The sequence below is a fragment of the Leptonotus elevatus genome, chromosome 13 (assembly GCF_054856555.1).
Source record: "Leptonotus elevatus isolate MCC_2025b chromosome 13, RoL_Lele_1.0, whole genome shotgun sequence".
Lineage (NCBI taxonomy): Eukaryota > Metazoa > Chordata > Actinopteri > Syngnathiformes > Syngnathidae > Leptonotus > Leptonotus elevatus.
The window spans coordinates 15947960-16236317 of NC_141251.1; the positions used below are offsets into that span (position 1 = coordinate 15947960).

The 288358-nt window shown below is 39.2% G+C and overlaps 2 protein-coding genes and 1 long non-coding RNA gene across 8 annotated transcripts in view; 1 reads left to right on the plus strand and 2 right to left on the minus strand.

Moving 5' to 3' along the window:
- Nucleotides 1-5133: 5133 nt before the first annotated feature.
- On the minus strand, nt 5134-144593 carry adgrb3 (adhesion G protein-coupled receptor B3). Of its 6 annotated transcripts, none has more exons than XM_086092326.1 (31): nt 143985-144592; nt 142011-142779; nt 93184-93294; nt 90887-91048; nt 85943-86107; nt 84014-84178; nt 81679-81843; nt 80172-80273; nt 73287-73393; nt 71514-71708; nt 67957-68025; nt 61789-61897; nt 53750-53896; nt 53042-53117; nt 47146-47248; nt 46781-46824; nt 34820-34946; nt 33749-33852; nt 33551-33653; nt 26397-26547; nt 24250-24319; nt 23791-23857; nt 22889-22974; nt 21258-21356; nt 20910-21081; nt 20712-20807; nt 18571-18610; nt 14285-14961; nt 12739-12774; nt 11788-11892; nt 5134-6214 (listed from the first exon to the last, which is right to left on the minus strand). In XM_086092326.1, exons 2-31 carry the CDS (start codon nt 142762-142764, stop codon nt 6026-6028), a joined length of 4596 nt encoding a protein of 1531 aa, XP_085948452.1. In that variant the 5' UTR covers nt 142765-142779; nt 143985-144592; the 3' UTR covers nt 5134-6025. The 6 variants fall into 6 exon arrangements, with proteins under 6 accessions (XP_085948452.1, XP_085948451.1, XP_085948454.1 ...); XM_086092325.1 differs by having other exon boundaries at nt 22871-22974; XM_086092328.1 differs by lacking the exon at nt 93184-93294 and having other exon boundaries at nt 22871-22974; nt 71514-71710; nt 73286-73393; nt 143985-144593.
- A 66098-nt stretch (nt 144594-210691) lies between these two features.
- Nucleotides 210692-288358, plus strand: part of eys (EGF-like photoreceptor maintenance factor) — a 209318-nt gene continuing 131651 nt past the window's right edge. The window contains exons 1-25 of the mRNA XM_086093363.1: nt 210692-210828; nt 232654-233450; nt 234745-234861; nt 238986-239179; nt 240811-240941; nt 242656-242770; nt 243829-243988; nt 250232-250336; nt 253553-253689; nt 255477-255640; nt 255774-256027; nt 259749-259853; nt 263676-263798; nt 265539-265652; nt 267497-267619; nt 268848-268961; nt 269418-269651; nt 270375-270497; nt 270587-270700; nt 275829-275942; nt 277070-277183; nt 279535-279732; nt 282853-282974; nt 284615-284733; nt 287876-288135. Coding sequence (XP_085949489.1) covers nt 232703-233450; nt 234745-234861; nt 238986-239179; nt 240811-240941; nt 242656-242770; nt 243829-243988; nt 250232-250336; nt 253553-253689; nt 255477-255640; nt 255774-256027; nt 259749-259853; nt 263676-263798; nt 265539-265652; nt 267497-267619; nt 268848-268961; nt 269418-269651; nt 270375-270497; nt 270587-270700; nt 275829-275942; nt 277070-277183; nt 279535-279732; nt 282853-282974; nt 284615-284733; nt 287876-288135 — 4102 coding nt within the window. The 5' untranslated portion in view covers nt 210692-210828; nt 232654-232702. The remainder of the gene's footprint in view (nt 210829-232653; nt 233451-234744; nt 234862-238985; nt 239180-240810; nt 240942-242655; nt 242771-243828; nt 243989-250231; nt 250337-253552; nt 253690-255476; nt 255641-255773; nt 256028-259748; nt 259854-263675; nt 263799-265538; nt 265653-267496; nt 267620-268847; nt 268962-269417; nt 269652-270374; nt 270498-270586; nt 270701-275828; nt 275943-277069; nt 277184-279534; nt 279733-282852; nt 282975-284614; nt 284734-287875; nt 288136-288358) is intronic.
- On the minus strand, nt 232571-234924 carry LOC147163992 (uncharacterized). The gene is made up of 3 exons (XR_015096929.1): nt 234836-234924; nt 232774-233018; nt 232571-232677 (listed from the first exon to the last, which is right to left on the minus strand). It is a non-coding gene; the product is annotated as an uncharacterized LOC147163992 (long non-coding RNA).

The following is a 288358-nucleotide window of genomic DNA, read 5'->3' on the forward strand; positions in this document are numbered from 1 at the left end:
AAACCCTTTTTTAATTAAAAAATATTCACTAGAAAACTACCAGACTCTGCGGCAGCACTCGAGCACCAAGATGGAAGACTGGCCTTTACAGCTGCCTCACAATTATGAGATTCTGGGAATCTTAGCCTTGTGTGTGGACGTTGCATGTTAATAAGCCCGAAATCTTCTCTGGGGACATATCATAGAAATTTGACATTATTTCTTGTATACAAATTCCTGTCCACCCTTTGAGTGTGGAAATAAACAACCAATTAAATTGTTTATTTACAACAACAAAAATGCATCTGTCTCTCTGGACATCATAATTTACAATCTTCATAATCATAATTCTAATTGTCAAACAGTATAGCATTTAGCATTAACTAATGCAGGGGTCAGCAATTTTTCCTGTCAAAAGAGCCATAAGCCATTTGAGGCCAAATGAATAACAAATCCGTCTGGAGCTGCAAAACATTTGAACATTGTGATGAAAGAAACAGTGTGTTAGTCTAATGTACTAACGGCCCAAGACCTAATTAAAGCTGCACCATAACAGAAAAAAATGTGCAGTATCCAATACATAGAGATTCATTTTCTTCTACCTTTGGTCTTCTGTTTTATTATTATCCATCCATCCATTTTCTTAACCGCTTAGTCCTCACAAGGGTCGCGGGGGCCGCTGGAGCCTATCCCAGCTGGCTTCGGGCAGTAGGCGGGGTACATCCTGAACTGGTTGCCAGCCAACCGCAGGGCACAGAGAGACAAACAATCAATCTGCCATGCATGTCTTTGGAATGTGGGAGGAAACCGAAGTACCCGGAGAAAACCCATGCAAGCACGGGGAGAACATGCAATCTCCACCATGGAAGGCCAAAGCCCGGACTCGATCTCACGTCCTCTGCACTGGGAGGCGGACGTGCGAACCAGTCACCACCATGCCGCCGCATTATAATAATAATAATAATAATATTTTAGTTTTCATGCTTCATTTTTTTCCATACATTTTTAGATTTTCTGCTTTTGTGTCAAATTTCTGCAGTTTTTGGCAATGTTGTGGACATATGGTATTTTTCTGCCTCCATTTTTATTTTATTTTTACATTTGATGCCTTTTTGTGTGCTTCTTTCTGTCTCATACTATCAATTTCTGACATTTTGTGGACATTTTATGGTAATTTTCAGGATTTCTTTTTTTGTTTTTGGACATTTCATGGTTACTTTATGAACATTTTCTTTCCTGAACTAAATCAATTTTCCGCCTCCTTTTTTTCCCCCCCGCAATTTGTGGACATTTTCAGGATTTCTTCTTTAGCTTTTGGACATTTTATAGTTCCTTTTTAAACATATTATTTTCTGCCTTTCAATTTTTTGACATTTTTGGCAATTCCATGGACATTTAATGGTAATTTTGGCGGTCGTCCCTCGGTGTTGAGATGGTCGTTCAGTAACCAGAAGGTCGGCTGTTTGATCCCCGCTCTCCCCGAGTCATGTGTCGTCGTGTCTTTGGGCAAGGCACTTCACACACGTTGCCTCCACTCACACTGGTGTATGGAAGGTGCGAATGTTTGGTGGTGGTCGGCGGGGCCGTAGGTGCACACTGGCAGCCAAGCTCCCGTCAGTCTGCCCCAGGGCAGCTGTGGCTACTTAAGTAGCTTACCGCCACCACAGTGTGAATGTGTGAGCGCACGAATAATGCAACCACTGTGAAGCGTCTTTGAGTGTCCAAACAAGTATAATAAATCTATTACATTATTATTATTATTTACTTCCTTTCATCTTCCTTTTTGGACATTTTTATGATCACTTTTGGACATTTTTAGGTAATATTTCAAACTTTCATTTACCTTTTTGAGTTTTCATCTCTAATTTTCTGACAACTGACATTTTTCTGAATATTTAATTAGTATTTTTTTCTAATATAAATCATTAATTCATTTAAATACTTTGTCTAAAAAATTATTATTTTTTAAATTAATTTCTACAATATTAATACTAAAGAGCTTCTATGGCAGGTTGCAGACCCCTAAATTAATGTAATAACACCGGTCACCAGATTGACTAGTGCTTAAATTTGTTATAAGTATTTCCTGGTGGTAATTTATTGTATATTTAATTTTCAGTGAAATTGTAGTGTCCTGGTTTTTTATTTTGTAAATCTGGTCACCTTAGGAATCTCTCATTTGTGAACACGGCCTACCACTCGGATGTATTTAGAATTTTCTTGTTGTCATTTGTGTCACTTCTCCTCCGCGCAGGTGACTTTGATGTGGCGGCCCGTAGCCCGCCTGCGGCTTTTCCGCAGATTTGAACTCTCCTCAGGCCCGTTTGATGAAGCAACACTTTGCCTCAACGGTGCCTGTGGGAGAAGAGTGACGCATGAGGGATCAATGTGATTGTTTCATTCACACTCTGTGGGGCCTCTCTGTGATCATGCAGCCTGGAGAGGGGAGGGGGGGAGGTTGCCACTCACTCCTCGGGGGGGCTGTCAGCATCCACAGCTCTATTTAGCAACACGCAAACAACACGGCCAGCGTGTGGTCTCAAGGTCACGCCACCTTGAGTCAGCACTATTAAACACACGTCTCTGCAATCATCTTCTTGCCCACTAAACTTTTAAATTGTCGTGTACATAAGTGGGGTTTCCATCCAGCCATTTTTAATTAGAATTTTCAAGAAATGCGAAAATAAAACTGTACGTAAACACTAGTTATTTATGACGGCATATTAGGGCCACGTATAAATGTTTTTTTTAGAGGGTGGCAATATTCCGCAAAAAAACTCGCAAATTTGAGACTTTATAAAGTGGCAAATTTGAAAGTTTATAAAGTTGGAGATTCTGCGAGAAAAAAACTTAGTCTAATGTGAGGATTCGTTAGTGGTTAATGGCACACTGTTTATAAAATGAAAACGCAGGATGGAGACGGATTCATTATTAATTTAAACTTTACTCGTCATACACGGCAGCTAGAGCGACAAAACTTCCTGATCCCCTATCAGCTGACTAAACACTAACCAATCAGAAGCTAGCATGCTTAAGGTAAATGCAAGTGAATGACGGAGAGCAGCAGATTCGACACATCAACTTAGCTAAAAAATATCAAAATGTATGAATATGTAAATCATAATTCTGGAAGTATAAATATACAAGTAAATATTTATTTTAACAAATTAACTTAAATGCTTGATCCTTAGGGTGTGGACCTTCACAAAGCGAGGTGCCTTTGTCGCTGGCAGTACCCAACGCTTCAACGTGCGAATGCTTAACATGTTTTGGTTAAAGCCATTACTATTTCCTTATTTGAAAAACCGAACAAAAAGTATTGGCACAAACATCCGATACGCTACGTGTATTTCTCGTAAATTTCTGTGTGTTTTTTTTCTCGCAAATTTGCTACTTTCTAAACTAAAATAACGTTGTTTTTTTTCGGAATATTGCCCCCGCCCTCAATTTTTTTTTAAATATATTTATACGAGGCACTAATACGGCATCGTAGAAATTCGACATCCATTCAAGGGCCCAAAATTCGGCCAAAAGTTTTTATGCTTCTAGGGGGGTGGATTTTGAAGCGTGACCGGATTATGCCACGGAGGAGGCGGGACTTCCGACTTCCGGGTTTTCACCCATCAACTTTGTTTCCGTTTCCGGTTTGTGACGTGTGGGCCGCGTCCCAGTATTTGCGCTTCCGCCTTTGTGCCCTTCAATTGCGAGTGTGTAATGTGTGTCTCAGTGTCCGAAGCATTTTAGATAGCCGAGACGCCCTCCTGCGGTTGGGGGGCGCAGGGGTGGGGGTGTGAGTGTTGGAACGTGACCAGCAGTGGCCGAAGACGGCGCTGATGTGTAAAACCCGGAAGTCGGAAATCCGTGGCATCTACCCCATTACGCTACGTTGCACTCGCCGTTCGGTGGCGCTGCGCTACAACTTTAGTGTTCAAATGGGGGGTCACGGGTTCCGGTGGTGACTAAGGCAACAAAAGCCGTCTTCGTTAAAACAGCGAAATATACTAAAAAAATACAAATAATACTACGTAACGTTAGTTTGAGTTAAGACTATGGTTATGCTTAGTGTTATAGATACGTTAAGCCTTAGTTAAAAAAATTTTTTTATTAAAAAGACGGAATTGGAGGTCACGTGTTTTCGGTAGCGCTCCACTCGCCCATGGTCTGCAGCTAGACCCTTCTCTCGCACTCGCACGGCAGTCGCTTCCTGTTCTTCTTCTTCTTCTTTTAAATTACTGATGGATCACGTCTTTATGGTGTATACCGCCATCTACAGCAGCGGAGTCCCCTCTCGATATTCGCAAAAGAAGAACAGATGGAAACGGGCTTGTTCGTCCGTTTTGCGCATTTTCAGTAAATTCGCTTTAAAGAATTCGAAACAATTGGATGGAAACCCCGCTTAGGATGGTTTAGCAACTGCGTAAGTTACAACTTTGTAACTAAATTGTGCAGTGATGCGGGTATACATAACTCCTCCAATTGTTCTTTCTACATTTTCTGACATTAAAATGAGTATGAAAGGAGGTCCCTGAAGTTTAGTTTGAGACCTTCAGACAGTTCATGTGATGACAAGTGAACATTGTTGATTATAAAAGATGCTATTCCGCTCCTTATGTTGCATCTTCTTCTTGGTCTTCAGTCACGCCACAGACACGTTTTCTCTTTTTTGTTGCTGCAGTGCACGCAGAAGGCCGCCCACCCGCACACAAAACTGATAACCTCATCCCGTTCGTGCTCCGTCTCACCCGTGCGTTAAAAGTTTAAAAGTGGAAGCTTGTGGTGATAAAGAAGCCCACTCACCTTCTGAATGTGTTCCACTCCAAATGGAAATAAAACATCCGATGGAGGGATGAACTTATTAAACACATCAGTAAACTTTACAGTACAAACTATCAACAGGAAGGAGTGACAATAAACTGAGCTGAAAGTCAAACTGACTTGAATACTAATCGTTTGGTCTAATCTGTTAAAGTCACTGGTGTCAAACTCAAGGCCCGGGGACCAGATCTGGCCCACCATGTCGTTTTGTGTGGCCCGCAAAAGCAAATCAAGCATATCAACCTCCATGCTTGCTAAAATTTGTACCAAAAATACAAATTGTCATCTTAAACAGTGCAAGTAGAATGCCAAGCAAAGAAAGTTGACACCACATCCGAATCAGTACGAACATATTTCATCTTTTATTTACATTCCTTTTCAAATGTTAACATTTTCGCTATAACTTTTGATCAGGTTGGCATTATTTAGTTTTCTCCTCATTAAAATAAATTGGCACAATTAAAACATATGTAGACAAAAGTTTATTTACACCATACAACATTTTGTTTTGTTTTTTGTTTTTTAAATATTTTATACAGGGCTGCAGATGGGAGAGCTTGCCGGGGATCCTTCAAGCGGGTTCCGCAGTATTAAAGTTGTGAAATATATTATTTATATAAAAGTGAGTATTATCTTTATTGCATTGAAAGCAATGAAGAATGTAGCCAGACAAACATTCATTTTAATATGACACAAAAGATACTCTTTGCCTCCCATGTTTCATACTAGAAAGTAAAAAGTGTCGCAATGGCCAAACGGACTGTTATAAACGTTTTAAAAACCTGCATAAATATATACATTGTGCTCCTGGGCCTAGTAGCAACCAGACCCAATGAAGCTGGGACCACATGGCGTGTCGTTTGCTCTGAGGTTTCTTCTTGACATTGTATTTTTTTTTTCCCCTTTCTCGCCAATTCCTTGAAAAGATAATTTGAAACACGTGATGGTAGATATTGTACACCAGGCTGCCCCGCACTAAGTACACTAGTGAGAATACAAAAAAGTAACACTGATGGTTTTCCTTATCCTTTTTTCCCCCCAATGTTCCTCTCTCGCTTTCTCTCTCATCAGTCTTGTATTGGCACATAAAGTCCCTGCCATGCTCCGATTATCCTGACATGAATGCCAAGGCTGTTAGAAAAGTCTGTCGCTTTATTCAGTGCAAAATACATCACTTCTTCTTCCTCGTCTTCTCCTCCGTCCCGAGTTAGCATTTTCTTCTTCTTCACCTTTAGACCTCTGTTTGGAAATCCCCCTCTTGGACGTCCAAGGGGAGGTTGACACACTTTTCCCACTCGGCGGGCGTCATTTCCAGTGAGTCCTTGGCGCTAGAGTCTAGTACATTCATAGTGGCGTAATTCTGGTACTCGCACGCCGGGTTGTAGCTCTCCCACGGGTTCTTGTTTGGCATTGCCTTGTCCTGTGAACACGGCCACGTTAGTCAGCACCACATTCTTATGACATGGACTTTTATAACCACGATACTACGCAGTGATCCCCCCTAATAGCCATATCCATCTGCAATAGGTGAAAATTCCAATATAGCGGCACCTACTCTATGATTCTTGATTCTCCTTAGTGTGGTGTGCTGCAATAGACAAGACATTATACTAGAGTATATACAATGGATATAAAAAGTTTGCATATCTCCAGTTCAAATGATAGAATTTCAAAATGTTCCCACCAATATTAACTCAAAATGAAATATTTTCAGGAGGGGAAGTAATGGTTGCATAAGTTAACTCAAAATTAAATATTTTCAGGAGGGGAAGTAATGGTTGCATAAGTGTGCACACCCTCTTACAACCGGCAATGTGGCTGTTCAAAATGAAACAATCACAACCACATGATCTCCGTTGTATATTTTCTCTTCCCGTCTCAAAAATATTGTACACTCTAAAAACAGTTGGGTCACAAATAAGAGTCACAAAAAAGGGAACGACCCAACATCCTGGGTCAAAGTTGAGTCAACTGAAAAAACAACCCAATAATGGGGGGGGTTGTTTGAGACAGACCTAACATTTTTGGTTATTCATTTGAATCAAAAATTTGAGTCGAATGAATAATCCACAATTGGGATTTTTGTGTGCGCAGTTGGGTTAAAAATAACCCAATTTAAATAAAAAAATAAATATATATATATATATATATAAAAGACGATGAGTTAGACTTGGGTCAGTTTGAACCAATTTTTTGGGGGTTATGTTATGGTTTATGTACCGCCCCCCAAGAAAAAAAACAACCCCAAAAAACTGAAAACAAAAACAAAAATAAGTCAAATAATTTACCCAAGTAGAGGGTTGGACAAGTTTTTGACCCAAATTGGATTTTCAACCCAACTGTATTTCGAGCGTCATTTTGACAACAAAAAACAAATTTTTAGGTTGCTTTTAACAAAACAACCCAACTTTTGTGCTTGCTTTCTGGGTGATTTCTTTAACTCGTTATTTATTTACCCCAACTTTTTGGTTTAAATGATTAACCCAAAAAGTTGGGTCTGTCCCAAACAACCCGCCAATATTGGGCTGGTTTTTCAGTTGACTCAACTTTAACCCAAGTTTGGTTTTAAATAGAGAACCCTGGACGTTGGGTTAACCCGTTATTCATTTAACCCAATTTTTCTGTTTAAATGATTAACCTAAAAAGTTGGGTTGGTGTTCCCTTTTTGACTCAAGGATAAAGGTTACGCAGGGTTTTTTCTGTGTACAAAATTCAGAGGCGGCCACCTCCACCTACAGTAATTTCTGGACTATAAGCCGCTACTTTTTTTCACTTGCATTCGACCCTGCGGCTAATATAAAGGTGCGGCTTATCCATCAGATCACAAGGGGTGCACTATAAAAGAAGCGCAAGAGCGTCAGGCAGAGCAAAACAAACCAAGTGAGCCCAAATACAGTAGGAGAGACAGAACGAGAGCGAGACAATTTGCGCCCTCATTATGGAAAAGAAAGCAGCGGGAACCCGGTGCGATAACATTAAAACACCTGCGGCTTACAGTCGGGGGTGGCTTATATGTGTAACCAACTCGAGTATTCCCCAAATGTAGCTAGCGTGGCTTATAGTCAGGTGCGCCTTGTAGTCCAGAAATTACTGTCATTTGCTTGCCACCTCTAGCCTGAGCCACTGATATCGCTCATAGCCCTGTGTTGATTGAGCAGGAACGCATTTTAACTGCAATTGCAGTGTTGCGCCATTATGGAGGAGCTATATCAACAGCAGTGCACCGGAAAGACTTGAAGCAACAATCGAAGAAGAAACAGCTTTCTTTTTTGTCTTAAAAACAAAACAAAACAGATCATGGAGCAACCGTTGCACACGCCCATTTCTTGGTTGTGAGGCAGAGGTGGTGCGCTCCAAGTTTTAAAATGATTTATCTAGTTGTACAAAAACCTGGCATTTGAACAGGGGTGTGTAGACTTTTGAAATCCACTGTATGCTCTCTATGTGAGTCATTTGTCTTGGTGCATTCACAGATAAATATAATAAATAAATGCAAATAAGAAGGAGGCGCCACTCGCAGGCTGAGAATATGAAATGGAAAGTCATTTCTGAGAGAAACGCCGCAGTAGATTCATTGGTAGTGGAAGGGGGAGTTGAAAAAAAAAAGGAGGGAGGCGGGTTTTGTGTGCTGATCTTCTATAGGTTTGTGTTTGCACTACTAAGAAGGAAAGGGAGTTATAATAAGAAGATATTAACAAGATGTGGCCTAATGAAAAGGGGCTATGTAAATCTAAATGATTATCAATGATGATTATATTTTTGTTATAGAATATTTTCATAGATTATTATTTAGAGAAAGTCACATTAAATTAACCTGTAAAGGTTAATAAGTATTTTAGGTTCATCCCGCATTTTCAGCCGTAACACAAATATCCCGACATGATTGTGAGTGGTGCACATTATAAGTCACAGCTCTGCAAAGTCTATTTAGAAGCCCACACAATCTTCTATTTAATGGTCTATGCACCTCAGATGCTGTATTTTTGATTTAGCGCTGCGTCTTTGTAGACGCGTGTGTATATCAATTGCCTTGCTGTGATTTAGACGTCTGGCTTGCACTGCCAGCCTATATCTGATCCGTGCGATATGAATCGACACATATCTGATTCAAATCAGATTTTTATCCATCTGTATTAGAAGCTTTATTCGGAGTTTTATGATTGTGGTAAAGTGGTGCCATTCATACTGCTTTGGTAGTCATTTTCTGAGTTTATGTAGGCACGATGACAGAGGCATGAACAGCTTTTCAAAACGACAAAACTGAAGTTTCTCCTGCCAAATGTAAATCTTTTGAGACCAAATTTAAGATCTCTCTTTTGCTGAAGATGACCACACGGAATGAGAAACAGTAGTTCAATCGTATAAATTATTATTATTATATTTTTTGACAATTTTTTGGTGGTACAGGTGGTTCGTGGATAATGACAAAGTTGTGTACCCATGGTGGCAACGTAACCCAAATTTGTATGTCAGAATATGCCGTACGTCATTAATCGATTCTAATGCAGTTGTAAAGTCATAATTACAAGAAATATTTGTTAAGTACGCGTCTAACTAAGCATACCTTCTTGATGATATACTGTATTCTTATACATACAGCTGCTTTATTGTGCACCGTTTATAACTTCAAAACCGTGTATGTCAGGATTGTCTTAAACTGCGGACCCTCTGTACTACATAAAAAATTATAAAAACACACTACCCTTCAAAAGTTTGGGGTCACTTATATAAATGTCCTTTTATTAGTAGTATTTTAAAAATAAAAGCACAAATGTCTAAAGCCTACTGTTTAAAACTTTGGGGTCACTTGGAAAGATGCTTACACACTGTTTTATCAATGAAGGTAACATTTATCCAAATAAAATCTAAATTTGTCAAGTTTTTTAAAGACCAAATATCATTGTGGTTTATTGTGTGTGATATTATTAAGACATTTATAATCTGCAGAGTGCCAGAATCGTTGTTTCCAGTGCATTACAAATGGCATTAATGTATATAATGAATAATTTGGACTCCGATATCGACCCCAGGGGGACACCGCAAGTAATATTCAAGAATGATGAGCAGTGATTGTCAATCAGCAAAAATTGCTTCCGCATATCTAAATAACTTTTAATGTTGTAAAACAAAAATTAAAAATCAGGAATTTCTAAGTGACCTCCAAACATTTAAACAGCAATGTATGTTTACATTTGTCAGTGATAGAATGCAAATTGAATCCAAATTTGGATTGGAATTTAAGTTTTTCAAAGACCAATTGTCACTGTAGTTTATTGTGTATGGCATTGTTAAGACCTTTGAACAAACCTTTAGGATTTTAATAGTAATGCACCGAATATTCGGCCACCGAAATTTTGGATGTTGTGGTGACGCAAGCAAAAAAAAAAAGCCCGCTGCAAGGAAGCGTCTGTTTGAATTAAACACCAAACACGGGAGTGAGTGTCCGCCTTGCTGCTCGCTGGCGTTTGCGAGTACCGGCAGCTTCATTGTGCACACCGGAGAAGGAGAGGGTCGCTTGGTAAACTGTCAAAAAAGAGAGCGCTGCCGAGTAGTGCACGACAGGTGAGCCACTCTTTCTCCAGCAGCGCCTTCCTTTTTTTCTTTGATGAGAGCCACTCGAGCGCTTCCACTTTTTCACTTGCATTCTGGTGGCCGTGTTAAATACATTAGCTAATGTTAGCACTATTGCTATCAACAGTTTTGAACAAGTAAACACTTACCACGATCACCGGTTGATTACAGATCTGTACAGAACGCCGTGTGTGACTTTGCAGTCCGTTCCCAAAGCTGATTGGCTGGTGCGAAGAAATGTATTTATTTTTAAATGTTGGGGAATATGTGAATGTTCCGATTTTAAGTGCGCCGCACCGTGTCCCTCTCCAAATACTAAAAACCGTACGCATCTGTGCCCGCAGGTGCGAACTATTGTACATTGACTATAAAGTGCAATTGCACCGCCAGAAAATGCTCAGTTGCTCACCCCGTGTTTGGTGTTTAATGTACCATTCGCCAACATGTCTCTGATGTCTCAATTTTGATTGTGCTTTGTTAAAATGCCGTGTTAAATAGGCCTAAATATTTTACAATAATATTATAATTTTAATTAATTATAATAAATCCAATGATAATAAAAAATTTGCATAAATATTTTTTCAGTTTTCGGTTTTGGCCCCAAAAATTCATTTCGGTGCATCCCTAGATTTTAAACAAAGTTGTTATTTTTGAAACTAATTCGCAGACACCCTGCTTTGAAAAGCCGTCTGACAAGAATTGCGTACATCACACCAGACATCATTCATCAAATGATTTCAAGCTGAGCGAGCAAGCGCATACAGTTATACATCCCTCTGGCTCGATAGCTTCTGCGTAAAAGGCAAAGGCGGATTAATGTCAGATCGTCTATTACAGCTCTCATGCGGCTATTTTGTCGGCTCTCGGTGTCAAAAAGGCAACTGACATGACAAATATCCCGAGTGAGTCACATGGGAGAAATAAAATGGGAATTATGTCATTGTGTAAAATAAATGCAGCCTTAGAAGAACAGCACACTTCAGGTCAGGTAGGGATGCTGATAGATTATATAATCTGCCATGCATTTATGGTTTAAAAAAAAAAAGATGGCGTTGCTAAGTAGATAAATGTGTATGTAAATCAAAGTGCATTCATGGCCTTGCATTGGAATGGATGCACTCTCGACAGCAGCTACATTAGCAAACATCTTTCTTCCCTCTGACTGGCCTGGTGGAGAAAATGCATCTATTCTTAAAAAAGAACGGGGGGGGGGGGGGGGGGGGGCAGGTTATCACCCGAATAACCCCCCCTGCACCCCATGGCCAGCTGCTGGCGCTGTATAAATGAACAACCTGTTCTACATAACCTCTCATTAGCACAATCACACACACGTAGCCTGCGCTGCACATCTAAATCAACTACAGCTGGATCTGAATGTAGCTGAGATCCACCCCCCACCCCCACTGGTTTCCTGTTACTCACCATGCTCCCCATATTTGGTATGTCTCGAAATCGGTCCAGGGTTTGAAATTTCTGATTCAGTTCCTGGAACAGCTCCATGTGTCTTTTCCTGGTGTGCATGACTTTCTGCAATGGCAAGGGTTTTTGCTTTGGTATTGACAGCCAATAATGCAAATGCATCTTGTCTCCACCCACTCGCACTCTGATCAATGTGTTAGTCTCAAAGTAGTTTGCTTGTAGGCCAGCTTTCAAACAGATCTGCTCGGGTTTGCATATATATATATACTGTAAGGTACCGCCAAAATAAAGGAAACATTGGGATGATTTGTAAGAGGACGGTAGTTGTACTTAATTCAAAATGGCAGGAGTAACCGAATCTAACTTAATTCTTTTGTGACAAATTGCCTCATTTAACGTTTTGTTGGCATAAGAGAAACCCTTATAATACAATCTTGGCCCAGGGCTTCCATTTAAAGGGGTTGCTGTGAGTCTACTTTAACGCAAAAATGCTCCCTATGCCAGAAACACTGCCAGAAGCTTTCATTCTGTTTCCTTTACTTTGAAAGGGTGCACTATATATTTATATATATATGCAGTAAATCCTGATTTGGCAATGCAAAGGAATGCGAAAACCTGCCAAAAGAGGGGTGGAAGACTAGTGGTTCAAATCAGACATGAAATGTGCAAATGGCTTTAAAAGCATATCATTTCAAAATCAGCGCAGAGGCGATGGATGGAGGAGATGGAGGACAAAATGTTGATGAGAACGCTCGTCCTGTTTGTCAGTTGACAGCCTTGCTTTTACCTTAACTGCATAGCGGGACAATAAATCTTGTAAACTCCAATAAGCTTAAGAGGCCCAACAAGTTCGAGTAAATCAAATGACAAACACAAGGATGGCTTTACTCTGTATATTAAAAAAGAAAAAAGAAAAAAAGACAAGTAGATGGGAAGGAACATGTTTTGACATACCTCAAAGTCCAGATCAGAATATCGTGATTTTCTTCTCTGTAAAGAAAAGAAAAAGAATGTAAATGCATATGAGGTTAAGATAAATATTTTTTTAATGGCATAAAACATAACAAAAGAGAATGTAAAGTAATAAACTGCTTTTGTAGCACAATGCCTATTGCTTGATATGAGGAGCTGGAGGCAGAACGTCTAAAAGACTGCAAGTCAAAGAGTTTAGTAAATAATAAACAAAAAAACTTGCGAACCATATGGATAAAACACAAAAACAAAAAACAAGACGTGTGCACTTTTACACAAAGAAGCTTTATACTTTCACTTAAGCGAAAATGTCATTCACGCAGTCAAATGTTGTTGTTGCCCCTCATCACAATAAATGTGTCTTGACAGCTGGAATGTGCAGACTTTTATTTTGTAAGTGTTGCGGGAAGTGGTAAAATGAAATCGTCACAACGTGTCTTCCAAACGATGCACAATGCACGGCCGCTGTGAAAAGCAATTCGCCGACACTTGTGTTCCACCAAGAACCAATCGAAACATAAGTCAAGCTTAAACGCACTCATTAAAATTGCCATGCTAACAAACTATCTATCAAAAAGTTCACAGCTGCATTTGTTGTCATTCCAAATGCAACAGCACGGCTGTGTTTCTCTAACGTCTGTGTTAAGGACTGTCTTTTGTTCTAGTAGTTGGAAATGTGACACCAGCATTTGCTAGAGCTCAAAATGTGTTAAAATCTGTCAATATGGAGTAATGGGAGACATATATTCACGAAAATCACTGAAAACACCAGATATTTGAATTTTTTCTTTGTTTAATATTGCGGTAGAATATCTTTGTACAAGGTTTTGCAGAAGATGTATGAAACAATCGAACCTACTGTAATATGCCACTTGCTAAAATGCTTGCTAATCAAGTGAGGTTGCATTGAGGCTGTTAATATTTTTTTTTATTTCTTGAATGAATGCCTTGTTTTTGATACCAGAAATGCTAAGTTTAAATTGAAACGTATATTATATGTATTTCTATGTTTGAAATTGCCCCACAGAAAATGTTTCTACATAAGGAAAGTTTGTGTGAATTTAAGAAATAAAAACTGTAGATTTTATTATTATTATTTTTTTTTTTAGAAAGGGAACAAATTGGTTGTTAATTATTAAGTAAAACATTTTATTTTATTTCTTGTATTTATAACTGCTCTTTAATCAAGTAAGAATATATTTTATCCAAATATTTATTATTTGAAAGAAATCAGGTCACCGGGATTAACCCTTAAAAAGAAAAACTGCTCCTCAATGTCACAAAGTTGCTCCTCAAATGATGTCATTGCTCAGCAAATATGCTCCTAAAAAAAGAAGTTGTTTGGAGCCTTGTATAGTGTTTATTCTAATGCTGATACATTTCTTGCTTGTGTTTGCATATTAAATTGCAATTGCAATATTGAAGGGGAAAATGCAATTATATTATATTTTAATAATGTTTATTATTATTATATTATTTCTCAAACTCATCCCACCCTATTCCGTGTTACTCAGTATTTAGAATGTACCTCTAAGGAGCTCATGGAGATGGTCGATCCCGTCTCACTCCTCGAGAGGCCAGCGCTCTCCTCCATCTCGGCAAGGAAGTTCTTGACGGCCGTGCGGGGTTCAAAGGGCAAGTTCTGCATCTGCTCGGGGGCGCTGGGGTACTGCTGCTCCAGGTTGACATTCATGTGGTCCACGCCCGAAGGGCTGATGTTGAAGTCGGGGCTCATCTTGTAATGCATCAGCCTCTCGTGCGGCAGCGTATCCATGGTGATGTTCATTTTGGTGTCCTCCTTTAAGTGCGCCGGCAGGGTAGCCGAACCCGACAGCGCCACCGCCGAGGCGCGGGGCATGACGATGTAGTCCGTCTCCATCATCTGACCCTGTTGCGGGTGGCCCTCCATGTCGTGGGCGCCCATGTTCTGGTCACTCTGGCGCATGGCGTCGTCGGTGCACAGGTAAACGGCGCGGCGCAGGTCGGAGTTGTCGCCGAGCGACTGCTCCTTTAGCTCGCCCATTCCCATGGACATGTGCAGCGCCGATGGCTGCTGGATGATCACTTTGGAGATGATGTTGCCGGGCAGCGTCGAGTAGTTGAGGCCTTCGGGAGCCTTCTCGTCCTCCTCGTCATTGAGGGATATGCGGGAAAGCGTGCCGGTGACGGTGGCGGCGCGACATGAGCCCATGTCCTTGTGGAGGGCTGCCAGGGAGGAATCACATGTTTGAAATCAGTGACACATGTCTGGCACGGCGTGCACATGATCATAATAGGATAATTCCAGTCAATATCATACAATTTGTAAAGGAAGTGAGTCAAGCGCGCTGACAGCCAAAAGAACAAAGACTGACCTTCATGACAGCTCATGCTTTTATCTTAGCAGAATGACACATTAAGCAAACTGCTTCATTCCATTTTCAAAAGGTACCTGTCACGCAATCAATTTTTTTCCCCAATTATTTTCACAGAATGAGGAAAAATAAGATTTAAAGCTTAGTTAAAAAAGAAAAAGTAACACGAGACAGCACAGCAAAATTAACTAATTCACTCCAAGTCATTTCCACTGAAGCAACCCCCTTCTCTCCTGGCTGTTTTACTGGATTTTTACTGTTTTTGCCAGGCCCACAGAATATTGTGTTCATGGAACCGACCAAAAGAAAGATTAGAGTCTCTTCTTTCATCAGGAAAAAAAGTATATTTGTATCACATTGCTGGTGAAAACACTGTCAAAAAGAGCTTGTTGCAACATGGCCCTGGCTGATCTCTTATACTCTGCTGCCATCTTCTAGCCGTTTTTTTGTAATAACTACCATTGTTTTAAGACACTTCTTCATGTCAGAAGCTGCATCAAATCCTTCTGTATACTCTTGCATTTAAAAAAAACAACATAAAAAATATGTAAATAAGTTTTTGGGAGTGAAGAACAAAGTATTAAAAAAACCCGTTTACACGTTTTTGGGTTTGAATGAGTTAAGTTGAATCCAATACGCATTTTTAGAGTTTAAATGTAACAAAATAATTACTAAGGATGGGAAAGTACTGATACCAGGTGTTGGTATTGGGCTGGTCTTATTTCAAGATATTCAGTAGTCGCAATGTCAGCTAATACTGCCTTTTTACGATCAGGCACTAGAAATGAGAAATTATTGGGTTCTTGCCATTAATTTCATTCAATTTGCAGGAAAAATATTGGGATATATCGGTGTTTCTTTAAAATTATCTGCCATTTTTTCTGGAAATTTGCTGTATTAAAAGTACTATTAGTATTGGTACTTGGTATTGGTGACTAATGTATATTCAAGAGTTGGGTACTCATTGGTATCGGTCGGGAAAAAAAGAACATCCTTAATAAGCACAATAAATCGTATTCTGATCTAGCAGCTATGAGTGTCAGAATGTTTTAATGAGATTGTTTTCATGTTACATTTATTATTATTAATTGCTACCAAAGGCATGATATTCTCTGGATCAAATCCAAACCAAACATGACTTCTCACCCTGCATACACATAGCAAGTTGACTTTAACAACCTTTAAGCTTGTTATGCCTTAAATACATTTCCATCAACGTTTACACTCGAGGCGACAGCGCAGAATGCGATTTCTGCGCTACTAATAATTGTAAAACTGTGAACACAGAGAGCAATCTGTGAAATGCACTGCGGTTTTACTATCGTCTGATTCTGGTCATGATTTATTCATGACACCTGACTGCTTTTGCTTTTTTCTGTCAGGTAGGTGCACTTAAGTCTGACAGGACTGCACCGTGTTGAGAGATGTGGGCCAAAAGACTTTCTGAGAACTCTGAGTAAGCGTGAGTTTTACAATTGAGTTGGGCTTAATCTTTTGGGATTTTTTTTTTTTAACAATTCTTAAAGCATACTCTTGTCAGTGGCTAAAAAGTACAAACTCTAAGGAAATATTACCTTTCCAGACCTAAATAGCATGAGGAACATTCTCCAAAGGAACAAGGTCCTATTTCTGATGATGTCACACATATTTATAGAAAGCCTAATGACAGCGCGCAATGCAGCACAAAAATCGGCTGTGGTTGAAATATACAGCAGTCTGTTTTCACTTAAAAAGTCCATATAAAAGGAGTAGCCAACAGCTCTTTTTATAGTGTTTTGTTCTCAGATTAAAGTCAGTGCTTTGGTAACTGTGAAAAACTCCTATGGGGATTGTTGGCTGTTATGCAACTGCAGCTATTTTTTACTGTATAACCTCTTTTTGGGGTTTTTAGTTGCAACTTGCAAGGAGAGGAGATTGTTGTTACAGTGCTCAACACAAATAAGTACACCCCAACAGATTTGTTACAGAAAAAAAACATTATTTTCAGAATCAAATTCAAGATTCAATGGCATACTATAATACAAAATACTCCCTCAAATGCGGGTCAGTGATTGCAAATTATGTGCAATGTAATAATCTAACACAGTGGTTCTCTACCCTTTTTCAGTACAAGTACCCCCAACCAGCACAAAGCATTTTTGGCTGAAACACATAAATGACTTAAAATAGTGTTGTGTCATCATTATCTGATTATTATTAGACTTTGGAACTTCATTTGTTTAGTGGTCTCTCTTGAACCATTTGAAAATAAAAGATATAACTAACTATAAGAAAAACATAATTACATTATTCTAAGTCAAGATTTGTGCACACAAAAATTAGCACAATTAAGTGCCCTCTTTTTAGGTCATAGTAAAGATATGTTCTCAAAAAGAAATCACTAACTTAATTTTAAATCAAGTTTTGAAATGATTGACAGGTGATGCTAGGTGACATAGGATGGTTGGGTCAAACCATTCTGTTTTGGGGAGACTCCGTTTTGTTAAGGACAATGAAGCTGAATAGCCCAATTAATCTAACTTACATTTTTCAGAAATATTTGGGTAATTTAATAATTATTTTTAAAGGATTTTTGCATAGATGCTACATTTATTTAAAAATCTTACGTACCCTCCTTTGAGAACCACTGATCTAGCATAACATTTTTAAATGTGGCAAACATAAGCACACAATTAAAAAAACACACACAAAATTGTAACCCTCCTGTTAGGTTTTTCAGGAACAGCAATAAGGTTCCCGGGTCAATGTGACCCAGGCTATATTTAATGCAAACACATCCTAATAAATATTATTAATCAATTCCATTGCAAATATTTCAAATAAACCATATTTACCAACTTAAGTTTCATCGTGAAATACTATTTTTAGTTCTCTAACTTTGAAATGGGTAAGTTTGACCCAGGTTGTTTAACGTTCCAAAAGCACTCTGATAATGGATTCATTATAGCTGATGATTAACAGTTTTCAATGCAAATTTGTCTGTCGATGAAACTGTTTATACTTTCACTCTTAAAATGGGTCAATTTGACCTGCAAAGTTTAACATTCCAAAACCAACACAATAAACATTGTTATAGCTTATTATTAACCTTTTTCATTCAACAAATGTCAAACTTAACCACTTTTCATAGTCGGTTGATGTGAAGTTTCTTAGCAACAAGAATAAATAAATATGTTCAATTAAATTGACCTGGTATAGGCTTATTGTTCCAAAAGCATCCAGACAAACATTCTTTAGCTGCTTATTAATTGTTCTAATTGCAAATATGTCAAAATGAACCGTTTATCATTTGATAGCAAAAAGCTAATATTTGTTCTTTAACTTGAAAGTGGGTCATTTTGACCCAACACATAACAGGAGGGTTAATTGACCAAATTGAAACTGCAGGTGTGTCTAACCATCATCAGCTTAACTTTTGAAAGGGAGTGTAACTTTCACATAAGTGTGTATGTGCTCTTACCTGACCGGCAGGCAATGTCTACGTCCTTCTCGAAATCCGTCTGCAAACAAGTCAAGTGATCACGTGATCAAAAATACATTTTTACATATAAACCCCTCTTAGTATTTTGCGAATATGTCAAACCAAAACATTATTAAATCACAATTTTTTTTTAAAGGCATACGTTTCAACATAGCATTTCTGGTGGCTCCTTTTCAAACCCGAATGAAATAGCCGGTGAGTGCATGATGATGCAAATGGGAACGGGAGGCATTTTGCACCTGCGGCAAATGACCGTATTGAACTAAGAGATCCATACGCCACTCTGCTTATGTGAAGACTATTTCCCTCAGAGGGGTATTAGAATACTAATGGCAGATCATTTCTCCGACATGCCGGTGGTATCGTGACGCTAGATGAAGAGACTGACATCCCAATTTCAAAGGTCGGGCCGAGAGCGATGCTCCATTATCCCACGAGAGGAAATGAGAGAGATGCGTGCCTGATGGGGAAGGGGTCAGTAATTTCAATCAAACAGAAATAAAGGGTTGAGTTTTAAGGGTCTAAGAGGAGCACTAATGTCATGTAGTATCTATTCTGAGTTAATTATGAGACAATAAAAAACAATGCACTGCTAAATGATGGCAAATATTGTTGAACCTCTTAGGTAGATAAACATCCTTTAAGGGATGCAGGTCGATTTCAGATCTAGAAGCAATATTACTGAAAAAATATATATTTTTTTATATTATTATATTATTAGCATTTCAACATTCTTAACAGTAAGTGTAAAAAGAAGGCAACAGCGAAAATATAAGTCTTAAATACAAAAGAACATAGGTGAGATTTGCAAGTTGTCTCATATGAGACCTCCTCCATTTATCATTATTGACTTATCCATTATGCACTGAGCTCGACAGCGATTCATGCCTAATTTGCATAAAGAGAACATGCTGACTCAGCAAGGTGGCACGTGTACATCATTATTGTCAACTTATGTTGACCATGCTATATTGTACTGAGCAGCCAGGACAGAACAGCACATTTATGGCTTTCTGAAATCGCAAACAAATTCAATTTGAAATTCAGTTTCAAGTGATGTCACATTTTGCCTCCTTGTTACCCTTCTGTGAAGGCATTACAAAAGCCACATCAAAAGGGGAAAACACTGTGTCGTTGACCCTTTAAAAGTTTCACAAGATTTGCTAAGGCTTCACAAGTATTGCTGCAGTCTTGCCTGACAACAACAGACAAGAGCAAAAGAAACACGACAGTTGCAATTTCCGGAGAAATTGTGTGCGAAGGTGGAATAAAAAAACATTGAAGCATTTCAAATCATTTGGAATGATTGCGATGCTTGTTAGGAATAAGCGGTTAAAAAAATGGATGGATGGATTTGGAATGATCCTGACTGACATGGAATGACATGAATATGTTGAAGTTGGGATGGTTTTAATCTGTCAATATATGTAGAAACCCAAGGTGACTATTTAAATATTTGTAATTGGAGGCTTTCAAAAATTTTGTGAATTTTATGAATGGGATCAAGAAATGAGATGGCTTGAATGATCTACACATATTGAAGTTGGAATAGTTTGAATTGGCACCAAAGTAATGTTGAATAACGTATGTATGTATGAGTATGTCCTAATGTGGCAACATTTTGGCATGTTGAAAATCTTAAGGGGAAATGAATAAGCAGAATGATAAAAATTTTAAATGGGCACTATCAGAATCTGTTATTTTCAATGTGGAAATGAAAATAAACGTTAAATAAGTTTTGGGAAAATTTGGGCCTCAATTTGAAAGATTTAGTATTTTTTTAGGTGAAAAATGTAGCATTAGGGGGAAAAAAAAATCCCCCATGGCGTGAATTTTGGGAATATGTTGAAATTGGAATGATGTGAATCGGATGAATTATGTGGAAGGAGAAGCACGTCAAAAAAGTTGGAGGATAAAAAAAAAATAAGGAACAACATGTCCTATCGTACGGCACGGACCAGTTCTTTTAATACCTTTAACAACTCTTGACAATTGAAAAGCAAAACAAGCAAAAGTAACATCCTAAACTGAATCAACCCCTGAGGCTTGGTGAAAATGAGACTATAGAAACATCAGTTCAGCTTAGGCTGTAATGATAAAAGCGGAGAAAACACACTTACCATTATCTGAGCGTGGCCATTAGGAAAGCCCCCTGTTGCATCACCACTGATTGCATCTTGGCAGTTTCTGAGTCGACATCTGAATGCATCTTGGACCTAACAACAAGAATTTTTTTCAATCATTCGGTCTACTTCTTGTCATTGAATTTGGATAAAATCAGGAAGATAAGGCATCTCCAAAATAAGAAATTGCGCTACCTCTCTCCGTAAAATACAATGCACCATCACGATAACAAAACCCTGCAGTGAGTCAAAGACTGCAAAGAGGATTTGAAAGAGGATGGAGCGCTTGTCCGTCATGGCAAGCACTGCGGACATCCAGGTCAAGGCCAGCAGAGGCAGGACGACGCAGGAGCTCCATAGGGACGCCCTGGGAAGAAATACGGCATATTACCGTCTGGTATTAGTAGCACAACTACAATTTTTTTTCTCTCTGCCGTGATCTGATTTATAGCGGTAACAGCAGTTGCCATGGCAGTGGCTCTGCATTAGCGAGGCGGACCTGCTGTATATGCAGCATTGTCTTATTGATTCACACTTACTTACATTGCATTGCTCGCTGTAGTCGCTGACAAAGCAGTCGTTGATACAACCCCGCATTTGGCGCACTTGAGAGTCAACCCTGTGTGCGGCTCACTCATCTGTCTGTAGGGCATAAGAGACAACGGCGTGACCAACAACGCTAACAAGCACAAACTGCGCATCGTTAAGTATTAGCAACGGCACACGCAGCCAGCGTGTGGGCGTAATATAGATTCATCTTGGACTTATTCTGCCAACAAAATATGCATTCATGTCGTTCCCGTAGGAAAGCTGACCTCGTTATGTCCCATGATTTGCTTTCGACAATATTTAAATAATCTCCAATTTATGTTTAAAGCAAATGTAAATATTGTTTTGTTTGCTCGGCAAATCCTCCTGTAATTGTAAAATGACAATTTACCTTCAAGCAACTGTCAAGAAATACAAATCTACAGCAGTAAACATGCATTTGCTGACAGAATACATACATACATTATGGATGCATGAATAAACTATTGAACAGCTCAAGAAAGATATGCCTTGTGATCTATCGGTTGTCACTGGCCCCAAAGGGCACATGCACTCTGCTTCAAAAGTAATGACACAGTGAAGCCATTCCTTTCTGAAGTAGACTGAAAACATTTAAGAGATCAGCATTTCAGCATTTATTTCAATTTTTTTTTTTTTTGCATGAGCAAAAGTATTGGAACATGAGACTGAAAGGTGTGTTTTGTTGCCTAGGTAAAGTCTAAGCACAATTTCATATTTGAATTTTACCAGTGGAGCTGGAATGATCAATTATCGCTGATGTAACATTGATGTTAGCAAAAAGATGAACTCAACAATCTACAGCAGGGATGTCAAACTGCGGTCCTCGAGGGCCGGAATCCTGCAGGTTTTAGAGGTTTCCCTACTCGAACTGCAGCTGATTCCAAATAACAGAATCATTATCAGGCTTATTCAGAGCTTGCTGATGAGCTGATCATGAATCAGCTGTGTTGAAGAAGGGAAATACCCAAAACCTGCAGGAGTCCGACCCTCGAGGACTGGATCTCGCCATCCCTGATCTACAGAAATATTTGGTCTGCCAGTTTAAAGACAGAGGCAGCTAAATTTATTTGAACACCATGCTGCTGCAATATAACGATTCAAAACACACGCCTAAAAAACAAAGTAGTTCTTCAGGAAAATGAAGTGGAAGATTTTAGACTGGCCAAGTCAAGTCTCCAGATCTAAACCCTATAGAACATGTACTTCACCTGCTGCATCATTCTAATTCATCTTTTTTTTTCTGATTAAAGGTTTTGATTGATTGATTTTCATCTCAAACTCAATACAAATGAACTGGCCGGTCTGGTCCAATACTTATAAAACAGGGTGACATTTTAAGGTAAATAAAATTAAACATAGGCAAGCTAAAAATGACAAAACAATGCAACAGCAAAGTAAAATACAAACTAACCTATTTATACATTATTCCTTGACATAAAAATAGCTGATTTACAAAGTGCAGCTAAAACAAGGCAAACAATTCTGAACTGTATTGTTAGCAGCAGAACAAGAGATCGAATTAGTTGTTATTACTCATGCGGCATTGAAGTAATGAATAATAAAAGAAGAAAAATGAAGGTACTAACAAGGACGTGCTGTCATACCCTGCTCGATGCTTCATCTTCTTGTCCAGTATGCCGTCTCTGGACACTAATTTATTAAACACGAGAATACCGATCACCATGTTGACCTAAAAATGAAGGAGAGAGATGTTCAATAAATCAGACCAATGCAACAATTATTCTAAACTTAATGTTAAAAGCATGGTTTGCCGGAATGACATTTTCCATTAGTAGCAAATGATTGATGTCATTGTCCCATTTTTCTCCCCACCTCAATTTTGCGTGTGTGCACTGAGCTTCGACCTCTAGCTTCTGTTTTTTTTTCTTCTCTTTTTCCTCATATCTGTCACATTTCAGCCAGCGGATGAGCCATGCCGTGCACACTCAGTCCGGCACGGCAGCCTTAGGAAAAGATCTGCCTAATAAGAAACACTTTTCCTCTCAAAGGCACCTTCATCCAGCATTAGCTGCAACTTCACTGACAGAAAACTGGAGCAGCAGTGTGCAATTTTTAGGCTTTATGTAGTTGCCTTACAAATAAATTACAAAAGTGCTCCTTGTTCATGACGCCATTTTAGGTTGGAGGCAAAAAAAAACTAGAACAAAGATAAAGACATTTCCATGTCTTTATGTGTCTTTGGCTCAGAAACTTTTGTAAAATATGGCTTTATTACAAATTCCACCTCAGAATGACATTCAGTATTCCAGTGGGATGTTCTTCTGACAGATTAAGAGCTTCAATATTTTCATTTTAATAACTGAAACATCGGCAACACACATTTTGTGTTTGCTCCGACATGTCGATGCTATATAACTGAAAACTAGCTTCCCAACACTTTATTTACTTTGTTGGTGTTTACTGTTTCTTACTAAGTTTTGTCTAACATTGACATTTCCCAAATATCTCATGTAGTCAAGAATTGGATTGAATGGTTGAGGCCTACCAGAACAACAGCAGCTGCAGGTCCAACAAAGGCATACAGGAGTCCCCCTTCCAAAGACAGCCAACAGCTGCAGAGAAAGTAGAGAGCAACAGTTAACTTGCAGCCAGTGATTAACATCTGAGTTAATGGCATACAAAATAACATCCGCTTGCATTTTCCTCACAATTGTCAGGGGAGTAGGCGCCATATGCCGTAACTCTATTTGCAGATTTTCACACACTAAAGAGATCCTAAGCAGTGCTCATGCCATCGCTATCAAGCTGCGATACAACTCGAGAAATTGGGATCCTGCTGAGCAATCGCTAAATCGGATTGCGTTCGTGGGACGGTCTTTATGGCTCTATTTAGGATAAGTGAGCCACTGCAGAGGCACTTCATCATTACGCTTTAAGTGTTGCCATAGATGTCGCCTACTGCACGCACAGTGAATATTCAACGGTAATAAAAAGACCAACTTACTATAAAGGTGTCCCATAGCCTTTTGTTTTGGTGAATCCCATTGATACAGCAACCACTAAAGCCGGTAATCCTTCAAGAAAAAACAATCAATAATTAGTCAAGACCTCTTTGTTGTGCGGTAAAATTGAGAACCCTTGCTGTCTCTCTTCATTAGATGCGACATAATTACATGAGAATTATACAATGAAATACTTTGAATGTGTTTATAGTGTGCCATTAAAGCTGCAGAAGAACTCAAAATCCCTTGTGATTTCTCATAATAGAAGTCCAGGAGGCTGTTTTTAATCATTGTACGGTTAAGAAAAATAAATAAATAAATGCCCTGGTGTGACGGAATCAGTTCCTTTTCTGTGTGCTCAGAATAATAACGTTTTGGAAAGCGCATGCAGGTGCGATTGATGTAATCAGTTTCCTGGAGGCAGGAGGCGCATGCGGCCCTCGTGGCCGTCCACGGTCTGTCTCTGCAGTGCTCGGAGCTAAAGTGTGCCGAGTGTTCACACGAGTCCCATTAATCATTGTTCGCAGTATTTCATACAGGCGGAATTAAGAGACAACAAGTGACGTTTGGTGTCCATCTCTTTAGTAATCCATTTGAAAATTGTTCGGATTCCAAATATGATGAAAAATGTAATTCATATATCTAGCCTTGAAAAATTATTGGGTAAAACAAAAGTATGTTTTAACATCCAATCATCTGTTAAGGCATGTTTCTGACAAATCTAAATGAATAGCTACAGCTATGTTCAAGAAGCAGTGGCTCTGCAATGACTAAGAGAGCCACGTTTGTTGCTAGGTAACAAGAAGAATGAACGTGGGCTCTTTAAAAAAAAAAAAAACTATTTTAATGAGACATTTTCTGCTTGTATGAAAGAAGGAACGCTTTGAACCAGTATTCAATCTTATATTTTTGCAATAATGAAGGTTTGAAGTTTGTTGGAATTTGATATGGACTGGCGTGCCTATGCAAAACAAGGTCTCTGCAGGTATCAGCCATGCCATTTTTAATTCAACCTAAAACTAATTTAATGTCCACGTCATACTCAGATACACACACGTGTGCACACATATATATATATATGTCACACATATATACTGTACATACGCTGTTTATATATTAGGGCTGTCAGTTGATTATAATGTTTAATTGTAGTTAACATCATGATTTCCATACTTAACTTGCGATTAATTAAATTAAAATTAATCGCGCATTCTATATCTGTTTTAAATGAACATTAAAATACGTATTCATGTTTTTCATACTCTTGTTAATTAACATACAAGTGCACATGGTTACCAAATGTGGATGGTTACCAAATACAAATGTGGTTGTATCTTTTAGTTCATTGATACAGTAATTTTATACAAGGTAATTCATAAAGTTATCTTAAGTTAAAACAATTTTACTTAACAGTTAAGTGGATTGTGAAACAGTGAGTCATAGATTTATGTTGAGGTAATTTCTGCCATGAGGTGGCATTAGTGTTTCATGTTGAACGCTGTTGACAGGAACAGTGGATTTTTCTTTTCAAATTCAGAGCAATATTTGGAACATAAAGCAGCTCGTGGACTCCAGGCCATTTTGTTCATTGTAAATTACAACTAGTCACCAGTCCCCACAAATACATATATTATTAGCACATTAGCACAAAATAAAAAATGAAACATCAATGTTTTTACATCAACTGTATTTAAATTATGAATGCCCGTGGACATTATATTTAATAATTTGTAATGCCATGTCCCTATTTAATTTGAGCTAATTCCATTTAATGACTTGATTTTTAACGGCCTGCAGAAATAAATAATAACATTGTCTGGCAACGAGGTTGAAAAAATTATTGTATATTATGTAGAAGTGGTTAGAAATGTTACACAACAGTTCCATTTAAGTCCTACAACACTTCTTCATAAAATCTATATGTGACAACTTATATATTCACAATTGTAGTACACGCACGGAATCTCTACACTGTCCCTCCCATCCACCCCATAATTCAAGGTTGGTCCATGTTGACTGGAGTGCAAAAGCATCATAGCCTGATAGGATGACGATCCTGACTCCCTATGCAATTGCTTTTACAAAATGAACCTTGAGTTGAAGGGCAGAAGATGTGAGCTGTCAATGAGAAATTCTGCCGCTTACTTACCCCAGCCGAGACAGAGAAAGCGCTTGCGGATGAGCCTGGTCCGGACCTTTCCTGTCACTGCCATGTAAGACTGCCAAGCCTCCGTGAGAACCCAGCAGAACGATGCCAAGAAGAAGAAGTGCAGAAGGGCTGTTGTTATAATGCAGACACCCTGTTCGCAAAGAACAAAATGGAAAAGGATACATTTCTTAAGACAGGCTTCTCACAAAATTCTCATTGATTGGAAAAAAATTATGTTTTGAACGTGACCAAATAGAAATCACAGCAGGTGTTGTTTTGCCGTAAATCAATCAGAAACAAATTGATACCCATTATCCAGCACCTTCTACTCCAAAGTTGAACAGGTTCTTGGTGAAAATAATAATAAATATCCCAAAAAAAGCCAGAAGCATCACTCAATACATGAAACAAAGTAGAATCCGTTGGACACGCATCATCAGAGGCAGCGGTGACCATAAAGATCAGAGGCAGGCTGGCGGTCACAGCATGCCACGGTGTTGCATTCCTCTGCATTGACCCTCATTAGTATGCCAGGGATCCCACATGCAGGCATGTGAGCCAAGGTCAACTGTTGTACGCAGCGCAAAGAAACCAAAACGCTTCTTAAATAACATAGAGCAGGGGATAGCATTCCAGCTCAATAATGGAACGGCTCTTTGCTGCTTCATTAGCTCGTCCATCTTTGTTCCACGGAGAGATGTCGCCAGAGGCAGATTGTTTAGGAGAGGATTAGAAATAAAGAGGTAACCTTAAGAGTCTTGTCAAGGCACACTGACACTGAGTGAGGATACTTTGCACTTTTTTTTTTACAAATAGTGTCAAGCATTTGAGTATAGTGAGGTAAAGACTGAAGTGTATCATCCCATCCCGTTCCCCTGTAAGTCTCCATTGAGAGAGCCGCACTAAATCCACCCCCTGCTGTGCGCATGGGGTTCAAATGAGAGAATAATCTCGTATTACCGCATACCTGACACGTGGGAAGGTATTTGCTTAAACCCACAAGAGAAATTAAGCACATAAATGTGGATTGAGACATGACCAGAGAAGCTTTTAGGTAGAGTGGGATCTCCCAGATGCAAGACAGACGGGAAGCTGCACAGTTGAATGTGAACTGTATCTGCCTTTACAAAGATAAGTGCAGTTTTGACTGGCACATCATTGCACTGCACTGCATTGTACTCGTCTGACTGTGTAACCAAATCCTTGAAAATATCTCTAGTACAATACAACAAACAGTTATAAACATAATGTAGTGGTAACTCAACTCAGAGTGACCTCATTGAATTGTGAGCAAAAATTGGAGTTGTGAGGTTGTTTACCGCACAGCAAAAAGTCAAGCATTAAAATGACTCACACAAATTCAATTCCCACACTTTTTATGTTTACATAGCTCCACACTATACTGAGCAGAATTAACCATTTCTAAATGGTTAACCATTTTTTACCGTGCCAGAGTTACTTAGTTACGTAGCTTACGTTGATTAACTCTCTGCAGAATTAATTTAACACTAAATACTTCAACTCTGTGAAATAACTCCAACACTGACCTCCATTTAAATTAGACAGTGTTAAAAATACACTTTGGGGGTTGAAATAAACTCTGAAACATTTAACACCCAAAATGTAACATAATAATTTTTGCTGTGTGCCAATAACAGTTCACTTGAAAGCTAACCAAATCACGTAACTTTGCTGAAACTCTGCTAGCGGAATGCTAACACACAATGCAAAACCCTATAGACTGGCTAACAAAACTAGCATTGATGACCCTTTAGATCAGCGGTAGGCAAGTTTGGTCCTAGAGAGCCGCAGTCCTGCATGTTTTTTATGTCTCCCTCCTCGAACACAGCTGAGAGGCTCCTGCAGAACGTAATTATGAGCTGATGATTTAAAACACCTGGGTTGGAGGCAGGAGACACCGAAAACATGCAGGACTGCGGCTCCCTAGGACCGAACTTGCCTATCCCTGCTTTAGATAATGTATGTTTGAGCACAACAGTGCAGCAATACAGCAAATATAACAAACCTCACGGGCATGTGTTCTTTATCTTCTGCGAAAAATGACTAATATTACTTTGTACCAGCTTACTGAGCTGTTGTGACCATCTTTTTCATGTAATTATAATGTATGTAATATGTATGTATTTAGCACCAGGGGGAACAATATCCATTGACTAGTACGTTAAGGCTTTGAAATGCTTTCTTCAGGGTTTTTTTTTTTGATAGAGATGTTGACATTCTTGTACAGGATTTCAATATGAAGCGCAGGTGTACTTCAAGAAGTGTCTTGACCCACAACTGCTTGCAACAATCTATCTCTAGTGATGCTTGAAAGTATCAAAGTAGTTCATACAGTCAAAGTCAAGGTTTGCAGAAATCCCAAGACATATTTCCACTTGCCCATGCAATAAATTTCACTTAAATTTACGTATATAACAGCTTTCAAATGAGTTTCAAACACAAAGCCACACAACCATCAATTGAAAGCATTCATCACAAAATACTGTATGTATTTTTTAATCACCACGGGTTGTGTTTTTTCAGTGTACACTGTAAGATGCTCGTGTGCTGAATAAACAGCTCCGCTCTGTTTTCCTGGAAACAGGTAATCTGCATTATACGTGGTTTGCCCATCGGCCTATACCGTTCAACATCATCAGCTCATGCAGATGAATACTCATCATTATGCACATTCTGAAAGCACCGGACAACTGTAGCCAGTTATACAAAAACAAGCGAGGATGAAACCGGGAGTTCACACTGGCCTTTAGAAAAGCAAATGTCGGGAGCTCACTGTGTTGGTATCCATGGAAACAAAGAAAGTGAGGAAGGGACCACATTAAAATATCAGAGCGCTGATAAGACACCCAGATGGGGAACAGTTAAAGCTGGTTCAATGGCAGCATATTCAGAACAGGACATACATTTGAAGAATTAATTACACAATAGAACAAAAGTCTCAATCATTTCAAGGCTATTGTATGATACAGTAGTTGCTATTGATGGCATTCAGTGTAAGAAGGTAAAAGAGGATTCCAGTAATACATATAGTGAAGCAAATAATACTCTTGAAGCATTAGAAATTGACACTAATTGGATTAAACTCATGTTGACTTAGCGTTTCATGCTAAATCCCTCAGAGCACAAAACAGTTTTACTTGCCAATCACTGAATTGTTTCATTATTTACTATTTATACAGATTATGGCAGAACCCCTTGCTTGCTGTAGGCTTGTTAGCAACTGTTTAGACTTGACTACAAACAACAGAATCATTATTATATCAATGAAATCGACTTACAGTGTGATCTGCAAATTGTATGCAACAAATTTAAGTCGAAAGGCTGTGGAATAGCATCTAAACAATAGCACACAAGGGATTATGGAGAATGTTGCTGTCGGGGCAGTTTGATCAGAAATGGACCATGTTGTTTCCTTTTGTAATTGTAGATTGGATTGGCCCTGGAGAAAAGTGTTTTCCCAATCGCATCCCTCCCCCCTTTTGTTCTTTTTTAAAACCCAAAACTTGAAACAGCATCCTATTAGTTATTCAAGCACAATTTGACATTTTGGAACTTCTGATAATGAGATATTCAGGCTTTTTAACAAGACGCCATTTTAACAATCCTGCACAGTGACATGACCAATATATCTAATCTGCGAATATCTGGATTTTAGTACTGAAATAATATAATGATAACATTAATAACTAAAAGTGGTGAAAAGGTCTGCACACTGGAGTTGTTTGACATCCACCCACATATTGCTTATTACAGTCCTACCCATTATATAATGTGACAATTTGATAGAATCATCCCAAACTCCAAGATTGTAATTTCTATATATCGCAGCGGTTCCTATGTGTCTTGATTTGTCTTCTTTCCACAAAGCAAGATGAACACGGAGAGATGACAAAGGCAAAGCACAGGCAGGCAAAGGTGACTCACTGAATCTGCTGCTCCCGGGAGGACACCTCCACAGCTCAGAGATGATTTCTATTAGGCGACGAGCAACTCAAAATCCACAAACAATGGAGCCAATTATATGCTCTTCTTTCAAGAGTTTGAGCAACAACAAGTGAGGCTATGACATGCAGCACAGCAATTAAACCCACACCAGGGCTATGTTTTCGCTGACCTACCACTCCAACATGAGGTGTGATCAAACATGTGGAATATTTCTCAGAGAGAGAGAGAGAGAATAAAACAGTAAATAATCCAATAATTTCCCTTCATACTTTCTCTTCAACAGCACTGAAGTAGACTGACAAGAAAAATCCAGCTAGCCAATTATTGGTGGAGCACTTCTTGGTTCTTGGCAACCAATTAAGGCTTAACACGCAATTACCTCTAAAAACATGGGGCAGCCTTTGTATTGTTTTACCTTTTTGAAGCCATGTTAATATTAAATCTAATCGATTTCAGGCTTACACACTGGTCCCAGTAGTAATTTTGTTAAACTGTGAGCAAACAGCTACCAGACAGTATTACGGAACTAGGGCTGCAAATATCCGATATTTTGGTATTCGGATATGCTAATAAAAATTCTCCTATCAGAAGCACAAGAGCAATTTGTCTGGCTCAAACAGCACATTTGAGTAAGCCTGGTTTGTTAGTTAGAACAAGAAATTCATTGTCACTTTTGAAAAGTTAGTTCGACAGACCTGCTAGCCTATATGGGGCACTTGCTTAGCGGCTACCTGCTAGCTACTAGCTACTAGTCGCTAACGCTTGGAACCAGCACCACATTTGTCATACCAATAATGCCTTTCTTTGTTAAAAACAACAATTTTATTTCAGTTTACCGTCTCCGCCTACAGTGTTTCTGCCAAAATGAACTGGATTTTTTTTTTTTTTTATAACCACTAAGTACCATAACATCGTTAAGAAAGGTTATAGTGATTACGGGTTTCCATGACAATGACAGAGCTGAGGATTGCCTTATTAAAAGTCAACCTACAATGAGGTGAGGTCAATTAGTACATAATGTTGCTTTAACTTTTTGAGATTTGTCATCTACTTTAATAAAAAAAAAATGGGTCACCATAAATACCTTCGTTGGAAATGTTTGCATAAATCTCTCAGACAGAGACAGCCATGTTTGTTTGTTTGTTACATTTTCAGTATGCTCGTGGCTTTTGATAAATTTACTCAAGATTTTTGATGCAAATACTTAATTATGGGGACTCGGAGTACGTATTATTTGAGAAGTGGTGGTCCTTGTAATCAAGACCTCAAAATGGCTTGATTCAATCAGACAAAGCTCCAAATCAACCCATCTTTATAATCCATCCATGGTTCAATTCTGTGCATTCATCATCTTGGCTGCTACTGTGCACCAGATAAATGTGGATAAGCCTGACGTCACCATGTGGGGATTCACAATTTGACAAATGGAACAGGCGAAAATGTTCTTTATGCAATGCTAATCATCAACCTGCTGACCTTTCTTCCAAGACTAAAAGGTGGAAGATAGCAAATCACACGTTATGCAGGTCCTCTTCCCTGCACTCATTCATTATTCTATGATTCCGTTTTCACTGAACATAAATAAACATATAAAGGTAGAGCACTGATTTATGAAAAGTGTCTTGTAAAAACGGCTGGCAAAGGCCATCTGCTTCCTGATACGTCATACCTTCACATAAAGGATCCTAAAGTCACAATGCAGTTTGATAAGCAGTCACCAAAACAAAGAATTTAGACTAATGAGGCAGGATGGTGGATAAAAGGGGAAATCATTGTGCCGGGTAAAAGTCTAACTTCAATTCCGCTACACAATAACATGTCTTTGTAATCTGACAATGTGTCAGAGTGTAGTGCTGCCAAATGACTGAGGAGGGCATCTGTGTGGGCAGATAGTAAATCACAACAACTGTTTGCCAAACTTTGTTTTGTTACGTTTTACAGGCCACTAACCAAAGCTGGAGTGCTAATGCATATTTATGAGGAGCTGCCATTGTCCTTTTGAGTCCTGCTCACTTTGATGTCAACTTCAGCCCTTCATTAACTACGAAAAAAGAAAAAAATTCACATGTCTGAAGCATCACACTCAATTCAGCAAAGTGCAAGATTTGTTTTTGAGCTACAACTCAACTTTTAAGATTGTTCAAGAACTTCTCTCAGCTGCTTCATTAGTCTTTGATTAAGTGGTGCAACATGTTCCCTGGTGTGTATAAGTCATGTTCGGGGGGGAAAATAACACTTGCAAACTATTGCAGAGCTGCTCATTCAAACCCCTCCACCCCCAAAATCATTTCAAGTCATCATTTCAAAGTAATCTGTCCTTTTGGAACTTTTCCTTTTTTTGGCGACAAATGCCACTCTTGTCTAAATGTGCCACATTTGGTTTGTCAGTGTGGCAAAGGACAATATAATTTGTGATTAAAGACCATGTGAGCAGAGTTGCACGCTCATCCTTCTACTGCAAGTAATACTTTATTTTCCATTCAGATTATACACGAAAGGCTTCTTATTCTTAGCACGGTACCCAAAAGAAAATGAGCGATTTGCTTGAAAGGAGCTGCAGTAAAGCCGTTACATTCTTGTTTGCACTCTATAACGCACAGAACAGCTGGCATGCAAAAAGGCACGATAAAACAGATTACACATCCGATAAATGCTTTTTTTTCCTCCCCTAAATTCAGTCTTCTTACACCTCATAAAAAGTCAACACTTTTTACTCACCTTTGAACCACTGTGAAGCCTTTCCTGCACTTTACTCTTTAAAAATGGTTATGGATATGTATAGATATGTGAATTTAACAATGGCATTATGCTATGAACATTTTGGTTTCGAGGCCAGTGCCTGGAGAAGTTGTGCATGGATCTTTTCCTAAGCTGATGTCATGTTGTTGTTCTAGATTGCAAAATAGTTGAAGCTGAATCATTCTGCTGGTTGCATGCAAGTTCCAAGTAGTGCACTCTAAATTGCTTGAAGACTTGGTAATTAACTGTATCATGATATGACTAATTCCATGATATCACTAAGAGGCCTGAATGTTATGCTGTATTTTCTTGTGACATCAAACCCAATCTTAGCATGGCAAGTACAAACCCACAACAATGCTTTCATGTTGTTCCATACAAACAACCACCGGGCCTCTGTGTGTATTTCAATGCGCTAGTAAACCAGGACATGAGGAAATAACACTTACCACATTGTGTGTCTGCGTTTGCCCAACAAGGATCAATATATTGGAGCAGATGATAGATAAGCAGAAGTTAAGCAGGATGATGGAACGTTCCGAACGGATGTATCTAAGGAAGCACAGGATATAAAAATGTGACTGCACTTTTGAATAGGAGACACACATAATCAAACGTTTTGTCATCACGGAGCTGTCGGTTATTACCTCCATAAAACGATGTAGATCACTGCCAACGTGATCAAGGCGAGGCATGACAGACCACAGCCAACTATCAGCGTCACAGATGGGACCCTTGAGTATTGCATGGTCTGTGGAAAAGATAGAGCAGGTCAGTGGGAATTCGAATTTAGTGTATGCAAAAATAATCTATAGCATTGGAGGCGTATACTGTTTGTTTACATTGCATTGGCGAAGCTGCTATCTATCTATCTATCTATCTATCTATCTATCTATCTATCTATCTATCTATCTATCTATCTATCTATCTATCTATCTATCTATCTATCTATCTATCTATCTATCTATCTATCTATCTATCTATCTATCTATCTATCATGGTGGTAGTTGAAAACAGTAGCGTAGTGGGCACTGTATTCGCCCTGTCCACTAGGGGAGCTGCAGAGTATGTGAGGTTGTGTTAGTTGCGTGTGTCAAGGTAAAAGAAGAGATGTGAATGACAAACAATCCGAATGTTTCATAAACACACTAAGTCGGTTTCCATCTCCAATGCCAAGTCACAAAAAAAGTCACACTTTGTATCAGCGTCGACAGTAAACTTCACCATCCCTGACCAATTTTAGGTTTTATTTTCATTATGATGATGATGATTATTGTTATTATAAATGACCAAATATAATTTTTTTAGTCGTGTGATTGAGGCCTAGTAGTGATGGGCTCTCTCTGAACCTTCTGTTTTGAACCAATGCAGGCCACTCTGTACTGTACTGTACTGTAAGCACTCCATGTTCTAACTGTTAATTACTTTAATAACACAAGATTTTTTTTTCAAATCCATTACCGTACACTGTTTACAACCACGAGATTGAAGCAGATTTTTAAAAAATCTAGCAACTTTTAGCTTCCTTGGGAAACGTGCATTAGATGTCAAGCACAAGAGAGTTACTGTGTACACTAGAAAAGACCCCCCACCACTGCCACACACAAACACACACACATTAACTCCACCCTCAGCGTCGAATTAGTAGAATTAGCGCACCCAATTTCTCATCCCACAAAAAAAAAAGAGATCATATTGAAAAACGACAGATCACTTACCATTGCTCTGGGTTGCTGAGCCAAAATGGCGAAGGTAGACACACGATCACATAAGCATTTTGTATGCGAGGCATCTGTCAGCACAGTTCTACACGCCTTTGTGGACCAAGCTCCCCAAGAATCGTTCCTGCAACCACAAGAAGGCGATTTTCAAACACATGTGGCGCTAGAAGTGACCGTCTTCTTATTTTAGATTTATTTATTATTGATATGACACGAACATGCGCGAGGACTGGAGAAAATAATGAAATAAACCAATCCAAAAGAAAAGCGCCGCAGCTCTCGGAGCATGCAGCTGCAAGGCGCCAAGAGAGCAGAGAGAGAGCTTCGGTTCGGAGGAAGGAAGGAAAGGAGGAGGGGGTTGGAAAGGGAGCTGTCCAAACACCCTGGTCCTGATCCGAACATAAACATATCGCGCCGTTATCAATAACGCTAAAAGCGAGCGGTCATATTTACCTGCATCGCTTCCTGTGCTTCCCTTTTTTCCTCTCTCGTTTTTTAATTATTCCATCCGCTTTCCTGCGTTCCGAACGTCCGCTTTCCCCCTCCTTGCGCACCTGTTATTCCGTTCTTTTCCTCGCTTTTCCCCCTTCCCCCTGCACTGCTTTAATTAGCAGCCTTTGGACGCTTCCTAGCAAGGATTTTTCACCCTGGAATCAGACTGATGCTGCGCGGCTCTCAGCCGGCGTCAGCGAGGGGGGAGGCTGGCCCAATGAGAGCAGCTGTGCGCGCTATCGCGGGGTGTGTTGACGCGGCCGGAGGTCCACTTCCAATGCGGGCATAATAATGCTTCGGGATAATTCCTCAAAGTCATCGTACGACTAAAAGGGTGGTCGCTCCCTGGCAAGAAGCGAGCGAGATTACAACCCCGAGAAAGTGAGACCACCCCGCCGGAGCAGAGCGAATGGTTGCTACCGGTATCCACTTCACACCACTGTAGTAGGGGAACGGGAAGCAGCACCTTTTCTTATTTTTTTTTTTTTCATTTCAGTTGACAATGATCCTGCTTGTGTTTATATTCTTCACAGTGCTGACTTGACTGTGCATTTCTCCATACTAAGTCTGAGAATCACCTGTTGTCTCACAAAATATTTCCAGACAAAACATGCTGCACAATTTAGCGCACTATCTACACTACTCCTTCAAGCACAAATACCTCTGGGCCAAAACAAGACAGACTTAAACCAAATAAGAATAAGTGGTAGCTTCCTCACATAGCCTACTAGCTTTAAGGCTAGTAATAGTGCTAAAACTAGGGGAACTTGTTCCGAAAGTAGAAACAAATCAGATTCGTTGATTTTTGAGTGGCTCAAAAGGGTGACCACAAAGCTAACTAGAAAGCCACAACAAAAACTAAACTGCAAAAACAATAATGACAGCTTTATAAAAAATAAATAAAAATGGAGCAAAAACAAGTGGTTGGAAATGAAACAGCTCTTAATTTATGTTGTCGGTGGCAGTTAATGCTCATTAGAAAATGGCTGCCAATAGCTAAGGACCTTAAAGGGTGGGAAGTCAACTCCCCCAAAATTCTCTAATATGTTCTCTGCAGCCCCATTATGCTAAACACAACATTATGATTAATATTGCATTTGTGAAATAGGAACTAAGCAGCAGCAAAATCTGTCCGTTTTTATCCATCTCAGGGGTCGGCCATTTTGCCACTTGCTGTCGACTAAAAATAACGTCACAGCTGCTCAGGGGTTACCTGTTTTCTAAAGCTCAGCAAATTCACAGAGCAATAACAACATTTTACCAGCCCAAATAAAAATGTGGCTCCAAAATGCCATCGAAATCAATTGATATTTAATATTTAAGAATTAGGTGATAATTGACAGTACTGATTTTTAGTGTTCAAATGCAATGTATACATTTAATAATTTATGTAATTGTGTTGTAGTTTGTAGTGGTCTAATGCTTCAATGCATCATATCGACCTTGTGTTTCTAATATTTTGAACCTCCCAATGCAGTGTACACGCAGCAATCACCAGAGCACAAGCCCCCGCCAATGCTAGACAGTCCTAAATCGAATCAGCAGAGGATTTATAGATAACGACTTCCTGTATATCCCTGAATGTTGTCATTGGGATTCATGCATTATTTACTGGTAAGTAAAAAAGTAAATAGTGCATTGTCAACAAAAGTGAAGAGTACTTCCCTGACAGCGTAAACTAAAACTTAAGCATTACTCTCATTGTGCGTGCACATTATTTGATACAGTTCTTGTATTAAATCCAAATCCCACAGGTTAATGTTACGGCTGTTGAGTGTAAAGATGTGTATTAGTGCACCAAGCTACCTCTGCTGTGTCATTTGATCAATATGGCAGCAATGTTTATTATTCCAAGAAGGGACAGTGGAGACTGTAGTCTGAATTTCCCAAAAGGGCTTAGCAGCTCCCGCCTGTCTGCTCACACTCGCGCATCAATAAAATAAAATCTACTATGCGGTCCCTTATCATCTCCTCTCACTGTTCTTCAGCTTGAATTGAAGTGAAAGTGCTACGCATTTTTTTTCTTATCTCTTGCAGTTCAGCTGACGCATTGGACCGATTCAAATCATTTTGAAGGAAGACAAGATCATAATTAATTAAGCTAAGCGGACAGCTAAAGTGTGGATCCACTTGTGATGTATAACGTATAAGGTTGTGGATGAAATCCTCTCTTGCTGTGGTTCAAGGATTCCTGCATAAACATAAGATAATTCATTCTAAGTGAGCTTGGGGAAGGTCAATGTCATGATTGGAGGGCTGGCTGTCAATCAGGCTCGTCGCTACAGCAACAGTCTCGCCTCTTCGGCTCACAACCAAAGCTCTGGACATTGGCAGACTTTAAACCATAAATGTACAAATCAAAGCAATTGCTACGCTCAATTAATTTACTTTCTCTCTCTCTTCCTCTCACACACACAAACACGTCAAGTCTATTTGCAGCAATTAACCAGTTATTCCCAAGAGGTTTTCAAAACCTTAGGAATGACTCAAAGACACAATTGAGTGATCTTTGGTTGACAAAAAAATAAATACAAATAACAATCACTCAAATGTGGCCACAGGTCCATTTTTAAACCCCCGTTTCCAAATAATTCTATATTTCAGTTTTTCACCCAAAAGCTGTTTGATCCAAGCAAGGTGAAGCACAATTGTGTGGCTGCAGGGGAGATTGGGTTGCACACAGTCATCAATAATGAAACCCAAACATAGCCCAGTCTGAAAATCAGCAAACGTTTCCTGTATTAGTTGAAGTGACTTTTTTATTGTTTCAGGTAATTCCATGTAGGGCTGTGATGAAGTGCTGCTTCCAGCCTTCATCACAGCCACAGGTATTGATTGATGACTTCCTGTTGCTAGAAATGAAGTCACAACTGCCCTGGTGAGAACTGCACATGATCATTTTCCAACTTTGGAGAAGTTTGAGCAGGAGAGGCCATCTTGCTGAGGATTAATCCTCACATTGGCTCAACGTTCTGACCTTCGCTGCGCACGCCGGTGCGTCATTGTTGATGTGATGTCATGCTTATACTATCCACCTTGTTGCCGATGAGGTGCCGGTGACAAGTTTGTGTTAAAAACATCCAGGATTTAGATGTCAATAATAATATATATATATATATATATATATATATATATATATAATAAATAAGACACATGAGTGCAATGTGATAGAAAGACATGTTGACCTTTAAGCATAGTCAATATTCAGTTTGAGACCAACAACTCCAAACATGATCATTCTTATCTGAAAGGTCCTTACAAATTGCATTTAAGAGTAAAATCAGTGGGTGGGGATTTCATTATTTTCTTTGTTTCTTTTTTTTATTTTTATTTTTAAAGTAGGAGCTATTTAGGACTAGTCCTCCATACAAAATTTTTGAAGTAAATATGATGCAAGTTGTAGCAAATGCTCATTATTAAATATGAGGAGCATTTTTGGGTTAAATGTTTTGGGGCCTTTTGTAACAGTTCCTGTGAGGTTTGATTTGTTTTTAGAATTGCATAGTGGACCAGATCAAATACTCCCAGAGGCCTTATGTGGCTACAGGCCGTAGATTTCCCTCCCTAAATAGTTCCCTAACCGCTGTGCGTTTGTTTGTATATGCAACTTATTTGCAATATTTCCTCACAGCAACAAGGCATGGTTGTGCACCTTCCTCTTGAAATGTTTTGAATGTTTATTGCAAGTTAGATAAACACCGTAGACAAAGCTGCTTTTTTAAGGTACAATTACTACATAGTTGATCATATAAGAAAACACTAAAGCAGTAGTTCTCTTGAGTCGAGTGATGTGAATCAGTCAAGAGTCAGTCAACACTAAACCTACATCTTGAATTTTGGGGGGAAAAAACAATAGAGAAGGGTTTGATGAATGTGCACAGGACACTCGTGGGGTTTAGCCCCTTCAACAAGGTTAAGAACCACTGGTTTAGCTAGTTATGTGCACAAACAATAATAGCTCCTAATACATATTTCAGTTCTTGACACATTTTTTTTCTTTTTACTGCAACAAAGCTAAGAATTTTGTTGAGCATCAGCACACTCCCGACTCTCATTCCTGTGCTATCTTTTGATACAGATATCATCAAAATATTACAAAATATGGATACCATTGTGCTTTTCATATCTGCAGTGCACTTTCCATTAAAAGCCCAAACCAAAAGCAACAAAAGCTTTCTCTCTCTCACTGGGACTAAATCTGATCAAGGGCTACGTCTGTGGTGCAAATATGGCAATTGGATGACTGTGACGTCAAAACTTTGACAGCTGCTGATCTCAGATATGGAAATGTCAAAGAAAACCGGCGACAAAGGAGAGAGACTATTAAAAAGGCCCTTTGTCACGGAATCCATAGTGAAGAAAATTGAACCCAAATTAGAAAAAAACTTTAACAGAAAGTAAAACTGCAGTTGAGTATCTTAAGTTCTGAAGCAGTAACACCAACTTTCAGCTGCAATTGTTACATATTTAACTTCAAGAGCAGCTTTACTTCTTGTACCATTTCCTTGTTATTCTTCAAATGACGTGAGTAATATGGTTACTGTAAATGAAATAATGGTGTTAATTAATCTCATTATATGACTGAAGAACTATTGATTCCGTCTTTCCGTGTCTCATGCCTCTGTGTAGGACACTGTCTCGGGCATAAGCCTGCTGAGTTGGCAAGCTAGCATCATGGCCAGGACGCCCGCTCTGACAAGGATTACTTGACTCACTCGGTCATTGATGTGACATGCAAATAATGCCACAGACAAGGTTGAGATAATGCCACTGCTGCAAATGGATGCTACCCTGTTACTCCCATAGCTAAATCACACACAACCATACATTTATTTATTTATTTATTTATTTTTTAGGCCAGCTATTTGGACATAAGTGCATACTTGTGGTGTGTTCAAGACCAACTTTGTCTGAGACTAAGACATTCGCTGAGATCAGAACTTAATGGGACCACAAACGAGACAAAGCCAAGACCATAAAAATCCATTTTAAAAACCATGACAAGGATGAACAGATAAAAATCGATTTTTTTTCCCTCTTAAAAAGTTAAACAGGCCAGGAAACACAGCAAAAATCACAAGTGTTAGATGTAACACAGAGTGTTACATCTAACACTAGAAAAGTGTTTGTAAGTGACCACACCAATGAGTGTAAATCTGACACTTTTCACAGTGTTACTTTTTTTGTTTTTTTACACTTTACCAGTGTTACTCCAACACTGTATAATGTTAAAAATCTACACTGGTAAACATTATGAGAAGTATTGAGAGAACTCTACACGAGTGTCAGTGTTACACTTAAACTACACTTTACTATGGTAAATGGTACTTCAATTATATAATGTTCTTTCTTTCTCCCCAAAGCGCTTTACGTTTTGACTAACGATGCCACTAATCAGGAGGAACAGTATCTTGCTCAAGGATACTTTAACATGGGATCGAATGCACACTCTCAGGGTCGGGAGACAACCACTCTACCACTGATCCACGCCGCCCCAACAACTGAATGTATTGCTATTGAAATGAAATGTCGACAGCGCGCTGAGAAATTGGAAAGTTTCTCCTTTACCGGAAATGAGGGCCTGGTCGTTTAGTTTAGTTTAGATTATTTGGGCATTGGACATTTGAGACAAACATTTGTATACAGTAGTTAAGTTGTGTTGAAGCCCAAAAAGAGTAGGCTGAAGCAATAGCTTATAAGTGCCTACTCTACCAATTTAACACTCAAGGTAGTGCTCTTCAGGTTACAACCAAAATCCACCCCAACACTCAAGGACATTTACTCTGACAGTGTTAACAATGCTTGCTACATATTTGATCAAACACTGGAAATTTAACACTGACTAAATTGCTGTGAAGGCAACCGCTACAAAATATTTGTGGCGCATGTAAGCGCAAACTTTGGGTCAAAAGTTGAGGATGTGTCGATCGTGTGTAGATGTGTCACCATGTCTTTGGCAATGTTCAGCACTATTGAGTCTGTGATTGTCTTACAACGGGCTCCTTTGTTTCCATACAGAAAACAATACAGAACTGATATTGCTCGTGTTTTCTGTTTCTTAGTGGGAATTTAAAATCACTAGAAAATTTGCCACTTGAGGAAAAACAAATGTAGCAATCACAAGTTGACAACACAGACTCTGCTTTTGTTAACTAATTTGCTCACACTCAATGTGTTAGTGTAAGCAGTGCACATCAGCAGGGACACTCTTTCAACAATGGAAGCCATGAAAAAAACATCTTTCCAACAAATGAAAAAAAAAACATCTTATTTGGTCAACACAACAACAGGCTATATGAAGTTTCATGATGGAGTTCATCTTGCATCCTTAGTCTAAATTTAGTTGCATCTTGCGGTGTTTACGTGCGGCCTGTTTGGCTTGAAGCCAAGATGAAGCTGCAGCAGATGCTTCTCACCACTCCAAATGTGAATTATTTATCAGCCTTGATTCTGTATGATATTCCAGAGGTACATCTTGTAGAAGTGCTCCACCAAAATTTCACTTACATGAATGTTGCAAGCAAAAAGGGGAGAATTAATATCACCTAAAATGAATCCTTTCAAATCCTTTATTAACCAGTGGAGGTGGTTTGTCTTATTTTGTTGTGCAACGCTATTGTTCACCAAATTCTTTATGCTTCACTCTAAGTAGCTCAGAGAGTAAATCCTTGTTGAAACAACATGAGTCTTGGCATTGCAGTTAAAACAAACAAAACACACATCATGAAAAAAAAACATTTGTTTTGATATCATAATGTAAACAGGAGGAAGCAACAGCTAAACGGGATATTTACTCAGCATGTAAAAGGCTGAGCATTTTCGGAATGTGTTAAAACGGCGGTGAGATGCGGTTAATCCTGACGTGGCAAATTCCAGATTAGTGAAACCCTTTACGACACTTAAAGGATAATCTGTGAAGGAACATAATTTTAAAATCAAGAAGATCATCATTTGGCTGGCTACACTGTGGTTAACATGGATTTAGTAGATCTGCAGCATTAAGTGGCAAGGGAAAGGTAAAATGCTTGAAGCAGGATTGGAATGTCATTCTGAACTTTACTGTCTGAATCATAGATTAGAGGCAGACTGGCCCCTTTAAATGCTGGAATTAAAACACATATAAGAGACCCCAAGGGCCCTATTTTCGTGCCCAGTGCAGGTCTAGCACAGACTGGCGACCCGTCAAGGGTGTAGACCACCTTTAGCTCAAAGTCTCCTGGGACAGGCTCCAGATCTGAGTGATCAACAAGATGTAGTTCTGGGGATTGGTTTGGTCTCGAGCTCGGAATCAAAGTCATTTTTACTTGTCTTGTATCAGACGGACTCTGGATTTTTTTTTTTTATCAAGACCGGTCGAATCCAGGCTAGTACTACGGTGATCAGAAGTGAAGCACCAAATTTGGTTAGATATGACATTTATTTTATAATACTTGTTTCAAAGCAGAATTAGTTTTTGTTGCAAATGTAATGACAAAAATAAAGATACTGCTCATTTTGTTTTGTTTTTTTGGGTGGGGGGGGGGGGGTTTAATTCATATACATTTACAATCTTGGTCTTGTCCGTCTTTCTAGTCTCAATAATGTCTTGGTCTCGGTTGATGTGGTCTTGAATACAGCACTACTAAGTGGCATGGAAAATGGATGGATGGTATTTATTTATGGAGTGGTGTAGAACTTTTCTTAGTTGCGATATTATCTTTATGAGAACCAAGATGTTATATTATACTGTACATTCCACACCTAACTCGACAACAACTTAACCAAATTGCTTGAAAATGTCAGCTTTTCCCCAAGCCAAACTCCCAAGACATTGACAAAATTCATTAAATTGTGACGTAAATATTTGGCAAAATTCACAATAGATTGCTCAGAGACATTTGCCTAAACATGATTCCTACAAAAAATGCACTTAGTTGTGGAATTTCTGACTTGCTAGATTAAAGACCAAAGACCCTAAAATAACTACTATGACGTTTCATCCGGGAACTTTAAAATGCGAAAAATCCCATTTTGTGTCCTAACATGAGATTTTGAACGCCTTTTAGTATCCAGTAAGTAAGCAGACTGTCAAGTATGGAAAGTGTCCCCAAAGCTTTTAGCAGCATCCGCAAGGTCTGACACAGGCTTACAATTAGTCAGTGCATTGAGCAACACATAAACAAAACTCACATCCTCACACTTGTATTGTTTGAAACAACATGTCTGACAGATGGTATATTTCCCCTGCTCAACGAGCCTGTGTGCGCATCTCCTATTTTAATCGGACCAGCCGACTGTGTGCAACGATAATCACCCCGTGGAGTCATTTGCCGATGAAAATGACTGGGTGTGGATCATAAAATAATGGAGGTAATAAACACTGGCTTTGTTGAAAGTCATACAAACACATGGAGAGTTGTCCCAGCTGTGTCTTTCCTGGACTGACATAGACCAGCTGCCTCCAAACAGCACAAGAGAGAACATTGTTCAATCAACGATATTTTGCACACACACACACAAAAAAAAGGCATCCTTATTGAAGACTGTTCCTTTAAAGGGGATATCAACCTTAAACATTTCTTGACAATAATATGTTATGTGTGACCTTACTAGTCTAACTAAACATGACATTCTGAATAATGTTACATTTGTGGAATATGAGTTATGAAGCAAAATGCAGCCGTTTTTATCCATCTCAGGGGCGGCCATTTTGGCACTTGCCGTCGGCTGAAGATGACATCAGTGTTGCTCAGGTCTCAGGAAACGACCAATCACGGCTCAGTTGTTTTCTGAAGCTGAGCTGTGATTGGTTGTTACCTGAGACCAGCCGAGCAACTGTGATGTCATTTTCACTCAGCAGAAAGTGGCAAAATGGCCGTCTTGTGATATCGAGAAAACTGCTGGATTTTGCTGCTTAACTCATATCCCACTAACGCAATATTAACCAAAATACCACACTTAGACTAGTGGGGCTGCATAGAAGATATTGTTGTCAATAATTTTTGGGGGGCTTTGTAATCCACTTACATCTTTAAATAAAAACATACGGTTAATGGTTACGGTATATGGACAAAAGTTTTGGGACAGCTGGAACTGAAACTTGAAGAAACGATGGGACGACAGTCTACATGATACTTTGAGTGTGTCAAGGTCAGAGGTCATAAATATTAGAGTCTTTATTTTTGTTTAGGTCAGATTCTTTCCGTGTCAAACTCATCTAAGCAAGCCTTTATAGGCTGGGTGACAGTCATGCTCGAAAAGAAATGGAACCCTATTTTGTAAAATAACTAAGACATATATTTGTTAACGTTAATTTGTCACCTGGTTGAAAAACAAACAAACAATTAAGAGGTTTTGTCCATACAGTGCATACATTCTAAAATCTGTGATCACTGAGGGTAACCCCACCCCAAAAAAAAAAAAAAAAGTAGTTGAAATGCATATCTTGCAGGATTCATTTGGAATGAAATGCGCACAAACCGCAGCTACATTGCTAAAGATGCAAAAGAAAAAGAGATGCGCCTGCATGTGTTTACAACACACACACAAACTAAATGTGGGCTGAGAGGATCCAGCACATTCAACAATGTCATCCAGTAAGCCTGCATTATGTAAAATGTGGGCAAGCAACTGCTTGAGTGTTGTGCATCACATTCAGCCCACTGAGTCATGGGATTCCTTTGTGCAACGGCTACAAGCAGCAACAGTTCCAACCGATACACTACATGAAGATTGTCCATTAGAGCGTGCTTAACCATTCCAGTACATTAAAAACATGCTCTACATATTAACATTATTCTGCAAGAGTGCTGGCAAAAGCAATGTCAGTCTTCAACCAACAATAAATATAAATATAAAGAATTATAAATATGAACAAAGAAAATTTTGAAACAATGGCAAGTGCAGTGTGGTTTGTTGTGTCCTCATCATTCTTTCAGTCTTTTCTAGCTAATTGGATATTGATTTAATGTTGTTCCATGCAAAACTGCGGTTGCGTAACCACCTCTATACGGTAGCTGTGGTTTGAAGGAGTGACTGTCATGAGTCATGACTGACTCATAACAGTTTTGATGTAATCACGGAAGCATCTCCTCAACAGAAACACTGCACAATGTGCACATCCTAACCAATACTTTGCGATTCTTATTTCTGCAAAAGCACACAACCACACATCATGCAAAGTTTGCATCAGTGTTGCTTATTTCTCCATGTCAAAACAAGAATCCTCTGGACATTGATTAGCAAAGGATGTAGATGAAGTGAGGGTTCAAAATGGCACATTTTTCAGCACTGTACCAGTCACAAATAAAATGTGCATAGGAAACTGGTGAGGTTCAATATCTCCAACAAGTTTAACCCATTCAAACCCCAAAACGTGTAAACAATTTTGTTTTTTTAATACTTTGTCCTTCACTCCCCAAAAACGTACTTATATGTTTTTAATGTTGTTGTTTTTTAATGCAAGAGCATAAAGAAGGCTTTGATGCAGCTTCTGACATGAAGAGGTGGCTAAAAGCAATGGTAGTTATTACAAAAAACAGCCAGCAGGTGGCATCAGATTATAAGAAATCAGCCAGGGCCATGTTGCAACAAGCTCTCTTTGCCAGTGTTTTCACCAGGAATGTGAATATTGATAACATTTTTGCTATATTCTAATGCTAATTGATGCAAAACAGAAACATATACAAATGTGCATTTTTCCTGATGAAATAAGAGATTACATTTTTTCTTTTGGTAGGTTCCATGTTTTTTTATAGCAATAGAACACAATATTCTGTGGTATTGCAAAATCAGTCAAAATCCAGTAAAACAGCCGGGAGCAAAGGGGGTTGCTTCAGCGAAAATGGCTGGGAGTGAATGAGGAACTACTGCCCTAAGGAAACCCTGGTATCCAGCAGCAAAAATCATATTAGCAAATGTTTTCCTTTTATGACATCCCCTCTCAGAAAATCTTGGCAATTTTCTGATATCCAATTATTATTGTTGTAAACAACACATGGACATCATTGGTTTTCACATACGTCTGACTAAAAAAGGCAAAAGTACTATACTTCAAGTCAAACCACGAATCCTTTTTAAAATCATTTTTTAAACCTCTTTTTTGGTCATACCAATCTTCTTCAAAGCCTTTAATATGATTATGCTTTAATAGGAACACGTTTTTGAATGCTGGCGGATACAATACGCCCAAGGGTGCTGATATTTATCATGTCTACTCCATTCACATTAGCTCTAGGCTTAATTAAGCACACTAACCCTACAGTAGGCATTGATATTTTTCAGAAATCATATCAGCCTCCAAAAAGACCAAATCATTATTAAGACTTCATCCTGAAGCATTCTGTCTCTATGTGTTAACGGAATCATCGTTTACAGCCTTAATTTCCTTGTTTACTGAGTGCTAGGAATAAAAATGTCCAACTTGCTTCACTGAATAATGCAGAAAGCTTCACATGTAATTGAATGAGTGGATACAGTTTTACTCACATTATGGTGTTGTCCCACAGTGCGCAGTGGGGGTTGAGTGTTCCCTGAAAGACACAGAAAAAGGCCAAATGTTTACCAAAGAAAAATATAATTAAAGTAAACGATGACAACAATTAATCCTCATTATCAACACTATCAGAACTGCAATTAACCTATGACACAGTGTGTTTGTCCTTCAAGACATTTGGTCATAATGTCATTGAGAGATCTTTTGAAGACTGCATTGGTCTGACTGGCAACTTACAAACACTTCATTACCTAGAGAATTTAAAATAAAAGCGTGACATATATAACACCAAAACTGTGAATATTGGCTCGTGGGAGATGATACATGTTAGTTTGTTAGAGTGTGATTCTGCGCTTACATTGGCCAGGTGTGCCAGTTCAATCTCCAGATGAGACTGAATGGCCTTGGGCTCCGGCCTGACAGTGACAGCGATGACCTTGGAGTTCACGACTGTGTGGTTCCTGAAACGCACAAAAAAAACAACAACAAAAAAATGACAGAAGGAATAAATGTCATTGTTTGAATTATCCTGTCTCCAACACTTTCTATTACTTTGTGAACTCGACAATAACTGGACACCTTAAACCTGCACAATCTAATAAGAGTCCAGTACAAGAGCAATATCAAAAACATTGCCTTTAGAAGGATAACTATAAAAGCATATTTGTAGACAACTGTAATGTATCATTTTGGACAGCTTTTGTATTTTCTCATGCATTCCAATATAGAAGTGGACAAAAAGCACAATGAAAGCTCTCCCTGATCTGGTTGTTGGTAACTGCCAGTTTCATTAACGCACTTAAAGCTCAACTAGGAAATGCCACATGCGGCCCTTATTTATCTCATTTCCCTATAGTGGTTGTTCATTTATATGTGCCCTGTGATTAGCTGGCGACCAGTCTAGGGTGTACCCTACCTCTCACTCTAAGACAGCTGGCTAGCCTTCAGCTCAACCGTGAGTCTAACGAGAACACATGATAACACTGCAACCTATGTTTTGCACATATGAATAGTTATTTATTATTTGTACAGCTTCCGGTCACACCTGCATATACAGTATGTAGTATTTATGTGCAGTTTCCATTGGCATCTGCATGTATAATATTTATTATTAATGTACAGTTGTCAAATACTCGAAGGACCCCAATGATGAATACAAACTTTGGATTTTCGTTTCCCTTGCCCGGACGCGGGTCACCGGGGCCCCCCTCTGGAGCTAGGCCTGGAGGTGGGGCTCGAAGGCGAGCGTCTGGTGGCCGGGCCTACACCCGTGGGGCCTGGCCGGGCACAGCCCGAAAAGGCAACGTGGGTCCCCCCTCCCATGGGCTCACCACCGGTGGAAGGGGCCAAAGGGGTCGGGTGCGCAGTGAACTGGGTGGCAGCCAAAGGCGGGGGCCTTGGCGGTCCGACCCTCGGCTACTGAAGCTAGTTCTGGGGACATGGAATGTCACCTCTCTGACAGGGAAGGAGCCCGAGCTGATGTGCGAGGCTGAGAAGTTCCGACTAGATATAGTCGGACTCACCTCCACACACGGCTTGGGTTCTGGTACCAATCCTCTCTAGAGGGGCTGGACCCTCTTCCACTCTGGAGTTGCCCACGGTGAGAGGCGCAGAGCAGGTGTGGGCATACTCATTGCCCCCCGGCTGGGCGCCTGTGCGTTGGGGTTTACCCCGGTGAAGGAGAGGGTAGCCTCCCTCCGCCTACGGGTGGGGGGACGGGTCCTGACTGTTGTTTGTGCTTATGCACGGAACAACAGCTCAGAGTACCCACCCTTTCTGGAGTCCTTGGAGGGTGTGCTGGAGAGCGCTCCCCCCGGGGACTCCCTCGTTCTGCTGGGGGACTTCAACGCTCACGTGGGTAATGACAGTGAGACCTGGAGGGGCGTGATTGGGAGGAACGGCCCCCCCGATCGAAGCCCGAGCGGTGTTTTGTTGTTGGACTTCTGTGCTCGTCACGGACTGACCATAACGAACACCATGTTCAAGCACAAGGGTGTCCACATGTGCACTTGGCACCAGGACACCCTAGGCCGCAGTTCGATGATCGACTTTGTAGTCGTGTCATCGGATTTGCGGCCGTATGTGTTGGACACTCGGGTTAAGAGAGGGGCGGAGCTGTCAACTGATCACCACCTGGTGGTGTGTTGGCTCCGATGGCGGGGTAAGATGCTGGTCCGACCAGGCAGGCCCAAACGTATTGTGAGGGTCTGCTGGGAACGTCTGGCAGAATCCCCTGTCAGAAAGAGTTTCAACGCCCACCTCCGGCAGAGCTTCTCCGTTGTCCCGGGGGAGGCGGGGGACGTTGAGTCCGAATGGACCATGTTCCGTGCTTCCATTGTTGAAGCGGCCGATCGGAGCTGTGGCCGTAAGGTGGTTGGTGCCTGTCGGGGCGGCAATCCTCGAACCCGCTGGTGGACACCAGCGGTAAGGGATGCCGTCAAGCTGAAGAAGGAGTCCTATTGGGCCTTTTTGGCCTGTGGGACTCCGGAGGCTGCTGACAGGTACCGGCTGGCCAAGCGGAATACGGCTTCGGTGGTCGCTGAGGCAAAAATTCGGACATGGGAGGAGTTCGGTGAGGCCATGGAGAACGACTTCCGGACGGCTTTGAGGAAATTCTGGTCCACCATCCGGCGTCTCGGGAGAGGAAAGCAGTGCGCCATTAACACTGTGTATAGTGGAGATGGGGTGCTGTTGACCTCGACTTGGGACGTCGTGAATCGGTGGGGAGAATACTTCGAAGACCTCCTCAATTCCACCAACACGCCTTCCTTTGAGGAAGCAGGGTCTGGGGACTCTGAGGTGGGCCCCCCTATCTCTGGGGTCGAAGTCACTGAAGTGGTTGGAAAGCTTCTCGGTGGCAGGGCCTCGGGGGTGGATGAGGTTCGGCCGGAGTTCCTAAAGGCTCTGGATGTAGTGGGGCTGTCGTGGTTGACACGTCTCTACAACATCGCATGGACATCAGGGACAGTGCCTCTGGATTGGCAGACCGGGGTGGTGGTTCCTCTTTTTAAGAAGGGGGACCGGAGGGTGTGTTCCAACTTTAGAGGGATCACACTCCTCAGCCTCTCAGGTAAGGTCTATTCGGGGGTGCTGCAGAGGAGGATCCGTCGGGAAGTTGAATCTCGGATTCAGGAGGAGCAGTGTGGTTTTCGTCCCGGCCGTGGAACAGTGGACCAGCTCTACACCCTCAGCAGTATCCTTGAGGGTGCGTGGGAGTTCGCCCAACCAGTCCACATGTGTATTGTAGACTTGGAGAAGGCGTTTGACCATGTCCCTCGTGGAGTCCTGTGGGGGGTACTTCGGGAGTATGGGGTACCGGGCCCCCTGATACGGGCTATTCGGTCCCTGTACGACCGATGTCAGAGTTTGGTCCGCATTGCCGGCAGTAAGTCGAATTTGTTTCCTGTGAGGGTCGGACTCCGCCAAGGTTGCCCTTTGTCACCGATTCTGTTCATAATTTTTATGGACAGAATTTCTAGGCGCAGCCGGAGTGTCGAGGGGGTCCGGTTTGGTGGCCTCAACATTGCATCTCTGCTTTTTGCAGATGATGTGGTGCTGCTGGCTTCTTCAAGCCGTGATCTCCAGCTCTCGTTGGAGCGGTTTGCAGCCGAGTGTGAAGCGGTTGGGATGAGGATCAGCACCTCCAAATCCGAGACCATGGTCCTCAGTCGGAAAAGGGTGGAGTGCTCTCTGCGGGTCGGGGATGAGGTCCTGCCCCAAGTGGAGGAGTTCAAGTATCTTGGGGTCTTGTTGACGAGTGAGGGTAGGTTAGAGCGGGAGATCGACAGACGGATCGGTGCAGCGTCTGCAGTGATGCGGACGCTGTATCGGTCCGTTGTGGTGAAGAAGGAGCTGAGCCGAAAGGCAAGGCTCTCGATTTACCGGTCGATCTACGTTCCTGTCCTCACCTATGGTCACGAGCTGTGGGTCGTGACCGAAAGAACGAGATCCCGGATACAAGCGGCCGAAATGAGTTTCCTCCGCAGGGTAGCCGGGCTCTCCCTTAGAGATAGGGTGAGAAGCTCGGTCATTTGGGAGGGACTCAGCGTCGAGCCGCTACTCCTCCACATTGAGAGGAACCAGTTGAGGTGGCTGGGGCATCTGGTTCGGATGCCTCCTGGGCGCCTCCCTGGGGAGGTGTTCCGGGCATGTCCTACCGGCAGGAGACCCCGGGGACGACCCAGGACACGCTGGAGAGACTACGTCTCACGGCTGGCCTGGGAACGCCTTGGGATCCCATCGGAGGAGCTGGCTGAAGTGGCTAGGGAGAGGGAAGTCTGGGCTTCCCTGCTAAAGCTGCTGCCCCCGCGACCCGACCCCGGATAAGCGGAATTGAAGACGGACGGACGGACGGAGTTGTCAAATACAATGCTGCTATTCATTCTACTCACTCTTATTGCTTATTGAGTAAATATGCATATAGATAATGTATTATTATTATTTATTTATTTTTCCTTTGGCAAATTCTGGTCCAGAAGGTAAAAACCCTGCCACAGTTTGGCTTTAGCCCCTTGTGCTAGCTAGCTAGCTAGCAGGTAACCGAGCACCCAGGAAGCTGGCTAGGGAGCTCGCTAGCTAGCACCTAGGGCTAAAGCAAAACTGTGGCAGGGTTTTTACTTTCTGGACCAGGATTTGCCACCTCTATTTATATGTTCTTAATAATTCATGATTTTTGTGAAAACGTCTTGGTATGTTTGATGCAAAAGTTGTATATAATATTCATACATTTTCACATTATTTAGGAAACAGATACATATGCAATACTTTATTTCCATAAATTCCTATCTGTGTTCACATTTTCAAATTATCATGTCTGCAAAAGTCCTAGAAAATGACCACAAAAAAACAAAAAAAACATGGAGGTCTGCTTGCACTTCGGTATAAACATACTTTGCGTGCTTTGATCGTCCACAAGGACTCTAGTGATTACTGATTCCACAATGTAATTTTAAAGGGAATGAGAGTAGCCGCAGTCCTGTGTTCATGCCCACAGCAGCACAAATGACTGTTTCAAAATACACTCGTCTGTGAAAATACCAAAAGAAAGAAAACTCCATCCATGCACAGTGCTAGCATTGTGCTGGGCACGAAATAGAGTGCTAAACTGTTGTTTCAGTTTGGTGAAGAACTACACCAAAGGGTTTGCATTTTGTTTGTCTTGCAAATTTGTCATACCAGAAAACCAATACGTTGAGTAGTTTAAATTGTAAAGTCCTATTTGCAGGCAAGTATAACATTTAAAATAAATGTTCTAGCTAGACCAGAATGTTCTTCCTGTCCTGTTTTTTCGTTTTTATTCACACACAAATACCATGTTGAAAGTAAAAGTACATATTACACAGGAAAAAATTGCCTTTTGTGTTAATAATGTCGAAATTAAATATGACAGAAACCAGGTACAAATCAAAGCCAGTAATGAACATGATGTTTATTTGGCTCCTCTCCTTTCAAGATGTGCTATTGAAGTGGTGTTTCAAAAATCATCACCACCAGTGATTTTACAGTTAACTGAATAGTCTCGCTTTACGAGGAGAGGCACAAAGGAAGGCTGTCTTTCGAACACCAGTGGAGCTAAGAATACTTTTGTCAGACCTTTTATATGCTTTCAATCTCTTTTCACAACATACTGTAAAATAGATATCAATGGACTTTTTATGAAACTGTGAAGTATAACACTTCGAGTGCACTTGAATGACTGCATTTAGAGGCAAGAAGTTATTGTGTTCTTTTTAGAACTTTGCAAGCTTGACATTTGGCCAAAGGGAACCTCCTTAAGTCTGACACTTGGTTTTGATCAGCTTATCCCGCTGAGAGGTTTCACTGTCACGTCTCACTGACAGACCTACACACTAAAGTCAGCAGCTCAACATCAGAATGGCAATCATCTGGTCATCGCAATGACTACTCTGCCCAAGGTCCAAGAGATGACTCGACAACGGGTGTTTGATTTGAAAGAGGACAATGCTCCTCTTTTTAGGAACGTTAGACCTAATTAACTGATTTTTTTTCATACAACAGAGGCTGTTCATGTGATATTCCCTCCTTCCTGATGTTTTATTTTTTCCTTCTAAGCAACACAGGGCGCTAATTAGTGCACCGTCAGGCTTCCCATTCTGTCTCCCTCTATATTGATATTTTTCGTGTTTCTTGGATGGATTGTGATTGTGAAGACAAATTGCTTGTGTGTTTTTACACGGCCAATAAATTCCGATTCTGATTCTGAAAAACAGCCAATTTATACACAGTGTTCTTACTTTGGTGAAGGTAGCATGAGTCCAAGGGTCTTGTAAAGAACGGTTCCTAAAATGAAGACAGGGGATCCCTCCATGTCTAAAGGGAAACAAGAGGTAACAATAGTTAGTTAGTAGCATAGTTAAAGGCGATGCAACATTTTTTGCTGTTTATTGCAATAGAATGGTTGAGGCAAGAATGCAACTTTACGTATCATACTATTATGATGATGATTATTATTTGGGTTTAATTTCGTGACAAGTATTTTTCAACTTCTACTCTTCCAACATGTGAAACTTTGAAAACTCAAAGAATGAGAGCAGTTGTGATTAAGAATGTGGTGCAGTTTTTTCTGTAGGTATTTATTCTTCGATAGATTACAGTTTAGGCTGATAACAGCAATTACACTTTCATACATAAAAAGTCAAACGGCGAGTGATTGATAAGGAAGCAGGAAATGCTTAACTGACTGTGACTGAATAAATGCAACTCGTCAGATTGGTCTAACTCCTTCGATTGTGTTCAGAAATTGGCCACCGTGTGATTTTTATTTTCCATCTTAATGATGGCCTCCAGGTTTGTCATTATGTAGTCAGTCAAAAATAAACTCAGCGGGCGATGAATTGAAAAATAAGAAAGCCACTGCACTGAATAATATATCTGAATAAATGTATGATCAAGAGATTATTTCTCTCACTAAAGGAGGTTGTGTGAAATATTGGGAGACCAACCTGCACTTTGGGAGACAAAGAGGGCTTTTGGGATGACCACCTTATCTTCAGAGTTCCTAGCCCAGTCCACCATGCCTTTACGGCCCTTCATAGGGAAGTTGATGTCAGTCATCACAGAAACGGCTGGAAGTCTCTGGATGCTGGCCACTGCACAAATAACACAATCAAACACAAATGTGTAGGTTAGATGAAATCAAAGCAGTTTGTGTGAATTCAAGTCCTTCTAAAATTCCACCTGACACACTCTGGACTGGTCGCCAGACAATCACAAGGCATATAATTCACACTCACATTAACAGTGTGGGCTCTATGTTCGTTGGTTAGATGAGCCTAGGTCGGATTTTAAACAAAACAAACAAACAAACTCAACTCTACAGTTCATATTGCATGAAAAAAAAATCGGATACATGTCACATATGGGCAAAACTAATTCATTCTGAATTAACTTGCAGTGTGAACAAAACCTAAAACCTGGATGAGAAAAAAATAACATAAAAAACAGTCTGCATCCCTTAGTTCGATCCAAATTATTAGTAAATGTCCATGAATTTACAAATATTTTCCAGATGCTAGATTATTTCATTTAACCTTTCTGTTTTCTTTGTTGGCACCCAAACATTAAACCATATGCTGCAAAAAAATATGAATGATGAATGAGTACGTTTTTCCGAAAAATACAAAACTGTATTTTTATCGCATCCTCCGCCCAAATTAGTAGAGTTGAACGTAAACACAAACAATTGTTTAAACAACGGAAAACCAAGATTAACTCCACACAGGCTGAGAAAACTTAACATCCCATTACCTGGCTTTCCGATTGGCTCCAAGTGGATACAATAAAAATACAATTTATACAACTAATAAATCTCAGCCTTTAAAGCAATAACAGCTTAAACCAACAGAAATCATTTTGACGATACGCCGTCTTATAATTACGAGACGAGCATTTCTGTCATTTCTGTCATGCCGACCAATGACACCTCATTTGGTGGTTTATCACAACGTTCTTAACTACTCAATTTACACAACTCAGTTTTTCAACAACAACAAAAATCTCAATTTAGACACATTTTTGGGGATGTTTAGTGCTGGTACTTTAACAAGTTTCCTTTACTAATGACTTTTTAACCACTTCTGCATTTCGGAAAGCTTGAATTTGGTCAGGCACTAGCTCTTCAACAGATAATATAAATGGTTCTTCTGTGGGATTTATGATGGAAAATCATTAGCAATCACAAGTCCTCTTTTTCATGATTTAATTCATAGCTTGTGTGTCCAAAATCCAATTTCTGACAAACTTAACCTAAGTAAATCACTTTGAATTCTCATTCAGTAACGTATGACAACTGAAGGGGGAGCCCTGGAGCAAAAATAAAGAATATCCTGACTGTTGCTTAAATGTGCTCCCAACAGAAAAGTGCATAATCCGAGCGAGGACTGGCACCTGACAACTAGTATACACGTAATCTCCTTAATCACACTCTCTGCTTTTCTCACCTCCCTGTTGAGGCGCCACAAAAGGTCTGTCCGTGCACCGCGGCAATTCTCCAGATCAAGCAAACGAGCCTCGGCATTACAAGTGGAGGATAAAGCTGGCCTGTTCTCCACCTGCTATCACAGTTTGTGCCAGTCAGGTGCTGCTTCAGAGAGGGGAATGTGAGGCTAATCTCCATTGATGCAAAAGCTCCATTGTTTGTCGCTCTTTGCCAACAATACCATTTGGATGCTGGCAAGGCTCCACGCTGGGATGAAGACTGTGACGGGGAAGGCGTGTCTGTATGTTCGGGATGATCCAGGAGCGGCCATGAAATCACATTGCACCAAGTGTGTAAGAAGGTGCCAGATGCTGGGTGCGGCAGCGGTTTGGGTGCCTTTTTAGTCATGGGGCACAGCATGAAAGGCAGCACTATAGAGGAGAGGCTGCTTTTTACAGCGCGGGGTAATTCTGCATGTAAACAGGGCTTTGTATCTGCCCGATGGGGCTCGGCGACACAAATAAAGCAATCATTTAGGATTGTGATGCGATTCAGTGCACCGAGAATGTGGTTCATTTTCACATGAGGGAATGATGGCGCTGCTCATTATGTTTGAATGTGGCAATAATGCACTCAGCCTTAACTACACTACTCAAAAAGTTGTGAGAATTCAGGATTAACCCAAAATGCATTCTAACCTTTACAAGTAAACTGAACATGACTTTCTTTGAACTTTTGAATGCACATTTGTTTGTGCTTGTTATGGGTGTTCTTGGTGTTTTTTGTCTTTTGTTCCTGGTTACTTCCCTTGTCTCGTTATGTCTAACCACGTCCACCTATGTGTGTCTTTCCTTCCCCAGGTGTGTCCCATTAGTGTTGGTGTATTTAGTCTATTGTGTTTGTCCAGTCGGTGTGGGTGCATTGCCTATGTTATGCGTGGAAGTTTGTGCGTCAAGTCTTCGTCACAGCCAAGTCGTCTTCGTCACAGCCAAGTCGCCTTTGTCACAGCCAAGTCACCTTTGTCACAGCCAAGTTATCTTTGTCACAGCCAAGTTGTCTTTGTCACAGCCAAGTCGTCTTCGTCAGCCAATTAGCCATTTCCACCGCCAAGTAGCCATCGTCACCGCCAAGTAGCCTTCATCACCGCAAAGTCATTGCCACAGCCAAGTCATCACCACAGCCAAGTCATCCTTGTCACTGCTAAGTCGTACTTGTCACTGCGAAGTCGTCCTCGTCACTGCCAAGTCGTCTTCGTCCCAGCCAAACCATAGCCCTAGCCAAGTCATAGCCCCTCCACAGCAAGTCAAATCAGGTCCAGTCCAGTCATGGTCTTGTTATGTCCTGTCCAGTCATGGCGGCTAGTCTTGTCATGTCCTGTCCAGTCATGGTGACCACTCTCGTCACGTCCTGTCCAGTCATGGCGACCCAGACTCGTCACATCCTGTCCAGTCATGGCGACAAGTCTCATCATGTCCTGTCCAGTCATCGTCTAATCACATCCTGTCCAGTCATGGCGACCCGTCCGGTCCTGTCCAGTCATCGTCTAATCACATCCTGTCCAGTCATGGCGACCCGTCCGGTCCTGTCCAGTCATAGCGAACCGTCCAGTCATGTTCTGTCCGCTTATGGTGACCAGCCTGGTCACGTTCCGTGCAGTCATGGCGACCAGTCCAGTCACGTCAGTCAAGGTTGTCTGCTCACCGTTTCTCTATGGTTCATTAATGTACCATGCATTGCACTTGATTCCTGTTTCGCCGTCTTATTCTCTTGCATTTGGGTCAGCCATTCCCCATCCACTCACGTCCCGCATGACAACAATTGTGTCTGTTCAATTTTTCAGTACTTTTCACACAATTTACTCTTCTCTAACAAGGAGTTGAATGACAAAATTTGTATTATGACATTAGACCAAGACAGCACAGAGCAAAGAATGCAGTGCCCCGTCATTGCGAAACTTAAGCGTCTATTGAGTTTAGAGTAGAGTGTCACATATGATCATCAGCATGTTGCAATAGAGACAGACAGAAAGGCATACAAGTGGACGCCTTTTGAAATGTTTAGGTCGCTTCATGGATCAAACACTTGTCTTACACCTCGTTGTTAAAGAAAAATAAGTTGAACAATTGGACATTTTCATTTGAAAGTTTAGAGAAGGTAAAATTACGTTTACTTAACAGTTAGATTCATCCTGAAATTTCACCTTAAAGCCTTTGGGTGCTTTTTCTCACATGGTTTCTCTGTGCTCCATTTTTTCATGTTGTACTAAGGATGTTTTTATTACACAAAACTAAAATTTACTTTTTATGTATGAAAGTGCTATACAGTATAAATGTTTTGTAAAGTTTGATGAAATACGTTTTGTGAGTAGCAAGTTGTCTAAAAGTTGTCGTAAACCCTAAAGTCATGGAACATTGACTTTATAAATTATATGCATCCGACTTATATGCATCCGACTCAGTGGAATGTTATAAATGAGCGGGCCAGGGCTAAAATGTCCTTCATAATCTCTCAGCGTGTCCAAAGTGCCACTTTGTCCTTCAAGTGCTCATCAGAATAGAAAAAGGAGCTGGAGTTGGGAGGCTTTTGTGATGAGTAGGCCTCATTTTGAAGTGTGTTCTTTAGGCAAAGTCCATGTCAGATTCACAATGCTAGCTTGCTAACTAGATTTTGTTAATCCATGACCTAGTAAATTGCAAGCAAAGCCTTCCAGTTGCCCATCCAAGAATTTTAGACTGTAATGCCATGTGCTTTGACGCACTGCCTTTAGCAAAAAAAGCCTGTTGTTTTACTAGTGTTTTTTACTTTACAGGCAAAAAGCTAAGGCATGGTAGAGGTCAGGAAGATGTGATTTTGACCTCAAATATGAGAAACAAAAACTTGAAAACTGACAACTCACAATGAGGTAAGAAAAGGAGAAGTCAACCCAAAAATGATCTTCATAATATGTCCTATGCAGGCCCACTAGTCTTAAACACGACATTCTGATTAATATTGTGTTTGAGGAATGTGAGTTAAACAGCAAAAATCCACCCATTTTATCTATCTCAGGGGGCGGCCATTTTGCCCTGCTGATCGTCGACTAAAAATTACATCACAGTTGCTCAGGGATCAGGTGATGACCAATAATGGCTCAGCTTGCGAATGTCACATGACCAAAGTGAGAAAACAAGGGAGCCGTGATTGGTCATTAACTGAGCCCTGTACGCATTATTAATTTGAATGTCATGTTTATAGTAGTGTGGTCAAATACAACATATTGTAGCGCAAATTTGGGGAAAATAAATAACATGAATTGCAATGACATCACTATCTTAAAATGTACTGTAATCTAAAAAGTGAAAAGAAGTATTCTGGCAGAGTAGTATAGTAATTATTGTCTCAGCATGAGGATGAACTACAGATTTTTTTTTACTAAAAGCAAATTTACTTACTTAAACTATAGGCTAATCAAGAACAAGCTTCAACCACATGTGTACGTTTTCCAACTCTGATTTGAGAACACATATTAATGCTGTTAAATTAAATCCAATGTACTCTGAGCAAAGGCAAGTGGTACTGTATGATCAACAATCTTTTATTAATATCCTTCAGGTCAAGAGGCTGCGACAAATGAGAAAAAGCATCCAGTGACTCATCCGATGCTCGCCGACCAAGCGTGTCACATTGTTCAATCAGAAGGACGAATAACTGCCATCACCTGCTCTGGTGAGAAGCGGAAATTATTGATCTAAAAGCTTCTGGTAACTGATGTATGTGTCATGAATAGTTGCGGGGTATACTGACTCGTATTCTAAATGAATTTAACAATGAACACATAAACGAAAACATGCATTTTATACCTACTGTATATTCTGCAGCGCTCATATGCTTGGGCTCAAAGGGAAGTATCAAATAGTATTTCGTTTTTTCCTATATGACTGTATTTGCATTAGTCCTGTTAAATTATTATGAGCTCACATTGTTACAAGGCTGCCATGCATTTTCCGAGCAGTGCCGTGGCTGGTTTAGGGTTAGATATTTGACATCATCTTTCTTTCTGGGTTCTTCTGTATGGTTGGTTTTGTAGTGTAGACTATCATCAAAAGCACTTTTCTGAAACACAAAACCTGACTGAATATTAAAATAGGTTAAAATAAAGCCTTCCTCTAGTTACCAAGTGCATATTTATGTTTTTACAAACGTCCCTTTTCCTTTAAATGTACCTTTCAATCCACTGTCAGTGTGCTATTAACATAATATGAAAGCTGTAATTGTATTGTCAAATACGGTTTAATGTCATCCTGTCAAGTGTCAGAGCAGGGTTCATGTGAAAGCTGCTGGAGTGTCATTAAGCCCAATTGGAGGAACAACGAAGAGCGAATAAATGTTCTAACAAATACAAGATATGCGATTAACACACAAACCTCTTTTTGTGTCCATTGCTCAATTTGCGTATTTTTTCCCCAATGCTTTTTTGGAGGGCCTCCTATCCATCATTAAGGAAAATCATGCACCATAAAGAGCCACAGGGTGTCGAGTATTTCCCATAAGTGGGTCAAACGCTGGCCACTATAAAGAATACAAGCTCGGAAGAGACCCGACCCCTCTGGAGGAATTGCCTACCAGCCCAGCTGTTCATACTCACGCTCATTTGCATGAATAAATCAGGACCACTGTTCTATTATTCTATCCCAGCGAGGCGGCATCCATGGCTGACTGACAAATGAAATGCCACAGAGACCTGCGATCATCCAGGAGGCAGCGCGACACAAACTCAAAGAACCCATGAGAACATTAGCGAGGAGAAATATTGTTCCAAGACTCATATCAAGAGACGTTTTGTCTCAAAGAAGGGGAGGTTTAATCTCCACTACGAGCATTGGTGCATTAAAAATGGTTTTCAAGATCATTGCAGCTTCAGTGAATAACTTGTAATTTCACTTCTGCTTGATAACCTTCTATCAGACACACCCACCACAATACTCTCACACATCTTGTTATTGCTGATATTGCGCTTCAGCACAATGATATGCGCTGTGCTGCTCTAATTACATGGATTGCAGCATCACAGTTCAACGGAGAGAGCACATTTGCCATCAATACGCTATTAACATTTGATTACAAGATGACCAAATCCTTCATTAAAAGATTGGATTTTTTTTTTTTTAATGAATACTGAATGCTTAAAAGCTTATTTAATTCGAAATGCCTGCTCAAAGACCAACAGTAACTTACAGTATACTGTTTTGTTCAAAAGTACATTAGATAAAAGCACAATTGGAGCACTGTTTCTTATCCTTAATTGAACCAAGGCACCAATTGTACATAAGAGAAATCTCACGGCTTACTACTAAATTCTGAAATAATAATGATTTGTCTCCATTTATTTAGTCCGAAATTACAGTACTTGTGGCCTTTTCAAGATCAGACAAAATTGGGTGTTCTCAGTGGAGTATTATGGCTGTAAGCTACACTTCATTTGGTATGCAGTAGTGCGGTGCGCAGTCAACCAACACATTTATTGTGTATGTGAGGCTGGCGGGGCACGAGGTGGATGGTTGTTGTGTGGCAGGTGCGTCAGAATTGAAAAATGTCTTCCATTACTATGTGTTTTGGTTGGGGCAGCACGTGCAGACCAGGACTTGTCTCCATGCAAACAGCCTGTAGAAAAGAGGTCCAGTGGTCCTCCAATTGTCAGGGAAAATATGTTCTTCTCAATAATCGAGCTGCTCTAAATGCATATTATGTTCTTATGGCTCTTTGTTTGGTTCCAAATCCACTCCTGATATATTTATTTTTGATTTATTACGTGGGTCATGTTTGCTCAATTATTTAATTGTATGTCAAAATATTAACTAACATTTCATTTTTGTTTTGTTTTGTTGGGTTTTGAATGAAAGGGACATTCCAGTTTGAATATTACAGTATTATCACATGTGGCCTGATCAACTATTGGTATCATGTAAAAATTTGTATTTGAACTAATGGAAGACTTTTTTGTATTATTTTTACCAGTTCATTATATGTCTCTGGCATAGATAGATAAACACAGAAAAAGTTATATTTATAAATAATAATTTTCGGACAAATAAGTAAAATTATAGCACCCGCTAAGGAGGCACCGCACACTGGATAGAGATCACTGAATTAGAGTGTAGTTGGGAGCTTCACATACTATCATAACTCCATCAACCCCAAAAAATGTCATGAATTCATCAAAATTGATGCAAGTGATGCCATTTCTTGACAATACCAAGATTGAAAGTAGCTGACTGACCAATATTCTGCACCCCCCCCCCACACACACACACACACAAAACAATCACACTGTATGCCATACAATAATGATAATAATTTGCATAAAGATTTAGTCCAAATGTAAACATGTGTCTGTCAAAAAAGGTTGCTATACCATTCATTTGTGGAATGTGAGTTTTCATGAGAATCTAACACATTTAGACCCCAAGCTCTGTTTTATTAAACATTATTGATCCCCAGCAGTTTTTCTCCACATTGCGCTCCACACACCATTTCTCCTAAATTAATGATAGCTGTAGAAACAGAAGCTCGGAGGCTCACTCTTACCCAAGTTCCCAGTCATCAAATAAGCATTGTGGAAATCCTTCATTCCCAATCCAACGATGTGGATGAATTCCTCTATGACCTGCATGAGCTCCACCGCTCCGGGATAGATCTGCATGAGACAACAAATTATTAAATAAATCATAGAGAAAGCACCTCATTTTCCACTCTGCTGCTCTGAGTTCACACACACTCAGTCTGTCTATGGGGAAACAATGTGGGGAATAAAGCCAAAACTAATTCAAATAAAAACGGGATTAGAAATAAAACTGTGGTTAATGCTTAGTGAAGCAGATGACTGTGCTCCATTCTAGTGCTTGCATTTTAACATTATAATTGTATGTATAGCATGTTTTAAAATCCTCTCCTTTAAAAAAAAAGTGTTTTATTGAATTTATTCAGACATCATTATGATCGCCACAAAGTAAAAAACACAACCCCAAAAAACAACATTAGGCCCATGCATGCAAATAATTATTAAAATTATGCAAAATACATGTACATATAATGTCACTTTTTTTTTGTTACGAGATAAAACAGGTTTTAAATTTCCTTTTTTTAAATGCACATTGTATTACAGTATTTGGATTTGCATATATTTGTGTAAAAAAATCTTGCAAAGTCTTTAAGTATTTAAGCATGTAAAGCAACAGGTTCTAAATAAAACCACATTTTCAAATAATAAATTATAATCGTGTTTCAGTTCAGAACTTGATTCGTATCAAATCTGTCAGACACTTTTATGTCATACAATATAGTATAAAAACTTGTGTTGTGATTTCACACGATACGAAAACCAAATTTCTAATTTCTTCTTAAATCAATTTCACATAAAAGGGTGTAGATCAATTAGTTTATTACATTAACTACATAAATTGCAGAAAGAAATGTTTTGATTAAAATAAGACAACAACAAATAAACACACACACACACACACACACACACGCATATATATATATATATATATATATATATATATATATATATATATATATATATATATGAATGACAAGTCCAAAGAATCAACAACGCCAGAGAATTATCAACACAATCAAATAAGGGCATTAAAGTCTTTAAATGAAAGTAGAAAGTTGATGTGGTTCTTTGTGGTCAGCACCACAGACAGCTCCAGAAGCTCAGCCATTGACACTGGGGGCGCAGCAAGCGATTTCCTTCAGGTCAATAAATCAAAGACCCGACAATCCCATAACTACCCTCGCAGAGATGGACCAAGTATCCAGGCTGCTCGGTTATACACTGACAGGTCAGATCTAAGCACAGGCGTTGACAAGGGACCCCCACCATCCCACCTCCCCCAGCGATGTTGTGTATAATGATAACTGATGATGACTTGACAATATTCCCAAAGCGTCAACTTTAAACAAATAGCTTTACTCTATCTAACAAATGTGTGAGCATAAAATGAGGCTCTCAAGCAATTCAAAAAGGCCTTTAAGTGGCATTTAGCAATTAGCACCTCACTCTGAGTTTATAATGGGTAAGCACCTGAGGCAGAGCTCCCTGTCGTCTAGATCACGTGTGTACGTGGGTGTGCGCGTGTCTGTGTATGAGATGCCGCAAGTGGATCAAGTTGAGATCCTCCAACACAGTAGAGTCAAATCAGTAGCGGGGGCTGGGCCGGGGAGGGCGTGGTAAAAAGAAAAGCACATTGCATCGCCCCTTCCGGCATGTTTGACGCACAGCGGAGTCATACGTATTCCACTAGTCTCCATGGCAACTGTAAAGATGTGAAGGCAGCGCAGGGAAATGGCTGCAATGGAGTATCTTTAGACAAAGCTCTTGCTTCCCTCGCCATGGTAACAGTGACAGGAGGTGAATATATAGCGATCCTGCACACAGCCAAGTCTACAGCCAGTAAAACCTCACAGTGAGCTGCTCTATGAGAGTTTTTTTTTTTTTTTTTAGCGTCCTCAATGCACAGCGTGTGGGCGCTGTGCTAACGGAGTGACATGCACTCATTAAGGCAACACAAGCCAGCAAGTGTGAAAAATGTAACTGTGAAGTCCCGGCATTGTCTGTCGAGAGCAGAATCGAGTGCGAACGTCAACTTGGCGGAAATGAAGCAGCGACTTTTTTTTTTTCTGCATTTCCTCAAATCTGTCCCTCACTTTCTCGGATGTATTTTGCTTCAGTGAGTTTCAGTGACAGAACCAAGCAAATTACGGGTCCTGTCAAACTACAGCTGCCATGAATAGATACTTAAATACAGTCTATACGGGCAGCTGGGACCAGCTGTCAACAGCAAAGTGAACTAACTGGATTTTCGTTTGTGTCAGTGCAAGTGTTACCTAATTCAGGTGGATCTGGCAGCGGCATCAGAGCAGATGCCCTCTCCAGACTTGCAGCTATCACAGATGGCATCTTTTGTCTCGGGTGTGTGTGTGTTTTCGGGGGGTTTCATCTCAGACACAAACCGCCACGTTACGGAGATGACATCTCTTAAAGCTCTGACATGGGCGCAACAGAAGATGTAGCCGGGAGCATATAATACCGCAGAGACTGTTGATATTTTTTGAAGGGAGGTTCAAGACACACCTTTTTAGCGAGGTTATTTTAGTTGACGAAAATAAACAAAAATTCAAAAAACATTTTCGTTAACGAAATCAAAGCTAAAATGCTTTTTAACTCTTTGACTGCCATAAACGTTATAAAACGTTTAGCATAAACCTAGGGAAGGGCGCCGAGGACGTTAAAAGACGTCCCCTATGTTTTTTTTTTTTTTTTTTTCAAAAACGGGTGCAGGAAAGCCTTGGGCAGCTGTGCTGAAAGTATCAGGCAGATATGATTAGTCAAAGACTCGTTTTGGCCCCTAGAGGGCAGCGATGACTCTCTTTGCACAAGGTTGGATGGGCCGCCCACCGTGGGCGTCAGTAGAAGACGTGAGGCGGAGCTAGAGTGTTGAGGAGACAATGGCTGATGAAGCCACAATGGCTGACCAAGCAACCGGTTGCAAGCAGCTCACGCTTGAGCATTTTTTTCAAAGACGGAAAGCATCAATCAATACTAAAAAGCGCATTGATGTCGACATGATGATGACTCCGAGCTCTACGCCAAAGTTGGAAGCTTCACGTAGTAAGCCTCACCGGCTAAGCGCGGCTAGCGCGGCTAGCGCTGCTAAGGCCGGAAAATGCGCACAATAGCCGGCCGGGTACTTCTGCACAAGCGGACATTCGATCGGACGATGGAGAGTAGTCGAAAAGCATCGACCAATGCACATTGATGATGATGATGATGGTCACTCCCGAGGTTGACGCCGGAGTTGGAAGCATTGACGCAGCCGTTCTCTCGTCATAAAGCCTCACCGGCTAGCGCTGCTAACGCCGGAAAACGCGGAGCTGCACAAGCGGACATTCGATCGGACAATGAAGAGTACCCCGAGTCCAATGCATATTCATCGGAGGAGCGGGTACAGTCTGATCACGGAGAAGACACTGTTTCTGGACTACGATGCCTCCATGAATGGAGTGGATAAAATGGATCAGAACATCTCCTACCACCCGGTATAGCAACTGAAGGACACGGGGAAGCGAGACGTAACGAAACCGTAGCATGATCCTGATATTAGACTTGATGACACACTGCAGTATATACTTGCTATTCCCCGGAAAAAAACGGCCTGCAAGAAAGTGGCGCACGCGAAGAGGCAATCTGTTGTGCAAATGCTGTTGCGTCTCTTTGCACGCAGGAGAGTGTTACAAAAAGAAAAACTGTCGTTGAAACATCCACATATTTGTAAATAGCACCACAGTTGCACACATTTGTAAATAGTTTGCCAAATTGTTGTCAAATTGTTACACTGTTGAATGTAAATAAACGTATTTTGCTATCAAAAAACACTTTTTCATTCTTGGTGGTAGTGTTTTATAGAAGTAAAGCACTATTTAGGTGTTTGTGGCATCATTCATGGACAAAAAGAAGTGTAAAATTCACTAGAATGCATGAAATAATATCGTTTCACTAAAAGCTTGATTTCTCCGTATTTTGGTCCAACACAGGCGAAATTGGGTCAAACTAACCATTTTCTATTGTTGATTACTAAAGAACGGAATAAGGTAGAAACAAACTCTTTTTTTCTGATGAAAGTCCAATCTTTCATTTGGTAGTACGTGTGTTTCCATAGTCCAAACAGAACATTTTCTGTGGACCTTGAAAATCAGTCAAAATGCTTAAATCGGCTGGCACTGACGGCATCCCTTTTCTGAAAACGTCTGGCAGTCAAAGAGTTAAAAAAAACGAAAACTGAAACTACATTTTATGTTTACAAAACTAACTAAAACTAACTAGAGCAAATCTGGCCTTGATTTTAATCTTTGGTAAATAATTTAATTCGTGAGCCTTTGGTGTTTATTTTAAATGTGATCTGAAGTACTGTATATTATTTCAACATTAACCAGAATAACTCTGCCTTCACATGCTATGGTAAAGATGGACCTTACCACTCGGACACTTAATTACGACTGAGTTTAGTTCATGTGCTTTTGTTGTTGTAGCAACAAAATACACATGGCATCTGACGTCGTATTTGCTCGTAAAACCAAACAATTACAGCAAATAATGAGTTGTGAAGGACAGGACATTGAATTGTGTATCCTATCTAATTGTGTAGATTCTAAAACAACCTGCTTGTGGACAACAACACCCCTATAAGTGTTAATATTTCTTGCCATTCGCGAATCCTGCAGCACTCTCCGCCATGTTGAAAACTTGAAAGGTTCATAATTTCGATACCACATGAAGGCGGCAAGTACATTTGAAAGTGTGTCACACAGAAGCGAGGCATCTAGCAACAGCCAATAGAAAAGCACCTTCAGATGACATCACTCCTTGGTGACAATTTTGCGTGTTTGACTTTTGGCTCCAATGCCTCAGCTTGTTTTTCATTTAAATGCAACGCTAGGTAAGAGATTATTTTTGTGATTTTATCATGGTGTTTATTCATTATGCGCACAAATAATATATTTTTTTAAAAACGAAAACGAATATTGAAACCAACTAAAACTAAACTAAAACTAAGCATTTCTTAAATAACTAAAACTAATAAAATGAACAGAACTGCCCTGAAAACTCATGAAAACTTACGAAAATAAAATACTCAAAATGAAATAAAAACTAAGTAAAATGAAAATTCCAAAACTATAATAACCCTGCTTTTTAGTTTAAGTGAACTTTATTTTTTGAAAATGTATTAATCTTACAGTCTTTTAATTTTTAGCTCATTTTATCATATTGTTCCTTAGCTTAGCTTTTAGCCTTTTATGTTGTTGTCTTTTAGCTTTTAGCTCTTTTTATTGGGGGCCCCACTGCAGTCAATCTAGGCTGGGAGTCTCTGGGACGGCAGCACTCCGTGTGGCCGTGGGCTGTCATCCCTTTCAGTATAGATGAGCTTTTCCTCACATGGTTTCTCTGTACCCCGCCATGTCTTTTTACATAGTTCTCAGGTTGTGTGTGTGAGTGTGGGTGTGCTCATAATGGATGTTGACGGGAGGTTTTGGGTTTTGTTTTCATATTGTACTATGGATGTTTTAATTACACAGCACTTCAAATGTGATTTTTATGTATGAAAAGTGCGCTATAAATAAAGTGTGATTTGATATTCTTGATAAACAGCGTTGCAAGAGAACCACAGCACACTTTGAACCACAGCACATTACTGCAGCACTGCATCCTGTAATAATAAGTGCTTTTCCCCCAAAACTGCTCATTTCCCCATCTTGCCCGAGAGAGACCCACAACGTGGAAGACTGACTTTTAGCTGCTGCACTATAATCAATAAAACATTTAAAGCCTGAAGTGCAACAGCGTGCTATAAATTCAACTTAAGTAATGGTCTAATCACACTAATTGCCATGATTTGTATCTGCTATGTGGAACAATGTGCAGAATAGAAGGCGCCTGCAGTGCTTTTTATGGCTGGGCAAGTCTCTGTGGCGCTGCTGCTGCCACCAAGTGGCGATCTGCGGAAGTAACCTTCATAACGAGGCCACATGCGATATGAGGACACCTGCTAAATGACCCCTGTGATGCAGAGCGTTACCTAAGCACAAACCTGACTTTTATTTAAGTCCATGGATGGCATGGCACAACAGCGCGTGCGTTTTTGAGTGCATAACACTCATGTGGACCTGAATTATTCACCGCGACATGCCTACCTTCTGTGCATCCTCCCATTTCTCCTTGTTATCCTCCTCCAAGAGATTGCTGATGATTTGAAAGAAATTCTGCGGAGATATAATGACAGGAAACATGATTAACCTCATCACACTTCCCTTTACCCTCAGCTGCTGACACCATTCAAATGAGCAGCGTCTTCGGGGTCATAGTTAATCTGTGAGATGGGGGCAACAAAATACAAAGTCTCCTTGAACGCACCGCTGCAGCTTGCAGCAACATATTGAACGCTGGAGGAAATAAGCACAAGCTGCAACCATGGGGGGGGGGGGGGGGGGGGGGAGATGAAAGGGAATGTTTGAGCAGCTGGGTGCATTGTCTTGTTCAGCGGGAGAGAGGCGGGAATGCTTGGGGTGCTTGCCTGCAGTCGTAATAGGACCTCGGTCTGATCCTTAGTCTTGTTATTTCGTCTGGTCCACAGTGTGCCTGAGGGAGTGTCGCTCTCTCTCTCTCTCTCTCTCTCTCTCTCTCTCTCTCTCTCTCTCTCTCTCTCTCTCTCTCTCTCTCTCGCTCTCTCTCTCTCGCTCTCTCTCTCTCGCTCTCTCTCTCGCTCTCTATCTCTTGACACAGGCTATCTTGTTTTCTACTTGAATGCTTATGCTCCCTCTGGTGGTAATGTGCCCACTTTAACACTGCATTAGTGCAGAGACGCGTCGAGGGGGGTGAGGGTGGGGGGCGGGGAGGCTCCTGGCTATCTGACTGCTCTGCTGCCGGCCCACACACCCCAAAGAGCTCCGGTAATAACCGCGGACACAATGCTTTTCTCATCTCGGAGATTTTTTTATGGTGCAAAAACGGCTGGATTGGCTCAAGGTCGCCTGTCCACGTTCGACGACAAATTCCCGTAGAATATTAGCTGCTTTCATGGAGACGACATGTGATCAGTGAGGTCTGAACATGCCGGGCATTTCAATGACTAATTCATTTTTTACATGCCTTGAAAATATGTCATGTCTTTTATAAGACACCGACTTTTTCCCCCCCATGAGTCTATACTATAACATATATCTCCCCGTGTTGCAGTGCAAAATGCAGTGATAGGCCTATATAATTATATCAATATAAACAATAAAGGATGTAATGTGTTTTTTTATTATCTTATCAGTGACAAAGAGTAAAAATTTGCAAGAATTGTTTTTCAATGTAATTCTTTTCATATTTTATGTAATTATATATTTAATAATTGAGAGCAAAATATAATTAACCCCTCATTTGCTTGATTTAAAACAGTTTTGTGTATTGTGCCACGTGAAACAAATGGATGGTTTGCTATTTAATTTGACATAAAATTAGGCATACACTAGAGTTGGGCGATATGGCCAAAAAATAACATCTAGATTTTTTTCCCAGTCATTCTGGAGGAATACTATTTTAGTAATAATAATGAAAACATTTATTTAAAGAAACTTTGATTTATGAAAGAAATCTTGAACAAATTGTTCAGACAACAATGTATGACAACAAATAATTTACTGACTTTAAATACATTTTAAATTAAACATAACATCCATAGATTGTGCAAATAAATATTCATAGCTTGTGCATAACTTGCTTAAATGCCACAATTAAGTTAGTAAATATGTTAAACACATCTTGTAAACCACCCATCCAGCATTCCATATACATTAACATTTGGATACAACAGAATTCAAGAGCAGCTTTTAATAATTCAAAAAAAGAGTGCATTTATTTATAAGCACCTCCATTTCACAATTAAGCTAATTTTCAAAATTGTCAATTTTCAAATCTTGTTTCAGAGGTACATAGTAGATATAACGATTTCATAACTAGGGCTTTTGTGATATACAAAAATGAGACCAGGATGAATCATTAAGCAAAAATCCACAATTATATAATCTATAACCTGCACAACCCAATTGAAACAAATATTTTAGAGAGGGGAAGTTAAAAAAGAAAGAAAGAAAGAAAACGTGGTGGCTATGTTCAGAATTAACCGAGCACATTCAAAATCATGTTAAATCCGAGTCAGCACACTGCTGCCACAATTTCAAGTACCTCTGATTAACCCCAAATAAAGTTCAACTGTTCTGGTAGACACTTCCTAATAATTTTGTTGTTACATCTTACAGCACAAGCCATGGCCCGCAGAGAGCTTCCACAGCTTCAGAAGGATTTCATTGCTCAAAAGTATCAGCCAGGAGAAGAGTAAAAAATAATTTAAAGTTAAATACACCAGGGAACACAGTGAAGACAGTCACCATCAAGAGAAAAATGTGCACAACCTCGACATTACCAAGAACTAGATGCCCCTCGAAAATTGATGACGAAAGGAGAAGCAACTGGTCAGGGCGATTGCAACATTGGAGGAGCTGCAGGAAATTCTAGCCACTACTGTACTAGCAGTTGAGTACATGTGACAACAACAAAGTCCCATCTTCATATGTCGGGGCTATGGGGCATGGTACCACAACTGAAGGATTATCTTAAAAAGGAAACATCGAAGCCTGGCTTGATTTTGCAAACACATTTGAAATGTCCAAAACACACATGCAAAATGTGTTATGGGCCCAATGTTGAACCTTGAGGCCGTTATTCCAAAACAACGTCACAGCATCATGCTTTGGAGCAGTTTTTCTTCAGGTGACACTATATGGAGTGAATTAGGAACACTTTCTATCTAATATCTGTGGGGTGTACACAGGAGATGTCCTCGCAATCTGACAGATTTGGAGCATTTTTGCAAAGAAGAGTGGGGAAATAGTGCAACATAGATGATAGACTCAAACCAAAAAGGCTGAGTGCTGTAATAAAAGTCAACAGTGCTGCATCAAAGTATTAGCTTGAGGGTGAGTGTATTAATGCATCCAGGTCATTGTACATAAAAAAAAAAAAGTAAAAGTTTTTAATTGATCATTATTTTCCCTATCCTCAACCAAGGCAATTTGTTAATATGACGAGATTTGGCCGAAAATCAAATCAACAAACATTTAATTGCTGCCCATCGACTTCTGTTTTAGTAAACAGGACGAGCAGACAGTGAGTAAATCACACGCGTATGCTGGAGTGAGCAGAGATCCTGAGGCCTGACAAGGGTGTCTTTGAAAGTGACACGGCTCTGAGAACATAAATTATCTTATTGAAGATGGAGGTGGAGCTTTAGCTATAATCTCCATCATTGACATAAAGAGGATCAGGACTGCAGTCAAGCCCAACATGATGAGATGAAACAGCTTAGGCTGTGGAGGAGACTTCTTAATACAATGGAGCCACGGGCTTGTTTGTCAGCCATTGTGCTGCCTCAGACATTTCTCTAATATATGACAGCGTTGGCAGTGAGAAGATCACTATCTGTTTTTTAGTATCACATAACACCACTAGCTTTCTTGTATTAATTAGCTTTTGAACAGCAGTCATTTTGCCATAATAAAATACGAGCGGGATTACACTGGAAATAAGTTTGTGGAAGAGTGGTGCAGTAATGGGCATAATACAACATTGATTAATATAATTAGTTGTTAGGAAATAATTTGTAATTGTTTCAGCAGAGGCGCTGGCTGCAAAAAATAAAATAAAATACCTGCACGTCATCAGAAGACGGCTCATAGCTGGCCCTCTTGAAGGTTTCGGTCACATTGCGCAGGATCTCCACAGAAGACAGCAGGTCGCCGGCATAGAAGTTTTTCCTCTGCGTGAGGTCCAGCAGGTTTTTGGTCACCTGGGACATCCCATCCCCCGCCAGCATCCTCTGTCCCTTTGCGAGGTGGCCCTGGACCTCCAAAAACAGGAGAGGACAGAACTTGAGGCATCGGCGTCCTTCACATTTTCAACAGACAGATTCACATTGGAGGAAATGGAGTGCATGAAATATGAAAAGAATGCTTATTTTCTCAGAGACCTTTTAAGTGACACTTAATATTTGAGCCAGACTCGATTGCATTGTGCCTCACAGATGACTGAAATGAGCCAATGTGAATAAAAGGTGTTAACTGGAGCAGAAGACATACGTTTAGACAGACATTTCTAATTAAAAATTGAACTTGCTTTCTTTATGAGCGCACGGAATATGCAAATTAAAATGGCGGCATATGTCCAAATAAAGTTTCTACAAAATGTATTAAACTGTAAATTATTTTTGAAAAATTTATCTCATAGTAAATAATATAGAGCAAACTTGTCATGACAGTCAGGGTTCCTTTTAAACAATTAGGTTGATAATCTGCATCGAGAAATATAGGAGTCTTTGCAAGATATCTTTCCAAAAGTCAAGGCTGCATGGAAAATCCCAATCAAAATGTGCACAAAAAAAATAAAAACAAAAAACAAACAAACTAATACATAAAAACATAAAACAGGAAATCATAGTAAAGTGTTTGAATGACTGATTCGTATCAGTTAACTTTAACTGCTTCTCAATCATTTTTTTGTTACGCCCTCCTCCAGGAAGAAGAAAATATTTCACCCCCACCACCTGCCAACTCTCTGCCACGACTACAAATAGTATAATTTGTCTATAAAATTGTTCAAAGTACCCCTCTGCTTGTGCACTCTCTGACAATGAGAGCACCACTGCCACCTTCTGTAGTGGATATGCAATTACACTTTATCCTAGGAGGACAAAAAAAAAGTTCCCTGGGGCTCACCCCCCAATTTGAAAAGGACAAACTCAAATTTGGCCAGGTTATAGACAATTTGCTGCTTCACTGTATAATTCCTAAGAGGTTTTGAAATTAAAATGCAATTCAGTTTAGAAAAAAAAAGTTATAAAGAAGGCATAAAAGCTTACATTTGTTTGGCTGTAATTTTCTATGATCTATCGGAGACTGTTTTTGCCCAAAAAATTAAACGATTTCACATAAAACACGAGGCATCGTAACTTAAAAGCGGGCATGTTTTTGGATGACTTGTGAAAGGTATTTTTAATCAATGGATTGAAACGACTAAGCCGTAACTCCTTTGAAATTCTGGCAAAATCTAATGTTTTTATAGCAAAATACAGCATCACAGCGCAACATGTCCTCCAAGTTTGGATGACTTGACACTGTTTTAGAGACAATTTGTTCTTGGGTCGAACGTAATTGGAGTTCAGCTATTTACATCCAGTTGATTTAAGTCCAATACACTAACAAAACACAAGGGATGTGTGAGAAAATGAAGACAATTTATTACTGAAGGATAGATGGCAAAACGTTCCCTTTCCCACTCTATTGAAAGAGCTATGTTCGGCCACAGTGCAATGGAGAATGGATGATTGGTGGGGAGAATGTGCTGGGGGTTGTCGGGGGGGGGGGGGGGGTAACATTTTGATGTATTGGGAACAGAGGATGCGGGAGGGAGCTGACTTTGCACCTACTGATTGCTGCAAGTATCTGAATTCATTTGTTATGCATCGCGCATAGCTCGGCTGCTCCCAGAAGGCCATGCCACGGTGATCCAAAGAGCAGCGTCGACTGGTCGTGCCTGCGAGACGGAGGGAGGGAGAGAGGGCGACGGATTTGGAGAGGAGGAAGCGGCGGGGGAGGAGATAAGAAGGGCGATGAGGATGCGGCGCGGAGAGTTTAGGGGTGGGATTAAGACCAAAGGCGGGTTGAATGACAGGAGGGTGCAGCGATGTCGGGGAGTTGGAAACAGGAAATGAAGGGAAAAGAAGAGAAGAGGATAGACATATTAGTTCTTTTCATGAGATATTTAACAATCCCCTTTTGTCCAGTTCTGCAGCTCATCACTCACTATCAAAATTTGATGCTGCGTATTCAATTATGCAGTGCATGTGAGAGTGCTTCTTAAATGTATTAGCAGTAAAATCCGAGTCCCGTGACTTGTAATATGTGCATCACGTCTTGTGTTATTAGTGCAACATGCAAACTCAAGATCGGTTTATTCAAGCATGCGGCACTGCCGCCGTGGTGGCTGACAGGCGATGGAACAGCGATCCAGAAATAGCAGAACCACCCAATATCCACCCACACGGCCGTGCGCATCCTACATAGACGGTCCAACATCACACCTTCCCAGCTGTCGACCTGCTGGAGTGCACTTCACAGATCACCCGGCCGCTCGACATCCCGAGGAAAACTCCCACGGTAACAAAACATATCCCTTGGCGTCCCTACCTCACTTAAACCTTCGCTGTTGCTTGTTCTCGCGTTTTCCACATGCCAACAAACACACGCACACACACACACACGCACACGCACACACAGACACACACGCACACGCACACACAGACACACACACAAGAAGATAGGCCACAAAGCCACCGCTCTGATACGCCCACCTTCTCGGCAGCTACTGTCTTATTGTCTCACACATACTCCGGCTGCACTAAAACGTCGCCCTTGCAGCACAGAGCGGAGACTTTGGATCGGTTCTACTCACTAACTCCAACCACAGTGACGACCACATTCCAGCATCACACCACAAACATGCCCCAACCCACAAATCACACAAACTTTATAAGGCAATTCTACTTAGTGTCATGATCATTGAATAAGAAGTTGTTTTTAAATGTTTTTTTAAATTGTTATTATTATTATTGTGATTATCGGTATTTCAGCTTACTTTAGCATTGGGAAATTGTAAGAGCCATTCTGTTACTGAAGAACAAAGATGTTTTCTTGTCCTCCTGATGACCCCTGCCTGTTTTGATGCCATGGTAATGTGAATTCAGATTGGGGAGATGAAATTAAAATTGCCAAAGGCAAACATTCATTGATGTGAAATGCCTGAATGTCTTCTATTGCAAACAAAAAACAATAATCTGGGGGGTGGGGGGCTTGGAGAGGTTGTCCAAGGAGCTCAACAATAACAAAAACACCACCAAAAAGTTATATATTACTTCTGAGCAACAAAACAAAGTGCAATATGAATTCACATGTATAACAGAACATATGGTGTTCCACAGGGTTCAATTCTAGGGCCTCTGCTCTTTTCATTGTTTCTGCTGTCCCTGGGTTCCAAGAAAATATAATAATCTATCTACCTGCAGGATTTGCACTGTCAAATTGAGAATTGTCAAATTTCTTGACAATAATATGTTAAATGTGACCTTATTAGTCTAAACATGACATTCTGAATAATATATTGTTTGTGAAATATGAGTTAAAAGGCAAAATCCAACCCTTTTTGTCCATCTGTGGGGGCGGCCATTTTGTCTACTTGCTGTTGATTGAAGATGACATCAATGTTGCTCAGGGCTTAGGCAACAACCAATCACAGCTCACCTGTTTTCTGAAGCTGAGCTGTGATTTTTGCTACCTGAGACCTGAGCAACATTGATGTCATCTTCAGTCGACAGCAAGTGGCAAAATGGCCGCCCACTGAGATAGATAAAAACGGCTGGATTTAGCTTCATAACACATATTGCACAAATGTAATATTAATCAGAATGTCATGTTTAGACTATTTAGGTCACATAAAATATTATTGTCAAGAATTATTATTTATTTGGTTTACTTCCCCTTTAAGCTGCATGGAGAAGAGGAATACAAGAACACAACACTTTATGAATTCAAGGTGAAGAGAGCCAGATTCGATGATAAGGCTAGTCCCCCTTTTCATTTTTTTTTAACCAGTAAACCCTATAACTATGTCTTGAATTTGGAATAAATAAAATAAATAAATAAATAAATAAATAAATAAATAAATAAATAAATAAATAATAATAAAGGGTTCGGTGAATGCGCATAGGAAACTGGTGGGGTTTAGTACGTTCAACAAGGTTAAGAATCACTGTATTATACTATGTTAGGGTCATATATGGATATATATTAATTATGCAGAATGGGTGAAATTAATACAATACAGCCTTATGTTACAGAACACAGTTACATTTTTTTGTAGCTGCAAGCACATAAGAGCTTTTTGGTGCATTAACCTGTGAAGAGTTTAATAGCTTGAAGTTATGTTGCAGTAATTGCTCTCTCCTTTAGATGAGTGACATCAGACTTAATTGATAATTCAAGCAGCAGATAGGGACAGAAATTGATACAAATGGAACCCTTTAAAAATGAATTATTAACATGTCACAAACAATAAATTACATTATGTAAATGAGCCCACTGTACGCATGTGCACTGACACCAATGTAATTGTAAAACACTCAGAATTAGATTTCTTGGCCAAGTTTGTAAAACACATAAAGAATTTGTCTTGACAGTAAAAACCTGTCTGAGAAAGAACAATGACTAACAGAAGGAGAAAGAAAGGGAAGCCTGGCGGTTCGCTAATTAGCGTCCTGACTTTCTTAGCTGCAGAACGAAAAGAAAAGAAAACATGACTAAGGAGGCACATTGCCCCCTTTATTTTGGAAAAACCTTCCCCAAACTCCCCTTCTGTGTCTCCAACTGCATTTTGTCAGTCCTTGGGTGTCTGTCAATTCTCGGTACACTGATTGGAACCTTTTCTAAAAAGATTTATATCAAATGTCAAGGCGCTCTGGAGGCATCACAGTCAGCGGCAAATGACCAAATCAGCTGCCAAAAGAAGACTTCCCCCATCCTGCAAGATGCCATTCATTGATCAGCTAATCATCTCTGAAACCATGCTGCCTAAAGTGCCGTACAATTTCTTGGAGACAAAGTGTGCTCACATCTTCATGGTGTCGTTATCTAAGGGGGGGGGGGGGGGGATCTAATGGACCGAGAAGCACTGATCCAGCAATGCTGAACATGATGATACTGTTCTAATCAAGCGCTTTAAGTGATGTTAATGCGCTTCACAGTGTTTTGACACTTTGTCACATACAGTAAAAAAATAATAAAAAAATTCTTCAAGTTCAAATGCATTTCTCAACCTCTTTGACCTTGTACTACCCCTCTACATAATGTGTTGGTACGCCTTCATGTAGTTTTCAATAATCTTGCCAGCAATAGTGTCTTCAGATCAGGATAGAGGAAGCTTATTTTTTCCAACAAGTAAGTTTTTGGATGTTTTTTGTTATTGTTTTAAGAGGAGATGGGCCGAGGCAAAAAGAGCGTTGCATTTTGGTCTTGATCCAGATACAGGTTTTTTTTTCACATTAAGCCTACATTCTACGCAGCATAGAGCTGCCAATGGGGAGTGAAAATTTTGGACTGGCAAATACGTTTGTAACGTACTTAGAAATATGATTAGATCTACTTGCAAATTGAATTACTTTTAAGCTAAATGCTTAAAGTTTTAAATTTGTTCTTATAATGCCACAGTGTATTGACTTTAAGTTAAGCATTGGACCTACATTATACCAATACGTTCATAAATTAATTATGCAAAAATGGTTTATTCATATTTTTTATTATTTATTATGTCTGCAGTGCATGATTTTCGTTCTGCATTTTTCCCCCACAATGCTGCAGTGTATTGACTTAAAGTTAAAAAAACAAAAAAGTTAGTTTTTCTTAGCATTTGACCTACATTATACCAATACGTTCATAAATTATGTAAACATTGTTTAATCATAATTTTTTCATGATTTATTGTTATGGTTGCAGTGCATGATTTCCGTTCGACATTTCTTTCCCATAATGCCACCGGATATGCACATGTGCAAGTCATTACCCCGTTTGGGGAAAAGGTTTTTAGCATCTAGCCTAGAAGTACCATCAAATGTACATGCAAATACGTTTAAACACACTTACAAATAATTTTGAATGTTTTTGCCAGTCAAAAATGTTTACTAAACATTGGCAGTTCCATGCTTCCATAACATTCCACTTGCATTGGGGAATTTGATGGCACAAACAAGCGTCAAATAGAAAGGTTTGACATGTAAGAAGTCATTTAAATGGAACGTCTTAGACTAAAAATGCAAATAGAGGACATAAATGTGTTTTCTGTTGTACCAGTCAGCTAAATGGATGGTTACAGGACAGAAATCCCTTAATTTTCTGTTTCTGTGTAGCTTGACAATAAAGCCCTTTTGTTGTCTTGTTATTATCAGACTGCTGCTGAGAGTCGAAAGTGACAATGTGAGTAGACAAACAAACACGGTGCTCCACATTGTTTTGTCTTATAATTTTGTTCATGGTTCAGCCTTGGCAGAGGTCTGCATTCTTAGAAGTACTTTTCTCGTTTAGAAAATCTTTCAAAAAAAACAACCTTCCGTTCCAATCATACATGCTTGCGCTTATGCTTTTGTCTGATGAGTTGTACTTGAATTATTTGCGGGCTTTGTTTCCGTCGTCTAGCCTGTGTTTCTATTCCGGCTGAGATTTCGTTGGCGTAGTTCTGCTTTGTCAAAATCAAATTCATATTCTGCATGGCTGCAGCTGAGCTCGCGCACTTGGGCCCACCTGTCTTTCCACATTGAAGCACTATCCCCATTGGTCGAAACTCCACCCCCCCTCCACAAGCCGACCCCATCTTTTCGCCTGTGGTGGCAGTTGTCACCAGTGATGGGTGAGCCGGCGCTTATGCCCCAGCGCTTATGCCCCAGCGCTGGGTACTGTCTCCATGATGACCTTGATGATGACAGTAACAACGGCAGTGTAAGCGCCTATGCCCCGAACACATTTGGACGCGTCACCAGAGCTGTCTGACTACATTCATGTCTCATATTTAGTTGCGTTGCTTGTGCTGATCAATATTTCATCCTCGTTAAGTTGGCCTCAGTAGTCGGAATATCCTGGAGGGAAGAAAGAGGCCTAATCATGGTTTCCTTTCACATCAGGTTCTGTCTTCTGAACTCAATTTGAATACAAAAGGGAAGCTATAGAGATTCTAGTCCATTCAGAGCTTCATAACGCAGCCTCTACAAACCCTGCTGAGATTTTTGCTGCGATTAATTACCTTACAAACAAACTTGACCTGACCTGAACTATCCTCCATTAAAGTCTTTTTCCAGGATAAGTACCAGTGCAGTTTAAGCATGAAATATGTCTGCTCTCTTTTATTTACCCTTTTTTCATTGCATCAGTCCATCCATTATGCAATCACTTAAGGTCAAGCGATTTTGCACCATAGTGTTATTATTCTCACAAACCTCACCTATTGTCCTTCTCTACTGACAGACACAAAGATGGTTTTGATTCCTTCCATATGACAGAATGTCTTGACATAAACAATAAAGCCTTACAACTTGCTGACATTACTGAAGTACGCCTTTCAAGATAAAACGTGCTTGAGATGAATGTACGTTCAACTTGCTGATCCCACTGAAGCAGACTTTTCAAGATAAAAATATGCTTGAGATGAATGCAAAGTAGAAACGATAGGATATTCATCAGTCCCACTAGAATTTAAGTGAAACAAGAGCACTGAGTCTAAAATATTTTTCAACTGTGACACTAATCAGTGAATTGCAAAATTAAGCAAACATTCATTTGGAACATTATTTACCTTTTATTTTAGATTAACAAGCACATCAATATTTGAATATTGTTTTTAATAATTTCAATTTAGTCCGACAGTGCAGTTACTGACTGTGCATAATTTGTTATGTAAGTAAAATATGAAATGTTTCACCAATTAAATCATTCGTTCATTTTCATTATGTCATCAGTCTAATTTATATACAGTATAACCTAAAAAAAAAGTGTTAGAAATACAAATATTTCAAATGTCGTCCATTCTTGATTAAATACATGTTTACAATTGGTGTCCTTGAAAACATACACAAGGTGAAATAATATCACCAAAATCCATGCTAGTTGTTCATTTTTCAAACCCTTTTTTATCTTGTGATTTTTGCATTGTACATAAAGCCAATGCCATGGCATTGTCTCCTATCACAAAATTAAGCAGTGTGACTGCTCATGGTCCTGCCAAATGCTTTAAAAAACACACACCAGTGAATTTTTCGATAACAATGCAATGCAATGAGTCACAGCACCCTGCAAATCTGACAGGTGCTGCCAAGAGTTATGTTGCGTGTTGAATTGGGATGAAGGGATAAGGGCATTCTGCTTTGGATTCGGCGGCGGAATTCTGGCACCAGATTCTGCTTTGGTGTCACAAGGTTTTGTAGATTTCACAAAGATTAGACAAGAAACTTGTAGGACAACAATGCCTGATGTGTAGTTTCTATACTGCAGTGCATCTTAACAGAAGAAATTCAACATTAATGGCATCATGTGGCCTGTGGTAAAACAACATAAACTTGCTCAATCCCTTTTTTCTTTTGCATTTCTTATGTTTTTCCTTAATCAAAAATAAAAGAGAAAATAACTGCCTCAATGCAAATATAGGACTTGCAAGCAAAGCATGGACCCCCCACCCCCCAAAAATTTAACATTTAAAAATAATAATTGCTTGTTCTTACCTGTAGCATTTGGTGGACATCTATTAAAGGCCAGTTCCCCTGAAGGTGTTCGTCTCCACAACATTGACGCTGCATATTCCTCAGGACAAATCTCATATGGTGCTGAAATGCAAAGTGATAGAATTGTACTGCACACCATCGATGCAATCTCCCGTTTTATTTCCCTATTCATTCGTATTTCCTGCATAGTGTAATACTTTCTTTGCGTCAATTGAAAAGGATACTAGTATCACGTGAACACGTGAAATGCTCATATGTGTGAACACATCATAGCAAAATTAAATAAAAACAAAATTAGCGGTGTGAGCTTACAAATGGATCTGTATTTTACCAATAACTAGCAGCAAGGCCAGCTAGCAAACAGCCACATCTAATCAATACCAATTGGATTTTGTACATTAAGGGTCAATATGTTTTCTTTTTTTCTTTTATTTCAGCAAAACAGAATTTGACCAGCTTTTTGATTTGTTCAATTGTCGACTCACTACTTTTGCCTATGTAGAAATTGGTATTAAAGCATGGTGGGTCACAGTTAGCATGCTAATAGTTGTTTCCTGACATATCTGCTGATAATGTTGCTTCCTTATAGGCCTATAATGTTAATTGTTTTACTGCGACCAATTCATACTTCTGAATGTTTGCAGTCAGTTCACCACCATCTCTCTTTGTTCAATTGTTGATTCACTGTCTTAGGGAAGCGTATTGCATTTACTTGAGAAAAAAAACCCTCCTGTTTTTCTGGCAAATCGTGTGTGTGTGTGTGTGGGGGGGGGGGGGGGGGGGTGTTTTTTGTGTGTTATTTTTTCAATTTTTCGGAATATTTTGTTTCCCTTTTTTGAATATTTTTATATTTATATTATAGAAAATATTCAGAAAAAAGAAAATAAATTCAGAATTAAAAGAAAAACAGAAAAACATATTCAGAAAAACAGAACATCAGCTTCTGTTTTTTGGAGTATTTATTTATTTATTTACCGCTGAACTCCAAGTTACTTGTTGCAGATTCGCTAATGGTGGACACTTTCTCGCTATCTTCGCTTGAGGTTAAAAAAAATCATATTTTAAGGCATGGTGGGTCAGCGTTAGCATGCTAATACTTGTTTCATGAAATTGTTGCTAATAATGTTGCTACCTTATTTCATGCTGATTGTTTTCCTGTTATCAATCCAGACTTCTGAACGTTTCCAGTCAGTTCATCACTTTTTTTGTTCAATTGTTGACTCTAACTTCACTTGAGGTAGGAATTGGTATTTTAAGGCATGGTGGAGCAGAGTTAGCATGCTAATAGTTTCATGACATTTTTTCTGATAATGTTGCACCCTTATTTCATGTTCATTATTAATCCAGACTTCTGAACATTTAAATAAGCATCTTGTTTCATCTGTGTCAAAGGAGCACTGCATTTCCTTTGCATGTTTTTGCTAAAAAGAAGCATCTCCTTTCAATACCTGAAGGAGGAAGCACGGGCTGCTAACTGTTAGAGTACGTCAAGTGTTTTCTGCCTCACCTGGGCATCGTTGGTCGCTGCACTTCCGGACTTCTTCTTTGTTGCCGTCACACTGATGCCCGGTCGTCGCTGCCCCCTGACAGACTCGCGTTCGCCTCTGCCATCCACCGTCACATGACTTAGAGCAGCCGCTCCACGGACCCCACGGGTTCCACTGTCCGTTAGCTGTAACACAGTCATCTTGTTAGGATCAAATCAGAAACATCCAATTGGACAAATGTTGTTTTGTTATACAGTGTGCTTATCTCATATCAGTCATTTTGCAAGTTTTCAGACTCAGTATGCTAGTAATAGTCCAAAATTGAACAAAATAACTTGGAGCACTTAGCAGCATGTGTGTTTTATGGCTTCAGAAGCCTCTCAGCAAATGGTGATTATTTCCCTCATGCTGCCAACGTTAAAGCATAATAATTTCAAAGTTGCCATAACCAGCAGCAGGTTTTATGCCCTTGTAATGAAGACTATTAAACTGAGCATTAGACAAAACAATGCCACCCTTCAGCAATGTAGTAATTCCCATAACCTGTTCTCAAGAAGCGGGAAAGACAGACAGCACAATTTCATTGTCCTCCACCTAACCTCCTTCTCTATTGCTCACAAGTATAAACCAGAAACTGCTCAGTCATGCTGGCCAGAACTAACTCACATTGATATGGATGAGATATGACGATATGTTTGTTTTGTAGCAAATATATTTTGACACTCTGCACTGTCCTTCATGACCTCTACCAAGGAGGTTAGTTTTACACCTTCATTTGTTTGTTTGTTTGTTTGTTTAGCAAAGTGTAACTAGTCAACCCATCCCCACATAATTTTGTTGTTGCATATTGGAGAGGGTGACCAGATATCCGACTTCATTTAAACAGGACTTTGAACATTATTTTGTCCCATTTTTACGCAGGTCCGGTCGTGACGTTCCAGTTTTTGTTTTAGTTCAGTCAGCAAGCCGATTGTTTGGGCTGAGTGTATGCCCACCACACGGTTGTCCTAGCAACTTATACGACTAATCTAACTACATTTAATCGCTAACAGGCGTATTTTTGTCATACCGTAACTAAAACTATTTCTTGCTTCGGTGTCTATTAATCATGGCAAATGTAGTCTTTCTAGCATAATACTGCTGTTGCTGGTCAGACCCAACACAAACTGAGCTATTCTGCTGGCATATTTCCAATGTTACAATGTGGGAAAGGCGCAAGGTAAACAGCACAGCTGGCGTTTAATAGCTGCGGGAACAAGTCAAATAGGTTGGATAGTGATGAGTACATTGTCTTGTTTCGCACTGTTAAACTGTCCACCAACATAGCATTTAGCATTAGCTAAAGCAACACAACCACCGGTCACCAGATTCACAAGAGATTATATTTGCTATAAATAGTTCCTGGTGATAATTTATTATATATTTTATTTTCAGCGAAATTGTAGTGACCTTATTTAAATTGAGAAAATCTGGTCACCCTACCCTTGGGAAAAAATAAATAAAAAATTGGGCATCCAGGATGAATTTTCCAAGGAGCTCAATGGCATAATGTTGCCTTATTAAGATGATAGCTATCTATGAAGGTGCCATTCAAACTGTAATTACTATTTGGGAAAGATGTATATTTTTCACCATCAATTTGATGTGCCGTATGATGGCATAGCCAGTGTTAATCCGCAAGCGTTTGATCATTCACCTTGTGATACATTTGAATTGCTAAATTGGCTGAGCTCATTAAAGACAAAAATCGCACAATGTATCATCACTGTGTGAAGCCAACAACAACATTGGGTTCATTATCACAAAAATAAACACAAACACCCTCAAAAGCCTTGATTGTTTCTTTTAGTGCTTCAGTTTGATTGTGTAGTTGTGAAATATGTCGACAGACTTTCAGTATGAAAGGAGGATAACAAAGAAAGAAATGTGTGCTCTTTCAGGCTGCAGCAGCAGCAAAAATTTCATCAGGAGATTATGTGAAGGCCTTGGTGTGATGAGACAAGGCTTGATGGAGGCCACTAAGCTGACATCTCTGAGCCTCTAATGCATCAATGGTGTTGACAGACAGGGTGGACGCCTAACCCGGAATTCTGTGAAAGGCATACAGCATTTCTAACTGGATTGAACAAATCCAATTGATAGAGCATGGTCTAGAACATTATAGCTTTTTTCTTGATTCTTTCGCTCTGAAGACTTTTTTTTTTTTTTGCTGTGCAATAGAAACCGCAGCTAAAAGAATCTAGGGTCACTACAAATAAAAATGATTGCAATAATTATAATGCAATCTGGGCTTCCATTCATCCGTTCACATTTATGGAATTAAGAGACTCTGGCTTTTTTTTGTTTTTGTTTTACCTGTGCAGTCAGGATTATGGCACTCTCTGCTTTCTGCCCAGTGACCGCGACACTCCGATCCCCCATGTGCGGCCGCCGAGCACAGCCTGGTCCTCTGCTGAGTGCCGTTGGCACAGGTCACTGAGCAATCGCTCCAAGAGCTCCACTCTTGCCACTGTCCATCCACTGGGGTACCAGCCACAACACAACACGCGTGTCGCAAGTGATGGCCGAAAAAAATAAAAAATAAAAAGGACAGACAGAAATGGAAGGAGATTTAGAATAAAATCCAGTGGGATAGAAATGTATTAGGCAACATGCGTACTTCAGAAGGACTAGACCACAGCTTTACTTTGTGATGACTGTCAAGGTCTTTAAACTATTTAATGCTGTCTATGCAGAGGACAAGAGCAACTCTTAACAGGGTGGAGGCAACACTTAGTGTGAAGGTAAAAATAATGATCAGCACTAATACGACTTTGACGCCAGCATGATATTGACACTTCACAGGGTTGGTAAAGTACTACAGTACAAGTTTAAATGCACCACAAACGCTGCATCGATTCAGCTTTGTTCTCATGATTGATTGCAGCATGGTTATATGCATAAAAGCTCAACTGCTTCTATTTTTAGCACATGCTACACTTTGCTAATTGTAATTATTGAAGATTTTACCCAGCTAATTCCACCGTGAAGGGGTCCGATTTAATCATTTAAGCATTTTAATTGGTTGCCAAAGCAATATTTTTTAAGCTATTTTTTTTTGTTTGTCAAGCATGCCATGACTTGTTTATAGTAAGATATGTTTGCATTAATGTATATGACCATGTTGTTGCAATACATGATATCGTCACTGCCAAACGACTTTAACAATATAAAGTAGACATAAATGACATTCTTTGTTTTCTATTGTATGTAAAGTTTAGCAATGTTTAGCCGGCTAATGAGCTTACTATTAAATGTTTAACAGTCAGTCAACAAAGCCAATCTAGGCAAAAAAAAAGGTGTATCAACACATTTGTCATTACTTCACTGTTGGCCTTTGACGGCGTCCTAGCAAGAAGGAGTTTGCAAACCCGGATGCTGGACCGGAGATATGAACCATCTTAGGTTTGCTTAGCACTAGCTTGCTAGTAGTGTGATACGCAAAATACAGATGCATTTTAAAACGTTACCAAAAGAAAAAAACAAACACTCTGGGTTCTTGGCTAGTGTGTGTTGAGGGCTGCTGGACGTTAAAGTAAGTTATTTTAAACTTGAAAGGAAACCTTTCCGTAGTGAATATGATGGTAAAGCACTTTGGGCAACATATGGTGTAGATAAAGTGCACTCCATTTACCATTATAATCAAATTGGATTTTTCAAATTTTTGGACTCTGACATGTTTATCAGCAAAAGGACCATTCGTAACTAATTTCTGCTTAGTTAGCAGTACCATTAGTAACTAATGGTACTGCTAATTAAGCACTCCAGTCCATAACAATTATCTCTACAAGGACACGAGTTGATTTCTGTTACTTTTTCTTAATATACCAAAATCTGACATTTTGGGATCACGAACGTTCCATCTTTAAACGATGATAAACTGTATAGTGAATTTGTTGATACACGCAGGTCAGGATCAAGTAGGCCTAGTTACATTTGCCATTAAACTATGACATATGGGGAGTGCAATTTAAAATAGCAATGTGACTTAAAAATTGTGAGATGAGCAACATCCATTCATCATTTGGAAGCCTTGAATATGTGGACCTTGTTCAACGAAAACTGAAATGCTTGGCCTTCGAATAGTGTGACATACACATTTGCTATTCAACAGTAGCAATTTTCCCCAAGGTTGGAACCACATTTTTAATTTGTGTCAGCAGTGAAAAAGCTGGGGAAACCTTAATTTGATCCAAAAGTGTCAATTTCTAACGTTTGTTGTCTTATCTAGCAAATCGTTGATACCTGGGCAAAGGGCTATGTTGCAAAGCTTAGTCTGTGTCTCAGGTCCGTCGCAGGCCCGGCCTCCGTGCTGTGGGGGCGCACACATCCTAGTCCTAGTGCGGTGACCTCGGCCACACGTGAATGAGCACAGACTCCACGGCGACCACTCCTCCCATACACCGTGCACTGCGGGCACAGAGAAGGTGTCAGGCCTGATCAATATCCCCTTGCCGTGCCATTACATAAATGGACAATAATAAACTGCGCTGAGCCATACAAGGAAATAAAATCAATCAAAAGTAATTAGCTATTATTAAGATAGTAGATGAAACACTGAGCACATGGACAGTGTGAGGTTTAATTTGCAAACCCTCGGGCGTAAGCGTCAGTCAATTATGTATATTTGACAATCATTATTAAACTTTTCAGGGTGAACACTAATTAACAAAGCCTCGCACAAAAGAGAGAGATCACTGTTCCTGCTTTATTTTAAGAGACTTTCTAAGCAAAGATGTAGGTGGCATGCGGCAAGACTGCTCAATTTTGCGGCTTGCTGATTTTTCTTGGTTGACTGCAACGCTGCAAAGCAGACCTAAAGGTTAATGCGGGCCGACAATAGTCCCTGCAAATCTGTCACTGCAACAACATATTAATAATTATTATGCAGCCGACAGCCCGCAGCCTGCTTCCTCACTTTTGAAAACGCGGTCATACTCTATAAATTATCAGTAATACATATCAGATTTCATGCAATCAGTATTAGGGGGGGTTCGACATCAGGCGTGCAAACGATGCAAGAAATGCTCCCAAGGCGGGCAATTATTTCGTCTTTAAGATCAGTGTAAGTCCCAGATGGTGCAATTTTATTTTTGGATCCTCAAGATGCGCTACTGCAACAATTGTTCCAATATGTTAAAGCCAAAATCAGACAAATACATTTAAACTCTTGTCATTAGGTTCTTCCTTATTAGTTCAGTTTGAAAGGACACAAGCGTTTTGTTCTAACGTCCTAATTTTACACAATAGCTGGCAATAGATGTTGTTTCTAGTGAAATTTACTTCAGTATCTACAGCTGACAGATGGCAACTTCCTCCTCCTCAGCTAGACAGTGTTTGCGATTGGCTCAAAGTTTTACTTTGGAGAGCAAAATATGGAAATCAGAGCAGCAGACATACAATAGGTTACACACTTCATGTATTGCCTTGGCAACAGACGATACAAATATTCACCTATGTGGCCTCATACAATTTATTTACAAAATGTGGAGATGGGATTTGGTCGCTGTTCATTGCAAAGTTTAGTGAGATACCCAATACAGAACTAAACTAATTCATTGCCTTATCACCTTTAAGACAAAGCTGTTATTTATCAAACAGAAAATCTAAATAATAAATAATTGCTTGATTTATTGATTTCAGTGTTTTTAATAAATTAAAGTCAAATAATTTCAAAGTAGCCTTTACATCCTTCTGTTTTTCTACTGCACGCGGCCCTCAAATGAAAACGTTTGGACACCCCTGATTTCGATAATCTGCAACAAGGGTTACTAGAGGAGCTGCTAGAAGAGATTGTAAATTTTGTTAAAAAGATTTTCATTTAGTCATCTAGTTTTTTGGTTATTATAGTGGAATGTTATTAATGAGTGGAATGCAATCCCACAAATCATACGAGAGTCCATCTCATACTGCTCATTTAAAAATATTAGAAAGTTATAGCTAATGGGCAATCAAATTCATACCTGTAGTTGGGTTATTGTATATGTGTAAAGCTGATGTTTTTAATAGATGTATCTGCAGTTTGTTTTTCTGTTAACTTTTTTTTTTGTTTCTTGTACACCAGGTCACGTCATGTTCCTTCTGGCAGGGGGACTATCAATGAAAATTGGCCTTTTATTTTGTGGTTCCAAAGAAAGTTTGTTCCAAAATAATCTAAAGTTGACCAGTGACCTAGAACAGACGGAATATATTTCGGGGTGAAAAGTAGACTGTCCCGACCTTGATGATTTTCCCCCGTAAGGCTACTTTGTAGATGGAAAATGAATGACTGCAATTGTACAAAGGCAATAGTTAGATCTCAGGATCAGTGGTGGCATATTCAGATCCTCGGATCAAACCCCGCAAAGGCATGTCAGCATTAGTCTCAGTCGTCTGCCTCTAGCCGCTGCTTTGATGCATCTCTAAAGCCGATCAAAAGTAGCAATGGACATTATGTCTGTAATGTATGCATTTGTACCATTTAGGGGAGTACATTTTGGAAATGATGCTTCACAGGAAATACATGTGCCTACAATTTATTTGTGATTTTGTTTTCAACTTCTAACTTTAAAAATGCTGTATGAGTTTTAATACTACGCTGTAGACTGCCACCAATTCAAGGCCTAACCATAATCTTTTAACTGGAAAATTATTTCCTTCATCACATTTAAAGCATTACCAGGTCTAAAAAGTTTTCCATTTCTGATTATTTATTAATTAATTTATTTTACACATTTCTCCTTAGAAAACCAAATTTGTTTCATCAACAGCATAATTTTTCTCCCAGTTGCACATATTTTAGGTATATATAAATAAAAAATCTTAAGATGGTGAGATGGTCAAACAACGGACCTTATTCACTTTGATGTGTTTCAAAAGCACAGAATGCTGATGGACATCTGGAGTTTTCAGCGAGAAATGTCAAACATTGACTGACATTCCTTAAAAAAAAACCCTGCCGAGATAACCCCAGGTAGCATGAGTTATAAAGACGAACTATTAATAAGGAAAAAAATAACCGTTAAAGCACTCTGCTTTTGGAGGATGAGTCATGTCGTCTGTATGATAACCCTAACATTGAAGCCCCCCCCCCAAAAAGGAAAGAAAGAGACCTATTTCAAAGACTGCTTGATTATTAATGACCGATCAACATTTTTCATGCAAAAGCAATGTCTCTAATTTTGGCACATGTCAGATTGCATACTGTACATCTTTCTACTTTGGCATGCAGAAATATAAGATTTTTTTTTTTATCAGTCATTTGAAGTATAAATTAATGTATACAATAGAAGAAAGGCTTTCTTCAATGACAACAAGCCAGTTACCAGTTTACATCTAAGGTTGGTGCCTCAATTCTCACAAGACACAAATATAGATTAGTTCCATATGAAAACAAAACAAAAGCAGTTTGATTAGAACAAGTCAGAAACCAGAAACCCATTTAGCGATATAATGTTAAGAAGAGTGTCAGTTTGAAAATGACAGAGAAGATCTTACCTAAATCGACACATTCTATGTGTGAAGAATCGAAAGTTACTTTCGTTTCTTTAACTTTTTGAAGGAATTTCCCATTACACCATGTGGTTGTGAAGCCTATTTTTCATATTTCTTTTTCGAGCAAATCCAAGTTCCTAATGCTGTTAGATCTAAACAGCAGTCTTTCTTGAGCTGCTATTCAATCAGCTGCTATTTGAAATGACTCATTCCATTTCTCTTGTGTAGTAGGATGCAGCCAAATTCCCACTTAAAATAAAAAATCAAGTACAATACATTACAGATTCGAATGTGTCAAAAATGTCTCCCATAGCATTCAAAATTGGTCACTTTACACTGTTAGATAAATTTAGAGCCCCTTGATCAAGCAGTGATGTCATTTGTCAAGCAAATCACAGTATAAGGTTGTGTTCACACTTGTCTGCTTGAGTCGGGTTAAAACCAAGTGCGGATGTGATTGCTCAGCTGGTGCTGTTCATTTGGTCAAATGTGGCAAGCAAGCGGCTGTGCGACGTGAACTTTGGTGCGGAACAGTTCACTTGAGCTGAAGTGTGAACACTACACATTGAAAACAAAGAGACACAGCCACTGTTAAAATGACAGCATAACATTTGATGAGCAGATGCTTAAATCACGATGCATCCGTGCATTGTGTTGTGCGAAGCTTTTCATGACATCTCAATTGATACAAAAAAAAAGTACAATACAGCTTTTGTTTAGAAAAACACATTTTCACCACACACAAACACAGTCCAATATTGTTGTACCTTTATGAATATGTTTTTTTTTTTATTGGCCAACTTTGGGTCCAGTGCTAAAAATATCAGTGTAATGCACAAATATCCTATTATTATTATTATTATTATTATTATTATTATTATTATTATTATTATTATTATTATTATTATTATTATTATTATTATTATTATTATTTAAAAAGTACTTTTGTCTTTTGGCAGGTGTGTGTAAACATGTAAAGTTGCTGTAAAATTGGCTACGGTGTCAAACAAGAAGCACAAGTAGCTTCAAAGAACTGGATTGCCCCTCCTGCAGCAGGACCGCCAGGATTCCTAACAGCTTCACGGCCGTGAGAATTCTAAACACTCAACCACTGAACCATCAATTTCTCATCTGATGTAATTTCAGGCCTTGTACATTTTGTCACTCCAGCCAAGAAATAAGTATTTGTTATGTTTGCACTAAGTAGATTATATTTTAGTTTATGATTGCCTGTGCTTGATTTTAATCATGACCATGAAGAAGCACCTGAGCACCTGACAAAAAGATGCTGGCAATCACAAGTCCGATGTTGCTACGCGATGACTCATCTGTCATATTATTTGTACAGCGTCGGGGGCGTGGGGTTGTGGGGTGGAAGGTGCGCTTTAAGGAACGCAGCCAAGCTATTTTGAGTTGCCCTGATAATCTTCAAGGAAATGACGCAGATGCCTTGTCAGTTGCAGAACCGAATGTCATGAAACCATTTTGCTGCTGATGAGGTGCGTCTCAGTTATGTGAAATGGTGAAATCATAGCGGTGATCATAACAAAGACAACAAAAAAAAACCACATTCATAAAATAACTACAAAGAAAACACTTAAGAGTGATTCAAATGATCATAATAGGTTGTAAGACACATTCCTATACAACACATTTCCTGCCATTTCAACAACATATACGTCAAAAAAACATTAAAGAATCTGCGGCTAACACTACCTGGACAAGGGGCAGTGTTATTGCAAACCCTCGATTCTCTTAAAGGGCCGCTGCAGTGTGTTCCGTATGGTGAGACACATGTTCTTGTTCGCACCTGCGACCCTTGACCGCATGTTACAGAGCAAGAGCTCCACTGGGACCACTCCTCTGCACCTGATACACCTGTATGGGAGAAGGGTGACACTAGTTAAATGCAGCAATACGGTCTTGGGGGCACGGCTAAGGAGGGGCAAGGTGGGCAGTAAAATGGGGACAGGCCAAAGTTAGCTGGAAAAGAAGTGGTGCTCGCCACAATTTTTTCCTTGACGTTGATCTTTGACCAATCAGTAATGGATTGTTCTGACAGCAATCACAAAGTAAGCACATCACTTCAAGTCATAACAAATGCGAAGATCACAGAAATGTGGCGATCAAAAATTTAGCAGGGAACATTATTGCATTCTAACGTTCTTTCAATTTATCTCCATAAATTTTTCAACCATTTCAGTGAAACAAAAAAACATGTTGAAAAAGCAAGGTAAAAATCACCATAAATAAATGAAAGTTCATAAAAACACGGTGACATGGTTGGATGATGACGTCTGATAAAACAAAATGGAAACTGATGGGGGTTAGTTAAGAGGTGGGAACTATGGATTGCCCTGCACTGCACCAAGGGATAATTTTTTTTTTTTATTGTTACCGATGTTGCAATTTAATGACGCTGATCACCCCAAAAATTATGTTTTAATAAAAATAAGAATAAAAAAGGAATTTGTTCTTTGTTGTCCGGCTTTTAGCCAACTATGGGTTTTGTTACTGAGTTACCACTAACATTTTTAAATGGACTGTTACATAGGTGTTAAGAAGTAATTAAAGTGACAGTGTGTAAAATTGTTGCTATCTACTGGTGAACTTTTAGAACGCAATGATGTAAATATGTGTATTTCACGGTGCCTCAGAGATGCCACACTTTGCAATTGCTACGTTCATTAAATTTGTCTCCTTCAGGTATCTATAGCACAAATATGGTGGCGAAACATGTCAGCCTTCTGTAAGGTAAGCGGCAACCAGAGTAACATACTTGCGATTACTAGACCTACGATTATGTATATAGAAATATAAAAATGTATGTTGATGTGCTAGAACTTTTGTTTTTGCATATTATTAAAATTAATAGTGTTTTTTTTTTTTAGGAATGAACATTGAAAAATCCAAAATGTCTACACACTGTTCCTTTAAATTAAGATTCTTAAGCAATAAAAAGCATTCTAAATAGCTCAAATGGGACCAAAACATGAAGCTCACAGAAATCCAATCCTGGTGTAGCAGCACGTTTATATCACCAACAAGGTAGGAGAACAACATGCCAAAATGATTGGGTATGATTTTTTTTTTCATCTGAAGTATTCCATTTATTTCATGTTTTTCTTTGTTCTTTCTTTTTTGGGAGAAACGTGAACACTTACAACATAGCATAATGACATAAATTGATTCAGCCAATTAAATATCAGAACTCTGGCACTAAATTTGGAGATTATTAGATAGACTGGAAGGTGGATCAATTTGTTAAATGAGGCAGCACAGGGTGGGTAAATAATGCGAGGATGAAAAACAGACAAAAAAACAGCAATAATACACCTGGACAAGGATGCAACATATTTAAAGCGTGTGTTACATGAAGTGTTCATGAGTGGATGTTAATTTAGGGAGATGGCAGGTTGCAAATTAAAATGGTAATGAACAGTGTTTAAAATGCTTTAAACAGACAGCAATGTAAACAGAACAACAAATGGCGAACACTTAACCCCAAATTAAACAAACAAAACTCTCCAGGGGAAATAACCCACTAAAATACGTTTTTAAAAAATTAAATCAACTTAAATTATAGTAAGAACATGAGATTGAACTCAAGATTGTGCTTTGTCATTTATGGTTGATTTTTATTTTTCAGGTTTTAACAATTAATCTCCAAGTCACATTATCTCTTGGTTATAAGCCCACATTTAATTGATCACGCATTAGAGGATTTCAATAACTATTTGGGCCTTATTTTTAAATAAAATTTCTATGTGAGTAAATATCTACGTAAAAATATAATAAACTGACCCACAAAAGTCGTCTATGTTCAAAGTAAATTATAAATAAATGAAAGGTGTGTCTTATTATTGCTTATGTAGTCATTGAGAATGAGTTGGAAAAAATAATAATAATGAAAAACATTTCCACTCAAGAAGGTGCAGTACAAGATAGAGCATGCATGATGAAATTAAGTTTAGTTAAGAAAATAAAATAGGGAAATATAACTATTATATTACCAGTTTGTGCCATAAATTTAGCAGATTCAGCTTGCTCCTGCAGGGCCTTTGTGTCATGAACTGATCTTGGCCGCTGACTTTTTACTGTATGCTCTCCGATCATTCCATATTCTATGAGACAAAATAGAGGTTGATATGAAAGCTAGGCTTTGACAACAAAACTTATTACATACTCTTGGTCAGGATGTTGGGAACAACCGCAGTACATGGCTCGAAACAAAGACCACACATGTTTGTATTTAATCTGTCCTTCACTCTAGGGCATAGAACAATGCAACAAATTTAAAGTTGAAGTCAAATTATTAATTGAGCTTGTAATCAGGGTGTCGACACATAGCAAACATGCAAATTAACTCACATCGCTTTTACTTGACTACCACGTCAATCAAAGCAGCAAGTTCCGGCAACCCTCCCTCCCGCTCTCCCGCATACCCAGAAAAGAAAAGGAAATCAAAATGAAAGTAAAATATGTAAGCTGTAAGAAAGCCACAGAGGAAGGGGGGGTCATGGACATAACATGCGATTGATCCACAGTTTCCTCTATTGTTTCATTGAATTATGTTTGACTCGTGCCAAAACGGCTGTGAATGTAGATACCGTATTTTGAGATGTGTGCTTTGCAATGCATGCTCACTTTGTCTTCAACGCTGGGACAAAGTGATATGACAACACTGACAAAAGTAATGCTTTCTTTTTCTTTTTTCTTTTTACTCATTTTCAAATGCAGAGTAGGTGATGGATAAAAATAAAACAAAATAAAAGTCACACAATCACATTTGCTTATATTAGTCAATCAGACAATCCAAAGCACCAGTCATTAAAATGGAGGATGTCCCATATACACATATAAATTGCCTAGCTACAACTGTAATGCTAAAACACACTTCTTCAACTAATTGGGTTTCAATGAATGCCCCTATGGAAATCATCTATGGATGAAATAGGTTAAAAGGTTGGAATAACAAAAATGTACTCATTGATATAATTTATTCAAAAAGTAACATCTTGTGACATTTTAGCTGGCTGTTAGCTAGCTAGCATGTTAGCAAGATCAGTTAGTCATATTAGGCAAACGTATTATAATTCATTCAAAGGCGTTTGCTGCTTGTGTTTTGCATTCTGTGGTGTTACTGTTTCTCAAATGATACGTCATCGGCTCATTCCAGTTGTAATCGTTTGCTCTTCATTTACTGCATGAGGGTTAACTTGTGTGTTTGATGTGTGGGTTTTATTGCATTGTTTAGCACATTCCTGGCTGAGAAGGTTTGCACCATGTTTGTTGTGATTATGGATGCAATATACGCTAAACTCAGCTACTGAACATGCGCAAATATGAACATTAAGACATCTATAATGTGCTTAATTTATGCTTTTTCATGACACTTTTGCAATAATTTACTGTTTGCCTCTCTTTGGATCCAAAATGGTTGATTATTATTGAGGGTGGAGAAAGAATCAAAAATGAAAAGTACAGAAAAAGTCATTCGATTAAGATATTAATTCAAGTCAGTGGTGGGAGGACAGATTACAATCATTTGTTAGAAGCAGGTTGAAATAAAGTGCTTGAATTACATCACAGGGCAGAAAACACGTGGCAAGCGATTAAAATGTGACTTTTGAGAAAATGCTATCTTCAAGTTGGGAGAACTATTCAGAGCTATTAAACAGCTTATATTGAACTTAAAACTCATGTGTCTTCATTCAAGATTATTGAGGAATAAAATTGTTGGCATCCATCAAAAAGCAGATTTGATCAATAGAGAAATCCATCATGTTTTTTTTTTTCTTCAGATGAGATGAGCCATTCGATTTACCAGGCCTGCATATAATCTAGTATGCATCACAGATTTTTTTTGCCGACCGATTAAAAATGAAATACTTTTTGCTGCTATAATGATAAGTATCATGTCAATCTTTCTCTATTGAAATAATATATGCATTCATTGTATCTAATGCGATGCTATGAGAATGAAATCGGCTATTGACCTTGGAAGATGGCCCCTATAACTAAAATGTGATGTATTTATTTGGTTATGCAAATGAAAATCAGTCAATAGTAGGAAACATATGTTTTGTTTCTTATGTAAATTTCATAAAAATCTTGGGGAAAAAACATTAATCAGGCCATTAACTGATACTTTGAACATCAAACCTGCAATCAGCCCAAGTAAGAACACAAACACGTCTTTTAAAAGATCTAAGGATTGCATAACAATAATTTGACATCAGCAAATCATCAGAGACTTGGGAATGAGATTAGGCTAAAGAATGTTGCTCTCAATCTTAAGAAACTGATTGGTTGACCCTCATGAGTCACACTGCTTTGCGCATTAATCTTATCTCCAGAATCTATCTGTCGGAATATCATGCAATGCTTTTGCTTGTGTTGGATTCTTAAGATGGTCCCTCAGGGTTGGAATTGTCTCGGTTTCCAATATGGAATAACAAAAGCAGCTGACAAATGAAAAAGGCTTGTACAGTGGTGCCTTGAATTTGTTCCATGACCACACTTGAAACTCAAATGTCTTTAATCCATTCCAGCTGTCGTAACTCGCGACAAGGCAAAATAAATGACAAAAAAATAACAAAAATGGCAGAGTGACGACTCATCTTGAAAAACATGCATCGCCGTCAGGACACTGCATTAGTAACACACATGATTAGTAAACTTGCGGTCTCTGGGCTGTGACTTAACAGGAAATTTCAAATGTTGAATTGCCATAACGTTGGACTGTTTGCTCTCACCCATGCCAAACTATTCCGGTGAGCCTGATTTGTAGGGCTCAAGAGCTTTTCAGAGCCATCGCAGCTCAGCGATGCTCTCAGGCTAGCGGCCATATTTACAAAGATATTCCAACATGATTTTATTAATGTCCCACAACTGATTATGTGCCGTATGCATGACAAACAAGTCAAGATCCAGCACACAATTAGAGAGATTCTAAGTTCCCTGTGTTGGTAACCTTCATCGGCATTCTGGCTTTGACCAACTACATATTGGGAATTTAAGGCTTTAAGCATCAGCGGTGATCCTGCCAGCCACATCTTCACTGTATGGACATGTTCCATGTGCAGTTCTGTTCAAAGGCAGCCTCGAGTCTAATGACTGAAGGGTCCAACCTTGCTTGCACTGCGGACCACTGGCAGCAGTGAGGTTGGTTTCTCAGGAACAGCAATAATGTTTCCGGGTCAATCTGACCCACACTATAATAAATTATGAAAATATATCCCAATATACAAATGAACCATTTTTACCAACTGAAGTTTCATCATGATAAATATTATATTTATATTTATAATATATTTGTAGTTCTTTAACTTTGAAATGGGTCAATTTGACCCGGGCAAAGGCTAATGTTCTAAGAGCGTCCTGATAATGATTTATACAGTAGCTAATGTTTAACAGTTTTCAATGGAAATATGTCCAAATGCTGATGAAGTTTCAATGTGAAAAAACTATCAATTTATAGTTCTCAAACTTTAAAATGGGTCAATTTGACCCGGGCTATGTTTGATGTTCTAAATGCATTCCAATACATCAGTAACCATTTTAGGTGAAAATACGTCAAATTTTAATTGAGAAGTTTCATAGAAAAAAACCTACTAATTTAAAGTTTTTGAACTCTAAAATGGGTCTATTTGACCCGGGCTGTGTTTAATCTTCCAAAGGCATTCCGATAAACATTTTAATAGAAAATCCGTGTATGTGAACCATTTTAATTGATACGTTTTCCCTCTTAAAATGGGTCGATTTGACGCAGAATGTTTAACATTCATAAACCAACAAAATAAACATTCATATAGCTTATTAATAACCATTTTCATTGGAAACATGTCAAACTTAACCTTTTCTTCTAGTCTGTTGATGTGTAGTTTCATAGCAAAAAACTATGTTGGGTCAATTAGTCCATCCATATTCTAAATGTTTCAAAAGCATCCAGAGAAACATTCTTACATTAACTGTTTTCATATGTCAAAATAAACAGTTTATTCTATGTTGATGCCAAGTTTAATAACGAAAAGCTAATATTTGTTCTTTAACTTGAAAGTGGGTCATTTTGACCCTCATCATAACAGGAGGGTTAAAATATTACTTTTCTATGGCCCGTCACAGGTCCTTATACAATCAGCATCGCTCCCACTTACGATAGCGCTGACTGGCAGTAGCTTCTTTTTGTTGCCCTTGATTTATTCGTGACCGACCATTACAAACGGGGCTCTTAATGAGTGGCACTTCATTACTGCTGCACTTTGAAGAGTTGAAGATCCCAAAATAGCGACAAGCGTTTAGTCCGCGCAGACCAGAAAGAGGAATACCTCATTACTCAATGCTTGTCTTTGATCCACTTCCCAACAGCTGAGCTTAGGAGGCTGGCACATTGTAGTCGAATGTGATGCTATTTAAGGCTTTGTAAGGTGCTTAAACACGGTTTTAGAGAAGCTCTGACAATGGTGAATGGCAAGAATGCAATTAAAATGTAAGTGACAAAAAAAGTATTTCAGGATAGGGTTTTGGGATAAATGAATACTTGCTATTGTATTTCTTTGTGCGCACTGTTTTTCCATCCGTCTGTCCATCCATCCATGCATGCATGCATCCAACTTTCACACTCACATTTAAATCTGCAAAGGACCAAGCATGCATGTTTTGAGAATGTGGGAGGAAATCAGAGTATCTGCAGAAAACCCAGGCAAGGACAAGGAGAACATTCAAACACCATACAGAAAATCTTGACCTCATTAAAAATAGAAAATAAAAAAAATCACTGCAAATAATTTTGCCGTGTGTAATGTGTTTTTTAATTAAACTTACTTCACTGTTAGAAATAGCTGCGTGAATTGATTTGTAATTAATTCTAATAATAATTAAGCTGATAATAAAGATTCAATCCACATCTGAGTATTAAACTCATCAGAAAACATATCATATTATTCATTCTACAGCTGTTACACCAACACTTTAATTCTGGCACAACCTCAAGGATGGACCACCAGAAGATGTTTAAAAAAAAAAGAAGTCAATTTGTCCTTCATTAAGAAAATGAGGGGGTTGCGCTGAATCTGAAAACGATCATCATATCTGTCATATTTCTTCTGCCATCTGTTTGCTTGCTCTTGACTCCTCTAATGACTGAGATTGCAGCCAAATTAGAATTCCGTGCAGCCGCCACTGCACCTCATTGAGAAGGATGTGAACTCTCCTAAAGACAAGATAGCATTCAGGCAGACCGAGAGAACAGTAAGCCATCTTAACGCATTTTGTGCGTGCGATGAGCGGCAGCTGATGAACGGAATCGAATCGTATAGATCATTTGCAGCACATATCTAAATCACAAGGTTATTGAGCAGTACCACGCTGGGCAACCTAGATGGAGCTCTGACGTTATCAAAGCACTGCATCGAGAAGCCCTGTTGCTGGGTGCTATAAGCAGATGATCCCTCTCACACACACTCACACGGCGTCACACAGGCTTCGGCACTCTGGCTTTCATATCACTTCAATTCATCCAAACAAGCAAAAATTGAATCTCTGCTGCTATTTAAAAATACAAATGTTAAATGCATATCCCGCAAACTAAACATTGTACAATAATGATAAGCCACTGTGAAAATTAGCCAGAAAATAAATATTTCATTATAAAAGGTTGGTTTAAATAACATGAGGGGAACTGAAAATATCACCAGAAACGAAAGATGCTCTCTTTCCGTTTCATCTCCCCAAAAAGATTTACCCTCTGCATGATAACGTGAGGCGTGTATTGTGATTTCAGTTCCGCTGCATGATGCTATCAGAAAATGGATCCGCCTGTGGAACGTTTTCAAGAGAAAGCGATGCCAAGCTTGCAGCTTATAACTAGCAAGATCCCCAGCTTTAACCCCCCACCCCCACCCCACCCCCCCAAAAAAGTGTGCTGAACCACCCATGAGTAAAATTGCCGCTGCTGCAGGGCACAACTGAAAAGGACTACTGTGCACTGACAGAAACAAGGATGGAAGCAGATTACTAATGAAACCGAGTCGGGAAACATGGATAGTTTTAAAAATACACTTACAATTGTTTACTGCATTGAATACTTACATTCGGGGTATTTTGATTTGTGTATGGGTGTCATCACTCAACTGTTTATAATGATTCATCCGTCCATGTTCTGTTTGTGCTCATATGGGTCACTGGTAAAATTGAATTAAGATGAGAGGCAGGGTACACTCTGTAAAACCATCCCTATGTACATTTGCACCAGTGGACAATGAAAAATCCGAAATAAACTCAACATGAATGGTTTTAGAAAATGGGATGGTGGAAGAGTACCTGGCATGAACCCCGCTTGTCTCCAGCTCACTGGCTAACTAAGCCTAATGAGTAATAATGACAGAAATTGGATGAATAGATGGATGAACATTGCTTTGAATAGGGATATTTATGCCATTATTTCGACACCAGGACACGTAATCAACTCTTGAGTAGTTACCGATACCAAGTACTGATACCACTAGCACTTTAAATACATAACATTTCTCCCAATTTTTTTTTTAAAAGAAAGACCATATCCCCATATAGCATTTCCCCTTAAAATTGCATGAAATATATGGTAATTTTTTTCCCTTCCAATTCTTAATTTCTCGTTCCTGATCGTAAAACAGACATAAAACGGTGATACCAGCATTGGCTGTTGTCGCGAGTACCTCTGATACATGTGTAATTTCTTTAGGTACATGTTAATTACATCAATATCGCTATATTCAGCAACTATATCGCAAATCGCATGAGTTTCCAATATCGTGCAGATCCATACAAAAGGACCCTGAGAAATAACCTAATGAAGTCAATACATACAAATTATACTCCTTGAAGTGCAAAATAACAATTCAAGTTTACTTCTATGTGTACTACTGTTGCTGGATAGAAGAACAGAAGCAGAGTCTGAAATGGACTGCTTGTATATGAGTGCTAATATCAGAGAATTTGGATATAGACTTATCCAATCAGATACGTTTTTATTTGTATTTTTTATATATCGGACCAATATCCGATATCAATATGGGAAAGTAGTAGGATCTTGCATAAACTATACTAATGATTTCCATGAGACATATATTAGTGGCTGGGTGGCACATGATCACACCAAAAACTATTTCAGTTCATATAGAATAGAATGGGGATTGAATAATCTGTTTCCTCTCATTGCAACTCCTAAATACACAACGCAAATCCATTTTGGAGCTACTAGAAGTAATGAGAACATTCTAAATATTTCACTTTATTGAGGAGATATATACTGGTAAGGACAGACGTTTGTGCTTAAACATTTTTTTTTTAAATAAAATTTGTCACAAATTTTGTGACGGTGTTTTTTCTTAACTCATTCACTGCCATTGACGGCTTTAGACGTCAACAATTCATTTGAACTATTACTGTTAGTTTGACATTTTTTATAAAGTATAAAGTATAAAAACTGAGAAAAAAGTTTTTATTGTACATTTAAAACAGATAGAAATGTTTTGATTAATCGTGTGTTAACTATTGAAGTAATGTGATGAATTACAATTAAAATTTTAATCGCCTGGCAATATAATTTATAATAATATTTTCTTTTTTTTTAAATCTTTTTAAGAAAAAGTATTTTTAATAATGTTTTCTTTTTTGAAATAATCTTTTTTTTTTAAAAAGAAAAGATTATTAAAATTAGGGCGTCAGGCGATTACAATTTGTATATGTAATTAATAGTTAACTCATGATTAATCACAAATTTTATATCTGGTCTAAATGTACAATATTTTTTTTCATACTCTTGTTAACAAAAGTGGGATTTTTTTTTTAAACAATTAGAAATAGTTCAAATTATTTGTTTACATCTATAGCCGTCAATGGCAGTGAATGAGTTAATAAATACAATTTACAAAAAAAAAGTATTTTTTTTTTAATAAATGTCTTTGCCATGAATCATTTGTGTTGATATGCAGACCATAATATGTCTACCTTGGTGAAGGTCTACACTTCACTGAGCACCTTTCAAGTTAAATATCCTTTTGTAGATTATAAAATTGCTGAAATCATACAGGGACATTGAGAGCCAGCTCTTGGCCTTAATATGGAAACACACAAGCCCAGTAGATGACCTGGCACTAACACACACACCGCCAAGCTCGACGCCACCATGCCAAGCCGTGCATCTGTCAAGTGAGAAACATGACACATTTTTATAGCACCTTTTGCATCCAGTTTTCAGAGAGCATATCTTGTCCTTTTCGGAGCTATTTTGCTTGGCGTGCCAAATAGTGACCTTGGTTTTAATAGAGTCGTAGTTGGCGCACTCATGGAAATTCCCGCATTTCTAAACTAAAGATAGACATCAGAGAAAGAAAAAAAAAAGCACAAAACACAATAAGGGCATTTTCACCTTTAGGAGAGAATGGATGACCACATTTTGAAGCAAGATAAATCATTTCCAACAAGCCCCAAATGAGACTTTCATAATTCATGCTGTCAGTTTTTCCACGGCTCCAATCATGTCTGCTCCTTTTGCAGCGGTAAAACCCAGAGCTTCAGACTGCCACCCTGCATCTATCAGCGTAGGGAACATTGTGTCATATGCAAGTTAGTCATGAGGAAGATGCCTGCAACATGCCCTGTCTTGGCTCATTGACTAAGCTCATGTTAAAGCAAATACCCTCTCAAAAATAATTACAAGGACGCGGTGGCCATGCTGAAAATGTCCTTAGACAAGAGCACAACAGCGGCGAGATGGGATTTTTATTTAATAGATTCTGATACCGAGTTGGGGAACATCACATCACATTTATAACACTTGTTTCATAGATATGCATGGCTGCACTGGACTGCACTTGCTTTGTCCATGTATTATTGAGTCTTTTTTTTTTGCTTCAGTCGCATGAAAAGAAAACGTTTGTATCATTTCCTGCTAGTTTCATGTTGAAATGTTGTGCTGGTAATTATGGATGTTTGATACCAGTTTTACTACTCAAGTACTCAAGTATCGATTGATACCACTAGAATTTTGATACATAATATTTCCCCACCCAAAAAATACATTGACAGATCATTTTAAAAGATGACCAATACATCCCAAAATGGGATTTTTCCTTTAAATGGCATGAAATAATTGGCTCTGTTCTTTCTAATCTTTTAATTCCTGACCGTAAAACAACCACAAGAGGGCGGCTGATACTGATATTGGCTGCTGTTGCCTTGAAATAAGGAAAGGTATAGGCCCGATAACAATACCTGGTATCTGTACTCCCCCATCCCTAACTTTTATACATCAATACACCTAATTATATATGCTAAATGCATTTCAGATGATGTTATTGAGTAAAAGGCAAAACAATGTGTGCACACCACGTGGTATTTAAATTATATATGCACTGTGCGCAAGCTGAGCTGGAAGAACTGCATGTAAAAAGTGGATGAATTATCAAAAATCAAAATCCTACATATTAATAATAACTCTGGGTCATAGTTACACTTAACCACATTGACCGTGAACATCATTACAAACTTGTAGTAATGATAATCACATGCAGTTGGATTAAATTGCATGTGAGGTTTTACCCTTTTGAGCAGGGGTGAAGAATTTTTAACTGAATTCACAATTTAATACCTACATTTGAGACTGGGCTTCTTGGATGTGTCAGTAATATTTAACCACTTTTCCCCCATAAAGTAAATAAGGTTTTATTTTGAAATCTTAAAACAAATACATTTTGTGTTTTCTATTATGTACATTTGAAGAATCAAAGATAACATATTGTTCTCCCCTTTCAAGGAGCACAGATTTGGCCTTGTTTTTCCCCTCCCTCCTTCTTCATGTCTCATTTTTTCATGTAAGAAATTTGGGGCGCTAACTAGCGAACCACTAGGCTTCCTGTTTGTCTCCCTCTGTTGGTCATTTTTCGTGTTTATTGGACGGGTTGTGACTAAATTCCTTGTGTGTTTTTACATACTTGGCCACAATATCTGATTCTGATAATAATAATTACAACGTATCATTGAGACAATTATTCTGGTGTTAACATGTTGGTAATTTTCAGATTGCATCGCATGTTCCCTAAAGTTACCTAAACTGTAATGTTCCAGACAAGACAAGCTGTTACTCAGATCATAAATCTAATACAGTGGAATTATCATTTCAAATATAACATTTTAAAAGTTTCATAAACTTGCACTTTGCCAGCTGGCCAGGACAGTTTGTTGCCAGTTTCAAGTTGAATGTTAATAACTGTTAACGCCATATATTGAAAATTTTAGATCCACCATAAAGCTACTGAACGTAGAATATTCCATTTTGAATCGCTACTGCCACCTGCTGATGAAAATTTAAACTGCACATACTATTCTTCATATACACAACACGCACATTACGTCACATCCGCAGACAGGGCGCGGGAAATTCTAACCCGATTCCAGTCTGAAAACTATTGGCCAGAGGCTTGTAGGAGTACCCATTGTGAACAGCTAAGGTGTTTATCTACTAATTAGAAGGCATTTCAGTCATAAATGGTCAAATAAAAAGCTTACAGTAAAGTTATTTTTGGGGGGGAAAAGTTCCACATTGCAGCTTTAAAGACTGGATTGTGAATAAAAAGAAACTCTCTTACCATTTATTGACTGTCATTACACATTGCGGTGTCGACCAAATGCAAAGATTTAATGGACTTGCTTCCTAATTCTTTCCCGTGAGTTACACCAACTCTAATGTTTCCTGTTGTCTTCTCCGGACATTAACTACGGGTTATCAAATGATTCATTTATGCAGAGTATAATTATCTTACAGTGGCTAAGTAAGAATGGTCTCAGTGGGGGTATTTGCTTGGATATGCTTGCAAAGCAGTGTCATGTTATCAAAATAATGTGCATGTAAGTAAGGAATTACATGATTAGATCAAATCGCAGCATTCCTTGACGTCAGCTGTTGTAGTGCGGACTCATCTGTTGATGATGGACGCACAATACATCATGATGCTACTGATCAGTCAAGGCGCTTTATTGTATCTTGTAGCAAGTAGTTTGTTGACTCATTGTAACCCGGTCACATGAACATCATGACCTTGTAACTAAAGGATGCATTCAAGTGATGCGGCATTGAAAAGATGTGGGAAAAAAAATAAAAAGATGTGGAAAAAATGCACGAGCTGGAGTTTGAAATGACTAATCCGTGACAGCTTCTTGTTATAGGCAGCGGACGAGCCAGCCAAGAGTGGCATTAGTATTGGGAATTAATTGTTTTTTAATGTGCACGTCTCCACGATGCAACGCCACGAAGCTATGCACCATTACTGCGGTCAATTAGCCATTCAACATTTTACCGTTGGCCCAGTGTATGGAATTGATTACCGCGTCAAAAGCATTCCCCACAGTTGCCATGTCTAGAATATAAAGTGTTATGGAGGAGAAAAAACACACAAATATGTTTAACTAGAGGTCATTTAGATTGCATAACACAATGTAAAGACAAATCATTCCATTTGGACATACTGATATGCCACAGGATTCTCTGGTTAGTTTTTTTTTTTCTGTCAGCAGTCTCATTAGAGTTGGACAACAGTTCCTCATTAAAAAGAAAGGGGAAAACTGCATTATTAATGAGATCAGTTTTTCTAAACATGTTATACTCAGAGCATTGTTGTTCCCCCAACAAAAAAAAAAAAAGCTCTAGAAGTTAATCTTTTGGCTCTTTTCCTTGATGCATTTGCTTTGTGAAACACACACTTTGTCCATTCTGTGGAATGAAAAAAGCACAGCAGTACACTCACCACGGAGAAATACGCAGGGAGTTTTAAAAACCCATGACGCCGACAGTGCCAGTTCCTTTGGCTGAATGGCCTCTCTGATTTATTCTGAGCAAAATCATATTGTTGTTGATGTACCTGTCTACTATGCAACATGTTCCGATCTACCCTTTACTGACAAAAGCAGGCAAAGAAACAGTTACAGGGGTGTCTGCTATGAAACATTATATATTTCTTAAATTTTTATGGCAATATTGCTTGTGTGCATATTCTTAAATGTCTGTTCATGAAAGCATTTTGATATTTTAATGGCAGTAAAAACAAAAGGCTGAAGATATTAAATCCTGACTAAATATGCTATTCATCTGCTTGTCTTGGGTTATTGTCCTCAACATTTCCCTGTATATCCATTTTCATTTAATATGAACTTATGTGAGGAGCCTTAATGAGCTTTCAGGAGAGAAACGCGACGCATATAATTTTCGCTCTCTTCAACAAAATGTGAGAAAAAAAGTATTTTCACGCATCCCCTTCCTACAATCTAATTAGAATTTATTAAGGCTAAATTTTAACCACACCAAAAGCAACATTCCTTGTTAGAATAGTAGAAAAGACTTGCGTGTTAACTGTCCTTTCACCTCATTATGGCATTTAGAGGCACTGATGAATGCATATTTTCTATATTTCCTCAGCATTTTAAATTGGAGCATGCTCAATGGTCACATAAATCAGCTGTATTCAGCCAGTAATTGAATCTTCACGGACACGCGATGATAAAAAAAAGTGAGGGTACTCAGAGTGCACGTTTTAGTACTTTCAACACACCATGAAATAAGAAAGAAAAATAAGTAATATCGCAGCAGACGCAAAAAGTTAATTGACTTTTTTTTTTGTTAATATCAAAATCAAATGTGAATTGTGTGATGGATGAATGATGTATTGCTTACAAACTCCAAACATTTTAGAACTGAATTTGTAAAAAAAAAAAAAGTTAGATTTTGTTTGTTTCGATCAAACAGCATTTAAGCATCCATCCATTTCCTACATTTTACCCATCCTCACCAGTTGAGGCGAGGTCCACCCTGGACTGGTAGCCAGCCAATCGCAGGGCACATACTGTATAGACAGACAACCATTCACACACACATTCACACCTACAGACCTTTTATAGTCTTTAACCAACCTAACCTGGATGTTTTTGAAATGTGGGAGGAAGTCAGTGTAGACTTAAACTACTAAACTGAGAAATGGGAGGCAGAAGTGCTTACCACTAGATCGAAATTCAACTAAATATATATTATTCAATAGCAAAAAAAAGGATCTTTATAAAAAAAATATTAGGCTAAATTATAAATTATATATAAATATGAAAATGCATGGTTAACTGCAATAAATCAAAAACTGATGCTTTAGACTGGCGTATGAATCATTATAGCGACATACAAAATGATTATGTTCATTGCCAATGTGGTTGATTTAGGGCAGCTGTGGCATAAAACTCAGATTGGGTGTTGGTCTAATAAATCTGTTTAACACCATCTGCCAAGGCTGAACAAAATTATTAAATTCCAATCATTATAAAAGAAGTAAGGTTTGAACAACACAAAGTCATCTTAGCGTTGTTGTTGTGTAGTGATAATGTTACCACACTCACTTCACAGGAATGTTCTGCAATCTTCCTCGATATATTTATTACTGCGTCAATTGTTTAATATGTTTAACTGTCATCATGAATGATGCCTAAATATTGTCTATGTAGTTCATTTATAGTTAGTTTATAATAAGGACAGTTTGAACTTGGAATGCATATAAGAATTGAATGCTGCCGTGAAAAGCGAACATTTGCGAGTGGTTATGATGTATAGTGTATTGTAATTGCCAATAGATGCCACAAGATGACAGCAAATTCCTAGTTTTGTTTGAATAAAGCTCCTCACACTTCAACATAATTCATACTGTAGCTAGCTAGCTAGCTAGTTAAGCTAGCTAGCTAACTAGCTAGCTAGATTTTTCTGTCCTGTTAAAAATTATACTGACATAAATGTATTCACATGGATGAATATAATTCATTGTTAACAATAACATATACTATAATTAAAGGTAATTTGAGCACATTTGTTTTTAATCACACCCAAGAAGTATCAGTTTTTCCGAGAGATGATACACACTTCATTGATATAAAAATTATGACTTGAAATAATGACTCATCAGGTGTCAACAATATAACACGAGGTCTCCTTAACTGATTACGTTTATCTTATTTGGCAACTAATATGGCTGCCCTGCTGATTCCTGAGTCAAGTGTTTTTATTTACATCAGGCGCTGCAGTATAAATATCATCTCAAACACATTAGTAAGATTGCAAAAAGGGGGCGGGCAAGCACCACTGAATATACTTTGAGCGAACAACATTAGAGGTTATGGTCACTGTGTCAGATTACAAGCAAACATGAATGACGGATTGATCCGAACATAGTTGGCAGTCTGAAAGATCAGCGTGCTCAGGCCTCACATTTATTGGCCGTCTGAGAGACAAAGAGTATTTTTGTGTTGCAGACACAGAAGAAGTCAATATGTAATGAGGGTATTGGAATCAAAGACTGAACTCTGATCCATGTAACATGTGGCAGGACTGAGGGCAAGCAATCTCCTCTCAAAAGGAGGAACGGTTGTTTGCAAGCTGCAACCTTTTCCTCAGTAATGGTGAACCACGACTTTTGTTGTTCTCATTTATGCTTAACCCATCTAAATCTTGCCAGCGATAGACAACGACGTTCACTTTTCTTTTTAGCTATGCCACCACAAGATGTCTCAAACGTCACACAAAAGTGGTACAATTTGGTGTTCAACCAACACACTCTTTATGTATTTACGTTAATTATTTATTACATTTTAAAATATCTAGATTCTGGTGAAACTGTTTTCATACAGTATTGAAAAGTCACCTGTAGAGGTATAGCCTGGAAATCCAGACTCACTCTCCGGCTTTGTTTGGTCAACCGTCCTATCAGTCGCATTTCTGAGGCGGGGTAAACCTCAGCTAAATGACATTGGAATGAAACAATGAGCAAAGAGCGGTGTGACGTCATTGAAGTATTTTTTATTTTTAGTATGCGGAGACGGAGTAAAATATATTAGAAAATAGATAATATATATATAAAAACAAAAAAAAACTGTTACCAACCTATATCCCAGGTGATAAATCTTGTCTGTCTCAAGTGCCTTTCTTCTGCCTATGTGAGGGCATATCTGAAATATTTGGTCTGTTCTCATGTGATTTCTGATTGACCAATCAGATCGCTGGCTTGTGTTGATGTCACATGGTCATGTGCCCTGGTGCAGCCATTTAGGTGTGTTGTCAGTTAGCGGGAAATTGAATCAGGAAGTGAGTTAGGGAGCTTGTGAGAGAATCAGCTGCAGGTCTATTATTGTCTGTTTTTCACAGTTTCATATTTGGACCATGCTTAGTTTTTAATTCAAGCTAAATGTTACCTTGTTGGAGCCTCCTTTGTGTCCTAGCTGTTGAACGTGCTTGTTTTGACGGGGACAATAAAAGCGGAATTGGTGCCTGAGCAACATTTGAATGATCATGAATAGGTGGGTGTTGTCTTTGTATATTTGTGTGTTAGTTATGTTTGTATGTCAATGTATGTTATCAAAACCAAACTTAATCTAGTCTCCTGCCACTCCCTCGTTCAGTTGAATACTAGACTTCTGATAACTAGCCTATTACATTCAGTACCAACCTACTTGCCTGGCTGTACAGCGGGTCTTCATCAGTTACCAGTTAACAGTATTATTATACAACAAATGTTACAAATATTACAAACCCTATATGGGTTAAGTCTGTTCAGCCAATAGCAATTTCTGTAATTTAAAAATAATGCTAAATTTCTTATTCCCATATTGTGCACGTAATTGTTGCTCAGCACAAAGTAGCACTATAGATTTATGTGCCTTCGAAGAACATTTTATTACTTGTTTTGGTTTCTGCCAATAAAAGAAAAAGCCTGACACCTTCACACCAAGTTTCTTATTCTTCTAAATGTTGAATTCACAGAGCGCTATCATTAACATAAGCTCCTAAAAAAATAAAATAATAATCCATCGACCAATGTGCAGAATCATGACAGATTCCATTAAGACACCCCTCATCAATCCAGAGAAACATTAAGCACAGAACTGAAAGAAAGCACACAAAGAACAATCTATTTTAATTTAAAAGCAGATATAAAGTTGTTCTGGTAGATGAGGAAAGAGGGACTCTTTCTAGTATTAAATACTATGCAACTGATACAGTTTACTGCTATGTATACTATGGGAGCAGTTTTTTGAATATATTCCGATTTACCGTAAATGTTATGATATTATATTACTATATAGTTTTTAAAGAGGTATACAACTTTTCTTTAGATGTTACTTTTTGAATATGTAATATACGTAGCATTTTTCAGAACTTTCTACATGACTGTATTTATTGTTTTATGCAAATGCCACATGTTGCAAGCATGACAGCCAAGGCCACAGGACCAAACCGATAAGAGCTGACTCATTATCTGACATTCTCAATAATTCACTAGCAATGAGCCCTTTCATTTTCTTTGCCATTTTAAACCGTCTCGGTCATTGGTGACTTGGCAGCATGTAATTAGTGGTCTCCGATGTGGTCAAAGTACGACCCCTTTCTTCCACTTCAAGCTCTTCATCACAAGTCAGAGACTTTTCTCTGACTTCACTTATCTTATGACAGATTCAGACGAAGTAACGCCCATGGGGAATATCACAAAAACTCAAATCAGCGGGAGATTTTCCTTCATTATCGTTTCCCTGCCATGTCAGTTTATGCAGTGTGGCTGCAGCTTTGCTTCCAAATTTCAGACTTCCCCCCCTACTTTTCCTTTCTTTCTTTGTAGAGATCTGAGCAAATGACACCAGCGCCACCATCCCATTAAGGGAGAGTTAGAGTTCACATTCTTGATTAAAATGCTGTTCGTTTGCCTTTCAAACTGTCACAGCACTGTCAAGAAAGTTTTCATGGCAGCCCGCTTTGAAATGTTACAAGGAGCCATAGAAGAAATGAGAGCAACCAAAATGTGCTATTTGATGTCAAGCTGCAGGTTGGAGTTTTCTTGTTGAGGTCTCCTGTTGGTTTGCAAACTCCGTATATGTTGCAAACAGACAGCAGACTTATTGGTCAGTAACTACATTTGGGACTGAAGTTCTTAGAGAACAATTTTGAATAAAAATGCAATTAAGTCTTATTCTATTATGGCTATTAGGAACCTCTTGGAAACAGCCCTACACCATTTGTCGCGTCACACGCTTACATCATACATTTTATGAGTGTGTTATTTTATTTCAAAAGTAGTTACCTAATATTGTGGGTCCATGCATTGCATTAAAAATGTTCTTCAGTATTTTAACATAGAAATGTGACTGGACTGACAGTCACAGCGACAGTGAAAAAGCTTCACCTATTTTTTTTTTGTATTTTCTCTTTACTTTTCTCAAGTATATCATTGGTGATTCAAGTCAGATAGTTTAATCGGCCAATAATAGCTACTTTAAAATCGACAAAAATCGGCAGATTTTTTTGGTGATTGTTTTTTTTTTTACTTCCAGTATAAGACAAAAATAATATTGACATTCAAATATTCCCCACCCAACAAATGAGCAAAATAAATCTGCAGATTTTTGCAGATTTTTCTCTCAGTCAGTAAGTTAAACAAATACTTTAAAACATATTCATTTAAAATGTTCCACCTATAATTCATATTTTTATAGGTGTAAGTGTTAAAGGACCAAATAATAAATAAAGAATTTAATGTATTATATATACTTTTTAAAATTAATTTGACAAATTTCTCGGTTATGAGAATATTATTTTGCCAAATATCGACATCTGCCTCAAAAATCCAGATCAGTCTGATATTGATGTGTGTTAGAAGTACAAACATCAACATACTCCTCAAATGTCCAGTTTGAAACAACCCCTATAACAACTTTAAATTTACATGACAAAATGATAGAAATGTTAAATAAAAAAAGGGCTTATGTCCAAATGTGTGATAAAAACATAGTATGTGTGTCTGAAAAAATGATGGGCATTTGACTTTGTCTTAATTTAATCGTTTTTTTTTTAAATATTTTTATTTTTATTTTTTATTTTTAAATATATATATTTTTTTATTCTTCATGGTTGGGACAATCTTTCTCACAATTTTCCACACTTCTAATTTTGTGCCAATGTTGTACTAGAATAATGCAAAATAGATGTGTTTGATTCCTTGTATTTATTTTAACAAGTCCATCTTGAGAAACCCAACACTCACCCAATGTGTTAACAAGCACACTAGTAAGCTAGCTAGCTACAGTATGAATTATGTTGAAGTGAGTTGAGGAGATTTATTCAAACAAAACGAGTCATTTGGTTTCTTGTGGCATCTATTGGCAATTACAATACACTATACATCATAAACACTCGTACATTTTCGCTTTTCACGGCAGCCTTCAATTCTTATATGCATTCGAAGATCAAGCATGAGGCTGTACAAGGGCCTCATAAAGCTGGAAGCTGTGCGTTTCCAATCTTTGGGATTCCTTTCGGATTAATTGGGTAACAAAGAACATCCACACCTCTTTATGAGCAACCAAAACCAAATTTAAGGGCATTGATACATCTGCAGAATAATCTTTTTAATCTATATTTTTAGATGTGATATATATCGTTTTCAATCACAACCCCTCTGCAGCTCAGATCACCAGGGTGGTGCCTTCTATCTATTCAAGAGCATCTCTGGGAAGGCAAGCGGAGGGCAAAGTGTGGCTCCAGTCAGAACAAGACCTCTTTTGTTTGCTACTTCACTGAGCATCACTGCTATGCTGCGGCGTCTGCTTGATTTAGCCACTGTCCAGGAAAATATCTGCTCATCATTGCCAAGTGAAGCAGCAATACTGCCGCCACGTTCCCTTCCACTTCGGCTCCAGTTGAAATGCGGCAGATCGAGGATTAAAACACTGCCTAACGTGTGAATCGACCGACAGACTTTTAGTCTTTTCAATCCATTGAGGCCGGGAGGAGTAGATATAGAGTATCCTCCATATCACTTGAAAATTAAATCTAAGGATGAGGAGAAGGGATTCATATGCCTAGTTCCTGTTACCAAGCAACCATGCAGTCAAAAATGTGTGCACATTTCTGTCCATATTCAAGGCAGAGTGCAGGGTGTGTGTGTGTGTGTGTGTGCGTGGTCTTGTTTTTGTGACATAGTGGGGCCAACATTCTGGGATTTCACAGAGTTGTGGGCCCCACCCGTCCATGTGGGGCCATTTTGCTGGGCCCAACAAGTTTAAACCTCTTTTTGAGGGTCAAGACTTGGTTTTGGAGTTTAGGTTTGAATTGGGTTATGGTTGAGGTTAGGGTAAGCAATAGGGGTAGGCAATCATTTTTGATGGTTGGGCTTAGGGGAAGGGGCTAGGAAATGCATTATGTCAATGAGATGGCCCCACAAAGATAGAAAAACAAACATGTGCGTGCGTGTGCGTACGAGCGTGTGTGTGTGGTCTTGTTTTTGTGACATAGTGGGGCCAACATTCTGGTATTTCACAGAGTTGTGGACCCCACCCGTCCATGTGGGGCCATTTTGCTGGGCCCCACAAGTTTAGACCTCTTTTTGAGGGTCAAGACTTGGTTTTAGAGTTTAGGTTTGAATTGGGTTATGGTTTAGGTTAGGGTAAGGAATAGGGGTAGGCAATCATTTTTGATGGTTGGGTTTAGGGGAAGGGGCTAGGAAATGCATTATGTCAATGAAATGGCCCCACGAAGATAGTAAAACAAACCTGTGTGTGTGTGTGTGTGTGTGTGTGTGTGTGTGTGTGTGTGTGTGTGTGTGTGTGTGTGTGTGTGTGGAGGGGCTCTGTCTGCATCAAGCACTCATTTTGGATAAAGCCGGTTAAAGGGCCAAACGTTGAGTGTGAGGACAGCGAATCAAGTGTAACAGTGGCGCTTGAAATTCCTTTAATGAGAGCTTGCTTCATTTCGAGGCATTAAATGAAAGTTGATGTGACTTGAATCCAGATGCGGCTGGCCGGTTGAGTCAGCTAATGCAATTTGGGTGGAAAGAAGAAGATGGGAGGCAAACAGAGGGAGCCATTTTCAATTAATTTTGCTGTGTAATCCTACTGAATATATGTTGATGATTATAGCATCAGGTCATGTCATACTGGATCGGGTTGTAATTTGTTAAACTCGTAAATAACTTCATATATTTGTTCCTTATAGAAGTATGAAGGAAATTCATTTATTTTTAGCTGTTGACATTCTAAACTGTATAGTTGCCCATTTATCGATTTCATAGGTGATACATGTAATGTGCTTTATTGGAGGCATTTGCTCATCGATAAGACGTAATGCATTTCCTAATAGTGGACTTTCCTGTAATGTACGCCATGCACCAATTAATTGCCTGGTGTCTTCTCCCCTTTCACTAGGGGGGGGGGGGGGGTTACCATTACTGATACTATATATTGTGTTGTGCTTTTAAAAACGTTTGAAGATTGATAAAATTGATGCTAGTTTGAACAAAATGTCAATGGTGTTTCCAATTATATGTTTGAATTCAGTTAGTGGACTTTTGTAAGGCAAAGTTATGTGTTTTGGTTCAATACTCGTGATGGACAAATGAAGCTTCGTGAACCACTTGTGAATTTTTTTTACTCCTCTAAATGGTAACCTTGGTTTAAATGCAGTGGAAATGTAATACATTTCCATTGTATTAGCCTTTATCTTTAAACCAAGAGTATTATGTAGAGGAATAAAAAAATATATCTTCATGAAGCTTTATTTCTCCATCACAATTTAATCCATAAACTATTCAAAGCTACCTGACCTTGTGTGACAAATGTACTTGCGCCCCCTTGTTAAATCATAAACTAAGTCTGGCTGAATACATTTTTGGGGGGAAACCTGTGTAATGAAACACACACCCTGTAAACTGACGTTTGTCAGTCCATGGAATATTCCAAACCTTTTAGAAATCATTCAGATGCTAGTAAAATTAGGAGCCTTTATACATATTTTTGGTCAGCAGTGGTTTTCACCTTGGAATTCTGCCATGGATGTCATTTATGCCCAGTGTCTTCCTTATTGTTGAGTCATGAATGCTGACCTTAACTGAGGCGAGGGAGGCCTGCAGTTATTCAGATGTTGTCCTGGGTTCCTCTGTGACTTCCTGGATTAATTGTCACCGTGCCCTTGGGGTCATTTCTGTAGGCCGGACACTCTTGTTGGTTCATCCATGTTTTCTCCATTTGTGGATAATGGTTTTCAGTCTCACCGTCATTTGCTGGAGTCCTAAAGCTTTAGTAATCCATACTGACCGATGTCAATTACTTTATATCTCATCTGATCTTGAAATTCTTTGGATTTTTTTTTTTGGGGGGGGGGCAGCTTTTTGAGATCTTCTTGATATTTATTAATTAACTTATGCTGTGTTATTTTGTTTTACCTGTCTTTACTGCATGACTGATTTTTAATCCGTGTACAGCACTTTGTATCCAGCGATTTGTTGTTTAAAAGTGCATTATAAATAAAGTTGAGTTGATTAATGTTTCAAAAATACTAGTGATATTGGTAGGCCTACTGGTGACTACTGAAGAGTTGAGTACTCATACTGGCATCGGTCTGAAAAAAAAGTAATATCATTCAGTGACATAATTATGAAAAAAAATAGAGAACGCCTCTGATAATACATGTCTGGTGCTCTCTGGAGTTTGTAGCTATGTAAGGAAATATTTTAAATCATGTCATCATTTGTTATCTTCTGAACATCTTCAGACAACCTGGATATTTTTGATAAATTCATTACTCTTACACATAAAATTGCTGATCCTGTATCGCTTTGAAATGCAAAAATTATTCATGTGAGCCCAAGTATAGCCAGTCAAAGCTCCACCACGATTGCAAGTGACTCATTCTGAACAATGTTTTTAAGTATAAAGTTACATTGTGTTTGACAGCAGGCACAAGTGAAAAAACAGGGCACATCCATCCATATGCAGTTATCTACACTCGCACCTAATAACCATCCTATATTTATGTGCTTCTGCGGCAGGCCGGACTCACATGACATTACCGCCCACCTCTATGTGGCTGGGCCCGCTGCCTGACAGATGTAAAATGCATTAGAATAATGCAGGAATTCTTAGTGTTGGATAATGTGACTGGTGCGTGCTTCAAGTAACGCACATGAGCATTTTAGTGTGTGTGATGCTTTCAAAATATGATTCAAATGTATCCACTTCTCCTCTCTTTCGACATATTTATTTACATATTTACATGTTTAACTTATTTAAGTCTGTCCTTGGCAGCTGCATGCATTCTTAATCAACTCAAGGTCAAAATAAGTAGAGTGCGTTGCACAAAATAAGTATTACAATCTCATTTTATGGGTCTGGTACTTTGTGAATTTCAAAACCTTAAAGCATTTTCCTACTGTGTAGACTATAAGAGGGAAGAGCTGTTAAGGGTTACACAGCACATATCTACAACTGCCCCAGTGCCATTAATCTAAATTAATGCTCTAAAAAAATATGTCATAATATTGGACTTGAAATATGATAAATGTTCATTGCAGCCCATCCATAATTAAGTCTCCTTAGCCAAAGAGCTTCCTCGGCCCATGAACGCATCAAAGGTGACCTTATGCTTTAGCTCAAAACAATCCACTAATGATGGGGATTGGCTCTTAAAAAGACTTGACTTATTAAATGTAGTGGAGTGCAGCATTTGAATTTATCGAATCTGTGAGCCATATAAATGTGAGTCAATGAGTGGAAAACATGTGCAATTATCAAATCTTGCTGCAAATTCGCTACAAGACTGCCTCTGTATCAGAACAGAATTCAAATTGTGATACACTAGAGGAGAATGCTCATATATTATGCTTTTCGTTTCCCATTGAGATAGAAAACGAGATGTTTTTGCATTACTAAACACGCAACAAGCTCGCATACTAAATCAAACAGCACGCATCACCGTGACCCAAATCCTTTTGTTATTAACAACTTCATGTTGTGTGTTCCAGATTTACATCCAATAAAGTGTTGGGAGAGTGTGCGGGAATATTTAGTGACAATCACCTACTTTAAATACAAAGCACATCCTTTCAAAAACAGAGGATAGGCCGGTATGCAGTATTATACATAAGAAATTCAGGTCTGACTTATAAACATATGAAACCAGTTTCATATTTTTTCTAAGAGTAAAACTCTTATTGTGTGGTTTGTATGAATATTCCTGCTCTTGCGAGCATCTGACAGAAGCACTGATCCATGAGAAGCAGATTGTAGGGAGAAAAATGGAAATGCGCAGTCTGGATTCTCATCTCACGTAAGCAGACGCGAACATTTAACAGCCGCACAATACTGCACTCACAAGTTCATTATCTGTGTTTCATCGGTTGTCTTTCTGGAGGTAAATGCCATTTTGTATTGTACAACCCCAGGTTCCAACCTCTAACTAGACTACGACGTGCATTCGCCGGCCTTCCTGGTAATGAGGTGGAAGAGAGTGTCAGCCTATTGCCAGCTGGGAGGCACAGTCCACTGGTGAGTCAGTCAAAGTGTAATAGGCAAAGCCAAGACATGGAGGCAGTCAGACTGATGTCACTTGTGCTGCAGGACACGCTAATAATAGGACGTGTTTATGGAAATATCAAAATATAACAGCCACAGGGTGTCCTGGCAAACATTGAAGGGGATGGGGGGACGACAACATGTACTGCGATTTTCCATCTGGCTCGCTAACCTTGTTCGTGCCTTCCTTGCTCCTTTGTGTCACTTCTAAGAAACATCTGCACCATACAGTGTTATGTGCACGTGCGACTGGAAGTTCATTGATAGTTGCTTTGCAGTGCACATTCTGTCAATGGGTTACAGGGATGAAATAGAGGAGTATCACTGGCATGAATGCAGACATCCGTACAAGTCGCAATGTGAAATCAGCCACAAGAAATAGAGATCAAAGTTTTGAAATAGTAAGTAATAGGCTCTCAGCATGCAGTGATGACTTCCAAAATAAATACAAATGTTGTGTGCAATGTTATGCCAGAACACATTCCACAAACATGGTGGACATGCCAAAAAGTGCTGTACTGAAGGGAGCTTATAAAGTCCTTCCAGCAAGGACAAACTGGTCCCAACAAAAGTATTGAGTCATAATGTATTAAAGGGAAGTCAAACTAAAAATGTTATTTAAAAGAATATCTTATATGCAGCCTGATTAGTCCAAACACGGTATTCTGATTAATATTGTTTTTGAGGAATATGGCACTGGCTGTCGTCTGAAAATGACATCACTGTTGCTCAAGGCACATGGCTCAGGTAACAACCAATCACGGCTCAGCTTGCTAATGTCAAATAGCCAACATCAGAAAACAATAATTATTAATAACAATGATAATTTAGTATTTTGATATTTCCATGTACCTTGATTGCATGTTGTTTAATAATTCTTAGAACTGGCCTGTAATTGGATCCAGCTTTTACAAACACATTTTAATATCGATATTTAATGTAAAAAAATATATATTTAGTTCTCTACACAATAAATAATGTTTGTTGAAAAATGTTTAAGCAGAGTTAAAACTTTGAGTCCGAAAGCCAACATGCTGTATGTGTTATTTCAAAGACAGAATTCAACAAATAATGGCTAAATATCAGCAGCAAATCTTCTCAGGTTGCCACAGTCACAATAAATCATTTTATAAATCCTGCAAATATATTTTGTATTGATTAAAGTGCATTCTTTGCATTCTTAATTGTTGTGCATAGTTAAAAATAGCCACATTAGAGTGACATGCATGATGCGGCCCTCCTGGGGGGACGGCAAAATGATGCACCTCGTTATTGACTCAGACGTGCATCATTTATGAGCCTGAAAACCACAATGAGCGACATCAGAAAAGGGAGGAGTGGAGCATCACTTATAATGAAGCATCATCCATGCACTGATCAAGAAGTAATATTTCATAGTAAATATAGATATGTAGTTTAGTAGATTAGGCAAGTAGCTATAGGTAGCTCGATAGATTAGGTATGTAGCTAGAAAACTGGATGGGTTGGTAGGTAGCTAAATAGATTAGGGCGGTAGGTAGGTAGGTTTGGTTGGTAGATTATGGACGTGTTTAGAAATATGCTTCTAGCGTGCATTGGTTCACTCCGACCTTTTGGAAATTCAGTGAATTGTTACAATTTTCTATTCAGAAATTCAGTGCAAACCAAAAACAGTAGGAGATGGATACTGTACTAGCCAGGTGCGAGGCTTGTGGCTTGATGGGGGATATAAATGTCATTCACTATTCATGTACTGTGGATAATTCTCAAGTTGCTAAGTTATGAACTTTTTTGGTCTGGAAATTTTCTTAAGGTGGTGGTTGTTAGGATGGCAAACATTGATGTTAGCTAGCTATGTGGGCTAGCGAGTTAATTACTACTGAATCAAGTTGTAAACAAAACACGAGTAGTCTTGCTAACACAACACACTGGCGCGTTTGGAAATTACAGTAATGGGAGCGGAGTGCACTTTGCCACTCGAACATACGCACTGTCAGTAAAGTGCAAGGGCTTATTTCCGTATTTCGAAACACACCCTAAGTATGTAGCTAGCTACAGTAGGTAGGTAGCTAGCAAACTCTGTAGATAGATTCATAGATAGATTGATTCATCCAATAAGGGAATTTAGATAATGCTAAATACAACATATGTGAATTATACTTTTGAGAACATTTTAAAAGTTACAAATAAATGTGTCAATATGTTTTTATTTCCCACAGAGCGTCAGTGATGATGCTGGTCTACTTGTGTGCTTGTGTGGGTACAAGAGGCCATAATAGTCATTTTGAACAGCATGAGCGAGGACATGATCACGCAGAATGAAACTGGAATAGCAGACGCTAGTCTGAAACACAGTGGGGGGGTTGGTTATGGGTACATCATGAAACACACACAATACCCCGAGCATACAATATAAAGGCCTTCACCAAAAACAGCCTTGTATTAGTATTTTTCCCCTCAAACATGAAAAAAAAAATCATTCTTGAGTTTGTCTGACAAAATGTTCCAAATTATTATTACCGTTTTTCAATGTCAGGTAGAAAGTATAAGATTTTTACAGTAAATCTCATCTCGAGCAAAAAAGTGCCATTTTAAATGCATCGCAGCATGAACGCCGACTTAAAGGGATTTAGACTGGGGCAAGCGATCCTGGAGTGCAGTGCCTGTGCATGAAGCCTTTTCTTTTATTTTTTTTGTTAACTTACTGCCCCCACCACAATCCAAGGGCGACTTTGGGATTCCAACATAAATCAGAATGTTAAGCATTAATGACTTTGATTATGTTTCCCTATGAATACAGACTTTAATTATGTTTCCCTATGAATACAGTATTGGAATATACTACTTGCAAAAACATTTACCCAGTAAAACTAAATTCATTACAGTGCGGATGATCTATTGTAGTGTCTGAGAATGACATAGAATGCACAATTGCAGTCTTTATTATATAAAATATAACACACCTCATATTACTTTCTCCAATATATATACCGAGTTCCAGAAAATTGAAATGGCCCAATAGATTTCCATACAACTGTACTGTTTTGAGGGAAAAATGCAGATATTTTATGTACAGTACCAAATTCATGCACCTCGCTTGCATTTAATTTACTTCGAAAAATGCATACAATCACAGCGCATATATCCGCACTATGTTGGTGACAGATTTATGTGGGTGTTTACTCTGCCAAAGCCAACACATTATCTGATGGGTGGCTTTTATTTTTCCTCACTAGCCCCACATATTGAATAATTAAAAGAGAACAGCTTGCTCCCATTTTAGTCCAAAACAAGCAATAATTCCAGAGCCCGTCGGACAGGCCTCGCCCTACCCCAGAACGTGAAAGGCCTTCAAATCAAACCTTTCTGCATACAAAATGTGGAGGCAATAGCTGTTTCACACTCGATCTAACAAAACTGTTGTGGTCTGAGAGGCAGAAATCACAATGCTTGTTTTCAATTTGATTTGTTTTAGATCTGTCTAGCGTGTTGCTGATGGCTTGAGTCCATTTGGGAATTCAGTCAGGAGTTACACACCTGACAGTCTACGAGCTGGGACAAGAACCAGCATTGCCTCCAAGATCAATTTTATGTTTTCATACTTAATGTCCAAAAATTCTGCCTGGCCAATAAATCAAAGCTTTTTCAGAGGACGGAATATAACAAAAGGGGGGCAAAAAAAGGGAAATGATGAGGGACATTTGTAGGGCAGGCACAAATAAAGCACCAGCCAAACATCCAAATATGTTCTCTGCTTGAGGACACACACACACGCAGGGACGCCCCCCCCCCCCCCCCCGCCCCCCCCCCCCCCCACACACACACACGGAATGAAACAGTGTTCTGTGATTTCCACTGTGAACAAGTGTGGCCTGGGGCCAAAAAGTGCATGCTGACATTTGTTCACTGTGTTGTTTTTTTGCTCACAAGAGCAGCCCACAAGTGAGTCCTGGCACAGACAAAACATTTCAATTTAAAATTGAATAGAATTCAATAATACAAGATTGAGAATCCAAATAAGCACAATCAAATATGGTCATTCTAAATATATTTTTATGTTCTCCTAAAACTGAAAGAACACCAATTGCATGTTCAATAATGAAGTAACACTTGTGGAGGAATTGCAATATCTGGCATTTCAACTCTGACCGTGTTTTTACTCCAGGGCGATGATGTAATGTGATCCCGTTCCCGTATGTTTGTTGACTATCAGCCATTCTGTAATAAAAAGTATTACCTACAAAAGTTGAGTCTGCACTTCCCTTGACATGATAAGGCTGATGCGTGACTTCAGAATTAATATCCGCAATTCTGCTTGCAATTCAATCACAGCATTACTGTCCAAAGTGCAAGCATAAAACGAAGAGGACAGTTACAGTGGAGTTAACATGGGCATGATGATTTGAATTTTTTTGTTCATACTGTATATTCACATCAGACAAGGTTATTTCGGTTAGTAAAATATTAAAAGCATCATTCTACTGCCATCATATAAAAATATTACAATATATCTGTGACTAATTACTTCTATTTAAATGTGGTTTTCAAAATGTCATCCCCATAACAAAAAACATTTAAGAAACAAACAAACAAACTGCTGTTTTAGACTATTATTTCAATTGAACCTTTTTCCTTCAAAACATCAAACATCACCTACATACTGTACAGTATTTTTTTTTTCACGTTCAGCAAGCTCACTCCCGTTTATCCAAGAACAAACCAGCTCACGGAACTAACTTCTTCTGTAACTACGCAGTTTGACCATGTGATGTTGCTGTCATCAATATTTAAAAAATACTAATTAAAAAAAAGTCCTGTCCCCCCCCTCACACCCCCCCTCCCCCTCAATCTCAGGGCCATTTATTTATGTTGATGTGGCAATTCTGCCCCAACTTTATTGCACACAAGTTCATGCCCGCCTTTCTTCTTCATCTCTTCATCTACTTAGCTCACATGCAGTACCAGAGGAAGCCAGCAGGCCGACCCGCTACAGTTTACAGTTCTCGTCTGAGCAGTCGCCAGATGGGAGGTAATGACAGTGTTTGTGTAATATTTCTGATGTGAAATGGAATATATTTAATCACAAACAATTTTAACAGAAAAAAAGCTGACACTGCATGTTTTGACACCTAAAAAGAACAACGGCTACATGGGTTCTTTGTTTTCCTCCCACAATTCAATAGTGTTTACATTCCTTCTGCCAAGTGGCACTCTCCTTTCAAATCTACTTGTTGCACCTCCTTGCTTGAAATTGTCACCTCCGATTAGAGAAGAAAACTGCTATTATTGCACTTCAGTAACTGTTGACACAACTTCACAACAGCCAAGCTTTGGACACCGCTGAGCTGATGCTTCGCCAAGATGGCCTTGAGCAACAAAGAAGTTAGATTGCTCAACAGAATCAAGCACTTGATAAATAACAATGGCAGATCACTATGTAGGAGGTCGTGCAGGGTGGAGACAATTCTCATAAAGAATAGGAGAGAGAGTTGCCTAATGACCATTAATTGTATAACAAATGTGGATTTTACAGTAAAGCCCCTGTTGATTGAGAACTTTCTGCTAGGGATCAATATAGTGTAATAAAGCAACAAAAGAAAAATAAACTTGAATAGTGGTACAGTCGATATTGGAGTGAGGTTTTCAAATCTTGACGATGGGTGATTATACTTTGTCTTCGTCCAAAAAGGTAAAAGTGTGCAAGAATGGTGGTTGTTCTATTATATGTGGTAGATACGTGAAAGAAAATGAATGTACCGTTATGTGCTCACTCAGTAGAGAGCAAACCTCCTCAAATGTTGAACAAGTCCAGTGGTATGTTAGCGGGTGACTTCCTCAAAGACATTAGACAGTGGGATCAAAACGGTAACGTGCGACCAGGTTCATGGGTGGTGAATCAGTGACATTAGAGTCAAATTTAAAACACACAAACAGACATGAAACACGGTGTCCAAGTGCCCATATACAGCTGCCAACTTAAAATCATCCAAAAGTCGAGATCTACTTTCAGTTCCTTTTTAATAATTTGCACACACTGATCTTGGGTGCCATTTTGATTGGCTGGGAGTTGGCTGTGTTCTCTCCCACAACGGTGCAAGTGTGAACTTCTTCTTGTGCTAGGAAAATAACAGATACTATCTTAGAGTCATTGTGATTTCAACAACAAATGCAGATGCACAAATAAATACATGTATAAACCCCCAAATCACATTTTTGCACATAAAACAGCTGAAAGCGATTGTGTATAGCTTTGATTTCATTTTATTAGGAGTTTTCTGGCCGTTATTGTGTTGATCGTAAACTGTCAAAGCAGCTTTGTGCCACTTCACTGCACAAACCAAAGGAGCCTTTTAGAGCAAAGCTGGGATGAGCCATTGCTGCTGTCATAATTCAATTAAAAAGCCCTACTGGTGCACAAATGCTTGCTGTTATTAATATTAACAATAATTTCTGCTGCATTATTTGCTATTCAAATGTAACGTGCAGCATAATAATGTTTAGATCAGAGGCAGCCGACATGGGTCGATCGGTTGCCTGCTTGGGAGACACTGAGTCGCCTGCAGATAACTTTTTTGAGCACACACACATGCACAGTATGTCCAATCTGGATACGTTATTTAATTAAGATGATCAACAGAACAGCCAATTAACAATGATAACCAAAATCTTGCTCAATAGAAATTAACAGATGGACTCGAAAGACTTCACAAATCAGCATCGCAATATAGTGCCGGTTTAGGAAGTGATGCCATACTTAATAAACTGAAGCTGAAGTGAGGATGATTGCAGGGCATTGTAAGTGTGTGTGGGGGGGGGGGGGGGGGGGATTCGTACAAATGCAGAGAAAATGACATTTGAGCACTATGGGCTGCGTCTTCATGAAGGGTAAAACTATATTAAGCAGTAACCAAAAGGACATAAGGAATTAGCCGCACATATACTGTATCAACACCATTTGCTATTACATTTTATTCATAAGGTTAGTATAAAACAAACACAGCTGTGTCACGTGACCCTTTTTCACAGATGGATGAATCAAATACACTGAATCAAAGGTTCGGTTCAGTTGCTCCGCACATTCAAATTGCCTAATAATGTCATCTTTGCAAACAAAGGTGCCTTTTGAGTGCATCAAATCAAAGACTAAATTTGTTACAGAATTGAAAACAGAATTCCACATGGCAGCCATAATTGATTCAGCACACATTTATTACGACAGACGCGACACAGAAGACAGCAAAGCTTAGAAAATAATACAAGGATGATCGCAAAGTGAAGACATTGTCAAAGCCTGTCAGATTCAAACTTAAAAATGTCCTACTGAAAGCATCTGTGAAGTTCCAAAACCTTTTAAAAAACGTTTGACATTCGCCCGAAAGGACTGAATAACTTTAAGAAATAATAGAAACATTTCACATTAGCAAGTGTAATTGGAATGTTTATAATACATTACAACTTACTTACAAATGTTCGATATACATATATATTTTTTTCTCAATACAAGTACTCAACTCTTGAGTAGCCACGATACTAAGTACAGATTCCACTAGTAGTTAAACAAAAAAAACAACAATGCCAAATAATTTTAAAGAAAGACCTACATATCCCAATATAACATCTTCCCTCAGAAGTGCATAGAATTAATGGAAATGATCTATTCTTCTAATTTCCTATTTCTAGTTCCTGATCGTAAAACAAATACAAGAGGGTATCAGCTGCCATCGCAAGTACCTATACCTTGAAATAAGGGCGGGTATCGGCCCAATACCGATACCTGGCATCGGTACTCGCCCACAAATGGAGAACAAAAATATCTGCTAAAAAACTTATTCTGAGGTCATAAACTACAGGATTTATGACCTTATTCCATTGTCTATTTTCTAAATAAAATAATTTCATAACGTCTTGAAACAATTTATTTAACAGCTTTCAATATATTAATGAGGGAAGCAGTGACATTGAATAGTCAGCTTATTGAGCATATAGAATGTTTAAGTGAACTATGGAATTGTTGTCTTTGAATGGATACTTGCGTGACACATTATTGCTACACCGCTCTAACATCCAATTACGGTTCTGTAGATGGAATGTGCATCAGTGTTTTCATTTGTGGTGTTGCTGGATGAAAAAAGTCACTTGGCAGAAGATTAAAAAAAACTGAATGCCCAACTGGGGAGCTTTTACTGGAGAGGAGGTTTTTGGAAGCTGCAACAAGCTGTGGTGGCACCGTATTGATTCACCAATCCAAAAGCATCTCCCATGAGCCTCTTGATTTATTTGTCCCGTTTGGCTATGAATCTTGTATTTGGGGACTCCTTGACTTTAATACAATGCTGCAGAGAACATTGAACCAATTCATTTGTCTGATTTGGACCCTGCAGCTGATTTTACTTAATGGGTGTTTTAACATTTTACAGTAATATTTCCAAGGATATTGGACTAAATTAAATAATGTTTGATGGCCACATTCAGGTAGTTACATTATATTACAAATAAAGTGGATAATACAATGGTTAATTCAAGATTTGACATCAAATATAGCTCTGAAATTGCATTTATGTTGAAACCGATCCAATAACATGAAACTATGATGAACTGTTTATGGTAAGCAAGCAAAGGGCAATGTGCCTCACTTAACCTTGATATAAGAGCGTTCATCTAACTACAACAATCAAAATTTAAGCAAAGAGTCAGACCGTCGTAGAAGTCATTTGCCCAGTTATGCCCCGAAAACAGATGTTAGTATTCTTTTTTTTTCTTTTTTTATTTATTTATATATTTTTTTTTTTTCTAAAAGAGCTCAGTATTGTTCATTCGGTAATGTCATCATCATTGCTCTTTTTTTTTATTTTTTATTTTTTATTTTATATATATATATTTATATATATATATATATATATATATATTTTTTTTTTTTTTTTTGTATGTGGGTGAGTATGTGTATGTGCGTGCGTGCGTGCGTGCGTGTATTTGTTAGCTCACCAAAAACCTATTAGGAATCCCATACCGTTCACCTAAACCGAACACCGCCGTCAGGAGACCCGAGGGGACCAAAGAAAACCAAGGAAGGTGAAATCCAGCACCGACCAGACACCACCCACCGGGCCACCCACCAGAATTCTTCCCCAACCCCAGAAACATTTAAATTCCAACAAATCCCCCCCCCCAAAAAATCAGGGAGACCTCAAGAGACCGAAGGAGAGACTGAGGAAAGGAATGAAGGACAGACGAAGCCGAGTGAGATCCACAGACACCAGCCTCCACCGATTCAATGACCTGAGGAGGAAGCAGATTGTGTCTGAGTTTCGATAGATGCTGGTGTGGTGGATCTGGCATGCATGAAAATCTCCACCAAAGAGGGGAGCCGTCGACCCCTGCCAGGACAGAGCAAGCGCAACACCTCAGGGCCCCCCAGGCCGCGGCAGCGCCAAAGGACGACCCCCGGGCCCCGCCAGGGCCACCGGCCGGAGAGAGCAAACCCAGGAGCAGGAGCGCCCCCGACCCAACGCCCCCCATCCACCCCCGCCATCCACCCCAACCCAGCCCCAGCCGCCCCCAGGTCCCCAATCCCCCAGACACCCCAGCACCCCCCACCCCGCAACCCCCACCACCCCCCAACAAAGCCCCCCCCCCCCCCCCCCCCCCGACCCCACCCCGACCAACCGGCAGCCCCCCCAACCCCCGACCCCCAGCCCCCGGGGACTCCCCGCACCCAGGCACCGGCGCCGAAGAGGGGCCGGACAGTGGAGCGGAGAGGGCAGCCGCGCCCACCCCACCCCCCGCCGCGTGGAGGGACGGAACACCGGGGGCAGAAGGGGAGATGCGGGCACCGGAGTATTCTTTATCAGGCAAAAATACAATAGCCAGTCAGTTGGAAACCAGATTGTGCATCCGATCCAATCTCAGCACCGACCGTCCACTCGGCTTTAATACGAGTGATCAATTGCAAATTGTATGTTCAGGCATTGTTAAGCCTTCTGTACCGGTTGCTGCAGCAATGTCTCAGCAGTGTGTAGGCATGTTCATTGAAGCAGCATGCTGCAGGCCCGCCAGAGATAAATGCTAAGTCGTCTCCTTGCGCACAGTCGCTGTGTGTAATTGTGGTGCAGAACTCTGACAAATGAGTGTAAAGTCCGCAGCAATATTGGCACTTTCGAATGCGCCAAATGTGACAGCCGTGTTTTGCATTGATTTTTAGTGATGGAGAGACTGAAATCGGACTTAAAGGGGCAGACTGCTGCACACGCATTCCACGTTTGACTGGTTTCAGTCAGTCAAACGTCTTTTAAACCCAATCACTAATAAGGCTCCCTTGGGTCCGAGTAGAGGATTCAATCAGCTAAATACTGCAGCCTTGCAATTATAGTATTGAATTTCAGTTTGTCTTTCTTTTTACAATTTCTATGGTGACTTCCATATTCTAATGCCATCAAAGGCACAGAAGACCCTGGTGTTTGGTGAGACATTAAAATACTTCCGTGGTATGAAAGCATTCAAGTTAATTGCTACATTATATCCACATCAATTTTCCATCATCGTCGTAATTGTCATTGCCAAGAAAATGGTGAGTATTACCGTACGTTAATGTTCTTCACAATCATGCTGTTTGATTCATTTTCAAAACTTAATTTTCCACAAATTTTGTCGTGGCCATCGTAACAGCTTTATTAACATTAATATTTTAAGTAGCATTTTAATATTTACTCACCCAAGGATAAAAAGAAGTTAACCATGGTTAAACAATTTGTGCTCACCATTAACTTTAATGGCGCATTATCGAACATGGGGAGGGAGGAACGAAGCAAGTTGCCGCCCATAAAGATAAGCGCAGCTCACTTTATGACATACACCCTGTCTTCTTCTTTTATCATTATTATTATTATTATTGATTATTGTAGCTTTAGACAATCAGTCAAGGCCATTTACTATTTGGATACAGTCAGTTTATGGTTCTATGGTAATCAACACACTCAATAATTTTTGTGCAGGATGACCGTTTTAACATAGGATTTTTTGTACTCCTATTAAGGTGTTTTGTTTTTGTTTTTTTTAACAAAAGCTTTGTATGTACTACTAACTGGACGTGTAAAGAGTTTGCATTTAAAATGTTACATTTCGTGTGGCGGTGGACCCAAAAGCAGGGAAGGAAGGCAGCAAGAGCGGTGTGGACTTAAAAATGGTAATTTAATTAAACAAAAAGGAAACGGCAAACAAGAATACTCCCAAAAACACGAAATCAACAAAGTCCAAAAACGAGATACAAATACTGGGATTCAAACTAGATTTAAATGGAGCCAGCAAACAAACGACAACAAGACATGACCAGGACAATGAACCAACGAAGACTGAAAGAAAACGGCGAACGACATACAAACAAACTGATGAGACAACAAAATGCAAATGCTGAGGGAGCTGATTGGATGACACAAGAGACCAGTGACGAGAACAGGTGGACACCATCATATAACGAGACAGCCTTAGACACGCGCCCCTTCTGGCATTGCAGTTATAAAAAAGCAATTTCATTAGTTATTATTTCAACATGGTTAGAAAAACAACTTTTCAATCAATTGCATTATAACTTTGGTCACAAAACTCTACTAAAATGATACAGGGCTTATTAATGTGTTCTCTGCGAGGTCACCCTTTCCCCTCTAGTGAGAGGACCACACTAACATACGGACAGTCAGTGCAAGCAAATGTCATCTGTCTCAGTCAGTGATGACTGGCATATGCTGATGATGACAAAGCATACGCAGCATTAGTCGTCATCCTTCAAAGAAATCTGGGTAAAGAGATGACTGAGGCAAAATTAAAACAAAACAGAAGAGGGAGACGCGTGACAGTTTTACGTAACCACATATAGCCCAATAAATAAATAAGTAAATAATGTACAGAACATTTTGCAGTATCTCAGTACCTCTCTCCATATTTTAAAAAGTAGTCAATATGCATGCAAAATGAATAAAATTATATATGGTATTCCATACAGTATTATTCAAAATGCTACATACAAAATACCAAAGTTTATAGATGATCTTAATATACAGATAGTATGTAATACCAATACACTGTGAATTACGGGCTGAGTATTTTACTTCTACAGACTAAAAGGATGTTTTTCAATCATGAAAGGAAGGGCTTGTGTAAAGTGCAATTACAGTTTAAATATTATATTTCTTTCATCATCAGTACAGTATTTGGTTGCGCAGTTGTTTTGATCTCTTGCTGTTTTATGTGAGCAGAGTTTTAAACTTTAAAAGAAGAGCATCAAGGAGAAAAAAAAAGCATAAATAATGGATCAGTGCACTTACACAAAAGGTCAAAAGTTTACATTGAAAGCCTTAACTTGTAAAATAGGGCTTGGTAAATGTTTTTGGCACGCAACTGAAGTTTCTAATTCTACTTTGGTTTCCCTCTGAGTATTGTTTGAACCCCATTAGTGACTTGATTAAGATTTGCTCAAGTCAATTTGTTGGTATTCCTGTAGATTCCTGTAGAGCTTTGTTTTGTGCATTAAAGCCTGTCACTCCTAAAAAAATTTTAATGAGGCCAACAAATACCATGACAACTCATGCAGAAAACTTATTATTCACCAATTGAAAAGTATAACAAGGCAATCAACTCTAGTGTTTGAAAATAAGCATGTTCAGTAACAGACAAAGAAAAAACCTTTTGTAGGTTACATCCACCATATCAAAGTGACACAATGGAAATAATGTGATATAAAGTTGACTGACAGTCGATGCAACACGGCTCCCCTAAAGCTGAGCAACTTTATATTCCTTTTTACAATCAGAATCAGTATTGGCTAAGTTTGCCAAAACACACAAGGAATTTGTCTTCACAGTCACAACCCATCCCAGAGACACGGAAAACAATAATGACCAACAGAGGGAGACAGCAGGAAGATTGGCGGTCTGCTAATCAGCGGCCCGAGTTTCTTAGATAGAAAATGAGACATGAAGAAGGAGAGAGGAAATCTGTGCTCACTTTTAGGACCGAACACAAAATCCCTTGAAGGATTGAGTATGTTTAAATTGAATAAAAAATTATAAATAAAAAATAGTTGGCCTCTTATATGTCAGGCTCAAGCACTATGATTGTGTGTTTTTCTGAGTCTTCCTCTGACATTCCTAAAACATGCCTGTTGGTTTCATTCACTGTTAAATTTCCCATTTATGTGAATGTGAGTGTGAATGTTCTTGTGTCTATTTGTGCCATGTGATTGGCTGGTTCCCAGTCCAGGGAATACCCCACCCCACGTCTTGCCCAAATTCAGTTAAGATAGTCAGCCATGATAGATGGATGAGTCTACAATCATTGCATAAATGTGATCAACTCAATCTGTGTTTGTACTAAAAGCAATGAATCTAAACCACTAGCTGCCTTTCTGCATGTTAATGGGCCATTGCCAAACGACTGTTATATATGTTGAGGCTTTTGTTCTAAATAACACAAACACCGAGGCAGCATCTAGGTATTACGGCCATCCATAATGTTAAGATACTTGCCATCCCCGAGTGAAGAGATGCCAGTGAGTGCGGTTACAGAAGCCCCTTGAGAAAGGATTGGATTTCTCCTCCACTTCCCCACATAGTCTTTGAGTGACAGACTCATTTGCCAGAGTTTGTGGGTGGATGTTTATGCAAATTCCTCTTTACTGTGGGTAGAAATAGCCATCCACTGACAGGCCAAAACCAACTGGGTTGAAATGAAAGAGCATGCAACTAAGAATCTGAAAGCGCTACATCATTTGCATTAACATCTTCGGCACCACGCTGCAAGGACCAGAGGAGAAAAAAACAACAACATATTATGCCGCCTATGCAATTAAAGTATGAATATGATTTTGTTGTTATTACTTTCTTTAAAAATAATTCTGACAAAAACCGCTAATGACGTCGAGTAGAGTTCATCCACACGAAGAACTTTGCTCTGCCTCGTTGCAGAACTCCAGGGCAAAGCCGTTATGAATGTTTTCTTTCGAAGGATGAAACGTGCAGAGGCCTATTCAATGCAGTTGTTATGGTACAATTGCTTGGTTGTTGTGTTGGTGCGATTACTCTAACTCCTACTTGAAGATATCAGACCTTCCCTTTACTCCTTATTCTTCCTGCTGGCTGGAATGGAAACCGGTTCAATGTGTTCCCTCTATTGTGCTGGAACAGACTGCTGGGATATTTTCTTTCTGTGAATTATGCACATGATGAAAATAAACAAATCCAATTTGTATAATAAAGGGATAAGACAGTCTTCTTCATCTACAGAGTCTCATTACTTTTGTTTGTATTCATATAGAAGCCTTTTTGAAGTCAGAGGAAGCAACAGTGGCTTCCTTTGATTCGTGAAGTCCACTTATCTTTAACTCATAAATTGCAAAATAGAGTCTGAACGCTGTGATGTCGGAGCAAGATGTGCAATTACAAATGGAAATGTGGCATTCTGCCTTTGTGGCCATGGAACACTGCAGAACACAACATGGTCTTCAGCCGGCAACAACCAGAGATTTTCTTGTTAGTCACCACACAAATTATTTTCTGCATGAATGTAATATGACTTTATGAAGTACAATGCAGCTGCTGACAAAGATAAGCGTCAACCCCGACTATTTGTGGATGATAGGGACCAGGCTGTTCCTCGACTGAAAGTGATTCCCATTTAAATGCATTGGAGAATTTCTTTTTGATATCCCAAAATAAACATGTAATTTTGATTTAATATGATAAAAAAATATATATAAACATGTGTGGAAAAAACATTGGGGGAGGGGGGGACCTGACTATGTGACTATGACAAAACACGAATATGCAGGGTCGACTGTAACCAAAAGGAATCAGAAAAGAATCAAAAAAAGTAAATTCAGAAATGCTTTGCATTACTATTGACCAATAGGATTTGTGAGTTGAATGTATTATATTTTAATTTGCATTATTCACAGAGATGAATGAAGCTTGAGTGCAGCACAGCTGACAGATCAAAAGAAAAGATTGTAGCACAAGAGCCAAGCTGTAAAATAAGAATAATAAAACAACGATCTAGCACAGGTATTCTTTACGGATTTTTTGAAGTTTCACCCACAAAAAAAAAACATTGTCTTAACAATCCTTGTTTACACTGACCTAAAAAGCAACAGTTAAAAATCCCTTCAATATACAAAAACTGAAAATGATTTCAAATTGGTAGTGCATAAAATGCACAAACATATTATGACTCCTGGAGGTGGGGCTCAAAGGCGAGCGTCTGGTTGCCGGGCCTTCACCCATGGGGCCCGGCCGGGCATAGCCCGAAAAGGCAACATGGGTCCCCCTTCCTATATGAGACAAAGAGGTCAGGTGCGGAGTGAGCTGGGTGGCGGCCAAAGGCGGGAACTTCAATGTTGACACATGCACGTTTGCTTGGTTTGCCACCATGTTGTTATTGTCATATTGATGAATGAAATGTGATGACGTGCACCACACACATCCGCGGAGCTCAGAATGTCTGCCTGTTCCTCAATCAAATCCACCAAAATCACATTACATCACCTGCACTAAAATTTAGACCTGCATTTAGCTAGTCTAAAATCTTGTCTACTTTTGGTCACCATATTGCCAGATGTGCCATTGGTGTGCAATAGGATATGCCCGAACGCCTATTGCGGCATGACCCAAAACAAACACACTAAACTAGACTTGTTCCGGCACAAAAACGGTGATTCGCCCGTCTTCTACCACGAGCACATGGGCATGTGTATGGAAATAGGACCCTTAGTGTTAATGTGTAATCTGGTCTATATATGAGATTATTGTGCAATATAGTAATCAATTATTGACAATTGCCCTACAGTTAGTTTGTGTGTGCTTCAAACAAGTGTAGATAAATGGCCAAAATCGCACATTTGTATCTGTTTTCTGGTCTTTAAGTTATAAGGGGTTGTCTCGAGGACATCGTGTGTGGCTGCTTCATCTTATAGAGCTCATTATTCGAGACTTTACTCAGATTCCTCTTGTATTATGACATTATAATAGGCCATATAACTGCTGAGACTCATAAATTATATGAATAATGGAATGGTAAGTCATCTCCGTGAAAACAGATTAGCTGATGTGCTTCACATTTTTCACGCACGGACATGCACTGAACCGACCAAGTATAAATACAAACAACACATTTTTACAGCAAATACAAATTATAATACTATTTAGTTCATGCTTAGAAATATTGCAATATTATGTTATCTTATAATAAACCATTTAAGTTTCAACAGTTTTCTTGTTCATGGGCATTTGGCTATCCCGAGTTCCAATCCATTGCAGTATATTTCCTTCATGCTGTCTTAAAACCCAAAATTTTGTCAAAACTTTGAGCACCATCCTGTCGGCAGTTGCGCTATGACAACACTGCTCTTTCATTTGCTCAGAGACAGTTGGCAGCACACAGTCTGATAGCAGGTAGTTATCACTGCGACTCCCAGTCGTGGCGCGGCTGAAACACAGCCTCCGGACTGAGATCACAAATCCATGTCAAAATTTGAACAACGGTTTGCACAGCTGATTGTCATCAACCAGTCCAAGTGCCTCATAGGAACAGTTATGGGAAAACTGTACTGTAGCTTAGTATTAGATACAAATGTTATTTGTTGTTTTTACCTTGTTTTCTTTTTTATTGCCCAATTCTATCATCCGCCTTTGTATTAATAACAGTACCATGAGTCATTCAATATGAGTCAAATAGCCATGCAAATGCTAAAATGTTTTAGTAATCAACATACTCTCCTAGAGTGCAGCTTTTATCTACGTTATTATACACTAGTTGGCCTGTTTATTAGGTACACTTGCTCATCCAATACCAGATCTGTGGTTCTTATATTTTGGTTTCTTTATTAAACTATATGAGAAAGACAGCATTTTATACATTGGTCTCAATCTGATGCAGTGCAGTACTTCACCGCTGCAAACAACAACCACAAAAATAAACATACTGTTAAGTGAATGTTTCTTGGACAGTTTCAATAAAAGCAAAAATTCAAGTAACGACCTGTTTTTTTCCCTTTAGAAATTCTTTAGAACTGGCAGGCCTAGTTCTCGTATGTATATAAAACAAGCGCCACCTACGGTTTAAAGGAAAATGCTAACTATCACACACACTTATACTATAGTTGGACACTATATGCCAATTTTTAAACTGATTGACACAATCATATTGTTATCATTATAATTATTATTATTATTATCAAATGTGTCACTGTAAAATCCCATAAATGACACTCTCCCAAGTATAATACCCCCCCACCACTCCCGCAAATTTTTTAAATTACATTTTTCTCTGTACTGTACTTGTGTATAATACCCCCAATCTGCTAGTATCCTCTGAGTGAATATTATGAATGAATTCATATTCAAAACATACCAATTAAGTGTAAATGCTTTTAAATTCAGGTCAAAGACTATGTTCTTTTTCAATACCTATGATAAAGATCTTTCAAAGTATTGGTAAAATAATGTTTTCTTCTTGTTGACTGTATGCTCTTTTAATAATTTTAGTAAGCTATTTTACTTTGCTTTTAAATCTATTTAACACTGTAACTACTTTTAAAAGTGATTTTAATAACAGTAAGTGAAGCATATTGAGTTACGTTGTGTAAAGTAGTTTGAATTGATGTCGAGCTGCATTGCATCATACTAAGTGGTGCTTCCACTGTCTTTGCAAAATAAACGATAGAAACGTCTTTTGAATTTGCTTTAGCTTGTGTAGGTGTATCTAATGCTGTGGGTCATGATTGTCCAATTATTGCACAATAAAGATGTCTTGCGCTGTCATATTGGTTTTAATGGAGCTACAGTCGATTGGACTTACTTGAGCTGACCGTGCCTTTCACTAACAACTTTCTTTCCATCTCAGCAGAAATGACTGCGGAGGTTGAGACGAAGGAACATGGAGGACACAGCTATAAAAGCCAGGTACAAAACGCACCATGAATGCATACTATGGGAAACGTTTTTATACTTGCTTCTAAGGTGGTGTAATTCAGTGTGGAATTTTCAAAGGGATTGTAACAGAAAGCGGTATTTTCTATAGCTTAAGTTGAAAAGCACATATAGGGTAAACCTAACAGATTCAGGGCTGTCGAGCTGAAGCCTCTCCTTCACTGAATTGGAACTAAAATGGCCTCCAAGTGTACGGAACAATGGGGGTGAGCATAATGCAGTGTGACTACTGAGTGACTTGACTGAGATCCAAAGTGAATAAAAGGCCGCTCTATGTGAGGCAGCAGGGCTGAGCTGCGGCGGCACTCACGACTGCGGCGGGTGACGGCGCACTGGAGAGCCTTGCACCACGTTTCGTTCCCCGATAAAATCTCGTCGCCATCTTCTGCGTAGTCACAAAGCAGAATGTTCAAATGAAGTAAATGCAAGTGCACAACCAGAAATCTGCACACGATCACATTTAGAAATGCAGAGTTGCTCCTCTTTAATGGTAATTTCTACATCATTCTGGCTAAACAAATTCAACTGTCATGTTTTAGGTGCATTGCATGTTGCCTTTAAGGGCCATGACATTCTTCTTTAAGAGGGAAAGAGGATCAGCACTCATATTTGTGTTTGTAACCTAATTCTTGTACTAATAGAGGCTTTGGAGGCCCCATTTGTGGACTCATGAAATATTCATTTGAATATCTTTCATACTTTTGAGACCCAATTTATGAGTTTTCAAACAAATTAAACCACCCTGCTTGTCATATTTTTCAATACACGGGGACAACATGCAAACACATAAAGGCTGAACAACCTCTTGACTGAAAGACAGACTCACTACCACTTATTAAGACACCACCTCACATGCAAATAACTCTTAATATTAAGTGAAACAGATTTTAAAAATGTAAAGCCAAATCTAATTTAGATGAAAATCAGACAGCCAAGGCCACATGTGATACATCACAAGCACAACACTACTATTTGAAGCTTCATTAACACTCTACATTGGAATACAAACAAGAATACACTTCCCACCCCAAAGCAATGAGACGTATCGACCCCGATCCTCCAATGACAGCAAAACAACACAAATAATGAGACAGTCGACCGGAGCCGAGGGGAAAACCGAGTCAGTCGACAGAGCAACAAAATGAGCGGATACCTTGTGAAGCGGTTGATTTCTGGAAGCCATGAGCAGGTTGTGAAAGATATGAAGGTGCTCAAAGGGAATTAAAGGATTTTAAGCTTTTATCCTGTACATGGATAGTAAACACCAGCATTTGCAAAGCGTGTGTCAGGAGTGCCAGTTTTCATGATAATTTAGTGCAGGGAGGGGCTTAAACTTAAATGCTGGAGGGGGCCCACAAATTTTTCATCAGTGCTACTTGGAGGCCACACTTCCTAACCAGATGTATGACAAAAACACCATTTTAGATAAGGACAAAATATGTGCTCTTAATACATTTCATTTTTCAGAATAGGCTACATTTCTAAATGCATGCACTTTGTATAAACGATCCATGAACCTAACCCAACAGTCAAAGGTTTGAAGCAAACAAGAAAATAACCACATACTGTGATTTTTCCCCCCAGTGCAAATGCTTCTGAGTATAGCATAAAAGGACAACACAAAACTGCTCAACAGCAAATTGACTTCAAGTACAATAATTCATTTTGATTTTTTTTTTCCACAAAAATCACCTCGTTCAAAATTTCAATATTATTGAGGTATTATGTTCGTTCTGTATATAATTCTAAATCCGCAAAAAAAGTATTAGGCCTACTCATGTTGTAGTATGGGGCAGCATATTGCCGCATTGGGAAAGGTGAGTTTATACCAGGAAGTGTGCACGGACCACGGGAAGGCCCCCTTGAACAAGGAGGTCCAATTTGCAAAGTCGGGGGACAGGTAGAGGGGAAGGGGAAGGACCCCAACATCACCAACCAGCTTCAATCTGACGTCACTTGACAATGGCGACCCCCTTAGAGAACCAGACCGTAAACGGCAACACATTATTTACACACTACATAAAGAATGTTTGCCTCCTTTTTATTATAACATTATAACATTAATTTTGTTATTCGAAATGCGTAACTTGACGTAATGCAACGTGATTTGGACTGATTTATTATACCACAACGACAAATAATTTATCCGAATCAGCCATCTTTGTTGTTTACATTCACCTTGGATGCTTTGAGTTTGAAATTGGGACAATCCGAGTGGGATAAATCTGACTTACCCCTATCCTCAAATGCAGCATTAGACCCAGTGTAAGCGTAGCTAAGCCTACTGCCATCTATTGATGAATGGTGGTATTACAACTTAAAACTACAGTCGATGCATAATCGCAGTTTGCAGATTTTCTTTCCTCCCCAAAACTTTTTTTCCCAGTTTTTCCAGTAATTATTTCCACATTTATCTCGCTTTTAACCCCATCATCCCACCCCCACCCGGCAAAAACACAAAAACAAACAATAAAAATAATAATCTGTTGATAATAATAATAATAATAATAATAATATCAATTTTTGAGTTTGTAAAAAACAAAACAAAAAAAATCTTAAATCAATGGGCCACTCAGAGTATGGTTGGGGGCCACATGCCCCAGTTGTCCATCCCTGATTTAATGGGATGCACAAAAAGGAATGTATGGTATTAATAGAAACATCCATTTGGGGTAAATTTATAGTAGTGTAGAATAAACTCTGTTAACCATTTTAAAATTATAGGAACAATGTTTGTAAGACGTGTGCGCCGAAACAATGCAATAGGGCGCAAGAAAAATGAAAATATAATCTGTCTGTTTCCTCCTCCACGCTTCCTTTTTTTTTGTTGAATTAAAAGTCCCACTTATCTAAAAGCAGCCTGGACACGTCATCCAGACATCACTACGCTGACAAACACACTCATTAGTTCACCTATGGGCATTGGCGAGTCATCATGCTGTTGCATGTGTTGTACGAAGGCAGAACACACACAAGCACACACACAAGGGAGAGGGAGAGAGAATTAAATCACAGTAAGTGTCAGTGCAGCACTGTGGCGCCTGCTTTTACAACTTTTATGCATGAAACAGTGACAGCCATAAAAATGAAGCAGCATAAATGAGTCAGTAGATGTGTTTAGAGCTACCATTGTGTCGGTCTGGTTTTCAAAGTGGCACCGCATCAGCGAGCGAGATCTGTCTTTTGTCTGTATAATCATCTTAAATATGTACAAGCTTTAACCTTTAAAACGGTCTCTTCCTTGTGTATGCGTGTGCAACATGAGCGGGGGCACTGCGGCAGTCGCGCGTACAACCTCCAGCCCGGCTCGGCTTTTGTAGGCTCCAAAGGCCTCCTCCTCAGCAGGAAGTTGAGAAGATCAAAGACGAGCGATTGTATCAAATACAGCCCTTGTCGACTGTTTGCGATGCTTTCTTCTTCATCAGGAACACCCACTCTGTCACTATGACGCCAGTAGGAGAGACAGCGCTCTTTTAAAACCCAGTGTGTTGATCTCCCTCCGTTATCCAGATGAAAACGGATTTATTCAAACCTCCCATCAACCAACACTATAAATAGATGCTAGTGGAAAATCTTCCGAGGAGGAGGAGGGCGGAGGGGGGGGGGAAATAAGCTGTGCTCTTAAGCTGATAATAACATGCTGAAAAATGTTAAATGTTATTCTGGAAAAGATAATTCCCTCAGCAAATAAGCATCATGTTGTTGTGATTTGATCACTAAATTCTCATTATTAAAGCTATACTGCTCCTGGACTCCTGGCAAGGGGAGTAGATGTATGTAATTTCTGTTTAATTAATTATTTTTCAGGGGTGCCTTACAGGTGTGGAATGCTAACTTTTCAGCAACGGTGGTAAACAAGCTGATCAAAAACGTTGTATTGTGCAACTATGTGTCTGTGGTGCCTTAACTGATTGCCCGTTTTTTTTAGATACACGGCTCGTATCGCGAAAAACTCGTAACCTTTGGCCACATTGTTTGTTTGTTTGTTTGTTTGTTTTTGTGCTTTCTCTCCCACAGCGTAAACGTTATTTGCTCAGCGCATCACTTATTTATCAAATTGTGGCACTGCAAAATAGGGGTAAACATTTTTGACTGGCAAACTCGTTCGAACGCATTCAAATACATTTGCATGTACTTGTAGGCTAAATGCTAAAAACATTGTATTTTTCCTATACAATGCACAAGTAAAAAAAATATATATATTTTTTTTAGCATTTGGTCTACATTAAACCAATATGTTTGAAAAATTACATGAGTAAAGTTTTGTACAATTTTTATGGTTTTATTATTCTGTCTGCAGTGCATGATTTCTGTTTTTTGTTTTTTTCAAAATACCACACTGTATGCACATTACCCCGCGGCAAATATGTGTTTGCAAATAGTTTGAACGTACTTGCAAATACAGTATATTTGAATGTATTTATGTATGTCCAAATGTATGTTTGCCAATCAAAAATGTTTACTACACTTTGGCAGTTCCACACTTCTGTGCATATTTCAGATTAGTTTGTTTCTTTTTTTGTTTGAGTTACAAAGCACTCTCAAGGGGGGACACATCATTTAAAGGCACAACACATGCATACTATGTTATTCTCTTTCACTATATTTTTGTTTTATACAATATAGAATTTTAAATAATACAGTTATATTTAACAATACAGTGCTATTTGTCTTTCTTGGCGGTTTATGAGGGATTAATGGGATTTCCATTCATTTCAACTGGGAATGTTAATTGGAGATGCACGTGATTAGAGCCAAGGAACAAATTACATATTCTCGTAACTCAAACCTATCTGAACACCAAATGATTACATAATGTAATGGATCCAAGCATTTGTTTGTCATTGTAAATGTTTTTGTTGGCCATTGAAATTAAAGTTTGCCCAACAAATGTACATAAATGTTTGACTAGCTATCGTAAAATATTATACAAAGTGGCTATACAGTATATATTCCATCTTGGGCAATCTGAATCTTTTTGTATTTCCGTCATAAAAGGTTGCAAAATGATTGCTCAGCGGTCTTAAAGGCAGTGGCAGAGTATCTCAAGAGTGCAGCTAGAGATAGAGCTCTTTGTTGATTGGTCAAAAGGCATCATGCACTTCATCAGCTTTCAGCCTTTGGGTTTTTTATTTCAAATCGTAATGCGGTAAACCAAACAAAGCTTTACCGCTTGGTGGAAATGTGGCTTAAAGTAGATGTAGACTAGAGTGATCCAGGGTTGCCATGGTAATGACTTCTTATTACAAACCGATGTACCAACTAAATGATATTGAAGCGTGCAGCAGCAGCCACCCAACAGCCCAAACTACCGCATAAAAGCATATTCTTCTTCCCATTGTGATCTCCAGGGAGTGATTGCTGCAACCATTACTTCAATCCCACAAGAGAATACTGATGTTCCATAACATTTGCTTCCTCATTATTTCCCCCACTAATCAAAATGTTCATTAATGACTTTGGTGATGAAGGCCACTGCTTTATGAGTCATCATCAGACATCTCACGCAACACTACCTGTTACACGACAATCAGCTATGTGTCAAGGCGGCCTCTGCACGAAGCTCCACGGTCTCTCATGACCTTATCAGAAGCATTTACTGTTAAAAGCTGATGCTATAACATGTTGCATTGCTCTATGGCAGCATTACAGTAAAACCACACACATAAAGCTTTACAGTCTAATCATGGTCATTCTACTCTAGGTCATGAATTACAGTTGAAGCCAAACAATAAATGTTGCATTGTGTCCGCCCAATTCATGAAGCCAAGCTTCCCTATAAGAAAATATACAACATATGCTGCATTTTTTAGTTTAATATGCTCTAAACTAATGACCGGTCATCACCCCCCCCCCCCAAAAAAAACCCCCATAAATAAAACAGTGGAACCTCTGACACCAAAGACAGTCACTTGTATTGGAGTCCAATGTATTTGTTTTGATTGTTTTAATATAAATAATGGAACAAATATTAAATAATCTGTCTCAGGGTTGTAATGTCACAATTTGAGCTAGTATTTAACTTTCCCTAAACTCCTAAACCCTAAACTCTGAAGTGAACTGAAACTCAGAGCTCTATTTTCATACACGCACATCCGCATAGTGGCGCAAATGTCGGCAGATTTCCTTTCAGCCCAAGGCTTGCTGTGCATGTTTGCCACTTTGGCAGACTGGTCTCCGCCAAACTGGGTGGCTCGGCGCAGCAAAAGGACTATCTTGGAAGTGTGCCTGGCGGAGTCACAATTTGGCGGCACAGAGTCAATTTAAACCTTACACCTGCTCATACCACGTCTAACAGTGGCACAGGGTAGACAGCTGACCTAACACAATGAATGTTGGTAATAACTAGAGCTGCAAGCAGCTATGAAGGGCCCTTGCAGCCCAGGCCACTTTGGGGTACTCCTTCTTTTCCTTTCGGCTTTCCCCTTCAGGGGTTGCCACAGCGAATCAGTTGCCTTGCATGTTGGAATTACAATTTTTGGGAAAATTACAATTGTTTTTGTTTTCCTGCCAGGCCTGATGTGTTTGCAAAATGTCATGTGTTTTCCCGCATGTTTAAACCATCAAAATGTGTTCAAGGCAAACTTTGCTTTTACTATTCATCTTGAACATCTTTAGATGAAACATCTAGAGTTTTATTACAATTTGGTTCAATATCTAGGAGTTATTTAACAGCAGTTGCTGCTTAGGCCCTAAATATATGAACAGTGGTCATCAAACCCTCCGAATAGTTGTATTATATTTTTCAATTTGGCCCATTGGGGCAGCGGGAGTGCCTACATTATGGCACAGATGTGCTTCCACCATGACTAGCATGCCACATTTAGACGGAAATTACCAACACCGGGTCTAACCCACCTCCGCGCAGATTTACGCCATGCGTCGCACATGATTTCGTCAGTCCCAAAAATAGACTTTAATGTCTAACTTTAATGAAGATGGCGTAATTTGCTTGCATCTTGCTTTTTGCAATCTAACTTGTGAGGCTAGTGTAAGAGAAGTTAACCACTTATATACAATCCACTCCACTCTAATTTTAAAAACAACAGACGGGTCTTCACTGTGTCTGCTTTTGCTCTATTAACAGCCATTGTTTAGGCTTTTGGAGTAAATATGTCCAAAAGATAAAACAAAAAGCAAAGTATTTGGCCAAATCTTTTGGCACTCACTGATTCTGGTTCAATATTGAGTTTGATTAAGAATTTTGAAAAAGCCAAACTCACACAGACAGAATTTTTGTTTTGGACTACAGAGGCTCCACTGTAACAGTTAACACCCAACTCCAAGTTTTGTTGTCCAATTATTGGGGCAGCAACCATTGAATTAAAACTCTACTGTATGTGTGCTCTTTGTTTCATGGGCCATCACGCTTAAGACATGCAGTAAGGAAGGGCAGAAGGAGGGAGTGATCGACGTGCACATTAAATGATCTATGCATAAAATGTGCTCCATTACTACGTGAGCACACAAGAAGCAAGACACAGCAGCATACTCACCTTCTTTAGGAGGCCGCTTCACTTCGGCACTCAGATTGCAGACCTGGCCTGCGTGCAGTTGGGGCGACAAGCAGCCCTCCGTTTGGGCGTTGAGCGGTAAAACCACATTGTTGAGCATGAGCATGCTCTCGGATTCTCCGTCTCCTAAATGCTGGGGGCACGTGCATTTCGTGTAGACGATGCCGCACGTCTCCACCGTGCCCTTCTCTAATTTCAGGCAGTTTTCCAGCCACGTACAAAGCACTTGACACCCAAACTGGCTGGGGCTGGCCTTATTCAACACCAGAAACTCCACAATAGACTTCTCCTCTTCTTCCAGCTTCTGTGGCGTCAATCCGTTTGAATCGGAGGGGAAAACCCTCCGCAGCTGAACAAAATTTTTGTCGTAGAGCAAAAATACATAAATATTCTTGGAATCACACAGGTACACTATTGACTCATTCACCTTGAGCAAGGCATTAATCTTTTCGTGAGAGTAGTGGTCAAATTGATAGGCAAGCAGAGAATACTCAGAGCAGCTCAGGTCTTGTTTGTATAGCTTCAAGTAGATGCTGTATTTGGTCGGGTCTGGGTTTTCCAATGTCCACGTACAGTTTGTATAGTTCTTAGGGAACATTTCAGTCAGAGAGTAGGATCCATAGATGACCCCCTTGACCAGAGTGGAACACCAATAATCTTGGGCACCAGTTAATCCAAACATAACCAGAAGATAGGTGGAAAATATATAAATCAACAGATTTCGAACAGCCTTCATCCTATGTCATTTGGCCTGCAAGGAGGGAGAGATGAGGAGAATTACACAGTGAACAATATGGATGATCGATCAAGTGATGGGATTCATGTATGAAAATGGCAAAAAATCCTTCACATCAACCGCAGCTGCATGTCTTTTGCACCCCGTCTTGCCATGCTTCACTACTGTACTTTGTGCAAACATTGCCACCTTGTGGTTACTACGGCCATTATTTAATTATTTCGACCATGCGTGTATGTTTGTGTGTTGGGGTGGCATGGTTAAGGCATTTAGACGTGGTAAAGTAGGTCGTGCTTGGGAAAAAAGAAGAAAAAAAGATTAAAGATGATTTTTGCCATCAAAAGTCTGCGGCTTAATGTGTGCATCCACGTGTATATGTTTTATGCAGGCATTAATAAATAATATAAAATAACACACATTTCATGTGAAGAAAGCAGATTCGGGGAATAAAATGTTTCTAAATATAAGGCTTATTTAGGAAAAAATGGACAGTGCAATTTGATAAAGTATGTGAGTGTGCCCCCGCGACGTGCACGGGGGCGTGTGTGAGAAGAAGAGAGAGGGAGAATGCAATGCCATGTCCTGATTGCTTTAATCCTGCAGGCAATGCAGCTGCGAGCGGGTGCGTGCACGCGCACGAGGGCACGCGTGCTCGTCTTTGCAACTGTGGAAGTGGAGGCGATGGACTCGCACGCTTTCCACACACACTCATGCACACGAGCCAATACACCAGAATGGGGATATGGAATGGTGCCCCCCCCCCCCCCCCCCTCCATCACCCCACATCCCCCCCACAACTTATTTGCGGTGCAACGCTTGCAGGGTGTGGAATCAGCTAGTGAGCTCTAAATCCACGCGAATCCACATCCTTTTGCAAGATTCATGTGCAGGGGCGTCAAGGGGAATCAGTATTCCGGGGGACGAGGAGAAATGGGTCGTCAGTAGAGACACGCTCGGTTTTATTGCCGAGGCTTCTAAAAAGCAATCGTCTCTCTGGGGGCGATGGGAATGGAGACACGGTGCCACTTTAAAGTGGTGTTTGCCTCTTAAGAGACAGATCATCGCTTTGAATAAACATATCTGTTCATCTGCGTGGATTCGTGAGAAGGGCTACGCAGCACACACACACACACACACACACTTCAAGATTATCTCAATGCAAAAACTTTAACTGACACCAACACGCATATGGATATGGGTACGAATAAAAATAATCTTACCTTATACACCGCGAAAGCTATGGCTATTTTCCCAACATACTTGACAACATCCTTTATAAATCAAGTCTGCAGCCCTCGAGTGAATCCATACTCCAACACGCACGCACGCACACACACACGCACACGCACACAAGTCCGGCGCAACAAGATGCTTCGGTGGGTGGGAAAAAAAAATCTAATAAAATAAAATGCGTTACACTCCGCTTTCCCCGCTCGTATCCACGGTCCTCCTCATCATCATCCGCATGGACTTTCCCATCCAAACTCAAATAGAACCAAGCGACAGTCACAGAATTTCAGACTAACAGAGGGGAAAAAATTTCATCATTTTGTTTTACAATAACATCACGGGTTTATTCGCCATTTCTATTCCATTTCCAAGCAAGTCGTCAAGCGGCATCCTCTCGTCACGTCGAGAAAATAAAGAGGAGAGAAATCCGTCTAGAGTGGGTGGATGGGAGATGTTTGGGGGGCCAGTGAGAACGCAAAAAGGCGCTTTGCTGGCTGCTTGCAGAGCTCCAGGAGCGGGCTGCAATAACACGTCACACTCTCAGCACCATACACACGTACGTTCACTTCTTACTGCGTCTGGCACCAGCACCCACTTTCTTGCCTGCCCTCCTCCTCCTTCCCCTCCCTCTCCTTTTTGCCTCCGCTTCCCCCGCACTTAATTCCAATCTAAAGGGGTTCCCCCCCCTGAACCGGACCCTTCTCACTTATGCTCAGACAACGTTTACAGCATGCAGCATTCTCCAAAAATGGAATATTACAAGGATTTTTATTTTTATTTTTTTTTTACAATCGTGTGGATGAGATTAACTGAGATTTCCAAAATAAAATCTGCACCCTCTGTCACTGGGACCTGAAAGATATAGTGTTGTTGGACTATTTTATTCCTCCAGATGACTCTGGGTTCCCACTCGTTTTGCTGTGCATCCATTGTACTGCGCTGCATGAGAAAGAAATACTATCCTGACTCTGGATTTGTACTTATTTAGTCAAGTATGTCAGCATGGGTCAAACGTCTTCTCCATCTTTGACATTTTTTGGTCAAAAGTTTGATCAAACAGCAATTTCCCAAATTCCCCACCAGGTAGAGCAACAACTCTTCCACTAACTTGCATGCTGCATTCATCAGGAAATCCAGATGATCGGCTACAGTTAGACAAATTGCAGTTGTCAAAGACCATCAACACAGCATCGGTATTTTTTTCCTCAACTAGTTGTTGTCAAAATCTAACCTGATTTTCTGCACAATATACATAGTATGGTATGTATAGTACAAAATGATGATGATGACACTGGCTATTTTGCATTGAGGGGAATATGGGGCAATGTCCCACTAGATCCAGTAGATGGTACTTGGGTGGGGAAAAGAAAGTGGCGATATCATGTATCGTTATTCGCGACGGCCATCTTTTGGCCGTTTTATGATCAGGAATTAGAAATGAGAAGAATAGAAAATTGCCATTAATTTCATGCAATTTAAACAAAAAATTATATCATGGGATCTTTCTTTAAAATGATCTGTCGTCTTTTTTTGGGGGGATCTAATGTATCAAAAGTACTAGCAGTATTGTTGAGTTGAGTACAGTACTCGTACCGATTTTTTTTTTTGCTATCGAACATTCTTTTAAAAAACAAAACAAAAAAACTATCAGATACTTATCCCAGAGAGTCTGGATTCAATTGCAAAACCGCAATGGCACTCAGGAGAGCACAAGCAGGAAAATCACTATTGATGTAGCATATTTACAGCTACTTCCGCTTTAGCATCACGCACACTGGTGGCTAGCAGGTTATTTTTCGGTTAACGGTGATTGAGGTAAGAAAAAAGCATTTGGAGGCATAAACAACAGAGCTGTGTCAATTGGATTGCGAGGTGGTGGGTCAGCAATTCTACTGTGAACAAATTGAGAAAAGGGAAATTGAATTATCTGCATTTAATTTGTTAATACTTGAAATTTCTGCCACCCTTACACAAAGTAGCAGCATAGCAGTTTAGTTTGTAGTTTTATTGTAACATCTCTCGGAAAACTACAGAAGTGTGGAACTGCCAATGTAGAGTATAAACAGTTTAGACTGGCAAATACGTTCATACTTATTTTCAAAAGATTTAAACGTATTTGCAAGTACGTTTAAAGGTACATGTAGTCTACATGCTAAAATTATTTTTTTCCTGTAATGCTACAGAGTATTGACTTGTGCTTATGCATACCCAATGGCATTATGGGAAAAAAAAATCAGAATGGAAATCATGCCCTGCAGACAATAATTTATCATAAAAATTACAAATATTTTTTATTTACTTAGTTTTCGAACTTATTTGGTATATAAAGTAGGCCAAATGCTGAAAAAAATAGCTTATTTTTTTCCCCCCATGTGCTAGTCAAAATACCCTGAGGCATAATAGGACATTTTGCAAACTTTTTAGCATTTAGCCTACAAGTACATTCAAACGTATTCACAAATACATTAAAACGTGTTTGCAAGTATGTTTGAACATTCTCAAGCTGCCTGGCAACAAGTGACCATACAAATTCATGCAAAATTTTTTTTTTAAAGCCCTGGATTGTTGCTGAGCTAAAGGTAGCTCAATTTTAGTCACGTTGGAAATCTTTGTGCCACATCATCTGAATCTTTTCATGGTTTATTCTGTCTGCGTATTCTTTGAAATCAGCGTAATAGCCCGTGGCTACAAATAAAATAGTTACCTGACAAACACTTGAACTCTCTCATTATAAAATCAACAGTCGGCTAAATTCAATATGAGAAGAGGCTCACGCAGCTGGTCTGCGACAATGCAGCATCAATAGGTGTGCGATGGCTTTCATTGCCTATTGCCGCAATTCATGGCGGGAATAGTGGTTTAATGGACAGGAGATGGGGGAGTTAGAGTCATGTGAAACGCTTGCTGGTCACAATTCCTTCCATTTGTACTGAAGCCAAAATAGCTTATTGTCTTCATTGATGGCTCCTTTTGAACAGATGCACATACGTCATGGGCACCGTCATTGTAGGTCTACAGTCTTCATACATATAAAAACATTAATAAATGAGAAACTTAAGGGGCAGGACCCTCACACTTATTGGAGCTCAGTTCCTTTGCATACATTTGGGAATATTTGCATATCTAGAAATTAATGTATGGAATAAGACTTTAAGAACAGAAGCAATCGTTAACCGTTACAATTTGGTTTTACTTTGGGAGGGTGTGTAAGCTGCTCTAATCATTTTTGCTGTGCACAGTTAACTCTCATTAGCCTGGCCCTCACTTTCAGGCCATGGTTGAATGTCTTCCATCCGAACAGATGCTGCATGAAGAGGCTATTTGTTCAAATATTTTCAATGAAATTTCAGTGTAAAATGTTATCCAAAAAAATACCCTGGCCGTCCATTATGACATTCTAATTGAGCAAATTTTTAGTATATCCTCTCCTTATGTTGTGTCTGGATTTTCCAAGTAAAGTGGAACCTGAAGTTAAATGCCAATGAAAGTGAACTGAAAGTTGTGAACAATTCTAAAATCATACAATCTAAAAAGAGTTGGGTCAAAAGTAACCCAATTATGGATCAAAAATGGACCGATCCACTTTATGGGTCAACTTTCTGGATTGTTTTATACAAAATGACCCATATTTTTGTTCCAAGTAAAGGATCTTACCAATATATATATATATATATATCACTCACAGTAGAGGATCGGTCCATTTATGACCCAACTGTTTCTAGAGTGTACTGTAATCTTGCCTCTACAGTTAAAAAGGCTTCATTATTGACTGGGCAGCTGTGGCAAGTAGTTAAGATTGTCGTCTGCCACCATGGGGACTCATTTGAGGACCATCCGCCCCTAATATCCCTAGACTCAAGGTTGTGGTGTCCTTGAGCAAGACCCCAAACTGCTCCCTTGGAGCCCCCTGCTCTTATTTGTGCCACTTACAGTGTTTGTTTGCTGTGTCCACCAGTGTGATTCGTCAAATGCATACGTCGAATTTCATGTACAGAATGTGTGTGTTGTGTACATGACAAATAAAGAAAATTCCGTTCTATTCTACTTTACTTTCATGATTTATTTCTATTGAAATCCCAGTAACAGAAGTTGCTAAGCGTTCAGTTTCAAACCCCTACCAACTTTCAACGGAGCAAGATGTGTCATGATTTAAGAATTTTGCAATAAGATAAATATAAACATTAAACACACTTTATTTCTATAAATCTCTGCAAGTATTTATTTTTAAAAATCCTTGTTTCTGTGCTGACCTTGTTTTCGTTTGTTTAATTTATTTATTTATTTTCCAGTCAGCTATGTCTTCATTAATACTCAGAAAAGCCAATCATCTCCAAACAAAGATATTACAAGAATTCAATGCTTTGTCATTTTTATAAATGAATGAAATATGATATTTTAATTCAGGGCAAATGCTATGGTTAAATTACACTACATTACATAGTGAAATTAATGAAATATATGTTTTTAAAATCATCCTTCATATTGAAGTGGTTTAAAGGACAATGGTATGTTTTTTAAAAACAATATTCCCTTAATGAATTAATTGAAAACATTTTGAATAATATTAGACAATTTGTGCGAGCACAATTTTTTATAGCTCTTAATTACAAATGTGTCAAAAGGTTTCACATTTAAAAATACTTTTCACTGAAGAAAGGATGTAATTCTTTATATTAGCAGTTTATTAATAGAGGTTTTGTTCCACTGACTAAAAAAAAAGAATATATTTCAACTAAATATACACTCCCTGTCTGAACTTAAATTAGGAAAATACCTTAGAAAAAAGTGAGAAAGAGATTATAAGTATTGAACTAGAAGTCAGCAGTAGCACAAGCAAGAGATCAATGTATTCTAGGTAAAATCTCCAAAACTTAACAATATTTCTCATCTAATAGCAGTCGTAGTATCTGTCATATTATTCTGTCAAGTCAAGGATCTGTTAGAGCACATGCTTTGTGAATTATTCATGACACGGTATAAAGAACGGCTCTATTATCACCCGCTCCTGTTTGTGCGAGTGCGACTGTGGCTGCGCAATTGTGCACACACATGCTGCACACATGTATTGTATATATGTTTATCAAGCATACAAAGGTTGTTTGACGCAAGGGCCATTTTATCGCATTCTTTACAAAATCCACTGTGGCGAGCATACTAGAAATATATTGTTGCAAACCATCCATTAGGACTGGTGGTAGTATGGCTGCTTTAAGAATATATGAAGTATAACTCTCATGGAAAAATTATGAGGCTGCTCTGCTCTTGGCTAATGCAAACGTCTGTGCACATACACACACATAGAAGCATTTAGGCTAAATTCTCCAGATACCCGCCAAATGTATTCATTTTGTCAGCACCAGGTAGTCCATATGTTGCGTATGTCTGCGGCTGCGCACAGTAATATTGTCCTCGCCTCTGTTGGAATCTCAGCTGGGTGACTTATTGTTAAACGTTTCCCGGGGGAAAAAAAAGGCTTTCCTGAAGAGTTGGATTTAATTTTGTACACAGTGCCATTGTGGAATATATTATTCCTTGCTGTGTTTGTCTTTACGTAAATTGCACTTGCATCCATAAATGTCAGATCAGGATGAAGTATTTTCGTGTGCTGGTTGCATTGCTACTTGTTGCATCTTATCTATTTAGTTACTGTAATTTCTCAAGAATAATACACACTTGTAAATTGCCCTTCAAAAGCATTTTTTTCCCTTGATGCTGATTATTTGCTCCCCTGATTTGTTGATACCAATGCTCAAAAATCAAAGTACTATTTATACTACTTTACATACTTTTGCCGTTGCCTGATGTGAGAAGAGCTATCTCACGTGATGACACAAAGACAAAGAAGAAAAACAGTTCCAGATATGCGTAGAGCGTTTCCATAGTAAAAATGTTGATGTGGTCTATCTATCTATCTATCTATCTATCTATCTATCTATCTATCTATCTATCTATCTATCTATCTATCTATCTATCTATCTATCTATCTATCTATCTATCTATCTATCTATCTATCTATCTATCTATCTATCTATCTATCTATCTATCTATCTATCTATCTATCTATCTGGCTGGCTGGCTGGCTGGCTGGCTGGCTAGCTAGCTACCATTCTATCTGTCTGGCTAGCTAGCTAATGAGTTAGCTACCTACTGTAACTTTATATTTATCAACCTACCTTTCATTCTATTGGTTGATTGATTGATTAAAATACTTGTTTTGAATATTTCAACATTATTTTCATACATGAATAAGTGACAATAATCAACGAAAGAAAAAAAAACCCAAAAGAAAACAGGCAATAGAAAATAAAACAATCAATGAATATTCGAAAAGGAGTGAGAATAAGTAAAACTTATTTACACCCACCCCTTTTCCTTAAGTAAATAACATAACTTCCGTCCTTCTATTACATACACACAATATATGAATTAATACATGTATACATACACCCATAGCCTAATACATTCGTTTAACACCACATGTACAGTCCCACCTATAAATCTACTACTTCGGTCTATTTACACAATATAAATGTTTAAAAAAAAGAAAGCAGTCAAACTAAACAAAACAGGGAGAGAAACCCTCCCCCCCCCAAAAAAAAGTAGTAACCAAAAAATAAATAATACAATTATCTCAACACACCTAGTAAGTGACCACTCCTCCCTCATCCTCATATTGTTTGAAAATCCTATTTTTATACAGTATTTTAAACTGTCTCATATTTGTTTCAACTCCCCACTAAATCCCTTTAGTAGCCTCACCATGCATACTGATAGACAAAAACTCTTTCTTGTACGAAACCTAGGTTCTTTAAAGTCACAATGTCTCCGTAGATCGTAACACTCAATATGGTTCTTAAACAACTGTGTAATATTCTGTGGTAGTAAATTATATCTCGCTTTAAACATTATTTTTTTGGGTGTTTGATACTGTACAATGTCAGGAAACTAAAGTAATTGTGACTTTAGAAATAATGTGGTTGTGTAATCCTGATAACCAGCTTTGTGAATAATCAGTATTGCTCTTTTCTGTAAAATATTTAATGAATGGAGAGAGGTTTTGTAGTTATTGGCCCAAACTTCAGCACAGTACTGCAAATAAGGAGAGACTAGCGAACAGTATAGAGTGTAGAGTGATTTATTATCTAATACACTCTTTGCTTTATTAATTATTGTAATGTTTCTTGAAATTTTACTGTATATGTTTGATATGTGGTTTCCAGCAAATTTTATCATCAATAATTACCACCCAAAACTGGATTTCATGAACTCTCTCAACTTTTACCCCCTCTAATTTAATCTTCATCTGTGTATTCATTCTACAATTTCCAAATTATTATTATTTTTATTTTTGTCTTCCCTAAATTTAATGATAATTTATTGCTGTGAAACCATATTTGTAATTTGTTCATTTATTTTGTTATTCCCTGCTGTAATTGTACTATGTTACTCCCTGAGTGAAAAATAATGGCGTCATCATCAAATAACACATAATGCTGTATCTTGGAAACCATATACATATCACTTATATACAAAATAAAGAGTTTAGGGCCTAATACTGACCCCTGGGGGACACCACAAACAATATCCAAACATGATAAGGAAGAATCACCCAACCTCTATCTATCTCATGATTGTTTTTTAGAGGTAGCTTGCACCTGTATCTAATTATGTCCTTTTCATCAAAAAGTGATGTGAATTCACTTGGATGGAATGTTAACTTATAAACACAAACGGTATCACTGCTCTCCATTGTAAATCCTTTGTTTGCCTCCGTTACTATCCTGCCAGCATGGCTGCGTACAAATGCTGCAGGGATTGAATAAAAAATCTCAGTAGGATCACATCGCTCATATTAGAGAGGGACTGACGGGCCAGTCTGAGATGTATTCTAGCCTCTTGCTGATCTGTTAGTAGATGATACATGTGGCGGCCGTGGTTCAGGGTGTAGAGACGGTCGTTCAGTACCCAAAAGGTTTGATCCCTGCTCTCCCCAAGTAATTTGTTGATGTGTCCTTGGGCAAGGCACTTCACACACATTGCCTCCAGTGCTACTCACACTGGTGTATGTAAGGTGCGAAGGTTTGGTGGTGGTCGGAGGTGCCGTAGGCGCACACTGGCAGCCACGCTTCCGTCAGCCTGCCCCAGGGCAGCTGTGGCAACTTAAGTAGCTTACCGCCACCACAGTGTGGATGTGTGAGTGCATGCATGATGTATCCACTCCATTGTAAAGCGTCTTTGAGTGTCTAGAAAAGCGCTATATAAATCCGATGCATTATTATTATTACATGTAGCGCAAACGTGACCCTGTACAAGATGATTAGTAGAAAATGGATGGAAGGATGGAGAATTAAGCAGGCAGGCACACAAATAATCTTGTGTGGGTGACTGTGAAGGATTGTGGTACAGCAAGCAGTGATACCTGCAAAAAATTGTGAACACAAAATTGCATTTGAGTCTTCAAATTGGGACAGCCTTTGAACAGTTTTATGATGCAGCATGTCCTTCAAATGCTGCCTCTAACGGATGCAGCCACTGAATTAGGACACAAGTACATATTTTCATGTTCATATTTTTTTTATGACAATAGCAATAATTTATTGTTTTTCTTTGTATTCTGATAACAAACAGTGCCCTTGCATAGTCCCCAAAAAGATGCCATGCAGTGATGATAAAGTGGTATACAGGACATGTATGGTAAGATACGGATACACATATAACCTTGTCGTTCAATTTCTGTTCAATAATATCCTAAAAAATGGCCAATGTACATTTTGGTCAAATGTTAAATCTGTTTTCTCTAACTCATAATTTACGCCAGTGTTCAAATGATGTTTGATATCAGAACCCCAGTCAAATCTAAGGCCATTGGTGTTTTGCTTAAACCTGTCATAAGTGTTCTAAGGTTGTCTAGACTTGGAGCTGTTAATATCCACTTTATTAATGTAATATCTCTTTGACACATTCGACACGCTCACTGAACATTTGCATTATGGATTCATGCTTATATAAACACTCTTCTTGTGCTTCGTCTGCTGTGTGTCACTATCAGGCTTTGTATCCTATGGTTCGATGCAAACATTACACTAATGATGTTCCAGTCTATTAACAAATTAAAATCTGTGCGTTTTTCCTCGGATCCTTTCAAGGACTGTTTTGACATTTTCCCTTTCATATTTAATTAAAACTGTTGCAGACATTCCTGGGTGTTGCGGTTGATATGAGGTGAAACACTCAGGGCAGTTCTTGCACTTTGTCTTGTATGGCAACCATAAACACCTCAAGTGAGTGCAAATGGAAATAAATGCATGTTAACCATATGAGAAAATCAATGTGTGTCAAAAAGATGCATAGGATGTGTGAAGATATACTGACCATGCTTCAAAATGCAGATGGGAATTGTGACATGAAACTGTCACAAACAATACTTCTATCAATACTGAAGGTTTATTATTTATTTATTTTTATTAGCCCACGTTTTTAGCAACAGTGGTTATACAGCAAGCTCAAATGCAAATTAACTCATTCACTGCCATTGACGGCTGTAGACGTAAACAAATAATTGTAACTATTTCTATTAGTTTAACTTTTTTTCCCCCACTTTTGTTAACAAGAGTATGAAAATCTAGAATTTTTTATTGTACATTTAGAACAGATATAAAATGTGTGATTATTCGTGAGTTAACTAGTGAAGTCATGCGATTAATTATGATTACAAATTTTGATCGCCTGATGCCCCAAATTTGTAATTATGTTTTCTTCTTTTTTAAATTAATTCACTACCATTGACGGCTATAAACGTCAAAAATGCATTTAAATTATTTCTATTAGTTTAACATTTTTTTCCACTTTTGTTTACAAGAGTATGAAAACCTAGAATTTGTTTTATTGTATATTTAGAACATATATAATTTATTTGTTTAATTGTGAGTTAACTAGTGAAGTCATGTGATTAATTACAATTACAAATGTTAATCGCCTGTCGCCCCTATTTTTTTTAATGAATTTATGTCAGTGAATGAGTTAATAGCTGAGTCCTTTGTTTCCCCTAAACATCTGCATTAGTTTATTTATAAACAAAATTATAGCATATATTAAAAAAAAGCACATAGAGTATATATACAGTATGTTGTATTATATACAAGACAACATATGACATGAATCAATTTATCAATGTATGTAAATAACATATTTTTAATTACAGAACATGTTTTAAATCCATCTTGGTCTCTAATATTTCACCGTCATAGCCACAGTTTAGTGTTTTTGGTTTCACCCCAAAAGTTAGTTGATGACTCTTGAAGAAGAAAAGTACTTATTCAATCATTTATGAGATATTTCATTTCAGCTGCAGCTCGGGTGAATTAGTGCCTATTGGCTAGCATGTCAGATTCACAGTAATGAAGTTTGGGGTTTTATTCTGGGTTCTGATCTTGGTTCTGGCCTTTCAGATTTCAGTTTGTATGTTCTCACTCTACTTGTATGTTTTTTTTTGTTTTTGAGTACTTCAGTTTCCTTCCACATTCTCAAAACATGCATTATAGGTGAATTGTCCTTTGGACCCCCCCCCCCCCCAAAAAAAGGCAGCAAAAGCCTACTAAAACATCTGAACATTATTTGAGGTTAATCCGAGGCCCTTTAAATGATGACAGGAGTGTTCTGACTCCATGAATGTGATTGTAATTGTTTTTTTATGAACACAGCTGATTTCATGTCTTTGCAAATACCAAAACAATCCTCACCTATGAGCGCAGTTAAACAGCACTCTGCGCCAGACACCACACTTGTGCTGGGCACGAATATAAAGCCAATGATGTAATTTTACTGGGCTATGATTGTAAAATGTTTATCCAAACCATTAAAGTCCGCAGAGATGATAAACCTTGAAAGTGTCACATGGAAGCACAAATGAAAGCCAAGTACATGGGGTCATAGAGGTTAAATAAACACACATATTTGATTAATTCTTAATGCGTGTCTGTGTGTGAGCGGGAAATTATGTTTGTTTGACTGGGATTTTAAGGACATCAAGTTTTCTGATAAATATTTGACATTGGCAAGCATGTCACAATCACTGTGTTTAGGCACGACAGCATAAATTAAAATCTTTAATAAAAGATCATAAAAGAACTTGAGGTGCGCATGCCATCCTCTTCCAACTATCACAAGACAATGAATGCTATCTTGCCTAAGTAGTTTGCCACGTTTCTACAAGTAAGACGTTCACGTTCCTGCTTCTTTAAAAATGTATTCAGCCTTTTCACAAAGACTCAAGCAGCTCAAGGTCTACACAAGCAACTTTTGTGTTTGTATCCCAGACAACAGGGCTAGAAGAAAGGGTGATGGTTCAATAACCCAAACTGACTTCATTGGTTATATATATATATATATTCAATTATTTAAATTACTATCATTAACATCACACATTCTTATTTTTTATTTTATTTTTATTTTATTTTTAAAGCGAGACGATCAGCTTTTGCACCATCCAATAACAGTCACGAAATTTATTAGAGTAATGCTTAAAAAAATGCATTTCTGAGCCATTTTATTTTATACTCACACACCCTCAAACTACCACATCTTACAGCCACACAATAACATGTTTGCCGTATGGCTCAGTATAAATATTAACCGAGTGACTTTAATATAAGTGAGAGCATGCATAATTTGATTTATTTTGGGAGATGATTCTCAAAGTCAGTAATTTTCTCTGACTACAGACAGGTTAGTAACAAAGACTATCAGCTTGCTTTATCGCTAACCGGTAAAAAAAGTCAAAAAAAAATGCTGCTATGAACAAATTCAAGATTATCTTTTTGGGGTGATGATTTTTGTGACTGTCAGGATGCTAATTTATCTGGTAAGAACTATTTTCAATAATATAATTTACTTGCCATGTGTATCATATTGAAGCTTGACAAAAGACATTTGTGGGATTAGTTTTCAATTTTCCAGTCCAATTGCATTGTCAGGTTATAATGTTGCAACAAGATACTAGCGAGCTTTAGCAGGCACATTCTCTTGGTATGATTTATCTTTCAGGAAAGAAATATATAAGCATACATGTGTGTGACCTAAACTGTGTCAATCTCTGCTTTACATTCCACTCACATTTCTATTTGCCTTTTCCATGCCTGGTAGAGTACGGAATTTTAAATCAAGGTGTTTTTTTTGTGTCTTTTTTCCCTCGCAGTGTTCCTGTTCTTTTTTGTGTGTGTTTTTGTCGGAGACAATGCTGCTCTGCATGATTCCCCGGGGCCTTTATCCGTTTCCTTTGAATGTGGTTCCAACTAGCGGGCCTTAGACTCCCACAAACCCACCTCTCAGGCTTTGCAAATTTTGCAGAAGCTACTGCCTCCACACTGGATTGACAAGCTCGCCAGACTTGAAATGTTCATTCTCCTTAGTGGTAAAACAAATGTCGGGTCTACATTAGCCTAACCTTAACCATCACAACTGATTGCCTCATCCTAACCTTTACCCTAACAGCCAAACAAAACCCAACTCACACCTAAACTCTAAAACCAAGTCTTGACTAATGGAAACCACCAAAATGTCCCCACAAGGACACGTGGTGCCCATAATGATCATAAAAACTGAGAAAATGAGTCCCCATGATGTGATATAACCCCCCATACAACCCCCCCCCCCCCCCCACACACACACACACCATCAGCCGTGTTGAAATTGTAGAAAATCACTGAATAAGTGTTTAAGGCAGGAGAAGTTACAACTGATGTTGAAAGTTCTTACGTGATGCAAAGAAACACTACCAAATGAAATGTAGGTCCTAATAAAACAAAACTAACAAAACTTTTTGTGGGCAAGCTAAAACTGAAGCCAAATGATTTTTTTTCCAGCCCTTACAGCATAAAAACTTGCATTAAACTACAAAAACAGTCCCTGACTTCTCCAAAGTGCTAGAAACGGTGCAATAATAATAAAACATATTTATTGGACTAGTCACACCCACTGAAACCACATACAGTGGATCTATCCGGTCTCTGAACCGCTTATCTATCCCAGCTGTCTTTGCATGAGAGGTGGGGTACACCCTCAACTGGTCGCCATTCAATCTACAGTGGACCCTGAAAGATTAATCCTATGACACAAACATTTGTGGTTTATCTAATATTTTCTCAAATAGAAATAAAAATATCTAGGCTGGAAGCTAGTAATAAGTCTGATTGAATCAGGACATCTAGTCAACCTAGTTTCTAGTCAACCTAGTTTACTAGTGGGGTCTTTATAACTGAGCTGTAATTTGGTACGCTGATACGAAGCAATTTTCTGATACTGTTGTTGACATTACTGAAAGAATGAGTTTTTATATAAGTTTTGATATATATGAAAAGTGTACTAATATTGGAGTGCTCGCGTTTTGAAGTATCACTGTTAACTAACTGTATGATCTGAATATTAAAAAAAATAAACGCCCCATGGTTAATAACCTGCTAAAAATTTGATATGGGAGTTCATCATTCTTTAGGCAGATTGGAATTCCAGAAACCACCCATCCATCCATTTTCTTTGCATTAGAGCTGGTGTTGTTGTGGAGGCAGCACACATTCTGGACTTATCACCAGCTAATTACAGGGCACATACTGACAAACAACTATCCATACACACATTTATAGTTAAATTTAAAGATTTTTAAATTAACCAAGCATATTTTTGGAATGTGGGAGAAGAGAGTACTCCACACAAGCACATGGAGAACGTACCACACTGCACATGACAGCCACAGCCAAGATTCAAAACCCCTTGTTGTGTCTGTGTATTAGATTGGGTCATCGAGTCATTGAATTGTTATGGTCCAGTGTATGCCTCTTGTGATGATGATGATGTCAGTATTATGGAGTTGCTATGTCCCTTGTGATGATAAAGTTGTAAGTTGCTATGCAGTTATGGCCCTTGTGATGATGACGTTCTCAGTTGCTATGCAGTTGCCATGTCCCATGTGATGATGGTGTTGTCAGTTGCTATGCAGTTGCTATGTGATAAGTAAATTGCCAGTTGCTATACAATTTTTATGTCCTTTGTGATGATTACATCGTCAGTTACTATACAATTGCTATGACCCTTGTGATGATGAAGTTCTCAGTTGCTATGCAGTTGCTATGTCCCTTGTGATTAGGAAATTGTAAGTTGCTATACAGTTATTTCCCTTTTGATGATGACGTTCTCAGTTGCTATGCAGTTGCTATGTCCCATGTGATTATGGTGTTGCCAGTTGCTATGCAGTTTCTATGTGATAATGAAATTGTCAGTTGCTATGCAAATGCTATGTCCCTTGTAATGATCAAGTTCTCAGTTGCTATGCAGTTGATATGTCCCATGTGATGATGCTTTTGGTAGTTGCTATGCAGTTGATATGTGATAAAGAAGTTGTCAGTTGCTATGCATGTGCTATGTGATAATCACGTTGTAAGTTGCTATGCAGTTGCTATGTTCCTGTAAATATCATATTAGTTCCTGTATTTTAGGTTCTGTGTTTGTGACTTGTTTTGTCATATAGGCCTTCATTCTGTGTTGTTATGTGTTCGAGGTGGCTTTGATGCATCCAACCCTGCTCAAGGTTTTCAGTCAAGTTTTCTTCGAGGGCATCTAAATCCAGCCCTTCTTTCTGTTGTTACTTTGTATTTTTTTCTATAAAGACTCTGTTTTTTAACGTTCATGTCTTGTCTGGGTTAGGGTCCAATTTCATAACAACTGGCGCTGCCATCTAACATTCAACCGATACATTATGTAGGTTTTTCTATTAATAGAATATAACCAACTTCTTCTCTCGTTATAAATCCTACAATCCCAACCAGCACATGGAGGAGAAATCATTATCATTTCATAAGTTCTCTTTCTGTCTATAGGGATGAAAATGTGAAAGACTGATAGCATATCGGTGTGATTTATTCAACACAAAGAAGCCGCAGAAATCATGCTGACAAAGGGCTGTTAGAACCGGCCCGCAGCAGTCAGGGACAGAGAACGCCGTCCTTGTTAATCAAGAAGATCAAAGGTCACAATGGCAATTATCAATTCTGAATGCACACGATAACAAACTATCCTTCCCATCAATCATCTGTCTTTCATTTGCCGCGCAAATTTACCGTGCAATGTGAATGTAAAGGCACAGCCATGAAAAAAAATGACATTCTTGTGAACCCGTTTAAAAGAGCTGCTTAGCCATTAATAATGGAGATGACTGGGAGTTAACCCTGTAATTCAGAGAGTGGTTGCAGTGCTTATGACTCCATCATCTTTTGCCAAATCAATCATCAGAGTCACTAATCAATCTCTGTCACCTTCACTTTTCACCCCTAAGACGGACGTTGTCCACTGCTATAAAATAAATATGATTAACATTACACAACATCAACCAAATGGTGCGTAGTTGAATTAATTATGAGCTGTGCGAAGAAATCAGATTCTATAGTGGACCTTTTATTGCAAACTTCTGCAACCACAGTCCTTTCTATAATAGAGGTTTTATATTGACATCCCCTGAAGCTGCACTGAACACTTTGCAGAATGTCATGCAGAGACATTTTTATCATCATAAGTGCGGCTTGCTCATTCTGGCTGTATGGGCCATATTTTCTTTGTAGCAGTGTGGAGCTGCTCCTTCGTCAGAAAAGCCCCACATACTTGTACGCGGTTAACTGGCACAGCTTTTGTAGCTCTGTGGACAACCTAGAGATACAGCTAATTAAAATTTCCATGATAAAATAATTAGTCTCCCTGGCAGACAATGAGAAGTGAAATTCTTTGGTAATCACTCATATTAACTGATAAGAAACTTCTCAAGCGTCTCACGATTTGCTGTCAAAGGACCAGCATAACTCTGTTACTAATTTTCACTCCGAGATACGCTTTTAATTTTATAAGGGGCACCTGAGTAAGACATCACAGGCAGCACATGGTCCATTTGGAATTGTCCGTACTGTAAGAACAGGATCAACTTATCATCCATCCATCCATTTTCTTATAGTGCTTGTCCTAATTAGGGAACTGGAGCCTATCCCGGATGACTTTGGCTGAGATAGACGGTACACGATGGACTGGTCACCAATTGTGGAACATATAAACAACCAGTCACTTGCATTTACACAAGACACACCTATGGATAATTTACTCGATTAACCTAGCATGAATGCTTTTGGATATGGGGAAAAAAGTGTGAGAAAAAAATCACTCAAGCACTAGTAGAACTCCAACAGCAGGGTCCAGACGGAGGCCCAAACCCAGAACCTCTTGACGGTGAGGCAGATTTTCTTTCTTCCTATTCTTACGATTATTTATCACCCTCAACACATTTATTAACTGTTCACGCAATGTTTAAAGTAGCATTTAAGATACCTCAGGTTTAATCAATGACAATGAAGATGTGGGGCCCTATTTTTGTAGACAGGTGCCTGGAAATTTGGTAATAAAGTATATATTCGAGTTTAGACTTGCAAAAACTGGTCTAAATGGTGGTGCAGGTAGTGAAAAGCGATTTTGGTGTCTTTCGTCTTTGATCGAGGCGCAGGCAGAGAGATTAGGTGCACCAAGGACGTATGTGGTGGATGTCATAAATATAACAACAGCATGAGTCAAACCCTCTGAATCATTGTAGAAATCAATTAAATAAACACATTATTATCATAATCATCTTATAATAGTTAAATAATTTAATTGTCACAGAAGCACAAAATTATGTCAAGAGTTTTAGTCAAATATAAAAAACCAACAACCAATAATCCATTCTTCCTTAACTTATAATATGATAATGATAATGATAACAATTGACTATTGAGTGTCATATAAAGTGGCCTTTCTTTATGTAATTTCTGAAGATGATTCTCCTTCTGTTTGCATGGTCTTCATCTAGCAACATATTTTTTAGGCTGCTCCTTCATTTGGAATAAATAAGCAAAAAAAATAAAAAATCAAAGTCAATCTTTTCTTTCTGAGGTTTCGTGATGTACACTGGCGATCAAACTCAGAAACTTCTCTATTCACAAAGTCAGTATTTTGCTCCTTGGCTTCCCTGCAGTTGTGAAATGAACATTAACGACAAATACAATCCAAAGCAATAAATATACTGTGTACATTTGTGAGCCAACGTTTCCTTGATACAGCATAATAACATCATGTCTTAAAAATAATCATTGTCTATTTATTTCATTGCAAATCTAAACGTGCACAGGAACTCCATACAGTGCTAATAAAAAAATAGTAACACAAGAGAACAACTTGAGGCTGACACATGGATATTAAAGACTACTAAAGTAGGAGAATAGCTCATTATTTGTTCTGAGCAGGTGGAATGAAGCTATTGAACATGCAAACAATCAAAATCAGGACCAGGGACAGAGGTCAGCTAATTGTGTGGTTGTCATGGCAAAGACAAGGGTATGATTCTCCTTATTGCAAGACATTGTCCCACACAAATTTAATTCAAACTGTTACTAGGAATCATATTATTAGGAAATAAAAATTACAAGAATTAGAAGACTTCGTTGAAAACAAAAAATGTGATTTGTTCATTGTGTTGGGTAAAGTATACTATTTTTAGTTTATTTAAGGTGACAGCAGCTCTTTTCAACAACTGCTTGTCTTGGGCACTTCCACAAAAAAGCTGCTTCAGCTTGATGGAGTTTAATAACTACTGTAGATTGTGGATTACAGTACAAAGTAGACATTTTCAACCTTTTCAGGTTGTAATGTGTTCAAGTCTTCAGTCCGGGTTTATTGCGAACAAAATTAAAAAGACATCCGTCAATGTTGAGTGTGGCTCTCACACTATGATTGTGAACATTGTGATTTATTCATCCGTTTAATTTTTTTATCCCCCTCTGTGACCTTGAGTATATATGGTTGCTGATTTGAATTCTACAATGGCTCCTCTGTATAATAAAGATTAATGCTTGGAGATTAGGGTCTTGCAGTGGCGAGTGGGACACATGAGAGGATACAGAAATTCTGCGAGATACAGTACTGCAAAAGGGTAAAACTGATTTAATACATTTATGTAAAGTAGTGGACAAACATGAATGAATTGGAGGCAGGCTGTTTCCTCCATAACATTAATGGTGATGACAGTTGAGTATACACTTCATAGTATATGTTGTAATTTCTTTCGATGTATCAGTATGAGTGAATGAAAATTGTATATGTGAGTATGAGGATATGATTCATAAATATATTATGGTATATGCCTATGAATTTCATGTATATATGTTGCTGGCAAAAGTGCACTTGTATACATGACCAGGTTTATACATTTTTCTTTCATTGAAATACATTAACCTATTATTGTATCAATAATGAAATCATAAGTCAAAAACATAGAACGAATAAGGGGTAGGACTAGATACGTTTTCAACTTTTTCCTACTCCCTTTGAACATATAAACTGTGACTAATGATGCTGTGGTTTTGTTTTTGTTTTTTCTATTCTTTTAAATCTTTATTTCTTAAGTTTTAAGTTTATCATTGAATACGAACATCATATATTTTCGTATATATATCTTAGAGTTAAGTGCTGCTCAGTGAAGGCAATACAATAATAATGAAAGTCATATGACATCTTGTTCATTTGTCTGTCTTTCATCGCCATTGTTGAAGTCTCCGGACGGAGAGGCGAGTTACGTTACTGGTTTACTGAACCACATACGACTGCAGTCATTTCATCCCTGAGCATTGCTGAGCTGTGTCGGCAACCAGGAAATTTATCTCACTGGGAGTGGTCTGTGCTACCAAGCCCTAGAGCGATATGCTCAAATCTTGATTTGGAAGACATTTTACCTTAAAATTTGTCAAGTTTTGGTGGAGGTCTGCGCTGCAGAGGGTTCTTGTTTACTTTTTATTTGGGATCAAAATCCTCCACATCATTCACGCAATTAACACTTCTGAGTCAGGCCTGTTCAAGAAGCAGTTGCCCGGATCAACCTGTCTACTGTAATGAGGCAGGCTGAAAACTGTCTTCACTGCTGCCTCGCTGCATCTGCACTGCCTCTTGTGATATTCATCTCCAGAGTCTGATGTGACTTGCCTATCTGGGCTGGGAGCGTTTGTCGGAGTACTGCCTCCCTTGATCACATCTGCTTTCAACAGCATGAATGGTCATGGTCAACTTTGTGCCGCTGTCATCACAACCACAAGGCTCCATCCACAATTACTCTGCACAAGTCAAATCCCTGCAGCTGCCATTTATTATAACTTACTTCTATGTGTACATACTGTTTTAGAGTGGGTGGCGAGTTTTGACAGATTTACCTCACAGCAACTAATTTCATTTTACTCGTGCTTCCTTTGAGAATGTGAACGCCTCCAGTATAATTTTTTTTTTACAAGCGTATACCAGATCAACATTGTGGTTATTATTTGTGCACCAGTGTAGTCGATTAATCCTCGCAGTATTGATTTCAACCTGTCATGGTACCTCAGAGACACTTTTTTTGCAGGCAAAGAGTGAAATACAAAGCTAATTTCCATTAAACCTCCACTTTAAACCAGTTTTTTATTATATCTATAAAGTTGAAAGATGGCAAATGCAAGCTTGTGTCTCAAAGCGATTAAAGACTTACTTTTAATTTGTCATTGAAGCAAAACAGTCCATCTTGGCCCATTAGTATTGAATGAATCTCCATGGTGATGCTCAGAGGAGAGTACAATTCCCCTGTTGAACATTGTGATGAAATTAAGCTAATTAATATATGCAGTGTCCCCCATGAGTCAACAAAGTCACCTCCCGCTTTATGGAGCCTCTTGGGTCTCTTCATGATCTCATTGATTAGAGGGTTAACCTTTTCAAAACAACAATCAATGCGCGTAAATGTGTATTAAATGCCTTGAACTGGATCTGAAGAATGACAAAAGTACAATGACATCACAATCAAGACACAGGTGGTGGCAAGCAGTTGCTTGAAGTCTTAATGAAATTAGGAACGTAGTAAATAGCACACAGCGGGCATCTTTGTGTCTGGACACCGGACTCATTCACATGAGCTATGAGCAAATCTGTGACATGTAAATGGCAGCTAATCCGGCAGCATTGTTTGGGGTAGCAGTTAGCTGCTAACTTTGCACACTGCATCTCAAACATGCAAATAGATTGGAAATCATAGCACAAATCACAGAAGATGCACATCTGCGATATGTGTGGCGCATCTGCAGGGGACACTTAATACACACTATCCTGTTTTGACCGCCTTCGTTGGATCCCACATTTTGTCCCCGTGACGTCACCTCGCTCGCCAACTGAGCTGCTAGTCCAACCCTCCCCTATTCTACCCTCCCCATTTCCTCCATGTACAAATCTCGAGATTTGTTGTAATGTCTTTATTTACTGTACGTGTGAGTTTTTTTTTCATGGCTTACGCTATGCCCCCCCCCCCATGGCTTGAGCCTTCCCTTCCTTTCCCTTCCCTTCCCTTCCCTTCCCTTCCCTTCCCTTCCCTTCCCTTCCCTTCCCTTCCCTTCCCTTCCCTTGCCTTGCCTTGCCTTGCCTTGCCTTGCCTTGCCTTGCCTTGCCTTGCCTTGCCTTGCCTTCCCTTCCCTTCCCTTCCCTTCCCTTCCCAGGCAAGGCACATATCGCACTGAGGGGTGAACATTTGCGATGCTTGCAAATGTTGATTTCATGTCAGAGTTTGGTAGGGTTCGTTCAAGTTCGTTCAAGTAATCGTTCACCTTGAGTCCTAAAGATCTTTTTTGTCACAAGGAAAAAAAATAATAATTTGAAATCACAAACAAAATTTATTAGCGACAAGAAAGACTATTAAATCTCTCTGTGAACGTTCGTGAACCTTGAACTAACTCTGACGGGAGCACAAATTCACTACTTTTGGCAACACTCACAAATGTTTACTTATAGATATTCCATTCCATTCCATTGTCGACAAAAAGCTGATCGACACAGTCTGAGATTCGGATCAAGCCAATGCAAAGTAATAAAAATGGGAAGAAGAAACCTACCAAAATAAAAACAGGAACAGCAGTAAATATCTATTAACATCAGCAATACTTCTGCTCAGTCATCTGCGCTAGCTTTTGCTAAACATCCTTGACTATCATGACTTTAGTTGTGAGTCTACTTTTATTATTTATTGGGTGATTATTCTTACCCTCTTCTTATGTTCTTTTTTTCTCTTACCATTTGCTGTCCATCCAAAGAAAGTGCCGCAACGATAAAATACAAAAATCAAAGGACCACCCTGAGAGCAGCAGAGGCCACGTTTGGTATACCACAGATGTGCTTTCGATTGGAGCTTCCTACCACCCCACAACCCACCCACTTCCTGTGAATGAATAGTGTGATATATTAATGGTGTAATCTCTGGTGCACATCTCTAAGGAGAGATGGAGAGATGGTGAGAAACAGCACAAAAAGGTCCCATTATTCCCTCTTGAGGCCCATGCAGGTGTGTTAATACGGTATTGGAGCTGTCTGAAGCACTCCCGCCTGCACGCTAAATGAAAAGGTCCCCCCCTCTTCTGTCTTTGATGACAAGCTCAAAACCCCCGCTCCCTCCCTTGCTTCATCTCTCAGCCCTGCACTCATGCAGGCAACTCGTCACGCCGCTACTCCAGCCAGTTCCCCGGCATGAGAATGACCCATCGGTCTGCTGTGTGTTACGAGAGGAGCCAATCTGCTGGGAGGATGATGAATGATGACCAAGAGCTAGCTACTGCTGGGCTTGTCAGAGGAGATTTTGGATAGGGAGGGATGATGAGGTTGCCATGCTGAAGCCTGGCTTGAGCTCACAGCAGGAGGCGGGAGCAAAGGATCTAGTATCGCCAATTAATTTTTGCCTTGGTTCATGTGGAATTACCACAAAAGCAAAGCCCCCACATGCAGTGGCATGCTCATTTGTAGCAACACAATAAGATGTAAGCCTTTAAGGGAATGCTAATGTTGCACACACACAAACACAAATCATTTGAAGAGCCTTCTTACATCACATCACACAAGACTTACGCATATCGCCTCAGACTTTCTTGCTTGTGAGCATCTAAGGGTCAACATCACAAGTGTTTGGCTTTTTCTTTGACTTTGTCTGCTTTTATTGAGGGCAATGAATAACAATGTGATAATCATATGAAAAGGCCTGGCTGCTGCGTACAAATACCATTATTTGTAGTGCTTGTCTTGTGATCGTTGAAGAGCAGGAGCTTATTCCAGCTTACTTTTGGGCATGAGGTGGAGCCGACACTGGACTGATTGCCAGTCAATTGCAGGCACATTTAGGAAAACACACCATTGGGCAATTTAGAGTCCTCAATTAACCTACAATTCATATTTTGAGAATGAATTTTTCACTTTGTTTTAGTTATATTTTAAACTGTTTAACTTCTATGTATCTCTTTTGCTCATGCTCATGCTCATGCTCCAACCAACCAACCAAACAACCAACCAAACAACCAACCAACCAACCAACCAACCAACCAACCAACCAACCAACCAACCATCCATCCATCCATCCATCCATCCATCCATCCCAACTCTCCAGCATGGTGCATAAGTTGCTAGCATGTTGGCCTTACGGTGCTTGTGCTTTGAATTAGAATTGAACATTAAACACCTAAAAGACCAAAAACAAAACAAAAAAAACCAGCCAAATACTGTAAATAAATAAAAAAGTATTTTATTGATTTATTTAATTTTAATTGTATGTATTTTTTTAAATATTTGTAAACATTTTGGGTATTGAAGTAATCCAAAAGTAACTAAAAGTAATCCAGTTGAATTACTTTCATATTATTGCTACTTGTTACTAACAATAATTTTTTTCAACAGTTAACTAGTACCTGTATTGGAATACATTTTTAAAGTAACCCTCCGAGCCCTGTCAATAAGCACGATGAGACAAGTTGGAGCAAAGACAAACATTCACCAAACTCCTTCATAGAGGAAAGCAATCAGAGCATAATAATGTCCTGTAAACAAGTCACAGAAGAGCTATTTCTTCATCTTCCTCTCAGTAAGGCAGCAATGTCTCTCTTCTTCCTCCCTCTGCGATGTGTGTGCATGTGTGTGTAAGCAGAAGCCATCTGGAGAAGACGCTTAACAGCAGAGGGTGCCAAAGCTATTTAGGATTGTACTTCCTCGGCATAGGGCTTGCTGACTTTAAGCCTCCCTATAAAGGGCACACAATTACATTTCACATTCAAGACTTAGAAAAATACAATTTTCTCAACAGAGTAAAGGGAGTACTTCATAAAGACACAATCTATTAAGGCCCCCCACTTGTAAGTGATCCCCACCAAATGAACCATCACCACAAAATCACATAATCCCTGTGAGCTATTCCCGATTAGCATTTTTCATTAGTGTCACACCCAGGTGCCTGCAAAGCAGACACTAGTCATCTGTCAGCTTTGCGTTGCACTTCAAACTATTACATTTTACTGCAGAGGCTTAAGCGAGAGAGCATAGTGTCAAATAGGGGTTTCCTCAAAAAAGGAAAGGCCGTAAAATATTTGCAGAGGGGTCTCCGGCAATGCTATGGCAACTGCTGCATCTAAAGTGTAGTACACTCATGAAATCATTCGGGCTGATTTTGAGGTTGATTCAAAGCCAGTAAAGGTGCAATTTGAAAGCTCTAAAGATGACTGATTATCCTGTGCTATGGGGCGTTTTTGTTTTTTTGTTTTGCTTGTAAAACGGCCAGGGCCAGAAAAAGGAGCACTGGAAAAGTAACATGCCAAGGGGTTGGCAACAAATTTCATCCACAGTTTTGTTTTGTTTTCTCACAAATCGTGGACAAAGTTTTAAAATCATGATGTTATGATGGTCGTTTTTTTTCAATCAGAAAAACTGGATATTGGAATAGATGTGTGTAATTGATTTTATATATCTACTGTATTTATACACGGCTTCATTTGTGGTTTTAGGTAGGCAGTTCAGGTATACACTGTATGTTGCATTATCTTCCTACGGTGCAACCTACGTTATCTTCTCGGTGGCCTTGCTAGACCTATTTTAAATTACTGCTGATGCTCCTAATGTGCATTTTTTCTGACATTTAAACCACAGGGGGTCTCTCGCAGGCCCAAAGGTTGCCTTTGCAAATAGAGTGCATGCACAATTGCACATTGTAGGTAGAAAGGGGACATTTACAGCTGAATTATCTTGAATTTGCAGTAAAGAGATCCAGGTATTTACTTTTTTTTTATGCCAAATGAGTTTGAGAAGCAGAAAGCCAACAAGAGCTGCAAGAGACAGTTGTCTGATATGTTTGGCATGGATTAACTAAAAGCTTATTTGTGTACATTCTCTGTCACTGGAAATGAAACCCGTCACCAGTTTCAAAATAATGTGCAAGCTGTGAAGTGCCAAAAATGGAGGTTGTCCAAAGTGTGCATCTGCCCATGAAAACAGAAATTGAAGTCTCTCAAGTCCCTAAGTAAAAGTGGTGACAATGTGTTCATTTGTTTAATTATATAGGTAGAACCATATCCTCATGAGATTATTTTTAATTTTTTTTTTACAAAATGCATTCCCTTAGTTTTTGTCAAACAAGAGATGTACTGTGAGGTTGCAGCTTCAAAAAGTGTTTGTTCGTGACTTTTCTTTCACCCTTATTGAGAATTCTTACTCATAGTATTGATTTAAATTTGATTTAGAAGCTTGTCATTCCTGATTTTCTTTAAACAGAGATTGATTGCCCTATATGAGTAAAGGGAGTACTTCATAAAGACAAAAGATTTTCAAAATTAAAAATCAGGACACTACAATTACGCTGAAAATCAAATATACAATACATTTTCACCAGGAACTTTTTCCAACACATTTTCTCGATTATCAATCTGGTGAGTGGTGGTTGTGTTATTTTGTTAGCAAACGCTAAATGGCATGCTATGTTATTAGACCGTTCAACAGCGCTAAACATGGCACTCACCATTTTCCAACCTTTTTTGCTAGGTCCCGTCAACTATTAGAAGCTGGATGTGCCGTTTATCTCACGTTTGTATTTGTAACATAGTTTTGGGTCTGACCGGCAACCACAGATTTAGGCTAGTAGGACTACATTTCCCATGATTCTTAGACAGAGAAGCTGGAAGTAGTTCTAGTTCCGGTATGCCGAAAATACGCCTGCTGGAACGCAAACGTGAATGTGAAAGTAAATAGGAATGAATTTAATAGTTAGATTCCTTTTGAATTGGTTTATATATTTTTTATAGGGTTTTATTGGAGACATTACCCAAACAATTGACTTGCTGACTGGACTAAAATAATAAATAAATAAATTAATTAATTAATTGGGACGTGACCTCTGTAAAAGTGAGACAATCAATGGGTCTTGTGAAATCTGCCAGGCTTGTGATGCAAGCCTCAAATCAGGACTCTCCTGTTTCTGGTCACCCTAACCATATCTCCTGATAATGATTCTGCCCACTGAGTCCATTCTGTCAGATGGAATATGTATATTTTTATGCTATTTAAGCCACAGGCAGGCACTCACCTTTATCTCCTGCACAGATTTTTAAGACGCAAATAAACTTTTTGGCCGGAGCTGCAAATGACGGCTGTAGGGCATGTTTGCCATGGTCATCTATTTTTTTCTCTTTCACCAGAGCACAGACATTGCAGAAGATTCACCAGTTTACAAAACATGTATGAGCATGCAAAGCAGCCAAGCCACAGAAATGAATTTAGCAGAGTGCTAATGCCCTACAAGCAAAATTCGGGCAGTTGCAGATAAAAGGTCAAAAAGTGTGAAAAGCATCAGTAATCCCAGACCACACATTTACAATTTCAAACCATACACTGTTCATCACCTCTTTGTTGTAGTCAACTCTAATGGATTCCATTAACATATTTGTATGTTTTAAAACATGTATTTGTTTCCTCAGCAACCTCAGAGAGCCGCTGATGAATCCTTTCCCACCGATGTGGGGTGCAAAGCTCGAACCACTTCACATAATGTTGCATCCAGCATGGCCCACAGTGATGGCCAGTCAAATTGGATTAAGCTGAGGTGGCTTGGGGCTTCTCGGCAGCTGCTGCTGTTTGATATGAGCTTTAGGTGTGCTGCGAGTGTTCACTTGGCTTGACTTAAAGGACTCACAGATACACATTCATATTTCATGTGACACTACGGTGCCAAAGAGTGATTGGCCGTACAAGAAAGAGAGCATTAGAATGTCTGATGACTAAGTCGGCCATAATGTTAGGCTTTCAAGGTGATACAGTGATGAAATTAATTTGCTTCTGTCTGACTCACTAATACGTGTATCAGTGTTATGATCTGTCGTCACAATGAATTATGTTAAAAAACCAAACATTGTAGTGTCAGTACACTACAAACCTTTTTTACTTAATTGAAAAAAAAGAGCCTTAAATTTAAATGTGGTTTTAATTTAACCTCTATTAAGTTTTTGCATTTATGATAAGGGTGTAGGCTAATTATATTAAACATATTACTTTTTGATTTATTAGTTTAAATTTGCCCTGTGAGAATATGTACGCCCTCCTATAAAAAAAAAAAAAAAAAGAGTTTATTTTAATTTTTAATTATTATTTTTTTTTTACATTTGGCCTATATTATACCATTAAGTTAAATGTAGTAAGTAGTGGTATTAGTAATAGTAGTAGCATTCATAACTTTAAGTTTTATTATTATGTCTACAGTCCATGATTTTTGTTCATCATTTTTTTACGAGGTACGTACATTGTAACGCGTGCGGGCTTATCGGGCATGGGACAAACAGGAGAGCAACAAATGGATTGGCAGTCCACGGATTCATTTTATTAAGCCGAAAGAAAAACAATGGGCTCGGCACCACCCACACGCTACAATAATCGCAGGCCTCCACGGCATCAAAAACATTCACCTCCGAAAACGAAGAAGTGCTACACATGCACACAAAAACAAAGAAGCGCCACCGTGTGGTGCGGTGCCACACTACCGATTGTAATTTGTTACAACGCGAATGCAGAAGTTTTACATTTGAACGTACTTGCCTTGTCAAAAATGCTGACTCCACACTGGTTTTTCCATGCTTCCATAATTAACATGTATGTAAACAAATTATAAACACTCACACTGGTGGGCAGTTTAAATTAAGCAATTTGTCCGACATGCATGTTTTTTGTATGTGAAAACCCGTTTAAGCATAGGCAGAATATTTACTGTGACTCCGAAAATAAGAAAGGCAGACGCAAGTCACCACATGCGGCACCATTTCGCCAATTTACAAAACTATCTTTTTATTCTGTGTGCCAGCTTATTTTTTTGCAGTTGCATTTTTCATAACGCTGTGGGCATTCATGCATAAATCTTCAGAGAAAGCTATAAGCAGCACAGCGAAATCCCTGCGTGTCACTGATAAGGCTTTTACTCTGATAGGGATCACAAGGCATTGGAGTCCGTTGGATCAATAAGTGCAAATGTTGAGCCTGCACGCAGCCACCAGTCATGAAGACAGAGAATTTCTGTCACATGATTGACAAAGTACGTCTGCAAAGCCTAATGGCTGCATGATAACAGGAGAAATTATGACCAATAGCTTGCTCTATCACACTTACCACTGAAAACAGTCATGGAGTTTCCATCCCAATATTTCAACATTTGTAAGCAAATTTAGTTAAATTGCACAAAACGAACATGCAACTTTTCTGCCCATTTCCGTTTGTTGTTATTTTGCTAATATTGAGAGGAGACTGCGCCACAAGATGACATCATATGCGAGTGTCTCTCTGCCACAAGACACTCGCAGACTGTCAACAAAAGTTAAATGTTCAATTTAAAAGAAGAAAATAAATTCCACAAATATTTCAATGTCTTTGTCCTCTCCACCGCCATTTTTTGTGACTACAATATATGTACGTATGATGTATAATTCGGTCCTGTCATCGCTTATTTGCAACACCTGTTTCTATAGGCAAAATTCACATTTTGTTTTTATCGATACCCTGAAAAATCAAATCCCCTCAAAGTGTAAAATATTTTTTTTTTCCCAATTTGAGCCCCCCCCCCCAAAAAAAATAAGGGTGTACCCACTTTTGTGAAATACTGTATTAAACATGAACAAACATTTGTAATAAAATGTAATCAAAGCTCTGATTAATTTAGATTATGACCTTGATTTACTATTTTTTAATCCATTAAAATACAAAGTCATTTGACAGGCATTTTTCTCCATTTAGTCTTGCATAGACGCCCTCCTAACAAGATCTAGCGGCACAAAAAAACTATTAAAAAAAAAAAACACATGATGCATCAAATATGGAAGGAGGGCAGCTACTATGAACACCAGAAAGCCTGCGGCAGATGTTTGGCTGAATTTTTGATTAAAAACTATAACCACTGGAAAGAGTGGGGCGGGGGGACAGAACAAAAATCATACATAGCTTGATTGAAGCACTGTGCATTGTCAGGATTGCAACGATAGCCCTACAAATGGTCACTGAGCATCTGCGGGGGCAAGCGTTTGGCTCAAACACGGCTATACACGACAGGTCCCGATTACTGTAACATATTTAAAGCATTAAAAGAGGGACAAATGTGACTTTTAAAAATGGGCATAAAGAGAATATTTGGCCATCTCGATCAGACAAGTAAAGAAAATGTTGACCCAAATGAAATATTTTAATAGAGGACTGCAGAGGAGCAGCTGCTTGCTGTTCTAAGCCTTGGGTCCTCCACATGACATGACTAATTGCACTGGGTCGTTTACATTTAATTATCCACTTCAATGCTCATCTTAGTGGTGAAGGACTACACATCTTTCACACGACATTTATAACAAGCAGCCTATTTTTTTTTTAGCTTTTATGTTTCATTAATTCTTAAAAATGACTCAATGCAATTAAATCCATGAGAAGTATATGTTAAACATGAATAATTCACATAGATAGATACAGTAATGCACATGAACTTGTTAGAAGGATGAATTTATCCTTGGATTCACAGCCTGCAGTATTTGCAGTGCGCACATCAAGGACATTGCATTTTGGTTATGAATGCATGTGATGTCTTAAAGCTTTAAAAAATGAGCACAGAATTTGAAATGTAGATAATGTTTTGTTATGATCAATGAAAATGGCAGTTTTATGCTCCAAAAGATTTGTATCCCGATGAAACAAGCGCACTTTCTTCTATTTGTTATGTGCACTGACACCCATGCAGCTATTCTTATCAGTAAACTCAGGATGGCCAAGTTAAAAAGATGCATTTTTACTTCTCTGGGATCGCCCATGATTGCCTTCTCACATTTTCTTGTGTAAATATACCCCAGAGTAACGCTGGAAAAGGTCTTTGACCTTGATTTGGCAACATCACTCTACTTCTCTAAATAAATAAATAAATACTGTAAATAAATGTGAAAATAAAAATGTATATAAATTATAATAAATGAATAAATAAATAAATAAATATGTAATATTTAAAAAAAAAAGATCAATATGAAAATACATGTGGGAAAAAAAAAAGTGTCATTTTTTGTTTTTCCCACAGTTTTAGTCCTTTTAGAGCAGGTATGGCCACTTGCAAATACAGAAAGGCGAGCCCAAACTGCAGCTCTGAATTAAGGCCAGCCAAATAAGTCCAGGTGGTCCAGAGAGTTCCCTGAGGACAAAGTGCAACTTGAATGTGGACCAAGGTGAGCAACAACGGCACCAGGAGCACAATGGGACATAATTTTTTTATGTAAACTAAATCATGTCTAGTGTGTGGGCAGATGGCGAGGAACAATATACTAGACTACTTTGCTGGAGCTACTTGGTTTTGAAGTCTTTGTTTTGTTTTAGACAATGGCAACAAATACAAAAAGGAGGCAGTCATAGAATGCTTACAATGAGTTTTTGTTTCATATTTTCCATATCATACAGTAGCTAAGTACTCTGATAGAAATTTGTTTGTGTTGTGCCTTTCATGTGACATTAGCAAGGTTGTTTTGGCAGGCCTAATTAATTGCAAAAGCCAAATTTACAGCCACAAATGTCTGACTGACCTCTAGTTTGTTTATTTCACTCTTAAAAAAAACAACAACAATGAGTCTGCAAGCAAAATCTCTTGGCAGCAGCGACATTAAGTCATAAAATAAAATCGTCTGTCTATTCTCGTCTAGTTTATTTCATGAGAATGCTGTCTAATGCGTGTATGGGATTGAACAATTAGACACTCAACTACTGCAGGTGTTGATGATTAATTCTGAGTGCACGTACAATTTAGAACTTTTATTTCTGGTCGGAGGTTATACAAATTAGACACACAATTTCACCATTTTCAGACATCTGTATCGTCATTCATAGGCCACGATTCGATTTGATGCCGATTAATCCCGATACAAATCTATAAATGGATTATTGTGATTTGTTTTAACTCAAATTTAGAAAATACTAATCAGTAAACTGTAAGATTTGTATGAAAATGTATTTATTTATCTGAAATTTCAGACTAATAACTGAGCCACTGTATTTAACAGGTTGAAGTCTGTTTCACGTTTGAACAGCATTGAAATCAAATTTTAAGGCTTAATGCTCCATTAATATAATATTTTTCCATGCTTAAAGTGTAAACCCTAACTCTAAGTAAGACGTTTGGTTGAATATTTCCATTAAAAATTGATGATTAAACATTGATTCGGCCGCATATAGAATCGATTCGAGAATTGCGCACTGTAATATCGCACTATATAGCCAAATATATATTTTTTAACACCCCTATTTTTATGTATAAAATTTCATATCATGTTATCAGCCTTGCAAGATAATTTGGTTTGTAAATTCACAGGATGCTCTTTCTCAAGCTATTCTAGTCAGCAGATTAATATTCCATATGTAAATAAACTATACTCCTTGATTTGAATATATATAAAAAAAATAGCTTTCCTTTGATCCGTAGTTGTGATTGTCATGTCGGGTCTTACTATCATTGTGAAGCAGAATTGACCCAGTGTTGGTCCCTAACATCTGCACATTGAATTATATATATATATATATATATATATATATATATATATATATATATATATATATATATATATATATATATATTAGGGGTGTCAAAATTAATTTAATTTAAAGTTCCTTTAATGCCACTTTTATTTTTTTTTCTTCGTGCGATTAATGACCACCCCTTACTTGGAGAGCCTTGGAGAAATGAAAATATTTGTCCGAAAGTGAAAAATGCTTGACCGAAACGCAGAAAAAAATTTATGCCAATTTTTACTATCTTTGCATTTCTTCTTTTCCTTTTGGCTTTTTCCCTTCTGGGGTCGCCACAGTGAATCCGTTGCCTCCATCTAACCTTGTCCTCTGCATCCTCTGCTCTCACACCAACTACCTTCATGTCTTCTTTAACGACACCGATAAACCTCCTCTTTGGTATTTCTCTGCCTGGCATTTGTAAACTCAGCATCCTTCTGCCAATTTACTCATTATCTCTCCTCTGGACACGTCCACGCCCGTCCATCCATCCGACCATTTTCTTAACCGCTTGTCCTCACAAGGGTTGCGGGAGGCGCTGGAGCCTATCCCAGCTGGCATCGGGCAGTAGGCGGGGTACACCCTCAACTAGTTGCCAGCTATTCGCAACATGTCAAACCATCTCAGTCTATCATTGCATTTATTATTATTAATTAAAATTATAATATTATTATAAAAAAAAAATTTAGCACTGGCATTTTAACCAAGCACAATATAAATTGAAATGTGCCCACACGGCAGAAATGTTGGCTAATAGTACATTAAACACCAAACGCACCAACTAATCGGCTTCGGGAACGGACTGCAAAGTCACACACAGCATCCTGTACAGGTCTGTCGCCACCCGGAGATAGCGATAAGTGTTTCTGTGTTTAAAACTGTTGATAGCAATAGTGCTAACATTAGCTAAAGTATTTAGCACGGCCACCAGAATGCAATTGAGAAAGTGGAAGCGCTCGAGGGGCTCTCATCAAAGAAAAAAGGAAGGCGCTGCAGGAGAAAGAGTGGCTGACCTGTAGGGCAGTACTCGGCAGCGCTCTCTTTTTTGACAGTTTACCAAGCGACCCTCTCCTTCTCCGGTGTGCACAATGAAGCTGCCGGTAGCCCGGTATTCACAAACGCCGTGTTTGGTGTATAGTTCAAACAGACACTTGCTTGCAGCGTTTTTTTCTTTGTTTGTTTTTTTGCTTGCAGCATCCTCATTCGGCCATATTCTTTCGAATTTTATTCCGGCCGAATGCCGAATATTCGGTGCATCACTAATATATATATATATATATATATACATACATACATACATACATACAAAAATACATAGCCTGTCTAAGCTTCTGAGGCTGCACATACCTGATCATAATTAATAAGCCATAAATTGATACTAATCAGGAAAGATGCAGTTGCTACGAAAATATTACGTGGGCAAAAAAAGGTTGGGATAAAATCGCTCAGCTCCCATTCACTTGAATGGAGCTGCAAGTTACATACTGTATATCGCTCGTGTATATTCTGGCGACAATGACCACAAGATTTGCCATTTATTACTTAAGTACAAAATCAAGTATAAGTATTGCAGTATTGTTGTAAAACGCAATATATGAATGCTCACTTTATTTGTATGGCAGTGGTTGGCGTGCCTCACTCGCTTAATATCCCAAATGTCTTTTTTGCTGTGTGAAAGTTCACATTTACAAAGTCATCTTTCCACGAAATGTCCCCTAACAGAGCATTTGATTCTGATTCCACAATGCACAATACACCAAAATAAATTGAAGCCATTCATTCCTCAACTCCTCCAAGGTTGGCAAGTGATGCAAAGTTTTAGCTTTGCATAAGTCCCAGGTGCACAGCCGTTGAGACATTTTTCTCAAGTTGAATGGGCTTGTAGCCTGAATAATGAGTGACCAATCCACATCACTTTGCCACCAAAACTGCAAACACTCATTTAGTCTGCCTTTTTTCAGCTATTGCATTACAATTCAAATATTAGTTGAATTCCTAATTGTGCCACACTGTTGTTCCAATCATAAATAACAATAACCAAAATATTTGAAACATTTGAATTTAAATATTTGAAACATCTTAATATGATGCAGTATACTTTTACATTTCAGCATATAGAACAACAATAAACATCCTGATAAATCAGACATCTTTTGATCATGCATCTCGTGCCTATGTGCAGAATGAGTTTTGAATTGATGCATGTATATAAATGGTAAATGGAATATACTGGGATTCATTCTTATAAATGTGACAGAATGTAAAAGGAAAAAATCAAGAGGGGAATTTTCTGCTGATTATCCTTTGAGAAAAAGCTATTCAACTATAAAGTCGGGTCAGTCTCTCTGTTCTCTTTTTCTCGTCTTGAATAAGGTTTGGGATTCCTGCTGAGGTAATTATGTTGGCCATATGTACACTTCTGGAGATTTTATACTTTTGAATGCCAGGCCGCATTTGAAAGCAGTTTATAGAATAGATTGACGACACAACAATGTGAAATGTAAGGGGAACCATTCTCTTCACTTTAAGCTGTGGTGACGACGTTTGCTCTTTGAAATAATTGTGACGGACACAGTTGGCTTTTTCTCTCTGACCTTTTCTATCTGCACTATGCGTATGTGTACCTCTGCAGGTTGTGAAAAATCTTACCAATGTTTTCAGCTCGTGGAATAAATGTGAAATGAAGCCTGCAAGTTACATCAGCCATGAATGACAGCTTCAAATTCAATTTAATGATTGTATGCAATTCTATTCCCTTCCCTCCTTGGGTACCGGTGTCCATGCATGTATTGTCCTATTCTAAATTAGACCCTTGTTTTCAAATAATGGTTGACACAAATTTCCTGTTTACATATTATTTAAAAAAAAATTCTCTGCCGGTGCAAAATGAGCTTGACCCATACATTACATTATTTTAGAATCTCAAATAAAATGCTGGATGGCCTTAACTGGGGATAAACAGATTTGTGATGGGGATGAAAATGCCATGCGTGACACACACAAAAAATGTGTTTATTGACTTTTTTTTTTGCATTATTTTTGCAAATGAACCACTGCTTTATATTAACTACAAAATACAAGTTAGAAAGCAAAATAGCCAACTGATGGATTTTATGGAGCTCAAATTTGCAGTCACTACAATAACTGAATCTGATTTGATGGAAAGCTAGCAACTATGATGCAATGTACATAAACTCAGGTTACATTAATGACATTTGACTAGTGAGATTGATCTTAGAGAAGATCAATTTATATTAATGTGGTCTATTCTACTTCCAATATATATTAATGTAGGGCATAAATTTCCTTTTTTTTTTTGTATGCAGAGAGGTATTTCATAAGCATTCTTTTAGCATTTAATGATGCATGCATGTGTTAATTTTTTATGAACCTTGCAGCCACGGATGGGCAACATTTAAACTCAACATGGTTTTGTTGTGTTCTTTATTCAGGACATGCTAACTTTTAGCTATGAGATCATCGAAGGTAATTATGAAATAGCTACCTAAGTTAAAATATTGCCTCCCAAAATTTTTTTTTTTTCAGGCGCTTTTCATTGTCACATACTTTATATTTACAATTAACTATGGCCTTGTTATTTTTGATTGATTTTTACATAGGAACAAAAATGCAACTGAATGCAAAAATTAAAATAATAATAATAATAAATAAAAAAAGATCAACCAAAATTATTTAAAATGCATAAATAATTAAAGTTCTCATTTTTCTTCATTTTTTCTTTAACTTGAGACACTTTTATACCTTTTTTTGCCTAAAAATCTGCAATCTGCTCTTGTGGAAATAAGGAAGGCATCTGGAATAAGGCGGCTCTTAAACAACTAACAGCTTCAGATAAGCCACCGCCGAAAGATTTCTGAATGCGGGATGTCTGCTGCTGATACTCTCAAAGTATACCACAAGCTTATTTTCTCTTATTTCCATTGACACATTGGCTGAGTGGTTTTCCTAACTGCAAAAAAACAGAGCCAAACTTGTGGCTGAACATCATAAAAGTTGCTCCAAAAATATAAAATAAAAAACGGAAACTTTTTACATTATTTGCAAGTTAAAAGTATGATAAAGAAACAAATTCCAACACTCCAGGGTACGCTCCAACCGCCTGTTTTAGCTAAAGATATTATCAAGCTTTCTCCGACAACAACAAAAAAACTCTCAAAAATATATAAGTTACTTTCATATACTGATAAAACGTCTTTACCCATCTCAAAATGGGAAACAGACTTGTCTATAGCTCCGGAATCTGTCTTTTGGATTCAAGTTTGTGAAAATGTTTTTAAAATGACAAAACACACAAATTTACAACTTATCCAATATAAAATTATTCACAGAACATACATTACTCAATATATGATGAAGAAAATGGGACTCTCAGACTCCGACATTTGTCTCCAGTGTTTACAAAACACTACAGACACTTATTTTCATGCTTTATGGTTATGTACTCCGGTTATGTGTTTCTGGACTAAAGTCTTAGAAAAACTTTCCGCTGTCTTGGACTGTAGGATACCGTTCTCTCCAAACTTGTGTTTGCTAGGTGACTTAACAACAATTGACTTACCACATAAACAATTTCAATCTATACTTGTAGCCCTTACTATCGCAAAAAAAACAATTCTTGTTAACTGGAAAAATAAACAAACTTTGAATATCGACCAATGGTCTAACCTCCTCATAAATCATATTTTAATGGAAAAAATATCTGCCTCAAATAAAAACCAAATGTCAAAATTTAAAGAAACATGGTCTACGTATATAGAATTTTTTAACCTAAACTTGGATTTTAATTCTGCCTGTTAGCGAGAGCCACAGCAGCGTTATAACTTGCATTGATGTTTCTGTATTAGGCAATTTGTAACTAATGGTTGTGTTTCTATAGTCAGGAACCCGGCTGCTGCCAGCGGGATCGAGCGGATTCACCTCCGATGGGCACCAGGGGTTGATATTCGGATTCACGGCATGCCAGTGGGTTAATTCTGTGGGTGCTGTCCCCCCTGGCGGGGAGTGGGCGGGTCTGCCCCTCTGTTGGCTGCTGGGTGGCGGCTGCGTCTTGGCTGTTCCCTGGGTCTCTTGGGGGGTGCTGCGTTGCGGGGCTTTCCCTGGTGTCGGGGGCGGCGCCGTTCCGGCGCGGTCCGTCGCTCTGGGCCCGGCGACGCGGTTCGGGGCCTGTGGGCCGCCGGGGTGCCCGGTGGTTCCCTCTCCCCTCCCCCTTCCTCCCCCTTGCTGCCTCTCCCTCCTCGCCTCTCCCCGCCCGTCCTCCGCCTCCCTGTCCCCTCTCCCTCGTCGCCCTTCCTCCTCCTCTCCCCCTCTCCTTGCGTCCCTGCCGCTGCCCCCTGCCCTTCTTGTCGTCCCCTTCCCTCCTCCCTTCCCCTTCCCCGGTACGCCTTCCTTCCCCTCCCCTGGGCCGGGGGCTCCATCCATGGCCCGGGTCTCGGTGCTATGGGGGCCGGCGGGGGTGGCTGGGGTTTGGTGTCGTGCCCGCCCCGCTCCGGTGGGCGTCCTGACACCTCGGGCGGGACCCAGTATCCGGGGGGCGAGCCCTATCGCCCCGCCGGACGGGTCCCATATGCCCGCCGGGGTCCTGGTGGGGTGGGTGGGGGCTTGGTGGGCCGGTGCGCCTCCTGCCCCCGCCCGGTTGGGGAGGGCCCCGCTGGTCACACCTCTTAACTCACTACACTAGGTTTGCACAATACACTTTTATAGACATATAGGGCACATAACACACTTTGGGGGGTGGGGTAGGGTGGAAACACCGTCTTCACCCTACAACTCCCCTCCAATTTTAATACACCACATAACTTGTGGGTGGGGGGGGGCTTGTGGGGGTGCCATCGGTTGGGGGCCGCAGTATAGAGCAGTGCTGCGGTCCCCTGTCCGTGTCGCCACCCCCCCCCCCCCCGCCCTATCTATTTTTTTTTAATGCACCACATACACTCAGCAACATGCTTGGGTGGCGGGTGGATCGGAGCGTGGGAATATCATTTCCATCGGCTCCGGTTCACCTGCTCCTAATTTTAATGCACCACACACACACACTTGTATATACACTGGGTGGGGTCACATTCACGGTTTAGGGGTAGAGTTCGCCAGTCCGCGAGCTGGCGGACTCAGTAACAGGGGTTAATTTTCACAAAGAACGCTGGGGTGACGACCGGGGCCTTCCCCCGCTGGGCCTGGGGTTCGGGGGTGTCGGCCGCCCTCCAGTGCCCCCATCTCCCCCTTCTGCCCCCGGTGTTCCGTCCTTCCACACGGCGGGGGGTGGGGTGGGCGCGGCTGCCCTCTCCGCTCCGCTGTCCGGCCCCTCTTCGGCGCCGGTGCCTGGGTGCGGGTGGTCCCCGGGGGCTGGGGGTTGGGGGGCTGCCGGTTGGTCGGGGTGGGGTCGGGGGGGGGGGTGGCTTTGTTGGGGGGGGGGGGGTGGTGGGGGTTGCGGGGTGGGGGGTGCTGGGGGTGGGGGGTGTCTGGGGGATTGGGGGCGTGGGGGCGGCTGGGGCTGGGTTGGGGTGGGTGGCGGGGGTGGATGGGGGGCGGGGGTTGGGGGCCGGTGGGGTGCCTGGTGGGCCTGCAGTGCCCCGTCCTGCTGCGTTGGGCCGGGGGCGCGGGCCGTGTTGGGGCGGGGGGCGCTCCTGCTCCTGGGTTTGCTCTCCGGCCGGTGGCCCTGGCGGGGCCCGGGGGTCGTCCTTTGGCGCTGCCGCGGCCTGGGGGGCCCTGAGGTGTTGCGCTTGCTCTGTTCCGGCGGGGGTCGACGGCTCCCCTCTTTGGTGGAGATTTTCATGCATGCCAGATCCACCACACCAGCATCTACCGAAACTCATACACAATCTGTTTCCTCCTCAGGTTATTGAATCGGTGGAGGCTGGTGTCTGCGGATCTCACGCGGCTTCGTCTGTCCTTCCTTCCTTTTCTCGGTCTCTCCTTTGGTCTCTTGAGGCCTCCCTGATTTTATGTTTTTTGGATTTGTTGGGGTCTGGATGTTTCTTGGGCTGGGGAGGAGTTCTGGGGGGGGGGGGGTGTCTGGTCGGTGCTGGATTTCACCTTCCTTGGTTTTCTTCGGTCCCCTCGGGTCTCCTGGTGTTCGGTTTAGGTGAACGGTATGAGATTTTTTTCTAATAGGTTTTCTGGTGAGCTAACAAATACACGCACGCACGCACGCACGCACGCATGCACGCACGCACATACACATACTCACCCACACACACAAAAAAAATAAATATATATATATATATATATATATATATATATATATATGTATTAAAAAAAATAAAAAATAAAAAATAAAAAAAAAAGAGCAATGATGATGACATTCCGAATGAACAATACTGAGCTCTTAAGAACAAATAAATAAATAAATAAATAAAATAAATAAAAGTTGTGTATAATGCTGCTGAGAAAGAGGAAAATCAAGTAGGAACGTAGCCAAGCACCTGCTTCCCCATGAAACAAACTGAGATTTACAGGGGTGAAAATTAAAACAGAAGCACAATTCAACTGTAGCGTATCCATAAAATATTTGAAATAAGTTATTGATCATGATGGTCAATTTTGTTGAAACATGGAAGTATCATGTTTAGAAACATCTGGGTGGCGGCTGCGTCTTGGCCGTTCCTTGGTCTCTTGGGAGGTGCTGCGTTGCGGGGCTCTCCCTGGTGTCTGGGGCGGCGCCGCTCCGGCACGGTCCGTCGCGGTTTGGGGCCTGTGGGCCGCCGGGGTGCCCCGTGGTCCCCTCTCCCCTCCCCCTTCCTTGCTGCCTCTCCCTCCTCGCCTCTCCCTGCCCGTCCTCCGCCTCCCTGTCCCTTCTCCCTCGTCACCCTTCCTCCTCCTCTCCCCCTCTCTCTGCGGCCCTGCCGCTGCCCCTTGCCCTTCTTGTCGTCTCCTTCCCCCCTCCCTTCCCCCTCCCCGGTACGCCTTCCTTCCCCTCCCCTGGGCCGGGGGCTCCATCCATGGCCCGGGTCTCGGTGCTCCGGGGGCTGGCGGGGGTCGCTGGGGTTTGGTGTTGTGCCCGCCCCGCTCCGGTGGGCGTCCTGGCGCCTCGGGCGGGCCCCATTATCCGGGGGGCGAGCCCTATCGCGGTGGGGTGGGTGGGGTATTGGTGGGCGGGTGCGCCACCTGCCCCCGCCCGGTTGGGAAGGGCCCCGCTGGTCGCTCCTCTTAACTCACTACACTAGGTTTGCACAATACACTTTTATAGACATATAGGGCACATAACACACTCTGGGGGGGGGGGGGTGGTGTAGGGTGGAAACACCGTCTTCACCCTACAACTCCCCTCCAATTTTAATGCAAAACACAACTGGGGGGGGGGGCTCGTGGGGGTGCCATCGGTTGGGGACCGCGGTATAGAGCAGTGCTGCGGTCCCCTGTCCATGTGTCTCCCCCCCCCCCCCCACTATCTATTTTTTTAATGCACCACATACACTCAGTGACATGCTTGGGAGGCGGGTGGATCGGAGCGTGAGAATATCTTTTCCCTCGGATCCGGTTCACCTGCTCCTAATTTTAATGCACCCCACACACACACACAACACACTTGTATATACACTGGGTGGGGTCACATTCACGGTTTAGGGGTAAAGTTTGCCAGTCGGCGAGCTGGCGGACTCAGTAACAGGGGTTAACTTTCACAAAGAACGCTGGGGTGACGACCGGGGCCTTCCCCCGCTGGGCCTGGGGTTCGGGGGTGTCGGCCGTCCTCCGGTGCCCCCATCTCCCCTTCTGCCCCCGGTGTTCCGTCCCTCCACGCGGCGGGGGGTGGCGTGGGCGCGGCTGCCCTCTCCGCTCCGCTGTCCGGCCCCTCTTCGGCGCCGGTGCCTGGGTGCGGGGGCTCCCCGGGGGCTGGGGGTCGGGGTTTGGGGGGCTGCCGGTTGGTCGGGGGGGGCGGCTTTGTTGGGGGGGGGGGGGGGGTTGCGGGGGGGGGGGTGCTGGGTGTCTGGGGGATTGGCGGGGTTGGGTGGGGGGCGGGGGATCGTGGGGGGTGCGGGGGTTGGGGGCCGGTGGGGTGCCTGACGGGCCTGCAGTGCCCCGTCCTGCTGCGTTGGGTCGGGGGCGCGGGCCGTGTTGGGGTGGGGGGCGCTCCTGCTCCTGGGTTTGCTCTCCGGCCGGTGGCCCTGACGGGGCCCGGGGGTCGTCGTTTGGCGCTGCCGCGGCCTGGGGGGCTCTGAGGTGTTGCGCTTGCTCTGTCCTGGCAGGGGTCGACGGCTCCCCTCTTTGGTGGAGATTTTCATGCATGCCAGATCCACCACACCAGCATCTATCGAAACTCAGACACAATCTGCTTCCTCCTCAGGTCATTGAATCGGTGGAGGCTGGTGTCTGTGGATCTCACTCGGCTTCGTCTGTCCTTCCTTCCTTTCCTCAGTCTCTCCTTCGGTCTCTTGAGGTCTCCCTGATTATTATTGTTTTGGATTTGTTGGAATTTAGATGTTTCTGGGGTTGGGGAAGAATTCTGGTGGGTGGCCCGGTGGGTGGTGTCTGGTCGGTGCTGGATTTCACCTTCCTTGGTTTTCTTTGGTCCCCTCGGGTCTCCTGACGGCGGTGTTCGGTTTAGGTGAACGGTATGGGATTTTTTCTAATAGGTTTTTGGTGAGCTAACAAATACACGCACGCACGCACGCACGCACGCACACATACTCACCCACAAAAAAAAAATATATATATATATATACATATATATACATATATATATATATATATATACATATATATATATTTAAAAAAAAAAATAATAATAATAATAAAATAGAGCAATGATGATGACATTACCGAATGAACAATACTGAGCTCTTTTAGAAAAAAAAAAGAAACATCTTAAAAGATACAGATTTGAGTTTTGCCTCAGCATTTTGTCAACATTGTCTTGACAACCACGAATAAAGTAGAGTGGAACCTCGGAGTTTGAACGTCTCGGACCTCATACAAATCAGACTTCAACCCAAAAATCTGAGTAAAAACTGCCTCGGAATTTGAACTCATTTTCGGAGTTCGAACACTCAAGCAAAGTAAGCTAAGCCGAACGTACCTTGAACGGGTAACCGAGTGAAGCCGAGCGATGCTGAATGCTCACGTTGCGGTAGTTGAGATGGTGCGCTGCTCATTTCCAGTCAGTGTGTTAATACTCCCGGAGGTGCTTCATACATTCGCCAGTGCATTTTGATTTTTCCACGACAATTTTCTTCGCCATGGGCTCAAAGAAAGACAACAGTGCCAGTGGCAGCAAAGAAAGACGTACAGTGCTACGAACCACAGTGGATTTAGGAAGATTATCGCGCCGTTGTAACTACCGTGACTACTTCCGTATATACTGGCACGAGGATCCCCCTTAGCTGTTCAACAATGTGCCTGACGTTAAACAGCGCACGCAAGGACCCCTTAGTAGTCTAACAATATGCCCAATGTAAAATACACAAACTCAGCACTGAACTAAGGCTAGCATGAACATAGCATTTTTCATCCACTGATGCCATCACACCCAAAAAAAAAAACATGAATAAAAATTTAAATGGGAATTTTCTGTGTTTGGAGCTTGGGAACGGATTAATTGCATTTACATTATTTCCTATGGGAAAAAATGTTTCGGAGGTTGAACAATTCAGACTTTGAACACTTCGCAGGAACGAATTATGTTCAAACTCCAAGGTACCACTGTATATTATAAAACTGTGGTATACCGTATACGAAAGGTCATGCTTAATATCAAACATATAAACATACCCTGTATAATCAAGTAACATGAAAATAACATTTCCGATGGGTTTGGTAGATTGTTTGATGGTGGCACTTACATGGAACGGATAACCAACTCATGAGGCCCAATCGGTCCCATGGTTGCAGTACATTACGAGTGGATACTCGGAATTATGATGCTATTTTACGGCGCCAAATCATCCCAACATTCAGTGTCTCCTCATGATTTTTTTCAGTGTGGCAGAATGAGAAAACCTCCCAGCATGAATACAAAGAATGATTAATGGTCATGGAAATGCGTCATAAAAAATTAAATTTGTGTTTCATAGGACAGTAGAGAGTCATACAGTACATGCACATAAATTCACTGGATATGCAACTGACAAAACATAAAAGTTGATCCATTTACAATTTACAGAATAAGATTAATCTATTCTATTAAAAATATAATTTTCTCACATTGTTTGGTACTTTTCATGGTATCATTGTTTCTGTATTTTATTATATTATTATTATTATTATTTATTTATTTATTTTAATGTACCCCACAATATAGATGTAGTGTGTAGTGCAGTACAAGATAGTATTGCTATTCAGGTGGGCGTGTCAATGAATTTTGACAGTCCGTCATTCATTATTCATCAATGGCCGGGACAACCTTCAGTCATCGTCAATCCATCATTAATTCAAGGTGTACATTTAGGTTTCTTCTTCGTCTCCTTCTTCATCTCCTTCTTCGTTGCCGTCTTCTGTTTCTTGGTCTCTGTATCCTTTGTCTTCTTCTCCTCCTTCTTGGCGGATTGCAGCCTTTTATATTGTGTAGGGCTTGCCCCCGCTGTATTCTTCCACACTATAGGAGGCCATTAAGCGCGTTTACGGCATATGAACATCACCGCAATAGACGTAGAAAATAATTGTTCCTTTTTTCTCTCAATAAATTACTAACACGAACACTTTGGTGTGAAGAGTCTGCATACATTTAAATTAAAACAAATAATCTGAAAGTACAGTCTTTTTTTTTTTTTTTGCAACAACTTGCGCTTTGACATGCAAATCGTCCATGAAGTTAAAGACGTATATAATAACCTGGACTGTTAATGTCGCCGTAGCAAGAAGTGAAGCCACTGGTGGCCATCTTACGGAGCCACTTGTTTTCAAGTTACTGAACTTAACATTAATTTCTCCGCTGCCTTTTCAACGTTATTTTCTGTATCTACGGCAAAGAGTGTGTGGTGTACGGTTGTTCCAGTAAATACGAAAACCCACTTCCATCAAAGCTTAGTGTATCAATGTTCAAATTTTCCCGTCAATTGTCTGTCGTCAACAAAATGGGCGTCCGTCATTGCCGGAATGCCCACCTTTGGCTTTTATTATCAGGATAGCAGACGACAGATACGCCCAAAGCCTGCAGTTTTTGGTCAGTTTTGGTTTTAGAGGGGTCTTGTGTGAGCTGTCAAAAGTTTCTCTCATAAATACAGCAGACAAAGGTGAATGACTCATCTTTAAAGTGAAAATAGAAACTTTATACTTATTACGTGGTCTGGACTTCAGACTCTGGATTGATAATGGCTGGTTAGAGGTAAAGAAAAGATTGTGGGAAAAACACTTCCATCAAAATCTCAGCGCAGCTCAATGATGCTGAATGATCCCTCTCAAGCTCGACTGGATAAAGTCAAACGTCTCGGTCGCGAACATCAATCCTGTTTGTGGCTGTTATGCTGCAGGATGTTTTCTTGCTCTGCTGTTCAACAAAGCCCCTCGCAGTGAATGCTTGGAAAAGGCCAAGCTGTTGTTCTGCAGCTCGGGGCGGAACATCTGTCTTCCGCAAGCACACACATATTTAGCATGGATGTGTGCAATCTATCTACATTAATGTTGCAGATGAGCCAATTGTTGGACTTCCTAATCAACAAAATTAAGTATTGTAAATCACAAATATGTCCACGAAAACACATTCATGGCAGAGATCAGTCAACTTTTTCCGTCATTAAACAACGTGAAATATGGGGGACATTGATGCATCTATGTGTCTCACTTGCAAGTATAATGACATTGTCCATTTGCTGCTTGGACAACCACGAAAAAATGATGCATGATCCTGCTTGTAAGCTGTCTGGATATGGGTCAGCTGAAACATGGCTGCAGGCCCTCGATTGAACTCCTCTCGAGACGAGCTGGTGGCTTATTCCAGATGTGTGCAGCTGGAGCTCATCTTTGCAGTAGAATTGGCCGCAGCACTAGCTCAGTGGGCAAGACTCATCAAACTGAATGTGTTAACTTGCTTTTTTTCATGAATTGGAGCAAACTGTAAAGCTCAATATTCTCGTTGTTGGAATTTGCATGTCGCAGTGTGTGCAGTTTATTTTTTTATTTTTTTATTAAAGAGCTCAGTATTGTTCATTCGGTAATGTCATCATCATTGCTCTTTTTTTTTTTTTTTTTGTTTATATATATATATTTTTTTGTATGTGGGTGAGTATGTGTATGTGCGTGCGTGTGTGTATTTGTTAGCTCACCAAAAAAAATAGAAAAAATCCCATACCGTTCACCTAAACCGAACACCGCCATCAGGAGACCCGAGGGGACCAAAGAAAACCAAGGAAGGTGAAATCCAGCACCAACCAGACACCACCCACCAGAATTCTTCCATCTAAACATCTAAATTACAACAAATCCCCCCCCCCAAAAAATCAGAGAGACCTCAAGAGACCGAAGGAGAGACTGAGGAAAGGAAGGAAGGACAGACGAAGCCGAGTGAGATCCACAGACACCAGCCTCCACCGATTCAATGACCTGAGGAGGAAGCAGATTGTGTCTGAGTTTCGATAGATGCTGGTGTGGTGGATCTGGCATGCATGAAAATCTCCTCCAAAGAGGGGAGCCTCAGGGCCCCCCAGGCCGCGGCAGCGCCAAAGGACGAACCCCGGGCCCCGCCAGGGCCACCGGCCGGAGAGCAAACCCAGGAGCAGGAGCGCCCCCCACCCCAACACGGCCCGCGCCCCCGACCCAACGCAGCAGGACGGGGCACTGCAGGCCCGCCAGGCACCCCACCGGCCCCCAACCCCCGCACCCCCCACGACCCACCGCCCCCCACCCACCCCTGCCATCCACCCCAACCCAGCCCCAGCCGACTGGCGAACTCTACCCCTAAACCGTGAATGTGACCCCACCCAGTGTATATACAAGTGTGTGTGTGTGTGTGGTGCATTACAATTAGGAGCAGGTGAACCGGAGCCGAGGGAAATGATATACCCACGCTCCGATCCACCCGCCTCCCAAGCATGTCACTGAGTGTATGTGGTGCATTAAAAAAAATAGATAGGGGGGGAAGGGGACACGGACAGGGGACCGCGGTATAGAGCAGTGCTGCGGTCCCCTGTCCGTGTCCCCTTCCCCCCCACTACAACCGATGGCACCCCCACAAGCCCTACCCCCCCAGCTGTGTGGTGCATTAAAATTGGAGGGGAGTTGTAGGGTGAAGATGGTGTTTCCACCCTACCCCCCCCCCCCCCAAAGTGTGTTATGTGCCCTATATGTCTATAAAAGTGTATTGTGCAAACCTAGTGTAGTGAGTTAAGAGGAGCGACCAGCGGGGCCCTCCTCAACCGGGCGGGGGTAGGAGACCAATCCGCCTACCAAGCCCCCACCCACCCCACCGGGACCCCGGCGGGCATATGGGACCAGCCCGGTGGGGCGATAGGGATCGCCCCCCAGATACTGGGGCCCGCCCGAGGCGCCAGGACGCCCACCTGGGCGGGCACAACACCAAACCCCAGCCACCCCCGCCGGCCCCCGGAGCACCGAGACCTGGGCCATGGATGGAGCCCCCGACCCAGGGGAGGGGAAGGAAGGCATAACGGGGAGGGGGAAGGGAGGGGGAAGGGAGGGGGGAAGGAGACGACAAGAAGGGCAGTACTCTATATTATATATGATATATATATATATATATTAGGGATGGGGAAAAAATTATATTCCAATATGTTGCTGTGCTCTCTGTTGCAATAAATATATCGATATACTAACGGCAGTATCGATATTTTATGACAGCACACCACATAATGGATTTACCTTGTCATTTAGACATGTCAATGAAGCTAGAAACATGCTCAACGTAACACGCCGCCTACGCTAAGGCTGATTTAAAAAGTAAAGCTTTACCAAACAATACATTGATGCCAATGCAATTGCCTTGGTGGACTTTTACTTTGAAGTCAACTTGCGTGGCGACGTGGCTTCCTTTTTCGACATGTTGGCTTAAATATCGAAGTTTTTATTTAAATTGCATATTTTCTACCAATATTATCACAATGCCACCCCGAAAGTATATTTAATCGCTGATTTAGGATGCCAAGAAACCGCTAGTTAATTATGCCGTCATTATATGATACGCCGCAAGTTTCCGACGTTAGTGGCTAGCAGCTAGTGTTAGCATTAGTACCTGGCTGGTACGGCAGCCCTGAAATAGGGCTACTTTGTTTTTGTTTTTTGTTTGTGTTTCTTTTTCTGAGAGAGCTCAGTATTGTTCATTCGGTAATTTTACCGATTCGACATGTCATCATCATTGCTCTCTCTTTTTTAATTTTTTAATTAAATTTATTAAATTTTTTATTGTGTATGTGCGTGAGTATGTTCATGTGTGTGTGCGTGTGTGTGTGTGTGTGTGTGTGTATTTGTGTGCGCCTGTGTGCGTGCGTGTGAGTGTGTACTCATTAGTTCACCTAAAACCTATTAAAAATCCCATACCGTTCACCCAAACCGAATACTTCAGAATCCAGCTCGAGTCGTGAGGTTGTCAGGAGACCCGAGGAAGGATCAAAGAAAAGAAGGGAAAGGGAAATCCAGCACCGACCAGACATCACTACCCACCGCGTTACCAACCAGAGTCTTTCACCAACCCCAGAAACATCTAAATTCCAACAAATTAGGGAGACCTCAAAAGACCAAAGGATAGATGAAGCAGAGTGAGATCCACAGACATCAACTTCCACCGATTCAACGACCAGAGGAAGAAGCAGATAGTGTTTGAATTTCGATAGATGCTGGTGTGGTGGATCTGGCATGCATGAAAACCTATAAATAAATAGGGCTACTTTGTACTTCACTCTCCATGTTTAAAGGAAGGGAATGTGCCTTAAATTGCACTTTGTCTTTTTCATTATTAAAAAAGAGAAGAATATAATATAACTTTGTCTTCATTTATCTTACACCTTTGCCGTTAAATAAAAACATTCAACTCAAAATGTCAAATATTGCCGTTTAGATTTTAGGAAAACAACTTTAACCTACCTTAACGTACCTTGCTATTGTATACATGGACCAGGTATTAAATAAGAATCTATCTGCTTGTTGTATTCCTAAATCCTGGACGACCAAGTTAAACATTTTGCGTTTTTTAATTATTTAATGGGCAAAGGTGTTTTATAGAATAAATCAATTGATCTTGTTTTGCTTTGTTTTCTGATCCAAAAAACGATTAGATCAAATCCGTGATCCAACCCGAACCGTGGCTTTTGTGATCCTTGACTGTCACCGTCAGTACTTAATCTCTCAGTCAGCTAGTTTTCACTGCCACTCACATACTGAATATCGTGATATATCGCTGATAAAATTTCTGACAATATATAGAATATCGTAGATATCGCGTATCTGATACATAAGAAAGAAAGTCTTACCTGAAATATCAAGTCTTCCGTTCCAAATATGATCACAAATAAAATTAGTGAGTGGAATATTATAATATATAACTAAATATAAACCACTACAAGAAATTATATTTAACAATAATACTCAAGTTAAAGTAAAAAATATGTTGTATGAAAAGTCAAAATATTCCAAAATCTACTGAAATAAATATTAAAATGCTTATGCAACTTGTTCCTATCCACCTCTGTATCAAGCTAAAACTAGAAAACATGTTTCCTGAAGTGACAAATATTTCAACGTTGGCAGAGAAGCTCGGCGGTGGCGGCGGCAGCGGCGGCAGCGGCAGCTCTCTCAGCAGTTCATTAATATAAAATACTTTTCATTCATCTCTTGCATCACCTGAATATTGCATTGTGCTACAAAGGAGTGACTCTCCTCCCCATTTAGTATCCCACATCTTGTCATGATAGCTCTTTAAGTCCTATCATTCCTTATCTGTGGAATAACACTGGCGAATGACCCAAACATAGCATGGACACTCAGCATCTATTCCATTTAAGCTTAAGCCTGCATTTCTGTTCAATTATCTCCCCACTTTATAGAACCAAAGTTGCATCTCCCAGTTAAGATAACAGAATAACGACACATTGTGTTTATTTCCCAATCCGTACTATTCCCATCATCGCAACAACAAGATTAAAGGGAAATATTGTCAAGCACAATAGGGTCGAAGAGACCACTTAATGGACGCCACGGTTGCCGCTGAAAGAAAGGCTCTGCTGATTTGGATGGCTGCCCTTATGACAATGATAGATGGTGCTTGCCGCAGCCTTGCAGGGTCCTGCTGTGCTGCCAGTGACACTCGGGAGTCACACTAAATGCCTGGGCCCATGTCAGGGACCTGCCATCAATGCCTGAGGGGAATGTGGGTGAGATTATCCAGTGACACGTATCCCATCAAAAGTTTTACAGCATTGAGCAGCGGATTGTAACAACAGTCATGGGAGGGCATATGTCTACACCCTTTTAAAGTTTGGACTTTTATAAGCCGATTTCTAATGTAATCTTTGAAAAGCTTCATTGAAGAATTTTAAACAGTATATGGCTTGTTCCAGCGGTGTTTTTTAATTTATTTATTTCACCGTAAATCTCAGGTCATTATCCATCCGTAGCTGGAGCGCTGCCCAATCATTTCACTAGCATTTAGTAGAATGTGAGCAGGGTGTAAACCTCACAATCATATGGCAACTTCTATCTGTAGCCACAACATCAATAAACACCAGTGGACATGTGCCATTAACGCTAATTCCTGCCTCGGCCATAAAACTGCCATGTTCAACACATGATGTGGTATGCTTGGGCTCACGAGCGGTTCTTTTCTTTCTCATTACACCGAGCATTTAAAAAAAATAATAATAATAATGGGAAAAGGCGTTTTAAAAAATAAATGAATACACTAAATCCTACACTGCTTTTTTTTGGGCTGATCCGAAAAAACAATCGGATCCGTGACTCAAATCTGTGATCCGATTCCTGCTACTTACGTCTCCTCTAACCTTATGATCCACAAGTACATATATATATCCATCCATCCATCCATCATCTACCGCTTATCCGGGGTCGGGTCGCGGGGGCAGCAGTTTTAGCAGGGAAGCCCAGACTTCCCTCTCCCCAGCCACTTCAGCCAGCTCCTCCGACGGGATCCCAAGGCGTTCCCAGGCCAGCCGAGAGACGTAGTCTCTACAGGGTGTCCTGGGTCGTCCCCGGGGCCTCCCGCCGGTGGGACATGCCCGGAACACCTCCCCAGGGAGACGTCCAGGAGGCATCCAAACTAGATGCCCGAGCCACCTCAACTGGTTTCTCTCAACGCGGAGTAGCGGCTCAACACTGAGTCCTTCCCGGATGACCGAGCTTCTCACCCTATCTCTAATGGAGAGCCCGGCTACCCTGCGGAGGAAACTCATTTCGGTCGCTTGTATTCGGGATCTTGTTCTTTCGGTCACGACCCACAGCTCATGACCACCATAGGTGAGGGCAGGAACGTAGATCGACCTGTAAATCGAGAGCTTTGCCTTTCGGCTCAGCTCCTTCTTCACCACAACGGACCGCTACAGCGTCCGATATATATATATATATATATATATATATATATATATATATATATATATATATATATATATATATATGTTGAGATTTTTTTGTATTAGGTAGTATTTTGTAATCTGTTATGACATTTCCATTTAAGATTTTGATATTTTTGAAGGAAAAGATGCTTGGAACTCAAATCATTTTTATTTAGTGGGGTGGACTTATATGTATGTATATTTTTTTTTAAAGTGTGCAAAAGTGGCAGACAGAGTTATGAATTATGCACGACTTAAAAACAATGTTGCTGTCAACATCAACAACAAAAAAAGTGAGGGAGCAGCTTTGGTTTGCCGCCTCCAAAAATTCATCAGGAGCAAAAGCAGGCAGTGTTTTTTTTGTGTTTTTTTTTGCAAATTCATATCGTTTTATTCACACAGTCACATCTTATAAATACATTTTTTGAAGAGCACCCTATTTTAAATATCTTTCCAAAAATATCTGACAATGATCCTCCACCAGACCGCAGTTGGCTTTAAAATAAGATTCCCTGTAGGCTCCTGACAACGTACAAGGTTCTGCCTGTATTGCAGCTGCTGTGTATAAAGTGTTGTGTGTTGCAGGTTGTGCATCAAAACACATGACAAGTCATATTTGGAGGTGTGTGCATAGTTGTTGTCAGCGCTGTCTGTTGAGCGAAAGCAGGTCTCCCGAGATGTTGAAGTCTTTCCTGCTCGTGTAGTGGCCTACTTAACCTCTGCGGCAATCTCACACCTATTTCAAGATTTAGATATTTGATGGGGTCTATGCTTGAAGCCAGTGTTTTGCTCAATTATATCATGCAGCAAGCAATAGGAGCTCAAGCCATTGTTAAAAATCAGTCATCTTAAAAGTTACCTTGACCATAATGACAAGCGGGTCTGAAAATACTGTACAACCGCTTACCTCTACTATTAAAACACATTGTTAGACACATATTTCTTGTATTAAAAAATAAAAATAACTATTTTTGATACACAGCGGCCGCCATGTTTTCGCATGCTCAATGCATTCTGGGATGATGACGTGTCATTGTTGCTGCCCAACAATTGCGAATTACAACTAGCATCAATGAAAAGGGTGGCTTTTAGATGTGATTTTTAATCAAAGGAGAATAAATAAAGTGAGGCAAGCCTCTATAGTTTCCCCAAAGAAAATACGTTAAGAAAACAGTGGGCTGTCATTTTAAATCAGCTCATGAGAAAGCTTACGGATGTGTCTGGCTATAAACGACGGTCAAATACAAAACCTGTATTTGATTTATGGATTTTTATTTTCAAAATAATATATTTGTTGAGTGTTTCCTACACAATACTTATTGTGATGTTTTTTTTTAAATCTTGCACGCAAGAAATACACAAAATAAAAAATAAAAATAAAACTTAGAACTAAGATAAAACAAAGCCTTTTTGAAAAAGCAAAAAGTTAAAAACTGATCAAAACTAACAAGCCTGCTTTGAAGACGAATTAAGACAAACTACAAATAATAATAATAATAATAATAATAATAATAATAATAATAATAATAATAATAATAATAATCATGAATTTAAAACTAACAAAAACTAGCGAGGGCGGCACGGTGGTTGACTGGTTAGCACGTCTGCCTCCCAGTGCAGAGGACGTGAGATCAAGTCCGGGCTTCGGCCTTCCAGGGTGGAGATTGCATGTTCTCCCCGTGCTTGCATGGGTTTCTCCGGGTACTCCGGTTTCCTCCCACATTTCCAAAGACATGCATGGCAGGTTAATTTAACACTCTAAATTGTCCCTAGGTGTGATTGTAAGTGTGAATGGTTGTTCGTCTCTGTGTGCCCTGCGATTGGCTGGCAACCGGTATACCCTGCCTACTGCCCAAAGCCAGCTGGAATAAGCTCCAGCGCCTCCGCGACCCTTGTGAGGACAAGCGGTTAAGAAAATGGATGGACGGACAAAAACTAACTATAATGAAAATTGCAAAACTATTATAACCCTGCTCTGTATACAAAGAAACCAAACTCCAATTCATGCCTTAAAGATATGAGACTGAACTATTCAGTTTAATCAGAAATCCAGCACTTTACTAATACTTCTGTAAATAAAGTTAGCCTTAGTCCTAATTTTCTAGTATGCTGCTGTAGAAGACAACAGGATGTTGTTTCTTTCTTTTTTCTTTTTTTTTGTCTTTCCGCCCACTCCTGCACAATCCAGGGTTCTGGGAAGATATTTGCTTGTTATTATTAATTGATCTCCCTGAGGCATTCACTGTAGCCAATTATAACGTCTTGTGAGAGACATTTATATTTGCAAAAGGTCACATTGCTCCAATTTTAGCACATATTCATCAAGCGGTCACAGTCCCCCTATAATAATGAATCAGTTGAAGCACTGCAAAAAGTGAAATCAGATCTTGTACTTTTGACCACGTTCAAAACACTGTATGTTATCCTAGGTAATCATAAGAAAAAAACAAACTTATTCACTGCCATACATTCATTTTAAAATAATTATAAAAAATTAGGGGCGGCATATGTTTAATTGTAATTAATTGTATGACTTCACTAGTTAACTCACGATTAATTGCACATTTTATATCTGCTCTAAATGTATAATGAAAAGAAATTCTAGGTTTTCATACTTTTCATACAAATGAGTTCAAATGAATTTTCAACATATAGAGCCGTCAATGGCAGCAAATCAATTTAAAAAAAAGAAGAAGAAAGCTTGTGAGTGTCACATGACCAAACTCAGAAATCAGGTAAGCTCTGATTGGTTGTTACCTCAGCCCTAAGCAACTGTGATGTCATTTTCAGTCGACAGCAAGTGGTAAAATGGCTGCCCCCTCATAAAAACAGGTGGATTTTGGTGCTTAATTTGTATTCCTCAAATCCAATATTAATCAGAATATCATGTTTAGACAAATATTATTTGTTTTACTTTACTTCCACTTTAAATGGTTACTTTTTTAAGATGGCATTTGTGCTTTTTAGCCATATTGCTTAACCTTAAATTGTTTTAGGTTAATGTGTAAATATGTTAGTAGTTGTATAGTGGTTACTATCAATGGGTCACTGTTCTTCATGACTGACTGTCAAGTGAAGTCGAAGAGGGCAGCTCAAAATAAATGGTTTTAAGAAGTAAACGAGCTGTGTAAACAGAGTAAGTGGGAGAAAACAGTCTTTGCCTTTCATAAGCTGAGTACTCATCGTCACTGTCATTAGTGTAGTGGGCGAGAAAGGTTTCGACACACCCTGATAAGTGAATCACCGTGATGTGAGAGCCATCAAGTAGCCATTAGAGCATGGCCCAATAAAAGCAAAATAAGTATTATAACATTGTTAAAGGGGACGGGAATAACATTTTCACTCCATTAATCATCTCTGTCATTACAGCCGCTTCACATCAGGTAACCTTTCTGAGATAGACCTTGAATACCTGCAAGAGTTAGATAGCTTAGTAATGGGAAAGCCTTTGCACATCAGAGAGCGCCTCAAGCTCTTATGGATTCTATTTAGCTGCTTTGCGAACATCAAAAATGATTTTCAGCATTTGCAGAAATGCCTTACAACGCCCCACAAAATTTTTATTTCTGATATGACTTCAACTGCATTCAAGATTGCTGGGAGCTCAATATGAAATGTTGCAGTTCAATTCATACCAAAAAAAAAAAAAGAAGATGACTGCGGTAACTTTTAAGACAGCATTATTGCTGTCTTGTCTTCTAGTTAATAGTGATTCGTTTTTTCTTTTGAAAGACAATAAGGTTTGTATTTACCTTTTTGTTTTTTTTACTAGTTTCGGCGTCCACTCCCGCCTTCTTCAGAAGCTGTCAGCTGACACTGGAGACGTGTCACACCTGCCAGCTGGCAGCTTCTGAGGAAGGTGGAAGTGGATGCTGAAACTAGTAAAAAAAGAAAAAGAAAAGGTAAATACAAACCTTATTGTCTTTAAAAAGAAAACAAAAAATGTATGGCAGGCTTATTTATACATGCATTCATTCATGCATTCATTCATTCATTCATTTTAAGGCTGTCAAAATTAAAGCGTTAACTCTGGAGATTCATTTAAATTCTTCAAAGTGTTTTAAAAATTTAACTCAGGCTAACTCGGAAGGAGTCACTAGCGGGAAGATGGATAAACACAGACTATAGGTAGTTTCACTAATGATGTTTGTTGGAGAGGTATAACATAATTTTCGCATTTTGCAAAGCCATATTCAAATAGCAGCTTAGTTCTGTGTCTTTGTCTTTCTGTCTCCTCTAAGAGCAGTTCTGCGAAGAATATAAGATGACTCAATAGCTGAGTCTGTGTTGATCTTTTTTTTTCAACAGCTGTAGTTTACAGGAAAAGCATTGTATTACATCAACTCCCATATTTTACTCAAGTAAATATGTTACAAGCTTTGTAGAACATAGTAGAAGAAAATAGGATTAATTCACGATTAATTGTGATTAATTACGTAATTATTGTGCGATTATCATTTGACAGCACTAATTTATTTATTTATTTATGAAAATAAACATTGACTGTCAGCATTATTGCACCAAACCAATTGGTCATTCTAAGCCACGTCCCAAATCAAACAAGCAGAAGTTAACCACAATAAAAATGTTAAGAATAATAACTCCAAAAACAAAACGGAAAAAAACCCCAGTGCACAGTTTATAGTCAGATGTGAGAAATGTTTAGTTTCCCAATTACTGAAATGCAGCCTTAGCTCAGTAATTCCCAGCACCACACTCAATGCAGAAAGTGAAAGTGTGCATCGTCTCATCATTTCACATCAAGGTGTTGGCATTGTCGCCAGACTTGGCCGAGGCAGCTTCTTAAAGCTTTTAAGTTGCTTTACAGGAGAGGTGCCAACACAGAACCTCTCCCTTTAGCTCTCGATTTGTGTGTAACACAAGGTCATATGGAATTGATCTGCGAAGCTGTTTGGAATATTTATATGGTAGCGGGGGACTTGAGGGTTCAAAGGTACAGATATTGGCATCACAGCAGCATTTGAAGACCCTTTTGGAAGGGGCTCCCATTTAAAGTACAATTTGAAATACATTAACATCAGCTGTGGTGTTTTTAATGCTATAAAATATGTTTTGCTTAATTTCCTTTCCATCATGAAATAATGCTTTGATTTTCTTTTTAGATCACGAAAAAAACCTCAACTTATTGTAGCGTCATAGTTCAGCCTTTCTTCGTTTGCGATTTATTGGTCAATTGTGTTTTTAAATTGCAAAACTTTTGAGTTTTACCACTGTACATTTACATGACAATTGATGTGAATGATATTCAAATTTAGACAGTGGACATGCATAAAAAGTACAGTATAAAACAATGCACTTTTTTCATTTAGATATTCTGAGAATTGTAGAATGTCAACATTTGGAATGTCATTCATGCAACACCTCCTGAATTTGCATTCTCAGGACATTTTGCTAATGCTGACAACATATGGAGAAAAAAAGGCAGGTTGCTTGCAGCCAGCAGAGAAAAAAATGATAGTGCAATGAGATGGGATTATTTTTTTTTTTTTGCAAAAGAAGGACTGGAAAATGCCTTACTGTGCCTTTGCATATAAATTGTGGGTTAGTGGAAATGGGTAGAAATATTTGCATTTCCAATATGGTTGTCTTATTATTATTATTTTTACCTCAACAGCTATTAAAGAGCATGTTTCACACGTTTTTTTCTTTCAATTTGAAACAGTTCAGATGTCTAAATAACATGTGTATGACATGCTTTTGTCAAAATACCCCGAGGATCAAGCATTATAGTACACTCGACACCCGATTTATTTTATTTTCAATTTTTTTGACTGACTGAACATAGCATGTTTTAAGGGGCGGAGTCTTGTGTAAATGTTCATCCTGCCTGCTCTACTGTCACACATGTCTTTCGTTATCATGAGGTTGGACTAGGCCTTCTACTTATTGACGTAGAAGCCAGGTAAAGACAATCAAATTATTTTTACTCATGCAACTACACTTGTCACTTAGGGTGGATCTGTGCATATAGTGCATACTGTATAGCAAATAGCTGAACAGAAACTGGCCCAAATTTGTCAAACATTCTAGCATCTGCTAGTAATCGGTGCTTCTGTGTATTCATTTTATATTTAACAGGATACAAGTAAATAAAAAGTCAAATTTCTATAATACAGTATGTCCACTTTAAAGATGCTTCAATCTATGGTAATATCAAAACATGAAATGTGTCACTGCGGATAACTTGATGCTGCATGTGAAATTATACAGGACGTGAGTACACTATTATATTTTATATTTGAATACACGACATTATAACCCTACAGCATTTATTTTTCCAAGGTTGCATTTGATGGCTGCATATTGAAAACATTACTCAAATATTTAAATCCAGGCCAAGGTCTCGGGAAATAAAATACTTGTATGGAAATTACAGATTGTAGTATTCAAACATTATCTGTGTGCCAGTGTACCGACCCAAACTTACTAAGCAAAAGTCAAAGTAAGCAAACAGTCTTCTGTACAGACACAAGACAACAATGTGAATATGATATCACAGTGAGCGTCAGGGGAAATATAGCAAATAACCTTCAGCACACTGTATAGAAACAGGAAATTACCTTTAAGGAACCGGTGTGCTGACTCAGGGAAGCTACAAGGCACAAAGACTCTCATGGCTCACAAAAGCACCATCGAAGAGATCCAATCACCCACTGAAGACTGCAGGCAGAAGAACACATCGACTTAGATGTGACCACACATTCATTTCTGACACATCACAGATGGAACGCTGTTTCACTTACTTTATTTATGACTGTACACTTACTGTATCCCTAAATCATATTAACAGATCATATTGACACATAAAGTCGATGCGGTCATTGAATTACTCAACTCTTATATTTATTTATGTACTCATTGATCACCTGTAAAAGACTTCATTCAGGCCTTAACCCTTCAACCATAACTACTACAAAATGATTGCAATTGTGTCTGGTGCATGCATAAGAACACTTATATTACAAAGCAACATACAGTAGTCCAAATATATTACCTGCAACAATTTTCGCCAAAAATTTGTCTCTGTGCACAACAATACTGTGAGATTGTCGCCGGGGTGACCAAAATAAATGTCATCACAGTGAACTTTTGTTGTGTTGCTACCTTTCAGAAAGAAGGGGGGGGGGGGGAGGCGTGACCTCTTCTGTACCACTGGATACAAAGATATGCTCTGTCCACCTTGATTCATGTTCTCGCCACCGTGAGTCATGGCTAGTCCCCATCCAATTACCATCCCATAATATATCAAGGGAATAACGTGAAAATAACACATGGAAAAGTAGCAAGAGTCTTGGAGACAACTGTGGCTAATGGACAGTGGTGGCATTTGGTTCAGACCGCGCCACAGATGTAATGATTCAGGTGGACAGGGGCTGGGTCCACTGATAAGTAGGTCAACAGTAAGATATCTGTTCTTGAGCTTTTTTTCTCCCCTCACTTTGTCATTTTGGTGGAAGAGAAAAGTTGTATTTCAGCAATCAGCATACACTATATAAAAGGTAGAATACATTACATCCGCTTTTTGAAGCCGCTTTTTTTTTTCCAACTAATGAATTAGCCCAATTGATATTCTTTAGAAAATCTATAACAGAATCAGTATATCAGAAGTGTGGTTAAAGATAAATGTGTCAGGAATAATTGCTGGTGAATGCTATAACATAATTATAACGTGGAATTCACTTCATGTCATGTCTCAAAAGGGATCTTTTGGACAACCTTGACCTGCTTGAGTGGGAAGTCGTGAGACGTGAAACCCAGTACTATTAAAGCTTTCATGTATTACATCTGCTTTGTTCTCCCATATTATGATGGGATCTCAAGCTGATGATGTAAAAATGCGGAAGACATTCACTTAAAAGAGAGAACATTTATTTATACAGGGAGGTTATCATGAGTCAAAAACTATTTTCTTCTGATAATGTCTACAATATACCGATAAAAAAAAAATATATAGTATAGTGGAATGTATGAACTCAAACAGTTTAGCAAACCTTGAATTTAACTTAATTTAGCCTAGCCTAATTGCTTAGGTTCTGTGTTCAATTAAACACAAGAAATGTACAAACACCATTTCCAATTAGGTTGGGAGATTGTGTCACCGTAAATGCAAACCTTCTGCAATGATTTGAAAATCATTTTCAACCATCAATCAAGCATTCTGTCTATATTGTTCGAAGGTCTGTTTTGCTGATGATAACAGAAGTGTTTTTCATCAGTCAATGTAATCGTCAATAACCGATACCTATGGACCTTCTCAGTCCGTCACTGACGGACTCTAGTTTCGCTGACACATACAGTATCATCACAGATGTTGTCTTTTGAACTTTGCACTTATCACAATGTGGATGAACTTTTTCCTTTTTGGTCCAGAGGATCCAAATCCAAGATTTCCTAAAACAATTTTAAATGTTGACTTGTCAGACCACAGATTGCTTTTCCACTTTGAGTCAGTCCATCTCAATTGAGCTCAGGCATAGAGAAGTTGGCGTGCTGTTGATGGCTTTTGGTTTGCATGGTAGAGTTTCAACTTGCATTTGTAGATTTCGTGAAAAAGGTGTCAATATCCTTGACACAATGATGTCAGTTTTTAATGCAGTGCTTGCCTTACATGTAGAGAAGATTACGAAATCCCTAAATTAATTTCAATTGTACATATGTTGTGCTTAAACTGCTGTCCAACTTCAGTGAAACTGGGGTTTGTTCATGTTTGTTATTTAAATAAAACCATGAACCTAAAAAAACAATTATTGAAAATGACTCCAGTAAACATTTAGCTACTTACAATCTTATTAGCGTGATCTTTGGCTAACATTAAGAATTGGTTGTACTGTATATTTTTGAATTTACAGTAAGTTTCAATCAGGATTTGTTAGATTTTTTAACACTTCTACTGTAGATATTTGCCCATCTGAAGCTGCAGTTGATTTATTATTTAGTGGCAGTGGCACCTGAATACTTTGACTTCAACTACTTTTCTACTCTTCACATGGTGGGTTTTGAATATAAAAATTACACCAACGCAGGAACATTTCCTCTTAGAGCATCACACTCAGTTGTGTGTATTGTAATAGTCTGAACCACTCTGAAATTAAAAAGATTATCCTGATCATCACTTACACCACAACACTAATAAATATGAATAAACAGCATTATTGTAGCAAAGGTGTGCGACAATGTGATGCAGATAATGGTGATGAACATCATTTTTTTCTGTTTTCTGATGTTTTTCTTTTGGACACGACAGAGAAAATTCAGCATAGAAAGAGGATGCAAATAAATACTATAATATCATTGTTGCTGGTTTTCATTCAGAGCTTTGCATGATATACTGCACATGCATATAGTTCAAAATTCACCCAAATCATGTGCAGTGATGGTTTGTTGTCAGGTGGGCTGACCTTTTGCATTTGAATGAAGAAAAATGTCAGATTATTTTCAATGCAACAATTCTTATTATGCCATTTATCTGCAGGTGGCACTGCTCATATCCTCTTCTTCTATCCCTTGCAAGTAATATTTCATGATAGTTGACATTTTTTTAATGCAAGCATTTGTAAAATTATATTTTATTAGTTCGACAAAATTAAACGTTCTGACTCTACTGAATGTTCAAATTGACAATGATCGTAAATGTTGATCCTTTTGTTGCAGAGCCAACTGCTATTTGGTTAAAAGTGGCTGTGAGAGCTACATATTTAAAATGTTGGAAATGTAAAATGAAAGTAGGCCTTCTCTAACAAATACCACAACACAGCCAGGTTAAACCTTGTTTGTATTCACTCAGCTTTTACTGTGACTGACAGGCTTTAATTAAAACGTTATAAGACCTATTTCTTAGTAAATGTGGAGGATTTCAACCAAGGCTGCCTTAAACGTAACACGTAATGCACTTCTATATATTTGTTGTTTGCGATGTGTCATCAGGAAAATAGCACTTAATCCCCCATCACCCCAACCACAGTATTTCCTCTTATACTTATCACACTAAACATCATCATCATCATCATCATATTTTCATCTCTGCTATCTACCTCCTCCCAAACAGACCTTAACAAGTACCAAGTTGTGACTGTCTGACTTTGAGGATTTATGCATCTCTATGAAGCAACAACAAAGTTTGATATTTTCTCCATGATACCATTCACTGTATTATTTCTATAAACGAGCGTGAAATCCACAAGCCAACTTTTTGAATTGAAAGTTTGCAGGAAAGCTTTTCGCAGTACGGGTTTAGACTCTTCACACAATTGAGTCTATTCATAGTTACCGGCCGCATTAAAGGCTCTATTTCTCCCCACTTTGCTATTATGGGATTTATCATAACCCATATTTTCATTTTAGAACACTTACAGCTTTAAAGCTGCTACAGAGGCTGCAGTTTTCTCAAAATATGTACCACAAAAATACAAACACTTTGATAGCAAGTTGATTCACTGAAGTATTCACTGGATTCAGTGTGAATGAGAATAAATCATTAAGCATTCAGTATGAAAAAGATTCTGTCTATTGCATTCATACGGATAGTCTAAATGTATTTTCTTTTTGAGGTTCTCGTACGTCAAGTCCGCACTGTAGCGTGATGGCGGCAACAGAATCTTGATCGTGTTGTCATGGAAACTGGGTATTAAAAATAAGTAGAAAGTATTACTTTGTCCTAGTGGAGATGTGCTGTGTTGGCATGGAAAAAGATATCTGCACATCCTGGGGATATTCACTGCAGATGTGGCTTTTTAGGATGTATGAAATGCAAGTTCTTGCCATTGTTTTGTTTTTTGTTTTTTTTCTGAATGCATCTTCATTTAGTTATTTTGCGATTAACATGGCTGCCTGTAGTATTTCCTCTCCTTTGGGTTCATGAGAACAAAGGTTTATTTAAAAATCTAATTTAACATTCAGCAGTTTTTAAATTCTCAAGAACCCTATAACATCTGGTTTAAAACAAAGTTGTAATTGGTAAAAGAACCATTTTAAACTCAATGAATTGCTGTAGTTCATGTGAATACACAGGGATTATGCTTTAATAATAAATAAGCAGCAGAGCTGAAAGGGGTCACCGTTAGTTTTGGTTCTTTGTAGTGTAGTGAACCTGAAATAGCTTTTTGACATTCAGCTTCTGCTAGAGTAAGACATGGTAAATTGGAAAATAACCCACTTTCGGGTCGGGTGTTGCAGTGTTGCACAGAGATCATGAAGTTATATCAACTATAGTCACGAATAAGGATAAGTAGTAAGTAAGTAGGTATTTTAATTAGATATAATGAAACTACATTGTCATTGCTGACGTCGAGTGTAAAAATCGGAGATTCAAAATAAAGAAAACAGGGTTATTTCTCATCACAACTTTAAAGCCAAATGCAAAATTATTTTAATTCAACCATATTCCTGAGCAGGAATAATGAACCAATTCTCTATGGAGATAGACTTTACATCCTTTAAGTCACTTTGCTCGTAAACATCTCTATTTTGGGACAGCTGAAATCACAATAATATGTGACACAGCAGGTACTCCACAGTGCAGTTAAAAACAGAATATCATTGCTTAAGGCAAGGTGACAGGTCTAATAATCTGTCATCCTTTATGTTTAATATTTAAATCCCGGGGGTAAAGTGAGAAGGATGCGGTGTCCTTGTTTCAAGTGTCCTCCATATTCTACTATCAATCCAAGGCAGAGGTGGGCATCGAGGGCCGGAGTCCTGGAGGTTTTGCATGTTGACCTTCTCCAAAACAGCTGATATATGATCAGCTCATCAGCAAGCTCTGCATAAGCCTGATAACGATCCTGTTGATTGGAATCAACTTGTGTTGGAAGTGAGAAACCTCCAAGACCTGCAGGACTCCGGCCCTCGAGGGCCGAGATTGCCCACCTCTGATCCAAGGCAATTTAATCATGCAGCCCATGTTTTCCATGTACTGTATGCGATTGATTGGGGTCCGAATGATCTGAAATTGAAATGATAATAATATGCAATTTCAGTATGCATGATTTCAATTATTTTTGGAGTTATTTTGCCATATTTCAGAATTCACATCATTAAGACCATTGTCCTATCCATGTCAAATCGGTAAAATTACCGAATGAACAATACTGAGCTCTCCAGAAATAAATAAATAAATAAATTAGACCATTGTCCTATTAAACAGAATCATTTTGGTAGGGATTACTTCCTTTGTGAATATCGCCCTCCAAACCTGAATGGAATGGATGCTCTGTAGGTCAGTTTAGGTGAACTCCGGTATAATATATTGCATTTGTGTTAAATGAATACAAGTCACGTGCAGCAGAATAGTGTTTACCCCAGAGATCCTCAGTAGGGAATCACAGATAGTGGGAAAGGTCACAGAGAAAATCATAGATAAGTAAATGTTGATTTATCTCCGCAATTTTCTCTAACATTTAAATTTGGTCTGCTTATCATGAAGAATGGTAGTTGAAAACCGCATGACCTTTGACCATACTACAAGCATCATTGATCAAATATTTCTCTGAAGATACTGTAAATTCAATTAAGAGATGTTTCTAAATGCACTCTACATGTTGGAAGAAATCATGTGCAAGTACTAATTTCTAGAGCTGTAGCGTTAAACTATTGTTGATATTTTGGGTGAGCCTAATGGCCTAGATACACGGATCCGACGTTGGGAGTCGGACAGCGATGGGCCGACGGCATGCGCCGTCTGATCAGTGTATAAACAGTAGTGTTTGTTAAGATCAATAAAAGGGTGACATCCCAAGCAATGTTTGCTGGTGGAGGCCGGTATGTATTGTTTACGTTTTTATATCCCACCCCTGTAAAGAGGTTTCCGTTTGCCTTTTGGAATAATGCCTACCGCCGCCGATGGTATGGAGGGGAATTACTTTTCGCGCATGTGCTGAAGGTACGTAATAGTCGGGGGTCGGTGCGGTGTGTAATTACGTAATTTTATATATATATATATATATATATATATAGTATTTATATATCATTCAATACCATTCAGTTACATCATTTAAAACAACTGGATTCATGCTTTGGAATGGAGTAATAAAGCCTGAAAGTTTTGGATATCTTGAGTCTCTAAAAAAAAAATTAAGAAGATGCCAGGGTTGAACTAGTACTGCAAAGCCTATTGCGTAAAGGGAAATAAATAATTGAATTGAGATTTCAAAATTTAAGCAACTCTAAGGAACTTTTCAGCCTTCATGAAATATTTTCAGAACTCTTCTAATGAAACATACTACCTTTGTGTGGTTGCAATAAATAGCCATCATCTTGTAGTTCGATTAGGATTTCACGACGCTATGGGAAATGTGGTCTTCCTTCAGGAAAGACACTAACGTGTTTGTCCATATAGTGCCACGATAATCAACGAAAACTGAAAGTTCTTAAGTGTGAAGCGAAGGTGATGAAACAGATAAGCCACATTTCATGGGGAATTCAGGATATATACAGTTTGTAGGCATGAGTGAACGTTTTTTGTTTAGTTTTTTAGTACTTGATAAAAAGATAAGTTAAAGACTGTATGGCATTTGATTGGGAGCCAGTGACCTGCATGGGGGCAAGGATAATGTGCTGCCAGGGCTTTGAACGGGTGAGAGCTCTGGACATACTGGAGCCTGTCCAGGGCCTAGACAGGCTGCCCGGAAAGGACTCTGTTGGAGTAGTCCAGACGGCAAGTTATTAGGGCGTGGATGACAGTCGATGAAAGGTGGAGTCTGGAAATTATTTTAAAGTAGAGAAGGCTGACTTGGTTTTAAATGATAGGGTGGAGTCAGGAATGACCAGCAGTTACCAACCCAACCCTAACACTTTCAGAACAGCACCAAATAAAAAAACATTTGCCTGTATCAATTCATATCGTCACTCGTCTGTGCAAACCTGCGACTGCCATACCACAATTGTCATTCTCTACTGATGTTGTTTGGACTGCACAGTCGCTGCCTCATGTTTAGTGAACACAAACGTGGGCTTGAGTTCATTATTCAGCCGCTGAGCACTTGCGCAACAGTCTCATTATATTCATATTCAAGAGGGATCTTGGTATTTCTCAGCGGGCTCCATGCAGCTGACTTTGTGTGCGTAACTGCGGGCTAGATTAACAAGCTGATGAGTCAGCATATTCTAGTACAAAGAGCCTCAAGCACACAGACTGTGTAACCTGCGGCAATGTGTTGCAAAGGATTACAAATAACTGCTGATCAATGGACAAGGACTAAAGAGTTTTCCTATTATAATACTTCACCTAAAATGAGTCAATAACTATATTTGCATTAAAATCAAGGTTAGCTAGCTAACATTGTGTTTCAATTTTATGATTGTTGTTCCTTCGTAGGACCTTCAGCATATGATCGGGAATAAAATATACAGTAAACACTCCCCAAAGCCTAGCCTAAATAAAAGCATATTTTTAGATTACAAGGTCAAACACGAACACTTTTTCATACTAGATATGTAGGAATGATGCAAATAGTTTGTAGTGCTGCACAGATAAATGCTTGCTTTTGTGGGTTATACATTTTCATAAAAAAGAAAAAAAAGCAGCGAAGGTCAATATTTCTACACCTAATGAAGAGGCCTTAAGCTGCAGGAAATATTGCCAACGTTACAAGCCAAAGGGCAGCTCATTAATCTAACCACAGTGGGGGAGCCAACCGAATTCGCTAGCTTAAATGTCTTTAGACCAGGATAAGCACTGGGTATAAAATATATCAAATGTTAAGGTCACACGTTTATATATTTATGTATTTCGATAAGAGCTTTTCTAAAATTGATCCTTAAATTGATGTTTTAAAGTGATGTAGCTTTAACACAGTGTGTTTAACAAACACTCATCATGATACACATAGGAAGCCCTTTTCAGCAGTATTCAATCTTTTATTAGTACAAATCGTTATTTACAGACTGCACTTGCCTTTAGCTCAGTGATTCTCAATTATTTACGCGACCCAAGAGGAAGAAAATATTTCACACCTCTCCGATGCGACTATCAATAGTATCGTTTGTCTCTGCAGAGGAGCTAATACTCTCTGACAATAAAATCACTACTGCCACCTACTGTAGTGGATGTGCAATCACACTCAATTATAGTACAGCAACAACAACAACAAAAAACATGTTCTCTGAGGTTATGAGTGCCAAGAGCAAATTTACAGAATTAAAGAGCAATTTTGAATGGATTTTTTTATTTTATTTACTTGTTAACTAGTTAATCTTGACTAATATATATATTTAGCTAAATCTAATTGTGATAATACTTTTAATTTTACATACATATAAAAGGAAAACAAGTTTCCTAATTAAAGAATTTGAGAACAAATTGAGGTAAAAATGTGCAATTTTGATCTCTGTCCACGTGGACTAATGTAGTCTGGACATGTCATAAAATGAGCCGGTTTCACCTCAACAATCCCCCGACACCAAATTGTCCTGCAGTAAGGTCTTTAACCCCCTGCTCGTACTGTTGCTCGGCAACACTCAGTAGAAAAGTGATTGCAGCGGCGCAGCGGGGGATGCGAATGTAACTTTTCATTTAAAGGGATATAGGTCATTGTGGAAAACTCTCATACACCAGCTGTCAAAACCAGCCACAGAACAACTGAATGTGAATTTAATATGAGTACTGTTGAATGTTGTTCTGCAGCTGCTGGAGCTGGATTTCAAAGTGAGGTGACCTGTTCATTAATACTAATCTCTATGGGTCAACTGCATATATTTAAACAAATAGGCGCACATCATGGAATGGGCGTTTATTCACTTACAATTAGTAGTTGAGGATGAATTTATAGTCACATCCTTGCAGGATTACAAACATTTCATGTAGCTCTACACAAAGACTGGCTTTGACCAGATATGTTGTGACAGCATTTCCCAAGATCCCTAATTAGTACGTGATAGTTGTTTTTCTCAAACTTTCCTGCTAATTAAACAAACAATATATACATGGTTATTCTTTGATGAACTTTGTGGTTTTTGATGAGTTGACTTATTCCAGGGTTCCTCCTAATTCTCTGACATGTACACTGTAAAAAATTGACTGTAGAATTTACAAGAAATAGCTGGGAAAAAGTTGCGAGCTAATTCTTGTAAAATCTCAGTACGTTACTGTATTTTTTTTTTTTACAAGTATTTACTTTTACAGCAATTCACTTTTGTATTCTGCGTAATACACAAATGCAGTATGTCGTCCATCCATCCATTTTCTTTACCGAGTATTCCTCAAAAGGGTCACTGGAGCCTATCCCAGCTGGCTTCATTCAGTAGGTGGTGTACACCCTGAAATAGTTGCCAGCCAATCTCACAGCACACAGCGACAAACAACCGTCCACACTCACAATCACACTTAGGGACAAATCAGAGCGCTCAATTAACCGGCCAATGCATGTCTTTGGAATGTGGGAAGACTGGTGTACCCGGAGAAAACCAGGCACAGGGAGAACATGGAAAGCCCACACAGGAAGGCCGAAGCCCGGACTCGATCTCACGCCCTCAGCACTGGGAGGCGGACATGCTAACCAGTCATCCACCGTGCCGCCCTCGTTGTAAAATCAATCTTCGTTCTGCAGCTGAGTGCATAAATGAATATGAGCTGTAAAATTGCCTGTTTATCGGAGAAATGCGATGTGAAGACATTGCACACTGCCCTCACGCTAAAATATTATTCTTGTCCTTGCTCTGGTGAAAATATAGGGTTCGCTGTTTGCTTCTTCTCCTATAGAGATACCCGCCAAAATCAAACAATCTTTACAGTGTTTACCTGTAATCCACATATATACGTGCCAAAACATAGTTTTGTATTTTACCGCTAATTATACATCAAATTACTGTACTTTGCTTTTACCCATAACGCATTGCTGTATACAGTTAAATACTGTAAAAATAAAAATAAACAAGAAAATGCTGTATTTTTTTTACTGTAGATTTTACTGAAATGTGTTACAGTATAATTGGAATGTTGACGAAGAAGTGTATTTCATTCTTTCTCTCCGAAAGATACAGGATATGTTTAAAGTTTTGGAGCAGTACCAGTTGAGTTGAGTTTATCCACACTACCATGTTATGGTCACAGAATGTAGACCAACCTTTTACTCCACAGTCTCCACTTTGCTTGTTTTGCGCACCAATCCCTCATGGCAAAAACAAATTTCCATTTACTGAGTTGTTACATAAGATAATAGCTTGGCTTGCCTGCTGAATAATTCGTTCAACCTTGAATAATCAATCAGACAGGCAGAATCTCCGCCCCTGTTGTGCCCCATAGGTCCTCTCCCCTACAAGTGGGCACGCCTCCAGTCCTCAGCGTCTGATCACATCTCCTAGCAACAGTTTCATCCTGCGCTCTCCCAAATGGCTCAGCTGTCCAATTTCCTGGGAGGCGACACATCTCAATTCTGAATAAGAAACTCCACAAAATGATGCTGCAGGTCGGCCTCACAGGGCGAAGATCCTTTTCAACTTAATGGTGAGCATGCTTCCTACCAGCAAAGACTCTGTCTAATTGACAGCGAGGAGAGACTAGCGCTGTGCTGCTCTACATACACTAGCAGATGGCCCTACTAGTCAGATTACCCAGCCATGCTAAATCCTAACCCTAGCCCTTGTAAAAAAAAAGAAAAAAAAAAAAAGGTCCAGACAGACATGTCGGCTGGGTGTAATGCTAATCTGTTGTTTGTTTTACTAGAAGCCAACTCCAGATTAATGTGTGAGAGAAACGACATGGCTTCCAAACTCTGATAAAAACACCATTAGGATGTGATACACATTTATCTCCTTGTCTATTTGCCATCTTGACAGCTGTAGCATTTTATATGAAACCAATTAGCAAAGCAGCAACCAATAATACCAGCAAAAGTGCTCTAACTGCTGTCAATTGTTTTAGCGACAGCCTATAGGACGGAGCAACACTCAGATTTTAACTTGCAGTTGCCTCACTATTTTGTGTGGCCATTTGTTGCTAGGCAGCATTTTTTCTCAAGAGCCCAAACAAAACAATTAGCGTATTCCAGCTCTGCCCACTGGACTTTTTGCATAACAAATTATGGCTTACGGTGCTGGGCCCCGCCTGGACAGATAACTGGCAAACATTACTCAACTGTATTGTTGAGGCAGATACATGGACTTATGTTGTACACATATGATGTATATGAATATGAAATTCCTGTTGAAAAATGACGGTGACAGATTTTATGTTTTTTCTTTTTAATAATTATGGTTAAATTATTAAATAATTATATCTCTCTCTCTCTTTCTCTCTCTCTCTCTCCCGCTGATCAGTTACTCTAGTAAGGCTCAATTGAAAAATACATTGTACATTGTTTTCAGAAATGCTATAGTGACTGCATTGAAACTCCAACTCTAATTATATACTCTAAGTCCCATTTTGTATTTTGTTTTTTTACTGACAAAACTAACGATAATGAACAGTGAAATGTTCTAAACAAAGAGCGCACACATACAAATTGTGAAGTGTATTTGACAGTATATAAATTTGACGTGATTTTCCTAATTAACATTTTTTAGACCAAGGGGTGTGTGGATATGCAATATAATGTAATTAGCTCTGTTTTAGCCGAAGGCCAAGTAAACATGCCAAAATTGAAAGTATGCTTTAGAATTTCTTTTTTGATTTTTGAGAATGATTACAAGATTTTAAATGAGTATCGAATGCATGATACAAATGTGTTCCTCAAATAATTTGTCTATTCACCTGATGAATGGCTGAAATGTATGGAGGACCAAAACAAAAAACAAACAAACAAACAAAAACAGATATAAATATTATATTATTTAAAAAAATAAATATAATTAAAATCTCTCTCTCTCTCTCTCTCTCTCTCTCTCTCTCTCTCTCTCTCTCTCTCTCTCTCTCTCTCTCTCCCTCCCTCCCTCCCTCCCTCCCTCTCTCTCTCTCTCTCTCTCTCTCTCGATATATATATATATATATATATATTTATATATTATTTTCACTGTTAGTTATTTAATCATTTATTATTATTATTTAGTCATTTATTTAGTCATTTATTTATTTTGAATGTTGGCACATTTGGTCCATACTGCCAGGACGAAATGTTATTCAAATAAGCGTGTCTTGGGTTGGACTCCGTCGTTGTATACTGCCTTTCATTGGTCGAGTGAGCGGGTCGGCGAACAAGAAAGTCTCGCCGACTTGAATGAAGAGCTCCAGCATTGGACGACTTTCTGGTCCACTGTCACCTTGACTTGTTGTCAAGCAACTCAAGTCGCAAGTTGTGGTGACAGTGGATAAGTTAGTCCGTTGCTGAAGTTCTCCAATGCAAGCTGGCGAGACTTCCTTGTTCGCCGACTCGCTTACGACCGCCTCCTCATTTGAATAACATTTCGTCCTGGCAGCATGGACCAAAACTGCCAAAATTATAATTATAATATTATAATTATATATAATATATATTAATATTATGAGTAAATAAATGACTAAATCAATTACTAAAAATGAAAATAAAAACGAATATCAAAAAATATAAAATACAAATGTATTTATTTGTTATACACTGTATATATTTTGTTGTTTTTATTTCCATCTATATTTATTTTTTTTAATTTAATTTTCGAATGTTATTTTTTTATATCCATTTTATTTTCACTTTTAGTCCTTTATTTATTTATTTAGTCCTTTATTTATTTTTAATTTGGGCAGTTTTGGTCCTCCATAGAAATGCAACCGTTAACTATAAAACCGGTATATACAGTAAGCGATATATAAACTTGGGTTCAATTTTTCATGACATAATTGTAGTAGCATCATACAATCAAATTTACTTATTTAGGCCAACTAGGGGTTCTAAACATTGGAAATGGTAAAACTGTGGAACTTCTAAACCTTCCTTACCCAACGGTAACACAAAGTTGGCAAAAACACTGAACATAATGTGTAATTGATGCAATAATGTGCCCAAAGCTGTGAGAAAGTCACAAAGCAATTTTCTGGTCTGTGAGTGTACAACCTAAAACTAAATCATGATTATGTGACTGTGCAGCCTCAAACACTGCCTCTATTATATATTTTTTTATGCTGGGACCTAAAAGTTGTGTGTTTGAAAGAAAAAATAAGCTATATTGTATTTACTCCAAAGAAAACTAACAAAGCTCTAAATTGTAATGGTTCTCTGCCCAGAGTTCCAAATATACACAGAAACACAGTAGCTGACACAACGAGGGGCTATTGAAAACACAAAAATAAACAGTTCTTAAAGGGAAAGCCACTGTAGTGAATTCAATTCTTTGGGTGAAATTTTGTCGCTTGAGGTCTAAGCCCAATTTAGCCAATAGCTCAGACAAGAAAGTACAGCTGGAAGCCGAAGACCTAACCATGTTATTTTCACTTTTCTAGAATAAAATCCAACACAAACACAGTTTGATTTTTGCACTGCAACTTTGTGCCTTGGTGAAGTTTACAGACTGGATTAAACAACTTTTATTAATTATGTAGACAATGTCGCTCCATATTTATTAAGTGACACTCATTATTTTGAATCATAGTCATTACATAATGACTGAGGTCTTATTGTGCAATGGTGGTTGTCCTCATTCTACCTGTCAGAATTATCAACTGACGTTCCTCAAATGTTCCAAAATTATTGTTAATTCCAGTCAGTGTTCTTCATGTGTCTCAATGATTCAATTGTCAGGACCCCCCACTGATTTTGAATGACATACAATGGTCTTACTACAAACCAAATTCCCCAAAAGTTGGGACACTATACAAATTGTGAATAAAAACTGAATGCAATTATGTGGAAGTGACAAATTTGAATATTGTATTCATTATAGAACATAGAGAACAGGTCAAAAGTTTAAACTGAGAAAATTCATAATTTTAAGGGAAAATTATGTTGATTTTAAATGTCATGTTGTCAACAACAAAAAAGTTGTGACAAGGCCATTTTCACCGCTGTGAGGCATTCCTTCTTCTTCTTCTTACAACAGTCTGCAAACGTCTGGGGATCGAGGAGACAAGTTTCTCAAGTTTAGAAGTAGGAATGCTGTCCCATTCTTGTCTAACACGCATCTCTCTAACTGTTCAACTGTCTTGGGCTTTCTTTGTTGCACCTTCCCCTTAATGATGCGTCAAATGTGCTCTAGAAGTAAAAGAAGTGGACTGCAGGCGGGCCATTTCAATACCCGGATCCTTTTCCTACGCAGCCATGATGTTGTAATTGGTGCTGCATGTGGTCTGGCATTATGGTGTTGAGAAATGCAAGATCTTCTCTGAAAGTGATGATGCCTGGATGGGAGCATATGTTGTTCTCGAATCTGAATATACCTTTTTTGCATTGACGAGGCCTTTCCAGATGTGGAAGCTGCCCATGCCACACGCACTCATGCAACCCTATACCATCACAGATGCCGGCTTATAAACTGAGTGCTGATAACAACTTGGGTTGTCTTTATCCTCTTTAGTCAGTATGATATAGCGCCCCAGTTTGCCACAAAGAACTTTGAATCTGACTACAAAACAGGTTTCCACTTTGCCACACTCCATTTTAAATAACCCCTGGCCCAGAGAAACGCCTGCGCTTCTTGGTCTGCTTTAGAAATGGCTTCTTCTTTGTACTGTAGAGTTGTATCTGGCAACGGCGGCTGACACGGTGGATTGTGTTCGCCCACAATGTTTTCTGGAAGTATTGCTGAGCCCTTTCTGTGATTTCCCTTACAGTAAGCATTCCTGTTTGCGGTGCAGTGCCGTTTAAGGGCCCGAAGATCATGGGCATTCAGTATGATTTTTCGGCCTTGACCCTTACACACAGAGATTGTTCCAGATTCTCTGACTCTTTAGATTATGTTATTCACTGTAGATGATGATTACTTCAACCTTTTTGCAATTTTTCGCTGGTAAACACCTTTCTGCTATTTCTTCACTATCTTTCTGCGCAACATTGGAGGAATTGATGATTCTCTACCCATCTTCGCTTCTGAGAGACACTGCCACTCCGAGAAGCTCTTTTTATACTCCAATCAAGTTGCCAATTGACCTCATTAGTGGTAACTGGTCTTCCAGCTGTTTTTTTTATAAGTGCAATTGACTTTCGAGCCTCTTATTGCTACCTGTCCCAACTTTTTGAGATTTGTTGGCACCATAAAATTTAAAATCAACATATTTTTCCCTTAAAATGATAAATTTTCTCAGTTTAAATTTTTGACCTGTTATCTATGTTCTATTCTGAACAAAATATTGAAATTTGGCGTTTTTATTCACAATTTGTATAGTGTCCCAACTTTTTGGGAATTGGGTTTGTAGATTAAGTCAAATTGTGGGATGTTGTTTGGCACCTTTATAGCAGTCACAGTTTTCAATTGATTTGCAAACTTACAACATGAAATGTATCTTTGTCAGTGGGAGAACGCAAAAGTTCACAAAAGTTGAATAGTGTTGCCTGCAATGATTTTTGTCACAGCTTGTTGTAACTGTTCTCTCGTGTTCCATTACTCTCTGCCATATTTCAAACTGATCCACTGTCAAAATGTCCGCTTTTTATAGATGCTTTTTGGAAGAGCAATGGCACTATTTACTCACTGTGAAATGTCGTGTTTCCTGTGACTAATGTGTCACCCGCTTTTAATGTGACTCAGCAGTAGAAAGTATTGACAATAACTTTGGTGTCACTTTTTATATAAAAAACATTTGAGGGAGATGCTTGGTGGGGCTGGCGGTTAGCACATCTGCGTCACAGTCACAGGTTCTGAGTTTGAGGCCGTTCTATGTGGAGTTTGCATGTTCCTCATCTACTTGCATGTTTTCTCCTGGTACTTAGGGTTTCTACTTCAGTCCAAAAAACATGCATATTATTTGGACACTAAACTGCCTATAGCTGTGCATGTTAATGCTTGTTTATCTATGTGTGCTGTGATTGATTGGTGACCAGTCCAGGTTGTAAACCGCCTCTCACCCAAAATCAGCTGGGTGAGGCTAGAGCTTACTTGTGACCCTGTACATGAAAAGAGGAATAAAGGGAATGGAAGGATGCTTTTAAGGGAAGATTGTCCAATCCAGCCCAATCTTTGGTGCATCCACACAAATTGGAATTTAAGACAATCTCTTCACATGATGACACATACAGGCTAATAAGAGCTTTTTTTAACATGAAAAAAAAAAGCAGAAGTAGCTGCCTTCGACGCACACTCCTTTACTGAAAATAGTGAAAGACTGGATGTATTCTACTAAACCAGTGGTTCTCAACCTTTTTTCAGTGTGGTACTCCCTGTGAAATATTTTTTCACGCCCTAACCAGGGCAAAACTTTTTGGGTTGAGAAAAGATTTGAAATAGAGAGTTGTGCCATCATTGTCTAAAAAGAAAGAAAGACATAATTAAATGAATGATAGATTTGTGCACACAAACATTATCACCATTAACTGTTCTCCTCTGGGGTCATATTAAAGACCTGTTTTTAAAAATAACTTTCTTAATGTAAAATAAAGTTTTGAAATGATTGACAGATGATGCTAGATGGCATAGGACAAGCTGGGCCGGATCATCCTGCTAAGGGGAGACTCAATTTAGTTGAATAACATTTATTTTATGAGCTTATATTTTACTGAAGTATATGCATAAATTAGTGAATATTTCAAATCATTTTTGCATGGATGCTACGTTTTAATTATTCTTTTAAAATCTCACGTGCACCCTGGAGTGCCTTCACGTACCCCCATTTGAGAAACACTACTAAACAAAGGTCAACCCAAGCTTTGTTGTTTTAGTATTTTGACATAGTAAAATTGGGAAAAGCAACACGTATATTGTACATTAGCAATAAGAGTGATACTGTTTAGTTTAGTCATGAATTAGGACCCTGGACCAAGATAAAAACAATTTAATTAATTAATTCTAAGCTACTTAATTAATATAATTTAAGATGTGGAATTATATTTTTTTCTTTCGCTGTTTGATAGCATAAATGGTACAATGTTCCTCCACTATGCCCCACTAGATTCGAATTGCTATTGTGAGTCCATTATCCTCCAGGAACTTTAAAGTAATGACATTGTAGTTATATTTGGTCATTATAACATTGCTAAAACAACAAATCTTGCCCGATCCGCCGTCTCCTCATCCTGAGATCCGCCCTTTCCCCCTTTGTGCTTTGCATGCTTATGTTTAATTGCAAGTTTGGACAAAGGCGTGTTGGTGCCAGCAAGCAGCTGCAGCTCCTTGTCTTAAGCCGGACGGACTTGGACTCCACCATGTTGCCAGATCATCAACACTCATCACTGAGTTTATTGCATCCAGCCATAGGAGACTCTAGTTTGACTTCCTGACAACTAATTATGGTCTGTGTGAAAGCTGGCCTTCCTGCAAACACTTGGACATCCCGCACCCGCACCACCCTCCCCGTCAGTTAAAGTTGTTTGTGCTGGTACCAGGCCCGTATGATGGAGTTCCATGCTTTTTTTAGTTCAGTGATAACTACAGTAGTTTTCAGACAACAACCTTCTTTGTACTTATTATTCTTTGTACCTATTTGGCTGCCTCCGTGCTTCCATGTTGTCTTGGGCTACGGCAGTTCATCTTACCAGCAACATGGTTTTCCATCTTAATCATACTAGGCCTACCTGTAAGTCGACAAATAACTTTTACATTCTTGGAGTATTAGTTCCCCCATTGTATAGTTATTTGAGTACAATTCAAGGTTTGTGCATCATTTTCTATATTCACGGAGAGAATGCAGTCAGTGTGAAGTAGGCAGCAAAGAGTTTTCTGTCATTTTTAGAACGCCCATGGCTGATAGTCGGTTAAGCATGGATGGATTCTACAAAGTTTTTCTCGGGGCATTAAATCACATCAAGGGTGAGTTTGCTTTCCGTCAATAACCAGCGAACCTCAATCATTTAATTAACCGAGCCATGAAGCGTGATTGGTCTCGGTAAACATCAGAGGGGAGCGTAATTGTTAGCAACAGATTCCACCTATTCCTCCATCTTCTCAACAACACGATAGTTCAAAGTCTCTTTTCGAGCCACAGTCTCCGCCACAAGCTTTGCCAACTGATGCCAGAAGTGAACCAAAACAGCTTGGATGTACTCAGCTGTCAGCAGAGAGGATGTGAACACTCAATTTAAATCTGTTTAGGTATCGTGCAGACAATGGCAATTCGATTCTGATACTGATTATAAACTTATTGATCACAATTTGGTGTACAAAAAGTAAGAATTGACCACAAAGGTTTGACTGCGCCGATGGAGGCCAAGGCCCTTAAGAGAGAGTTTTTCTCTCAGCTGTCCAAAACTGCATGGAATTTGCTGTAGTCGCTGCCAAAAGCCAAACTCAACTTAAGGAACCAGAACTCTCCCTCTTTCCTGCTGTTTATCCTGACCTTGCTCCAGTTTTGACTTAACACCATGTCATGTCTCTGCCAGGTGCACCCTTCCCAGTGTTCGACTTTTAACATCTCTCAATGGGAAGAGGAACGAGTAATACATTATTGAATGGCTACGTTAGTAGTTGGCTTCTTTTTTGTTCACAAAAATGATCAACTCTACCCATGCGTGGATTACTGTGGCCTAAATAATATCAGTCCCTGCCACTGCCTCCTCCATGAAAAAACATCTGGATCTGTTGTTAAGGCCTAGAATACCTGGTCAACTGGGAGTGTAACGGAGCAGAATGCCAAAGTTGATAGTTTAAGACTCATCCATGATTTCCACTGCCAACACCCACGTTGTCAAGTCGTGCACCAGATCGTCTACACTCATCATTGAGTTCGGTGCATCCAGTCATAGAAGACTCAGTCAGGACTTCCACCCCGTCATCCCATAGCACCCCAGCCCCCCTACACCAGAAGACATTATCGAGCCACATCTTTCCACCAAAAATCATATCACGTTTATTGGTCACTTGTGTCTGCACCTAGGTCCTCCTCAAACTCTAGTTTCACTCTCCATTTTTAAGGACGTTTTCATGTACACTTTACCTTAAAAAATGACTTATTTGTTGATTTACTAATATGGCTGAAAACAGGTTTTACTATCGACATCAACTGAAGCCTTTAAAGCAGTTAAATGGAGACAGAGGTGAGTTTTTATGGTTGAGTGGCCCACATGTTCATCAGTGTTATAGCCAATGATGATACACAAAGCCTCTCAGGGAGCACAAGTGATCTTCAGTGTGACACAGGCTGCAGCCTCGTGATGTTTAGCTAACCACTTCTCTCATGGCTGCATCAATGGCTTGCGGCTGACTCTGCACATCAATTTGAATTATGGCTGTTTCACTGGAATTATTGAGTATGTTGGTCAAGCCTACTCTCATGGTTCTTTCGCACAAAGCAATTCTGCCAGGCGTATGTTTTGAGAAAAAAAACATGTTTGACCATATTCAAGTACCACAGTGAATCGGGAAGACACAAGCAGTTAGTGGATGGAGAAATTAGGTCTGTGCCAGTTGATTTACAGTGCCTGTGTTTATTTTACAGTCCAATGATTGTGTCAATTTTACACTTACAAAGGGCTGGACTTTTAGAATAGATTGGCATGTTGGTGAATTGATTCCGTAATGAAGTTCATCTGCCTCTGTGAGCTTTCACTCCTAGATTTAATGGTTGCAGCATCTAATTGGAATTATAAGTGATTTCTTGAACAAAAGAAACAGTAAACAAAAACATTTTCAATGTAAAGCTTTTTGGGGAACTTATGACAGAAAAGCCGCAGACTTGCGCTGTGAGGGAGGCTCACTACATGAAGGGATCATTTTGTGTTTGTGTCAAGCCCACTGCACAAGCTGGCAAAGAGAACAAGGGGACACTGTACACGCAGTACAGATAGCAAATCAACAAACATAAATTGCATTCAGTTCCTGCAGCTGTCAAAAGATCTGAATCAAGGAAATCATGATGAGAAATTACCATGCACAAGGATGGCTTCACAATTTAGTTGAATTTGTATCAGCTTACACCTGTGTGCACTCATTGATCCACAAGTGTCATTAGTTACCACCAGTGTCATATCATATTTGATATAGAAAACATCAGGTATTTCTTCAGTTTGTCATTATGTGACCAAGAGTAAAGGGAATTTTGAAGTAAAAAAAAAAAAAGGATGAAATGAAAGCTTCATATTTGTCACAGAGAAGTGGAAGAGGATTCCAGTAGCAACATGTGGAGCTGTGGTGAACTCCATGTCTAAAAGGGTTAACGCTAGTGCTACAAAGAAATGCTGGCCACACAACATATTGACACTTTAGGAATAATTTGGATATTTTCACTTTGGAGAAATTTAAACATGAAAAAACCCCATAAGCAACTGCCTATGACACACACCCCTTTACTGAATACATTATAGTGAATTACTAGATTGTACACTACTAAACAAAGGGCAACCTGAGCTTTTCTATCTATCTATCTATCTATCTATCTATCTATCTATCTATCTATCTATCTATCTATCTATCTATCTATCTATCTATCTATCTATCTATCTATCTATCTATCTATCTATCTATCTATCCATCTATCTATCTATCTATCTATCTATCTATCTATCTATCTATCTATCTATCTATCTATCTATCTATCTATCTATCTATCTATCTATCTATCTATCTGCCTGCCTGCCTGCCTGCCTGTCCGTCCGTCCGCCCGTCCGTCCGCCCGCCTGTCCATCCGTCTATCTATTTATCTATCTATCTAAAACTGACTGGTTTGAATTTTCATTCTAACTGAAAACCTCTGTGTAATGCTGGAGCAGGGAGCTAGTACTCCCATTTGAGTGTTTTGTATTATGGCCTTAAAGTATTTTTCATGCAAACATATGTTACAATTATTTTAATATGTACATTAGAGATAGACTAAGGTGCATGGCACGGAAAGACTTTCATTGCAATTTCAGTTACATCACTGGCGACTGTAAGAACGGAGGTCGTGGAGGTAAAAAGTGTCAGATAGAGTGATGAGCCTGAAGCTAGGAATCGAAGGTGTGATGATCAATGTTGATAGTGGGTATGCACCACAGGTAGGATGTGAGCTGGAGGAGAAGGAGAACTTTTGGTTGGACCTTGATGAAATGATGCAAAGCATCCCTAGAAGTTAGAGAGTTGTCATTGGTGTAGACTTTAACGGACACGTTGGTGCAAGAAACAGAGATGATTATGAGGTGATGGGCAAGTTTGGTATCCAGGAGAGGAACGCAGAAGGACAGATGGTGGTTGACTTTGCAAAAAGAATGGAAATGCGTGTCGTGAATACTTTCTTCCAGAAGAGGCAGGAACATAGGGTGACCTATAAGAGTGGAGGTAGGAGTACAAAGGTAGACTACATCTTGTGTAATCTGAAGGAGATCAGTGACTGCAAAGTAGCGGTAGGTGAGAGTATAGCCAGACAGCATAGAATGGTAGTGTGTAGGATGACTCTGGTGGTGAGGAAGACAAAGACGGCAAAGGCAGAGCAGAGGACGAAATGGTGGAAGCTGAAAACGAAAGAGTGTTGTATGACTTTCAGGAAGGAGTTGAGAAGGGCTCTGGATGCTCAGGAGGTGCTTCCAGATGACTGGATAACTACAGCAAATGTGATCAGGGAGACAGGTAGGACAGTCCTTGGTGTGTCATCTGGAAGGAAAGGAGATAAGGAGACTTGGTGGTGGAATGAGGAGGTGCAGAAGTGGATCCAGAAAAGGTTAGCTAAGAAGAAGTTGGACACTGAGAGGACTGAAGAAAGTAGACAGCAGTACAGGTAAAAGGTTGGCAAGGCAAAGAGAAAGAGATTAGATGGACGTGCAGCAGGTTAGGGTAATAAAGGATATGGATGGAAGTGTGTTGACAGTTGCCAGTATTGTGATGGGAAGATGGAAAGAGTACTTTGAAGAGTTGATGAATGAGGAAAATGAGAGAGAATGAAGAATAGAAGACGTGACCAGGAAGTAACAAAGATTAGCAAGGATGAAGTGAGAAGGGAGTTGAAGAGGATGAAGAGTGGAAAGGCACTTGGTCCTGATGATATACATGTGAAAGTATGGAAGTGTCTAGAAGAGGTAGCAGTAGAATTTCTGACTGGATTGTTCAACAACATCTTAGATAGTGAGAAGATGCCTGAGGAATGGAGGAGAAGTGTGCTAGTGCCCATTTGTAAGAACAAGGGAGACGTGCAGAGTTGTGGCAACTACAGAGGAATAAAGCTGATGAGCCACACAATGCAGCTACGGGAAAGAGTAGTTGAAGCTAGAATGAGGGCATAGGCGAATTTGTGAGCAGCAGTATGGTTTCATGCCAAAAAAAGATTACCACAGATGCAGTATTTGCTTTGAGGATGTTGATAGAGAAGTACAGAGAAGATCAGAAGGAGCTGCATTGTGTCTTTGTAGATCTGGAGAAAGCTTATGACAGGGTGCCCAGAGAGGAACTGTGGTTTTGTATGAGGAAGTCTGGAGTGGCAGAGAAGTATGTTCAAGTGGTGCGAGACATGTAAGAGGACTGTAAGACAATGGTGAGGTGTGCTGCAGGTGTGACGGAGGAGTTCAAAGTGGAAGTGGGACTACATCAGGGAACAGCTCTGAGCCCCTTCTTGTTCGCTATGGTAATGGACAGGATGACAGACGAGGTTAGTCAGGAATCTCCATGGACTATGATGTTTGCTGATGACATTGTGATCTGTAGTGAGAGCAGGGAACAGGTAGAGGAGAAGCTAGAGGCATGGAGGTTTGCCATGGAAAGGAGGGGAATGATGGTAAGCCGTAGCAAAACGGGATATCTGTGTGTGAATGGGAGGGACCCAAGTGGAAGAGTGAGGTTACAGGGAGAAAAGAGTAGTAGGGGAGTTTAAGTATTTAGGGTCAATAGTCCAGAGCAAAGGATAGTGTGGAAAATAAGTGAAGAAGCGTGTGCAGGCAGGCTGGAATGGGTGGAGAAAAGTGTCAGGTGTGATGTGTGATAGAAGAGTTTTAGCTCAAATGAAAGGAAAGGTTCATAAAACTGTGGTGAGACCAGCGATATTGTTTGGTCTGGAGACAGTGCCACTGAGGAAAAGACAGGAGGCAGAGTTGGAGGTGGCAGAGATGAAGACGCTGAAGTTCTCTTTGAAAGTGCCAGAATGGATAGAATCAGGAATGAGTACATCAGAGGGACAGCGCATGTTAGAGGCTTTGAGATAAAGTCAGCGAGGCCAGACTGAGATGGTTTGGACATGTCCAGAGGAGATATAGTGAGTATATTGGCGATAGGTCTAGACTCTAGACCTATTGCCAATATATATAATATATATTTCTCTAGACTCTAGAGGAAGACCAAAGAGGAGATTTATGGATGTAGTCAAAGAGGACATGAAGGTAGTTGGTGTGAGAGCAGAGGATGCAGAGGACAGGGTTAGATGGGAGTAACTGATTCGCTCTGGTGACCCCTGAAGGGAAAAGCTGAAAGGAAAAGAAGAAGAAGGAACACAATAACAAGACAATAAGTGATATGTTAGCTTTCCAATTAAATATGATAATGTGTCTTCCTCATGGTGTCATCATTAGTTGAGGATTTACGCTGCCACCCTTGATCCGCTGCCCTCTGTGTACCAACGTGTTAGGCATCCTAGAACACGGCAGTCCTAATGAAAGTGTCAAGCTGAGAGGAGACAATTACTTCACTCTCGCATTCCTGACCTTGCTTCTGAAATGTTCCTCTGTGTGGACCAGTTTAATCTTGTTCAATTTGAGACATCTAGTATAGACCTTTGGTCTCTTTGTTTAGGTATTATCCAACAGCATGCACATCTGTGATTTTAATAATTGGCATTTTACTCAAAGCAATTAAGGTTAATGATTAGGGCTTAGAGTCCTTATTGCATTTATGTTTGATCATGATGAAGTCAATAAGCATGAGCAAATATTTCATCATAGTCAGTATTTGGATGTAATGGATTACTAAACATAGAATACGCAATGCCTCTCATGACTTTTGTCTTCTTCTTGGTAGATAGATATTGGTATTTCCAGAATTTTTGTTTTGGTCACAGCCTCTCCTCTGGCATTCATCTATTACTCATGCGGCTTGTCGATGTTGTCAGTTTGATGTCACTGTGCATGGGGATATAAAAGTGTCTCCTTTGCGTCCCAGCTCGCTGTCTCTTTTTGGAGTAGCTAGATCGCTGCCATGGCCAGCTTGTGGATATGTGCATTTGATTTGCAGCAGCTATACAATATGCATGATTATGCACTGTATTATTGAAACCTTGTTGAGTATAGTGTATTGAAGACTTGAGTTGCCAAATTGAAATCATGACCACTGTTGCTGAATGTCTCTCCTGCCACGGAACTGTGGTTTCTTCTAAAATGTAAATACTTATGCTGTAATAGCTTGTGTCCAAGCAGCTTGCAACAACATCATGCTCTTAGGCTACCATCACCTGGAAAAAATAATTATTATGCGTCACTGATATTTCTGGTGGCTTTGTTTTCAAGCGAACCTCTTGTGCCACTGAGCCTAATGCAAGGGTTACATCATGATCCTGGTGGTCACAGCAGCTCTGTTTGCCCAAAATGTAGTATGCCATGCATTTTTACCCCTCCACATTAAAGAGTTCCTAAATTTTCTCATGTTCTATAATGGTATCCAGTACTGACCAGGGAAAAAGAGAAAGGGCTGCTGAATCCCCGAGGCTAAAAGGAGCACTACGGTTCAGCCCCCGGTCTACCATGGCTGCCGTAGATTCCTTGTTGGCGTGTCACGTTCTGATTGGGTCAATCACGTTTCTCATGCACTGATCAAAGTCTCACAGTCTAAGACTTTTTATGAATTAAACATTGAGTAGCTTTGGATCGTCTTCATGGCTACGATAGACTTGAATGAAGCTGTCCCCTTTCCAGATCACATGAGCTTATAAAAACGGGAGCGCGCCGTGTCGTTCGCCCTGCGTCGTCTAATGTCATGATTCTATTGCTACCATACAAACAAGCTTGCTGTGAGAACTATGACAAAACTTAGAAGAACAGGCCCCACTTGTAACCCACCCACCGCTGATAAAATCATTTTGGCTAGGCACAAAAATCGGCAATTTGGGGGACCCACATGAAATTATGCATCGGGCACTAAACTCACTAGCAGCCCTGCCTATCCCCCACATGATCTTACCCTCCACCCCCTTTAGTCTAATGTCACTTGAAACATGATTGCTGTTGTCCCCAGGAATGTATTGTTACATTTTCGTACATAATTTTTTAAAATTGTAGTTAATACATATTTTTTAATGATTCCAATTATGTACGTTACATGCCTTTATAGTGTCATTGTATGGGTTTTGACCACTGCTTGATTCAAATCCTATAGTATCAAACTGAGGTCTGCAGTTTCCATTATGAAAACGTTAACTCACAAAATATGGTTTATTTTCCATTAAATGGCTCTTCCCAATGATTGTTCTCCTAAATTTGAAGTCTGTGAAATGATAATTAAATTTTTAATCAGTCCGTTTAATTTGTCTGTAGATTTAAATTACAAATGAAGCTGAACTGCTTTGCCCATGTGTATTTAACAGGAACAAAGCCCTTTCCAAACGGGAGGCAAAAATTAACCAGTAGCACAGGTTGTACTTTTGTATGACAACTACAGGTGTTTAATCAAGCACACAGCAATCTGCTGCCTAGTCTTGTGAACGTTCTAATCAACGTAATCTTTTCACTAACACACTAGAGTAGAGTGCTGAAAAATAGGGCGGAACAACACTTGGAAATCTCAGAAAATGTCATTAAGACTTTGTGTCTGCGATCCTGCAGAAGAGAAAATAATCCAAAAATGTAAGGGAGACCTTCTTACTTGACAGCCTTATCAATTTTCATATTGTCTTGCATTGTAGCAAAAATCAATTAATCCGTCTGATGAAAAGTAATCTGCTGTTTACACATACTGTTTAATTCATCACTTTTCCTGAGTAGTTCCGCAGTCAGCGTTTTTTTTTTTGTTTTTTTTAAGGAAGCATTGACACTTTTTGTTTTATGTTGAGCACATGAAAATGGCCTGAGGGGTGAAACACTGTGTAGTCTGCCTCAACTCATCTCCCAGCCAGAGAGTGAGGTTCAGGCACCGATGGCGCAGAGAAAGAATATTTTCTCTTGCATTTTCACTCTCTGCAGACACGTTAGATCAGCTGAGGCTGCTGGGACACACTTGGTGGACAGCAGCACTGCAGCTCAAATAATGACAACTCTGCATGAAAAGCTGAAGAAAAAAATGCAATGAATCCTCAGAAAAGTAGTTTTCGTACTATTTTGTGTTGGTCTCACAAAAAATGTTTGTTTAATTGGACCTTTGAAAAGGCGAAGTCAACCCAATAATTTTGTTCACAATAATATAGAGCTGTTAATAAACGGTAATCAGGGCAAAAAATGCTTTTGTAATGCACTTTAATGCAAAGTTTAAATTAATCCGATTAGTCATTTAATCGATTGAATAAATAAAATGTTTATCCTCCTCAGGGGGCATCCATTTTGCAACTTGACTACGTCAGCTGAAAATTATATGACTCAAGCTAAGGTAATGACCAATCACGGCTCACCTGCTTTATTTTTATTTATTTATTTATTTATTTATTTTATTTTTTTATTTTTTCCTTTTAAGAGCTCAGTATTGTTCATTCGGAAATGTCATCATCATTGCTCTTTTTTTTTTATATATATTTTTTAATATATATATATATATATATATATATATTTTTTTTTTTTTTTTTTGTGTGTGTGGGTGAGTATGTGTATGTGCGTGCGTGCGTGCGTGCGTGCGCGCGCGCGTGCGTGCGTGCGTGCGTGCGTGTATTTGTTAGCTCACCAGAAAACCTATTAGAAAAAATCTCATACCGTTCACCTAAACCGAACACCAGGAGACCCGAGGGGACCGAAGAAAACCAAGGAAGGTGAAATCCAGCACCGACCAGACACCCCCCACCAGAACTCCTCCCCAGCCCAAGAAACATCCAGACCCCAACAAATCCAAAAAACATAAAATCAGGGAGGCCTCAAGAGACCAAAGGAGAGACCGAGAAAAGGAAGGAAGGACAGACGAAGCCGCGTGAGATCCGCAGACACCAGCCTCCACCGATTCAATAACCTGAGGAGGAAACAGATTGTGTCTGAGTTTCGATAGATGCTGGTGTGGTGGATCTGGCATGCATGAAAATCTCCACCAAAGAGGGGAGCCGTCGACCCCCGCCAGAACAGAGCAAGCGCAAAACCTCAGGGCCCCCCAGGCCGCGGCAGCGCCAAAGGACGACCCCCGGGCCCCGCCAGGGCCACCGGCCGGAGAGCAAACCCAGGAGCAGGAGCGCCCCCCGCCCCAACACGGCCCGCGCCCCCGGCCCAACGCAGCAGGACGGGGCACTGCAGGCCCACCAGGCACCCCACCGGCCCCCAACCCCCGCCCCCCCCACGACCCCCCGCCCCCAATCCACCCCCGCCACCCACCCCAACCCAGCCCCAGCCGCCCCCACGCCCCCAATCCCCCAGACACCCCCCCCAGCACCCCCCCACCCCGCAACCCCCACCACCGCCCCCCCCCCAACAAAGCCGCCCCCCCCGACCCCACCCCGACCAACCGGCAGCCCCCCAACCCCCGACCCCCAGCCCCCGGGGACCACCCGCACCCAGGCGCCGAAGAGGGGCCGGACAGTGGAGCGGAGAGGGCAGCCGCGCCCACCCCACCCCCCGCCGTGTCGAAGGACGGAACACCGGGGGCAGAAGGGGGAGATGGGGGCACCGGAGGGCGGCCGACACCCCCGAACCCCAGGCCCAGTGGGGGAAGGCCCCGGTCGTCACCCCAGCGTTCTTTGTGAAAATTAACCCCTGTTACTGAGTCCGCCAGCTCGCGGACTGGCGAACTCTACCCCTAAACCGTGAATGTGACCCCACCCAGTGTATATACAAGTGTGTGTGTGTGGTGCATTAAAATTAGGAGCAGGTGAACCGGAGCCGATGGAAATGATATTCCCACGCTCCGATCCACCCGCCACCCAAGCATGTTGCTGAGTGTATGTGGTGCATTAAAAAAAATAGATAGGGCGGGGGGGGGGGGGGGGGGGGGTGGCGACACGGACAGGGGACCGCAGCACTGCTCTATACTGCGGCCCCCAACCGATGGCACCCCCACAAGCCCCCCCCCCCACCCACAAGTTGTGTGGTGTATTAAAATTGGAGGGGAGTTGTAGGGTGAAGACGGTGTTTCCACCCTACCCCACCCCCCAAAGTGTGTTATGTGCCCTATATGTCTATAAAAGTGTATTGTGCAAACCTAGTGTAGTGAGTTAAGAGGAGTGACCAGCGGGGCCCTCCCCAACCGGGCGGGGGCAGGAGGCGCACCGGCCCACCAAGCCCCCACCCACCCCACCAGGACCCCGGCGGGCATATAGGACCCGTCCGGCGGGGCGATAGGGCTCGCCCCCCGGATACTGGGTCCCGCCCGAGGTGTCAGGACGCCCACCGGAGCGGGGCGGGCACGACACCAAACCCCAGCCACCCCCGCCGGCCCCCATAGCACCGAGACCCGGGCCATGGATGGAGCCCCCGGCCCAGGGGAGGGGAAGGAAGGCGTACCGGGGAGGGGGAAGGGAGGAGGGAAGGGGACGACAAGAAGGGCAGGGGGCAGCGGCAGGGACGCAAGGAGAGGGGGAGAGGAGGAGGAAGGGTGACGAGGGAGAGGGGACAGGGAGGCGGAGGACGGGCCGGGAGAGGCGAGGAGGGAGAGGCAGCAAGGGGGAGGAAGGGGGAGGGGAGAGGGAACCACCGGGCACCCCGGCGGCCCACAGGCCCCGAACCGCGTCGCCGGGCCCAGAGCGACGGACCGCGCCGGAACGGCGCCGCCCCCGACACCAGGGAAAGCCCCGCAACGCAGCACCCCCCAAGAGACCCAGGGAACGGCCAAGACGCAGCCGCCACCCAGCAGCCAACAGAGGGGCAGACCCGCCCACCCACCGCCAGGGGGGACAGCACCCACAGAATTAACCCACTGGCATGCCGTGAATCCGAATATCAACCCCTGGTGCCCATCGGAGGTGAATCCGCTCGATCCCGCTGGCAGCAGCCGGGTTCCTGACTATAGAAACACAACCATTAGTTACAAATTGCCTAATACAGAAACATCAATGCAAGTTATAACGCTGCTGTGGCTCTCGCTAACAGGCAGAATTAAAATCCAAGTTTAGGTTAAAAAATTCTATATACGTAGACCATGTTTCTTTAAATTTTGACATTTGGTTTTTATTTGAGGCAGATATTTTTTCCATTAAAATATGATTTATGAGGAGGTTAGACCATTGGTCGATATTCAAAGTTTGTTTATTTTTCCAGTTAACAAGAATTGTTTTTTTTGCGATAGTAAGGGCTACAAGTATAGATTGAAATTGTTTATGTGGTAAGTCAATTGTTGTTAAGTCACCTAGCAAACACAAGTTTGGAGAGAACGGTATCCTACAGTCCAAGACAGCGGAAAGTTTTTCTAAGACTTTAGTCCAGAAACACATAACCGGAGTACATAACCATAAAGCATGAAAATAAGTGTCTGTAGTGTTTTGTAAACACTGGAGACAAATGTCGGAGTCTGAGAGTCCCATTTTCTTCATCATATATTGAGTAATGTATGTTCTGTGAATAATTTTATATTGGATAAGTTGTAAATTTGTGTGTTTTGTCATTTTAAAAACATTTTCACAAACTTGAATCCAAAGGACAGATTCCGGAGCTATAGACAAGTCTGTTTCCCATTTTGAGATGGGTAAAGACGTTTTATCAGTATATGAAAGTAACTTATATATTTTTGAGAGTTTTTTTGTTGTTGTCGGAGAAAGCTTGGTAATATCTTTAGCTAAAACAGGCGGTTGGAGCGTACCCTGAAGTGTTGGAATTTGTTTCTTTATCATACTTTTAACTTGCAAATAATGTAAAAAGTTTCCGTTTTTTATTTTATATTTTTGGAGCAAGGATGTATATGATATAAACATATTATCTGAGAAGAGATGTGTAATTCCTTTCTGCTCCCACACATTCAAATAAAACGAGGCTCACCTGCTTTCTGAGTTTGGTCACGTGACACAAGCTCAAGCGTAATTAGTCATTACCTGAGCACTGAGCAACTGTGATGTCATTTTCAGTCGACAGCAAGTTGCAAAATGGATGCCCCCTGGGACGGATAAAAACGGGTACAAACACCTTCTTTAGTGCTCACCTGTTAGCTTTGGTCCAAGATTACTGTTCAAATTTTGTGCAATGCTTAGCCGCACACTCAATATAAAACAATTATTAATTTTAATAACCCTATTTGTGGCAACTATTGCTCCGATCAGCTGAAAATGATCGGAAATCAGGGCCAATCACGTGATTGGATCAGGACATCCCTAGTTTGTTCACTTCAGAGAGTGGTGGCCATTGTGTCATTAAATGAAAGCATACTGACAAAATAATCAAATAATGGAAAATTCTTATCATTAGCTTCCAATTGAAGTGATCAGAGGACGATGATGAGACGAAAAATGCGTTAAGAGGATATGTTGACACAAAGATCTGTAAAGCCCGATTCAAGGACTTTAATATGTGGTTTGATGCAAACTGATTTCAACTTCCTAGTGAACTTTGACCTCAGGTGAACTTTTTGAAGCTAAAGACAATTGGCATTAAATCCACAGACAATCTATCCATTCCGTCTTGTGTTTTTTTCTTTTTTATGACAAAAAAGAGGTTGTCCTTTACCTTGACTACTTTCGGCGACGACTGCCGCCTTCTTCAGAAGCTGTCAAACTGACAGTTGTGACGTGTCTTATCAGCTAATATTCCTGGGTGTAGCAGGTGTGGCGGAGCTGTCATGTGACGCTCTACGCCGATTATACGCCCTCTGTCGCTCGAAAGTGGGAAAGTTGAAAAGTTCCTTCGTCCCTGTTTAGTGTGTCCGGTCCCCGTTTCCTGATCTCTACTGCTTTTTTTTTTATCTATCTTTTGTATATTTGTTCTTCTGTTCCAATGATGCATGCGTCTCGTTCGCAGTGATCTGATATGGCGGATTTGAGGTTTTCTTGTGTTGCCCTTTGTGTTGCTGTTTGTTTGTCACATAACTTTTGGTGTTCATTTTTTCTTATGTTGAAAGATCTTCTTGTTTCCCCAACATAGCTTTTATTGCAGGTTTTGCAGGGCATTTCATATATTACATTGCATTTATTGTCTGGATGTATACTGTCCTTTGGATGCACTAATTCCTGCCTCAGTTTTTTGTGTAGCTTAATTATTATACCTATCTCATTGCCCACTGTATTTGTTCTGTTACACCTCTAATATATGGTAATGTGATTGTTTCCTTGTATTGATTGTCTGTTCTTTTAATTTGTTTCTTTTTTGTCGTTCTCTCTTTTGTTTATTTGTTTACCTGATTTTTGCCTTTTTCTATTGCCCATCGTGGATATTGACGATTTATTTGTGCTGTTTCTATGTGTTTTTCTACTCTCTTTCTGTCCTCCATGTCTGTAAAATTGTTTGTGCGTTCGAATACTGTTCTCACAACTGACAGTTTGTGTGCAATGGGATGTTCTGAGGTCCAAAGTAGATACTGGTCCATGTGCGCTTCCTGTAGACTGTGGTCTTGATGCTGCCATCCTGTTCGTGATGAATACCTATGTCCCAAAAAGCGAAATACAAAATAATACAAAACAGAAGAAAATAAAAAAAACACTTAAATCATTATTAAAACCATTAGTTTAAGCAGATATATATATTATATAGCTTTATAGACAAGATACATTTTAGCCAATCTATCCATCCATACATTGTCTATTTATCTACTATATAGTATATATGCCCTGTGTTTGAAAATTAGTGAGTAAAACTATGGGCAAAACAAGATTGTCCTTTTGATGTTTTATTTTGCTGTGATCTTGAACTGAGACACTGATCCTAAATTGTTTACCTGTGAAAAGCTCTCATATGAAAGAACCATTGGTGAAAGCCAAGTGGTCTTGGTTTTATTTGTGAGTATTAGAGTAAGTTGTAGTTGATAATCTTCCACTTCAGGAAATCAAGAAGTTGTTTTATTTATATATTTTTTTTTGTTGTATAACTCCACACAAATAATTTTCAAGCAAAACAAAAGAACGTAAAAACAAAAAAACAAAACACTGGTGTATGTGGCTGACATGTCTGCTTCAAAGTCAAGACAATGAATCCCAGATACTAAAGCCATTGAAATCAGTTTATTTGAAGACGCTAAATAACCTGTAGTGTGAATGAGAGTGTTGATATTTGGAAGGATAATTATTTCAGTTTTGAGAATGTTAGTTGTCAGTGTAATCTACAATTGATTCATTCGGAGTTGTGTTGTTGTTCCCCAGGTATTCATCGGCACAGCTTCTTTCCTGGAATTTGACAAAAGAAGAAAACATGAAGACATCTCTACTTTCCTTCATTTCCGTCTTTGTGTGCTGCCTGGTCCACATGAGCTTTTGCCTAACCGTTTGCCACAAACCGGTTTCACTTGAGTGGCGCCTGGACCAGATCATCGTCCAAATGAACTGGACCCTCACGGAGAACATTTGCGGTACCATTCAAGAGTGTTGGGGTTCTGATGGTGGAGATGACTTAAGTGCACCTCTTAACTTCCTACAGATTTGCCCACTTCAGTTGCAGCACGGTGACAAACTGCTGCTGGTCACCGATGAAACGCTGACATCATACGGCGTCAGACTTCTCAACGTTTCTAAGGACGAATTTGAAAGTTGTTCTACAAACGGGCTGACAAGAGAGCAGTTTGTTTTCCCTGAGCACATAATTAAAAGCGTCGAAATGGATAGCAAGTGGCTCGAGCCGGGCCAACGCTACTTCATCGGCCTTCACGATGAAGACACTCATCTGTGTAAGCACGGCTTAAGGTTCAGCGTGCTGGTCAAGACACAACTTTGCCAGGCCTCCCCTCTGCTTCCACTTTGTTCTGGGAAGGGGATTTGTCAAACGGACAAGTGGGAAGGGGCGTACTCATGCCGATGTCACCGCCGCTACTCCGGAATGTTTTGTGAAAAATTTGACGCTTGTTTGGATAGTCCTTGTAAAAACAAAGGGGTCTGCTTGAGCAACGGCTCTACGGAAGTCAACCACAGGACGTATAAATGTCTGTGCCCTCCACATTTTACTGGTAAAAACTAAACCCACCATCACTTTAAGCATACGGACTTTCAAAAAACACTGTTTTAAAGTGGAAGACAACCCAAAAATGTTCTTTACAGTAATATGTACACAGTATTCTGATTAATTATGATTTTCTATTCAGACTGATACCAGTACTAGTACTCAACTCTTGAATAGTCACCGATATCGATACCAAGTACCAAATACATAGTACTCTTGATACATAAAATCCCCCCCAAAATAACAATGACAGATTGTTTGAAAGAAAGACCTACACTCCAATAGAGCATTTTCCCCCTAAAATTGCATGAAATTAATGGTAATTTTCTATTCTTCTAAATCCTCATTTCTAGTTCCTGATCCTAAAGCGGCCACGAGCAGCTAGCGTCGCAAATACGATACCTTGAAATAATGACTTGACTTAATCGGACTGATACCGACACCTGAGGTTGGTACTTGCCCATCCGCTAATTAATATAATGCAGGTCAGGAAGACAGACGACAACTGCTGTTTAAGACTTATATTTATGTTTGTGTGGACATTTTGGCATTGAGTAAATCTCAATATTAATGTGGTAGCTTTATATTTTATTTTCAGTGCGGCTCTAATACTCCTTTGGGGAAAATAAACCCACAAACAGTCACCATTAGATTAATAGCTACTGTTACAGCTACTGTCTATCTAATACATAAATACTGTATATTATTTATTTATTTTATTGACACTACGGATATCTAAATATGAATATGCTTTGTTAAGTCTTGCTCGACTTGTTGCACAATATATTACTGTTTAGAATAATAGGGGCAGCAGTAGCACAGTGTGTAAGAACTTTTGGACCTGAGAGTAGCAGGTTCAAGACCCACTGCAGTTGAAAGATGAACTGCACACATGCCCTTGAGCAAGACCTTGAACGTCCAAATACTCAGGGTCATGACACTGTTGTGCAGCCCCCTCACTTTGCTATCTCTCCTCAGAGTGTAAGAGAATTTACCCTCAGGGATCAATAAAATATAAAAAAAAAAACTAAATAATGCAGAGGTTAGCATGAGAATGTCTAACTTGTAATGCAAGCATTCCTCCAGTGATTTATTTATTATTATTTTTATTATTCATTATTATTATTATTTTTATTGGACACTGGTTTAGTCAGCACTGAGCTCTTATCAGATCAACTGTTAAATAAAAAGCAAACAAAAAGTAATAATAAATACATAGCAGTCAACTTTGTTGCATAATGCAGAGAAATATAATCTTATCTCATGGCTTTCTGTTCACTAATCGGCTGTTCTTTGTTTAGGAACAACTTGCTCGGAAATCATTGGGAAGGAAAACTGCAACAGATTATGTACAAACGGGACATGCGTTCAAGTGTCGTCCAGCTCCTTCACCTGCATCTGTGCTGCAGAATTCTCAGGTAGGCATTTCAGTAAATGCTCCAGCTAATCATTCAACTCAAAAGCCTCTTGCTCTAGAAAAGGTCTAAGCTGAAAACATTCTATCCAAGATGAGCATTTCCTTCTATGCTTTGAACTTGAACCTACTTTACATTTGTCATCATAATCATTGCAGCAGCCGCTTTAAATCAAACACTTCAGAAGCCGGCGTTACGACTGCTCATATATGGCTGTAAAAAGCCACGAATCGCTGCTGGCTAACGGAGCGTGTCGTAGTTTATAAAACACAGGTTTACAGCTACTAATTAAAATGTCATTTATATTGCATTGTTACCTGCTGATGGCATTAAATCACAAGTTTGATACTGCTGCGAGTTTTTCAGATGTTATTGGCTGGCTCATGTATAAATTCTGTTGTGATTGAACTCCCCTATGATGAACATGTGCAGGGTCTAACATCAATCCCGTTCTTGAATCAAATTAATGTGCGTAAAATCGAATGTAACACTCACCTAACTTCTCAACGTTATCGTACTTACAGTAATGCATAACTTTCTGTTATCTAACAAGTGGCTAAATGACAACATTTAGAACAAGTTTGGATACACAAAATAACTGTAAAAAAAAAAATAATGCAAACAGGAAGCCCCCAGTCAAGATTCAAACCCTGAACCCCTTGACTGCAAGAAGAACATATTTCATTTGAAATGGAAAGTAATAATTTGAAAATGTGAAGTAGTGCCCTCATATGCAATCTCAGTGGAATTTTTTTATAAGACATTATTTTTAAAATTATAGGCCAGAATCATCTGTCTCTTTTAAACTGATTTATACTGTAAATATAATTACATTTAATTGTGTTGTGATATTTTGTTTGAAGAATGTACAGTTCTCCTCCCTTAGTGATGTGTACAGGTCCCTTTTGAATTGCTGCTTGCCAAATAAATGTCCTACATTTTATCGCCTGCATAAACCTCTAAATAAATCAATGCTTGTGAAATTGTGACTGCTCTGTAAATATTGGCAGATCAACTCAACATTACACAAAACTTTTGTATGTTTTAATATTTGCAGCTTTAGTGGCATACAGAATTTGGGGGTGGGGGCTGAATTGTTGCTGTGTGTTGCGTGCCGGCTCCTCGGTGTGCTTTTCCATATAGGCATGCTTCCGCGCTGTTCCATCAGCTTCTTGGAGCGTTTGCGTCCTCCTCCTCCTCCTCTCTGCTGCAGTTTCCTCGTTAATCAAGCAAGAAGCCGGTGCCTGCTCCATTGCCGGCTGCCCTCATAGGCCAAAGTCTATGCGCACAGAATAATGAGCGGAGCTCATGGGATGTTTCAAATGAGATTTTCGTTTGTTTTGACTGTCCTCTACTTTATATCTGGTCTATCTGTTTCAATGTATTACCTACCATCCTTATTAGTCCATGTTAATTGTTGAGATGTTAATTGTTTTTATCTCAGTCTCATTTTGTTGTCAGCAAAATAGAATTAGTTATAAGTATGAAGTCATCACCCCGTTAACCAATTTAATTACAGTAGACACAGATACATAATAATTGAGTCATTTTACTTTTATTGAATTTCTACAGTTATTCATTGCATTAGTGAGGCTATGCAATATGCCCTTAAAAGGCAACAAAACATATTTGGACGTTTTAAGTGAGTTGGAATTTTACATTTTATTATGTTTCTATTAATGGCCTTTCCCAAATAAAAATCACCTATGATCAAGTTATGTATAAAATGTTTGTATACAAATGTTAAGTAACTATGCGCGCAAGTTTCTTTTTTTGAGGAGGGGGGGGGAAGGGGAGGCAAAATAATACAAGGGACCTGAAGCAAGAGTTGTATTAAACAATAAAAATATGACAATATAGTAAATTAATAATTGGTTGTCTTTTTTAATGTAACCAACAGGTTTTAGTTCTTAAATTCACATTAGCATAAAAAAAACGGCATTTTCTTGTTGTGCGTATCTCAAAAGTCAAAATGTAAACTCTATTGTGAAAAAAAGGACATTACTGAGATTTTACTTTAAACCTCCGTACTTACTTTCAGACAGTGTTCAACACGCTAGCTGCGTCACTCTTAGGTTAGCTCAGCAATTAGCATGTTTTCTGTCTTCGCCAGAACAATACTTGTCAGAAATGTAGCGTATTCGTTGCCACGTGATTAGCCACAACAATAGCCAGCTGAAGCTCGTTGCTAGCTAGCGAAGCTTTTTGGCACGTCTCAGGGGTTGATTCTCAGTTTTGCTATTCCACAATACTTTGAGGCACAAAATGCGCAAACTGCGATTCAAACCACTTATTTCGAGCCTTGATGTGTAAAGACAGTAAAGGAAAACTCAATTTATGGAGTGCAAAATGATCTGTGGCACAAGGAAGCCCTGAAGATAAATACAAGGAGATTGATTGCCACAGAGGAGGCCATGAGGTGCCTCTGGGACAGGCATGCTTGTATTGTAGCAGAAAGAAGAAAGAAAATGTGCATAGAAAGATCCACCACAAAGATAAATGTGTAGACCCCTCAACAAAAAGAGAAAAATGAAAAGCCTTAGCAAGTACATCAAAATCAAATTTGCTTCACCTTAAAATTCTGGTAAAATATGTTCACCTAACTTTGTTCTGTCCTTAGTATGTTGTATCTATTTGTGGTTAAATGGTATAAACTACAGACAAAATAAATACAGTACTTGCTTAAAGTTAAGGTTAAGTCAACTATATTGCATGTTACCTTATGTGTACATAATGCATTGGTGGAGACTGACATACACACATGAACAGACCACATATGCTTTGAATTCACTAAATAAATAATTTAGAATGATAAATAAAACATCACAATGTCTTCAAATTAAAAATCTAAAGCTTTAGGAAGAAGAACAAAGCTGCTTGTTTGTGTTTAGCTGTGCGGTGACTTCCCCCAACACAGGGCGGCTCACGTTGATGCTGACCCAAATGCTCATTTGTTCACCTGACTTCACCGCATACAGTCACAGATCAACAATTCCTCCTTTGACTTGCAACACAAACACGGCACCATGAGAAATGCGCCCATTTTGCTTTTGATTAAATCAACATGTTTTTCCATCTCGGTTTAAAAAAAAATGTACAAGCAGCTAGTTTTGTGATTCAATAAAATATTTATTTTTGTCTCTATAATTTATGAATTACCAAGAACTGAGTATTTTAAAAATATATATCAAAATATAGCTTGTTTTTGTTTTGTCTTATCTGCCTATGAATGTTTCCATTAGCTTGATAAACTATTAGAAAATAGTAGGCCTGTCGCAATAATTATGTAATAGACTAATGCATGTATAGTAATCAATTTCAGTCTATATAAAGTGTTTTATGCAATTTTACATTGAATATACATGGTAATGGTATTAAAACCTAACCAGTTAGTTAGTTAGTTAGTTAGTTAGTTAGTTAGTTAGAAGACAGGATTTTCCATGGAATTTTGTCAGAAGACCTCATTATGATAATTCCTGCTGCCTCATATGTCAAATTTCCATCTGCGTATTTCTTGTATGTTTTCTATAAACCATAAAATAGGTCCCCCAAAACAGAAAAAAAATATTTAGACATTACGAGAATACAATAATAATAACTTTCTGATTTTAACCAAAGGATGATTCATTTTTATTTTATTTGTGATGAAAATATACTTGATTTGTGTGTGTGTGTGTGTGTGTGTGTGTGTGTGTGTTACTGAGGTCAAATGCCAAAGAAAGAAATTAAGTTAGAATCATCGACTGCCAGACACCATACAAATATTACGGGCAAGACACAATTGCTATTGTGATCATTTCACGATACTGAACGGATATGTGGGGAGGCTGGACTCAAGCAACAGAGTGGTCATCAATCTTCCATGAACATGCTGATGTATGTATCCTTGAGCAGGATACCTAAAGCCCAGTTGCGCCTATTACCTTGGCCGGAGAATGAGGCATGAGGTTACACTGTAAAAGCACTTTGAGTACCTTGAAGAGATAAAAGCACTATTCAAATCAAATCGCTTTTCTTGTAATATTTGCCAATTTCCTAATGACTTATTCTCACTTCACAGTGAAATCCTTTCTTTAGTCTGATTAACGTTGTTACATAAAGGTTATGTTTCCTGTCCTGATTTGCAGACCCGCCTTGTGAAAGAAAATCCACTTGTAATCCAAATCCATGCAGAAATGGAGGCATATGTGAAGAGACTCCCAAAGGTCTGGTGTGTCATTGTCCTGAAAGCTTCAGGGGCCTCTACTGCGACTCTGCATTCGCCGTTGATTGCATGTCAAAAGCATGTCAGCAAGATCAAATTTGCAGTGTAGGAGAGCATGTGAGGACTTAATTTCCCTTATTTGTTTTCCAAAGCACATGGCAATTAATATATGATAGTCACTTGAAATAAGATCAAAAGGCTTCACTCAGGCGGCAGCAATTAATATTTCCTCCTGAAGATGAGCAAAGAGAAAGAGTTGTTGCTGCAATTTGATTGAATGATTGCATATATATTCAAAAGGCTGCTTGAAATTGCCCTTGTGGTTATTGTTTGTTTTTTATGTATGCTCTATTTTTTCACCTTCACTGGGAACTAGAGATGTGCAGAGGGAGGTGCTTTAGGTGTTCTGGGAGCTGCCCCCTTTCCCCTTGATGCACAAAGTGCCCTTTTGGGTCATTTCATGTTAAGTCACACAATATCCCCAGTGACACCTCTTCCATTTGCCTGATTTTTTGTTTTATTAATGCCTTATGATGTCAATTGAAAGAATCAGATGTTTGAGCCTGCTAGCTCAAACGATTTTTGAGTTATGACCCTTCAAATTTTGGGTGTCACGTCCAATTTTGGGATCTGGGAATTGCCCACTAAATTTTGGATCCCATTTGTAGGTCCACATCTTTTGTAGGTACAGACCTATAAATAGCATAGGTCTACTTTATTTATTTATTTATTGTATTTTTTTTTTTTTGTAAGTGTTTAAATATTTTAAAAAATATATTAAATTTTTTAAATTATATATATATATATATATAATTATTATTTTTTTAAATTATTATTATTATATATATATTTTTTTTTGTTGTTGAGATATTTACCCTGTAAAAGTGTGGGGGGGGGTTTTAATGGCACAATTTTCTTTCAAACTTTCCAAAGTTTCAACGGTACAGTCGGGCTCCAAATACAGCCACGAGACAATTATGACCATTTTAGACCCCCTACTTCAAGCCACTAGCTGGCCATATAGGCATGCGATAAAGGGAATAAACGCTTTACCCCATCAACAGTCACATTTCATCAATATTTTGAGCCAATAAGAACTTTGATTTACCAATTCCTTCACTATGAACTAAGCCATATGGTAAGTCAATTGTTGTTTTAACTGCCTATTCATATTTCTGGCAGTAAAAATAGATCCACATACACAGAGCTGATCTAATGATCCACAAACAAACAATGTAAATTGAGTCAAACTATTAAGTGTTGATAATGTGGACACTTTATGATTAATTGGTAACGGTAAGGAATAATGTGGAGTGAGTCGGTCGTTATTGTGAAAAGCCCACCGACAGAGAGACAACTTACTCACTCCGTGGTCAAGCCCTATGAGAGTGTCCTTTGAGAGACATTTCTGTATTTTTTTCAGAATGTCTTGTAGTAGCAACATCACAACATGCGAAATGGCTTACATCTTCAATCGTCATGTTGCTTTCTCACATCACCGCACACAAAACATGTTGCTCAGTTTCCAAATTGTATTACTATTGGGACATTTTAAATCTGAGGTTCCACTTAATCTCATAGTAATGTTAATCTGTGTACAATTTACTAATACCAATAACAATTTTAGATTTCATTCCAACATTGACTGAAGGCACAATTTTACCATTAGAGAAAAAGATAGCGTTCAGCCATGTGTGAAATCAAGCCTTGTTTTCACATGACCTGGTTTGTTCTTACCCTGTGTGCAGGCCTCTGAATGTGTTTGTGCAGATGGTAAAGTGGTCCCAGCATGCAAGAGTGGGCGGCGGAACGTGTGCAGCCCATCACCGTGCCTCAATAAAGCCACCTGTGTGTCCAGGGGACGTGATCATGTGTGCAGGTGAAACTCAAAAAACACACACAGCGATCTAACTGCTCTTTCTTTCTAAGAAATACACATGCTGGATACAATTTGGTCAAATTTTGTCATCGCCCTTCAATGTGAACACAATTTATTTTTCACTTGAATACTCAAATAGCAACCTGTGGTGATTTTCAAAATATATTTTATAACAATGCTAGCTAAAAGATTTCCTGCCTGTGTCCTTAAAGCCATACTGAGTTTATTTATCTGCCTTGTCAGCCGGCATTATTTCCCCAAAAATAAATATTTAATATAGATATATATAGATATACATATTAGTAAGCGTGCTGTTTCACAAGTTAACATATTTATTTTTAATGACAAACGTGGCACTGGTTTTTATTTTGTCACTCAACTCAAATTGTTTAATCAATAGCTAAAAAAAAAAAAGTGCATCCTCTGGCAGGTTTAGAATAACTAAAGTGTTCAGCTGTGGCCAGGAGAGGACTGGGACAAGAAAAATAAATAAATCTGTCCTGGCATCATTGGCTAAGACCAGTTCCTCATTATTAGTGGAGCACAATGACTGGTAATTTATCTATATGTTCCCCGTTAGGATTTATTTCACAGTTAGTCAAAATTATTTTTGTAAAGTGTATTATGCAGTATCTATAAGTCTCTCTTCTTTTTATTCTATTTAATTATTTGTATAGTATAGTATAGTATAGTATAGTATAGAGTGCAGTAATTTGAGATATGAGTGTTTTGAGTTCTGAGCTTTGTCACAGAACAAATTAGACTCGTATCTCAAGGCATCACTGTAAAATAATGGAGGATATTTTCACTCTATCAGGAAAAAACAAAGCCATCCAAAATAGTGTACTGTATATTATAATTATCTACGGAATATGGACTTTATGCTCTAAAATCCTCACATTCTGAACAAAATGCATTGTTGATTTTTTTTTACAATGAAATGTGAAGCTCTTTCAATATGTACTCTTTTGAGAACAGTAAAATAGAACCTGACATGTAATGTGGTCTTGAAACATTTATTTCACACAAAAGCACATTGTTCTTTTAGATTAGAATGTTCTTGTAGGTAGGCATCCTTCTTCTGTATTACATTCTTCTTGTAGATTACATTATTCCATTCTTTTCACCCCTGCTTGGTAGATGCTTATCAAACTGAAATCATATGTTCATGTTCAGTACAGCGATTAATAGTTCTTTGTAGAGCAGTTGAATAATATTGTACACATTCAAGCAAAATGGATAGTTTCATGAGGAGGGGAATAAAGTTTTTTAGACTCGTGTTGCAAAATCTAAACCGTTTGTCTATAGTCACTTGAAATCCCCCCCCCCCCTCCCTTTGCAAGCCTAAAACCATCACAAAGCCCTCTGCATATTTCTAAATTCCCATGATCTAAATCACATACTGTACTATAGATTGGTCAGAAGGAAATCAATTCGTAAGACTCAATAATAAAACAGTAATTTTAATAAAACAGTAATTTTAATAAAACGGAATTAGAAGATCTACTTGATCAGTAACATCAGATGAATTCACAGACTCCATACCATTTGTATATAACTGCACATGCTGCATTATAATGTTTGACAAACACTTTCATCCGTACACCAAAGTAGAAATGAAATGTATGAGTCCAGACACGGTGTAAAAATATAGCTTGTTAGCGCCTGAGGCTTTGGGTGAAATGATTTTCTGACACTCACCTCCTCTCAACAGATGTCTGCGGGGCTTTTCGGGGAAGAATTGTGGAGAAGTAATTGACTACTGCCGCCTGCTCAATATCAACTGTCTAAATGAGGGATTGTGTTTGAGTGTAATTGCCGGATATCAGGTGAGTAATTCAATGTCTCGGTCATAATCAAATACTCAGAGGCCCCAGAAATATGTCTCATGTTGCACCTGCAAGGATTATGTGAGCTCCTCTAATACGACATTGATTAGTTTGATTGTGACAGATGCTTCAAATTAGTTGAATATGAAATGTTAATAAAAACAGTCTTTAGCGTCTCTGGAGCTGAAGCCCCAAACACAACAGCCACATGTCACATGTTCATTCAAAAGTCATTCTCTCTGACTCATATACCGTAAATCAGCTCACACAAAAACAATAACAAAAAACTGTCATTAATTGAAACTAACAAGTAAAATGGTACAACCTGTCTACACGTAGCACTAATCTAATTCTAGGCCATTAATCATGAAATGTGTATGCATTGCACGACAGGAAACCTTCTGGTTTAATTTGCCTTTTTTTGTGCACTTTTCACAAACATCAACATTTTCATGACACCCAAGACTCCTTTACAGGAACCAGGGGGGCGGAGCACAGTAACTGGGGCATTGCAAGTGAATTCGCTGACACTGTTGACACATTACACCAGAACGAGGTATAAGACGGGCATATGATATGAAATAGCGTTCTAGAGTGGTTTACATCCTACTTGGCAAGCAGGACTTTTTGTAGTCTTGGTTGATCTGTGTCCCACTGTCGTATGGTGTTCCACAGGGTTCCATGTTGGGGCCCCTGCTGTTTTTGCATTTTAATGTTGTTTCATTTTTAACATTAGGTTGGCCTGTACCTTGCCATCTGTTCATTTTGTTTTGACTTAAAGATTCACACTGATGTCAACAATATCACAGATAAATACCCAAATTATCTGATTGTGGCAACTTTAGCACAATCTTGGATAAAGTACACACATATTTTTAGCAGATGATTGACAATAAAGGGCAAATCTCACTGAAATGATTCCGAGGCACACCACTCAAAAATTGACTGCCTAAATCAAGTTGTGACATATGCTGATTACAATGGAAGATATATGGACACTGCTCGTGTTATTTGGTTACATATTGTTTAAGTTTACTTACACTATGGTTTTACTGCAGTGTATCTGTACCCCAGGATGGATGGGAGAGTTTTGTCAATACGTGAGCAATGCCTGCCTGATAAAACCCAACAGATGCTTGAATGGTGCCACATGTATTACAACAAGCCAGATGTCGTCTCCTCCGCAGTACATGTGCAAATGCCCAGATGGATTCACAGGTGAGATAACGTTGTCTTAGCTGTCCTCAACAACATAGCATATGTCATTGATTTAAGGAAATCAGGAAGATGCTTACAAACAGTTTGAATCTAGAAAACATTGTACCATGAAATGTTATTGAGTATATATAAGACAGGATTGCATGCATGTAAAGCGGTCATGCCAATTCAGTCCATGACATAAGCTCTGTGTTATTAGCTTTGTGGCAAGAAAAATACAAATTTGCACACGTCATTTTTTTTTATTTATCTAGTATTTCTTATAAATATCTTTAAATGAAAGGTGAATTGAATGTTGACCACATTCCCACAAAAAGTCCAACAAGGACTTTTAGTCCTCAACCGTATCTTACCATGACTTGCGTAAAGCCAAAGGTTGAGATGGAACATGTGGAGGACACATCTACCTATTTAGCAAGTGTCTTTGACCTCTAGTAGTGTAAATATATCAAACTGAGGTCAACATTGTTGTGTAGGTTTAGGTTATTGCTGGCATGTTCGCAACAAACGGTGATTAAGTGCCTGGAATGATGGGTTTGCGACCAGCTCAAGGTCTGTTCTGTCAGTGACTTTTTACCTCTAACCTCATTAAGCAGGTGGAAAATGCAGATAGAAAAAACCCTATAAATCACCACACAGTTTGAGATATGTTCTAGTTTACCTTAGAAGTTTGACATAAGTAATAAATAACACTAGAGCTGCGAGCAGCTATAAAGGGCCCTCGTAACCCGGGCCACGTTGGGATACTTGCACGTCGGGATACTGGATCGTTGGGGTACTGTTACATAGGACAAGGACCGTCTATAATTTAAATGTTTTTGCAATGCCTTGTGTGTGCAAAGTTTCCTTAAAAGGCCCAAAATGATGAGCAATTCCCAAAATAAAATCAAAATGGCGGACTTCCTGTTAGGTTTAGCATATGGCTACAGAATAGTTTTTTGTAGGTCTTGGGCTGATAGGTATCCCTCCCAATTTTCACAAATCTAGCTGAATCATACAATCGGAAATGCTTCATTCAAATGTCTAAAGGGCGCTATTGAGCAATTGCTTGCAAATTGCACAAGAAATCCCTAAAATAATAATGTTCATGACAGATCTGATGTGTGTGCAAAATGAATTTTCTCCCATATTTAGACTCTAAAAAAAAAAGCTATATTTTTCTTTGCAAACAATCCATCGCTACAGCAACAGCGTGCGACAAAATAAAAAGGTTTCGATAACATTTCATCTTAAACATCTTAAGGTGAAACACACCAAGTTTGAAGACGATCGGATACATTTTATTGGAGCTGTTTGTTAAAATATAACCCCTACAAAAGGCCCCCCAAAAATGGGGACAAATTGAAAAGTAAATCAAAATGGCGGACTTCCTGTTTGGTTTAGCAATTGGCTCCAAGAGACTTTTTTTGTACGTTGTTGGCTGTTTTATATGCCTCTAAATTATTATGGTGCTAGGTGAATCGTACAACTGGGAATGCATCGTTAAAGAGGAATTTTAGAATGTGTGATGCCCCGCCTCTGGGGGACTTCCTATTGGGTTTAGCACATGGCAACCAAATACTTTTTTTTACATCGTGGGCTGTTACATATGCCTCCAAATTTTCGTGCCTCTAGATGCTTCGTACAACCGGGAATGCTTCATTCAGAAGGATTTTTTTTTCCTTTGCAAACAATGTATGCCACGGCAACATCGTGCGACAAAATAAAAAGCTTTCAATAACTTTTCATATTCAACATCCTAAGATGAAACACACCAAGTTTGAAGATGATCGGATAAATTCTGTAGGAGGAGTTCGTTAAAATAAGTCCCCTTATAAAACAGCCAAAAAAATGGCAACAAGTTCCAAAGTAAATCAATATGGCAGACTTCCTGTTAGGTTTAGCATATGGCTCTTAAGAGTTATTTGTACCTTGAGGGCTGTTCCATATGCCTTCAAATTTTGGTAACTCTAGGTGAAACGTACAACCGGGAATGCTTCATTAAGTAAGAATTTTGAACTCAAAATTGTATGTCCCGCCTCTGGGGTACTTCCTGTTAGATTTAGCATATGGCACCAATAGACCTTTTTGTAGGTCATAGGCTACATAGGTTACATATGTGTCCAAATGCTTCGTTAAGTAGACATTTTGAAACTCCAAATTTGATGCCTCGCCCCTGTCATATAGTTTAGTAAAAACTGAAGATTTTTCTCTCGGATGTTGTCCTAGGTGTTGAGATTGTACAGCCCAAGTTTGAAGTCAATCGGGTTAACCGTGTAGGAGAAGGGGGCAAAAGTATGACCCCTGTAAATGTGCAAAAATGGGCCAAAATTGGACATTCAAATACTCATACCTCACTTACTGTTCATTTCAGGTTACAGCTATCAAAGTATTTTTTGTTCATCTGGATGTGCTACAGGTGCCACCTAATTTTCGTAGCGGGACAGGGATCTGTTAAACTTTTGTAGGGGGTGCTACAGGCCCATTTTTGTGTAATTTGCACTGGACTGTGGGCTTTTGAGGTATGCTGACATCTCGTCCAATATACACTAGACATTTCAAATGAACTCATGCATGTTTTAACCTATGAAGTTTTGAACTGTTGCTGTTAGTGGCACATTTTTCCTAGGCGAATTCTAACCTCAGCCTTGTTCAACTTAAGGCATTCAACTTAATGTACCTGCTTGTCATTTGAAGCACTGTTGTCAATACTATATTATATAATATTTAATCTGGCAAACCACTTCTTAATTAGCTATCAGTTTGGAACATGGATAAAACGTGAAAATATAGCAGCCTGTTCAAAAAAACAAACAAGCAATACAAATCCAGAGGGGTAATTATACAAAGTCTGAATCATGAGTCATGCACATCTTTAAATAAGATGGAAATAAAGACATGTTAAAAATAATAATAATAATTAAAAAAATATATATATATATATATATGTATATATATATATATATATATGTAAAATTATTATCATTATTATTATTATAAGCCTGAATAGAAATGGCATGCTGTAGTTTCAAAGTATCATCTATTTGGTCACAGCTGTGTTGTCATCTGCCATTATGCGCAAGACAAACTTTGTCAAGGAATATGTTGCTTTCAGATGAACTCATTTGTCATGTTACATATCTTCAAAAGCCCATTCTGATGTTTTTTCATGATTCATTTCTACCCTCTGTGTTTCTACTATGCTATTCAGTATGCTGCCATCTTAGATTTGCTTCTGCTTCGTTCACTTCATAATGTTATATTTGAACAGCATAGACAGTGACTGACAATATACCGTGTAGATTCCTGTAGAAGCATTCATACTGCATTATATTAGAGCTGACAAACGATTGCATTTTTAAATCAGATTAATCACACCTTAGAATTTTGATTAATCACGACTAATCACGTAATCAAAAAAAGGTTTCTTATCAACATTTTTTGCCCGCCAAATTTGAAGAGCACAATGTGTTATATAAATATGTTTTAATTCTTTCGCCATTTAATATTAGATCTTATGTTTGTCTTCAACATTTTTTTGATCCACTGCACACTCTCCTTCTTCTCTTTTTTTATTACGTTAATTATTTGCATAATTTAAATAAAAAGAAATAAAGACCCTAGTAGTTTGACATGAACAAATATTCTGAATGTCATATGCAAACATTTATTAAATGCTTTACTTTAAAGCTGTCAAGCTAAAGGATCATCTGCGGTCCAAATTAATTGTGCGATAAATGTGCGTTAATACATGATTAATGTAATCTTTTTTGTGATTAATCAATACATATATATGTATTGATTAATATATATATATATATATATATATATATATATATATATATATATATATATATATATATATATATTACATAGGAGTGTAGTTTTTTTTTTCATGCACAAAACTGCAGTGCATTTCCCTGATCTAGCGTTAAGCCCTGACACACTCACCTGTCAGCCAGATAAGCCCTTACATAGCACTACACGGACAAGATTTTCCACTTCTTTTTCCCTGCTAAAATCTGTTCCCTCTTCAGTAATAGAAAATTGTCTCTTGCACTATGGCAGGTCTTAGTGACTGATAAAATTCATAATTTTCCATCATCTTGGGATTTTTTTTTGCCTTCAAGACCAATTTAATTTCAAGCATTGCGTTTTCGTTGACGAAATTAACACTAGTATGAGGTGAACTCACAATGCACCTGTTGTATTGCATCATATTTTTTTTATAATGTCTGATCAATTTAGTTTACACAAAAAAATAGAAAGATGCAAAACAAAAGAAAAAAACACCAGTTTTTGTGGTAATACATTGTGAGAGGTGTGCTGAATGCTCCATATAACTATTACATATATACAGTATAAACAGGATGATGCGGAGTTACCATGGCAGACATTGTTGTCCTTTAATATTTTTCAAGATATGCATTATTGGGTAGCAGATGAACTGAGCTAGCAGCTGCAATCCCGGCTGACTTTAGGCGAGACTCTGTGCTTGTCACAAGTCAATCACTGGACACAGGTGGACAAGCACACTCGAGCACGGGTTGATTATGCAAACGCTACACAGGAAGGCCTGAGAGAAGATTCAGGCTGATTTGAAAATAGCCAAACTCAACTGTGAAGCAGACATGCTAGCCACATACTCCACCATGCTGCCTTGACTCAGCCTTGTTACAATGTCAACATTATTACATAACTGATACATTTACAGTTACAAAGTACATGCTCTTCCTAGATGTGTATGCAGAAGCAAAGCTGCTCGTGATATCAATCTTTGCCATTCTGCATGTTACATGAAAGAACGTCTGTCACGGGAGGATTTTTTTCGTGCCTTCTATTATTGATGAGGGAGCATTTAGAATTAATAGTCTGAATTGGAAGTACACCCTCCCTCTACTGACAGAGCGCGAGGACACGTCCGTTTCTGAGCTTTAGCAGAGCAACAAATATTCATCAAGACAACTACCGACCCACCCCACCACCCGCCACGCCTGGTCGCCAAGCAGTTATCAACCTTTTTTTCAGTAGAGTTGCATTTGTCCCCAAAGTCATCAAAATAAAATGTAGACTTTCTTCACTCTCCCCTTTATTCCAATGCACTTTTCAGACTTTCCCTTTATCTAAAAAGCGGCCCCGGCCTTTGCTTAATATCCATAGCAAAATGCAATTAGCATTTGAACAATCATAAAGGGATCTGAATGTTGTTAGAAAGGATCCAAATATTAAAAAACAAACAAAAAAACAATAATACGTATAAGGTTAATAAACTTAAAACCATGACAAAGAAGATTTTATAACGGTAGTTGGAATCTTGTGATGGTAAACAGCTGTAGTATTATTTGAAATGCTGAAAAATAAGTAGGGTTTTTTTTGGGCTCAATCATGATTCATGATACACTGTAACAAGAGAATGTGATTTCTGAAGAAATTGTGTGTGAAGGCTGTGACGCTGAATGAAAAATTGAGGAATGATGTTATGAATGATGCAATGAAGTTAAATAATGTTAAATTATATCAAAGGATGTGGAATGATATACAATGACTGGGAATAAGCTTACCATGTTGAAATTGTAGTGGTCTGAATTGGTCAAAAAATGTTGAAAGTGGAGGAGAATTGTAGACATTTTGAATTTTTTCCTTTTGCTAATTTTCTGAATTTGTCAAAGGAAATGATAGATGAGATTGTATTTTGTGAAACAGTTGAAGTTGGAATGTTTTAAATCACTCAAGAAATGTTAAGGAAGGAGGGAAAATGCAGAAATTGTCTAAATATGGGCAATTTTGAGCGAAAATTTTAGAAATTTTTGGTATGTGCAAATATTTGGCATATTGAAAATCGTTCCAAAAGTGAATTGAATGATCTTAACATTTTTTAATTTCAAATGGGAACATTGTAAAAGTTTTAAATGAAAGATACTTTAGATAAAGTAAGGGAAAGATACTACTAGTAGGTACTGGTACTAGTAGGTAGAAGTATTAGTGAGTAGTAGGTACTACAACTAGTCACTAGAAGGTACTAATAGGTACCAAGTATTAGTAGGTAATAGTAGGTACCAGGTACTAGTAGGTACTAGTGGTTGCTCAATTACTAGTAATAGTAGTACTAGTATTTGGGGGGGAGGCACAGGCAAAAATCTGGGCTGTACATAATGGTTTGTCCAAGAGTGTATTATGCTCTCTTTTTTTCTTTTCTTTTTCTAATATCACCTATGAACAGAGACATTTTAGTTGCATATTTGTAATCTTTTCTTTCTTTCTCAGGAACACACTGTGAAACTGAGATCAACAAGTGCCACTCCAATCCCTGCCGGCATAATGGCACATGTTTTAACTTGGTAGGACACTATGAATGCCAGTGTCCCACAGGTATGTCGTTTTTGCCAAATAGGCCTTTGTGCATAGATATCGGCATTAGCTATAGTGGCAAGCATTGGTGCAGACCTTTTGCACTTGTGTGCAGTGAATTAAGCCTCTGAGTCTTAGCCAGGGACCCTCTGGCCTTTTCAGTGTTCACAGAAAACCCGCGGTGATTAGCCTTTGCCAGTGGCATCCCTCAGCTAAAACACAATTTGCCTGAGGAAATTAAGCTGGGGAAATTCTGAATGTATTAAAGATTTTTTGTTTTTTGACACATAAACAGTTACTACCGCTATGTCATCGCAACTTCTATTTTTATTACGGCCTACCTTGTGCAAGATTATGGGGGAGCGTATCCCTGATCACTCTGACAGGTCATAGGCCTACCTGGACAAATCAACCATTCACACTCGTATTCACAAATATTGGCTAGGTTAAAACAAATTACATAAATAATAATAATTTATACAAAATACACCATGTTTTTTGTAAGCTAATTATAAACCAAATTCAATATGGATACAATCTTCAATTAACTTTTTATGCGATTTTGTCAGAAGATAATAGAGAAGCCACATAAGAATAGGTTGGAATTCTGAGTACAGAGATTGAAACGTGCGAGAAATCAGCGCAAGCTACTCTTCTGTTTGGCTGCCTCCTTACAGAAATAATTAAAATGTCTTCACTTTTGAGGCAGCAATGAAAAGCCTGGAGTGCTCCAGACAACATGTCTCTGTTTAACAATTTTGGCCCATGATTGACAGCAGAAAGAAATCACAGAGCTCATTAACGGACTTCAATAATGCATTGGAATTGTGCTAATATATCTTGAAAGTCCCATCAAAATAATTTTCAATTAATTGCTTATTTTGCCTCACCGGCTGAGACCTGAATTTACATTCACAAAATGCAAAGTGATGGAGCCCTCGCGAGGGCTGTGTGTTGTTGGCAGGGCAGAGTGAGTGCCTGGCAGTTGCCACGCTCCCTTTAATGGAGCTTTTTACTGAAGGTAGAACGACGCCATAATGTTTTTTGTATTTTTTTTGTATAAGAATTTACCTGACTGGCAGAGTAATGGTTCTACAATGAATGCTATTGAATAACATACATTTGCTCTGAACACCATACATTATGGACATTTCCACTCTAAATGATGAATAGAGTAACGATTGTAAGCTGACAAAAGTTCAGATGGAAGCACACTCATATGTTAATTTATTTTGTTGAGGCTTGTACTGTCCTTGACACAGCCCTTCATACTAAAAGGGCCTGAAATTCATCTCAAAGCAGTACAGACGAGCAAATAAATTCAGGAAATGTAGTGGCCACTGAAGTCCTCACAGACACATTCATCTTCAATTCCACACAAAAACAGTATCCCTCTACAGGTAGTAGGACCAGCGTGACAAAAAATAGCCTTATAATAATTGTATCCCACCTGCGGAATCTGCTATTATTTTAAAAAGTTGCATCCTTATACAGTAGGTCACGGATATGGATCACGGTTACAGTTGCTATTGGAGATCTCAAGAAAATTTGAATTTCTTAAATGCTTCAAGTGATTATTTTCCTCATACAGTCACACATAAACATTGAATTTAAGATGACCTTATTAGAACCTGACTGTTTTTTTTATTTAGGAAAATGCAGGTTACCAGAGATGAGCGCGTCAGTGAATTTTGAGCGTCCGTCATTCGTCAATCGTCAACAGTTGGCCCACCCTTCCGTCCTTGTCAATTCGTCAATATTTCAAGCCGAACAAAATTATAATCATCAATCCGTCATTTGGCATTCCTTAGTGAAATGGGTGTCCGTCAATGTTTCCGTCATTCGTCAGCAATTTGTCAATGAATGAATGGCCCATATTCGTTACCTACCTGGTTATTGAGGATTACATTGACGGCCGAAACCCCATTTCTGGCAATAATTTTTCGAAGCTTCCCGTCAATCGTTAATCATCAACAAAATGGCCGTCCGTCAATGACTGATTGACAGACCTTCCTCTGCAAGTTACACTGAGAATAACTATTGGCTGTCATTTTGCAAACATTGACAACTGCTGACTCCCTGCTAGATGTACAATATGGACCTTTTGTATAAAAAGCTTTTTTGTGTGAATAATGGTAGTTCAGAGCAAAATTCTAATCATCAATCCGTCATTCGGCATTCCTTAGTGAAATGGGTGTCCGTCATTGTTTCCATCGTTCTTCAGCAAATTGTCAATGATGGAATGCTCATATCCGTTACTTTCCTGGTTATTGGGGACTACATTGTTCCCTGACATAACACTAACGTACAGTATGCTAGTTATACATGGACATCCGTCTTTTGCACACAAACTGGCCTTCTTGTCTTTTCCGCCACAACCACCATAAGCTCTCTTTCTGCTGTCTTTGCAGCCTGACTTAATCCTCAATCGGGAATCCCTAACTCTCTGAGTAAACTGGTGCTAGATGTGTTCACACATCCATGGCAATGCATTTCTACAGGGTGAACCTTCTCCAGCCTAAATCTCATCTTTTATCTCAGTAAACCTAAGCCTCTTACACTCACACGCTTCATCTGTTGCATCTCCTCATGGTGAAGTCCCACAAAGCGAGTTCCAGTTGTAAGAAAATAGACCTCTGGGTTCTGGACACCACTGCAGAGTAAAGTCTGACAACATGACTAGATTTATAAGTGGCTGGCTTGTAAGAGGATGTGTTAAAGCCAAAGTAATACACCGAAGGGTTGTATTTTTCTTGCGTTCTATTTTTTTCCCTTTATTGTAGTGTCATTTGGTATTAAGACTGGATTTTTTTTTTTTATCTGTTGGCCTCACTATGTCAAGAATTTCCCCATACATCATGTCTGCAAGTATCCCCCAAAAACCATGGCTGTGCCCGTACAGTACTAAATCAATGCCCTCTCATGGTAGTTCCACAAAAGGTTAAGCCTTATATTATGTTCGGATTGTCAATGGTGAATCCACAAGAGCCCTGTATGCACAAACATGACAGAAATGCTGTAGGCGAAACCACATGATTTGCTAAGATATTGCTATATTTTCACAAAAATTCAAAGTAGCTCAAATGTAGTGTATATTTAATGCAATATCCTAATAAATCATTATGAGAAGAGATTGCGCTGTCCTGGTATAATATTTGGTATGTTCGGACCAGCCACCATTCCCGTGCCTGAATGTTGCCTTAAATACTGTCTGTAGTAAACAATCCTTCCTTGCAGGTTTTCATGGCAAGAATTGTGAATTGGACATAGATGCTTGTGCGCTTAACAGCAAATGTCCACCAAAGACTCAGTGTTTGGATCTTGCTGATGGTCTAAAGTATACCTGCCGCGTGCCCTGCCCCTCAAACCTTCAGGTGGGTCAAATTTCCACTCCCTTCTCATGTCTTCTTTTTGTTTCAATCTAAGAAATTTAGGGCACTAATCCGCCGACAGACTTCCCATTCCATCTCCGTTTGTTGGTCATTGTCATTTTTTGTATTTCTCGGATTGGTTGTGCCTGTGAAGACGAATTCCGTATTGACTAATAAATCTGATTATGATTTCATATGTGGTTGTCTGCAGCAGTTGAGTACAATAGCGGTTAGCATATCTGCCTCAGTCAGGTGATCTCTTAGAATCTTGTTCTCTTTGGAACATCTCTATGTGGACTTTGCATATTCTCTCATTGGGTTTTCTCCTCGTACTGGACACCAGTCTCTCGCCCAAAGTCAACTAGGATAGGACCCAGGCACCCACAACCCTAATAAGGATAAACTATGTAGGATGAAATATTTACAACCATCAAAGCATTTTCGGGGCGTATATTCTCTCAGATGATTTATGGTATCTGATTGCCTCACAATTGAGTGACTAGCAGCCAGTCCCGGGTGGACTCCACGTTTCACCTTCATCTGGGAAAGGTCCAAGCCCCTACAAAACCCTTCCCATGATAAGTGAATAAAATGGTGAACTATGGCAATAGTTAACAAATGGGAGCACCTTTTGTAATGTGCGGTGGCTGATCGGCCATGGACGGCGCAGCGGGACAGCCAGAACGAGAGAGCAACTGGAAATCTACAGGTTCACTTTTATTAAATATAAATAAAAAAACAGTGGGCTAGGCGCCACCGCGCGTTACAATAATCGTGCCTGCCCATCAAAAACATTCACAGCCAAAAAACGAAAAATAACATGCCCACTAAAACAAAGAGGCGCCACCCCGCGGATTGTTACACTTTGTTTCAGTGAAGGACTTTATTATCACCAACAATGAGTTGCATTTTTCCCAAACATGTTTTCAATGTGTGAAATACAAGTCATGTGATATTTGCAATATGTAGGTGCCAGATGTCATTCACTGGGCTCAGTACAAGTATTATTTTCATACAGGTTGTCCGGTTGTGTGAAATTAAATTTTAGGGAAAACATGGAAATGTTGTGGGAAGTGGCAGCAACAGATTAACTGCATGACTATGCAATGCATTCATATTTTTGTTGATTGTGTGGAGATTTGATAACCAAGCGTTCATTTTAACTATATTAGTAATTAGCTACTTGAAGCAATGTTTGGGCAGGCAATTTTTACAGGATTATACAGGGGGTTGCAAAATCTTTTTTTTATTTTTTTATTCTCTGTATGACATGTATGAATCCTTGATGAGGATTTGTAACATCCATATGTTTAAATGCCTATCTGTAATGCACTACAGGAACATGAAAGAGAGTAGTGGGGCTACTTCAAATAATTATGAATTTGTGTAGCAGGGCTAGTGCTGCATGGATTGTATGTAAACCTTCTAGAATATATAAACATTAACACGCTATGGCAGGCATCCTTTTTTTCCTCTTTTTGTGAGCGAGCTCTCGGGAGCTTTTGCCCTCAGTGGTCATTGATCTTGTCTTGTAAGACATGATTTAGATGCAACGTGAAATAGCAAGTGAATACAGTATAAAGCACGGATCAGTATTCATGAGTATCATGTCCCAGTAATGAGGCTCATTCTCAGGCTGCCAGGAGGAGGAAATGATTAGAAGCTGTATTGTGAAATAATGACACGATTCCTGACCTGAGGAATGTATGATATTATATATAATACAAGATAAAGTTACTTCATGTTTTCAAATGCCATATCTATCTATAACCACTCTCTTCTTTCAGCAGCCGTGTGCCAATGGAGGGCGCTGCGTGTTGAATAACGGCAACAGCTACACCTGTATCTGCAGCCCTGGCTGGTCGGGTCATAACTGTCGCACGAATGTCAATGATTGCGTTCAACATTGGTGTCAAAATGGCGCAATTTGTGTGGATGAAATTGATGGTTATAGGTGAGTGTTTGCATCTATCGTAGCCTTTGTGCTGTCCCGGTGCTGTAGTGTCAAAGCTATTATATTAAACATTCTCTTATGTCACTTTATCATACACCATACGCCATAAGAAATTCTCCTCTTATGTTTCCAGTTGCCTTTGTCCCACAGGATTCTCTGGCGACTTTTGTGAAAAAGACATTGATTACTGTGTGGACCACAGCTGCTCTGAACATGGAGTTTGCGTGGATCAGCAGCTGAACTTCACCTGCCGTTGCACTCTTGGATATGAAGGGGCCCTGTGTGAAAGGGAAACAAATGAATGTGACACCTTCCCCTGTGCAAACGGGGCCACGTGTGAGGATCTCGTCAGTGATTATCAATGCCACTGCTCCCCAGGGTTTGAGGGTAAGACAGCATTTACTAACTACAAAATTCCTGTGGAAATTTTTAATGACACTGTTGACTCTTGCAAGGTGGAAAGAAACATTGGGGATGCCTACAGACAAGAATTTGGGGTGTGCTTAATGTTTTGGCCAATTAATTTTGGGACACTTCTAGGTCACTTCCTCTTCAATTTTGGTCACTTCCTGTTGATTCTGTGGCACTTATGGCTCACTTCCTGTTTAATTTGGGTCACTTCTTGTTTATTTTGGGGTACTTCAGAGTCACTTCCTGTTCAATTTGGGGTACTTCCCAACTATCCATCCATCCATCCATTTTCTGTACCGCTTGTCCTCACAAGGGTCGCGGGGGTTGCTGGAGCCTATTCCAGCTGGCTTCGGGCAGTAGGCGGGGTACACCCTGAACTGGTTGCCAGCCAATCGCAGGGCACACAGAGACGAACAACCATACTCACAATCACACCTATGGACAATTTGGAGTGTCCAATTCACCTGCCGTGCATGTTTTTGGAATGTGGGAGGAAACCGGAGTACCCGGAGAAAACCCATGCAAGCTCGGGGAGAACATGCAAACTCCACCCAGGAAGGCCGAAGCCCGGACTTGATCTCACAACCTTTGCACTGGGAGGCGGTCGTGCTAACCAGTCAGCCACCGTGCCACTTCCCAACCACTGATCTGTATATATTACTGGATAGCTGATAGACCATACACGCCCGTACGAGCAGTTGAAGCCACAGGGCGGCTATTTTATCCCTCCCATCGCGCGAGCAGATTACTGTATAAATTATACTTATACGTACAGATTAGACATATACTAAGTTAGTATAGGACCAGTGGACGGTATGTGCTTCTTTGAAGACCCCCTTTTTCTTTTATTGCTCAGTTCCTTAGACCCCAATGTCAGATTTGGCAGAGGCATCTTTTGTTGAATTACAGTTATAATTCTTTAATAAAAATATATAAATTTCCTCCTGTAAACATCATTAAGCATATAATTTATACATGTATTTAAGTTGTAAAATGTCTGAAGTCCTCTGGTTTATGTTTAACAAATTTGAAACATAAATCATGCTGTTTCTATTAAGTACTGTCTCAAATGTTCGCCAATCTCGATACTGTAAATATATAGGATCGTATGCCGAAAAATGTTGGGAGTGGTAATATGGCGGCCCAAAAGTCTTGGCCTATCAGTTATCCAGTAATACCGGTATATACAGATACAGATCAGTGTTACCAACTGATGATGAGACACTTCTGAGCGACTTCCTGTTCAATTTGGAGCCCTTCCTGTTGACTTATGGGGCACTTCTGGATCACTTCCTGTTGAATTTGGGACATTTTCTGGGGCAATTCCTTTCCCCATTGTTGGAGTAATGAAGGTTATTGTGTCTCAATAAAATGCTGATCAGATACTCATGAGCACAATTTATGGATGAGTTCCATCAAGTTCACAATGCCATACAGTATGTTCAATTCAAAACATCTTTATACAGTAATTTGTACTCCATTCATCAATTTTCTATGCCACTAGTCCTGTTCAGGGTTAGAGGAAACTGGATCCTATTCCACTTAACAATAGACGGCAGGCAGACTTACTACCATGGTTTGTTTGCCAGTTCATCACACGAGAAAGACCATTCACACCTTCATGCGCACTATCATTGAGTGGCAACAGAACCCACACTGCCAGCACAGAATTCAGAGGAGTGAACTATTACACTATCATTGGCCCCATTATCCATAAATAATTTAGACACTCCAGTTTTGACCAAGTGTTTTTCTATCAGACTAAAATGACACCTTTATCATTGATCTTTCCTCTTGACCGTTTTAATAGAATTTCACCCATAAGTGGGAGGTGTGGACTGAAGCGAAAATATGCATTAGGAGAAAGAGTGAATGAAAACACTCGCTGTAAAAACAAAACAAAAAAGCAATTCTTTATTTTTTCATTTGCATGGTTACATTCTGTTTAAACGTGTTGTGTCAGACACTTAGCATAATATAAACCTAATTTACCATGTAAAATGAACAACAATATAATCTTACGGAATGGGGTTGCTCCTGGAAACATAACTGTCACTAGGTGCAATGTGTGCCTTGTGCTTGTGGACTTGACCTGATTTACACTCAACAGCTGCCTCAATTAGGTGAATATCATGCAGTACAATGAGTAATACCCCCCACCACCACCACTCAGTCCATGCATGGGGCCATAATGGCCAAAATTCAATTACCTTTGGTAGACAAGAAGATGAGCACTGCCTGAGGAAGGGTTCAATGACCTCCACTTGACAGAGGTGAACGTAAGACGATAGTGAAATACAAACCCAATTCTAAAAAAGTTGGGACACTATACAAATTGTGAATAAAATCTGAATGCAATTATGTGGAAGTGCCAAATTTAAATATTCAGAATAGACAACAGGTGAAAAGTTTAAACTGAGAAAATTTAGCATTTTAAGGGAAAAAATATGTTGATTTTAAATTCCATGGTGTCAACAAATCTAAAAAAAAGTTGTGACAAGGCCATTTTCACCACTGTGAGGCATTCCTTCTTCTTATTCCAACAGTCTGCAAACGTCTGGGGATCCAGGAGACAAGTTTCTCAAGTTTAGAAGTAGGAATGCTGTCCCATTCTTGTCTAACACGCGTCTCTCTAACTGTTCAACTGTCTTGGGCTTTCTTTGTTGCACCTTCCCCTTAATGATGCGCCAAATGTGCTCTACAAGTAAAAGAAGTGGACTGCAGGCGGGCCATTTCAATACCCGGATCCTTTTCCTACGCAGCCATGATGTTGTAATTGGTGCTGCATGTGGTCTGGCATTATGGTGTTGAGAAATGCAAGATCTTCTCTGAAAGTGATGATGCCTGGATGGGAGCATATGTTGTTCTCGAATCTGAATATACCTTTTTTGCATTGACGAGGCCTTTCCAGATGTGGAAGCTGCCCATGCCACACGCACTCATGCAACCTTATACCATCACAGATGCAGGCTTATAAACTGAGTGCTGATAACAACTTGGGTTGTCTTTGTCCTCTTTAGTCAGTATGATATAGCGCCCCAGTTTTCCACAAAGAACTTCGAATCGTGATTCGTCTGACTACAAAACAGGTTTCCAATTTGCCACACTCCATTTTAAATAACCCCTGGCCCAGAGAAACGCCTGCGCTTCTTGGTCTGCTTTAGAAATGGCTTCTTCTTTGTACTGTAGAGTTTTATCGGCGGCTGACACAGTGGATTTTGTGTTCACCCACAATGTTTTCTGGAAGTATTGCTGAGCCCGTTCTGCGATTTCCCTTACAGTAAGCGTTCCTGTTTGCGGTGCAGTGCCGTTTAAGGGCCCGAAGATCATGGGCATCCAGTATGATTTTTCGGCCTTGACCCTTACACACAGAGATTGTTCCAGATTCTCTGAATCTTTGGATGATGTTATGCACTGTAGATGATAATTACTTCAACCTTTTTGCAATTTTTCACTGGTAAACACCTTTCTGATATTTCTCCACTAACCAAATTCTGACTGTAATTTCATGATGTGTTTATTATTGGGATTGCATGCTTTATGCTGTTATCATAGGTGCAAATACATATCATTAATGCCTTTATAAAGGCAGAACTTCAGTGTTTTGTGAATGTTTACAATATTAGGATCAGCCTATGTGAGGTGGAGCTATTTAGGATTGGTCTTTAATTTCAATGTATCCGTCTTTACCCCACAGGAAGGAGATGTGATGAGAATGTGAATGATTGCTGGTCACGGCCTTGTCTCCACGATGGCTCATGTATGGATCTGATAAATGACTACATTTGTCATTGTCCTCTTGGTAAGTGCCAACTAGATGTGTATTGTTATTGATCGTGTTTACAAAAATACAATGCAGTTAATTATGCCTCTACAATGTTGTCTGCCATAAATGAATGCTTTATGTTTGGGGGCTTTATTTCCCATCTGTACTCATTTCCTCAATGGTCATAGTCACTGTCATATCACAAGACACACGCAGGTCTTGGCAAATTACTTTATGTGGAAATTGTGACTTACGTGCACAGGGAAATACCATGAGCAACAAAATGAATATGAATTATGGTGCCGTGATTAAAATAAATTGGTCGATCACAGTCAAAGTTCAAGGTCACTGTGGCCATTATCGTGTGAATTACCTTCCTTCCATCATTATGTGAACGGATGAATGAAGCAACATTAAAAATGCACTTTGAGGGCCTTGGCAGAAAGAACACAATATCTTAGACCATAATAATAATAATAGTAATAATAATAATACATATTATTATTTTTTTTTAAATTATTATCCATCCATCCATCTTAACCGCTTGTCCTCACAAGGGTTGCAGGGGGGCGCTAGAGCCTATCCCAGCTGGCTTCGGGCAGTAGGCGGGGTACACCTATTAATATTTTTATTTTTATTTGTATTTGTATTATTATTATTATTATTATTATTATTATTATTATTATTATTATTATTATTATTATTATTATTATTATTATTATCAACATCATTTCCCCGTGAATAGTGTAATATAGTGTGAATCCGTGTATAATTGATGTCCTTTGAAATCCACCCAAAATGTTATTGACATAAATGTTCTGTCTAATTCTGTGTTAGTGAGAAGTTTTCACCTTTCCTTTGCCGAGATAACCCATCATGAGGTGGACTTATTGTTATGGCAAAGGAGAAATGCTCACTAACACAGATTTAGAAGAAATACATACATTTCTTAAAGTAAAAAAGCAATTTCAAGTAATTTAAAAAAATGAATGTGACACCATCTGTGATCATATTTGGAGACAATAATATGACAAAATCCTTTTCTATAACTTTTAAGTTTTCCGGTACCGGTTTCCTTGTTAATATTTATCTATCACACCTTGCTTTAAAACGGTATTACTGTGTGTAATATCTTCCATAACAAGTGTTCTCGAACGTGCCTGTAATCAGCCCATAGCAGAAGGCTGTTTTGCATTCTTTGCTAAGCAGTTGATTTGACGACTCCTTCTGGCATAAAATATTTAATCACCACTTGATTGCACAAGTCGCATTTGTGCTTCCAGCGCTGTTTGGCATTTTGAGTCCAATGTCATGTTCAGTTATAACACAGTAAAAGTCAAAATATTAGAAAAAAGAATACCTTCTGACATGTTTGACACATTTAGGTTTGTGTTTACTATTTTGTTATATATTCAGTGTTCTTACTGGTTTGTTGTCATTGTGTGGTTTGTTCCCGGAACTACATGCTACTGGACAATAAATGCATAGTCATTAAAAACATTAACCAGCTTGAACCCTGCATGGTACCTTTTACATGGTGTGTTTATGACATTATAGAGAGAATAAATCCATCACTGTGGATTATCTGATTTTACTAATTTCCTGCATTTTGCCAGAAATTAGATTTAGACAGAAAACAGAACACCAATGTGTGAGTAAAACTTCCATTACTGGTTTATTACATAGACAGATTTATAGACAGGTGTTTTTAATGTGCTTATCTGTTTTCACAAACCCAATAAAGGGTGGGTGGCTTTCTGTTGCGGGCTTGTTTACATCTCCCGAAGAAGTCGGACCATGTGGCCATCATTTCCTGGGTGGTTTCAGTTAATTAATAAACATGAGTAGTACATGAATTTCTGCCTATAATGTATAGTATGTTACTATTTTTTTCTTTAAACTGTAATGCAATGTAAAGTGTAGAATAGTTTAGTGCTGTGTAGAAAAGAAAATTCAAATGACCCGTGCACGTTTTTTACAGTGAAAGAAAAATAACTAGCAGAATGAAGTACTAACAGAATGTAGGAGGTCATCATGCCTGGCTTTTTGCCTGTTTTTGCTAAATACGTAGTTGAATGGATCGTAAAATGCACCCTTCAACACCCAAGATTGTGTAAATGTATCTTAATTTATTGTATTCACATTCAATATATTTGATGCGTGGGGATATACACAAGGCCAACATCTCTTTAAGTGGAGGTAATAAACAACAACAGTAGTCCCAGTGATAACGTGGAGGAGACATGATATACAGCCATCAATGTTAATCTTCCCTGCCATCCGATGTATAGTGAGCCCCGTGGATGGTATTAAACTAGCTATTAAAATATGCTGACTTGGAGCACCAGAGACACTAAGAGTGGAATATCAGTGCATGCTGACCTTTACCGGACATAACAAAACAATGTAGCATATATTTTTTTGGGCAGTTTAAAATTTTAAGAAAGTCATTGATCACATTTTGTGTTTACAATAGAGTTTAATTGCTTGTCAGGATGAAGAGTGTGTTCCATTTGATGATTGTGACACCAGAATTATGACATTCCTTCATGCAACATTAACTGCCTAGTGAATTGCATGCACAATTGATTATTAAGCACTTTAGAAACACTCTTGGGGGAATAGTTGGCCAATACCAAGTCCAGGAAATGTACAATGTTGTTAGGTTGGATAGAAGGTCAAATGGTTATTTTACATACACTTAAACCAGTGGTTCGTACCCTTGTTGGGGGTACTAAACCCCAGCAGTTTCCTATGTGCAACCAGCAAACACTTTTTTATGGAAAAATAAAATATTTTTTTCCAAATTCAAGAGATAGTTCTAGGGTTTTCTGGTGAACGAAATTAACAGGGAGAGTAACCTTTTCAGCGAATCTGGCTCTCACCACGTTTAATTCAGAAAGTGTTATGTTCTTGTACTTCCCGTCTCCATGGAGCTTAAGGAAGTGTTCCTTTAGTTTTGCTAGATAACTGCGCTGGACTATAATTGCTCAACTTGGCAATGCAAATCATGCAGTTAGGACGATGACTTCCACACTCAGCCCAACTTTATAGAGCACTTTAAAACAACCACCTCTGTTTTCTTAAGATGGAACCAAGGGACAGCAGATACAATCAAAACAGCAAAGACCCCAGAATTGAACCCTGTGGAACACCATATGTAATGAATATATATTGCACAAATTTGTTCGACCACTTTCCCTTTTTGCTCAACATAGTATGAAGGGATTAAAAACAATAAAGAAATCACAACGTATCATCACAAAAGCCAAAAGTCGACACAGCAATGTAGCATGATTGCCTGCAGCCAATGATGGCCGAGTAGGGTGTGTCATTAAAAATCGTATGAGCGGGTGTATGTATTGACCTGTGCCGAATCCCCTAGAGGACAATCTGAAGTTTTCAAATTTAAAGACACTAATTTGTTTGGTCCAATCATTATATCAGATTTTAGTTGTTCATAATGTAAGTAGTTCAGTGACTTTGAAACTGAAACACAGCAAGTGATGTAGTCTATGTATTATCTTTCAAATGTCAATGCCTCTTTATTCGGATAAGCACATGTAATGCGTATCACCACATCATCCTGTGTTTTATTTACAACATATATTGGCGTTAGTTTTTATCAGTGGCATGCATATGTGCTGTAGATGAATGTGATCTTGATCAGTGAGGTGAGTTGGGTCACTGTCAATGAGACACTCAATTAACATACTGCATACATAGCAGTTAAGAAGAAGAATCAATATTGCATGAATGTGCTAAAAGGTGTCTTTACGTTGTAAAACACACAGCCACAAACACATCGATGTGTTTTAATGTGTTTAATTTGAATTGTCAATGTTGTTGTCATTACAGGGTTCAAGGGCAAAGACTGCTCCATAGATATTGACCTTTGCTCATTTGGGATGTGCACTGAACATACAGTATTATGTACGGAAACAAAGGATGGGCAAAATGTATCTTGCTTATGTGAAAAAGGTATGTAAAGACCATTGATGGTAGTGATATACTTAGAACATAAAGGCCTGGTTGATATCATAATGATTTTAGACTTGAAAAAATGACCACAAATGTGATATTGTAGAATAGATTCTTATTTTTTTGTTAAGTATCTTGTGAAGTATCAAGATGGTACAAGGTTTTAATGTTTAGAAATCAATTTCTCCTTTATGTTTTACATTTTGGCAAGAAAAAAAAAATCCATATCAAAAGTTATTTATATACACATGCATGTTAAAAGTTATAGATGTATATCGTTAATCAGAATGTTCTTGATTTTGACAAATTTTGCTACGATTCAAAATTTGAATTTACATGAGCTTTCACCCCAAAATTTAAACATGTTTCCTGGTACTAAGGATACGCAGGACCCAGCCAGGCGGCAAATTAGTACAGAGCAGTCTACTGTAGCCTCCACCGACCCTCAAAAACTTTTTGTAAATATGTGGTGGTGGATCGCTTGTTGTGCATTTGTGTTTTACCACCATTTTTTTTTTTTGCTTGATGTGCAACGGACCAAACTAAAAAAAATGCCCATGGTATGAATCTTATAGGCCCTTAATGAGCTTGTAGATATGTATATATGTATGTAAGTCAGTACAAAGTTAAAAATATTAATTACGCTTTAGCTGTACTGTGTATTATATCATTTCAGTGCTAATTCGAACAAATTAATCTTAACAGGTATAGTGGCATAACAGAAAGTCATTATCATATTTAACATACTTCCATATTTATTCAAAGCCAGGATGAAAGTATTTTGCCTATCAAAAGCTCATATTTCAGCCTTCTCTATTCTATTTGGTAAAAGTTAATGCGACCAAATCAATAACTGAGAGACTTCATTACTTCTGTTTCACGTATGCTGGGCATATGTCAAAATGAAGGAGTGTGAGTGATTTCTTATGTAAATGAAAGCAACCTGCCGTGAGCTGCTGTCCCACATCTCCTCTCAAGGGCACACTCGAAAGTCTTGCCTTGCCTCAGATGTTTCAGGTGGGCGAGCTTGGCATCCATATTATCTAAAGCTTGCCAGCTTCATTTGTTGCAAAACATGTTTCTCATATCCTCCACTGGAGACTGGCACGTTTTTGACTCACGTTCTTAAACTGAATAACGCTGATGTTAAGAGATGAATGAAATTAATGTAGCTTTAAGAGTTGAGTTGAAATGTAATGTTTCATTGTGTTCTTCTTGGAACAGACAAACTATTGATGTAGGCTTCATATGAGGAAAACGAAAGGTTCGATGCCTACATTTTTTTCCCCAGTTTTTATTTTCACATGGCAGTTTACTAATTCACACATTACTATAGAATATTTTAAAAATACAAACTGGCACGTGCTCTCTTTCTCCTGTGAGATAGATGTGCGTAGACATACACATATTGGCTGTGTGTGTGTGCGGATCTACGGGTTTACATACGTGCCCTCATGCATGTGATTTGTTTTATATGTTCCCCTTCTGCATAGATCGACTTTGATCTTAAAATAACTAGATCGGCCTCGTTTAATACGATAAAGGACTTGCGCTTATTTGACATGATTTACTAATCCAGTGAGACGGTGTGTGTGTGCGTGTGCGTGTGTGTGTGTCTGGCAATCTTTTTGGAATCAATGCATGACCTAAAAGGAAAACAAAATATGTTGTCCTGGATTACCAGTGAAATAAAACCAGGACTGCAATAACCTGCTTTTTTGTTTTTGACATGTGTTGCAGGGTTTGGAGGGTCATTGTGTGAGGTCGATCTCAACGAGTGCGAATCAAAGCCATGCCAAAATAATGGTGTTTGTGTGGATGGCACCGACATGTATTACTGCTTCTGCTCAGAGGGTAACAGCAAATTTGAAGACAATTTCCAATAGTTTATTTAATGTATACTGCCGGCATCATGAATAATTACCTGACACAAGCAAGGGAAGAACTTATTAATTGTAATAATAATAATTTTCTTCCTTGGGGTTAATACTTAAGCACATGCTAAATACTATCACAGTTCAACAGTGCTAAACAAGGAATGATTGATCAAAACTTGACGGGCCAGAAGGGAACATACTGACATCTGCGGTAGACAGTAGGCAACATACCGTACTTCACAGCACATTATTATCCTAAGCAAAGGCACAACGTAACGTGTCTTGTTTTAAGCTAGCTTAAGATAGCCTATCGTATAAATATATGTGTTGTCAAAAAGCAGCCATAAAGCTACAGTAAATGTTACAACTGTCAACAATTGTCATTGTTGTTTTGATCAATGGTAACTAATCAACCAATATTTGATAATTACTGAAATAAATTTTCGTGTTCTGGTGTAAAAATAACTATTTAGTCTAATTGACTTCAGTGTCCCATTTATGGCCAAGAATGTGTTACAAATCAAAAATATGTTATTTTTGTCTCATTCCACATTTCCTACACTTACTGGTATTTTGCATTTAAAAAACTGACTGTATTTTATTTTGAAAATTCCTAACAAAATGTGAAATGCTCATATCTAATTTCCTCAACATTATCAACCCACAGTTAGCAATATAGTTACTAATGTTCATGAGAACAGACTTTACTGTACTTTTTCATTTAAAACACTCGCTGTCTCACATCACCAACGTAAAGACTCGTACTTGAACGTTGTACTGATTAGCCAATGAACAGGAACTAATCAGTCGATCTGGGTTAATGTTTGGTTAGAAAGCAAACCTGCATTTTTCAAACAAATTGTGTTTTTAGTGCATGATGATGATGATGCTACTTCAACTTGGTAATTGTTTTCATTGACATTATTTGCATTTTGTGGGGTTTGGTATGCAATTGACTTGAAAGGTTAACAAATATTTGGTTTGCACAATAATCATCACATCATCTTCACTCATTCATTGCAAAATCGTCACTTGCACCAATACGGGCAGCGCTAATAAATCTCAGGTATTTTCGCAATCATTTCCGAGCCAGATTGTCTTATCTTAGAGTCACAGTTCTGATTAAACCTCCATTGCAGGTTAAGCCTGTTATGCATTTTTAATGAAGTCGGGATAATTGTCAAATTTTATGACTCGGAGAGAGGTTGAAATTGGTTCCATGGTCAGTTTGAGAAACGATGAAATGATGAGGATTTGACCTGCACCGATAGTGCTGATGGCCCGGCATTTGTCATGGCCCTCCTGTAGTTGCTGTGTGTGACAGCGGTAATGATAGTCATTCTGTAGCGTGACCATGCACTCCAATATATTTATGAGGGGGATAATATATGTCAGAATTGGCAGCACTCGTTTGCACTTCATAGTACTAACTGTTCAGTTTAGAAATTTAAAATGTGCAGAAATTTTAATGAAGTAGATCCATGCATAAAATTGCTGTACAGCATATTTGTGTCAGTCAGTCATAAAGAAGCAATGCTGTACTGCTTATACATTACATACCTGTATATTACTTTCTCGTCTTTTATTAGCATACAATCAGATTTTGGTGACTTTCCTTGGAACGTTGTACAAGTGGTCATATATATATATATATATATATATATATATATATATTTATATATATATATATATATATGGAAAGGAAATAACATATTGTACAAGCCAAATTGTAATTGGCATCCTTTCGAGAATTTTGTTGACTGACATTTACACACCATCTTTGATGGGTTTTTTTTTTCTCTGTCTTTCTCTTCATTCCAGGGTTCGAGGGGTCGAATTGCGAAATCAATCATGATGAATGTGTCCCAGGATACTGCGCCAATAATTCCACATGTATTGACTTGGTTGCAGACTATGAGTGCATCTGTCCTTTGGGCTTCGCTGGTGAGTTATCTGTGTCATCATTTTAATCATTTGGGCATTAATGAATATGATGACTCTGCAAAACCCCTAATCATCGGAGTGGCTGCTATATAATGCATAGAAAAATCCTTTCATACACTTGAAAACACTGGCGCTGATTGCTTCTTATTTGATATTTAGCCTACCTTATTGGTTCCGATACCTGTGGTTTGGATGCTGTATCACATTTCAACAATAAAGTACAACACATTCTCACAGGCAGTTTGATAAAAACTTGAGCTCTATATGTCCTACAAACCCCTTGTTTTCCAATAAAATGAATTACATTGCAGTGGTTCAATAAAAATCAACGAGTTCAACCACAAAATAATTCCAAAGACTTGGCAAACATTTGGTTGACTTACGTATTTACCCGGACACATCCATTTTTTTAGACCTAAAAATCAGGGATTTGAAAGTCAGCCATGATATATTTTTTTTAATGGAAAGTCAAACTATGATATGAATAACAAACAGGATACTTCATCCAGCTGTATTGTTCTGCTACCAATGGTTATGGTATGACACAAACATCATCAAACCTGCTCTGCAAAATGCACTTTAATCATTTTTGCTAAAACCATTTAAAAATACAGTATTGTAATTTTTTAAATGTCATGGGATGTCCGTGAGAAAAGCTATTTTCATCTGGGATTTGTCCAGCTCACCCATGACCCTAAACGTGAAAAGCTGCATAGAAAATGGATGGATGGAATCTTGAGTGAAACAGCCAAAGTATTTTATGGAAAAAGCATTTCATTGTACTGTTTATCTGCAGAGCATAAAATGTTGTGAAAACATGTTGATCAGCACTAACAAGGCAGTTTTATTTTTTTATTTATATCCTTCAGCCCATTAAAGGAGATGAAAAGTATGCCAAATAAGCAGTGTTTATTTCTGGCTGTGAGAAAACACTCACAAAAAATGAATTAAATTATAGCCTTGCTGTATTAATGTATACACTACATCATGCTGCTTTACGATGACTTAGTGACATATTTAATTGCCTTGCTCATGCAATCTAGTTCATTTTGTTGGTTTTGACTCCATCTTAATGAAATTGAAACATTTAAAAGACTAAAGATGTACTATGATACCATAATCAGGAAAAAAAAACTTTATGTAATCTATTGTTTTATGAAATATTGTGAAATACATTACGGTGGCCATATTTGCATTGTCATTACACTAAAATCAATTTCCTTTTTAGGTAAAAATTGCTCAGTTGCTGTCTCAACATGCGCGGATGATAATGACTATTGTAAAAATGGAGGAACGTGTTTCCATGATTTAACCGGAAGATTACAATGCATTTGCCCACCAGGTAATTACAATTGTGTATTATATAGTGCTTTTTATGAAATGAACACCGCATATTTTTTTTACATATTGCCATGTACATTTGTGTTCAACAGAAATATTGAACTTTTTCATATGACAAAAACATTTATTTTCTATTGATGCTTATGTATAGCAATTGTTCATATAACTGCTAGTACAGTAAATGTTACGGCCCATAGAGAACCATTGTTGCTGCTTATAACGATTGTTTAAATCATAATCTTTCCTGCAGGTTATGTACAACTGCCTGAATACCTTTACTGGCTTTAGTGGCCAGGTTAGATAAATAATGTCAATCTGTCGGAATATATAAAAAAAAATATGGCAATGAAATCATAGTCTGTGATGTGTGTCAGATGTGGGAAGTCAGGTGGACGCTGTCGATGGTGCAGCACCTTGCATCCATCACTCCTTTAATCCCGCTTCTTCCTCTTACCAGGACACCGTGGCAGTGACTGCTCCTTATCTGTAAACCAATGTGTGTCCAATCCTTGTGACCCTGACGGAACTCTCCGCTGTGAAGGTCTTGCAAATACCTACATGTGTGTTTGTCAACATGGCTTCACCGGGCCACGCTGCGAAACACCTATCAACCACTGCCTTGATGGCCTGTGTCAATACGGATCAACATGTTTGGATCTTTGGAGAGGCTTCAAGTGTGATTGTTTACCAGGTAGCTGCAGTATCCAGCAGGCACTTGGTTCCAGTTGAGGCCTTACTTGAATAAATTGTGATCATAGCAGAGACACACCAGGTTTCATTATTTCATCATTTCACTGGATCTCTAATCTCATCATGCTTAAGCAGCAACACAAAACACATTTATTAAATGTACAGTAGCTTATATGAGTGTGTCATTTGCAAGGATGTGGGCTAACTAGAAACGCTCTTGAAACTCTCTCTCTTTGAAGCAAACCACACACTTTTCCCCCCCAGTGCACAAAAATATTTAAGGACAGCACAAAACTGCTTAACAGTCTCATTTTGTGCATTTTTTTCACAAAAATTACTCAAAATTGTAGTATTATCGAGGTACTATGTCATGCATGTCATTCTAAAGCCACAAAAAAATATTAGGCCTACTCATGATATAATATAGGGCTCATAAGACCTAGTGTAATTGCAACTAAAACATGTCTGCCATCTAGTGGTGAATGGTGACATTACCACTTAAACTTGCTGTCTGGCACGTGTAGATTCGCATATAGGATTTTTAAATATGAAGGGTTTATTCACATTTTTAAATAATGTCTTTATTGTTATTATGCATTGTCCTATTATTGTTTAAATCATATTATTTTGTAATACTGTAACTCCTGTAAAAATCTTCCAGTTGTATCACACAAACACAATACAACATAAAATTACATACATACAGACTTTTTCCTCCCTGCAGGTTTGACTGGTCGTTATTGTGAGCTGAACATAAATGATTGTGAGGAAAAGCCATGCGGTGTCTCAAGTGTTTGTCAAGACACTCTAAATGGCTACATTTGCTTCTGTGCACCTGGGTTCATTGGTATGCAATGATATTCTTTGTCAGTTTGTGTGACATTTCTTTACTGACTGCAGCAATTTGTCCTCATTGTTTCCTTTTATGCGTCATAGGTGATAACTGTGAGATAGAAGTGAATGAATGCCTCAGCCAGCCCTGTACAAATGGCGGTTCTTGCGTTGACGGTGTCACTTCTTTCAGCTGCCTGTGCCCTCTTGGATTCAAAGGTAGGACCAGTGATAGCTGGAATTTATTATTATTATTATTATTATTATTATTATTATTATTATTATTATTATTATTATTATTATCATCATCATCATCATCATCATCATCATCATCATCAGGGCCGGTGGCCATTTAGGGGCCCTAAGCAAAATAATGTGCCCATATGTGTGCCATTTGTTCACCGTGTATTGTGTAAACCATACATCCATATTGCATATGTTTGTCAGATTTTGTTGCACTGCTGAAGGTAATTCAAACTTCTCATCCCATTTGACTGTTAGTACTTATAGTGTATGGTGCCAAACCTCATTCGAAAATATGAAAAGACAGAATTTGAGCTATATTTGTTTTAAGCTTATAATTAAGTATTGAAGCTCACAAAATAAATTGTTTTAAAGTCAAGCAAACTATAATAAACAATTCGGGTTTTAAATTAAATTAAAACTTTCTTTTTAATCATTAACCAATGTTGCTGGAGACGCTCTAAAGTTACCAGCAAATCATCATTTTTACCAGCCTTTATTATTATTATTATTATTATTATTATTATTATTATTATTATTATTATTTAAGTTCTGCTGTTTCAATTTACCTCTTTCACACTTTCACTCTTCGTTTCCCGCACTGGTTGCACTCTGGACTGTAGTGTGAAATATGAGCTTCGCACAGCCAATCGATGAATTAAACGTACGTAGTATTATGGCACCGTAGCGGTATTTATTGGAAATGCAAGAGTCACTGCCAGGGGTACAATTGGCCGAAAGAAAAACAGCGTAGAACATTGGCATTGTTTGAATTTTAATACATTTTTCTGCACCATTCATCATTCACACCAACATTTTGAAAAATCATTGTTTTGCTTTATTAAACAGCAGTCCCCCCCCCCCACCTCCTTTAAAGTGAGAATTTTGACTTTATTCTCAGTATTCTAACTTTAAAGTGAGAATTGTGAAAACTTGAAATTCAGAATTCTGTGATTAAAGTGAGAATTCTGCAAATAAAGTAAGAATTCTGGCTTTAAAGTCAGAATTCTCACTTTAAAGTCAGAATTCTGAGAATAAAGTGAGAATCATGCTTTTTTCCTTTTTTTTCCTCCAGTGAAGTGAGAATCATTTTTTCTCCCTCTTCACTGGCCCTAATCCTCTTCCATATTTTTTACTTGAAAATACTGTACATATACTAATGTTAGATGCTTATTTTGCATTTGAGTTGACCCACCATAGATGCGCTGTTGACAATAGACATATTTGTGGAACCCACACGATTTTGAAGTTCAACGCGCTGTTCGCTGCAGCTTGAAGTCAGACACCACTAATCGACACCAGGTTCACCCGTGTGACGCGCGCGTTTGCGCTTTTTATTTTCATTGGTCTCATCAAGTAGTTCTTCCGGTCGGCGGACGAGGCTCAGGCGCCATAAAAAATAAACTAAAATGCAAACGATTTTAGGATAATCAAAATGTTAGTCCCGATTCCAATTGATTCTCAACACCACCACCAACAAACTATAAAATGGGTCTCTAAGATTGGGGGCCCCCTAGTGGCTAGGGGGTCTGCTTATTGACCATTTGCACCGACGTCACGTGATCACGTGACTGCCCTATGACGGACGGCGGAAGGAGATGATTGTTGAATGGAAGTGGACGTGACCCGGATCGACTTAGTGCCCTTAGAGCCATGGAATGTACTACTTCAACCGAAAGTTCGCGTGTCAGTTGAAGTTACTAACCATAACCACATTTAGTTGGGACTCATAGAGCGCAATATTTACTAGTTTGAAAACCTTGCCTTCTGTCGCCTGCTGTTTTTACCAAGTTAATCAAATTGCCGACTTTGCCAGAATTCACAGCGCACGACCTATGTCATTATGTAGTCTCTCCTCCTTACACAGGGGCTGATTTAAAAGCTTGTTACTTTACTAGTAAAATGTAACTTTATCTACTAACCTTGCAAAAAATTATGCGAATGCAAATTTGTGAATACTTTGTGGGATGCCAGTCCTTTCTCTTGATTGCTGCTATCCATCGATGTATTTTGTCTTCATTAGTAGGTATGCGATAAAAAAGCAACATTTGGTTTACTCCCTTGTCTGTCTGTACAACCAACCGCAAGCAAGATATGACCATTTTATGACATAATTGATTAGATGAAGGACTTTACGCTGTACGAGATTCAATGGTTACAATACAGGCAAGTGGTTCTTTTGCCGTCCAGCGTCCCGGAGGGGGCGTTCCCATGAGGGCCGTGACGTCATGTGCAAAAGGTCAATAGGCTGGGCCCTTATTATTATTATTATTATTATTATTATTATTATTATTATTATTATTATTATTATTATTATTATTATTATTATTATTATTATCACACATTTACAAGGCTTTTTCAGTGTTTAAGCACACAAACCTTACAGAAAGAAATGGATATGCGATGTACAAAATAATGCACAGGGTCTCCAGCCGCTATAGCTTAAAGCTTGTTCATTATTAATTAATTCACTACCATCCTTTTTCTAAACACATTGCCAGCCAGAGCTTTTTCAAAAAGTTGGTAATCAGCAATATAACATGAGTTGGTTTTATCAAAAAAATAAGAAAGAAAAAAAAAGGCAAATTTCTGAGCAAAAATAGGAAAGACCCTTGACACCAAATGGTGATTCCCAGCCCAGAAAGAAAATGGGTGGGTTGCTTCAGGAATAGTGTCTGGTGATGTCTCCACTGAAATCCTCATGGAAACATGGGTGTTCTTTAAAAAAAAAGAAAAAAAAAGCTATTTTCCAAATACAATTTTAAAAGGGAAGTCAACCTTAAACATTTCTTGACAATAATATGTTATATGTTACCTCACTAGTCTAAACATAAAATTCAGATTAATATTACATTTGTGAAATAAGAGTTATGGAGCAAAATCCAGCCATTTGTATCCATCTCAGGGGGCGGCTATTTTGTCACTTGCTGTTGACTGAAGATGACATGAATGTTTGAAGGTCTCAGATAACAACCAGTCACAGCTCAGCTTCAGAAAACAGGTGAGCTGTGATTGGTCATTGCCTGAGCCCTGAGCAACATTGATGTCATCTTCAGTCGACAGCTTGGGGCAAAATGGCCGCCCCCTGAGATTGATTTAAACAAAAGGCTGGATTTTGCTTATTAATATATTCCACTAACGCAATATTAACCAGAATACCATATTTAGACCAGTCGGGCTGCATAGAACATATTATTGTCAAAATAATGTTTTTGGGATGGCTTCCCCTTTAATTTTGTTTGGCAAAAATGTGCCTTAAAAGTGAATGCCAGCGTGGCTACAAGGTCACACGTCATCCTTAAATATGGTAAACCCTTACAATTAAATTCCTCTAGTATTCATTTAGTATTTAATATAAGTTTGACAAGTTGACCTATACAAACTGTTAAAAAAAAAAAAAAAAAGGTTATCTATTAAAGCCGCCGCCGCCTGTAAATTAACCAGTAAATTTAATTGCCTCCTGATGATGCCAGCGTAGGAAAGTCACAGCGCACTAATTGTCCTTATGGTTTCACATTTCATGCAACTGAAGTCTGCATTGAGATTTCCTGCTGGACCAAAATGAGTCAATCAACCATTTAAATGATGCCGTACTCCCTGTCGCTAATGGGCCACATAATCTCTTAATGGGATGAAGAAGAGGTCACTTAGTGGGCTTTCGGACAAGAAGTCTTTTGACACGTAAACTATGAAGTTGTAATTCCTTATTGGCTCTTAAGACTGGCATGTCGTCATTCTGCTCAATGTGACCTTAAGACTGTGGCGCAATCATAAAAAGTCGATAAGTGTCGAGAATAGATGAAATTATCAAAAAAATTTGACACAGAGTTTTATGTTTTTTCTGTGTGTGTTCCAAAAAGTTATTTGAAAACATTTGGTGGCAGATGTTGAACTTATGACAAGCAACTTTTTTTTTTTTTTTATGGGGTATATGCCACGGAAGAGGCCGGACTTCCAACTTCCTGGTTTTTACACATCAGCTTTGTTTCCGTTTCCTGTTTGCGACGTGTGGGCCGCGTCCCAGTTCGTGCGCTTCCGCCTTTGTCCGCCTCAGTTGCGCGTTCCTGTCGACGTGTGCGAATGTGTAGTGTGTCTGTCTCAGTTGTCCGAAGCATTTCAGAGAGGTGAGATGCGCAGTTGGGGGGCGGAAGCGTGGGAGTGCGAGTGTTGAAACGTGGCCATCAGTGACCGGAAACGACGCTGATGTGTGAAACCCGGAAGTCAGAAGTCCGTGGCATCTACCCCATACAATGAATGTAATTAACCATTATGTTCTCCAAATTAATAAAAATGTCCATGACTGAAATTGACTGAAAAATGTTGCAGCCTTGTAGTTTTATTAAATAAAAACTTTTTTTTGTTTTATTTTTTTCTACTAAAATAAGGTGTAATTGCACATCCATTACACTACGAATAGTATCTCCTCTTACTTACAGCTACTTTACAGACAAATGCTAATGCTAATTATGTCACGGCAGAGAAGTTATTTTTTGACGGCAAAATATTTTCTTCCTGCTGGGGGGGACGTAAGAAAAAAAGAATTGAGGAGCCCTGAATCAGATGGATGAATCAGCAACAAAATACAACAAGAAGAAGTTATTAATTACCTCCAACTTGCCATGCAAAATTGATCAAATTCTGCAACTTGTAATATGAAATTATTATGTTAAAAAGTCCTATTTATTTTACAGACATTTATACATTTTCATAGTTATTCAATTGATTACTAAGTAGTTTGAGACCATAAACTTAACAACGTTGCATCTTTATTAGCATTAATACAAATTTAGTAAATTTTATTTCAGAAAAACAACTTGATGTAATATTCCGTAAGCGCCTTCAGATGAAAATATTTGTTATTTAACACAATAAATACCCACACCATATGACTGTCACTTTAACATTCATAATCTATTACTTGAAACCAATTACTGTGAAGAGGGCATTCTAGGTGCAACCAGGCTTCACATTTAATATTCTATGCTGCATTTCGGAGCTTAACTGTGCTTAACGCCAACTTATATTCATCGGAGATGAAGGACAGTGAAAATGAGTATGGATCTTAAAATAAGGCCCCTTTTCAATTCCCATGTCGTTCTCTCAGGCAGCTACTGTGAAGTCAGCTTAGACGAGTGTGCATCGTCTCCCTGCCTGAACAACGCCGCTTGTATTAACCGTGCCGATGGCTATGGATGCGTGTGTGCATCTGGATTTACAGGTTTGTAAAAGCATGTTCTGGTTTTGGTTCATGTTTTTGCAAGATAAACGCTTATTGGAAAATGTTAGGTTTAGTTGTACTTCACAAATAATTGAATGTCTTCAGCACTCATCAAATGTAGCATAAGAAATAAAATAAAAATTATTGAAGCACGATAAACCAGCAAACATTAAGTCAGTTGTCGGTGAATAGTTATTTTCCAACATGTGGTGCTGTGATACCCTCTGTGAAAAAGAAGAGTGATGAATAAAGAATCACTGAAATAATTCCCAGTGTCAAAAATCAAACACAGTAACGATCAGTAAAACTAGCTGCACCATGGAATGTGGGGATCTTAGTGAAGCTCTGAATAATAGCTGTGAATAAAATGTTGAAGAGAATGTTTCATTAAAAAATGTTTAGAAGATTCATGTTGAAATTCTTGACTTTACTGTGGGGGTTGTGTTTGTTGATGCCGGCACATGACAAAACTGAGATTAGTGTGGAATCTCTGAGTTGTTGATTGTTTTTATGTATTCATGTACACAAATCGACTTAAAATTATTAATACACTACCATTGATAGATGTAGATGTCAAATACCCATGTTAACTGTGAAGGCTGGCAGTGAATTTAAACAATGGCCCACAATAGAAGATCTGGATGAAAATCTGGACAAAATTTCCCCCATATTTGTTGGCATTGTGAAAGAAGATATTTTTTAATCTTTTTTAAGTTTCTGGTCCATTTTAATTTTATCTACTTTGTCAGTGAATGATCTATGTGTCTGTGTTTACACTTGTTCATACTCTGGACCTCTGGGATGATCTGGTTTTGGCATAGATCTGCATTCCATGACGCAAACAATATAATTCCAAAAGAGGAAAGCCTGTAAAAGTGACAAACGACACATCTTGCTGCTGTATCTTCTGTTTTCTTGATCTGACTGGCTCGTATTCAATGTGGCATGTTGAACATTTTTCCATGTTTCTATCGCACAGTTTCTATCAACTCCTTCCTATAAAAGACACAATTACTGTTTAGTGAATATGCTTGATTTTAAAACAATAACTACTTCATCCAATAATTACAGTAAAATGTTTTTTAGTTTTTTTAATCATGTACAATGTTTGTTTTATTTTATTGAAGGAACCCTTTGTGAACTTCACATTGATGAGTGTGCTTCATCACCCTGCAAGAATGGAGCCACATGCATTGACCAGCCTGGTAATTACTTCTGCCAGTGTGTGCCTCCTTTTAAAGGTAACGAACACTTGGGGAATGGGGAATGGGGACCCCCCCCCCCCCCCAAAAGCAAGAAAAAGTTAATTAACTTCACATACTATTATTTTCACCTGTCTGAACTCACTTCACATCTCAACAAAATGAACACATCTTCATTTACGAAAGACGTTAAAGAATAAACACGTGATTTATGGAGACTTACGCTTGCTCACTAATTAAATGTGTAGTTCAAGTGTCATTGTATGGTTGCATAAACAATGCAGGTACTTTAGGTCAATGTATGATGATTACAATCGGGTGCGGCTTATATGTGTAGTATTCCCCAAATTTAGCTAGCGCGGCTTATAGTCAGGTGCGCCTTATAGTCCAGAAATGACTGTAATAGGAATCAATTTGTGCAAATGGGAAATCACAAATCAACTCAACTGTGTATTACTTGTGGAGTCCCACAAGGGTCGGTTTTGGGACCAAAATTGTTTATTATGTACATAAACAACATTTGTATGGTTTCGAAAACCTTAAAGATTGTGCTATTTGCAGATGACACAAACATTTTCTGTTTGGGGACAACCTGCAGCAGCTTGTAAAGGTGGTCACCAAATAATTAAATAAACTTAAAACATGGTTTGACCTAAATAAACTTTCATTAAATATGAATAAAACCAAACTGATGTTGTTTGGAAATCGTAAAATAAATACACAAATAATACTGAGGATTAATAATTGTTCAAATTGAACGGATTTATGAAAAAAAAATTCTGGGTGTGATTCTTGACGACAAAATCTGCTGGAAAGCCCATATAAAACATGTTAGGGCAAAGGTGGCGTGCACTGTTGGATTGTTGGGAAAGGCCAGACATATTAAATGAGAAAACAATGTATGTTTTGTATTGTTCATTAATATTATTATATTTGAATTACTGTGTAGAAGTTTAGGGTAAATCCTACAAAACCACAATACAATCATTAGGCACACTGCAAAAAAAAACCCACATAAGAATAATAAATCATGTAGGGCAGTGGTCCACAACCCTGGTCCTCGGGGACCGGTATCCAACCTGTTTTCCATGTCTCCCGCAGCCAACACAGGTGATTCATATCATCAGCTAATTAGCAAGCTCTGGAGAAGCCTGATAACGATTCCCACCTGTGTTGGCTGTAGGAGACATGGAAAACAGGCTGGATACCGGTCCCCGAGGACCAGGGTTGAGGGCCACTGATAAAGGGTACCTTAAACTTTTTCTATTATTATTGTTTTTACTACTCACACTAAAGTTTAGGGATCTGGTAGATTTTAAAACTGGACAAATAATGTATAGGGCAAATAATAAAATGCTGCCAGGCAACATACAAAAATTATTTACAGAGAGGGGGGGTTTATTATCTGAGAGGGGAATTGAAATTTAAACATTATGCTCGCACAAAACACAAAAGGATGTGCATTTCGATCTGTGGAGTGGTTTTGTGGAATAGAACATAAAAAAAAAAATACAAGTATTTGTCAATTTAAGAAATTGTATTAAAAAATCATGTTTGTTAAATATACAAGGGAAGAATAATTTTAAAAAAAAGTGGTTGAAAATTAAATTTTTGTTAAGGCATATGTGAATAATGAGTTTATAAGTGAGGTAAAATCGGCATAGGACTAGATAAGCAGTTGCTTCATCTGATTTCCTTTCAAAGAGTAAATATTTTCTTTTGTAAATTAGTTTCATTGGAAGTCATTACTATTATTTATGGAGAACGAAAACCATTATATTTCATCCTTGTTTTGTGGAATAACTTAAATGTGTCTGTTTGTTATTTGTTTTTTTTAAATATATGGTGACACCTGTATTGATTAACCATTCATGAATACAAATGACCTTCATTTAGGAATCCTCAAATTAAATTGTCAACACAATTGGTTGAACACTCTAGTCACATTTAATATTTTACTGTCAACTAGTGATTCTTTATTATTTCATTTAGAGTACTGAAGTTAATGGAGTGGATAGTACACTTTTTGTTCTTGGTGAATACATCTATACATCCATGTTTCCGTTATTATAGGAGGACATTTCATTAAGTCACATTAATATCCTGGAGCTCATTCCTAATCACATATCTCCTATTATGGCTTAATACGTATTTTATGGTTTCCATTTAACAATCTGCTGAACAAGGAAACACATGCTAAATGCAATATTATATTTCTGAGATGTAATTGAATTTAAATATTTTGAAAAAGTAGACTGCGGCAGCTGTTAGTGGAATCTTGTGCTTGAGTTCAAGGAATACGACAATAGGGGTGGAGTCTTTCAAAAACACAGCCTGGTATTTGATTCTATTTTCCACACCTTTGGATGCTCCTTTTTTATTCACCCTAGGTCCAAATTGTGACTTGTTACCCTGTGAGGCCAGCAATCCCTGTGAGAACGGAGCCTTGTGTGTGGAAGAGTTGGATGAGGACGATTACCCTTTGGGCTTCCGGTGCCGCTGTCGCAGAGGATTCACGGGCCCCCGCTGTGAAATCAACGTGGATGAGTGCAACTCTAGCCCATGTGTCAATGGATTTTGCTATGATGGTAAAAAAAAATAGATATATACAATTCTTACCATGCCAACATGCGTAATAATATAGTCACACTGGCTGACATTTTACAGCTCGGTCAATGCTGAAGCTATTAAGGGTTCAAATGTGAATGGGTTGCTGCCATCTGATAGGATAATCTAGGACACTGTCTGTAAGCGAAAGCGGTGGTTGCTTTAAAATACTCTATAAAATAAAGTTGAGTGACGGGAGTCAGCTTCCTAACTGCATGATTTGCAATGCCAAGTCCAATTGTAGTCCAGCTCAACAAGCTATCAATCCTTAAGCTGCATGGAGATGGTGAATACAATGCTTTCTGAATTCAAGGTGCTGAGAGCCAGAGATTGGATGAAAATGAAAAGGCTACTCTCATTGTTAATTTTGTTCACCAGTACAGCCTATTGGCTACCTGCAAATCATATTTCGTTTTTCAATAAAAAAAAAAAAAGGTTCAGGACCTCCAACAAGGTTAAGAACTCCTGCTTTAAATTTTTCTGTCATTGTTTTTGGGGGGACTTTTTATGTATCAAATGTACTAGAAGTATAGGTACTTGGTGTCGGTATCGGTGACTCTCATCCCTGATAATTACTATACAACTTGAGTACTAGCTCCACTAGTTCAACATTAATATAAAAAAAAATGCATAGGCCTACTTAAACCCGTATCTTTCTAAAAAGTTGTTCCCCCCACCTCCTTTTTGTTTGAATTGCTACATTGAATAACATATTCCCAAAATTGTTAAGTTCATTCCTTTTTTGTGGAACAAACTTGTGTGCCTGTGATGAAGTGGCCCACTTCATTACCGTACACCTCAGCCAGCTGTCTGGACTAATCTTGATTGCAGCCAGGTCAGTGACGCGCGGGGCCTCTCAAGGACCCACTGGCCTGCCGTTCAGCACCAGCTAGCCTCCATCCCAAGGGAGAGCACTGCAAAGCCACAGTGGCTGAGATGAGTAATGCTGCTGCCACCCAAGACCAAAAGCATTTAATGAGAGTAATAGTGGCTACACACACCAAGACAGAGTGACAGCATAGATTACGTGGTAAATCTTCGGGATAATGAAGAATCCTGGGACCCTGGCTGGGGAAGTAATAAATTCACTCCTGAAAGAAGCGCAATTACCTCTGTCACTTGCTAACTGTGCATCAATGTTGTGTTGCTGATACACAGTGATGCATCCCACGTCATTAGTAAGGAACGTGTGAGGTAGAAACACATTATAAACTGGCAATATTTTACTAAGTGCTGTAAGGAATTGACACATTTTGTAAGGTGGAAAAAAAATATTCTTCTCTTTCTCTTTCATTTGAACTGTGAACTCTGATAGTGTGCAAACGAATGACAAGCCCAAAAAAAAGGTTAATTTAAAGATGGTTAATCCTTCTATTTTACTTTCAAGTTAAAGAACAAATATTAGCTTTTCACTGTCACACTTGGCACCAACAGACTATGAATGGTTCATTTTAACATATTTGCAATGAAATCAGTTAATAAGCAGCTATAAGAATTAGGGGTGTGCCAAAAAATCGATTCTCATAAGAATCACGATTCTCATTTAGTAAGATTCAGAATCCATTTTAAATGTCCCAAAATCGATTTTATTTAAATTATTGTATACTGTCTTGCCTTTTTCTGTGTGTGCCTTTATTTGCAGCGCTGTTCATGTTGTATCCGATTTGGCCACTTAGGGGCAGAGTGGTTCCACGCGGTCTAATACACTGTTAAGTTGTAGCCACATTAGAGAGTAGAAGGAAAAAGTCACAATCAAGTTATTCCAATAAAAGTTGTTTTTTTTGCAGTGTGGAGCCGTTCTTTTGAGTGATAAAAGTGCCGCGAGTAGCGCGCTAATTAGCATTAGCGAGTCAGACTGGAGTAAAATTCATTGTCAATCAAATAATTTTGAAGCAAAAATCATTCCTAATCGAAAACCGATTCAGAATCGAATCGCACACCCCAAAAATTGAAATCGAATCGTGAGACATTCAAAGATTCCCACACAAAATAAGAATGTTTCTCTGGATGCTTTTCGAAAATTTAGTAGTCTATATACCGGGTCAAATTGACCCAACATCGATTTTTTTTTTTTTTATCTTTTTGCTATGAAACTTCACATCAACAGACTACAAGAAATTGTTAAATTCAACATTTGTTCAATGAAAATGGTTAATTATGAGCTATAACAATGTTTATTGTTTTGGTTTTGGAATGTTAGATATTCCAGGTCAAATTGACCCATTTTAAGAGTGAAAAAATATAAACAGTTTCATCGACAATTAAAATGTTTCACTTTGATATATTTTCAATTACAAGGTAAAATGTTTATTGCAATGCCTTTGTAACATTAAACATATTATGTGTGAAATTGATCCATTTTAGAGTTCCGTTTTAGTTTTAGTGTGAGAAAATATAAATGCTTTAAACTTATCAATTAAATTGGTTTACTTTTCAATGATTTTCAATTATGTTAGTTGTTTATCTGAATGCTTTTGGAACATAAAACACAGCCTGGGTCAAATTGACCCATTTTAACATTGAAGATACAAATGAGTAGTTTTGTTTGCTATGTAAAACTTCTCATCAATTAAAGTGCTTCACTTTGGCATATTTTTTATTAAAATGGTTACTGATGTAAATCAAAATGCTTTTGGAACATTTAAGATAGCCCGGGTCAAACTGACCCATTTAAAAGTTAAACAACTTCAAATAGTTGCATTTCATGATTAAACTTCAGTTGGTAAAATTGGTTCATTTGAAATATTTGCATTGAAATTGTTTAATAATGTTTATTGAGAAACATTTGTATCACTAAATATACCCTGGGTCAAATTGACCCGGGAACATTATTGCTATTCCTGAGAAACCAACCTAACAGGAGGGTTACAGTGCCAGACCCTGTCAGACTGATCCATTGAACGCTGCTGTGTGGTGGTGAGCTATACTGTTAAAACAATCCATTCATTTGAACAGTTGTCATTAAAAGAATGGCTCCACACTGAGAAATTATTGGTGATGCTAGCAATTAGCTGTGTAGAGATGGCGTGCTACCTGCTGAGAGCAGTGACAAGTAATTGATGATGCAAGGAGATGTAAGTAAACTGCTGATCTTGTTTCAGTTGTAGATGGCTTTTATTGCCTTTGCAATCCTGGCTATGCTGGCCTGCGATGTGAGAAAGACATTGACGACTGCATGGACAATCTGTGCAGTAACAACTCAATATGTAAAGATCTCCATCTGGTAAGTAGACTGATTTTTTTTTAATATATATATATATATATGGCAGTAATGTGATGTAATAGATTTTGAAAGGGCCTTCAAATGGAAATGTGTCCCATTAATCAGTGCAGTTGGTAATACCCGTTACATATGGACTGAAGTGATTCACATAAGGTATTGCAGACTGCCTGATGACCATTATGCTTTTACAGCATAGTGACATGCGTGTTGTAGTAAAATATACACAGCTGTCTGATATCATTATTAGTTGCGTATCCAAAGGGAGAGGAAATGTGCCAGTACCATCAGGGTTGTGTAGGCAGTTCCGACAGACTGTCTTGGTCTTATTGTGCGATTTATTCACCAAGTGAGTGATTTAATTAGGAATATAAGATAGACGAAGCAAGCAAGTAGTGACTCATATTGAATGCTCCCCCTTGTTTTCACCTGATTGCATTTTTTGTATGTCCTTCTTTAGTTGACAACAGATAGTGCCTCTGCTGGTTGCAGATAAGTAGTGCAGTCAATTTGGCCTTTCCACCCCCTCCCTCCGTGGCTCGGTCAATTCTTCTTCTTTTTTTTTTGCTCTGTGATTGACTGGAAAGCAGCCCAGATTGTCCTAAAAGTCATCATGCCTATCGGTAATATCAAATATTTTCTCCACTGGAACATTTTACTGGATTTTATTAATTTTTTCGTCTAACCTCTCCCGAAACTCATTATGAAGACTTTTTTGCTACATAGTGTTGTTTACAGCCTGGCCATCGCTCTCTCTGAATACAGTGTCCTATGGAGCTTATTTTGGAAAATTGCTGTCCCTGAAGGTGACTTAGCAGCAAAAATGAGATTATATTCTATTGCCAGGGGTAAAGAATCCGAATATCCTGAAGGTATCTAATTTATCATGAGACGGCTGCACCCAACATCCCCCCCGCATCCACCAGTCATATCAGGAACATTTTAACTACACCCCCTCCGCCATATATATAACATATTTGCAATTCTGATTAGCATACGTACCTTCAACCTGCAGCATCCTGTTCCTTTAGACAAAACATTGGCAATGATGAATCTTGGAAAAGCCTTTGACCACACAAGTGTGCCGATCCCTTATGCAAAGTGCAATCTAAATTAAACCAGTTCCTTGTGGTTGTACAACAAACCATTAATCTTCCATGATATGATTAATTGTACAAATGCAGATTGCAGTGATGACATAAAGGACACATCGCTCACATGCAGGCAGTGAAATAAACAAAGAGCCGAATAAAGCAGATATATTTTAAATATTCCCAGCAAAATATGTAGATGATATTGGAAGTTACCATATGCCTTAAATGACATAAGCTGAAAACAAGCTTTCATTTCATCCTCACGGTGGGTGGGAGGAGAAATACATATGCAGTGATGCGAAATGTACGACAAGCTTGACTCTTCCACAGTTCAAATATATTCCCAAATGGAATGCATATTTGATGCGAGTGGGGGATTTCACTGTTTATTACATTTGTTTTTTTTTCCTTTCTTTTTGCCAGCATGTGTATGTTAAAATGTAACAAAGTGATTTAAGCAGTCCTAACAAATGTTAAGTGTTCCGTCCGTTGGCCATTTCCCACTCTAATCCGAAGGCTTCCTTTGTTGTTGTTGTTGTTTTAATGCAGAGTTACGAGTGTGTATGTCATGCCGGTTGGGAGGGAAAGTACTGCCAACAAGAAATTGATGAATGTTTGTCACAGCCCTGCAAAAACAACGCCACCTGCACTCAACTCAACAGCTACAAGTAGGTACATGTGCTAGCATGAGGGCACTAGATAGGGGAGACCGGGGCTCGTTGTATTACTTTTATATATTTCTAGGAATCAATACATCAGATATAAACAAAATGTGTACCAAATGAAAGACCAAGTGCTTGGGTATTTTTTTGTATTCATGTCATTTTCATCATTTGTGTCAGTGCAGAGTTATAAGCCATCAAATAGAGGTAGTGAACATGTGACACGGGTATGTTGTTATACTATATGGGGCAAGATGTCACACTGGATTTTGCAACTAATAAAACAAGGACAAACTTATCCTTGTTCTCCTGTGTTTTGTTTGTTTGTTTTTACAGCCAGAGAAATTGTTTGCCATTAATCTAGAAAATTTAGCTTAGTCATTGAGCAAATTTTAACATAAAATATTACAAAATGGATTAAAGTCCTTCGGAAGTGCTGGCATGCTCTCAGCCTCAAATGCCTTTTTTGCTTCCCTTAAATTGGAAATTTGAGATAAAATGTAATTTTAAAAAAATGAAGCATTTCAGTTAACGGATGGATGGCTCATCATGAAGCTTAAACCAGGCCTGATTTGTGGGCATACTGTATCTATTTTTTAACAATGAACCAGAACATGGCAAATTAATTTCCTCACTCATCAGAATCTATCATCTGAAGAATAATTCTGGCATACGTAGACCGAGTTGCCAGAGGTGCATTTTTCATTGGCCCATTCTTTGCATATGTGACAACAAACTCCAAAATGACAGAGACAAATTGCCCCAAACTACCATGTAGGCTAATACTTGCTCGAGTTTAAAGTTAGCTTAATACAGAGCAGTGACTGAGGCATGACAAGATGCCTGAATCTCTCCTCTAACGAGTCCAAATAATTTGCGGCTAGAATTTGCACTGCAAAAACTAAAATCTTAAGTACGATGTAATTTCTTAAATTTAACCTAAATTTGCTGATTTTGATTTGAAATTATTTTTTTACCTAAAATGAAATTGTCAGGCAAGATCATTGTGCTTTTTTTTAAGATACTTATTACTTAATCATCTTATTTGATCAAGCAGTCTTGGCATTGAGTGTTAACAGACAGTTTTAAATACTGTGAGGATTAAAACAAGCATTTCCCACATTTTAAGATAACAACTAACCAACATCAAAGGCGCTGAACTGGGGTTTCATGAGTTTTCTTATTTTAAGATTTTGCATAATCTAGTAATAAGATACATGGAAAAAATACAAGTATATGAAAACAGACGAGTGCAATATGGTTCATTTTATTATATTTACTAAGCTCATTTTTCCTTTGTTCAGTACCAGCTCAGTAGTCTAGTGGTAAAGTGCCTACCCTCAGACTTGAAGGTTGTGGGTTCAATTTCTGGTCATGAAAATGGGACCTGTTACATCCCTGCTTGACACGCTGCCTAAGTTTTCCTAGTGTTTTTTAAAAAACACTCGTGTATTTTAAGAAATTAGTTCTATTACAGCTTGAAAAAAGTCAACATTACTTGTTTTTAGTCTGAAAATACTAATAATATTGAATATTTTCAAGACAGCATATGGGGCTATTATTATGTTCTTATTTTTCAAAATCTTACAGGTAAATCTAAGGAAAAATTTTCTTGTTCTGTTGGCAGATAATTTTGTTTATTTGAACTAATAATTTTCTTATTTTACTATATTTCTTTCTTACATTTTCTACAGTACTTTTTGCAGTATATCTGTACGAAACCCGTTTCAAAACATCTGAAGTTATTTTATTTGTTTTACTTTGGGTTGTGTGAAGCAGATAACTGGCACTCATCTCAGCTCACAATGTGCTACTCTCTTTTGAGACAGTACACAAGCCCTGACCTTTTATACGGAGAAAACTAGTATTCCACTTTTTCGTTGAGCCCACTGGTGGAGAAGAAAATTGCAATGTGACAACTTACCCGTGATACAACTATCCCCGGTCTACCCTACGTCAGACATTTACAAAAAAAAGAACACAGATAGCATAATGTCCTTTTATTGGTAGAGGACATAATGAATTGAACATGGCAGGTAAAATAAATGAGTCAATGACTGCCTCACGGCGTGAATTTTTTCCAGGGGTTGTGATTCATTAGAGACAAGAAAAAAAAGAGAAAAGGAATGGAAGGAAATGTGTTTTAGTACTCACTGCCACCAAGTGGAATACTCACCTGCTGCTTCACTGCTTTAGATCCCAAGCCCACACTCTCACATTGCTGGATTGAAACTTCTTAGCTATTATACTGTATGTATGTTAAAGCTACTCCAGTGATTAGGACAGCCTGGCTCAAGTGCTAGAGAGGTTGCAGGTTAAATCCCTTAGTGAGTTGTCAGAACCTTTTGTACACCTAGAGAGTCCAACCAGCAGCTGTTTAGGATATGTCTGAACATATTGGAGATGAAAACACCTGAAATATTGACCTCCACTCTAATAGATGCCATCCACTTGAAAAAAGTCCTCACCCCAAATTGAGGCCTCCTTTTTTCATCTCAAAAAAGAAAACAGGTGGTGACTGTTATTACTTTAGGATGACTGATACTCTCATACATCACAATCACAAAGCACTAGGTGAGTTCACAGATGTTGTTCACACATGGGCATTAAAGAGTTAGCCTACCTCTTGAGCCCATCTGGATTGATATATATTGCTACATGGCTAAACAAAACAGCAGTACCTTTACTGAAGCATGTAAACAATCTGTCAGATGATGGCATGTGACACTTGGATGTTGTAAAGAGCTTACTTTATGTGAAGATGATTTTTTTTTTCATTTTTTGGGTATTCCAGTTTGCCGTCTCGCCATCCAAGGGTCTCACTTTTTATTTGCACTTTCTCTAGAAACGTAACGAAAAGTGTGGTGTGTTTGGGGGGGATTGAATGAAATAATAACATTCCAAATAATTGAAATGGGAAAATTTTAATGTTTACAGAACGAATTAAACTTGTAAGTCCAGGTTAGAATACATACATATGATTTTCAATTTTGAGCCATTCAGTCTGACCATTTCAGCTGTAGTTTTGGGAATACTATCTAGACCGTTAATGGTATTTATTTATTCAGTACATATTCAGTATGCAGTATCTTTACTCAGTAAGATTTGCAGAAGCATTTTTTGTCTTCCATTTTTTGGTGTCTCCAAGGTGTATATGCTCACCAGGCTGGACAGGTGTGGACTGCGCTGAGGAAGTGAATGAGTGCGAATCTGGGCCTTGTCTAAATGGAGCTCGGTGTCAGGAGTCACACGTACCTGGGGATTTCTTTTGCATCTGCCCCCCTTTTCTCAGCGGTCCATTGTGCAACCAGCCTTATGACCCATGTGATCCCTTCCACAATCCCTGCCTGCACAACTCCACCTGCCTGACACGCTTCGATGGAACGGCCTTCTGCACATGCCCAGCTGGTAAGTGCGCACATGGCCTCATCCGCACATTGAAGGTTTTTTGGGGGGAGGCTAATCTAGTGTAACTACACTAATAGCTTATTCCATTTCAGCAGCCAGGCTAATTTTAAGTACAGACAGGCTTCCAATTGAGCCGTAATTTATGATGCAGAAACTCATAATTTATTTATTTTTTGCTCCCATCAACAACAATGAAATCTATAAGACACTTGAAAACACAATT

Bases quoted from the DNA above. Each gene is read 5' to 3' on its own strand.
- adgrb3 (XM_086092325.1), bottom strand. From the start codon at position 142,764: ATGAAGGCTGTTCGAAATCTGTTGATTTATATATTTTCCACCTATCTT. The intron at 47,249-53,041 runs GTAAGAACACTG...TGTGCGTTTCAG, and splicing joins CTCATGCTACCTTCACCAAA to GAACCACACAGTCGTGAACT. The intron at 33,853-34,819 runs GTAAGTGATCTG...TCTTTTCCACAG, and splicing joins CTCAGCAACCCAGAGCAATG to ACCATGCAATACTCAAGGGT.